This window comes from Pseudorasbora parva, chromosome 11 (genome assembly GCF_024679245.1).
Source record: "Pseudorasbora parva isolate DD20220531a chromosome 11, ASM2467924v1, whole genome shotgun sequence".
Lineage (NCBI taxonomy): Eukaryota > Metazoa > Chordata > Actinopteri > Cypriniformes > Gobionidae > Pseudorasbora > Pseudorasbora parva.
The window spans coordinates 25,547,997-25,836,354 of record NC_090182.1 but is presented as its reverse complement, the minus strand read 5'-3'; the positions used below and the strand labels follow the sequence as shown (position 1 = coordinate 25,836,354).

The following is a 288,358-nucleotide window of genomic DNA, read 5'->3' as shown; positions in this document are numbered from 1 at the left end:
AGATACAGACACCTGAGTGTCAGTTCTTTGATAAATACAGCGTAATGTAGCATTATGTTGAGGGATACGCTTGCTCTCGGAGTAAAATATTACACTGCCCTTTTAATTTAAAAGCAAACATGAAATACAATGAGAGCCAGCTGCAAAAATGTGAAGACAGACAAAGCACCAATACTGAAATTTTGAAGGCTGGTTTCGGCGTCATACCTGAAATGATATACGGACAGTTTGCCACTCCTCTTTCCATTTTATACAAAATGCAGTTGTGAGAGTAGTAACAGTGAAGAGACCCCAAAACAGAAATACCTGAACAGATAACAGAAAAATATTGTCAGATCAATCATTAACATGCTGTGAACTTCCTTTATGTACTTAAAGCTTACTAACTGTGATATAGCGTTACCAAACTTTTAAAAGGTCACCAATATGAATTTGTTTAACTATGGGCACTTTTGGCCTATAGTTTATTAATGCTAAATTTTATAGTAAGCATTTATTTTATAGTAAGCATTATCTTAATATTCATATTCACACTTTCCAAATAATTAACAAAACACAGCTTACTAAACATGAAACTTTACAAATACATTTATAAAGAGCTAAATTGTTTTTGTGAAAATGAGACCAGGAATACTTAAGCAATACAGCAATACTTAAATTAAATTCCAAATGTACAATTGTACAATTATTTTTAAATAAATGTTGAAAAACATTTGTTTGGTATCATTTAATATTGTTTTATTAATATTTGTATAGCCTGCTTGTTTTTAAGTTGGACAGCCTGTGAGACAAAGCTACCTTTACATAATACATCATCTATAAATAAAAGGGATTTCAGAAGTAGCAAAAATTAATGAATACATGGCTAAAGTTTTTTTTTTTTAAATGAAAAATTTATGTTTATCTGCTTGGCATCCATTCAAAATCTTCATTTGTGTTCTACTGAAGAAACAAACACACCTACATCAGGTGTGTTTGTTTCTTCAGTAGAACACAAATGAAGATTTTTAACGGCAACTGTGTGTCAGTCACGGGGTGTAATTCTATGAGAGTAAAAAACACACAGACATACAAATCCATATTAAACCCTGTGGCTCGTGGTGATACATTGATGACTTTCGACATGAAATGATTGGTTTTTGCAAGAAACCGTACAGTATTTGTTATTTTTACCTCATATCAGAAGAATCTCATCTAGTATTCCCCAGCGCCATTACTTCCGCAGAATAAGCTCAAAATACCGGCAAGCAGAGTCCTGAATGGGTCCGATTTTGTAAATCCGCACCCGCCCGTACCTGCGGTGCGTTAAACCGCATCCGACCCGTTTTCCGACACGGAGCACTAATTAAAATCTGCACCCCTGCCCGCTTGAAATAGAACCGACACCCGACCCGCACCCGAAATAAAATCAGTTAAGCGTATAACATAGGCTTACACATTTATTACCAGGTCATACAAAAGTAAATACAGCACCACGCCACGTCTTTAAAATTCGAACACATATTTTCAATGAGTCGAGGCACACCGGTGGCGGCATTTGGCTCCTGTCCACGGCGACTCAGAAAGTTGTTCAAAATCCTGCCGCGCCACAGAGCGCCAATGTACTGATTTGACCCTGTGCAACGAGATGCACACATCGTGCAGCTCTACTGACAGAAGTGGATTCAAAACTGAGCTCACACGTATATAATGTGCGCGTCTGGCGCTGAGCTTTGAGTCTGGTGTGCAACCCCATTGAAGCCTTGTGTGATTTTTGGAAAGTGAGAGAATCCAGGGCGTGGCGGCGCGAGCACAAATAACCTGATATTATTTTTAAATTATTTTATTAATTTGAAATACAGGCAAGACATATTTTTGTAGATGTGTTCCTAAAAATATTTTTACGTTTGCACCTGACTGTTTTAAACCCGTGTTAGACCCATGTGACCCGAACCCGTGCAGGACTCTGTTGGGTGAACTATCCCTTTAAACGCATACCACTGGTCTTTAGTGACCCAGGACCCATAGACAGTAAAAGAAATGGATGGAGCGATCCCATTGCCTTCTACGGCGTTAAGTGATGTCAGTATAGGAGCACTCACTTCCTGATGGCTGAGCTAACTGCGCAAGCTCAGACTGAGCTTGACGACGTAGATGTGACGTGAGCCTCCTGTCTGACAGCTGTAGGTCTTCTAGTAGTTGTGGAAAGTGAAACCTGAATCACATTGTTTAAATATTTTCTCCCGTTGCTTTTGGCTCACTATGGGCTTCTCCCCATTCTTCCCCCTTGACTTTATCAGACTTCATGTCTCCACGTCCCCCCGACTGTCTCATAGACAGTAAAAGATTGCCTGCGAGCGTCTCCTCAGGTCTATACGGTAATTTCTCAACTGTGCGACAGAGTCGCGTTGGTTATGACACAATCGTTAGCCTATTTTTACAAAAACAGCTTCTACGGGGCGATAGTGTAAGATACAAGGTAATGGAGCCTTTTATGCATTGTCGTGTTTCTTTAGAAATAAACAATGGACAAATGGAGTCTTTAAACGTCTTAGATGTAAAGTTATTCACTGTCAACGTGACTCAAAAATGAATGGGGTCAATGGGATGCTAACAGCAGGTGATGGCTTGGTTAGCAATGGCAGCCCCTAGGGGTGGAACGCTTTCCGAGTGCTAGATTACCCCCTTGCCAGGACCAAGCCTGCAGTCTCCCTCTCATTTACTGAAGCTTTAGCGCCTCGATCGCCCCCCGGTGACCGGTCCCAGTATAGCCGCCCCTCTGTGTTTTCTAATGGACGCGAGGCAAACTAAATAATAAAATTACACTTCAAATATTTTTCCCCCAAAGATAGTTTATGTCATTGAAGGCAGTTATCATCACGATGATTTCATTTCAAGTGTTTGTTTTTAAAATAAGTTTAGTTTTAGTTAGTTATCTGATGCTTTAAAAACAGGGGGTGTGACGTCATGATTGACAGCTGAGACTGACGTGTTCTCTGAGTGAAGTTGTCACTGAGGCACTAACGGACTTTTTTCGGAATTTTTGGGAGCAGATTGGTGCTTTAGCTTTAATTTCTACATTTCCATAACTGTTTATTTCACACCAACATAATTAATTGTTCTGCATCTGCGAGAGTGTGGGTGGGCTTTTGATATGGCAGCTGTCCTTCCTGCTCTACTTCCTGCGCTCTACTGCGCAACTCCGGTCACGAAATCGCTACTGCGCAGACTCGGATGTCAGCGCCGTGCACCCAAGGGGGTAGCACTCGGAAAACGTTCCACCCCTAGGGGCTGCCATTGCTAACCAAGCCATCCCCTGCTGTTAGCATCCCATTGACTCCCATTCATTTTTGAGTCACTTTGACAGTGAATAACTTTACATCTGAGGCGTTTAAAGACTCCATTTATCTACTGTTTATTTCTAAAGAAACACGACAATGCATAAAAGGCTCCATTACCTTTTATCTTACACTATCGCCCCGCAGAAGCTGTTTTTTGTAAAAATAGGCTAACTATTGCGTCATAACCAATGCGACTCTGTCGCACAGTTGAGAAATTACCGTATAGACCTGAGGAGACGCTCGCAGGCAATCTTTTACTGTCTATGAGACAGTCGGGGGGACGTGGAGACATAAAGTCTGATAAAGTCAAGGGAGAAGAATGGGGAGAAGCCCATAGTGAGCCAAAAGCAACGGGAGAAAATATTTAAACAACGGGATTCAGATTTCACTTTCCACAACTACTAGAAGACATACAGCTGTCCGACGGAGGCTCACGTCACATCTACGTCGTCAAGCTCAGTCTGAGCCAGCGCAGTTAGCTCAGCCATCAGGAAGTGAGTGCTCCTATACTGACATCACTTAACGCCGTAGAAGGCAATGGGATCCCTCCGTCCATTTCTTTTACTGTCTATGCGTGCACCCCCGCCTGAAAGCTTCAAATATGGCAAGCGGAAACGGATGATGTCGAGTCGTCCATATTTTTTTACGGTCTATGCCCAGGACGTCATTCAATACCTTCCTCCTCCTCCTCACTTTTTAAAAAAAGTAAGACTTCAATTCTTTATAAAACAATATAACAAGAAAAAAAATTATAAAATTATAAAAGTGCCTGTTTTCCCATACATTTCTTTGTAAAAATGTTATAGGGTCTCAAATGACCCGAGGTGTGTAACAGTTGTATATTTTTTTCCGCACAACAATAATTCACCTTTCACAAGGTGTCTTATACACAATGATGAAGTGATGTTTCACTCATAGTTACCGCAGGCAGAAAACAAAAGAATAGAAAGTATCATCAGCAAAGCTTAAAATGGCTTAGTAATTTACTGCAGATCAAGTACTGAACACAATCACAAACACTTGATGGTGGATCTGGCGGGAAATGGGATTAATTTTCGTGTTAAATAATTAAAAGGTTAGTTCACCCAAAAATGAAAATGCTGTCAATAATTACTCACCCTCATGCCGTTCTAGACCTGTAAGACCTCTGTTCATCTTCGGAACACAAATGAAAATATTTTTGTTGAAATCTGATGGCTCAGAAAGGCCTTCATTGACACCAATGTCATTTCCTCTCTCAAGACCCATAAAGGCACTAAAGACGTCGTTACAAAGCCCATCTCACTACAGTGACTCTACAATCATTTTATGACGCGACAAAAATAGTTTTTGTGAGCAAAAAAACCTAAATAACGACTCATATAGTGATGGGCGATTTTTAAAACAACGCTTTGTAAAGCTTCGAACCGTTAAGAATCATTGTATCGATTCATGATTCGGATCGCGTGTCAAACCACAAAACTGCTGAAATCCCATGGCTTTGGCAATCCGAATCATGAATTGATACACTGGTTCTTAACGGTTCAAAGCTTTACGAAGCGGTGTTTTGAAATCGCCCATCACATTTGTTTTGTTTTTTGCACACAAAAACTATTCTCGTCGCTTCATAAGATGATTGTAGAGCCACTGTAGTGAGATGGGCTTTGTAACGACGTCTTTAGTGCCTTTTATGGGTCTTGAGAGAGGAAATGACATTGGTGTCAATGAAGGCCTTTCTGAGCCATCAGATTTCAACAAAAAAATCTTCATTTGTGTTCAAAAGACGAACGGAGGTCTTGCGGGTCTGGAACCGCATGAGGGGGAGTAATTAATGACAGGATTTTCATTTTTGGGTGAACTAACCCTTTAACTCTCTCATATTATGTAAGTAGGGCGTCTAGGGGTTGAAGCTGGAGATAAGGCCTTTGGGAATAAAGGACCTCTAACTTCGTCTGAGGACGTGGCCTGAACATGTGACAGTCTTTGATAGTTTTGAGCATATATTTGAGATTGTAAATATGAGCCAGATGTTGAATGCACAAGGAAATTAGCTCAGATGAGGACAATGAACATCTGCTCAAACTGCCAAGCTTTAAAAGATAACAAAATATTTAGTTCAGAGGTCTTCAACCCTGCTCATGGGGATCCACTGTCCTGCGAAATGTATTTCCAACCTGCTTCAGCACACCTGCCTGTGTATTTTCATCAAGTGATCCTGAAGAGCTTGATTAGCTTCAGCTGTCTTTCATTAGGTTAGGAGCTAAACTCTACTTTAGTTTATTCTTCTGTAATTGTTATTCTAATATCAGGAGAGATTCATATTATTGTGACAGGTAGAATTCCATCCGTGTTAGATATAGATCAGGGTCACTAAAAGACTTGAATATGTAATAATAATTTCCGAAACATTCTTGCACTTAACGGTTAATTTGACCATCATACAACAAATGCAAAAAGTATGAATACCTTATGCAGCCAGTGTAAATTCAAGGGCTCTCTAATTGCTAAATGTAGCAATCCAAATACCTAAAATGAATGAAGAATGATTTCATTAGAAAAAACATTATTTACAATTTCTACTCACTGAGCAATTCAGTTCATATTATTCCCTTCTTCTTACCAGTAGAAGGAGACAGTAAATGGCTAGCACAGCAGAAATGATCGTCACTATCATGTACCAGTTCACCCATCTTTTCAAATTTTTGAAGAAAAGGCTGCAGGAGGAAAATGAAGCAACATGACAATCAGTTATTTAAACTGCGAAGCAACATTCCAATGGATTTACAATTATAATCATATTGTGGAATTATGTTTGTGCTCACTCGTTTACATCAGTGTGGTCGTTGAAGGCAATAAAGCAAACATACATCCAACTCAGGGCAAGTATGGACACAAAAGACAGAAAAGAGAACCAGCAGCTCGGCCTCTACAAACAAAGACAAAACAAGACCGTAAATTTAAAGACATGTCTCTTTCTGTAAGTTACTAGCTCTTCTCTTTGTCCTGTTTAAAAAAAAAGTGAACTAATAGTTTTCCCTGATCACTCCACCTGTTTGCGTGTGAAGGTTCAAAGTGATAATTTTGCAACAAATGAGAGCCTGGGGGCATTGTCTTCTCACGCAGAGTTTCACTTACTGGTTCAAATATTCAAAGTGGGGCCAACCTCTAAACCGAGTGGTTATTTTCGTAGCTGATTATTACTAGTCAATCTCGCACAGGATTTTAGAAATCTCTGAATGCAGCGGTAATTGTTTCTGACACAAATTAAAAGAATTGAGAGCCTTGCTTCTGTATTTAGGCTTCTAATTAACATACTTTTCTGCCTGCCATGATCATCATCTCCACTGCTTTGTACTCACTTAAAAGGGAAGAGCATTTACATGATAATTGTTCATTAAAGAGGCATTCAATGACAACAATTTTCTTTGATTCGGTTCTACATTTATTATGGTAAACTATTCCGCCTCTCTCAACTGATTGTGTGAACAGAGTAAAAAAAAAAAAAGAAAACCAATTGCAAAGATGTCTGCAAATCATAGTAATAGAGATTGGGTGCGTTCTTGAGGTGCAACTTCTTTTCACCATGGGGAAAATGTGATTGGAAAATGCAGTGTGTTAAGGAAAATGTCCGTTTATGTGAATAAAATCTCACGTTTTGTTTTGTTTTATCACTGTTCCAATGACAGCCGTAGATCCCTCTGAGGCAGGTTTTGGCGATCGAGATCATTTTGTTTGTCACACATCAAATGATTCCAGTTGAAAGTACACAGATGGATGGGTTTCTTGACAGGTATAGGCGAGGTTAACCCTCATGTATACTGCCGCAGGTGTTTTATATGAATGACTCAATGCGTCACACTTGAACCTGAGTAAGAGAGAAGAGAATGCAAGATGGTTGTTATGCAAGGGAAACTGTTCTTTAGCTCGAAACAGAAATAAGCTCACAATGCCTGACTTAGGCAGAAAATAAGTCAAATCCATCCCCTAATTACGAAATTTTTTAGAAGAGAGTGAATGTATAGGCTATGTGACTCCAGTCACACATGACAGAGCAGGTATGGAAAGGTTCAAATGTAATTATAAAGGAGTGGCATGCTTTGAAAAGCCCTGAAGCAGAAAACTACAAGGCAGCCTGTGAAAAAAGCTAATATCAATCACTCATTTCCAATAAATGTTGGAATGTTCCCAACTTAATTTACTGCTGCAGTTTGTCATATGATAAATGCTATTTATTAAATATAACATATTTTAACTATATCGTATATTTAAATGTTTCCTAACACTTAAATAATGCCACACTCAAAAAAAAATTACTCTTTGAATGAACATAAAAAAATCATGGAAAGTATTTCCACATGATTAACTTGCTTTATTTCAGCTTTATGCAATTCTGTTATTCCAATTTAATGTACTTACGTTGGGTCAACTTAATTTATTAAGGTTGATTCAACTTATTTACTATGGTTGGGCACAGCTTAATTTAATAGTGTCAGCTCAACTACACAAATTTGTTGTAATCTTGTTGTATTCATTTTTTAACTATTTTTTTTAGTAGTTTTGACTAAATTGTTTTATGTCAATCCAACTAGATAAAGTAGGATAGAGAGGGATAGAACTGATATTCATTCTATGGGAGCTGTGTCACATGAATTAGTTTTCTTTATTTCTATAAAAACTATTAGTCAACAAAACTTGATCAATTGCTAATTGTAACATGCAAGTATATGATCAAGTAAAGCATTTCTTGTCAATGGCATTAGCACAGTTTCAGCTCATTGAGAACAGCATAACTTAACCACAAGATCTACACTTCACGATAATGGCCTCAAAAAAATCAACACAACATAACAACTTTTAAATGTCAAATATAACTGTCAAATATAACATAAAACATTAACAGATCTTTCCCTTCACTAAAAACACATTAAACTCTCCTGAGACATCCCTATGCAAAGCATGCTGGGAAATAGAAATACACTGCCCAGTTCAGTCAGCGCAACATAAATGATTCATGTAGTCTCAACACAAATGGTTTAGCTTAACTAAACATTTAAAACATTTCATTTAACCTAATAAAATCAAGTAAAATAACACTTAAGTAAAAAACTAAAGATTTGTGTTGTTTCAGCTTATTTTATTTAAATAAACTCAGCAAACAGCTAGAATCATTTTTTGAGTGCATTTCAGTATGCTACTGCAAATTAAATGAACATTAAAGATTAAAAGGACCGTGCTCCTATTTTGACAGGGCGTGTGTATAAAGTGAAATATAACCAGCAATGTTATGAAGAATTTTTGGTTTTAGGTTCAATGGTTATGAAACCCATGATCAGATAAACATGTCTAAACAACAAGTGCCTTAAGTGATAAAGTCAACTGTGAGAAGAGGGTTAGCACAACAGGAAGGGGAAAATCAAACTGGAACAAAAATATGAATAAAATATGCTTGTGTACAAGTATTTTACACTTGTAAGGTATAATGACATTTAAAACTTTGGGCTTAGACCTTAAAAAACATCTGTGATATTTGCCCATCTGTTTGCCCATGGTCTAAAAATTTGATGTGTTCAGGCGCATTGTTGGCACATTGCTATTTTAAGGCAGCTAAAAAAACTGCGCCAATGACCAACAAAAACCGGGTCTAAAGTCAAATAAACATGCCAAATATTAAAATAAAAGGATTCCTTTCTGAAAAAGCATTTATTCTTTCCCTTTGCAAATTCCAACATGTACATTTTGAATTCACCATGGTGCAAACACAACTTGCTTTTAAGGGAATGTGAGATGAGACTCTGAATGGTTTATAGCATGTTATGCCCAAAACAAACCCCTTTTGGACCATGCGCCTGGCATGCCAACTTTTTTTTCTGATGCTTAACTAGCAAAAGTGGATTCAGATACACCCTGGACCTGTGCCATGCTTCAGACCATGCACTCTGATTGTTAAAATAGGGCCCAATAATGTCCATTATTGCTTCTCAAATGTCTAAAAAATCTCCAATGATAGCAAGATTTGAACAAATAATTTATTGGGTTTATTATATATTTTTTTATTTGGTTTTAGGTTCAGTGGATATGAAACCCATGATCAGATAAACATGTCTAAACAACAAGTGCCTTAAGTACCAAAGGCAACTGTGAGAAGAGGGTTAGCACAACAGGAAAGGGAAAACTGGAACAAAAATATAAATAAAATACTTATATGTGCTTGTGTACAAGTATTTTACACTTTTAATGTACAATGACGGTCAAAACTTTGGACACACCTGGCTCAGACCTTAAAAAACATCTGTGAAATTTGCCCATCTGTTCACCCATGGTCTAAAAATTAGGTGTGTTCAGGCGCATGCCGACCGTTTTTTCTGATGCTTAACTAGCAAAAGTGGATTCAGACATACCCTAGACCTGTGCCATGCGCTTCAGACCATGCGGTCTGATCGTTAAAATATAGGGCCTAATAATGTCCATTATTGCTTCTCAAATGTGTAAATAATAGCAAGATTTGTACAAATTATTTCTCGGGTTTATTTAAAAAAAATAAAGAAAAAGATACGCTGACAATAACATGCAATAACACTGAAAATAACACACATAAGACAGATTTGTCTTCACAGCAAACTTAGTGCAATAATCATGCATCTCAATTTACTCTTCCATCAGGAATACTGTCTACCAGCCAGGTAAACTCCACAAATGCATTAAAGTTACAGAATCAAAAAGCATAGTGGTGGCGGGTGATGTGATGTGGTCCAAAAACCATGACTAAACATTCCCAATGCAACTGTCAGATATGACTCACTGATATGAAAGTGTTTCAGTGTATCAGGGTCAGCGCAATTCCTGTGTATCAGAGTCAGTGCAATTCCTGCTAGCCCTACATTAGAGAATAAACCATGTATTCCAGAATTAATGGGGGGGGGGGGGGGGGTAGTATTGCAGAGTAGTATTGCATCCTTCAAATCTCTTCATATAATGAAACTAAAGTTTTTACTATATAACTAAAGAAGTTTTAGTTTTTTTAGAAACTAAAGTTTTTAAAGTTTTTTTGTACTATATAGTCTTTCCAGAAAAAAAAAACGTTTGGCTGGAGGCGCGTCGTGTAGGCAGAGCTCAAGAATGGCAAGCGCACAGCTAATTACGTTGAGAGCATCGGCGATGGCCAGCTAAACAAATTTATTTAAACACACGTGCGCACAAACACACACACACACACACACACACACACACACACACACACACACACACACACACACACACACACACACTCACCATGAATCATGAATCAATCCGCTAATTCATTAACCATTTGAATCTTTATTTGAGGATTGAAAACAAACCAGGAAGAGCTAGACAATGCTGAATAAAGTGATTTTTGGACCAAAATGTTTTTTCAACGCTTCAAGATATTCTAATTAACCAACTGATGTCACATATGGACTACTTTGATGATGTTTTTATTCCCTTTCTGGACATGGACAGTATAGTGTGCATACACTTAGATACGCTCTCTGACTAAATATAAAATATCTTAAACTGTGTTCCGAAGATGAACAGAGGTCTTATGAGTATGGAACGCCATTAGGATGAGTCATTAATGACATCAACTTCATTTTTGGGTGAACTAACCCTTTAATGGTGTAAAAACCTCAGTATGCATGAAACAACATTTCACCCTTCACTAGTAAATTTATTCTAACCCTACCCTAGTAAATGTATTACAATAGGCAGTGCCAAATTTGAAAGTTCATCACACACTGTAACCACTGTCGTGTAGAAAAGTTTCTTACCAAGTATAAGCAGCCGTTTTGCTAACAGTGACTAACTTCATAAAAACTTAAAAAATAAGTGTTTGGCAATAAGTGTTCTTCTGGCTTGACAAAGAAAGAAAGGAAGCTTGTCTATAGTTGATGTCCTGGCTCTGAAAACAGGTATGGCAGCACTTTTAATAAGTCACTTAACCTCATTTAAGATTAGACACCAAGTACTTTGTCAACTGCAGCAGTTTATGATTAATTTTGGATTTGTTTCAAATGATCCTTTTGGTCCGATATGAACTGATCTTTAGGAATTATTATTCAAAGGGGCCTTGCAAAAATATTTCTTGCTTCCTAAAAGGTCTAAAACCATGAAACCATGTTCCAGTGGAACAATGTCTATATAACGTCTCAGGTATGTAACCTCTGTTCCCTGAGAACAGGGAACTCGCACTGTGTCCTAGAACGCTTCGGGGAACGCCTCCAGCGTGACAGGTGTCTGAAGCTACTATCGAATCACATCAATCCTATTGACCGGCGACAGCTAATGACATCATCAATATACGACCAGGAAGTATATAAGGGCGCCTTGCAAACATGATGGCAAACACCATCTTTAAGTCTGAAGGGACTGTTTGGCAGGCAGGCCCCGAGGCATGGCAACGAGACGCAGTGTCTCGTTCCCTGTTCTCAGGGAACAGATGTTACATACGTAACCTGAGACATTCCCTTTCGAAAGGGAACTCGCACTGCATCCTAGAACGCTTCGGGGAAAGATATACCCACGCCCCGATGCTGAGGGGAGTGCATGCCCACTGGCAGTGACAACTGTCAGGACAAGCAAATTAAACTGAAAAGCCTGAACCACTCCCCCTCTGGTCACATTGGGCTGTCAGTGACAGCATTCGCTACGGTCATAGCCCAAGCTATAAGCCTCAAAAGAAACCTTAATGCACACGCATGAGGTCCTACCCAGACTGCTCAAAGGCCTGGGACCAACTTCTTCAACAGAAGGGATCCCTTTAAAGGAATGTGGCCAGGGGGCCCGAGGGCACCTCAGCCAGTCACTATTCGGAAAAACCTTTTCCGCATACCACCAGGGAGGCCTGACCTGGTGTCGCTTCTGCGGGAGTGCTCAGGAGGCCAGACAGGCCTACGTACTGATCTAACAGGGAGGCCACGCGAGGGGCCTACGACCGCCTGATCAAACTCAGGCAGCTGTGTGCTCATAGACGACCCTCAGAGAGGGGAGCAACCTGAGCCTGCCTGGTGAGTAACCCCCAGCTGTAGGCCAAACTACCAAAGGTTCTATTCTACAAAGAACTGGTAATAGAAGACCTAATCTTGGGAACTTCGCCTTCAAAGAGGCCTAGAGAGGCCTACTACTTGATAGCAAGTTTCAAGGAGGCGTAAGGGAGGCCTACCTCTCGATAGCAATTCTTGCTGACTGCCAGAACATTCAGAATCGGCCTTTATGGAGGCCTAGTGAGGCCTACCACCTAAAAGCCAGCCCTCAGGGAGGCCTGGTGAGGCCTACTACCTGCCAGCAATGCATGCTAACTTCCCAAGCAGCCAAGTTTACCTTCCGGGAGGCCTGATGTGGCCTACCACCTGATAACCTGCTTCCAGAGAGAGGCCTGCCCTGGTGCCCTTTATCTTTGGACAGCTCGGTTTGGCCAACCCTGTCTGTTCAGGAAAACAGAGTCTCCGGACACTGCCTCGGTGAGGCATCCAGACTGAGGGACTGAAACCTGGCAGTCCTTCTCAGACCGAATCTCAGAGACGGGTATCCCAGAGAGCAATACTCAGCGTAGTGCTTTACAACCATTGCTAGCGAGGGGAGTCTAACTGCTCAATCCAAGGATCTCCAAAGCACTTATGTTTCAAAGCACTAAGGCCTGTCCGGATTGATCTAACAGGGAGGCCTCACGAGAGGCCTGCGACCGTCTGATCAGACTCAGGTGGCTATGTGTTCATAAAATGACCCTCGGTGAGGAGAGCACCTGAACCTGCCTGGTGGGTGACCCCCAGCTGTAGGATAAGCTACCAAAGGTTCTAATTCCATAAAGAACTGGTAATAGAAGTGCCTAATCTTGGGAACTTCACCTTCAATGAGGCCCAGAGAGGCCTACTCCCTGATAGCAAGTTTTCAAGGAGGCCTAAAAGGGGCCTACCACTTGATAGTAATTCATGCTGAGTGCCAGAGTATCCAGACTCGCCTTTCTGGAGGCTTAGAGAAGCCTATCCCAGGGAGGCTTGCTAAGGCCTACTACCTGTCAGGAGTCTACTTAAAACACATACCCCTAAACTCTATACAGGGAACGAAGGTCTGTAGAGAAATACATTTTAGTGTTATCCACACAAAAAATGACAGACCATCTCACCTGCGGCATGTAGAGCAAAGACTCACCGCACAGTTCTCATATGAACATGGTGTCTACAACCCTTGCATGCCTGAAAGAGGTGCTCTCACTGATCAAGCCAAGGCGGGTTGATATCTTTCCATCCACTCCCAGGCCTGATGTAAGAAGCACCTGGGGAAACAATGAAGAAGAAAGAGGAATGTCAGATTTCTTCTTCTTACAAGAGTCTCGCCTCCCATGCAACCTACTCCTCCTCAGAGGGGGCGCATGAGAGTCGATACTCCCGCCTGCCTGGGTGCGGATCCAGCATGGTACGCCAGAAACACCACCATGGTGTGCAAATCTGTAACAGCCTGCCCCGCTGGCGTATATGCCCTGCCATTAATGTACAACATCGAAAGAGAGGAGATGGCAGAGTTAGAGCTCTGTGTTGATGCCTACTCATATGCAAGATAGTTCGCAAACGTCCCGTCAATCGGCAGCATCAACACACACCCATATTCCCTCGAAATCAGTGAAAATAAATCGCTGATGATGATAAACATCGGGCCAAATATGGGTTCTGTCGTGCCCTCTCGATCTCTGTATGAAGATTAGGAAGGAACGGAAGGCTCAACTGAGCCGATGGTTTATGGCTGGGGAGAAATCAATTGTCCAATCTAGCGATCTCTCCTCTAATGCGCCAACATGGCAGCTGAAGACTGCCTGCAGCGCGTTCCATAACATCCATCAGCTCAGCATACACGGTCAGGGTGGCTGAGAGTAACAATCTCACCAGCCATCCCTAAGAGCACTTGCTTTGATAAGTCTCGTCAGCCGCCAGATCATATGAGAGGAATACAACCCTCTCAAGACGACTGCCGAGCTCCATCTGGGAAACCCATGATGTGTGCCAGTGCCCAGCCTTGGCATGAGCGAGACCACATCACCAGTCCCAGATGCCGAACCCCCCTCCCTCAAGAGGAGAGCCAGACGAAAACAGAGCGATCCTTAGAAAACCGCTCACAATTTACACAAACAGCAGTGTAAATGTGTAAAACACAAACTGACTGTGCATTCTCTTTATCCCAGGCAGTAAATAATGAATTTGTATTACCTTAATTCGTTTAAGCAATTTAGACAGAAAAGTCCCTGAAGACGAAAAAGATGGTGTCATGTTTGCAAGGCGCCCTTATACTTCCTGTTCGCACATTGATGATGTCATGGGCTGTCGCCGATCAATAGGATTGACGTGATTCGATAGTAGCTTCAGACACCTGTGTCACGTCACGGACACGAGGAAAAGTGGTGCGAGGACTCAGGTGCAGAGAAAGATAATTTATTACAAAATAAACATAAACTCAAAACAAAACCCACAAGGGGGAAAAACACATAATCATAAAACATAAACCAAAGACTCAAACCAAAGGAATCACGGGGAACTGGGAGACGTAGACGAGACATACACAAGGATCCAACACAGACTGACAAACACAAGGAGCTTATAAGGGGAAGAAATCAAGAGGGAACAGGTGGGGCAAATTAACCAATAATCAGATAACAAGAAGGGCGGGGGTTGACAGTAGACCGGAGACATGACAAAACCCACATGTGCACACAAAACAGGACAGGCATGTGACATTACCCCCTCCTTAAGGAGCGGCTACCAGACGCTCCACTAGGGACAGGGATGGGAGAAACAGACCAGGGCGGGACGGGAGGGGCTGACCAGGGCGGGACGGGAGGGACTGACCAGGGCGGGACGGGAGGGACTGACCAGGGCGGCACGGGAGGGACTGACCAGGGCGGCACGGGAGGGACTGACCAGGGCGGCACGGGAGGGACTGACCAGGGCGGCACGGGAGGGACAGACCAGGGCGGGACGGGAGGGACAGACCAGGGCGGGACGGGAGGGACAGACCAGGGTGGGACGGGAGGGACAGGGGAAACAGACAAAGAAGGAACAGACAAGGGAGGGGCAAACAAGGGAGGGACAAGGAAAACAAAAAGTTCAGGAGGCCATGGTGGCCCACAAAGTTCAAATGGCCAGGGCGGCCCGCTGAGTTCGGGAGGTCCACCGAGTCCAGGTGGCCGGAGCGGCCTGCAGAGTTCAGGCAGCCAGGGCGGCGCGGGTAGAGCAGGGTGCCAGGGAGGCACGGTGAGAGCAGGACTCCTGGGTGGCGCGGTTAGTGCAGGGCGCCAGGGAGGCGCGGTGAGAGCAGGAAGCTTCAGTGGCGCAGGCAGAGCAGGGCGCCTCAGTGGCGCAGGCAGAGCAGGGCGCCTCAGCGGCGCAGGCAGAGCAGGGCGCCTCAGCGGCGCACGGAGAGCAGGGAGCCTCAGCGGCGCACGGAGAGCAGGGAGCCTCAGCGGCACACGGAGAGCAGGGAGCCTCAGCGGCGCACGGAGAGCAGGGAGCCTCAGCGGCGCACGGAGAGCAGGGAGCCTCAGCGGCGCACGGAGAGCAGGGAGCCTCAGCGGCGCACGGAGAGCAGGGAGCCTCAGCGGCGCACGGAGAGCAGGACGCCTCAGCGGCGCACGGAGAGCAGGACGCCTCAGCGGCGCACGGAGAGCAGGACGCCTCAGCGGCGCACGGAGAGCAGGACGCCTCAGCGGCGCACGGAGAGCAGGACTTCTCAGCGGCGCGGGCCGAGCAGGACGCCTCAATGCCGCAGGCAGGGCAGGGCGCCTAGGAGGCGCGGTGAGAGCTGGACGCCTGGGAGGCGCGGTGAGAGCTGGACGCCTGGGAGGCGCAGTGAGAGCTGGACGCCTGGGAGGCGCGGTGAGAGCTGGACGCCTGGGAGGCGCGGTGAGAGCAAGGCGCCTGGGAGGCGCGGTGAGAGCAAGGTGCCTGGGAGGTGCGGTGAGAGCAGGGCGCCTGGGAGGCGCGGTGAGAGCTGGACACCTGGGAGGCGCGGTGAGAGCAGGACGCCTGGGAGGCATCTCCGGCCCAGCGGCGTCCACCGGAATACGATCCACCAGCACAGGGACCACCGGAACACTATCCACCGGAACAGAGACCACCGGCATCGGGACCACCGGAACACGATCCACCGGAATAGAGACCACCGGAACACGATCTACCAGTACAGGGACCTCCGGAACACGATCCACCGGAATAGGGACCACCGGAACACAGTCCACCGGCATGGGGACCACCGGAACACGATCCACCGGTACAGGGACCTCCGGAACACGATCCACCGGTACAGGGACCTCCGGAACACAGTCCACCGGCATAGGGACCACCGGAACACGATCCACCGGTACAGGGACCACCGGAACACGATCCACCGGCACTGGGACCACCGGAATACGATCCGCCAGTATTGGGACCACCGGAACACGATCCGCCGGCATTGGGACCACCGGAACACGATCCGCTGGCACTGGGGCCACCGGCACAGGGACCACCGGCACAGGCACGGAGGGAGACTTCCTTCTCCTCCTCCGTTTCAGGACCACTGGAACACGATCTACCGGCATCGGGACCACCGGAACACGATCCACCGGCAGCGGGACCAGCGGAACACGATCCACCGTTAACGGGACCACCGGAACACGATCCACCGGCAACGGGACCACCGGAACACGATCCACCGGCAACGGGACCACCGGAACACGATCCACCGACACAGGGACCACCGGAACACGATCCACCAGCAACGGGACCACCGGAACAGGGTGCGCTAGAACTGGGGCCACCGGAACTGGGACCACTGGAGTGGGGGCAGAGGAAGCCTTTCTCCTCCTACGCCTCGGGGCCACTGGAGCAGGGACTACCGATCTTGGGACTGCCAGGGCAGGGGCCATCTCCCTGGCAGCTCTCTCCTGCTGGCAGGCGATAGCTTCCACCATTGCCTCAAATGTGCCTCCGTCATATGCCCTTCTGAGCCACCACTCCATGGGCTCATCTAGGGCATAATTAAAAAGGTCCTTGAGTGCAGAGTCACTGAGCCTCAGCCCCTTGGCTGTCTCCAGGAACTTCTTTGCAAAATTCCTAATCTCCATTCCCTCCTGGTGAAGTAGGTGGAGGACTCGAAACCGTAGAATCCGCTCATAGTAAGGACAGGTGGTGAGCGATTCCGGGATCGAGTCCTCTCTCTGCTGAGTCCTCAACATGGTTGGATCCTTCTGTCACGTCACGGACACGAGGAAAAGTGGTGCGAGGACTCAGGTGCAGAGAAAGATAATTTATTACAAAATAAACATAAACTCAAAACAAAACCCACAAGGGGGAAAAACACATAATCATAAAACATAAACCAAAGACTCAAACCAAAGGAATCACGGGGAACTGGGAGACGTAGACGAGACATACACAAGGATCCAACACAGACTGACAAACACAAGGAGCTTATAAGGGGAAGAAATCAAGAGGGAACAGGTGGGGCAAATTAACCAATAATCAGATAACAAGAAGGGCGGGGGTTGACAGTAGACCGGAGACATGACAAAACCCACATGTGCACACAAAACAGGACAGGCATGTGACAACCTGTCACACTGAAGGCGTTCCCCGAAGCATTCTAGAGCCCTATTCGGACGGGATTAGATTAACATGGGGACATGGGGGTAAAGTCATTTTACCTCAGGACGTCTGTGATATTAATGGCCAATTCGCACGGGATAAGACATCTCAGTAAAACTAGCAGAAGTGGGAGGAGTAACTCGCTTTACACACCTCCTTGATGTCATGTGCGTATGACGTTACCGTTATAACGTGAGCAAACACACAACCTGAGCTGAGCGCCAGTCTGAACTCCGTCTCCAATATATATGTGTTTTAATAAACAGTTAGGTCCAGTCTAACGATTCTGATTGGATTATGTTGGTAATAGACACTTTCCTAGAGCTAAAATGTGTTGTGCCTCTAAGTGCTTTTGATCTTCTTTTTGCTTTAAATGATATGCGGAAAATACCAGACATTTTCCACAGATTTGTCCCACCACCTACAACGCAACCGAATGCTTCAAGCGCCTCCAAGTTTGCAAAATGCGCTTTTTTTTTTAACATTTAAACAGGAAATGACGGAATTTTACCATACATTTTTTACAGCAGGTCTATTCGAACGGGATTAGTATTACCCGAGGTCATTTTTCCAGACTTTTTTACAGGAGGTAAAAGTCTCTGTAATCTTTACTGACATTGTCCGTAATGATTACCGAGATGGCACATTCGGACGGGACTAAAATCACTGAGAACCTCTGGTAATAATTACTTTACCCCCACGTCCCCATGTTAAACTAATCCAGTCCGAATAGGGCTTAGGACACAATATGAGTTCCCTTTTGAAAGGGAACTTTACATCCTTAGGTTTGATTTTGTTGATATTCTTTTCATTCAAATTGTCCAAGTGATTTTCTTAATATCCTCTTGGGTGCGTATTCATTTATCAAGGACTGATGCACAGCAGTGCCCAAATGTATTGCAGTGACAAATTTTGTGTTTTGTACAGTTTGCTGCATCAGTAGTTGTATATTATTTTTTCATGTTTCTATGGTATAAATGATAAGCATTTCATACGTTTTTTTTTTGTTTTGTTTTTTGCAAAAACATTAATGCAAAGACTTCACAGTGTTGACCCTTTTTCATAACCTCTGCAACTCGCTCTCTCATGCTAAATATCAAGTTCTAGGCCAAGTCCTGACTAATGGAGATTCATTCTTACCTTATTAGTGCTTGGAAGTGATCGCAATTTATGGGCTTCTGCTCCTGTCCACTCACCTTTTTTAGGACTGACCACAGGTTGCATGGCTACAGATCCAAAATTTCAATGTAATGATCTCTGAGCCACTAACCAAATTGTCACCAAATTGCTCCTGGGTCATTGGGAAAAGTTGCTCTTGAAGGAGGTTTTGACACCATTCTTCATTTATGGCCAGAATTGTGAGAGACTCAGGATGCTTCATTATTGGTGTGACACAGGACTCACCTTTAGTATTCACCTTTTCCTCTGAGGACAATCGTTTTTCCAGATGTCACAAACAGTTGGGGGGCTTTGCACCAGTTTTCGGCTGTCCAATCATTGTACTTCCTACATCATTTTTTTTTTTGGAGAGAAGTAGATTCTTGACACTAGACCATAAGGGCAGCAGTGGCTCAGTGGTTCATGTATGTTGTCTATGAACCAGAAGTTGGTGGTTCCATCCCCAGCTCCACCTGACTAAGTGTCGAGGTGTCCATGAGCAAGCAACATAACCTGCTGCTCCCTACGAGCTGGATGGTGCTTTCCATGGTATACACCGTTAGTGTATGAATGGGTGAATGTGAAGCACTATATAAATGCAGTCCATTTACCATTGTTTAAAGGTCTTGGCATCACAATGTGTGCAGATGTCACTGCTAATACTGAACAGCGTTGTACTGGTGGTGACATGATTTATCCTCAAGAGTTGGTCCTGGTGCTTGCTGGGCATGCAATTGGGAATGTGTGGCAATAGAGTCTCTAGCGCTGGGAGAAATGTAAAACATGGAGTGGACCCCAGTGTACTGTGGAGCTTACAGAGACTTCCACCATCAGCTCTTTTTTCTCTTCAGAAAAGCTTTTAACTGTTTTGTGTTGGTTGATTGTTTGTATTATTCTATATTTTTACTTGTTATTCATTTTTTGCTATTTTTTCCCTTTGTTACACTTTGAGATTCTTCGGGAATGAAAAGTGCGTTATAAATAAAATCTAGTATGCTGGCATCCTAAAGCCTTTTTTATTGCAATTAAACCTCTCTACTTGAATTTCTTTATGATTTGGTAAATTGTTCTTTGAAGTGTAATGGCAGTTTCCTTGCATGTGAGGCCATTTTTATACAAAGCGATGATGGCTTCCTTCCTTTTATAGCAGCCTGTCTTCTAATCCAATTTCACCAGACTAGAACCATGTGCTGATGATATGTTTAGTAGCTGGTCATTTTGAAATCGGGGGTGGAGGGAGGTAAGGGTTTGTGGCCAATGAAGCTTTTTGCAATTATTTAAAATGCACCTGATCACTCTGCACAATAATCTAAAAATAATGGACTGGTTTTAAGTAAAGCCTTTGTTAAATAGGACATTTAAGTAGCTTTAATACACATGCCTTATAACATGACTGGTGTGCATCTTGAAACAAAATAATGGCACTGACATATTTTAAGATACGTTGCTTTCAAGTTAAAACAGCTCAAACATGCATATTAATTTTGGGATTATAAGATTACACCTTATCTGTAAAATCAAGGATATGTGAATCAACCCCACAACAACTGAAGCAGCAAACTTTGCTAAACAAAATGAGTCACTGCCAACCTTTGGCCATGATGACTGTACATTAACAACTGCTAAAAAAAAACAAAGAAAGAGTGTTAATGGGGATTTGTCATTCACATCTCAATTATCATCCTTCGTTTTGTGGAAATGCTATTTTTGTGATTTATTATCAATACGAAATTCAGTGGTGTTAAACTTTAACAAGGTCGATACATGAATGATTCACTTACGACATAAGATAAGTTTGCTTGGAAAGACTTTTTTGCTTGGAAAGGACAAATTGTGACATTTCTAAAAAAATATTTTTACGTAAAATTGGAGCACATGAAAGAAATGCAACTTGAAGCAGCTTGAAGACAACGCAAATATTTGCAGTTGCTAAAATTATTACCCCTATGCAGACAGGTATAACAGGACTTCCGAAAAAGGCTCATATCACATTTTTAACAGGGTCAAAAAAGAAATCATTTCCACGTGTGGACAAACATTATTTTCACGGCCATTGAGATCTTAGTAAAACACAGAAGAAGAAAAACATTACATCTTTCTAACAGTTCAGCAAATCCACTCTATTTCTATCAGGTTTTTACTGTATGTGCTTATATCATTAGAAAAGAAAAACGAAAAAACGAATAAATATCAGACTGTACATATTTAACATCACATGTACTAGGTTTCAGTGCACGCAAATGTTTATATGTGGAGGGAAAATTCATAATATATTTTAAATAAATATGGTTGCGAGAAAGAAAATGAAAGGAAAGCAGCCTATGCAAAGCCTAATGTAAAACCTGCACTTAAATCAAACGACCAAGGCAAATGTTGTTGAACAGTGTCTATGTTGTGAAATAACCAGTTAAAGATAATTGTCTTAATTTCACTTCCTTCATTTAACTGACTTTTGCTGTAACAAACTATTCACAAACTGTAGTTTTTGTCACCCCACTTCATTTTCTTAAAGTATCGTGGTATTGGCTGTGAGAGCTTTCAACCCATTCTAAAATATATTCACAACCACAGATCTTGATGTGCAGTTCAGTGACATCATGGTAGATTTTTGTGTCATTTTGTTTTACCCAAGGGTATTAAAATGCTGTTACGGGTCAAATAGTTTAACACAACAGCCACACAGGGAAATAATTCCCTTAAACAGCTAAATTGTTAAAAAATAAAATAAAAAATATTAATATTGAACATAATTAAAGGTGTCCCCTTAAAATGGTCTAACCTCTTGCAATTGTGCAATTTGCGCACAAAAAACTTTTTATTTTGTATTATGTTTATTGTAAAAAGCAGCATTGATCACTTAAATAACTCAAATAAAATGTTCGTATTAGGATGCTATTAGCACCTATAATAAAACTCTTAAGCATACTTGACGATATTCAGCTCACACGTTTTTTAATAACATTGGATCAGAACATATAGTCCGAGATAATAAACTGACGCAGGGTACCTTACCTTGCTGAAAAGTAACACAAAGAGTGGCATCCAAATCAGGCTCTCAAACTTCAGCACTTCTCAACAGTCTCTGCACGCGAAATCATGATGAGACTTTGCTTAAATCCCATGGACTGAATATTAATGAGTCGCTAACAATGAATGAGCTCACATTTCTTGTCGCTTTTGTGTGGAGCGCCACTAAAGCAATGAGAGCAGTGCACTATATACGCTGTCTCCAACAGAGGGCACACAAAGAGCGACATTCAAAGTGTTTGTAAGCATTTAAATCTGTTGAAAGCTCTGACACACAAATTAATAATTTTCGCCTATATAATATAGTGAGTATATTGCGAACTGCTGCAAATGCCCATGCCAGCTCCTTTTAAAAAACAGTCCCTGTAATCTTAGACTAAATAGCCTAGCACAAAAAAGGTCACTGGCCTACATCGGAGGTGTCTATTTGATGTCAGCATTTACATCTGCAAGATGTAATTTATGTTTGGTAATTTGAAATATGTCTATAGGATGTATCCTATTATGATGTCATATTGACATCTAGAAGACATCTTTAAGATGTTATGTTAAGAGTTTTTTTTTTAATGTTTATTAGTTTTTGCACAGCTTTCCAGGTTAACAGATCTTTAGGAGATATTTTACAGATGGCTAACTATGCTCAGATTAATAATATTTATTCTCCCCCAATTATTTAGGCTACGTTAGGCTATAGGTAACAGCGTGTATGCATATGTAGCAAATAAAATCAGTAGGCCTAGTAGCCTATAAATAAATATAATTAGAATAAAAGAGCATTTATATAAATGAAATGAAATGACAACTTTCCAGTTTAATATTCTATTTATTTATGGGTTCTTATACGTTTCAGTATAGGCCACCTATTTAAAGTGAAATGTAAACAAAATGTAGTTTAGGCTAATGCTATTTTTTTTTAATGCTGTTCACATTTTGTAGATTCACAAATAATATGTATTTACCCAGCAAGAAATTTTGCGTCTAAAAGACGTCTAATAGCCATAAACACAGCCCAGACGTCTAGGCTAAATCAAGACTAAACTTGGGCTGTCAGTGAAAATCTAATAGACATCTAATCATAGCCCATGATTAGACAGCTACTGGATGACTACATATGTCTAATAGACAGCAAATATGGGTCTAGGCTAAAACAAGGCTAAATTTGGGCTGCCAGTGAAAATCTAATAGACGTTTAATCATATATGCCTAGCCCAAGGATAACGGCCAATGAATGACTAATATATACATTATAAAGTTATACGACATTTCAATAAAACAATAGGCCTACATTTAGTCTAAATGTATTGTTTTATTGAAATGTGTCTAAAAGTCTTGCCAAGCTAGAGATGATAGGCAGCACTGGGAGTTTTTTTAACACAATTACTCCATTGATTCAGGGTAGGTTCATTATTTAGCTATTTGTGATTAGGCACATACCAAGGTCATTCTTTTGTCAGGATGCTTTTGAAATTGAGCAACATGACCAGGAAGGGCAGTTGTCAGAGATGACCAAGAGGGCACAATAACATTCCAGGATGAATTGCGAAAAACTGTCCCAATAGCAATATTTTCTTTTGCACATAATAGTTTTTGTTGACCGAAAAAAAAAGAAGAAGAAGAAAAATAACACTGTTGGTCACATGATCTCTAAAAGGGCGGGGCTAATGGTTCTCCCGAGGAGTTCTTGGTGAGTTGACACAGACAAAAACCAAAACTGGCGAGCAAAAGCAGCTGTATATATTGCTTGTCTTTATTTTTAGTGTGAGCATATTTGTAACGGTACTTTATTGCAATGTTTTGATCATTTTTCATGGCTATGGCTCATCGTTGAGCGCATCTTGTGTGATATTGTTTGAGTGTTAGCAAGCTAGCCTGCTGTAACGTTACTCACTGGACAGTGAGAACCGTAAAGAAACCTTTCATAAATCTTTGGTCATAATTCATGCTTTAGTCATCCGTATGGTCACATTTTTGTAAAGATTTTAATGTAGTTTTTCAAAAATAGTCTTTCATGTCGCTGTTGTTTCCCTCGCCTTCAATTTCTAGCTCAAAACATGGACCAAAAGATTCCGTACGATGACTATCAACTGCCAGTAGTGTTTCTTCCATCCTATGAGAGCCCTCCTGCATGGATCCCTCCACAAGAGGTGCTTCAACACTACTAATACATTTTTCAACTCTTGTTTCATATTGACCTTATTTATATATTTTTTTTCCTTATAATCAGAGGATACATCACCCTGACTATAACAATGAGCTCACTCATTTCCTACCTCGCACTATAGTCTTAAAAAAGCCCCCTGGAGCACAACTGGGCTTTAATATCCGTGGAGGAAAGGCTTCGCAGCTTGGTATATTTATTTCAAAGGTGAGTTGTATCAATTAAAACCTTCGCTAATCAAAAGAACTGTCGTAATCATCTTGTTCTTGCTAAAAATGTTTTGACAGGTGGTGCCAGATTCAGATGCCCATAGAGCAGGACTACAGGAGGGTGATCAGGTGCTTTCTGTCAATGATGTGGACTTTCAAGATATTGAGCATTCAAGGGTAAGACATGATATGTCCTTCCAATAGACAGAAACACGCTGGAAATCTTCTCCTCTAAACAGAATTAATGTATGCCTAATTTCTTCTAGGCTGTGGAGATTTTAAAGACCGCGAGAGAGATTTTGATGAAGGTCCGATACTTTCCTTACAGTGAGTGTTATATTATTCATCCTTCCCTTATTTCTGTTGTGATTTCCAGTCTAATATAGCAGACTTAACCATGTCTTAGGTGCGGGGGAAAAGTTTTTTTTTTTGTTATTTGTTTTTTTTGCGTGGGAGGGGTATTGGAGTTATTGTTTTAAAGGGATCTAAGGAAATAAAGAAAAACAAATAATAATGTTTATATTGTGGTTATGAAGCACATAATATGCATATATTTAAATAAGCACATATTCACTCTTATTTTCATCAGATTAATAGGTAAAAATGGAAACAATTTCTGGTTACGTCAAATTCAGTTATGATTTAGATAAGTCATATTTTCAATTCAAACTGGTCAAATGTTTTAAATGTTTAGTAGTTTACATCACTATATTACTGTTGGTCGCTGAATGTTTTTCGTAAAACAGTTGTCAAAAATAAAATGTCTAGCTACTTATGATGAACTCTGTCACTGCTAAAACTAAAGTGTTGTGTTGGAATTCGCACAGTAAGCCTCACCTTCTTTGATTTGATTGGCTGTCTCACTCATTCCGACAGTGACGTGTGCTGTTATACCACTGAGGCATACCAACCTAGACCTAACATTTTGCTTTTTTTTAGCAACATTTTGGCCATTTCTAATTATTCAAGGGGACTAGATATGGGGTCCCCTGGTTATGGCTCTGCTATATAGTTTATTTTAATTTCGATGCTGTAGGTAACTGATTCAAATGGAGTACCTGACAAATTTGTGTTCTGCATCTGTTTTTCTAGATTACCAACGGCAGAAGGAGAGGACTGTACACTAGGTGGCAGACCTGACCTGCATGACTGAAACAGTGAGTGACGCAGCTGATGAGGCATTGGTGTGTCAGCGAAACTTTCATCTTCCCTGCAGAATTATCATCATCATCCTCCCACTAACTACTGTCTCTGACTAAAAGACTGCTCAAAGAAATCATCTTCAAACACTTCAGAACATGCCTGATGATTCAAAGCTTCGTCACCCATGTTGGTGGTTTTCTTTTCAGGCAGTTCTCTTTTTTTGAGCTGTGCAAGTTTTGAATGCAGCTGGCAAAATTTCCAGATCCTTTTAAAAAACAACAACATGGTAGAAGTGTTATTTATTTATTTAAATAACTATATACAGTTCCAGGGTACCTTATGAATAAATTATGATATGCTATTAATAATCACTTTAGAGTCATTTGTTTATTAATGCTGATATTAATGTCTAATATCATATATTCTTTATTTTATCAACTTTAATTGTAATTGTGCATTCTAAGGAAAAGCATTTACATCAACTGATGTCCTGCTGACAAAAACATTGCTACTGACTAATTAATTGTCATTAAATCCGTATGCTCATGCAAACAGTGCTGTTCAGGTGAAAATACAATTTATGGTGATAATTTGTGCAACATTCTTATTGGATGAAATAAAAGAAACGGTATTTAAAAGAGCTGTTTAACATAATTTATTTAAAATAATTTAAAAGTATAAAACAATATTACCCTTTAGTGAGTTGGGACTTCATATAAATATGAAATTCAAGTTCTCAAACACAAATTTACATATCCATCCATCCACCCTCAGAAAGAAAAATATGTCATAAATCTGGGACACTTTGCAACCTGAAGTGCAAATGTCTTTGCATGGATCCACTGGTATCATTTTGTTAACATGCCATTTTCTTTCATGTTCAAGGACCAAACAAAATACATGTTTGATAAATACAGAACAGCTCTATCATTGGATTTCTCTGCCTTCTGTTTTCCTCTGCCTGTTACAGGCAAATGAACTAATACCACTTCAAGTAATAAATCTTGAGGCAATACCACCTTGTGTCTTGGACTGCTTTGGTTATATTACAGGGCTATTACACACATGTATCCCCCATGGTTGCTTGGTGTCAATCATTTTCACACACATGCCACTACAGACATGGCTCTTTGAAAAGGCCCGTAAATACACAAACAAAAGAAGAAGGATGATATTGGGAACCTCTCTCCAACCATGGAGATTTAAAATAAGGATTAAACATGCTTGACTATATACATAAACAAACAAACTATTCACCTGCATGTCATTTGGTGCAACTTCATCAAACCCATTTAGTAATAAATTACAGAAGCAAATAAAAAAAAGGTCTCATTTAAGACAATGGACCACCTTCAAAAAGCTTTCAAATTAAATTAAGGAGCAGAACCGCATAGTATAGAGTATTTTCCCTTGTTCAAGTAAGCACCATTGTGTCACGTGCGATGCCCTAAGAAACCCAGACATCAATAAAGGAATGTGTAGCACAGTGATTGTAAACTCTTACTCTGTGAGCGGGAGGGTGGAATGTTGACATCAACAAGTTATAAGTAGGGTAAGAGGGAAGAGACTGATCCTGTGACACGGACCAGAGTTTAAGACTGTCTGTTTAGATGTCATTTTAGCTGCTGTCCTCATTCTCTTGAACATCCCTGGATGAGCTCTCATCCACGTTCTCGAGGGAGTCTCCACGCTGGATGGAGAGCTCTGCTGGATCCATCATGGCCAGTTCACTCTGTATGGGGTACAGCCACGGCTTATGATCCGGAGAATTTACTGCTTTCCACGCAGGGTAGCTCTGACCGGCTTTATGAACGCTTCTTAAGACCTGTGGAATGACATAAGAGGGTCAGGGAGTGGCACGGGTATCAACTTTGGTCGCTTTTCAGTCTTGTGTAACCCAAACAATGAAATGGAATCCAGTTTCACCTCATTTTCAGGCTTTGCAATGACTCAGATTGCCCTTTTCGCTCAAGCAAAGCTATAAATAAGCAGTGTTTCTGGTTTCTGCCAGGGTCTTCTGAATTTTTGGCAGCACAAAGTATCAGTGTGCATGCATGCAATACTACTTATAATGTGTGATTTCTGAACTAAAGATAATAAATAATTACTAGAAAGGAAACCAACCACTTAAAAAAATTATTCAGCAAATATGCATTAAGTTGGTTTCAAGGTTTCATTAGTTAACAGTTAACTTTAGTTACCATGAACAAATAATTAACAGCATGTCTACAGCATTCATTAATCTTAGTTAGTTCATTTCAACATTTACGATTACATTATTAAAATCAAGTGTTACATTTGTTGACATTAGTTAATGCACGGTGAACTTACATGAACTAACAATAAAAGACTATTTTTATTAACTAACATTAACAAAGATCAATAAATACTGTGTTGCCCAATGTTAGTTCAAGTTACATTCATGTACATTAACTAATGGTAACAAATGAGACTTTACTGATGTGTTACATCAGTCTCCACACAAAAAAATATGATGCAGCACAATGGTTTTCAACATTGATAAGAATTTTTTCTTGTGCAGCAAATCTGCATATTAAAATGATTTCTGAAGAATCATGCAACACTGAAGACTGGAGTAATGGTGCTGAAAATTCAGCTGCAATCACAGGAATATATTACATTTTAAAATATGTTTAAACAGAAAGTATTACTGTATTATCAAATAAATGCAGCCATGGTGAGCATTATAGAATCATTTCATTTTGAACCGTGCATATACATGTGTGTAAGTTAATCAAATATTAAACCTGATCAATGGTCAGTGGAAAGACAAACACCTCAGCTTTCAATAATAGTGTATAACACACTAAGTGTGAAGTATAGACTCTGTTATCAGTGTGCCCTTTGGACAGAGATACCGACTGACAACACTGCAAACAACAGCCTTTCCATATGCCGTAATTCCACAAGACTATTAAACAAACAGCGAATTGAAGCATTATTATAGGGGTTTCTAACAAACAGTGTCCGTCATAATCATAGACGATTAATGAAGAATAAAGATTTAATAGGATCCCAAGTGATGCGCTTCCGTAAATAAAAAGAATGACTGTAGTCATGCAGCTTGTAGACAGAACAAGATAAACAAGTTTCACGTAGGCACACCAAGTGCTGCGTGAGTGTCTTCAGTACAAGATATTCCAGTAGGTTACCATGGTAACAATTGTGATTTCAAAAACCTTAAACACGGACCCACACACAATTGACACAAAGATATATTCGCATCCTCAGAGTAATCAACAAACAAAGACTAAACATGTTCACTTACTTTTGGAGCCAGGACCTGAGATGCTTTGTTGACAACCCATTTTGGAAGAGACCCTAAAAGATCATTTTAAAAAAGAATGGTTAGAAAACAGCAACAAATTTAAGTCTTACGATGTAAATTAATGACTGGTAACATTTCGAAAGGATCAGCGAATTGGTTCATACCTCTGGGGTCAGCTTGTGAGAGGTATGTGAAAGTGCAGCTGTTGGGTCCTGTCGGTTTGATCAGGTAACCCGTCAGAAGGGAAACAGCCCTTACCAGATCTTTTCGTGGGGGATATTTCTATAAAAATAAAAAAAGAAGAAGGAAGCAAACCTTTAACAAAAGTATTTGTATAATGTTTAACATTTATGTATTAATAAACTATTATTATTATTATAAAATAATTAGTATAATATTCAATGTTAAAATACACTCTACGGCAAACATTTTTTATTTTTTATTAATCATTTCAGTGATTATAATCTTTCTAGCATGTTATGTTTGCCACCAGTTCTATCCCTTATGGATGGAGTGTGTAGCCTTTCCTTTCTTAAACAACCATGTAGGAAGACACATCATGACCATATTATACAAAATCCTTACCAAAAATGCATGCACCTCTTGATGGAAATAAATGTTCTGATGTTTTTCCACCAAGAGGTGCATTCATTTTTCTTAAGATCTTGTGTTGACAATGCAAGAATCCAGAACTCTTTAAAGTCTACTCCAGCACATCCCAAAGACTTTCAATGCATTTAAGAGGTGCCAATTCATGTGCGAAAATGATCCTTCATGCTCCATCCCAAACATTCTTTCATAGCTTGAGCCGGAGGAATCTTGACATTGTCATCCTGGAATATGGCCATGATGTGTATATAATAAATAACTCTAATAATGATCCAATCACACTCTTAAGCAGTTACCCATTTAAATCCAAACAGCAACTTTTTTAAAGTGAATTTGTAAGGGGGAAAACAGTCATTATTTGTGCTAGTGGTGCAGACTACTTAATATTTCATGGCCTTAAGCTTTATCTAGACATTCATTAATATAAGGTGTAAGTAAATTAGAGACATACCGGATGTTTCACTGAGAAGTTGATGATCACATACTCATATTCAGACGCCTGCCATGAGCGCAGGGTTACCACATCCCTGTTCTTCAATGGTTTCGGACAAATCCCTGTGAATAAAGGAGGAGGAAAAAATATTTTTATGACATGTAGGCCCACGAAGACACGAAACTTCACTACCTGTGACAAAAAAAGAGGAACAAAATAATCTCTGTGTTGACTATAATAACAGTAAAATAACAAAACAAAAAACACAACATGGACAGAGATTTAAAAGATTATAACTCACATGAATAGTAGCCCACGTCAGCATTGGGACCCAGGCGGGCAATGTCAAAACTCTCAAGCATCGTAGGGTCCCATGACTTCCGGTACTGGCTGTCATGAAGCACATCATACATGGTGGCAGCCGATACATCCTTTATGTTCATTCTACACTGTTTTGGAAACAAACGCATTTGCATTAGTGTTGTTATGGCAGCAGTAAACAGGAGTGGACATGTAAATTAAACTGAAATGTAATAGAGAGAAGGAAAAAAAGGATCTACATTGCAATGATATTTGAAGAAGTACATTTTCATAATACCATTAAATCATGTCTATCCAATGACCCTTTAAGCATTTCATAAGGTAGTAAAATTAAATGTTCCTATTAAAAGTTATAAAGGGTTTAAACAAAAATATATGGGCCCTGCTGTAAAGTTTGAAACCTCTGGGTAAATTATTTTAAAAGGCAAAACTGACACCATAACTTAAAAACATCAACAATTGTCATACACACATAGCATAGCAGTTAGGCAAACATCTTACCTTGATTTTGTGCACTTTGGATAAGTATCCTTTATTGCTTGTAGAAGTAGATAAAGGGGCCACCTCGACCCAGACCTCCATGTCATTCTTATCATACTTGTTGAGCCAATTCTCGGTGGCCAAGCATTGTTTTTTGAACTCGTTAAACATGAATTCATCTGGAATGATTCCCGAACCGCGAGACATAACTGAAACAACAATTTCACCAATGATTTTTTTTTTACCGCGAGAAAAACAGATCTTCCAACGAGGCTGAATGACTTCGTTCTGCTCACTAAGGGTGATGGGCAGTTTTTGTAGTTAGAGATTAACAATTCAAGTTTGACGAGATTTTTCTCTCAAATTCCTTACCTGGCGTCAGCGCTTGCGCGTGGAAAAAATCTCGTCACACTTCCGGGAGTAGAACAGGTGTATTACAACACTACTAGGTGCGCAGCTATAATCTGTCAGCTCTGAACAACAGTGATTTAGCACACACGGACATGATCTTGATTATACCCAACGGCTTTTATGTACTCGAGTCAAAACTGTTGACAAACTGGGTGTGTCGGACCGCCCATATTGATTGGGCATTCGGGTGCGGGTCCAGTGGTCCCTTTCTGCTACTGCACTGATTTACATGATTCATTCATAACGGAATCCCTGAAGACGACCTGGAGTTCACGACCGAAACCTTTCAAATCACCGGCATAGCATAGGTGATTCGTCATTCAACATGCTTGTTGTGCAGTGTGTCATAATAAAAAACGGAATTTCGTAATGTTTTAAACGTTCCGACGTTGGACCAAAGAGAACATGCAGTATACATACAAATTATAATATATTGGTCAAAAAACAATATTGGTGTCCGCTTGTTGGTAACATGGATAATACAATCAGTATCACAGACAGAACATCAGTACTATTTGCCAGTTATCTTTTTATTTATGAAGAATAGTCATATTAATTCTATATAGCTTCATATTGTGTATAATATTCGTGTTTAATATCCGTCAACCTTCAGAAGGCGAGGTGATGCATTGTGCAAAGGGGGGTTTAGCCTACAAAATTAAATTGTTGTCATTGCATATAAGTGTGATCAAGTAATCTATGAAAGTTACTGTGTATAATAATTATATATCAAGTCTGTTTCTAATATCCATGTATTGTGTATAGCCCTATATACAGGAACCAAAAGCAGGACAAACAGCAAATCTGGTGAAATATCTTTTATTCATGTGATACATTTTGGTGTCTCTTTAACCGTCCATTTTTTACAGCATATAATAGTACTTTGTCACAAACTTTGCTAAACACTAGTAGACAGCGTATTTCAAACAGACCAACACACTTCAGAATAGCACACAGCTGAGTATTCAGTCAGTGACACGTGATAGAGCTGTTCAGGAGGGTTTTCACTCTTATTTATTTTTAATTCCTACATATCAAACCATAGTAAATGTTAATGTTTAAAACACACTTGATGCCCTTTTTAAGTCTTAGTGATGAAAGGATTTGTCGGTTTACAGTTGAATGAGAGGAAAAGCGACAGTGCTGGGGGGTTCTGTGATACCACTCCAGCAAATAAAAGCCCATTCAAGCTACACTGTTGAAACCCAGCATTACAGTTGGGGCGTGAAAGTCTTTAATAGTGGCACGATTGTGACACGACTAGGTCTTTGTGATACAGTAGCCAGGCAGCAATGCAAATTTTACATCAACCTTTGATTCCCAGACATTGCGAACTGCCATTCCTGTCAAGCACACAACACATTGTATCACTAACTAGTGAGATAATAAATAAACACATGAAACCAACAGTCTTACGACGAGCAATACCAAGATGTGTCTGTACACTAAGCAATAGCCGTATTGAAGGAAGAAATCTAAACGTCCCGTTTAACAAAACCTCATTAGCTCTACGCAATGTTAATATGCTTGAGCAAACCACAACACTGTGGCCTGATTTGGTGCACCATGACAACCAAACAAGCAAGGCATTTTGTGTTAAACTGTCTCTAAACTGCATGCGGTTCCTACACTTGCGCAGCAAAAACAAGACAGAAAATGAGCAGAATTAGTGTGAATTGCTGATGCTTTCCATATCCAAGCTCAGCGCAACGTGTTACGATAGTTTGGTTAGTACATACACGTTTTTACAATTAATGTTTGTGACTACAGTCATGAATAAGTCATTAAATATCTTAGGTTTTGAATTTTAACTAAATTAAATAGCAATTTTCCCTTTTCTTATAACGAAATCCAATCCCCCCCCCAAAGCTCAATACATTCTACTTCCATGCAACCCTCCAAAGATTCCGGTATAAAATTAGCCTGTTCAGGCTTGTCGCAAAAACAAAACTTCTCTTTTTTTGCCCATGTATGTATATTTGTATGTATATTTCCTGGGGGAAAAACACTTTAAATGATGTCTGGTCCCTAATACCATAATTAACATGAAAGCATCCAATTTTACAGAATATTTTGTCCATGTTGATATTTCATGACGGTAATTTCAAAATCAAAGCTCTTTTAAATAACTTCAGCCAAAAAAACACCAACAAAATAATAGTGTAATTCATGTAAAAAAAAGTTTTTTTTTAATATAAATCAGTAACAGCCTCTCAACACAATGTCAAGTTCTTCCTCCAGTGAAATTAAAAAAGGCGGCAAAAAAAGCCTAAAATGATGACATCAGCCCCAGCTCTGAAACATGTTGACTTCACAACGACTATGATGGCACTGATGTGTGAAAACCTAAGAGCATATGAGCGTATGTCAGTCTGCAATCCCATATAATGCCATGCAGCCAGAACAGATGAGAATCTGAATGGTTTTAGCATTTAATCTATGCTGTGATTTTTTCATTAATAATTAATGCATTTTTGGAATACAGAGTAATAGCACATCCACACGGTTACTCTGAAAAGTCACTGAGTCGAAGAGAAAGAAAAGGTTCTCCGCTCATGACACGGGGCCGTGAGAGGAGCGAGTGACCACTGAGAGGCAAGCTGTTTGTGTGTGAGGGGGTCGAGTGAGTGGGACGCAGGACCTGGTGGGGGGCGAGGGTGGTTACTAGCACGAGCAGCTGCTCTCAGTAACAGGAAGCTCTGGAGGCTTCTCCAGTTTGATGTCGATCACTGAAAGTTTATGTTAAGGATCAGATGCAGACTGGATCCTTTGAATAAGCATACCTTTACCCTTGGATTATTTTTCATTACTTTCTGTAAGACCCTGACTTCTCCAAGACTTCTGTAAGACTAAAACCCTGGCATTAGATCTCCTGTTATCAAATTTACATTTTTATGGCATATTTACAGTAAATGTGAAGGATACTGTCCTCTTTGCTTTTCTCTGGTGTGCTATCCATTCCAGGCAAAGCGGCAGCAACACGACGAAACAGCTAGAAGAAGAAAAAAGTTCATTACTTAAAAACTGATGCTTGAGCCAAATGTACATAAATCAATGCAGGTTTCACATAATACAAGATGTCTTTGTAGGGGAGACTAGGGCTAGTGTTATCACATTTTTGTCAACAACATTGGTTGACCTTTTGTGAGAATATTTTGTGGCAAATTGTTTTACTATATAAAGTAGTCACAATGCAAGGTGCTATTAAAAAAACTATTATAGGCTTTTCAAACTTTTGTTTTGGCCAACAGATATTGTAATTAAGCTGTAAATTGCAATATATAAAATGTATGTGAAAACTTAAAACTCAACTTAATCTTTTAAACTCAACTTTAAGCTTTTTTGTGTTCTCACCCAAACAGTATTACACAAATATTGATATGTTTTGAAAATAAATTAAAAAAAATGTATTCAAAAGTAAATAGAAAAGAAATAAAAGTACTACAATATTTTTATGAAATTAGGTCAATTAAAAAAAAAATGCATTTTATGAATAAAATTAGGTTAAAAAAATACACTTTTTTAAAAGTTTAACTTTTAAGTTAAATTCTTGACAGTCTTGACAGTTCAAGCTAGCCTGGATGCCAGCCGAACTCAGCCCTGGCCACAAATTTTTTAGGTTGGGCAGTTCAGTCTGGCCTCGCTCCATAGAGGAGTAATTATCTCCAAACAGAAACTGTTCGGACCGATGAAATCATCAGGGCGGGCTTTAGACGATGACGGACAGATGATCAACAGTAACGTAATCATCACGTCATCAAAGTGGCTTGGATTATATCTGTTCGAATCCTAAATGGAGAGCTTGTTTGTATCTGCATTCGCCTTCACAATTGGTAAGTACTCTGTGTATCATTAAATTATTATTATTTTTTACAACAGCGGCAAAGATCGTGTATTCCAGTCTGATTTCAGCGCGCGTGCAGACAGGGTTGCAAAGTTTTTACAACAAAACCCACCAACTACTAGGAAAAAACGGCGTTTGGGGGGTAAAATGTGTGTTATTTTGGCAAGGTTGCCTGCTACAATTTGCACTCATGGGTCTATATATCACATAATAGTCGCTTCAACCCGTGGACATAGAAAACAACCTGCGGTAAAAACGCGGACTTGGCAACACAGTGCAGTTGAACTAAGTTGACATCTGACAATGCGTCGCTTCATTGCTCTGATTGGTTGTCTTTCCTGGTTCGGTTGAAACACGCCTCATAATCACAGCCCAATGGAGCAGTTTCAGACTCATATTCTGACTAGAATTGAGTATGACCACGTCAGGCTAAGTTCAAGCCATAACAGTCCATCAAAATTTATTTCAGACTGTACAATAAAAAAAAATCAAAAAAATCAAAATTTTTAATAAAAAATCAATTTTGAGTTCATTGAAATTAAAATTGAGTTAATAAAATGAACATTTTAAAGAATCGACAACCTTTATTCAAATATTATTAAAAGCATATTGAGTAATTGTGTGTGTTTTATTTGTGATGACGCAGTGAAACATGACAAATTGTGCTATTTTCATGATTTATCACATTTTTTTATGTGGTTCAGATACAATAATATTTTGAGTTTCTATGTATTAAACCAATTTCCTTCATTGTATCAATTTAAAATTGTAATTGTGGACTTAAGTGAAGAAGTAAAGGACTTTAGCAAAAGGGGCATAACGGAGGATTCACCCAATAACAAAAACGTATGGGTTAGTCAGGAGTGGCCAGTGTTTCTAATAGATTTGAAGTCTGAAGGTGGAATAGGACATTTTTTTGAGCCCTGAAGATGAAGCCCCTTTTGCCAGTATTTTTTTTGCCACAAAATCTGCTCTCTCATTACCTGGAATTCCACAATTCCTTGGCTTGTGCCCCCCAAAAAATGGATTTTAAAATCCTATATTATCAATGTTGAAAACAGCTGTGCTGGTTAATATTTTGTGTTGAAACCGTGATTGGTTTTAGCCAGGATTCTTTGATGAATAGCAGGTTCAAAAGAACAGCAATAATATAAAAATCTTTTGTAAAATTGCAAACGTTTTTAATCACTTTTGATCACTTTAGTGTGTTCTTGGCTGAATAAAAGTATTGATTTCTTTCAGCAGTGTGGCTCATATAAAAACTTTCTCAAGTGCAACTAGCCCTGGTCTCCCCTATATAAAACAAATTAAAACTCCCATTAGCATTATGAGGAAAAAAGTTACAGAGACACCCTGATCCACTAATTCTGACAGCAAAATGCAATGCATTATGCTATTAAAAAAACACAATGACATTAAATGGTGCTAAAACACAGCAAATAGAGAAAAATAAATCTAGCAGTGCTTGGTCAACATGCAAAGGACAACTGTGACACTGTACATGGGGAGCAACTTCAAGCAAACAAAACAAAAACACAAAAGAGCAGCCCAGTAATATCACAGGACACCTGTGAATGTGAGGCGGGGGCAGAATGGCTAATGATGGGCGAGGCAAAGAAAGATAGAAACTAAAGGAAGCAGAAGATAGTGGTGGAGAGAAGGTGGGGCTGGGCCATCCTCATTTCTTAGTGATTCTACCTGTTTGACATTGTAGCCAGTCTTTGCGCTGGTTTCAATGAACATGACATTCAGTTCCTTAGCCCTCTGCTCGCCCTCCTCTGTGGTAATCTGTCTGCTCGACCAGAGCAAGGAGGGGAAAGGAAAGAAATAAAGACAGACAAGAGAAATGCATCAAGAAGAAGAAGAAGAGAAAGAGACAGAGGCTGACTGAAGTTCACATTAGTAATAGGGGAAAAAAGAGGAGTTAGTGTTTTGATAGGCCCCAACACAGGTTGCAGAGTTGAGAAATGGCTGAAATCAAAAACGCTGAAAAGAGATCACTGCTCTGCAGTTTGACCAAAAGGCCATTCACTGGGAACACATTTGTTACTTGAGGACAATCTACAACAAAAATAAACACCCTATATCAAGGGAAGTGATGATAATGTCATTGGCATTAATATGAAATATCCCTTGTTTATGTTCAGCTTAAAGAGACGGTTCATCCAGAAATTAAGATTCTGTCATTCTGAGTTTCATTCTTCTGCAAAAGAAGATATTTTGAAGAATGTTGGTAACCAGAAATTTGACGGTAGCCATTGACTTCCACAGTACTTTTTTTCCTACTATGGAAGTCAATGGCACTGTCAACTGTTCTATTACCAACATTCTTTAAAATATCTTCTTTTGTGTTCAGCAGAAAAATGAAACCCGTACAAGTTTGGAATAACATAAGGCTGAGCAAATGACAGAATTTTCATTTTTGGGTGAACTATACCTTTAAAAACTTTTTTCTGCAGAACACAAAAAGAGTTACATGCAAGAATGTCCAAGCTGCTGCTTTCCAGCCACTTCTACAGTATAGTAAAACAACATTTTGCTAAATGTCTCCTTTTGTTTTCCACAGAAGACAAAACAAAGTTATGCACGTTTGTAACAACACAAGGGTGATGAATTATGACAGAAATGTCAGTATTTTGGGAGAGCTATCCTTTTGTCTCTAGAGCGCATCTGTGGCATTATTTCAGATTGATCGACTTCCCACAGACCATAATTTTGATTACCGAACAACAATGTACACAGTGCTTTACAGATAGTTATGCCCAGACCAAGAGAAAATCTTTTGTCATATTCTGTACTGATTTGAGGGACATTGAATGGTGCATTTCCAAATGGAATAAGCCATTAGAAAATGTTCAACTGAGCAAGGCATGTATTAATAAAATATTTAATAAAAGGCCACACAAGAGGTAGAAGATGTAAAGAATTTTGTGAATGACACGTGTTCCAATTAAATGAAAATCAGCAGATTTTTTGTGTGGCTGCAGAATCTGTGTGGGTGTTATGTCGCATTCCTGTTTCTTTGTGGTATCCTTGGGCAGTTAACAACTGACAAGTCTGGTATGTGATTCTATCACAAAAATGATGCGTGTTTGAAATTCAGTTGTTTCAAACTGGAATCGGTACAATTGGGAGTTTCGACTGAAGGCAAAACATTAACCCATATTGATTTTATATTGGGTTCAAGACTGCCAATAGAAAACTGCTTGGTTTACCTCTTAGTGACCGCTGTCTGAGATATTCTTTCATGCATTGCTATACTATTGAAAATTGACCTTTTCAGCACCTTTACGATTATACTAAATATTATCTGTTGATTTGAGGTGATGCACATTTTTTTGCTAGGATTCTACTGTAAACGAATGTAATCGTGTATATAGCTCGTTTTTACAAAGTGAGGACAGTCTCAAAATCATTTTCTGTGGAAATCGACAATATGCCACAGATTCTGTTATAAAAGTTAGAACCCTAGGTCTACACTCCAGCTGTATCGTGTCACCCACCTGTTTGACGTTATAACCAGCTTTGGCGCTGGTCTCTATGTACATCACACCCAGTTCCCGGGCTTTTTTCTCTGCTGCCTCTACTGACACTTGCCTGCCATAGTCCATAGTTGAGGTGTGGACACAGTTCAAATTAGAATGGATATGAAAAACAAAAGTAGTAATGGGAAATCAAAAATAAAATCAACACAGGAGAAAACATGACTGAACTGAAAAGCAACAATGGTACAAACTATTCAACATAAAGTTCAAATTAATAAAGAGAAAACTGAACACATAGTGAAGGGCTTAAAACGTGAAGTCTGAGGGATGAAGGAAAGATGTGTTCATTAAACTCCTTGAAATTACTGTACCTTTTATCAGCCAAATCTGTCTTGTTGCCAACCAACATGATAATGACATCACTTCCTCTCTCTGTTCTGACATCATCTATCCACTTTGAGGTTTGCTGAAAGGAGTTGAGATCTGAAGAACAGACGGGAATTGTTAGGCATGGATTTATTACAGAGGATAAATGTCTCTTGTGATCTGTTGGAACTGATTAAATTATTGAAAATTCCAAATTTGGCAGTGCAAAAATACACTTGATTCACTTCAAAGCCAAGGTTTCTTAGAAGAAAGTGTGCAAGCAGACTGTTAGAATGAAGTTCAACAAAACAGAGGACGGTTAAGTTAAATCACAAGTCATTTCGATGATCAGCGTGCTGAGTAACAGCAAGTTGATGTTAAAAGAGAAGCATATCCAATCTACTTTTCATTTAATCTGAAAGAAACAATGAAAACAACACTGTTCCCAAGCAACCATAATAAGATGAACTGCTATGACCTAGAAGCAGCTGCTGAATCGTGCTAACTGTGCCCTGAGGGCATAAATCCCTGCTGACCCAATGAGTGCTCAGGTTCAGACTCACTGGTGATGTCATAGACCACCACAGCAATAGTGGAGTCTCGGATGTAGCTGGGAATGAGGCTGCGGAAGCGCTCCTGCCCGGCAGTGTCCCACAGCTGGAGCCGAACCTGAGGGACCAACAAACCGTGGCGTGCAAAGAAAACAGGGGAAAGAGAAAGGCAGAACAGAGAAAAGAAAAGGTATAAAGAGAGGACAGGGCAAGGGAGCAGGGTTAGAAGAAAAGGTCAACATCAAAGAAGCAAATCTTGAAGGAAAAGGAGAAATGCACCAACAGGAATTGACCAATTTTTGCTTCGGTGTATAATCTCAAGGTTTTAGGCATTTCTCCATTCCTTCTCTCTGCAAGATGCTTTGCAAATGGCACTCATTATGCACAAGTATTGCTGGGCACACTTTAAGGTGTTAAAATATTGGTAATAGGCTAGCCCAAATTGTACAGTGTACTCAAAAAAATTTATTTTCTCACCCGTATGTTGTTCTGTCTTTTGCGGAACACAAAAATAGCTCATTTTGAAGAATGTTTTAACTGTATTTGCCTATATAATACGAGTCAATGGTGTCCAAAACAACACTGGACCACACTGACTTACATTGTATGGACAAATACAGTTGTGTTCAGTACAACAAAATGTAATACAAATTACATCTATACCTGCTTCAGTGCTTTCCAGCAGATGAGTTAAATAATATAAACTAACTTTAAATTAACTCTGCTTAGGTGTAAAATCCATAGTAAAATGATTTGTCTTCAAACATCTAATATCTGGGAAAATTTAAAATGCAGTGGTAGAGAACTTCATAATCGAGAAGCAACTACAGAAAATATTGATTTTATTCTAGGAACAGTGAATACTGTCTGGTTAAATGATCTCAACTGTGTAGCATTCCGATTCAGCATTATCTGAAATGTCAGAAGAACGAGGGTGAGAAAATGATGACAGAATTGGCATGTTTGGGTGAAATATCCATTCACATTATTAAAGCGTTTCTCATCTTGCTGTGTGTTTAACTTTACCTGGAATGCTCCAATAAACCAGCACACTTATAAAGCTCCATGAATGCCATTTACTCAAGCAGTACCCAACTTGACCCCACCATGTGGTGAAGCAGGAGCACTAGCTACCTACTTGCTATATCATAGACCACCACTGCGGCTGCTGAGTCTCTGATGTAACTGGGAATGAGGCTACGGAAGCGTTCCTGCCCAGCAGTGTCCCACAGCTGTAGCCGAATCTATGACCGTCCATGCGGCACAACAGGCATGGGGACCCATTCAGCACCCAGCCATGGAAGAGAGTGGGGTGAGGTGGACAAAGACACAACCAAACTTAAAAAAGGTGAAATCAAAATAAATGACAAACTAATGACACAAGTGCGATGAGCTACAAGCATGCGCGAGGAATTACGCAAATGATAACTGTGATGAATCTGTGACACAGACAGTGAAATCACCTGGTGGACTAGCCCTAGTCGGACGTTAGAGAAGTTTGTGTTTCACAGGCGTACTTTGTGATTTTAATCATGTCCAAACATGCCATGTTTTTTCTCACACAACCTCATTAAAAATTACAAGACAAGTCACAGATTGCCGATAATTTATCATAGCCTACTAATGCCTCATTTGTTTTTTTAACGTTTGCACACCAATCTTTCCATTTCATTTTAATATGGATGGTATCTGACGAAAAAACGGCATTATAAAATGTATAAACAGAGCCAAATCATCCATTTTAATATCTCTGTCAGATAAGATACTTGTCTAGATATCTCTGCTCACTTACTTCTATAAATTAATCTCAAGTTTATTTAAATCGTTTTTAATAATATATTAAAGTTATATCAATAAGTTATTAATGAAAAAATATATATGTCATATGTAGCATAGTAGGTGACCTTCTGTAATGACCATGTCTGTAAAACACACACTCCCACCTAATAACCAGAGATGTTAGTTCCATCCAAATTGTTAAATGAAATCAGAGATGTCAGGTGATGAGCATTATAACTTAAACATTGTTTAGAAAACTAGTCCTGTCCGAATAGGGCACTATAGACCTTAAAGATGGTATTAGAAAATGTCAAGGTGAATGACTTGAGCCAGTGTGTGTCAAAACCATCTTATTACACCAGCACTAACATTGATAGTCAATATTTCAACTAAATAAAATGGGCTTGGGCACACAGAGACTCCATGGAAATAATTGCAGAAATTTTAATTTCTGTCCTACCGTGCGGTCTTCCAAGTACATGGTTTTTGACAGAAAGTCTATACCAATAGTTGCCTATGGAGAGAAACAACGGGTTAACTTGGGGCACATTGTAAAAAAGAGGCCATTTAAGGAATATTTATTTTAACTGTAATTACTATTTTTCTTAATCTTCTGTAGGATACAAAATTAGATTTTTTGAAGAATTTCCATACTGCTCTTTTCCTTACAATAATTCTTTCAAGATCAAAAACTACAGTTGGTCCATATAAACTGAAAATCTATTTTGCTCTTGTGCATTCACACTTTGTGCAATAATAAAAAAAAAAAATCCAATAAATGCTTATCTTTTTTAACTTCAAATCCTAAAAAAATACTGGGGGGGGGGGGTCATAATTTCCACAAAAATATTCAGCAGCACATTAATATTAAGTTGAGCACCAAAATATTTCTCGAGCACCAAATCAGCATATTAGAATGATTTCTGAAGGATTATGTGACACTGAACTGCTGAAAATGCAGTTTTTCCATGACATGAATGTTTTAAATTGTAATTATATTTCAGGATTTTATAGGTTTTATTGCATTTAGATTACCGGTAAATAAATGCTGTCTTTGTGAGCATAAAATACATGTTTAAAAAATATTAAAACATATCTTAAAGAGTATATTGTGTTTATTAAAATAATCTAAAAGTTTCATGGTGCCAAAAATAATAATTTTGAACTGTAACTACAGAGTTAGACAGTTGCTTGTATGATTTTGGTTGTAAGGAAAATAGCAGTGTGACCATTCTACAGAGTATCTCCTTTTGTATTCCATGGAAAAAAGGACAGGTTTGGATCAACATGAAAATGAGTAAATGAATAAACTAATAAAACTCACTAATGAGTTCTCATTAGTGAGTGAACAACTCATTTAAGTAACCAAACACAGTGTCAATAACACTTTAATATTAAGTTGACATGGTAAGCATATGCCACATGAACATAACATGGACTCTAACAATCACAGCAGATGTTACCTGATAGGTATTATCGAAGCTGTCATACATAAACCTGGTGATAAGTGAAGTTTTGCCCACTGTGGAGGAAAAGAAAACAAGACGCATTAAACATAGAGACCTCACAGTGAATGCGTCTCCAAACCTAGTGGGATCCCTACATAGACAGCATGTGTGGTGTTCGCCTCGATGCTGTCAAGGGAACGGATGCGTTGGTCTGCAGGATGATTCTGAACTCTGATCGCTGTGTTGGCAACATGGGTGTCGCCGTCCTGCTTTCCACAGTTACATACCGCATCAATACAGACTAAGAAATGCCAAAAGCTCTTGTTTACGACAGCTGGCTGATGCTTTTTTGCGTCAAATCCAACCATTATGGAACGAAAACGTGGATGTGACGCGGATGATGTGGCAGTTAAACATCCCTGATGTGGTTTATAATCTCATGATCTTGATTGTCACAGCCGGTTAGCTAGGCACATGCTAACAACTAGCAACCATTCTCACAACAGACAGTATTTTTTTTATAGATTAAAACATATAAATATAAAGTACTAGCACAATATAATTTGCATTTTATGTGTCAAACAGTAATGATGAATGCGATCACATATAAAAGGCCTTTAAAAATGGGAGATATCTATAGCGGCTAGGAACAGACAACACAAACATGCTAATACAAGGACTTGATGGCTTCCCTCGATGTATACATTCAAGAATACTTAAACACTGAGGGGAAAGACAGAAAAATACATATACTTTATAAATTACAGCACAATGGAGTTGATATTTGAATATCACATCTTTTGTATATAGTTCGTGTACTGCAAGGATGTTCAATGCTACATGCTACACCTTTTCTGTAAATTGTAACTTAGTGTATTTTAAGTGCGTGTCGACAAGCGTATCAGTCCAAACTGTCAGATTATTATTTGCATGTTTATTTAGTAACATCTATCCTTATAGAGCATCATTTCACCTGGCCCGTCTAACGTTATTTATCTGTCCACGTCTCAAATATCTGAACACTTACCGCTTTGCTCCCCCAAGAAAACCAGCTTAAATTTCCGCAGAGGGTTGCCGAACTCTCCGCCACCGGTCGTAGTAGACATATTTATCGAGTATAATAAACAGCAGCTATCTAAATATTATTATTTTCTGTGCGCGGACGAAGGACACTGTACAGTCCAGTGACGAGGGCTGATAGCTGACGATTCCTGAGTGTGACAGCGCCTCTTAGTGGCCAGAAATGGAAACGCAGGCTTTTTTGGGGAAAAGCGTCTATGATGACGAAACTACTGTCTTGGTAGGAAGCTGACTATGTTTTGAGCCACAGACACAGTCTATGGGTGCGTCTCAATCAGCTCCCTAGTTCAGTAGTCAGGGCACTAATCAGGGAGTCAGCCCATTGACTTGTGTCCTGACCAGTGCCCTGACTGAACTAGGGAGCTGATTGAGACGCACCATATGTCTATTGTCACACCTAACCATTGTGTAGCATCTAATCCTTTCCTCTCATCTTATCAGTGTTGTGTACAAAATACATTTTCTTTATGCAATTCATACAAGTGCGTTACGTTTCAAATTCAACACACACACCAAAAGTTTTGGGACGCCTGCCTTTACTCATAAATTTGAATGACATCCCATTTTTAATCTGTAGGGTTTAATATGGAGTTGGACAATCCTTTGAAGCTATAACATCTTCAACCCTTCTGGCAAGGCTTTCCAAAAGGTTTAGGAGTGTGTTATTGAGCATTCTTCTAGAAGCGCATTTGTGAGGTCAGGCACTGATGTTGGCCAAGAAGGCCTGGCTTGCAGTCTTCGCTCTAATTCATTGCAAAGGTGTTCTCTCAGTTTGAGGTCAGAACTCTTTGCAGGCCAGTCAAGTTCCTCCACAGCAAACTCGCTCATCCATGTCTTTATGGACCTTTCTTTGTGGTGCGCAGTCACATTAGAACAGGAAGGGGCCATCCCCAAACTGTTCTTACAAAATTTGGAAGCATGAAATTGTCTAAAATTCAGGTATGCGGAAGCATAAAGAGTTCCTTTCACTGGAACTAAGGGGGCAATCCCAACCCCTGAAAAACAACCCCACACCATAATCCTCCTCCAGCAAACACCAAACAGTCAGACAAGTACCATTCTCCTGGCAGCCACCAAATCCAGACTCGTCCATCGGATTGCCAGACAGAGAAGCACGATTTATCACTCCAGAGAACACTGTCTTCACTGCTCTAGAGTCCAGTGGTGGCGTGATTTATACCACTGCATCCGACGCTTTGCAGTGCACTTGGGGATGTAAGGCGTGGATTCAGCTGCTCAGCCATGGAAACCCATTTCATGAAGCTCTCTACACAGTGTTCTCGAGCAAATCTGAAGGCCACATGAAGTTTGGAGGTCTGTAGTTACTGACTCTGCAGAAAGTTGGAGAGGCGGTGACTTCTGCACACTGCCTCAGCATGCGCTGACCCCCTCTGTGATTTTACGTGGCCTACCACTTTGGCTGTTGTTTCCAATTGCTTCTGCTAACATAATACCACTAAGTTGGTCGTGGAATATTTGGGAAATGTATTATTGCACAGGTGGCACTGGCAACCTATCACGATACCACGCTTGAATTCACTGATCTCCTGACAGTGACCTGTTCTTTCACAAATGTTTGTAAAAGCAGTCTGCATGCCTAGGGGCTTGATCTTATACATCTGTGGCCATGGACGTGATTGGAACACCTGCATTCAATGATTTTTGGAGGGGATATATATATATATATATATATATATATATATATATATATACACACACTTAAAAAAAGTCATTTATGAGGGTAAATTATGAAATATATCAAAATTGTTTTAATGTAGTTTTATTGAAAATGTACACCATGGAATCTTACTACAGTTAAATATTTCACAAATTTCTGGTATTACAGGGGTGGGGGTAATTGACATTAAGGGGAAAATATGGAAGATGACTAGAAAAATGTAGGCCAGTCTTGTTTCACACAGAAAATAGTCACTTGTCAATAATGTAATTAATCATTAAAACAGATTTCAACACCAAAATAGGTCCTTAAAAACTATATGTAGTGCACACATATCCATGAATGTCTGTACCTCATCACTGACTGACTTAAAATTAAATGACTGCAAACCCTTGATGTATATATCAATGCACTATTTGGCAAAATGGGAAATGACATTTATAATGTGACTGCACATTGTACCTGGAATAAATACACATAATAAAATGGTCCAAAGTAAGATGTGTAAATATGTCTAAGCAAAGAATAACTCCATATATAAACAAAAATATGTTCAGGGCATGCAAAAGAACAGAAGATAAAGAATATAAAAAAGTGGCACTGAATGTGACCTACATGGTATTTCAATAGGTGCTCCATTACTCCCTAAGATTATATTTTAAATAAAATAACTATATTGCTGTGAGTATTTAAGACTTGAAATGTGTCCTGTAAAATGTAAAGGGCATTACAAAACATACGATACAAACCTCTCAGATTTTCCTCATGCTTTCAGATAAAGATTCTCATTTAAATTACAGTTAAATATCTCTCACTTAACACATTTGCTGCATTAACAACCAGAAACTTTCGGGGGCCATTTTCTTTGGATTTTCTCAATATTCACAGCCAGCGTGTCAAAATATTTAAGTCTAATTAAAGATATTCTTACTCAACTTATAGTACACACCCTAAAATTAAACATAGTGTTTGCAAAATAAGTTATTATCCATTCGCTCTTCACAGTTAACACTGTGTTAATGTTGATGAGTACATGCAGGTTTATTCACAAACACATATTCATAAAAGAAATGAAACAGTTTCATTGAACAAGGCAATATCATGTAAAATGCTAAACTAAACTTTGTTAATAGCCTATCAGAGCTTTGGCTCTGGTGTCGCCAGCAAATGAGGTCTGTAAAAATACTAATGAGGGACTGCTTAGCATGCCCTAAATTAGGAAACAGAGCTAGTATTTGTTGGAAAATACCATGTTAAGCCCACATAAGGCCATGTTCAACAGGGCACACAGCATTAAAGTTTAAAAATGAAAAGAAAACAAAAAAACACAATTAAATAAAACATTCAAACAAGGCTGACGGAGTGAAAAAGACAGGAAGAAGAGTGGACGCTTAGTTCTCATGGAAGCTGCAATCCCCTCTTCCAATGGATGGCCAAGACAGAGTTAAAAGAAGCTAGAGGAAGAGAGGAGACACAAACGCAGATTAGAGAAAGTATCAGGAGGGCATTGAACTGGGCTTCAGTGCCAATGGGAAGACAAGTTTACATCAGTCAATTGGAAATGGGCACTCAGATTTTTCTTGCTCTGCCAGCCAAAAGCATGAAGCATTCGGAATGTGGGCGGATAGGAACACACTGTCCTTCTGCCCTGCTTCAAATGCATCCTCTTCACAATTTACTTTTAAACATGCATTCGTTCAATGCAACGTTGCTTTTAGCTTGCATTCTAAAAGTAATACATTTGGGGGTCAAGGTTAGCCTAATCTAAAAACAAAAAAGAAGAAGAATAAAACAGCTTAATTGGGACAGTGATTATAATAATTGCACTTCCCCCTCCCCACATCTCTGAAGAGACAAACATCTTAAGCATATTAGTAACACAAAACACACACCGCAAAGCACAGCCTTCAGCAAATGTAACACAATAAATATAAATGTTAGTAAAAGCTGCAGAAAGAGCACACGATGAAAACACAAGAGGTGATCTATAAGAAACACAGAGAGCCGGGTCCACACTGCCTCGGGGTACCGGTTAACCAAAGAGTCTGGGCCTGGTCCCTTATCAAAGCCATACTACTCAGTGCAGAGCCAGGGATTACTGCAAAGGAAAGTAAATACACACACGGCAGTGAGCAGGGAGACTGGAGGGAGCAAGAGAGTTAATAAAAGTGCTAAATACCAATCACATCAATACCACCTGTTGAAAGACCAGCATCCAGATACCATCCCAAATAATGTCATCCAGCACAGAACCAATAACATCACTTTGATTTGGCCGAACAGTCTGGTATCTTTAATTGTAACTTGTTCAAGAGACTGAAAATAAATCTTTTTCTGCAGTGACAGATTTAAATGAATTATAAACAAAATGATCACCTATAAATGTCTTCTAATAAACTGTCAAATTTGAGTAATGGAAGTGGTCAAGCAGCTCTTCATTTGATATTACAGGGCACAAACCTTTATAAAAGTACATTCAAATGTAAGACTAAGCAAGTCTTATTAGATATGCTCAGTTAAGCATAAAGATATAGTGAATTCCTTCAAAGGTCCAGCTTCTCTCTAAAGTCCCATATTGAATTTAATGCATATGAAAAGGAGCAAGCAAATCAAACACTGGACCACTGACCCCCAGTACATAAACATTTAGTCACACTTGCATGAACAATATTATGTTAATTTACTGTTTGGTAATCATACACAATGATTTTCCACAGTTTTAAGCTTTATGAAAAGTTTTATTGGTCCCCTTGCAATTGATATTTAATGATTAGAAAGTGAATTTTTATTTTTATTTTTATTTTGTGAAAAATAAAATATCACAAAAATAACAAACTATAAAAACGTGCTTACATGTGGATGAAAGGTGCCAATATGAAGTTTAGAATACAAGCATAGCAATGAAATGTTTATAAAAAAAACATTATGACAACAATAAAAAAACAACAACAACAACAACAACATTGAGGTATGGCAGCAGATGACCAGACAGCATCTCCATAACATGCATAGGCTAAAATGAGACAAAAAAAAAAACCCAGTTCTTTACTAATTTCTATTAGAAAATGGCAAAAACGCTTTAAAGCTCAATGACTGAACTGAAAGCAGCTAGTATATCTTCATATTATAGTATCAATGAAAACTAGGGTACTAAAAGTAAAATTAAATTTGTCTCATTTTATCCTGTGTACTCACTACTGCAACAGTAGCCATTTATGTTAAAGTTGATTCATACACTAGTCATGCAGAACAAAGCAATATCGTGGCATCGCAACAAAGTATAGCAAGTAAAACAAAGAAGAAGAAAAATTAAAAATGTAAAAAGGTTAAACTATCTAAATAAGGATTCCATTCACAGTTAATATCCCTCCTCAGCTGTTTTATGTGTGAAAGGGGGGGGGTCAAGGGGGTGGGAGAGAGGGGGGAGGGAACGGGAACGGCATGGCTCAGGAACACTGAGGGGGGAGAACTCATTCACAGCGGGCAGGGGGAGCACTTTCTACAGGAATCCTGAACTGGAAACGAGAGAGAAGGAAGATTATTGTTCCCTACAGGTTACACACTGTTGTATTCACACATTAATACAAATAAAAAAAAAGATCCAAAATGTTAGTCGTGCATCTGTTAAAACACTTGAAAGCAGTTGCAGGGGGTGTATGTGGTAAGGCTTAGAATGGTTCTCTTTGTGCTGGATAAAATCGACTACATTGCCTCTTCTGCTGTTATTTACATAAACCGGACATCCTAACTTTAACATGTGTTATTTAACTATTACTAACAGGTCTGTGGCAAGGGATAGCTCACTCAATAACAGCATTATTTTAGGCCAAGTGTGGGACTAGTGTGACCCAGCTGTAGGAGCCGAGCCATTAAAGGCACTTTTGTGTGAGATTGTGGAAGAGCAGTGGAGTGCAAACAACAGTAGATTGTTTTGGATTCAGATGGCAGATGGCTGCACATCACATCGGGAGAGCAATAAACTCTCGCCTTGCACTGGTGACATAATATCCCCTGCTGCTACCACAGACATCCACATTGCCAGTGTTTAGGACGTTTAAGCATGAATAGGAAATGTTGCAATTACGACTGCAGTGAATTAACACTGCAATTACAGGATCAGTATAACTGACCATCATCATTACATGCGTTTTTGTAATTTAGTCCCCTCGTGCGAACGAAGGTTTGTGCCTTAAGAGATACTTTGAAAGCCTTACCAGCATAAGGTGACTCATGCAGGACTGGGAGCAGGTGAGGAGGAGTTAACTGGAAAACAGCATGGATGAGACGTACATGACATTTACAAACTAGACAAGACACCTTACAAGCAACATCACAATGAATATTGCCCCACATGAGCACTGAGGAAAACTGAAAACTGTAACATTGTATCTTTTATACGCAGTGATAAATATCACCCATTGGATAATGAAAAATGAAGTGGTAAGAAACTGTTCAATCTCAAGTATTGGATTTGGCCAAAGGGCCTTCACGAATGACAAAAATCCTTCCTCAGTATCTCATTCCTGTGAAACGTAACTTGAGTGTTTTTAAAGCAGTGGTCTGCTGCTTCGTGAGGACATACAGGAAGCTTAAGGGGAAAACAGTTAAAAATGCAGCACAGATCGATTGGGGAAAAAAACAACAACAAAAAGGTAAACCTTGTCAGTGCAAGTGTCTTCTTCTCACATAATAATCAGGTGAATGCAGCAAATCAGCTTGAATACAAAACCATGATTGATTACCAGCATTATTTAAGCAATTTGTATGTGCATGACACTTTGATTAAAAATTGTACTGTTATGCTGATTCACGTGCTCTGTGAATTATCGTACATGAGTTTCCTAGGCAAAATTGCACATTAAAGCCCTCACATTTTAAATTTGAATGGGGTGAGCTCAAAATCACAACTTCAGAAGTGGGAATTATCCAATTTCCGATAGCACGTGAAGACAGCATTAATAAATGTTAATGAAGTAGTCAATTTACAAACCATGAAAATTAGTCTTAATTACATATAATTATAGAGCATATATAATTAGAACTATATATAATTGTCTAACATGTTCTATTCACACAAGACTTGTACCAACCATAAGACTGGGTGATGTTAAGAGGTCCCAATTAAAGTATGCTCTAGTTTCCATAATGGAAATACAATTGAACAATACTACAAATGTATTGGATGTAACTGCAAGTTTTATATAATAAATGCACAATAATATGAATATCTCCACTAGTCAAAAGTTTCGGGTCAGTAAGATTTAAAGGTCCCGTTCTTTGCGTGTTTTCTAAGCTTTGATTATGTTTACAGTGTACAATATAACATGAGTTCATGTTTCGCGTGAAAAACCCTCCAGTATTTTTCAAAAAATTTATAGCGCTGTTTCCTCTGTCCTAAAAACGGTCTGATGATTTCCTTGTTCTATGAAGTCCCTCCTTCAGAAATACGTAACGAGTTCTGATTGGGCCAGTGCTTCCCGTGTTGTGATTGGACAGCAGCTTAGCGCACTTTGCCCGGAAAGGTCCCGTCTCTTTTACCATAACGGGGAGATGCAAGCGCTGAATGTGCTCTCTTCTCCACGTGAGAGAGCAACGAGACCACGCCCCCTATTTTGCGTGTTCTTGTGGGCGGAGGGTTAGTCAACAAACGGTTCTAGTGACGTCATTACATCCCTGCACTTCCTGCTGTAGTCCAAACCGGCTGTTCGCTGTAGGCTTTGAAAGGGAACTTCTGTTAAATAAAATATCTCGCTTGGCATTGAACTTTGAGCTTTATAATTTTACAGGTATTATTTATGCCCTAACAGCAACATTACACAGTAAATAAAGTTTGAAAGATGGAATCACGAAGAATGGGACCTTTAAAAAAAAAAAAAAAGGTTTTTGAAAGAAGTCTCTTATGCTCACAAAGGCTGCATTTATTTGACCAAAATACAGTAAAACAGTAATATCTTGAAATACATTTTTTAAATGTAATTTCTTCCTGTGATGGCAAAGCAGAATTTTCAGCATCATTCAGCATCATCAACATCTAATGTGCTGATTTACTGTGCTGCTTAATATTTTAGTGGAGACGGACACATTTTTTTCAGGATTCTTTGATGAATAGAAATATCAAAAGAGCATTTATTTCAAATAGAAATATATTGTAATGTAATAAATCTCTTTACTGTATTTTTTAAGAAATTTAATGCATCCTTGACCTAAATCAAGTGTCAGTATCTTACTGACCTAAAACTTTTGAACAGTAGTCTATATGCTGAAACTAGACCTTTCATTTTCATTTCACTGCACCGCAGAAACAGTGTCAACACCATCCATTTGAATTCCATAGCTATAATAATCTAAATTCAACGTCCCCTCATCTTATGTGAGGGATCAGTGAAATGCACATATGTTCTCCTGCATTGTGATCGTCTGGTGTCTTGGGGAGGGAAGGTTGTGAGGTTTAAGAACCACGTGGAGAGGTCAATACTTACTTTTTCCTCTCTTTTTCCTTCTTAAGTGTGGCAGAGCTCCCTGCCTGCTGGGCCTGTGACTGCAGCAGCTCAGCGGCCGTCTTCTTCTGTTTGAAGCCGTTCAGCTCATCATCAAGAGACTTCTTCTTGTCCTCTAGTTTTTTCTTCTCATCCTGGTGAAGCTTCTTGAGACGGTCAAACTTTTCATGAAGCTGTGATGTGAACATTAAAGAGTCAGTATGTGAGCTGTTACTGGACTGAAAGGGGGGATTCTGAAATCCACTGGTGCTTCAATATACTGTATATATCCTAAATAAATTAATAATCAAAGCCTTAATCAATATGAATCCTCCTTTATTATTTTGATTTTGAATGATTATTTCCAGTTATGATTTTGCTTAAAAGAACCACTGATAGTTTCTTGTTCAAACTGTGTATTTGGTCTCTGAGGAGTGACTGAGGGTCTGGGCTAGAGATGTGTGATGTGTCACTAAACACTTAGCATCAAGGTGTCGTGTGTTTGGATTATGGAGGTATCACTCACCCCTAATATGACAGGAGTGCAGAAACAGTGTATGCTCACTTAGCCCGGCTTCCAGATATGAAATATGGATTTGTCTTTCATTTAATTTATTATATTTTATTCATTTTAGATTTCCTTTTACTGAAACACTAAAGAGTCAAGATGAATATTGCCTGCACTACTGTCTGTACCTCTCACTGAAAGAAAGTACATGTTATCAGTATGTTTTGGGGGAACAAACTGAACTGGAGCTTAATCAGCTCCAACCTTGGAGAGACTTTGTATCTGTGTATGTAAGCAATATTCTGTGTTACAGATCAGTGTTGAGAATGGACATCCTAAAAGATGGGTAACAAAAGTTCTGGGCAAGCTGGCATCTGCTCCAGATCTGAAACGTCTCTACGGGCCTAATTTCGGCACACTAACTTCAACACATGATCTATGGACACGTGCAACTGACAACGTGTGGAAAATTACCATGACTCTGCGTTTTCTTTGAGCCAATCAGAATCACCCACCTTGCAGTTATGACGTAGACAGACCTTGAAAACAGTGTAACTGTTGGGACAATTATATGTATACTAGGCGGGATGACGAGACTGGGAGAGAGGGAGCGCAAACTCCTTGTGAGACTTGAAGCTGGCTTCTGCTGATGAAACTGCAAACTATTCTTCAGTAAATTTTTCTTTATTTAATTACACTCCTGAGTCCTGACTCTTGGTCTTCATTTTTCACTACTGGTCTTGGGTCATATACTGTTAACCCCTAACAGAACAAACAATGCTTTACATCTACTGTAAAGAGTCAAAACTTTTTTTAATGCTGTTTAGTTGTACTTGATATAATAAATCATCCCAGATATACAATTACATACCAGGCGGAGTTAGCTTTCTGTAACACTTTGGAGAGCTTTATAACAAAATTGCTACAAAATTACAGACTATACCTGCAAACAAACAAACAAAAACAAACAAACCTCCTTTTCTGCTTCTTTCAGCTCTGCTTCCTTTTCTTTGACTCTCTGGACAAACATCTGCCTCATCTCTTCCTCTTTCTTCTGCAGCTCACCCATGAACTCATTCCTCTTGGCCTCGTATGTTTCTTGGAGGCTGAACACAACAAACCAGATGCAAAAGATATTTCATCATTATTAATTAATGCCAGTAAATGCAGACTATAAATTATATAAATGATAGAGAACTGTTTCCAAAATGTTGGTGTAATCATGACTCTCTTCACCTGAAGGGTTTGCTGTCGGGGTCGGTGTCTTTGAATCCCATCTCCTCCAGCTTGCAGCGGCGGTATAGCTCATAGTGGCGAGTGTGAGTCTGCTCTCGCAGGTCCTCCATATTGACCCTGATCAGCATCTCTCGCAGCTTTACAAAATCACAGTGATTCTCGTTCTCCACTGGAAAACACGTGATTTGGAAAATGAGCAATAAGCCAAAGTCTTATTGGGATATGAAAAAAGAAGGGAATAACTTCCTCCAGGACATGCCACACACATTAATTACTACATTCCTTTTGAGGGTGGAGTTAGTCTAAAAGTTAAAGATATGGGTAGTTTATGGAAAAGTTCCAGATTGGTAGTTCACATGGCATACTGTACCAAGTAAGAGTGGTACAGCTAAAACTACTTTTTAAGCATTCTTTTCATTCTTGTAGGTGTATACAGGAGACTGTAAAAAAATAAAGGTGTTAAAAATAATGCTTTAAAGAAATGCTGACCATTTACAGAACTTATTTTATACCACTGAAACAAGGAAGCCTTTCAGAAGAACATATACGACCTCTATTAAAATGTATTAATTTATTGGGTTTTAATCCAAGAAATTGTTCCTTTAATCAATTCAAGTAAACAATGTGCTCTAAAATCTTGATTAAAACAAATGAAATGCAGCAGCAGTGCATGAAAACACACACATAACATATATCCATATTTTTCCTCAGTGAGTTCAGCCTTGCAGCAAGCTAATTTAAGTAATACCACGTGTGCTGCCCGCAGCCTCGTGTGCCGAGAGAGAGAGAGAGAGAGAGAGAGAGAGAGAGAGAGATTCAGAGTGATGTCACAGACAGTCACAGCACTGCTGCTCTAATGTTACGCATCAAATCACTGCATGCATACAACACGCATCAATAGACTGAAAGGACAAATTATGAATAAAGTGAGCTGGAGTTGCACAGCTTATTGAACATCATTGAACTCTGGATCCTCTTTTTTTATAAAAGGGAAAAAGGAATTGAAATATGTATGTGTAACATTCACCAACATTTATGATAAATGTTTTTTGAGCATCAAATCAGCATATTAGAATGACTTCTGAAGGATCATGTGACTGAAGGCTGGAGTAATGCTGAAAATTCAGCTTTGCCAGCACAGGGATACAATTTAATAAAACAATACAATAAAATGGAGAACATAGTTATTTTAAATCGTAATATTTCAAAATATTACTATTTTTAAATAAAAAATGGCTGACTTGGTGTGCAGAAAAACACATTCTGTTCCTAAACTTAAATTGTAGTGTATAGCAGATGTTTAATCAGTGCACTATTTTCGAAGGACTCTTGAAGCTCAAATGGGGATTTCTTCCCTGCTGTCTTTCATGTCACCGCTCAGGATATTCAGTGAAGGAAAATGTTGTGTTATTTTGGTGCCATCAATCAATCAGCACCATACTGATGTAATGTTTCTGTGGCTCAACAGTGGTTAGTCACATGGTAATTACAGCTAAGTTTTCTCTTTTTGACAGCCCTAATACATTAGCATTCTTCCCTTCTGTGAAAAATATGGAATAAAGAGGAATGGAGGGATTAAAAGAGAGTGTCCAGACACAATGCTGCATAAAGGGAGGGACGGGATGGGTTTGGATGTCCTGAACAAAGAGGCCATGGCCAAACAGAGGGAAGAGCTCAGTGTCATTTCCTCTGGAAGACGTGACCAGAACTTACCCTGGACGGTTCCCCAGGGGTACTGGCGTGCTCGCACCATCTTGTTCCCAATCTTCACTTCCTCAGTGCTTCCCACCACTGCAAAAGGCAAATGACCCTGCAAAGCAAAAAAAAAAAAAAAGTCCCACAAACAAATTATTTAGCAGAAATACTGCAGTCTATTTCAAATTCTTACTGTAACAGACAAGATGACACAGCATTTATATCCAGATTAGTGCATGTAAGCTCATATAAACATTTACAATCCTACACATACCTATAACAAAACTAAAGAAAATAATTTTATTTTATTCAAAAAAAACTTTTATTCAGCAAGGATTAGTTAAATTGATCAAACATGACAGTAAATGTATTTAGTAAAAGTTATTTTAAACTAATAATATTTTACAATATTAGTTTTTACAGTATTTTTGATCAAATAAATGTGGCCTTGATTCGAATAAGAGCATTCATTCTGAAACACACCAAAAAAGATCATCAAACCCAAACTTTTTAACAGTAATGTATTTAAATGCACTCGTCTGTCAATCAGTCTTGGTCTAAGAAACTAGGAACACAACGAGGAACAATATAGTACCCTCCTTTCTACTGAAACACTACGTCTCGCAGCAGCGAAGACCTTGTTAAGAAATCACCTTGTTAAGATTCACAATTTACAATTTATAAGCCAAGAACAGCCTTTAAAACCACTGAGAAAGATATGAGGGCACATCACATGAATCAAATGGAATTTGTCCTGAGGTCAGCTATCTTTGTTTCCAATGGTTAACCAGTACTGGAAGACCCCCACAGTAACCCTGAGGGCACAGGCTGTGTGGAAAGTGTCATTCATTCATTGGATGTCATGTAGCCTGCTCTATATTGTTCGGAGAGTACATTGATGAAGAATGCCTCCCCTTCTTTGGTGTCATTTCCTGTGAGCAAACCAAGCAAGAAAGCTGGACACCATATGGTTTCTTTCTCACTTAAACTGCGAAGTGATATGCAAACTGGACGAGCACTTAAGTATAAAACATGGCTGTGCTGTCTCCAAGCAAACAGGAAATAGTACATTGGTTATGTAAAAGAATTTCAAGTTGAATAGGAACACATCATTCATTCTTAATCTTGTTTATCTAATTTCATAATACGAATATACTGTACAAGTATATTTTGTTCTCTTATATAGCACATAGTAACTAGAATTTAGACATAGAACGATAGCAGCTAATTTTTCTCAACTATAAGCATGATTTTAGGTATCACTCATTTCCGAAACATATAATGTGGAATGAGTTACACACATCTTAAAAAAAGAACATCTTGCTTAGTGCATGCAACAACAAGAAAGAATTCAAATTAATGATATTTAGCGTTAAGCTCCTCACATTCATGGTTGAGTTGATCTCTGCCACAGTCTCATCGTCAGTGGGAAACTGGTAGATCTGGACACCATTGCTAACCAACTCACTCGTGATCTTGATTTTGAACTTTGCCAGTTCACTCTTTGAGATAGCATCTGACTTGGCAATAATCGGGATGATATTCACCTGTATATAATAGGAGAAAGATTACTTGTAAGCATTTAGGAATAGTCAGTAATCAGAAATTGAATCAATTTATAGTAATACGAATTAAGATTTTGACGTCAACTAGAAATAGCAGACAGAAGATTTCAGAGCATACTAACATATAAAACCTCACACGGCTATGGTGAGAACATATTTCCACTTCAGATAGCTTACATTCAGCTACTCAGGCAGTAAATTACTAAATCTGGATGCAAGCAACTCAAAGCTACCTCAGAACATCTGGCTGAGTCCAGATAAATATAGACACAGATTCTCTCATCATGTCTTTTATGGCTTTATGCCTATGCCTTTTATATCCTCTTGAGCAAACTGAATAAATAGCAGAAATATAAAAGAAAAGGCTGAATTTAATAAATGCAGATACTGCTGCAGACACAACTGAAATTAAAATGACACAAACGGATAACCTCTTTTTACATTTTTAATAAGGAGAAGCTAATGCAACTAAAATGAACTGAAAAAGGAACCCTGTGAAAGCTTGCATAACCTCAGCCCGCTCACATCTGAATATGCCCTCAAACTAGAGGTGTAAATCGAACGGTTCATCATGATCTGATATTGGTTTGCATAGTCAGCACAACAATATTTTCTCATATCTCAAAAAATTATGTGATACAATTAGATTAATATTTTTTTCTGTATTTTTCAGTTCAAGCACAAAAGAAGATAACTCGCCCTCAGTGTCTGCTTTGGATGTGTACAGAACTTAAGTAATAATTTCCTAAATAATTACTCTTTTATGTCTTTGTGGTGGTGCAGCACTGCTCTGATTGGGACAGTCAGTGACAGTACTGTCTTTCTGCATGTATCTAGTCCTTATTGTCGCACTGACAGGTGAGTTTAAATGAGAATGCACGCATTGGTGGCGGTAATGCATAGAGGGACAGTGCGGAAAGATGTGAAGTGTCAAAATAATGCTGTCTCTTGAAAAAATATAGGTGAAGGTTTTTTTACAATTTGCAACGAAAGATTGTATCGTTAGTCAATTGATTGATGCATGTAGATATTTGCTATTCACTTTGAAACCAATCCAGAGAGGGTATTTTAAGGATACAGTTCGCCTAATACAGAAAAGAATGGTCTGGACGTTCGTCAAACATTCATTTTTTGTGTTCCACAGAAGAAAGACATACAGTTTGGTAACAGCATGAGGGTTAGTAAATGTAGCTTTTTTTATTATTCCTTTAATCTCAGGTCACACATTCAAACACCCCTCTTCACTCATGACTCGCTCACATACACACGCAGGCAAACAAACACACACCCACCCACACACACAAGTGCACATATGGAGTGCTCTGATCCCAGTCACTCAATTCTTACACTCCTGCCACCCACACTAACATCTAAGCACTATTCTCAGTAGCTTGCCACTCGCTTTATGCTTTGTCTGTTTCCTATAATTTACTACTGACAAATTGTGAGGTTAACACAGACACTTAAAAAAAGGTTTAGGCACAGTGAGAGTACAAATAATTCTCTACTCAAGCATGTGAGGCTACTGTTAGCTTCAGCTTCAGATCTAAGAGGGCATCTTTGTTCAGGCAGTCTGTGCAGCACAGCGAGAGATGAAACAGAATGCAGTATTACACAGCTGACCTTCACTGACTCCATATACAGCTCCAATGACATTAAACATGGCATAGCCTTCAGCTGAATGCTTAATAACCCACATCTTAAAACAACTGCTCTGCACAGTGAAACAGTAAATAATGCTAAAGCACATATATAGCAGACATTAACTTCATTAAATGAAAGCTTGTTTTTGTAATTCCTCATTTTGTAAGGATTATTATTACTATTATTTTTCTAGAATGTTATAAAAATGATGTAGTCATGTAGTAATGCCTTTTTAGATAGTCCACAGCCATTAAAACACTTTAAATTAAATCATAATGGTAAGTCCAGAGTGTGCAAACATTTGTTAAAAAATAAAATGCATCACCAACCTTACTGTCTAGCTTCTTCATAGTAACCAGGTCAAGGGACTTTAGCGAGTGTCCAGTGGGAGCGATAAAATACAGACAGGCGTGGATCCGTGTATCGTGGTAACTGTGTAGGGTGCGTTTAATCTTCAGTTCCTCTTGAAGGTACGCTTCAAACTGAGTATCGATGAACTCCACAATAGACTTGTAACTGCAAATTAAACAATGAAGGAGGTGGAATGTTTTTAAAGGAACTTAAAGGCACAACACAAACACAAAAAAAAAAATACTAGCACTAAAATAAAGAGGAGTGTTAATAAAGTATAAGCTGCATGCTTACTACAGAACTGTAAAATAAAACTTTGTGAGCTTTGAGGGGAAAAGGTACTGGTTGAGACATCTATAAATAGTTGGATAGGCTAGCTTAAGACCCATGAAAGCACATCTTCAGGCAAAATAAAGCTGGTCACAAGCATTAAGCTTAATAACATGCTGTTTTAGCAGAATCTAAAAAAAAAAACTTTTATAACAGGCATATTCTTAGCCTACGGCATCAAAAAACCTGAAAGTTTGGGAATCTCATTTCACATTACCATCCAACTTCTATTTTATAATGAGCTCTGCACACACAATTGTCATATGACATATGAATTCTCTTGAAAATTAGCAAAGGCTCTAAAATCCCAAAGAAAACGGGGGCATTGGAGCAGTGGTTCTCAACTGGTTTGGCCATGATGGGACCCACATTTTACATTATATGTGAAACAACATACAACCCTCTATGCACACCTTGGCAATATATATCTTTGTAAAATGGAACAGCTTTTTAAATATCTGAATGTACACTCTTAACACCAGTCAATCAAGCATTAGACTATGTTATGATATGATTATCAAGCACTATTTAATTATATAACTTTAGTAATTAGAACTGAAACTGTTGGTAAACATGTATGAATGCATATTTTTCATTTAACTGAACAATGAACTGGTGGTGGTGCTTAAGATATTGTTGGTGTTTCTGTAAAAAATGTATATATAATATAATAAAAAGATAATAAATAATAATTCTAATTCTACTAATAATAATAATATGCATTGCACTAAGGACTGATAAGCTGCTGGGTTCATGAATATTAATCACATTGACAATTGACAGCATTCGCTGATTGGCTGAAATCAAAACCTGAAAAGAAAAAGATGAGTGCCAGCCAATGAGATTGCTGTTTGTGCATTAGTTCCGCCCACTACTGGGGAAAAAAACGGCATATCTTCTGCTTGTTGTTTAAAGCTGAATAATTCTAAATTAACTCTGGTATTTTGACAGGAAAATACAACAAAAAATATAGTTAACATAGCGTGTTGATTCTGCGTGGTATGTAAGACTCCCGCTCTCCCTCTCACATACGTTTGTTTGAGAAACGCCCTCAGCAAAGCGCCGGCGAGTTGTGCGCCTTCACACTAGAGTTTACGGTACGTCATCAGATGAGCTGAGAAACTCTCACGCACTCATTTAGAGTGTTCAGCGAGTGAAAATATATCTATTCTAAACTTATTCTTAACCTCTAACACACACACACACACACACAGGCAAGTCAAATCTAAGCATTTATTAGCCAACTGCTTATGATAGTAGGCTTGGGCGGTAATACGGTAAAATGGTATACCGTGGGATCTAAAAATAGCAACGGTATCAGTTTCAATACCGTCAAACCGTCAAAAAAAAAAACAGATCAACTTACATATTGCTGATCAACAATTAATTATTAAATATTTAATACTAATACTTATTCGAGTTATTCGGTCTCGAAAAAGAACACAACTTCTGCAGTTTGGAAGTATTTTGGGTTTTGACGGTAAATACAGACGAGGCAATTTGCAAATTGTGCAACAAAAAGATGACCGCGAGAGATGGAAATACCTTGAACCTAAGGGCGCATATCCGAAACCACCATCCACTCACTGCTGCGTGGATGAAAAACCGAGCGCACCTTCAGACTATGCTGTAATATTGCCGAAGCCTTTTGTCACACAGCTGGCAATGTAAGCAATAAGCATGAACTCCACAAAAATCAAGTGGACATGGGACTCACAAAAAAAAAAGTCAATTGTCTCATAACGGTATGCATAAAACGTGCAGAGAGTTTCTCAGGGGCAGGGGCTCAAATGTAAAAAATAAAATAAAAATATAGGCCTATATATATATATATATATATATATATATATATATATATATATATATATATATATATAAGCCAAGCCAACAGTTTGTTGACGCTGTCTGAGCCTTACATAATGTTTTAATTATTCACGGTAATACCGTATACCGAGGTAAAATAGGGAGGAGGTTTGACGGTATCAAAATTTGGATACCGCCCAAGCCTATATGATAGATATTATTTAGTTGCCCAGAGTGAACATTAAGGGGGGGGTGAAATGCTGTTTCATGCATACTGAGCCTTTTACACTAAAGACTTGGATTCCCATCCTAAACATAGACAAAGTTTCAAAAACTAATGTTGGACGTTTGATGGAGTATTTCTGTGTCAAAAATACTCCTTCCGGTTTCTCACAAGTTTCGGCGAGTTTTTTTCGAGTATGGGTCTACTTGACGTTAATAAGAGCGGAAGGTCCTTGTATGGGCTGTACAGGCTCTTCTCCCGGTAGGGTGCGTGCGCGCGTGACTAGAGCACGCTGTAAACAGTCTCTCAGATGCAGATCCAGTCGTCCGTGAACACTTCTGTCGCACCGCGCTCCACTTTATTCCTATGGGTGACGTCGAGCGACTTCAACGCTTCAGCACAGCATTCCGGGAAGGCAGTGCTGCATTTGAACCGATTTGAACGCAGAAATGACGGGAAGCTTGACAACATCGTTTCAGTTGCGTCTCAAAATGGATTTACACGCCACTGCTGTCACAGGACTTTACCAAATCATACCAAAGAAGTGTGTTTTTGACGGAGCGGTCCCAGCGATAAAGCTTCGACGGTGAGTTAACTTAAACTGCTTCAAATGTCTCTGCTATTGGCTACCGTCGCATGAGTAAACATCAGTAAACGACACGATCGCGTGCTTCGTCATTCAAATGCGCTAACGGTTACTCCATTGTTGTTCTCTGTATAACGTTACAGTATTCTGACGTGCAAAACCGTTTTGCTTGCTACTTCTAAGGTCTAGTCGCATACAATAGTCCATAAACCGAATCATGTCCTCATACACTGCGAGTAAACACACAGAAATGTGGAGAGGCCATTAAATACAGTAACTTACATACCACAGAGATGGACGTCCTGATGTTGCCGTTTCTCCTGTTCAATTTATTTCAGCCTCAGATTTGATTGTGGATCATTATCTGTATTAGCTGAGATAGATGGGTTTCTCCACGCTTGAGGACGTCACCGCTTTGCGCGCTTGTCATTCTTTAGCTCCGCCCACACGATACGCCTCCAGGCGCTCGGTTTTTTCCGGAAAGACTCGGTACAGCCTATATTTATTTTATAAATGATAAAACTAAAGACTTTTCGGAGATATGAAGGATGCAATACTACTCTATAGGTACTCAAGATTGACATGAGATTGACTGAAACTGAGTGTTTCACCCCCCCTTTAACTCGCATATGCAGGTTTTTTACTCGCATTGTAGAGGGTTGACACACACACACACACACACACACATATACATATATGTATGTATGTATGTATATGTGTGTGTGTGTCAACCCTCTACAATGCGAGTCTTAATAAAATCTTTTATTGAAAATGTACTTCTTCAGGTTTATACATCCAAAATTAAGTATAGCCATTTTAAGTTTGGAAACAATATGTTGTATTATTAAGTCGCACTATTTATCTAACAGTGTTTTTTCATAAATAAAAATATACAAATGGATTTTAGGAAGGGGGTCCCCTCATGAAAAATTAATCATATTTGGGGGTCCTTGGCATCATAAAATTTCAAAACCCCTGGTCTAGCACAAACATCCACCTATTTTTATGATGTACATAAAAAAAAAATGCACATAAACAACAATGGAAACACATACCAAATCTTGATGTGCTTTCAAAAAAAAGTCATGTGACTTTGGGCAATGTGTAAACCATATCGGTTTTGCACAACTGCATTTCCAAACAGCAGGCAGCCACCTCTGAATGCAAGATGCAATGACCACATTTATTGCGCATCACCTGCACGCTTTGTGGCGCAAGTAAATTAAATACAAAAACAGACTCAAAGTGGCTTCTCCTAATGCAGCAACTTAAATTTTTTCTTAGCAACATTTGGCACCAGTTTATCAGGAGCATGAGACAATTTCTTCTATTTTGCACGCTAGATGGAAATGATGCTTTATTCACAATGCTATATTTCATGCAATATTCCAATTTTGCCCAGAAGTTAAATACAGTACTTTGGATGCAGGGGCGGACCTAGAAAATTATTCATGGGGTGGCAAGGGGGTGGCATGATATCTATGAGGGGTGGCAACACTAAATCTTGTGGATTCAAGTAAAATATACTTATATTAAATATACTTTATATTTATATGTTGCTCACGCAAGTGGCAAAACATTTAAACATAGACCAATGTTAAAATCAAAAACATTTTACATTAAAACTTACACTAGAAAAAAAATCTAGTTTTTAATTTCTTTCATTTTTAAATCTTTTATAAGAAATGCTGCAGGTCATAAAGTACTTTGTTTCTCCACCTCCAAGCAGGGACGGACTGGGGCTAAAAAACAGCCCTGGACTTTCTTCCAAATAGGCCCACCATCCGGCCATTCGCCCCAGCTGTACGCAACAGACACTGTACTATGGTGTGCTATGTACTAACTACACTGTGGCCCTCTTTTCTTTAACTTTTTCCCATCCACCTTTCTCCTTATGTTTTCTGCTAGCCATTCTGCTGCGATTTGATTCCAGAAACCCAGGAACCAATCCCAAACTGGCTAGTAGGCCGATTTGTCTTCCTCAGGTTTTGTTGTTGCACGTAGCAGTATATAAGTGATCGTATTAGTGCCCCTGCTGATGGCTGTTCATATTGTGTTATTAGTAGGGCTGTCAATTTATTCATTTAATCACACATTTTTATCAGTTCTTAAATGTACCTTAAATGAATATGTTTCAAGTTTTTAATACTCTGATCAACATGGGTATGGACAAATATGCATGCTTTATGCAAATGTACGTTTATAGTAAAACCATACTCAAGAGCATGAAGACAAAACATGTTGCAAAGTTCATGTTTTTCAAATAACTTGTTCATGTCTCTTAAGCCTAAGCTTAAAAATTCAGAATAAGCACGTATTTCTCTCATTTTAAGAATATAAATAAAGGGAGTTTTTACACTGGCAGTTTAATTCAGAACAGGGCACAGTTCGTATGAAAATACTCATATATTCCTATGAGTAGGAATATAGATCCGCCCCTGTTTGGATGGAAACATAGCTAATGATCTTTCACCAATGACGAATAAAGCTGATTCTGATAACACATCTAAGGTTTATCTATTATGATATAAAAAATATTTTATTACAAGCAGATCTCACCTATCCTCTTTGTTGATCTGATCTCCAAAGCCTACAGTGTTGACCACAGTGAGCTTGAGGCGAACGTTGCTTTCCTGCAGCTCATAAGTGTTGGACTTGAGCTGCACTCCAGGCTGATTATGCTGTGTAGGTTCACCCTCAAATTTGGTGTTGAACAGGGTGTCCATGAGGGTAGACTTTCCCAAACCAGTCTCCCCTGTAACAAAGACACAACAATAAGCGACCACAACATTTCTAAGATAAAAAACACCATACTACTCAAATAATTAAACATGGTTTGCTATGTAATAGCAACTGGAAAACTGGAATAGGATAAGGAATTTTTAACATCCAAATTACACACATCAGCTGTAATACAGAAGTGCACCATTTAGCTGATGCATACACTTCAGATTTTAACCCACATAATCTGTGTGTAAAAGTCTAAAAGCCATGCAGCAATCCTGACTATTCTTGCTCTCCTGAAAACCACAAGCACAGTAAAAATGGACATCATGTAACACCACCAGAATGTTAATTATATGGATGGCTCACATTGGCCATTTCTTCATAAACTCTGCCTGCAGATCCCATTCCCACGGGCCCCTGTAAAGCTTTCACTACGGGGCCAGGCATGGGCAAAAAGCCTTGTCTAATGCCTAAAAATAAAGCAGCGATATCCCAGTCAGATCAAATGCTGATTAGTAGTGACTATCAAAATGTATGGATTTCCTGAGACTGAATGAAATGCAACATATGCATCACACAATGCATGATACACTGATCATCTCTCCCACATAACTCAATCAAAGCTGATGGTTATATGAATCACAAGAAGCATTGTCTCTCTTCTCCAGATAATCACTGTGTGACATTTACAACATGCCAAAGAACTCAACGTTCACTAAACCTGAAACTGAACCTTAATATGAATGATCAGGAGCAAAGAGAGGAAAGACTTGGAGAAAGAAAAAAAATCACTTTATACTCGTTTGTTAGTGGTCGCATCCTTAGAGCTTTAGCATAAATGGAATAGGAACCCTGGCATATGTTCCAAACTTTAGGGCATGCTAACAAAGAATCTGAAACAATGCTTCATATACATACTTCAAAGGCGAAGCAAAAAACAAAAGCACAAAGACTTCGTAGTTTCATAAGCAAAAGGATATATGGGCTCTTACTGAGGGGACAGAATCAAATGCCTTTCATAGTTTGCTGTAAACACACCTCAGACACCATAGTGTTAATTTTACAGAAACGTTTTAAATAATTTAAAATATTGACCAAATGTTGCAACACACTGTCTGCTATATCACCAACAAGACAGGATGATTAAGAAATCTCTCATATGAAGTTTCTCTCTTTATGGTTTATTGCTTTTTTTTTTAGTCAGACAGGCTGGTCTAAGCTTTTCAAAAACTGACGATCTACTGGGATTTTCACACACAAACAGCTCTAGGGTTTACAAAGAATGGTCCAAAAAAGAGAAAATATCCAGTGAGTGGCAGTTCTGTGTGCAAAAATGCCTTGCAGATGTCAGAGGTCAGAGGAGAATAGCCAGACTGGGTCAGCTTATAGAAAGGCAACAGTAACTCAAATGACCACTTCATTATACCCAAGGTATGTAGAAGAGCATCTTCTTAAACATTGTTTAAATGCCACAGCCTAAGTGAGTATTACATACTGCTAAACCCTGTCCACCGCTTTATGACCATAGTGTACCCAATCATTTGATGGCTACTTCCAGCAGAAAAACATGCCATGTTACAAAGTTCAAATCACCTCAAACTGGTTTCTTGAACATGGCAATGAGTTTACTATACTAAAATCACCTCCACAGTCAGCAGATCTCAATCCAATAGAAAACCTTTGGGATGTGGTGGAACGTAGGTATGGGCATTTTTGTCAATTTTTCATTTCGATCATCGATAGGTCTCAAAAATGAGTAATCGATTAATCGTGGGCGGGGCTTGTGCGGGGGGCGAGGCGTCTCCGTCATGGATATATGAAACTATTTTAAGACTGTTACAAAAATGTAAAATGTATGCTGACAAAAACATAAGATGTCTATGCAAATATGAACATATGACTATAAAAACTAGCTATTAGATTATGATGCATAAATGTCTTTGAAAAAGAAACTAAATAACCGTTTCAAATAACCCAGTCTATGATCGGGCATTGTATTTGAGCTGAAACTGTGAATATACCACCCCGCAGAGCTTTGCTAGAGAATTAATTAACTCAGTCAAACGCATCCTATATGAGACTAATCAGATATATCCCTATTACAATTTACATCTACCCAAAAGGACCCAAATGCGCACGTGAACTTGGCCGTGCTACTGCAGGCTTGAAAACGAAACTCATTTTGAATGCGCTCTTCCCTTAACAACAACTCTACAGAATCACTGCGCGTTTTCAAATCCATGAGAAACAACTTTAAAACAGATCTACTGTTAAAAAATGAGTAACACTGCTGCATCATAAATATCATCAATGATTTTGAAAAAGAAATAGCCTACCTAAAAATAATATGACCGTCTTAACTAACCCAGAGTCGATAATGTCACATTTGAGCTGAAGCTGAAGAGAATGAACACCAGCCGAAATAACAGCAGCGCTTTGCTAGCTGGTTATTAAACTCAACCAAACGTCGTCCTATATGAGATTATTTAGATATAGACAACATATAATCAAGTATTAAGCAAGTAATCTTACAACTTGCATCTGTGGAAAGGACGCGGATGCGCAGATGAACTTGACCGCGCTCTGACTCTCGTTGTTGATTTCCTTTAACAGCAGGCGCTCATACACGGGGAACTAAAGCACGGAGAATACAACATTATATGACAATCGTGTTCTCATTGTAATGCTGTGTATGTGACAGATTGCTGCCGCACATCTTGTGCTGTATTTCATGATCATAGTCAGTGCTTGAGGCATCACTGCGCTCAATGCACAGTGCTTTATTTCGGGGTCTGGAAGGCGTGCTGTCTAATGCTAACCAACCAGACCTCAGTTATCGTCCAAAATGCTGCAATAACCAATCCAAGAAATATACAAATATATTTTTTAAAGTCAGGGCGATCATCGTTTGCATGATCGATCGTCGCTGTTACGTTCGAGTACTTGAGTACTCAACCGATTCTTACTTGACTGCACAGCACATATCAGAAGAAATGGAGGCAGCTGACTTTGATGGAGGAATTTACAGCTTTACTTACAAACTATAATTAATGTTAATCAATAAGGTGATAACCAGGAGGACTGTTATAAACCTAAATATATACTTGATTTAATTTGAAAAGTGTATCCAAGTAGAAATAATTTGGTGTTTGCTGTCGTAATGATGACAGTAGCGTACAGCTGTTCCGCGCTCGAGCCCAACCGAACCGCGCTGTGGCCCACCTCTTCCAAGCGGCCAAGGACGGGGCAAACGAACTGTGCCAGGTCACGGAACAGAGCGCTTACACTTGTCAAACGAACCAGGCTTTTGGGCTCAAACAAGCTTGGGCATGGTTCAGAGCGCCTAGTGTTAGTACAACGCCACCTTTGGTTCCAATACTCTTATCACATATGTTGCACTTTGCTGACTCGGCATCCACTTTTATAAAGCATAGCCAAACTTTAGACCTCTTTAGAATTGCAAAACGACGTGGTAGAACACTTGAGAAAAAGTCTATGACTGAAGATAGTATGGATTTCTATCTTCAGAAATCCTCCCCCTCACGTGGTGGTGGACAGCCGAATCACCACTGCTTTAGGTCCTTACATGCAAGTATGCTACAGGTTCACACAGACACAGCCGCTTGGTTTTTGGAACCGAAAGATAAAAAAGTTTTTCGTTCGATACCATAAAAGTATTGACGTTCGGTGCTCAGGCCTAGTATTATTAGGCCCGCCAGATCAGTGGATAGAAGCGCAAACCGTGAACCGTGCACCCACAAACACACACACACACACACACACACACACACACACACACACACACACACACACACACACACAGGTCAAGAAAGGAATATTATTTCACTATTTGAGATTTACTGGCCTGCCGACGGGCTTACATTTTGGTAGCCTGTCTGGAAAACACATAGCCCAGGGACTACTATTACATATAAAAAAGATGTTTTACTCACATAAGCGTGTTGCTGCACCATTCCTGTCGGATCCAAAATAGAACGCACAGCATTGTGTTTTAATCTCAATATGTCTGCAAATCCAGCGTGACCTGAGACTTGTTTACAAATGATTCCGCAGTTAAATGAAGCGATTGCAAACACGCATACAATGTCTTCCCTCTGTGAGCTGGAACTTCATTAAAAATAAATGAAGTATCACTCATTCCCAATATTAGGATCTGAAGGAAGCTTATGCAGCGACTGTGTTCTTCTACAACCAGGAATAGTGCAATATCTTGCCATCTTCTTCAGCATGTTTATTGCTGCTGGCTAGCGCAATCCGAACAGCTCCATGAGTCAGTGGGCAGGGCCTACTGAATTTGGTGTTCTTATTATTCTGTAGGGGCGGTGTTTCGCCTCAGGATGACGACTAGGTTCGCACACAATCTTTTTCTCGGCCTGGTGTCTATAAAAGCTTTTCTTTGACTAACAAGGAAGTTTTCAGCTCTTAAACTTATAGGACATTCTTATATTACCATGACCTTATATATATATATCAAAAGCTCAAGGGAATGTTGATTTCTTAATTCATCACTCCTTTTAAATGAATGTACTGCATTTTAGACAAAACATTTGATCAACTCATCCCTTGGAATCAAACCCATGACCCTGGTGTTGTTAGCACCACGCTCAAAAACTTTTTTTCCTGGTGAGTTAAAATGTTAAAACTAATCTAGGGATAGTTAGTGCCATACAGGTTTAGCCAACATCACTCACCGTTAAAAAGAAGGGTGTGTCTTCTTCAGGCTGCATCTCTGCAAAACTGATTCTGCTTTGAGGTGTTTAAGTAAAGGTCTGACTTCCTCACTGCACATTCGATTACCCAATGCATTATTACTGCTTTGTGCGAATATTATCCTTATTGCTAAATTTGACCACAACTTTACACCCCAATGTTAAACAACTTTGAACTGAAATACAGATACCAGCACTAGTCCAATCTAAACAAAAGTAAAAAACATCTGGATTTAAGAAGCACATTTAGATGCCACAGCCTCTCTGCCAAACTAACACACACATGCATGCACCGTGTCAAGACTTACTCCAACAACATTTTCATCATAATAACTTACTGGAAAAAATCTGAAATGACACAGGCTACTTTATTTCACCTATTAGGCATGTCTGCAGTATGTTTTTCTGACCGGGTCTTTTTTCTCAAAAAATTGATCGTAGAGAGCATTGGTCTTTATGATGTCTTTATGATCTACTTTTTTTGGGGGGAAACACAGCCCAGGTCAGTAAAATACAATACTGGCCCTATTTTTTGTTAACGGTGTTAAGAGGGATAGTTAGTGAAGATTTATAATCTCCAATCAGCACATGAAATCAGGATATGAATAAAATCAAATCTCAAGTTCCTGCAACTGCCCTCCATCAGTGCATCAGTATTTAGTAAGTGGGTCACAGGACAGAATCAGTATGCGTTCACAGTGAAGGGGTGTGACATACACTGAAGCAAATGGTTAGTTTCGCCTTAAGGAAAAAAGAAGCTTTGACATGACACACTCACCCACACAGAGGATATTGAAGCAGAAGCCATGGTTGACGGACTTGTTGACCAGCTGGTCTGGCATGCTGTCGAAGCCAACATGACCAGCGAGTGGGACTGCACGTGCACCCTCTCCCTAAAACAAGACGAAAAAAGCAAATCATATAAATTAAACAAGCAAGATGACTTTCACTAATACAGATCCTTTGAAGGGTTTCTCATAGTCAGCCATGTATTTGTAAGCACCTAGATTCATGAGAATACCAAAAAGAAACGATCAATTTAGTATGGAAAGGGTACATAACATTCAAACACAGAACCTAGCTCTTTGATATAAATTGTAATACTGTAGTGCAGATCTCAAAGGTTTAGCTCTGTGCACTTCCTCTTTCCTGTCTGATCTCAACAGCCGAAACCACATTTAGGCAAACACACACGTAAACCATCTGCAGTCACAGACAAATGCTAATGTTATCAAGTAATATCTGTGTATCTGTGAAACAAAGCAGTTGTAAATAACATAACACGAATGTCAAATCTTGGCCATAGTCTTCAGCATTTCCTCTACCATTGTTCACACAGGTCTGCCACCTGGCCTGCAAAAACTCTGGCAGGAAAGGCTGCCTGCCCACATTTTTACAGCATATCCTTTAGTATGGGGGTGTCTGCATGGTTGTGACCTATGCGATGAGTAGAACAAACATGGCAAATTATTTGATTTCTGCTAAAATAAACAAAAAGGAAGGGTGAGCATTCAGTCAGCGCAGGTCTACTGTACTACAGTTCCATTATCCAAATGAAAACATTAAGTTAAACTACAAAGAAAGGCAACTCAAAAGCACATCATTTTCAGTGAAACAACCAATCACAGCAGATCAGTTTTTATGAGGATTATTGTGGAATCATTAACATTAGCAACAAAATGCACATTTCATTAAATACAAAACAGGCAACTGAGAGAAGCCAGACCGTGAGAGCATCTCATTGACTGAACAAACAGTCACAATCTGACCCACATGTGCAACATTCCAAAACCAGACAACTGTAAGGAGTCCAAAGGGGGGTCATCATGACTGCAACACCCCACTGGCTTCTCTTTAACCAGAAAATACTGGTTCAAAACCCTAGTTTGAACAGTAAAGACTGATTTAAACGTCAATTATTACATATCAAATCTTTTGAGCACAGTCTCGAGAATGATCACTACAGATGAACTCACAATAAAGATGTCAGAATGCACAGAACATAATCTGCTACAAAATAAAATGGTTTTGCATGTCAGTTTCTGACATGAATGTACGAAATACTTCATAATAGACAACGCCCAGCGAGCATAATGATGCTAATACAATTAAACATAACGGTATTGGACGCGCTAGAATGAAATGGATTTCGCAACACAATGACGCTCGATAACATGTTTTATTTATTTATTTAAAACGTTGGTTATGATAATTCATCAGTCGTTGTCACTTCAAACGTGATGATCGTCCGTTATCGTTGGCCCTCAACATTAAGCCATTTCCCCCAAAACAGCTGCGTGGAGAAGTATAATTGCAACAACAACAAAAACGTGATTACATATATTTGAATCGTTTACAGAAACAACACTAACGTCAGCTGTTTAAAAATACTGTATAATTGATTGGTTTGTTGATAATGGGCCATCACATTCACGAAGAAATTAATAGCAAAAGCTATTTATCGTTATATTATAACGTTATGTCACACCTGCCGAAATAACTGGTACAAATTCGTCAGTCTAGTTAGGTAAACCGAAAGCACACCGTTGTAATAAGACAGAGCTCTTACCGCTTGTCGCGCTATCTCAGTGGCCGCCATGGTTCTCTCCTGCATCAACCGTTCACAGGAAACTGCAGCAGCGCGCAGAGTGTAGCTACGGCTACGAACTCAGATACGATGGACTATACCACTCATGGCTGATGCCTAAAGTGCCTTCTGTTGCTTTTTTATAGCACAATTTTTGAGTGTGATAATTTTGGAATTAGCCCGTATGCAAAATACACTTAGTTCGAAAAGTGCAGGACTAAGAAAACTCATGATAATAAGAACATCGTGCCACAACATGACCCCCATATTTGATTAAATGGTACAGTCTTCTTCGTTTTCAGTTCAACAGCTACAACGCAAGTTTCCACAGGTCTAATAACTATAATAAAGGATGCTGAATGACACTTTTCACAGAATCTTAATTATTCGATTTTTAAAAGAAGTAAAAATGTAAATGCAAATATGGAATATATGTCTAATCGTTTAATAGTAGGCTAAGTCATAGGCTAGTAACATTTTCCAAAACCCATTTAAACACATTTTACTTTAATTTTATTATGTCATCGCATCGTGTTATTTACATGGCGTATATTCTAAATGTTAGCCTACATATTAAAATGTATGAATATTATAAATAGTAATTTTGTTGCTTGAATGTGATTTATTTGAAACTAACGTAGCTTAATATTTTATGAAATAGCCTAGCATAGTGTATGTAAAATAGATTTTAATTTATATCATTATTAAATTAACTTCCGCGTCGGTTCAATCAGTCAGCTGAATAGTCACAAGTTTCGTGGGTTTGAAGACAAGTGTTGATTTAGTCAGTGGTATTTGAACTTTAGACATTTTGAAGGGGAGGGTTTGTACGTCGGAAATGGACACTGTGAGAGAAAACACACTTGAGTAGCCTAGTTTCGGTTAGCTCGCAGAATTCATTTTCTGATTCAGAAATGACAATTTTGTCGTCTAACTAAGCGCTCAACGGTTTGTGAAGCCCATAAACCTATTTGGTTGAACAATGTGTTAGCAGCGTTATTCAGAGGGACGAGAGAATAGCCTGCTTTGAAGAGTTGTGTGCGGACAACAGGTGAGTCGGAATCGGAAGAGTTACCTGAGATACAGGTTAGAGTCACTTATCAAAAATAAAATAAAAATAATAATAGCTAAAGCTCGTAAAGCATTACGAGGACAAGATGACGTTCGATGTTATTTTATTTTTCAGTCTTTAATCGACCACTGAATTTATGAAACGTATAACTAACTACGATAGATTAAAAGATTATTAAATAATGTGACATTGTATAGGCTAATACATGTAAAATAATAGCCATTTTTGTGAATGCATTGTTTTAAAAGCAAAAGTAAAAAGAGGAACACAGCTCAACTTCTCTTTTTTTTCAAGATAAACAAACACTCATGTTGCTTAAATAGCCTGTTGTTTTCCTTTTAAATAAAACAATTGAATTTATATATATATATTATTACATGTTATATTCCTTTTCCCCACCCAGATTCGAACATTTAGCCTAGAGGAATAAATACAAGGAAGATGTTTTATCTTGTTATGTAAGCCTCTTCAATTTGGATCTTATCTAAATAGCTTCCCGGGGATCTGCCAGTATGTATGAGGGGAGCAGCAGTGGGCCCGTCAGGTCTGAGGAACATTTAAATACCCCTGTGGGAGATGCAGCACTGCCCTCAGAAGAACCAGATTCAGACTGTAAAGCCTCAGGCAATAATGGAACTAATTCAGATTCCCCTAAAAACAGGATAACAAGCCAGTTCCGCTCAAACCTTGAAGAGAGATTCTCAAGACATGGTGCTCGACCCGTGTCTCCTTCACTCAGCGCCTCCTCGCGCAGATCCAGACTCCAAAAACAGCTGGAGGTCTGCGAACCGGGCAGCAGCGCCCCCCGCAGACTCTCCGTTGACGCGTCGGAGAAGGGCTCCCTCACTCCCGCTATGCGTAAGAAATATTTAAAAGAGCTGTTTCTGAATAACAAATCTGGATTGTCAAGTATTTTATCATCCAAACACAAATCGTCAAAAGAAGAGGAGGAGGAACCGAATGGAGACACGGTGAACAGCAGCGCGCTTTGGGCGTTGGATCCCATGGAGCACGCGTGGATGCTCTCTGTTGTGGATGGGAATTATGACACTATAGTGGAATTTCTCGCTGAAGATCCCAGTTTATTGAGCAGAAAGGACTTTATAAGTGGTTTTACAGCTCTCCACTGGTTGGCCAAAAATGGAAAGGACGAGACACTGATCAAGCTTCTCAAGCATGCTGAAAAAGAGGGGCTGTCAGTAAACGTGAATCTGAGAGGCAGTGGAGGTCTGACACCTCTCCATTTGGCAGCCATGCATGACCAGTACATGGTTGTGAAGATTTTGGTTGGCGCATTCAGTGCCAACCTAGACATCATGGACTACAGTGGGAAAAGAGCATGGCAATATCTTAAAAACAACGCACCAAGAGAAATGAAGGAGCTTCTGGGAGCCTGGGATGATGAATACTTCATAGGAAATTTGAATGTGAATAACAGTGCAGGGCAAGCACAAGCAGATAAAGAACATACTCAAGAAAATAGAGCTGAGGTGGACGGTATAGTAGGAATTACACGCCAGCGATTCACATCATTTAGGAGGCTATTATACAATGTTGGTCTGCTTGAAAAGATGTGATGCTTTAAGGCGAAAAGCAGGACATTAGTGTTATACACTTGGAATGTTTCATAGTAACAAAATTTGCATGGTAATATGCCAACTAAACCGAATAACAGTGCTGTGCATTATATGAACTGTAACATTAATAAACTAGATTGCAATAAACTTCACAAATACTCAACTTTTTTTCTAAAATAAATAAAATCTGCTTATCCTTAGTAAAAGCCTACAATCTCAGAGACAGACTATGAAAGTGTGTTTTAGTACACAACCTGATGCTCACTTTCCCAGTCCCACTGAAATTTACAAAATGCCACATTTGAAGTTCACAAAACAGAAGGATCCACATAATTCTGGTTTGATGACAAATCTTTTATTTAGCAAGGACATAACCAGAATATCTGTACAAAAGAGAGACTGCTGTTCAGATAGCATGGCTTCTCTCCAGCTCGAGGAGTTGGTGGTCCGTCCTGGCAAGAAACAGATGGAGGGGGATGCTGAAGTAAATCATGTTTACAAGCCCAGCTTGGTCCTTCTCCAGTGTCTCCTCTTGGAGTTGTATCTGCAAAGATATTTACAAATATCAAGCATCACCAAGAAAACCCAAACATTTAAAAGTGTAATTACACTAGAATCTCACTGCTCTACAAGTCAATAATCGTATGGCTAAGAAAACCATGAATAGAAGGAATTAAATTATAAAGAGTAGCAAATTAACCAATTAAATGCAAGTTTAACTACAAGTAATATGTTGTTACTTTAACACATTGACAACACAATAGCAGCAAAAACATACTGACTACAAACAAGAAAAAGTTGCTTAAATGTGCATGTAGATTTTAATGGGGATATTTATCTTTAACAAATAACAATCCTATTAAATATGTCTCCACAACAGAGCAGTCACACGTCATATGGGAGATGACAGTACTCATGACTCTACAGCAGATGATGCTCTCAGCAGGATAATGGCAGTACTCCCACAAAATTTAGCACTGTAATTGCGTCCTGCTTTCGTCTGTCTACTATATACTACGGAAGAAAACAAGGACTACTAGCAGTAGTAGCGAGTGTACTTTAGCAGTTCAGTACAGCGTTAAATAACCACTACTGCAAAACCGTGTCAACATACCGGATCTTGTTGCCAGTTTTCATCCTAATCCACTGTGGGATCGGCCTGTTCTGCTTCTGCTTCTTGGCGAGGAAGCGTTTGATTCTGAAGGTTTTGTGTGACGCCTGAAATACAAACGTGAAGCAGTCATACAATCTGCAATGGCTTAATCTCGCGACACATCTTTAGTGAGATGTTCCATTACTCACCGAACAATAATCTGTTCAATATTCAATTCCACCAACTAAGAACTTCAAATTATATACAAAACAGAAGAGATGTGTAGAAAAAGAGTTACTTGTTGGACGATGTTTTATGATTCTAACTCACCATTTCGGGATCGCTATCCGTTCACCACTATGGCGGTAGTCGAAGAGAAGGAACCATGGGAAACGCAAGCCCTGTATATCCGAGTCACGAACAGACCTACTCGTTTACATCACAGCGACGACCAGTGGCTCCGCGAAGCAACTGCGTAATGCTGATGTATTTTTGATACATTTTATGTCGCTAATGAATATATGTGCAAACAAACGATGACATAAACAATGGAAAAACTGACACCAACTTTTAAAGCTATTAACAAAAAAATATTTTATACTTCAATACAAATTTATAGATCACTGTTGATCTAAAAAAATTATCTTCTCTTTTTTAAATACATTTGTTGTATTTTATTAGGCTTCGGTCAACATTGTTACTGTGATTTGTACAGTAAACAAATAATGAAAATTAATATACAAAAATCAGACATGACATGTCTGACAAAAATGTCATGACAAAAAAAATGACATGAAGCACAGGGTGTTTCAACTTCAACCTCCTATAAGACAAATGTTTTTGAATGTAATATTTTTTCATGTGATTACATTGTTGACTTATCACATACATCACCTCGATGCAACCTGGACACATCATCAGTGATGTTACCTGGGGTCACGGAGTGTTTCGGGTCTTTCAAGCATCATACACTCTCATCCAGGCGACCCAGCTGGGGTTGATCAGGCCCCAGCTTGTGTCCAGGTAGCCCTACCCCACCCATGGTTCTCCTCTCTTTATCCACAGCCACCTTGAGGCAACTTCTGCTGACTCTGTGACCTCCTTAATGGCCCTTCGCTTACTGGCCCTATGATGCCCAGGATGTTATAGGCCCTGCAGAGAGACTGGCCAGCAAACCCTCTACCTCCAACCTCAATGGGCTCACACTGTGCTCGCCACCCATTGTTCCGGCACTCCTCCACTAGCTCAGCGTATTTTGCCCTCTTTCTCTCATTGGCCTCCTTGATGCGGTCCTCCCAGGGTACGGTAAGTTCCAGGAGAACGATCTGCTTAGAGGTCTCTGAGATGAGTAGCATGTCAGGCCGCAATGTTGACTATGTAATGAAATATATAATGGAATAAAATTGTATACCAATTTCCCTAATGCAATATGTGGGTAAAATGGCCATACATAGGTTTTCCCATTCAATGTAATGTATATACACTGTCTCTAATTTGCATATTGTGTTCTTGGAGCAACATGCAAAGTTGACAACATTTTCATAATAATATCTAATATTTTATAGGAATATTGATATGTAGATTATTTCCCTATTAACTTGTGTCTACCAAAAATGCCTGATAAATATGATTTAAGTCCCAGTGTGTCCTCTACAGTGAACATGTATGCAATTAATGCCCCGTTTTGTAACAGAAAGTCATATTATGATTAGAAACCCCATAACATTTCCCTGAGATGTTGATTTATAACAATTTAAAAGTATTATCATAGAATCACAAGTGCTAAATTTGATAATTGAGTCATTTTAAAGACCAAGTTGTTGTTGTCATGGTAAAACCTCAAAATGAGATATCCCTAATAAAGCCCTGAATGTGCTCTTTACAGGACATCGACTTAAAACTGTGACATGTATGGTGTCAGAGAAATTCCCTAAAATATAATGTCCTCATATGTGGACAGTGGCACCCAGGAGGTTAAAGTATTAGCTATATTTGTTTATAGCAAAATATTAAATTACACATTTAGTGCAAAATGATGTAATTGCAATTAACACCAAGATATCTTTTTTTGATAGAATGTTTAAAAGATTATAGAAATGTGTTTTTGACAATAAAAAGGCACATATCGGGAAATAAAAAAAAATGACCAAAGAAACGTAATAAATCAAACAAAACACTTGAAGTATTGGTTGGTTCATTTATTGGATTTCTTTTTGGATTTCTCTTCACATTTTGACAAAGCTGCAACTATAAAAGGAAAACAAGCTGTGTTTTGAGTTACAATGGTACATACATTTGGATGAGAGCACACATGACAGTTTCCAAACCAGGCTAACCAGAGGATGCATTTTTATGGTAGGATATGCTTCAAAACTATAAAAGGCCACATCTGTTTTTGCATATAATTTAGTCGACTTGCAAAAAATAACTAAGAGTGATCAAAGGCATCAGCATCATAAAGCATGGCTCTTTTCCCACCTGACAAGTCCCTAAACAGAGCAGAAATGGCTGAAGGCTACAATCTACACTCCAAGAACAAAAATTCATTACTGATTGTCTGAAGTGAAACGCACTGTATGATACCAGATAGAAGGGTTCAGGTAAGGCGCGAAAGATCTTTCTAAAGCGGAACAGTGAACAATTTTGAGCAAGCCAGATCAGACCTTTTATAAACTATGAAACAGAAAAGCAGTTGAAGTAAAACAAGTTTGGCTGTGTACCAAAAGTAAGGCAACTTTGAGTTTTGACTCATGGTCCGATCACTTTGGCTTCTCTCCTGGTTATGCCCCGTTTCTCAAATCTAACCGTCGGTTAGGACTTGCCTTGCTCGGGAACAGGAACTTTAGGGGCTCATTCAGGCACTGGAGGGCAACAGGTATGTGCTCTCGTGTCAGTGACGAGTTTTTTTTTGTTTTTTAATGTGTGGGGATTTCTTTTGCTGGCAGCACCATGTTTTTAAGGTGTTTGTCCTGATTAGAACATAGCCCCTTTTCTCTTGAGACATCATTTCATGCTAGCAGAGCTGCTTCCTCACTCAGCCACTTTCTCTTGAGTATTCTTGGACTCGCGCTCAGCCCTCCTGTCCGCTGCCTGTCCATCTCCCGTTCCTCCTCCCCGGTTACGGCTCCTCGTCCCGGGCTGGTACAGCTGAATTGCAGGCCGATCCTAAGGCAGAAATGTAAAATACATTTTTAGCCATATGTAAATTCAATCAATGATAAAGTATCAAAAAAGAACAAGTACCTTATTTCTCAGACGGTCCTTTCTGGAACTCTCTTCCCTTTTGTTGTCCTTCGATGGCTTTTCAGGATGAGCATTAACTGAGGACTCTCCAGTATTTTCATTCTTTCTTTTCTCCCAAACACGCTCCTTGTCCCTCTTCCCTTCGTCCTCTCTCTTTTTATAGGTGTTTTCCCCATCCTGACGTTCCCTTCTCCTCCTCCGTTCCTCATCCTGCCTTCTGATGCGTTCTTTTTCTTTCTGTCTTCGCTCTCTGTCTCTGTCTCTGTCCCGGTCTCTCTCTCTGTCTCCATCACGATCTCTGTAATCTTTGTGCCCACTGTCCTCTGATCTGCATGACAAAGCATATTGAGATTGTGATAGTTAAATGGGAAGACTTGGAAAGCCAAAGTTGGGTCGAGTAAGGCTAGGAATGTTTTTTTATCTAGTACTAGTGTTGAGAGTAACCAAACTTACTTGCCCCCCTTTTCCTCTCTGTGTTCACCATTCTGTCGCTTTTTCATCTCTCCTCCTCCAGAAGGCCGATCTTCCTTCTGTTTCTCTCTGTCTTGTTTCTTAGGCTTGTCTTTTGGCTTCTCAGTATCACCACTGTCTGCTTTCTCTGGTTTTCTTAAAAGCTGAAAGACAAATAAACAGGTGCTTACATTACTATTCAAAAGTTGAGGTCAGCAAGACTTTTTTTTTTTTAGAAGGAAAAGACTAGTTTTATTCAGCAAGGATTCATTAAGTTGATCAAAAGTGACAGTGAAGACATTTATAATTTTAAAAAGGATAAATATTTGAACTATTTTTTTTACTTTATCACGTTTCCACAAAAATATCAAGCAGCACAAGTGTTTTCAATATTGATAAAAATAAGAAATGTTTCTTGAGAATTGAATCAGGATATTAGAATGATTTCTGTAGGATCATGTGGCACTGAAGACTTGGGTAATATTACAGGAATAAATTACATTTTACTTTATGCGCTCAAATAGAAACATATATTTTAAATTGTAATAATATTTCACAATATTACTGTTTTAAAGGGATAGTTCACCCAAAAAGGAAAATTCTGTCATCATTTATTCACCCTCAAGTTGTTGCAAACCTGTATGAGTTTCTTTGTTCTGCTGAACACAAAAGAAGATATTTTTAAGAAAGTTTGTAACCAAGCAGATAGAAAAAATACTATGGTAGTGAATGGTTGTTCTATCTGCTTTGTTACAAACATTCTTCAAAATATCTTCTTTTGTGTTCAGCAGAACAAAGAAACTCATACAGGTTTGGAACAACTTGAGGGTGAGTAAATGATGACAAAACTGTCATTTTTGGGTGAACTATCCCTTTAACTCTATTTCTATTTTTCTTAATGACCCTAAACTTTTATGCATATACAATAGAGTGCGGATCGGGCCGCATTTTTCTGTCCGAGTCTGGCCTGTGTCCGACAGAGCAGTAACCGAACTTGACCCAGGCCCAACAGGCATTAAGATATTTATGTCCGAGCCTGACAGTTAAAATCTATATTTTCCCCTCATATACTAATGACACATGTTATGTATGTTTGTTTGTGTGAAAAGCCCGCTTTTATTAAGCAACTGTATGAAGGCATTCTGAAATGTTTACTGTCGAGCGCATCAGCATGCACATGGGGCATCAAACGTTACACAGAGCCCAATCAAATAGCCAACTGAAATTAAATGAACAAAGGTCTACTAAAAATGGCCCAAGCTAACAGAACAAAACATTAACGTAACACAATTGAAATGCTTATTGAAATGAAAGTGACTCTTACCATTTTTCTCAAACTGTATGGCTACTAAACTGCAACATGGGATCTATTTACATAATCTATTCATCAAAGTTTAGGCTATTATGTTTAGGCTTTATGCAGAAAAATGATTGCATCAACTGTGGATGGTTTCAAGGCTGTCCTGCTGCCAGCAGTGCTGAAGTTGCGCTCATTGCTCATGCTGCTGGCTGGAATGACAAGGATGCCGCGGGCAATATGCACGCACGTTTTGCGCATTGTTATCACAGCGACATAAACAAATTTCCGCACACAGGAAGACGGATGTTAGGGTAATATAAAAAAAATATTTTAATCACAAAAACAAACCATTGCATCAGGTTAAACAGGGCCATTGGCTACTTACATAATAAGCCGTTTTAAAGGTTCAATGCCTTACTGCGCTGACGTGACCGAGCCTGACCCGAACTCGAACGTTATTTCTAAATATCTGTCCGAACCCGGCCCGTCGGATACCGTCGGGACCTGTTGGGCTCGGGTCGGGTTTCCATCCTCTAATATACATACATAAAGTTGTGTTCTTTTAGTAATGAAACTATAATAATGAATCAAGGTAGTCAATAATATTTTCATAATTTATGTACCTTGATTTTTGGCTGTTCATCTTTATGTTGGTCCTTATCCTTGTCAGACGCCTTTTCTCCTTTTTTCAATTTCTCAGCCTCTTTTCTTTTTCTTCTGTCCTCCTCTCTCCACTTACGGCGTTCTTCATCTCGCAAGCGCTTGCGTTCTAGCTCTCTCCGTCTCCTCTCTTCTTTCCTCTCTTCTCTAATCCTCTGGGAAAGACAGGATGAAAGTACATAAACACTACACTTAAGAGTATGGCACATTATATGTTTGGAAACCAAATTAGCTGGTGACAGGCAAATGAAGTATGCCATTACATCAGTAAATATTACACCCTCACTTTACCTGTTTATTCTTAAGGAAGTCCAAGAGGGGTGTTGTTTTTTTAGCTGGGGAAAGAACATTTTAAAAAGATTATTTCAAATGAAGAGTGAAAACTATATCAAGTTGTTTTGTTTAAGAATGAAAGCTTGTTTCAATGCAAAAGGTAATTGCAACCTTTTTTTCTCGCTATTGCAAGTGTACTATTTAAAATTTGAATTGTGAGATGTACTGTTGTCACTATTCCAAGTTATATAAAATTGCTAAATATTTTATACAATTGCGAGTACATATCTCACAATTCCGTTTTTTTTCTCCCCCTCAGAGGTAAAATTGAAATTACCAAAAAAAACATGTTTAACTCACCACTGAGTTCTTTTGTCCTGGCCTCAATTTCCTCAAGTAAAGTCTCAGGATTGGAAGGAAATTTTTCTTCATCACCATTGTAGAACTCCAAAAACTTTTTGTAATCAGCATCTAATAAGAAACAGGTATGAGTCAGCTTGAATCGGAAATTTGACACAATCAAAAAAATCATATGTTCTCCCCTATTTTGATGTACATACAACTGAAGCGGCTTCTATGAGAAAATTAATGAGAAAAATGTTTCACCCCCAGTTTCACAGACAAGACTTAATAACAGACAAGGACTTTTATGTGTTTGAATGAATATTACTAAGGCACATTAATAAAAAATAAAAAAATTTAGATGTACAAAGCATTTATAATAAGCACTGCAATATACCATAAAAAATAATGGTGACTAACATTTCCCCGATGTTAAAAATTGTTTGCAATAATTACAAACAAAGGAACAAATATATTTTACCATCTTCAATTGTTCCACTTTTGGCATCCTTCTTCTTGCTCCTTTTCTTAGCAACTTTCTGAAACGGTGCAAACTCAACGATGGCTGGATATTCTTGTCCTATAATACACAAAGTAAACAATTTTTTACTGTAATTGAAGTTCATTAGTATAGAAAACATCTCAGTCTGAACTCTGAAGCATAACAAATGTGTAATAATTATGAATCATTAGAAATATATACAATAACATCGATACAACACTGCAAAGCTTTGATTCCTAAAACAACTGATTAGTGCTAGATTTATTTTTAGTGGTAATTTGTCATTTTATGTTGCATGGTCAGATGTCTGTACAGTAAAATATTGGTTTTTGAAAGAAAAATTTCTTTGCTGTTTGTATGTTTAAAAATGGGTAGCTACAGCACACTGGTCAACTAAGTTTGTTTTTAATGATGCTTTACAAATAAATTTGCCTAAATAATAATGATATATAAGAGCCAAACCTCGATTATCAATGAAGACGTAGCCATCAAAACGGTCTCTGAACAGAACTATGTCGTCTTGATTTTTGAAATTCAGATATGCTCTTGCAAACAGATGAGGGAAAAGACTGCAAATAAACAAACACCATGATCAGCCATAAAATACCTTTTATTCGTTTCACTTTTCTGCTTTCTTTTATGAAATACAGCATCTACAAACCTAGTATCACTAGAGAAAAACTCCAGGTAGTCCAGCTCTGGAAGAGGCTGCAGTTGTTCCTCTAAGTCTTCTTTAGTTAGACTTGGAGGCAGACGTCGGATCACAATCTAAAAAAAATAATCCAATAATGGAATTACTTACATGTACATTTTTATACACACATCCTTTTTATACACTGTTGTTACAATATGACACAAAAGTTGGCGTGGTTAAGGGTGGAAGAGTTAAGAGTTGTTAACATAACATGTTGGAATAGTGGAATAAAATAATGTATATTTTACTTTATATGCTACTGAAATGTGTTATATAATTCCTCTCTACAAATTATAGTGGCAAATCACCGCAGTGACTTGAAAGTTTGACAGGAGGATTTGCTAACCAGACTTTAGTATGTTCAGGCATGTTAAATATCAAACTGTGACTAATATGTAAACATTTTTAAATAAATAGAGCCACAAACAGTCATGTATAGTATTTCAAATGAAAGCGTCAAGCTGCTTTGTTCGTAGATTATTTGTAGCAGGAATGTAGCCAGCTAGCCTGCTAACTAACTAACGTTACCTTTGTCATAGCCTCCTTCTTCTCTTTATTTGGCTTCTCTGGTTTTTCGTTTTCATCACATTTTATTTCCACTTTCTTTTCTCTGGGACGCGTGTTTTCCTTGTCCTCCTTCATGATCCCTTGCCAACTTTTGCACCAACGTATGACTTCGTTATGTTTCTTGTTGTTATGAGTCGCCTCTGCTATCTACTGCCCAACTTTCCGCAGTTGTTTCCCCCGTAACACCAGCAGGTGCCTCTGATTGGCCAGGGCTCATGACGCAAAGAGTCGCGGAGCGTCAACTTTTCACAGTATTATATCTGGAATAATTTTAATATTTGTCTAACAACCCAAGCATAAGCGTATATTTCTGAAAACTTATTTTGACAAAGGGATCCCTTTGGTGGGGCAGTTGTTGAATTCTCGGTGACTTGACATTTCTTTCACATTTTTCATTGCTGCCTAATATACACGTTTCTTTACTCTTTATTAGGCTTCATACACATTTTTACCACAAAAAGCTTTGTGTTGATACGCAAAAATAATAATAAGGTTATTTAAAAAGAAAAAATACAAATTAAAAAAAGTAGTTAGCAAATATAAATCAGGTTTATTGGAATTATTAATTGGAGAAAGGCCTGGTTGTTGCCTTAAAAAATAAATAATCGAAATTTAATTTAAGATGAAAATTTTACCCTGTAAGCATTTTCTATTCGTGTCAATTCATGTCAATTTTGTTTATTGCAACCAGAAACATTATATTTTCTGGTATGTCAATATACAAAGTTTATGGTGCAATATCAATAATTGGAAAAGTATATTTACAGTACAAACAAAAATAAGTTAAACCGTTTGTTTAATATTTAAAAAATAAATAATACTTATTATTTTTTAGATATGATTTAGATCATTAATTATTATTATTATTATTATTATTATTATTATTATTATTATTATTATTATTATTATTATTATTATTATTATTATTATTATATTTTTCTTCCTTTGGTAGTCTTTTTTCGAACTCAAGTGAGTGGACAGACCAGACCGACTTTACTGAGATTCTCCCAAGCCTTCAGTTGTGTTTTATCCATAGGTTTTATCGTTTAAAATGGTCAGAAACGTCATTTTAAGCTCCGCATGTCCTGATTAACCATATAGACAGTAAAAGAAAGCAAACCAAGTAGCCATTAATCTGAAGTAAGATGTTCTTAAACGCCACATTGCGGCGCTGCAGTATTGGATTACAGGCGAGGTTTTCACACGCGGAAGTGAATTATACACTTCTCGGAAGTTGTTTACGTGACCGTCATAAGGGCAGACATTTTGGCCCATGTAAACGACAATTTTGCAAGTTTTCCTTCGGAAAGCATTAAATAAAACGCGCCCGCTTCAACAATTTCTTTGTGTTTTAACACTCATATTTCATCACAATCATGTGGTATGAGATATTGCCCGGTTTTGCTATTATGACAGTTTGTCTGATCATTCCTGGTGTTGCAACTGCTAAAATCCAGAAGTTCACAAACGGTGGAAAGGTGAGTGATAATGATGAACATGTTTTGTCACTCTCTAGTCATTAAGTATACGCTTTAGGGGGTCGTTCAATAATTATAAACGTTGGTTTTAACTTGAAGTTGTCAGATATGTCTGCAGCATTTAATCCATTTGTGAATTTACTCATAGGAAAAGCGGATTGCACGGGTTCCCTATCACTGGTATTTGATGGAGAGAGACAAGAGACTGTCTGGAAGTGGTGAACATTACAGAGCCAAGGTTAAAATAAAAACTTTGTATTAGCTTGTGTAAGTGTATCAGTACTGACAATATGTTCCCACTAAAGCCGGTCTTGTAATATATTTCTTTGTTGTTTTCACAGGGGCTTGAAAATATCAACTGAAGAGCCACTCAGATGAAACTGAAATGTAAATTTTGTCCAGTTGTCTATTAAAATTTGTCTCTAAATTATTAATTTGCTTGCAGTAATTTTTTTCCCCTATATTTAAAATATTTTTAAAGTTCTGAGTTCTGTTTTGGTAATGGTCCACTGGGGTGTGAATATACATTTAGATAAAATGGTTATTGTATTAGATTTATGGAATGGGATCGGATTTGATTCCTTAACCCAATAAATTTATATTTTAGTTATTAGTAACTGATTCTAATTTTGATGCCAGAATTCAAGTGGCACATACATTATTTTTTGAAGTATCTTTTTGTCACTTCAGTGTAGGCTATTCCAGTTGAATGAAGGGTTAAAATACAATGCATGGCACAATCATTGCAGTTTCTACATAGACATTCTATATACTCCAGTCTACAAAATGTGCAAAGTACTTAAAATAATTATAATTGATCCATTTAAATGGATCTGGAGAGTGCTTAAACATATACAAAGTACACATAAAGTGCACAACAGGTTGTAATGTGTATGTTATAAGCTGCATAGGATCCTTTTGACAACTTCAAATGGAGTGTCAGAAAACATAATATACAGTATGGGATGCAATAAGCAAACAAATTGTTCTAAAGCACAAACACTTATTCTGTAAAGAGTCATGTTCGCTTTTTAAATCCATTTAGAAGTCCAGTGGAGAAAATTGAGATGACGATTAAGAAGCAAGGAAGCATATATTACATACTTTTTTTTTTTTAAACCATATTGCTTACAGCACTCTTTGTGGCTATTACTGTCAGAGAATTGTGACTTTCCGGCCTGGAAAAGTCATGAAAATTGACTATAGAGTGTATGTGCATTTGTAGATATGACTAAAAACACATTCAGCGAAACAAGTTTATGTGGACCAAAACTGAATATTTTTTCATTGCTTCCACACAAAATCCATTCAATGACCAGATTTCCAAAATCCATGGACACTTTTGTCATTCATACTTAACCATCTGCAAAACATAATATTTTTGCAGCACATTTTTTGAATGCACACAATAACACAAACTGATAAATAATACTTTAATGGCACTAATTAATAATACTTTAAAAGCACTGCATTAAAATGAAAAAAGGGGGCATCAAATTTTCTTAAGAAAATTAATATTGTTCCATTATTGTCTTTCAATATTGTATTGAAAGTTCCTGCAATTAGATACACTACAGTACAGATCTTAAAAACAAAGACTACTGTTTAAAAACTCACAAGGGGGGCTAATTAACCACGTACAGGGTTATTACTAAAGAAGGGATACATTCTCATAGTTAATGAAAGTTCCAGCATGACTGCGAGCGGATCATATAACCATTCTGTTTATTGGGGGGTGGGGGTGGGGAGAACGTCACATGAAGGGTATTGTAATTGGTAATGATTTGAGTCTACTGATCACAGTTTATTCCTTACTTGTAATAAAAAATGTATACAACAATTTTAGTTCACAAGCCTCTCACTGTATATTGCACAGGAGAATGCCCAAGCAGAGAAAACTTTATACAAACACATATTTCAGTAAAATGAAAAAACTGAAAATATAATTCTGCAGGTCAGTCTACTTCTCATCTTTGCCTTTAGTTTTTCTGTACACCATTTCCCTGAAGCTGGAAAGGATTTTGCTCTCCCTCTTTCTCCTTTCCTCTTGATTAAAGGATGCAAGCGCTCTCTTCTCATCAGCACTATAAATCTGGTTTTCCTTTCTCAGACGCACAGCCTCCATACGGCGATGTCTGAGGGCATAGTAGCATATAGGGTATAAAAATTTGCATGATACACCTACTGTGTATACACCTAAAGGCATAAATTGCAATTAAATTTTGGGGTCAGAAAGAGTTAATATTTCTTTTCTCACCAAGATTACATTTATTTGATACCAATAAAGTTAAAACATTTTTCCAATTTAAAATAATGGTTTTCTATTGTAATTTTTTTTAAGTGTTTTTTTTTGTGGAAACCACCAAGAAAAAAAAATTCACGACTTATATAGAAAAATATATAGAAAGTTCAATAGAACAGAATAATACAACTGAAATAGAAATCTTTGTAACATTATAAATGTATGAGCACTTTTGATTAATTGAATTAATTGAGTCCTTGCTTAATAAAAAGTATTCATTTATTAAAAAAAAAAAAACCTGACCCCAAACTATTGAACGATAATGTATGTACGTAAACATATAAAAGCTTCACACCTGCTTCCACTCATGACAAAGCCAGATTTCTCAAACTCAGCAATCTCATCACTTGTCAAGCCAATTTCACCTCTTCTCGGAATACGTTTTCCTGCTTTGACAAACTCTGCCATGGCCGCACCTTCACCTGGTAGCAAAGCGTGGCCAAAACTATGGAACAAATGATGAACAGGATCAAACATGATTTAAAAACAGCGACTGTTATAATTAAGCAATAGGGTGGAGGAGGAATCCAATGCTTACTCTAAAGGTTTATCATCTTGGGACAGGTGAGTAAGAGGAGCTTCAGGTCCAACAACATGTTCTCCAACACCAGTCTTCTCCACCCATGAGATTTCATTGACATCCTCTTCTTCTTCCTCTGAATGTTCACTGCTAGAGCTACTGGACTCCTTGTGATTCTTCTTTACCTTCTTCTTCTTTGATTTCTTCCTGTGACGACAAATCATGCTGCTGTATAAAATCATTCAAGCCTTGTTGATTCAATACACTTGCTATAGATGAAATCACAAGTCTTACTTTTTACTTTTCTTCTTTTTCTTCTTCTTTTTCATCTCTTCTGCAAAACAAGCATGTAAACATTTCATATAATCTGACATAAGATTAACACGTTTTAGAACAAAAAATGACTGCCCCAAACCTTCAGAATCACTTTCTGATTCGCTGTCCTCTGAGTGCTTCCTGTTTTTCCTCTTCTTTGATTTCTTCTTCTTCTTCTTTTTCTTTTTCTTCTTTTCCTCTGTGGACATGAAATCAGTCATTTGGAAAAATTCAACAACTTCCAGGTCACGTTCAGTAGACATGCTGTAATACAAAAACTTAAAAAGATTTTAAAGAATCATTTACCCTCTGAACTTGAATCAGAGCTGCTGTTCTTCACATCCGCTTCTACAGGAGTGTGTTCGTCTGAGCTATTAAAAGAGATTAGAGATTGGGTATATGACAGATATACTGTAAATACACTGTTTTAGAGTGTCAACTTGTCACTTTATAGGCAATGTAATTTGATCAGATTAGGGACCTTCCATCGATACTTGCCTATAATTTGATCTAAGCAGTTACATTTTTATCAACTCAGAAATGCAACTAAAATACGACATTAACATAATTGTAACTCAAATCCTATACAGCCAAGAAAATATTTTTAAATAATACAGAAAAATAAACACTCATATTAGGATGGGAAAAATACATTTATATAAAGAAATATAAATCTAAAATATTGAAACTTTATAAATAAAGTTGTGAACATGTAGTAAATATTTGATTACAACTTAGTGACAGTGCAGAAGTGCAGATGCATCAAATTAAAGGTGCATTTTAAAAAATTTATTAATTTTTAATTATGTTGGACTCATTTGTCTGATGATTTGACACACATTATGCTTCATGACACAAATATTATAACAGTATACTGTGAGTAATTATAGGTAATTAATATGTTCTCACTCAGGTTCTCTGACTCTTGGAGAATAGCCCCAGACCTCAGGACATCCAAGTTCACCAATTCTCTCACGTTCCTGCAGACGCCTTAATAGAGAAAACACAAAGAGAATGAATGCCAGACTTTGTATGTCACTACAAACAATGTAGACAACACGCGTGTCTAACCTCGCGATGAAAGCGTCTTGTCTCTGTCGCTGGGCATCATCTCTTTTATCATAGTAATCGGATCTTGATCCTGGGCCGTGTTCTCGGTCTCTCTGGTCTGACCAATTTGTCCGATCTCTTTCTCTTGACCTTGAGCGACTGCGAGAATTGCCAAATCGGAACCGATTTCTGTTCCTTTCTTTGTCGATGTATCTCGATTTGTGGTCGTCTTCGTGGTCGTGTCTGTGGTTCTTAAGCCCTCTGTCCGGTGAGCGGCTGTTGGAGCGGCTCTGTCGGCGTCTCTTCGGGCTCACAGGGCCTGAATATTTTACGTCCAGCTCGGGCATTACTATAATCTGTCGTAATAGCTTTAACGTGTTAATTTAACGACGTTTTGCTTTATTTATATAGTTAGGTCAAAAACGTCGTGTTAATTACATTTTGTTGTCATGTCGCAGTTCACCAAGAACTAGCAAAGCTAACCTAGCCAGATCAACGAGCAGCAGTTTTTAAGTTTTTTTAACTACTGAGACAAATTTTAATTTAAATAAATTATAAATTGAGACTCACCGCGAACCCGGTAAACAAAGCAACGAGAGTTATGGGATCAAAATAGTGTCGTTGACCTACTATATTTGTGTCTGCTCTGCTTGTGTTTACGTTTACGTTACGTTGAATTCTTCTATTATGAACATTTGTGATGTGACAAACGCAATATCACCCCCTGGCGACATGGAAGGTGTGTGTTTTTGACAAAATGGCACTCCAACGTGACTCCAACGTGTTTTGGATTCCCTTTGAGTATATTAAAAATGTATGTTGATTTAATAATTTTTCTTTGCAAGTATGAAAACTATGACAGATTCATCACCTAATAGTCTATGTAAAAGGATGGAAGCTTTGCTACACGTGTTAAAATATTTATTTGGTGAAAAAATGAACAAACCTGCGTGTTCTCCATACCGTTTACAAAATTGCATATAATTACTTATTTCTTTTTAAGCACCTGGCATTTTGTTCATAATTGTCTAAATATATATATAACGTATAGAAATAAATTAATGTTAATATAAGAACAATGTTTTTTTGTTTGTTTTTTTGTTTTTTTAAAACCAACACAAAACCACTGCTAGAATAAGCATTTTTGTAATTTTGATTTTTGGCTAAAAGCAGATTACTCAGTTACTGAGATAAAAACCCTTGTGCAAATTTACTCATTTGACAATCTGCATAATCTATAGTTGCAACAACTGAGACTGTAATACGTTTACACACTATGTAAGCCTATTGGTTATATTCATTGTCAATAAAGCACTTTCAGTTATTAAATGGTTATACAAATTAATAATAATAATAATAATAATAATAATAATAATAATAATAATAATAATAATGTGATTTATTTTTGCATAGTACCAACAGACTCAAAATGGAAAACCTACTTGGTTATTTATTTACAAAATTCGAGACAAAAAACATGATTACACTTTATTTTGTGGTGCCATTGTTACAGTGTAATTATATAAGTACTCAGTATCATGTATTTTTTATCTCGGTGTCTTTGTATATCCGTACTTGTGCAAGTAAAGTTTAAGATAAATCTTCTTGCCTCGCCTCATTAATATTCATCACGCGTATATTGTGGCAGACTGTTGTGCGCGACTCCTGTCGGCTGGTGGAGGCGCAAGCGCGAGACTCGTTCCTCTCACACAAGGAACTCGAGCTCCGTTGTGTTGTCCACGGCAACCGACTCACGTTATCGCTGTCATTATTGTTTCTCTGCAAAGGGAATTGTGGATTTTAACCGGTCGCTCTGCAGGTATAGGCTTTTGAGAATTCAATTCCGAGGTTGGGGGAGATTATAACCATAATTCATCTAATTTAACCTACATACGCGTTGTTCTGCATCATATAGTCAGATAGGCCGCGCGCTGCCGCCAAACCAGGAAGGAGGGTTGAATTGAGCCATTTGTTTTTGTTTCCACATTGACCGACCGCTGCCCACCGGTGTCCTACCAGTTCTGAGTGATATCAAAATGTTGTGGGCTCATAGGAATAGTATTTTGTTTAATCACGTCAAACTAGTCAAAAGCAGTAGTTTTATGTTACTTTTCAAGTCGCATGTCTTTTATGCATGTCTTTTGTTGCTGTACAATTAGCCAGCTAGCGTGCATTTGATTCTCGAGCTTCTACATTATGTTGCCGTGAATTTAGAATTAAAATTAAGTTATATTGAACGTTTAAAGTATGTTTATAACGGCATAATCTGAGGGAGAAAAATAAAATAAAAATATGATTTATTTTTCATTGCCAGACAGCTGAAATGTGTCTCTTGCATACTTGACAGCACAATGTTCAATGGTTTGCATAGTAAATGTAATACAATTTTAACATGTTTTATAATAAAATAATTTTATTGTTATTACTAATCTTTTTTTAAACTGTTAAATTAAAGTACATTCAATTTTATTATACCCTTTTTCTCACAGGCATGTCGAAACTAAAACTAATATCTGCAGCGGACACTCAGTATCCAGCATCCCTGTTGAAGTCCATCAATGATGAGCGACACAGCGGCTTATTCTGTGACATCACCATAATCGTGCAAGACCGCAAATTTAAGGCACACAAATGTGTGCTTTCTGCCTCGAGTACCTATTTCCGGCAACTTCTCTCAGTTTCTGGAAAAGTTTTAGAGCTGAACTTCATCAAGGCAGACATATTCGATGTGATCTTGAACTATATATACACTTCAAAAATCTACAGGGTTCGATCTGACAGGCTAAAGGATCTCATCAGTGCTGGTCAGGCTTTGGGCGTGCCGTTCATAGCCAATTTAGGAACTCCGCTCGCACAAGTCAAGGGATTACCCGGCCTGTCCAAAGAAAGTGACATCAACAGTGTGAATTCCTCTGAGAAAAATGAGACTGGAGCCGAGAATATGCCAATTATTACTGAGACTTTCTCACTATCTGCTGAAGAGTTCAACATGGCAGGTGGTAATACAGAAAAGGAAATAGATTCAGATGATGATGTCCTTTTTGTCTCAAAATCAGAGGCTCCGCAAGCTCAGAAGACCAAGATATCAGATGTTAATAACACAGAAGGAGGACCAGAGGCTAAAAAACAAAAAGTCACAAACGAGGAAAGTATTGCCTCTAAAGATTCAACAGCCCAAGTAGGTAACGACAAGCTTCCTTCTGAAAGGAACACATCTCTTCAAAGTAACCTTGAGCCCCAACCAGATGTCGTGCTCCTCTCAAACCCAGAAACCAGTATCAGTATTCTCACTTCACCAGCAAAAACGAGCTCACACAGTGAGCCCACAACCCCATCTTGTGTGAACAGCCTCCCTTCAGATCCTCACAGCACCTCACTGCCTCTAGACAACAACGAAATACTTGGTGTCCAAAAGAAAAAGGTCCTTCTAGAGCTCTCATCCGATCATCCTGGGAAAATCAGACTATCGGATGTAAGGCCGACATATAGCACCAATAACGGACCAATGCCTGCAATAAACATAGTCCCAGCAGTGTCTACAAAAAAGACGATAACGTTAGACAAAGCTTCGGAAATCGATTCGCTATCGCCGGGCTGTAAAGTATATGCCAATATTGGCGAAAACACCTACGACATCGTTCCAGTAAAAGAGGATGCTGGGGAGGGAATGGCTCCCGGTAGAAAATCGCAAATGCCACAAGATTCTCCCAACATGACCAATACTTCACCTCAAAGAAAGAAAAAATCAAAGCTGGAGCAGGAGGATCACTATGAACTCATCATGGATGGAAAGACCTTTTACGTGTGCATTGTGTGCAAGCGTCCCTATGTGTGCCTGACAAGCCTCAGGCGGCACTTTAACACTCACTCGTGGGAACGGAAGTATCCATGCCATTACTGCAGCAAGGTTTTTGCCCTGGCCGAGTACAGAACCAAACATGAAATCACGCACACAGGCGAAAGACGGTACCAGTGTTTACTGTGCAATGAAATGTTTCTCAATTATCAGATTTTGTCCACCCACTGCAAGCAAATGCACAACCAAGATCCTTCGGGAAGGAAAGAGAAAGATGACTCTTGCAACAACCTGTATCGTCTGCTGCCTTGCAAAACATTGCAGTTCAAACCGTATTCCTTTGTGTCTGAGGAGTCGGGGGGGATTCCGGTGATCAATGAAGATGGGACTGTCCAACATGTAAACTCCGACAAAGAGCACTTTACCAACGAGCCACCATCTAGCCATGGCAAACCTCTGAGCTGGGATGACATCTTTGTAGAATCCGAAGCACAAAACAGGCCGATGGCTCACGTTCGACCAGGACCACGGCCTGTCGACCAAATAAATGCAGAAACCACGAACGAATTTGAGTTTGTTATACCAGAGACGTACTGAGCATGCTTGTTCACTCCTCTGGCTCAGGTGCCTTGTTCATTTGTTCGTGTTTGAATTGAAGGCGCAGGTGATCTTAGTTCTCTGGACCATTTGATTGAAAACTCAACTCTAGTATTCATCAACTGAAAATAGTTTCAAGGTGCTTTATTGTATATTTAGAACAAGTTATAACAAGTTCAGTTTCACAGTCCATTATTGAATCGTTATAATGCTTCATCAGATAATAAGACAAAGTAGATAACACATATTTTATGTACAGCTACATTAGATCTGTGTAGAGCTGACTTTTAATATTTTCTGTTCCTTTTTATGTTCTGGACAGTACAACCATGTTGGAAGTAATAAGTTGGGCTCAAGTACATACTGTTGCAATTTATTACAGTTATTCTTACAATTGTGTAACTTTAATGTGTAAATGCTTTTTGGGAGTGTTACATAAGTGCTAATTCCAAAATTAAATGTAAGAGTGAAATCATCATACTAAATTATTCAGTAACACTTTATTTTAAGGTGACGTAGTAACACGTTACTACATGTGCTTACTATAGTAATAACAGTAAATTATGCATAATTACACGTACCTAACCTTAACCAAACCCTAACTCTATAGGAAGTTCATGTAGTTAATAATATTTCTCTGTACTTATTTGAGTAATAAGTACAATGTAACTATGTCACCTTAAAATAAATTATAACCAATTATTCCTTTCAGTTTCATTTGCAAGAGACGCTAACATTATATGAATTTTCTTGTCGGCTTATTATTGTACTTTTTAATCATTGTTTGGCGCTAGATAGACCAGTCCTGCAGTAAGAAATGGTTTAAATATTTGTATTTATAGTTTTCGGTGTCAGCAGTCCAAGACAGATGGAGTAAATATTTGAAATGTTTATGTCATCTGTCCATTAATTATGTTTTGAGGTTGTTTATTTATATAACATTATGAACATTTGGGACCTGAAGAGAAATATTCATCCCTCGTCGGGGCATGTCTAGAGAAACAAGATACTGTAATGTCCAGGGTAATCAAAGCGTAATGTGGGTAATACAAAGGACCTCTCTTTTTCTGTTTAATATTTTGTATATACATGTATATCATTTTTACAATTATTTTTTCAGCATAGTTTTATAATTAATTAGCTTAGTGGGCTGTGTGAAGAATCTGTGAATACAATGAGATTCCTTCAGTCAGAACTAGTGTTCTAACACCATTATCATGTACATAATAGTACTAAAGACCTTCATTTTAACAGTTTCTTCCCTTTTGGAAACTATTTATTTAGGTCTTAGTGCGATATAGAATGAAATAAAACTTTGAAGAACATACACATTTATTTCTTTTATTTCCAAGAGCATCATGAAAGTGATAGGTATGATACTATTTTCCAGTATGATAACCACCAGTCATTGACATGAGCATTCCTGCCTCTCTAATATATCAGAGTGGATCTTGTCAACAATCATATTATAACACACCAGTTCATGATGCAGGTCAAATGGATTCAATGGCCAAATGCCGGTGGACCATATTTGCAAATGCATGTGTGATAAGAAGCAAAAAACAAAACAAAAAAACAATTCCAGCTATACATTTTATATTTAACAGTACTGAGCTGAACTACCAGTCTTTCATTATAAGATTTCAACATCAAAGGTAAACAATACTTTCAGGTAACATGAACATGGTCAAAAATGAACAATTGAGCTAAGATCTTACTTTATAGCATGTGGCTGTAGTAAAATCACCAGTTGCACTTAAACATCAATCAGGAAGTCATAAAATTGTTGAGTTTCTTGTAATATCTCTACTCACTTCAGAAAAAAGGACAATTTTCTTGATATAAATCGAGCACATAAAGTACAGTGTATACACTTGACACTCATAGTGAACACAAACATGAATACTACAAGTCTTAAGACTCAGTTATGAGAAGACGGTTTGATTGTTGGTTTATGTACAGCATGTACTGCATTGCGCGCGCACACACACACACACACACTGATATCATATTTGCAACGTGGAAACACTTTCTGTACTGAACATATAACATGTTTAAATTAATGTTAATTTATATAACGGTTAGTCTTTTTTACATTCGGTTAGTCCTGTCATTTCTAGACCGAAACAACGGCAAAGCAAAATGGCAGATGAATGTGAGATGTACAGGTTTTGAAAGTCCTCTCATTCTTGTAAGAGCTTATTACTTTTTATCAAGCTAATTATATTTTTGTCACAAAAGATTGTTTGAATTCGTGACATGATTGTGTGGTTGACGTAATGCAAAAGAAACACCACATATTACAGGTTAGATCTTTGATCCTATTAAAGCACTCAGGACAAAAAGTAAGATTCAGCCTAAAAATATGTACACTTCTTTACAATCTAGCTGCCTGAAACAGTTACAAATAACTCAAGTAATTACGTAGAACTGTGTGAATACAGTAAATTCTGAAGACAATAAAGTGCAAATCAATTGCAAGATAAGATATTAGACTCATCCTCGTGCTGAGGAAGCAGATGCGACGCAAAACACTTTGTGCCACTTTGGAAGGGAGAAGTTCACATTATGGAGTTACGCAGAGGAATCACAAGTAGGAGACCCACAGAGGTTACCTATTACAGGAAAAGGCGGTGAACCAGGTGTAGCTGTACCAGAGGCGGACACACATTTTAAGGCTTATCTGTGAACAGTCTTGATCTCATAGTCAGGCTAGTTAAGAGTCCTCTTGGATTGAAACTATAGCATGAACATTTTACACATCAGGTTTGTTGACTTGAGCGAATCTTGTAGGGTTTTAACGTTGCATATTACATTTGCTTTATGGTGATGAGTGCCTGTGGTTAATGTTGTAGTCTCTTTATACTTAACCTGCCACACAGGTGAGCCTCTTCTGCAAAGGTTGTTCATTCAAGAACAATGATTGTTCAATGATGTGGTACACTAATATCCAAAAAAATAACCAAATCCAGGAAAATGTCTTTCTCGGACCGGTCCCTTAGGGGCTGTATGGTGGGGGCTTCTCATCAGGTGGGTAATAAGGAGGAGAATAACGAGGTGGGATCATATTTGGCCACATGTGACTGGCTCCAGACTGGGAATCATCAGACAGACCTGAAGAGTCAGGAAACAAGCTGGCACCCTGTAAAGACACAAGCATGTTCATAGCATACACACTCAAAACATATAAATTATAATCTTTAAGGCTCTTAGTCAGGCTAAAACCATTACAAATGGCATTACTTAAAATAAAATAAATGTTAGCTGAAATAAAATAATTAAAATAAATTATGATAAACATAAAAGCCTAAATTAAATGAAAACTTGGACTAAACTGCTCAATTCATATGAATTTGTTTTGCAATCTCTTCATACATTTTTTGAAGCGACAAAGTGGTAGTTGTGTGGAATGTCAATGGAGGGACAGAAATCTCAGATTACATTTAAAATATCTTAATTTGTGTTTCGGATATGAACAGAAAATTATACATTTTTATCCTTTTATAAATATTATATACATTGTTTATTTGCATACATTTAAAAAAAAACAAATCACTGCTCTAAAGCATGCAACATAACATGGGCTGATAGCTGAAAGTGAATGCGATTACCTGAAGGTCATAGGCAGTGTATGGAGGTAAGCAGGGGGCAGTGTTGTAAAAAGAGTTGTTGGAGGTGGTGGGGCCAGGAGTCTCTGTCGGTGGGGGAATAGGGAGAGGTTCTGGCTCACAAGAATCTGGTGCAGCTGTAGGCATCTTTAAAAAACAGACTCAATGAATATCACCGGTTCTCAGAAATCATACAAAATGCATGTATACTACATGGACAAAGGTATTGGGACACCTGACCAATACACCAACAGGAACAAAAGGTATTAAATGTATTTTAAATACACAGACATTAGTAAGTTCCCCCTTTGCAGCTATATCAACTTGCATTCTTTTGGGTTTTCCACAAGATTATCAGGTGTTTTCAGCCTTGCAGATTTTGTTTGTCTCCCTATATCTTACCTATCCATTTCAGGTCTTGCAGTTTCTACTAATGAGCTGAATCAGGTGTGATAGATGAGGGACACATGTGCATACAAAATGTGCAGGGCTGGTGGTACTCCAGGGCTGTGTCTGAAACCTGGAAAATGTTGCCTCCGGAGGTCACATTTCAAGGCAGGAAGGCATCAAGGCAAGTCCAAATCCAATGCTAGCTTTACTTCCTTCCTCCTGAGATACCTTCATCTGATCCGTTTTTGAAGGCAGCATAAATGTATCCTTCACTGCCTTTGATATCCCACAATCCTGTGCGTTCCATTCGGTGACAGTTGAGCAGAAGCAAAAAGAATGTGTCTGAAAGTTGCGGTTACTAAACATATATTTTGTGTGTATTTTACATTTTGGATCCAACATTTCCACTTCGGATGTCATTTCTAGCGAGAAATTAATGCTGTAGTAATTTAATATGTGTTTAGTTCTACCCTAAACTTGCTTTATTTTGCTGTAGATCATTAAACCGTTCCACTGCCTCAGAAGTCTGTCCGCTAAGTACATTTATGCGCAAAAGAAGGCCTCCATTTCAATTCATCCCAAAGGTTTTTGTGATGTCTTTATGGACCTTGCTTTGTGCACTCGCACAGTCATGCTGAGGCATAAAGGGACTTCCCCAAACTGTTCCCACAAAGCTGGAAGCATAGCATTGTCCAAAATGTCTTGGTATGCTAAATCAATAAGATTTGTCTTCCGTGGAAGTAAGCGGCCTAGTCCAACCCCTGAAAAAAAAACTCATACCATTATCCCTCCTCCACAAATCTTTACAGTTGGCAACTTGGCACAACGCAGTCAGGCAGATAGCCTTCTCCTGGAATCTGCCAGACTCGCTCGCCATCAGACTGTCAAACAAGCATTATTAGTCACTACACAGAACATGTTTCCACTGCAGTCCAGTGGCGGCGTGCTTTATACCACTTCATCTGACACTTGGCATTGCAGTTGGTGATGTGAGGCTTGCATGCAGCTTCTCGGCCATGGAAAACCATTCTACAAAGCTCCCGTAACAAAGTTTTTGTACAGATATTAAAGGTGCCCTAGAATAAAAAATTGAATTAACCTTGCCATAGGGAAATAATAAGAGTTCAGTACATGGACAATCACATACTGTGAGTCTCAAACACCATTGCCTCCTACATTTTATGTAAATCTTGTGCATGAAAAACACCATGGAAAAATAAGTGAATCTCAACATAACGCAAACATGTTTATTATAATCGCATACCGCAAAAGTTGAATTCAAAATCGTTTGTTTGTACGGCCCATTTCAAGCAAGCTTCGCTCAGCGTCTTAAACTGAAGAAAGTGGAAATTACAACTATTCCTGCAAGCAGTAAATAATTTATCCACATATTGACTGTTTAAACAATTTCTGATTAAATTGAAAGTTTCTTAAAGAGACAGCATTGTCTAGATGACGCAAGATGCTAGTACAGTAACAATAGGAAACTCCAAGTACCATACAAAACTAAATAGTGTGTCTAATGACAAAGGTTAATATTATTTTGTATTACAAAATACAACCGTAGATCCGTATGTCATACTACATTAGTTTAGTTGCTTACAGATCGCTCACTCGATCCTTCTAGCTAACGTCACCTTCTCCACCATATAAGTTAAAATGAAAGTCATTTGACAAGGCTTCTATTCATTTTGTAAAAAATATATATTAATATTTTTGAGAACAGAAGTATGATGTTTTTGCATGCTTGTATTAAGAGTACATCACAGTCACTGTGTAGCCTACATTGTGACTATCGTTGTATAAACATGCAATATCGTTGACGAAAAAAGACGAGTCTAAAATGTGTGTGTGTGTGTGTGTGTGTGGGCATTGCAGGAGCGTTTGTGATTGCAGTTGCCAGATTTCAGTAATTTAAATCCCACAATCAGAGCTTTTCTGTAAAAAGAACACATACTATCAGGTGTTTTACCTAAACGTGTAATCTGGCAACCATATACACGCAAGATGATCTGAAAACACCAATAAACAAGTAGGCTGCACTTTAGCAATCTCCATTTGAGATGTTCTGCTTAAAGTGTCATTCAGTCGATCTGTGTTCTGTCAGGACTCATGAGCCGCTTTGCTGAACAACTGAACTTGTGTGAGCTGCTGAAAAAAGCCAATCAGAGCAGAGCCAAACATTAATATTCATGACCCTTCCAAATACGGCAAAAACAGACCATTACATCCTAGAGACAATTTCTAGGGTTGTAGATGGACCTGTAAAACTGTATCTGGACAATTTTTGCCCTTAAATAAGCCACATACCCTCTATGTAGATATCAGAGAACAATTAACATATTGTTTCAACTCATTCTAGGGCACCTTTAAATGCCAGTGGAAGTTTGGAACTCTTCAGCTATGGAATCACCTGGCGACTTTTATGCACCATGCAGTTTAGAACTCGGTAACCCTGTTCTGGGACTTTATGTGGTCTTCCGCTTAGTGGCTGAGTTGCTGAACGGTTCCACTTTCTAAAAATCTTTACAGTTGGCTGTGGAATATCTAGCAGGGGTAAAATTTCATTGAACTGCAGCAGCGCACCTAGCCATGCAAACGGACATTTCATCCACCAGCGGCAATGGTCTGATTAAAAAAAATCTGAATTCAATAAGTAATAGTTGTGTTCCATTACTTTTGTCCATATAGTGTATAAAAGTAGTTTGCACTGCATTTCAATCTCACCATATCCTTGAAGCCCCCCAGCACTGCGGCGGTGATGATGCCCAGGAACAGAGCTACAATGTTGAGAATGGTAGCAGACCACAGAAGGTGGTAAAGGTGGACAACATCCTGGCAGCTCCGCACCTCTGTGTACTCGTGGTACCCTCCTCGCAATTCCACTCGACTGAGATGATGAGGAGAAGAAACATATTATAGCAAGAAATTCATAAAAGAAATAAGACATATAGTGGTGACAGGCAGAGCAACAAAAGAGGTAAAGCATGACAGAACAGCGATTCGTGCAAAATAATAGAATAAAACCATCTACATACCAGTGCACATCACTCTTAAGAAGAGCATGAAATGGATAAATATATCCAATATCCTTATTTAAGCTCACTGTCATCAAAGACTCTTTACACGTAAACCTAAATTATTGCTGTCTCTCCTCACCTGTGAAACAGGAACGCTTAATCTTAGTTCCTTTCATTTCATCAGTAAAGTAACTGTACATCAAGTACAGCCACCGTATGCAGCCACACTTAGTAGTTTAAGAACAACAAATAATGGGCTGTCAATGTCATTGAGGGGCTAAAAGTGGAAAGACCTACTTCCAAATCATGGAGGATTTCCTAAATTTTTTCAAAACATCTTTATTCTGAAGTCCCATAAGAGGATGCTCTCTGAAACATAAATAAACACAAACGTTCTTTCGAACAGAGCTGAATTTCAGGGATAGAAGCACACACCATACAAGCAAATATAAACCAGAAATTAACCAAGGTCAAACAAAGCATAGTTGTTGTTGTTCGTTTTTTTCTCTTTCAGATCGGCCTGTTCGCAGAAAATATTCTAGGAGGAATATATCCAAATGGGACTCGCTCACACACACATACTTGCCACAGTTGTAAAGGTCGCAGCAGTAGCAGGTGTTGCTCTTCACGCGCAGGTTACAGGAGACCCGAGACGCAGTTTGACAGTGGACCTGCAAGACAGATGTGTTTTCTAAATGGGATCCCACTATACTAGTACATAACCCTCAAATTCCGAGGCTTGTAAGTTGGTGAAAGCACTTCTCTCAGGTTGGCGACTCACATCTAAATCAAAAGCAGTCCCACTTGAGTAATATTCACATCGGCCAGCATATACAGGTCTGAGGTCCTTTAAAACAACAACAGCAGTATGTCATGACAATGCTTTCACTACAATGCATTTACAATAAAATGGAGTGGAAGGACTTACTATATGTCTTGCAGCAAAAACACCATCCACTATAGCACAACAGAAGGCTGCCACCACACCAAAGCTGATAAAGACAATGGAGGCCACCAGCTGTAAGCAGAACAGCAATGTCAACCTATTCTCCTGCTGTAGTAGCTCAATGCACGTGCATTCACACCTGGGCACTACTACTAAGATCTTGTAGATGTGTCTATAATGGGACATGGAGATAGTGTGGTCTGATAGGATTCTTCCTTAGTGCCACTTAACTTTACTTATTTCTCTGCCTTTTCACAACCAGCTATTTAGTCACGCCATTCGGCCTTTATTCTAAAGCACTTTACAGAGGCATCTATCTTATGGCTTTGTATAATACAGGACAACAAAAACACATTTATTTGCCCATATCTGATCTGTTATACTTGATATAACCTAATCTAAATAAATCCATCGCAAAATAATGAATTTCTTTCCTAGAACCCCCCTCCCCCACACACACACACACACACACACACACACACACACACACCACCACCATTAACAACAAACATAATTAATATATATTTTTAAGAAATTAAAGCGTTTATTTAACAAGAATGTGTTTAATTAATAAAAAGTGACAGTAGAGACTATATTATAATGTTACAAAGATTTCAGTTTCAAATAAATTGCTGCTGAAAATTCAGTTTTGCCACCAAAGGAATAGATAGATTATATTTTAAAATGTAATGAAACAGAAAACCACTATTTTAAATTGTAAAAACACTGCACAATTTTAATCTGCTGTATTGTTTATCAAATAAATTCAGCTTTGGTGAGCATGAGACTTGGTGACCAGAGATGATTTATATTTTATTAATACAATTTATGTTACCATTGTAACAGTAGGAGTGAAAAGTCTTAGTATTTGGTTTGTCTCCCTTTTGCTTTAATGACAGCAGCACTAAAGCAGCATACACTCTGATGATTATGTTCAGCATGATTTGAAAATGATCCAAAGAGCATCTTGTGCTTTAACAGAAACAAGAACATCTGACTGCCTGTAGAAAATGATATGACATGCTCAATTTTACAAATTTGCTTATTTGATTAGTGACCTAAATATAGTGCCGAAATGTCAACTCTTCTTTCTTGTTTTTACATTGTTCAAAAATGAAACATTGTTTATCTCCAAGTAAAAAAAAAAAGATTGTCTAATTCCCAGACTTCTGGACTATATGCTCTAACCACGTCCACTATAAGGGTGAAGTGTTTATTCTGCGCTCTCCCAGCAATAATTGTTCCTGTGTGTCTATGATCTGGCCAGCCATGCCATCCTCATGCATTCTTTATTTGGATTGTGCCACCTCCTATTCCCTCTGCACTGCAATGGCTTCTGAACATTCCTGCATGGACATCCATCCCACTCCCCTTACACTGAGCTATTTCTGGGTGCTTCTCACCACAAGGCCTGCAACATGCCCTGCTATTCGAGCTCGAACCTGTGAGCCCTTTCTGCCATTATGACATGACTAAAAACAAGCAGTTGATTCTTGGAAATGTGTTTGTTTGTGCGGGCATTTGGTTAAAAAAGTCAATTGGATGACAGAATGCACAAGCACAGAATCCAATATGAGCAGTGTAATGAAAGACTCCTTACCATCTGCCTCTTATTCTCTATCAAATGGGCGCCAATGATTCCCAAAAAGGACCCGAAGCCGAGCTGAAAATATCACAGGGGGAAACTCTATCATGATGCAAGTCTACATAAAATATAAACCTATGTCATAGTCTTAAAGGTAGATGACCTCACTCAATTACAATCCCACATACAATATCCCATTGCCACAAAGCCTTTTGTCTTTCTTCAAGCACTATGGTTTATTTTATGGTGTGATCAATGGCCAAGTTGAAAGCTATTTACGCAGTCTGGCCATGTCACTTGCATATAGTATTTCAAAACAGTCAGTCCCTGCAGAATACCAGGAAAACACCTGTTACTTGTACAAAACGTTCTGGATTATTATTTAAGCTTGCATGTTTCTCCAAGAGTGTTGAACATAATGATACTTGCGGTTGAACAATGAATGGATGACTGGATCACTCAGTTCAATCTTACAGTAATGAGGTAATGGCCACCGGTCACCATAATGGTGGGCCAAGCGGAAAATAATTAAACATGAGGCCTTTTCCTCCCCACAGTGCTTTACATCACAAACTCATTTATAGACCAAGATAATGGTTTGCAGTCTGTTCAGCACATGACTATGAACATTAGAAACATACTTACAATGACTCCTGGATAGTAGCCACCAACAGTGATGTTTTGTGTCCTGGTGGTAGCGGCCAGACCAAAGACCAGGATGAGTATGGAGACAATTAGGAGCATTACTGTAACTATGATGGACTTTCTTTTCCTTCTCTTAAACGATCCTGTAAAAGACAACGGATTTGGAAGCTGCCACAGCACAACACACCCATCCCTTGGGCAACATTTTGTTATCATTGTTTTATTTTAGGCACGTTTGATTTGGGGTAATGCAAACAAAACAATCATGTCGATAGTACCATTAGCTGCAAAGGCTCTGCCACAACCCAGAAACCCAGATTAATGTTGGTACTATGTGTTGTAATATGAGGGTTTTCTGTCACTAAACAAAATACAAATTAACTTTACAAGTCGCATGCAAATAACATAATAGTCCACAAATGTTTGTGTATTTTCATTAATATTAGCCTATAGATAAATGTTCTAACGACATTCGTTGGGGACACACGTACACAATGTAGGTTACGGGACGCTTATTTCTCTGTGCTGCAAGCCTGTTATTATAATTACTATGAATAAACGTAGCTAATCGCATTTAAATGTAAATACAAGCGTAAATTGTGTTTCGCAAGACTGTAGGCGCAGTGAATGCCATTGACCTTGTACTTACCCATCGCATCAGAGATAGGTATACCGCTGCCTTGCGCATTCAGCCCCGCTGGCATTGTAACGTCAGGATTTGCAGCATTAGCCGCAGTTATGACTCCAAGTCAAAAACAAAGAACGCAGTCAATGAGACAGTGATGCCTTCCCTCAGCGTTAATGACAGGAAACTCTTTTCTTGCCGTGGCATTCTCTAACACCACGCGTCGCCCTAGCCGCTCTTCTCTCATCAGCATCTGGGTCTGTTGTTCATGAATCCGCCTGCCCTCATCCCATCAGCAGAACGCCGCACGGAGAACAGCACTGCGCATGCGCGAGGCAGAACCCATAGCTGTTCTAGTCAACATAGCAGGACGATTGAAAGTGCGACTCGTTTTGATTCGGTTCTTTCAAACAGTCCGTTTAAGATAACTAGTTCAAAATAGATTCAGATGTTTGGCATTTGGAACGTAAATAGCATATAATCTGCATTTACAATAAACATTACTACAGCTAGATCTTTCTTCTCAAAATCTCTAATAAAACAACAACAACAACATATAGGCTATGTGGTGATAACTGTCATTAAACAAAGAAATGATAATTTCAACCCTCTAACAGTAAATCTATCACAACATTATCACACGGGTTTTCAAACTGGGGTCCCCCGCAGGTCGCAAGAGAGGCGGTCCGTGAAAAAGTCTGGAAAAAGCTGTAAAAATAAATAAATAGATTAAAATCAAACGAGTGGTAGTGGTCTAAAGCAATACATTAAATAAAATTCAATGAGTTTTATTAGCCTAATATAGCCTACAGGCCTAAATTAAATTAGAAAGGAGATTAAGGACTCCAAAAATCTCCAAAAAACGACAAAATGTGGAATTTGTAGACTATGTAGTTTCAGCAGTGTAGAGGAAATCGCTACATAACTGAATAATGTTTCACCTGTATGCGTGCAAAATAACAGACTGAATAGCTACATGAAAATGCCTTAGCATAGCTATATAGAGAATTATAATTTTGCTTTCTCGACTATTTATGTCTCCTGAACCAGAAATATCAAAGTAATGAAAGTGCGCCATCAACTGGTCTTTTGAACAAACACAAAAAGTAGGCTAAATAATACTAATAATACTAGCCTACTACTAGGCCTAGGCTACTATTAATATTAATATTAGCCTAATATTAATAACGTTTCAGATGGGTTTCATAGTAGGCTAGGCCTAGGCTAATTTCCCTCAATATTAAAACAATTCCCGGATTATTTGCAGGTCTGCATTTTTGTTTAGCCGGCTCACTCAGGCTCATATGATGCACAAACAAACGATTAATCTACTGAGATGCAGAGTTCAAAAAATGTGAAATTTCCGTTTTTTTTGTGTGTGTTTTTTTTTTTTTTTTTTTGTGCGTTTTGCTTAATTGCTACTACCCAGAGTTAGCCTGTAAACTCTATATAGGGTTGTGTTTACCGGTAAGTAGCCTAAATTATATTGACTGGAAGTTAGTCTAATATGCTCGATCACCTTTTTTTTACACAAGCACGCAAGCAATCATGGCTAACTAGGAATTAAACGCGACGACAGGCTATAACATAATCGGTGTTCTTCCAGCCTAGTTTTGTCACAAAGTAAATTATTGCATTTGCTCGTTTCAGTCCTTGATGGTCTTTCTTTGAATGACCTGCTCTCCACCAAAGAAGCAGAAAGAACCAGACAAGACCGAATTTTCCATGACGCGAGTTCTTTTCAGGTTTAAAAAAATCAGCGGGTTTAGGGAGCTCAACGTGATCTGTGTACAAATATTGAACTTGATGACAACTTTATGAATTTGCTGCGCTTTTGACGCCAACACAGACCAAAGAGGGCCTATATTTCACAATTTTGCGTGTCTCCTGAACGCATTATGTAATGCGCGAGAATAGCCATACCCTCTCCAGTTTAACAGTCAATGGGGATTGTTTAGTGAAGTGTCCTGCATACTTAAACTTGCTGTTCTAATGTAGCTAGTTGCTGATGCAGTAGGCTACTTAGTGATTGACAACGGCAAATGCAGATCAGAGCAGAAATGTATAAAGCTGTGGGTCTTTGCATGGAGCTTGTTTCAGCAGACCATGAGCCTATGTGGTGTGCGTGTGCAGAATTCCACACAACACCAAACGAAGCTGTTGCCAAAAGAACTCCACTTTTTATCCCACCCCCACTTTCCCTCTTCAGCTCAACTCCATTCACTATGATGCTCGACTCCTAACAAGAAGCTCCTCCGCACCCGACATCCGTTGTAAGGGGGAAAAACTCAATGAAATTCACGAGCAGTTCTTGAGCAGAATTAACGTGTGTTCAGTCAGCATACAGTGAACTTGAAGACATCCCGCAGTGCCTTCATCAAGACATTATTTCGGGGGGCAGTTTGAGCATTGAGATTTTCCTTTCCCCCCATTTCTTTCCTGAAGACATCGAAATATTATCTTCTCATCTTCACTTTAAAAGAAGAAAAAGAAGAAGAGAGATTGAACATTTATTTGACACAGTATTTGACTTCCTTGAACTGCTGCAGACTTGATTCGTGGACTGAAATCTCTCAGTAAATCGCTTGGACCGCTCGTATATGTGATTGGTTTAACAAGTACCTTTATTCTTCAGTGAGAGGTCATGGAGCGCGACTCTACCGCGGGAGGGGCGGAGGACCTGCTCCTGGACGACAAAGTTTCAAAACTGGCAAGTGACCATAACCACAATGCACCGGAGTAATGTGGTTACTTTTTTATTAGGGATGAGGGCATTGTAATGACCATGTCTTGCTGGATTAGTGCTCTATAGCCTATGAGATAAAGTAAACATAATAGTGGATACACTTTTTAAACCAGTAGCTAGCCTAGGTCAAATGTTTTGTATCATTTTTTACATTCATTTTTAATTCATTACTGGTACAGAAGGAGTATCACCAAAGCGTTTCACCTGCTCATCATTATTTAGGTAAACTAACATTGGTAATTATTCATCTTTATTGGCTTATAATTAAACGTGTTGGTTGTAGTAGAGGCATTTGAAATACCTCCGGTACCTTAAGAAACTGTTTCCATCTGAACTGTTAAAAATGACTATTGTTGATGTAACCTAATGTGTGCGGTTTGACTCAATTACATATTAAATAGCCTATTTCATGTTTGTTCACAATGCAATAATTTTGAAAGAATTCTCTATGTAGAAATTAACATCAACCTAGATTAATAAATGTTGCAGAAGTATTTTTAAAGTGTATTTAATGTCTCCTGATATTGAGAATGAGTGTGTAACATCTGGCTGAAGATTGACCCTGCCGATCTTGTGCAGCTGTGAGAGGTTAGATCTCCCAACATGGGTCAGCGAGTGTGTGGGTCCTCTTCTGCCTCTCATAGATCAATGGGATTCTGAAACTTCTTTCATTCACACTGAATGAGATCCTACACTTGCTTATAACTGTTTGAAGATAAATATCTGAGCATCAGACAATATTATCCATATTAAAGTGAGTTGTTAAGTGTTTAATGCTTGTTGCAGGATACTTTTTTACACTACTTGCACTATGTAAATTAAGAAACATATTTGTGAATGCTATTTTTTTTAACTTTCCATGTTGTCTTTAGCGTGCAGGATCACTTCATAAACACGAACTAGCTGAGGCCATGGAAGTGGAACAGGAAGGACTGGTAGAACATCAGCCTCTGGAGCAGGATGACCTTAACTTTGAGAAATGGAAGCCCAAGCCAAAGCCCAAGAGGACGCTGCATGAGAAAATCGACGACCTAAAGACTTACCTGTGGAACGCAGAAACTAAGGAGTTTATGGGCCGCTCGGGGAAGAGCTGGAGTGAGTAACAAGACAAAATTATATTTGAATGTACACCGTGAGATAACAGTTTTAATGGCAAAACAAAGGGGATTTGTCTGTGGGTGAGGGAGTGCATCTAAATTGTACTTGGACTGTAAACAAAGTCCTCAATTAGTGAAGTTCAGTCTCGCCGTAGAAGCAAAGGCAAGTGAGACCATTGCTTATTGTTTTCGCTCATTATTTTCCATTTTTAGTGGAGTTATTTGTAGTGAGAATGAGTTGCGGGGATGAAGAGGGAACGAATTGTGCTTCTGCTCGCTTAGTCAAGTGTGTGTGTGCGTGTACACGCTGTCAATGTGTGTGCATGTGTGTGTGCATGTCCAAAATTACTGTTTACTTAGGTGCACAGATAGCTTAGAGACATCTTGACAAAAACAGACTGCCTGGGGAATGGTCCTCAGTGGGAGAGCGAATGTCACAGTCCCTTTGCTGGCCTGGGATCACATTCCATTTACCCCTACCGTGCTTTCCTCTCCCTCTTTCCCAAAGCCCCCTTGACCTCCAGATATCCCCCAACACGCTCTCAGATCTACGGCACAATTTAACTTGTAGTGTTTTTTTTTTTTGTGTCCGAGCTCAGAACTTTTTTGGCAGCGAGCATTTCCTGAAGAAGTCCGATGATGACAGAGTGGCCAATTGCTGCCGCTAAACGTCCCGTTGCTTAGCAACGCAGCAAATTCCCATTGGGACGAGTACTTTAAACAGCAATATGAAAGTTTCTTGGGGATAGCAGAGGAAAATGTCAGTGCAGCAATGCATTCGTATTAAGTGCAGACGTAATGCAACATCTCCACGCTTTACATGGCCATGATATGATGGGGAATGTGCTTGAGGTGGATTAAATAAACAGCCGTAGTCTTCCTTAGGGCAGGGGAGGGGCTGCTGGAGCGCTGTGATGCGTGTCCCATGAAAGGAGAGTGCAGAGGCCTCACAATGCCAGAATGGGGTGATGGGGCTCCTTGGAGCTGGCCGTGGCTCTGTATGGCTGCAAAAGACCGTCACTATGATGGCAACCGGAGGTTCACTGTGTTCCTGAGTGAAAGGACAGCTGGGAGAATTTTCACTAAGCTCAAACAGAAAGGCCTTTGTGGCAGCTAGTCCCTGCAAAATTGTCTGCGCAGCAAAAGCCATTTCGTTTGACGACATGTCCCATTTTATCAGCTGTTAATGGAGTCTTAATTGAAAATTAAAGGACAATGGTTGCACTCGTTTTTTTTTTTTTTTTTTTTCAGCTTTCAGTTACATTGACTTTAGTGTCTTATCTTGGATCACAAAAAGGACTACTAACAAATGAAAAAGTTTAGTTTTCAATTGATAGAAAGAAATTCTGTTTTAACAAAATGTGTTATCCTGATCACACATTCTATTAATGCCAATTCTTTGATATGTGAATCAGTTTTTTTTTTTCAAGGGGGTTCCTCAATGAAATCTTGCTTTATTCATGTCTTTTTTCTATCCTTTTTTCAGGTCTTATTCTGCTCTTCTACTCAGCATTATACATTTTCCTCGCGGCTATGTTTGCTGGTTGTATGTGTTGCCTGATGTGGTCTATAAGTCCATATGCTCCCACCTACAATGACAGGGTGATGCCACCAGGTTGGAAAAATCAGCATTTTACTTTATGAACTTTCAAAAAGCATATATACATTTTAAATGATGATTAGAAATAAAAAAGTATTTTAATCATTATTATACTAAATTACATTATTATATAAGTACATAAAGAAAATTCTAATACAGAAGCTCAATACGATCATTCTTAAGGTTCATAATCTTCTCTGTCTCCTGGCAGGTATGACAATGTCACCTCATGTAGATGTAGCTCATGGGTTTGAGATTGCCTTCAACGCCTCTGACCAAAAATCCTGGAAGAAGTATGCGAGAGCACTGGAAGCCCATTTGAAACGTAAGACCTGCATGAGAGAACTAGTTGAACAACTGTGGTTGTTGAGTTTGGTTTTACACACTTTAATAGAGAAGTTACGTTTTCTGTTCAGCAGGCACGGATTCAAATAGCTCCAGCACGCTGTTTAACAAGTCCCGCTGTCTATAGAAATACTGACAAGGAGGGAAACCCTTTTATGCACTCAGTGTAACTGCTCAGTGCTGCCAGGGCCCCACTTTTTGTGCTTGCCTGTAAGTTGTAGAGGCCAGGCTGGGCGACAGCCATTGTTTAGTTAATTTATGTTCTCTCTCTCTGTCTTTTTTCTCTTCCATGTCTTTTATTACGGTTTCCCGCCATGGCCATATCCAGCCTATGAGGATAAAGTGCAGGATAGGCGGAACATTCCATGCAAAGGAAATACGTATTTCATGCAGGATGACTTAGAGGAGAGTGCCGAGCGCAAGGCATGTCAATTCAAGAGATCTTCGCTGGGCGAATGCTCCGGCATGCAGGACAAAGATTTCGGATACTCGAAGGGAAAACCCTGCATCATTGTCAAAATGAATCGGGTGAGGTTATAATAGTGTGGAGCATACTATTAAAAAAATATTTTTTTTGCAGAATTCCTTCCCCCACCCCCCACTCTCTCCTAAAAACAGACTAAATATCTGAAGCTCTAGTGCCATCTTGTGGTTAATATAAGCAATGACTAAATGAACATATCCTGCAGTTTATAATATGATCAGTCCAATCTCAGTGGCTAGTTAAGTTGTATGTAAAACGCTTGACTGTTTTCTGACAGATTCTCGGGTATCTGCCTGGTCAAGGCACTCCAGTAAACGTTACATGTGGAGTAAAGGTAATAAATAATGACCATCATAGTCCATCTATACTGTATAATTAGTTATACAATAAATATACAATACACCAATGTATTACATAACCCAATTTCTTTGCAGCATTTGTCATTGTGAAGTAACAATTGTGGATGTTCTCTAATGTTTTTCTAGAAAGGGTCAACTGAAGGCCTCGGAGAAGTCGAGTTCTTTCCACGAAATATCTTCGACTTGCAGTACTATCCCTATTATGGGAAACTGAGACATGTAAGTGATCCTATTTCACATCTCAGAATTCGTTATAATTTAAAAACATTTCATAGCATTTTTCACCATTTCTGCAAACAGGTAAACTACTCTTCCCCATTGGTGGCGGTGCGCTTTTCTGGAGTCCAGTCTGACACCCAACTACATGTTCAATGCAAACTAAACGGCAAGGGCATCATCAACGATTCACCAACTGACCGTTTCCTGGGTAGCGTGTCTTTTACTTTACAAGTGGGTGCGTAGGTTCGCAGTAGACCTAGAGAAATTGAAATTCAAATTCTCAGAGTATGTTATAATGAATGAAATAGCACACTGGGTGCTGTCTTTACCCATTAGCCCTCTGATTACGCCTCCGGCAGCCACTGTGCTATTCGTGTTAGAGCTGTGTTGCTACACTACTTCTTCAAACAAGGGATTTCCCAGTAAGCAAAGACTGAGATTTATAGATCACATTCAGTAACGTAACATACAGTACCCAGCCACTAGAGACTCACACCTGCCTGGATTTCATTATTGGATAAAATGAATATATGGAAAGATGTCCGAATACGTAGGTCGCCATAGCTATTGAGGCATAATCACTCAAACAGTCTACAGTGAGACGTAGGCAAACCAATGCTCTAGATCTGTGTAGATTGTAGAATTAACATGTATTAAACCTTTTCGATCAGTTATTTTGGTAATTCAGATGTGTATATAACACATTAAAACAATTTATTTTTTATTTTTATGTTTTTCTCCGTTAAGTCACTGTCTCCAATAAATTCCCCCCCAGATGAAAAAAAGGCAGAAAACAACTTAACATTATCCTTCTACTTGCTCATTTAATGGAATAACAATCAGATGTGGTTTAGAATTAATAATTGATTGTACATTTTTGGACTAAATTTTTTTCTTTTATTTTTTGGATACTAAATTTTGATTCCAGAGGCAAATGTATTTACTGAATTGTGGGACAGAAATCCCATTCCATAATTTTCAGAGCTTCATAATTAAATACAAGTTGATCTTTATTTTGTCGAGCATGCAACCAACACTTCTTAAAAACATAATTTCACATAATTCATCTCTGAGTGAAAATATCTGCTCAGTTACCTGTAAGAAGGATTTCAACAGTATTATTTATTAATTGTATTTGAATATATTGACATGGTAAAAGCAATGTAATATTGAGATGGAATTTGGTAACTGCACATCTTTGTTATACAGTAAATACAATGAAATATCCACTGGCTGACAAAGATTTTCCAGCTCATGTTTTTAAACGCACTCATGTTCTAGCATAAACAATAAAGATGGACGAGAATTAACGGAATCAAATCTTTCTGCTCAGTTTTCCATTCTCTTTAGAAGTAGTATCAGTGGTGTTTTGTAAATGACGCCTCTTATATAAATTGCATGTGTGCTTTTGTAGGATAAATGACAATGTAACTCCATAAATCGCATGAACAGAAAAACGTCAGCACTATACTCATATGCATCTATAAACAGTTCTTACTATAATATGCAGGTCAAAGAGGAGATGATTCTAGTATTCCAGTAAGAGAAGCATAATTTATGACATCAGTAACTTTTATAGCAACACTGCTGATCGAAGTCCACCAGGGGAAGTCAGGAGGTAATGACTGTAAAAGTCATGAGAACCGTGTAAAACTACAGTTCCTTAAAGTGATGGTTCACCTAAAAATGAAAATTAGTCCATGATTTACTCCCCCTCAAGTGAACCTAGATGTGTGACATTCTTCTTTTAGATGAATACAATTTGAATTATATATTTAAAAAAAACAACGTCCTGGCTCTATAGCTTTATAATGGAAGTGAATTGGATAGATGCTCTTCTCATTAAAAAGTGCTCCACAGCTCTGTGGGGTTAACAAAGCCCTTCGGAGGTAAAGCGATGTGTTTGCATAAAAATATCCATATATTTACAACTCTACAAGCTGTAAGCTCTAATTTCCGCTAACTCTTGTATGTGCGTTCAAGTGTAGGATGAACCAAGTTGTTTTGCTCCATCCTCTGCGCTTCTGTGTTCATCACCATAACTCACGCTGGAAGGCCAGAGGACAACTGGAACCCCGAATGAGTCTGGTTTCTCCATATTTTTCTCCATCATGCCCTGATGGTTTTGGTTCCTTGCCACTGTCGCCTTTGGTTTGGCTTACTCAGTTGGGGACACTAAAATTATGATCAGTTATTCAACAAATTATACAAATTGAATTTATGAACTAAGTTTTAATTAATTCTATAAACTATAATACAGATCTGCCAACATTGTCGCTATATGATAAATTAAAATAAGCTGATAACATCACTTTTCTCCAGAATGACTGTACAGCCAAATCAAATTTTGTTGCAATATTGTCCTTTTTGACACTGAAGCTGCTTTGACACAATCATGATTGTAAAAGCGCTATATAAATAAAGTTGATTGATTGATTGGAACGGCAGTCTCATGAACACGCATACGACAGTTAGTGGAAGTTTACAGTTTGTAAAGTTTTATGGATATTGTGGAGCACTTATGATGGATAGATGTACAGTCTTGTTCAAAATAATAGCAGTACAATGTGACTAACCAGAATAGTCAAGGTTTTTAGTATATTTTTTATTGCTACGTGGCAAACAAGTTACCAGTAGGTTCAGTAGATTGTCAGAAAACAAATGAGACCCAGCATTCATGATATGCACGCTCTTAAGGCTGTGCAATTGGGCAATTAGTTGAAAGGGGTGTGTTCAAAAAAATAGCAGTGTCTACCTTTGACTGTACAAACTCAAAACTATTTTGTACAAACATTTTTTTTCTTTCTGGGATTTAGCAATCCTGTGAATCACTAAACTAATATTTAGTTGTATGACCACAGTTTTTTAAAACTGCTTGACATCTGTGTGGCATGGAGTCAACCAACTTGTGGCACCTCTCAGCTGTTATTCCACTCCATGATTCTTTAACAACATTCCACAATTCATTCACATTTCTTGGTTTTGCTTCAGAAACAGCATTTTTGATATCACCCCACAAGTTCTCAATTGGATTAAGGTCTGGAGATTGGGCTGGCCACTCTATAACATTAATTTTGTTGGTTTGGAACCAAGACTTTGCCCGTTTACTAGTGTGTTTTGGGTCATTGTCTTGTTGAAACAACCGTTTCAAGGGCATGTCCTCTTCAGCAAGGGCAACATGACCTCTTCAAGTATTTTAACATATGCAAACTGATCCATGATCCCTGGTATGCGATAAATAGGCCCAACACCATAGTAGGAGAAACATGCCCATATCATGATGCTTGCACCTCCATGCTTCACTGTCTTCACTGTGTACTATGGCTTGAATTCAGAGTTTGGGGGTCGTCTCACAAACTGCCTGTGGCCCTTGGACCCAAAAAGAACAATTTTACTCTCATCAGTCCACAAAATGTTCCTCCATTTCTCTTTAGGCCAGTTGATGTGTTCTTTGGCAAATTGTAACCTCTTCTGCACATGCCTTTTTTTTAACAGAGGGACTTTGCGGGGGATTCTTGAAAATAGATTAGCTTCACACAGACGTCTTCTAACTGTCACAGTACTTACAGGTAACTCCAGACTGTCTTTGATCCTCCTGGAGGTGATCATTGGCTGAGCCTTTGCCAGTTTGGTTATTCTTCTATCCATTTGATGGTTGTCTTCCGTTTTCTTCCACGTCTCTCTGGTTTTGCTCTCCATTTTAAGGCATTGGAGATCATTTTAGCTGAACAGCCTATCATTTTTTGCACCTCTTTATAGGTTTTCCCCTCTCTAATCAACTTTTTAATCAAAGTACGCTGTTCTTCTGAACAATGTCTTGAACGACCCATTTTCCTCAGCTTTCAAATGCATGTTCAACAAGTGTTGGCTTCATCCTTAAAGGGGGGGTGAAACACACAGTTTCAGTCAGTGTCATGTCAATCTTGAGTACCTATAGAGTAGCATTGCATCCTGCATATCTCTGAAAAGTCTTTATTTTTTTTATATTTATATAAGAAAGATGCGCTGTTCCGAGTCTTTCCGAAAAAAGCCGAGCAGGTGGGGGCGTGTCGTGTGAGCGGAGCTAAATAATGACGTGTGCTCGCTGCTGCTATTGTGTTGAGTCGAGTGCGTCGTAAAGCTGTGTCATCCCTAACAGCGGGAAAAAAACTTTATTCAAAATAAAAATATGGCTTTTAATCAGATACAGCCATACATCTATGATCCGGAATCAGACCCAGAGGCTGCAGTTGAACAGGAGCAGCAGCAAAAACGACTAGAGCAGGACGTCTCTATGTGGTACAAGTTATACACTAACTATATAATATGCTTAGCGGCTTGTGTTATTTACATATTTATACTTGAATTATATCGTCGTATTTTTGTCTTTGAAGGTGTACGTGTGGGAAGTGCAGTTGTGCACGTGTGTTTGTGTGTTTACGCGTGGTTTGTGTAACGTTAGACAGTAAGCGGACTGGTTTTGCACGGCAGGTTAAGTTAGTAGCGCATTTGAATGAAGAAGCGCCCTTTTTTAGTTTAACATATTTCCCCCCTCTTTGTGTATTGTTGTTTGGAGTGCTTTTACAATACACAAACATAAAGTTACACATATAGTGGCCAGCTAAACAAATGTACACGCACTACACATCGTATGCTCCATTGATCAATTAACTATACGTGATCATGTTTGGGCTACTTGATGAGCATTGGCAATAACACAGACATTTGAAGCAGTCTCACTCACCGCCTGCGGTTCTAACATTGGGACTGCTCCATCATTCAGCATTAGGCGATCGGGAAAATCCGGCGTCGAGCTGGGCCTTGTTTATGAAACAGTCGGCACCGAAATGCAGGGAACAGATATAAACATTCGCGCAACTCAGTTGCTGATCCGGAAAAGCAAATTCCATCCACTGTTGCCTTAAAGCGGGGTTTTGGGGGAATCTGTGCAGGACTGTCTTGGTCTGGAAACCAAAAACGCACTTTTTTGGTGACATTGTTATGTGCACATCACCTGTCCAGCATCCTACAAGCCAGTGCTTTGATGGGCATAGCCTGTTGCTTTCGCTCTCTCCCTCTCTCTCTCTCACGCGCTTCCGGTAGAATTGTCCGTAAGGCCCATACAAGGAAATTCCGCCCCCATTAACGTCAAAGGGGACGCATGATCTCAAAAAACTTGCCGAAACTTATGACTAACCTTTAAATAGGGGCCACCTGATTCAAACCTGTTTCTTCACAAAATTGATGACCTCAGTGATTGAATGCCACACTGCTATTTTTTTTAACACACCCCTTTCAACTAATTCAACTAATTGCCCAATTGCACACCCTTAAGAGTGTGCATATCATGAATGCTGGGTCTCATTTGTTTTCTGAGAATCTACTGGACCTACTGGTAACTTGTTTGCCACGTAGCAATAAAAAAAATATACTAAAAACCTTGATTATTCTGGTTAGTCACATTGTACTGCTATTATTTTGAACAAGACTGTACTTTTATGGACACCCATTATAAAGCTTGGAAGAGCCAGGGCATTTTTAAATATAACTCCAATAGTACTATGTTTGAAATGTCATATACACCTAGAATGGCTTGAGGGTGAATATATATGGCGAATTTTCAATTTTGGGAATTTCTTTTAACATCAGGCCAAACACATTTTGAGAAGTGCTGATTTCATAAAGTCAAAGAGCAACAAAGAGAAAAAGAGATTAAGTAAACTGAAAAAAGAAAAAGAAGAGAAAAGAAGCTATTTTATTGAAAAGTTTTCCATTCTGAAACTTAAAACCAACATTCATAACCTGACAGATATAGGTCTTATAGAAAAGGAACAAAGAAATGCAACGGAAAGGCACGCTGTAGTACAGTGATATTTAGTGTTTAATTGTGTTTGTTTTGACCACCAAATCCTTTGGGCAGGAAAGAATGACCAAAACCGTTTTTTAAAATTAAATACATTTATATACATGAAATGGTCTGGACACATTTTCACTATGCTGAGCAGGAAATGGGCTGAAAACGCACTGGAAACTGTAGCTTTGGTCTTAGAAATTGTGTATTTTGTACATATCCATGTGTCCAGAGAAATGACAAACTAAATTCCCAAATGACAAACTAAAGTCTTCACAAACCTAACAGGCCTATTGTCACAATTCCAACATTCCCTGAGAGGGACCTAATGAGTCAAAAAAAAGAAAAGAAAAAAAAAAAAACTCCTTCCAATGCTGGTAAATGTCACACACACAAAAAGAGAGTGTCCCTTTATAATACAATGTGCTAAGTGCAAGAGTGTGACTTATCATTAGCTCTGCTGATTAAGAAAATGTGCCAGGATACTTCCCCCCTTAATTTCAGCAAGAAACAATTTCCGCAAGAGTACAATTACAGAACTAATTGAGGATTTACATTCAATGGGATTCCTAATTCTAATATTGCATCATTCATTCATAAGTTCACATGAATATAAGTCACAGCGACCAGAACTGAGCATCCTTAGAGCAAGAAAATGCATCAAAAGTTTTTCGTCATGCATTTAACAGCACAATGCCAGGTAATTTAAACAGCCTGTGCTTGTTACACTAAACAACTGAATCATGCCTGTTGACATTGCTTTGAGTGTGATTAAGCAGAAATATACCACATCATTCATAGAACGTTTCAAATCAAACACAGGAAGTGATTAGAGCAATCAAACACATTAGAAACTGAGGTGTCATCAGTGGTTAGCGCCGCCGGCAAGTTAGGAGTCGAGCAGTTTGCAGGGAAAAGAGAAAGCCAACAGGACCAGAAGAGAGGAGGAGCAGCAAATAAATGGTAAAGAACAAGCCGGGGTTAGAGGCAAGATGGCAGCAGCTTGGGTTGTTATACAGACTGGTAACCAGTGCGACTCTTCCGCCGGCCAATCAGGTAAGAGATAAGCACTAGGATGATTAGGAAGCTGAGAGCCACACCCACAGCAATGGGCACGAGAAAACTCAAATCAGAATCCAGAAAGCATTCCTCCGCTGGGAGAAAAAGAGGAGAGAGAGAGTGGTGGTGAGTAACTATGGAAAAAACATACTTCTAGGCACCCAAATGAGTTTATTCACAACAGAACTAACAATTCAGTCAGACCAATGCAGAATAGTGTTGTATTATGTGCCATAAAGGCCTACCTTATTAATCATTACCAAATGTATTGGCAAGACAACACAATTTAATCTAAAATGTGAAAAAATAAATTTGAATGTGCACAAACTGAAATAACTGATTTCTGAAGTACTGCAAGATTCACCAACACACTTTACATATTCTTATATTATTACTATGAATCAAATTGCTCATAGCCAGAGGTTTGACTTCTCTTTCTTCCAATCAGATAGGCCAGTAAGACAATAACAACGAGGACAGCCAGGGCAACTCCCACCGCTATAGGAACAATGAAGTTATCAGGCTCATCTGCTGTGCAATCCTTAGCTGAAAATAAAAAGAATGAATGAGGGAAGAAAAAAAAAAAAAGCAGCCATGGTTTTAAACTACACCTGATTCATAATCTTTGACATTTGCATGATAGTTGTTAAAGGGTGAAAAGATGGCCCACACCAGTCTTAGTGTATACACAATGGTCTCTCTCCATTTATTGCAGCTAAAAGCCAAATTAAAACAGCCATTTCCATTGCAAAACAAAACCTCATGAAACATCAAATTTTAGGGCAGTCAGATAAAGAATCCCTTTTTACAAGTCTGCTAGCAGAAAACGGTCACAAAAGTATGATCAGGAAAACAAAAATAGAGAGTCATTTTGTTTAAAAACAATTATTGATACAAGCGGTTGGATGGCAAGCAAATGTAATTTCAAGCAAGGCACCAACATCACAAGTAACCAGTTTTAAAGGTTAAATTTATCCTGACTATAGTGAAATACATTTACTCAAGATTGTGCCGGTGCTGCATAGACTAAATTAGAATAGTGCATTAAAGAGTGAAACATGTCACAGGAACTGAAGGGGGAGCTGAAACCTAAAGCCATATGTGATAAGACATAAGAAAAAGCAACTGAAAACAAACCTTATCCACAGCCACTACCAAAGTGGGTTCAAAGCAGGTGCAAAATATTGCAGCAAATGCAATTCACAGTTGTACTAGCAAAGAGCAGCGTGCATCTTTTAGGCTAAAGCTGTAAATAACTCAATTATCAAAGAGTATTTGACAAGATATTTGATTTATAATTCATTGTCCCTTTTTAAACACAAAAAGAAAAAAAGGGGAAGGGGTGTTACTAAACATTAGCAAAACGATTTAGTAACAGCATTTAAATGCCAGTTACCATTTCCTTGTTTTATGTAAAAGCTTTACCAAGCATCACTCACACATCAAGCTTTTATTATTACAATGGTTTGCAGTCTGAAAATGCTTGTCGTAAACAAATGCTTGAATGTTCTCGTTTCAGGTGTTTAGATGTTTTCTAAGTGTATCAATCTCCCACACAGCTGTTTAGAATACAGGATGACTAATATATTGCTAAAGCACATGATCTCCATAAATGTGAGCTGTCCAGTCACTATAGTGCAAAGTAACAACCTGTTGTCTCGGGAACTACTTTTAATATTTCACCAAAATGCTGCAAGGTGAATAAAACACTTCAGTTTAAAGCTGTGGATACAGTAATGATGGGCATAAATTAGCCAAATCAATTAATTGCAAATCAAACTAAATGAAAGGAATGTCTAAGAGAAGCAAGTGCAAGGTCTGATATGGAGAAATGAAATGCTTTAAATTGACCTATGAAACTATGCTGTTCTTGGATATGAATATTTTAAATAGCATGGTACTATGACTGTAGCACTAATTTGCATTTCATGCAAAAAAAGAAGAAAAAAAAGTTAGGATTCAAGCAAAAAAAAAAAAAAAAAAAAAACCATGCACTTACTTCACAACACAAAAAAAAAGAAGGGGGAAAAAAGAGAGAGGGGGGGGGGGGGGGGGTAATGCACACACATTAATTCACAATAGGGAGCTCTGGTCCTGGAGTGCCACTGCATCTTCAGATTGTAATGTGTTGCAGTTTAAGGGCCAGTGGATTAATTATAAAAAAGGACTAAACATTTTGAGTCAGTTGCCAATTGAGATTGCACAAAAACCCACAATATTTACAATGGTCCAGGAACAGGCTTGTTTGTCCCTTTAAACAATCAGAATTTGATTCTTTGATTTCGTTGCATTACAATGTCTGATATCCAACATAGGTCCTTCGTCGACCAATCACGTATGCAATCACAACAATGAAAATCAAACCGGCCAGAGCCGCACCAACAATGATTGGGATTAAGAGGCTGGTGTCATCCATTGAACATTCATGGGCTGCAGACAAAGAGAACATGAATGAACATAAGATGAAGCTGCCATCTTCTCATTAATACCTGCAGATATTCTCATAACACTTCAGACATGAAGAAATTACCAGTATTACCAGATCAAGTGTCTGATTTAAGACCTCAGTTGTACAATCAAATGTGTTATTAGAAAGTAAATCAGTTTATTTCAATCTCTGACCAATTTACAGTTCCAGAGAAATGTTGACTTGTGTTTAATAAAAGATTCTGTGCAATGTAATTATCAGATTTTTCCCAGTTCGTAATATTCATCTTGAATGATCTTATCTAAAAAGGTATCATGGAACTCTTATACTGATTTGCTGGCCAAGAATGAGATTGAATGTTTTTTGAAGGACCATGTGACATTGAAAACTGGAGTACTGGCTGAGTCTCAGGAAGAAAAAAAATGAAAATATACATATTTTTTACTAAATAGTTTTATATTATATTATACTATTATTTAATAACCATTATTGCTCACAGTAAACCTAAAAACGTAACTTGTATTCAGATCTATCAGGATTGATTTGGCAAAAATTCACACCTCTGTCATTCATCTTTGTGCGTTTGTCATGTTATTTTTGCATAATTATACATCCTTCTTACTATTGGTTTTCTAGTAGCTAGTCACATTCATTTTGATATGATCACAGGAAACCATGTTTATCAGATTTAGCTGTGCATGCGTGCAGTTTTCACACTAGTAAATGTGACACAGAACTGCTTTAGTTTTCCAGTGGTCACAAGTCACTCTGAAAAGCAATGCTCATTGAAACAGAGCCGTAGTGGGAGTAGAAAAGTATCTGATAAATTACAGCACTAAATGACAGTCCAGTTATGCATTACATGCATGCTGTATTATACCAATGATGTGCTAATTATCTCAGCCTCATTTTTTTAGCGACACAAACGCACACAAATACATACCTGTGCCAAATGCGTTCTTCTTGACCGCGAAGGGCTGCACTTGTAGCTCAAACGTGTTGACGGCAAGCTTGTCAGTGATGTTGTAACTTTGCTCTTTTCTGCACATGTATGAGCTCCCAAGAGATGCCTCCCACAGAGACAGATTATTATTGGAGTCCCTGAAAATGCTCCCTGTTGAGGTCACACCAATCAGAGGACATATGATTACATGAGAAGAGATGCAGCACCTTTAAGGATGCACAATATATTGGCATCATTGGTTATGGCTGATAATTGAGAATTTCTGTATTGGTCGAGATTGGATACATTTTATTGTCAAGACAGTGGAAATTAGCATACAAATTTGAGTGAAAACACCAATTTAATGATAATGTTTAAACTAATCTATTGAATAAAAAAAACTAAAAACAGTTCATACTAAGTGATGCCTAAATTCACAAGCCATTAAAACTACTTATTTTAGTGTTGCATTAAATTTTATTAGACAAAAATAGTATAAAATTTTGACATTGGCTATTTATTGGTTTATCCCCAAGCACCACACACACAAAAGGTTTTTCACATTAAATCTTACCATTTCCAAGATCAACTGAGAACATCAAAGAATGCAGACGGAACTTCTGTGAAACCTGTAAAAACAAATAGTAACATGATATCATGAGAATGTAACTGGCATTGAATTGGCAATTTAGTATGAATTACGAAAACGTAAGATTTTGCATTAAGCATGCTAGAAGGTCTAACCCAATCCCATTCCTAAACCCAATTCTCACTGAGGTGTAAGAAGAGGTGCAAAAACTTGATTAAGAAAAATCAACACAGCATACAATACTTAATACCCTGTGGGGACGTTCAAGTGTTTACAATTCAAACAACTCCCAGTTGTTAATCAAATAAAAATGTACTATAGTGTCTGAAGATAATTCTTTCCCGAGAACACTTACAATACAATATTTTCCCAAAGTATGGTGACAGCATCCCGTCAAAAAAGCTACTATCACCAACTCAAAACATTTTGAGCACCAGGGCTTTCATACCAGGCGCAACTACAGAGTTAATCATTGCAGGAATAATGTTTTATTCACGGCTGGGAGCTCTCTAGCCACAATCCCCAAGAGACTCCTGAAGATACATGTACATTTAAATCTTACAGCTGAATAAAAATCAATGTTATTGTCACTCAAGGATTTTGTTCTGTGATTGATTTGTAATGATCTAAGCTAGTCATACAACTACGTTCTATGTTCTGTGTTCTAAGGAACACTCCACTGTTTTTAGAAATAGGGCTTGTTCAATTTCTTTCATTTAGATATGTGGGCAAATAAATGTGTGTCTAAATGTGTGTCAGTGCATGTTGTCTTTTTTTTTTTTTGGATCACTTTTACTCAGGACATGCTAACTGGCAACATAGTATTCCATTCATTATGCTAAGCTAAGCTAGCGGCAACCCTGCCAAACTAAAACAATGCATGCACTGAGACAAATGCATTTGACCACAAACAGGAAAGTAGAAAAGAAGTTGAACAAGCCCTATTTCTAAAAATGGTGGAGTGTGAATCACACAAGCTAGAGGCTAATAAGTCTAATGATCTTTGCGTCCAACCTTTTAGAGAGCGAGGCATAAAAAGCATCATTCTGATACATCAACACAGACAGCCCTGTATAATTCCCACCTCCTGAAATAAACCAATACTTCCACTTGCCATTGTGCACCATTTACTACAGTGAAGTTGACAGTGGATCATGTAGTCCAAGCTAGTGTTACTGAGTGGAGGCGGAGACTACTTTACACCTTCATTTAGTGTATGTGGAACTATGAATATGGAAAGTTAAATTCAGGCCACTTTAAGGTATGAAAGAAATTACTTTCATATGACGAATGCTTAAGGTCATTTTGATTATTAAAGATTAGTTTTAAGTGATGAAGTTGACTGCAGTGGGACTTTAAGTCCTGCCACAAGAGCAAGTTAGTCAGATGACAAAAACAACCCAACCCAATTACCTCCCTTCTGACTCAGTGGAATCCTATATTTTACTTGCTTCTTTTAAAGACTTACATTTGTGAAGACAAAATGAACGGTGATTTCCTTGGACTTCAGTACAAGAGAAGAGTCATTTCCACCACCTCCGCAGGTTCCACTCACTTCCGTTACATTGGGATTCGGGTCAAGATTAAGAGTCTGAATGCTGGCATTCTAAACAGTAAGAAGAAAATAAGATTTGCAGTGGAGTGAGTTTATTAAAACAAATTTGCATTCCTCTATACATACAATTTCTTACATACCCCACTTATCTTGAAGCTGAACTGAAGGCCCATCTTTGCCAACAGACAGACTGAGGTGTTGTCCGACTTGATGCTGTAGTTTCCAACAGTTGGGTTGGGTACAGGAGGAGGGGTTGGGGGAGGAGTCGGGACTGTTGTAGCATTTGGGTGTGTGGTAGTTGGTGCTTCGGTAGTAGAATTTGTTGTGTTGTGAGGTATGGTAGTTGGAGGCCATGTGGTCGAGTTAGTCGTACTGCTTTCTGTGGTAGAATTAGTCGTACTGGTTTGTGTGGTAGTTGCAGGACCTGTGGTAGAATTAGCTGTACTGTTGTGTGTGGTAGTTGTAGGACCTGTGGTAGAATTAGTCGTACTGTTTGTGGGAGCTGGAACTTCTGGAGTCACACTGGCAGGAGTGGTAGCTATAGTAGTCTGCATGTCTAGGGGGAGTGTGCTTGTACTGGACTCAACTGTTGCAGGTAGCAGCTCATCAGCATGCACAATACCTGTGGAGGGTGAAAGCAGAACCAGATTAATTCACTTATTTCCTCATACTGCACATCATTGTGGGAGTTTCCCCAATTGACCCTGGGAATACACAAACATGCCCTTTAAACGCAAATCAACTTAAGCTTTTTGTTTAAGAAACCCTGCAAAATACAAGACTATTGTTTTTTTGTTTATTATACCAAAAGTAAAAGACAAAAAACAAGCATACCCACAGCCTTTCAACCACCTCTATGCATAAGGAAATAAAAACAGCAATCCAAGCACATTCCAAAAGCTTCCTGACTTCCTGAGAGCAAACCAACTGTCCAGAAGATTACATTTTATCTGCTATAGTCCAAGACAATTGACTTCAGGCTGAAATGCACAAAACAGCTTTTGAACTGATTTTTGCACTGATCTGCAGTTTTTGGGCAGTCAAGAGATCAGACGTCAATAAAAAGCATGTTGCGTGTGATGGGCACAGACTTTTTTTTTAGCTACAAACTATGATTCCATACAGTCAGAGCATATCAGACACGTTAGATATTGTGAGGGGATTCTTAAACAGTCGCCGTGCACAAAATCATATACTGCGAGTAGGTACTTCATTGGAATTAACGTCGCTGCAGTGAAAGTACGCTCTATAATGAAATTTGGACATACTACACCAGTCATGTTACTGTCACATGACCTACCAGTGTCACCTGCCTGCAACACTTCAGAATCTGGTTGGAAGTAGCAGAAGGTCATCCTACAGTTTTTCAAATACCATGTATTCAGACACTACTCTTTTGGCATCCTGTTTTGGTATTGGTTTTTAAACGCAGCGTCAGCGATCATGTATGCTGGTGTATGATCCCTAGCTTGTCTATGAGACCCAGTGGTTCCCAAACCCGTCCTGGGGGACCCCTCACCACTACACATTTTGTATGTCTCCCTCAGACACACCCAGTTCAAGTCTTGCAGTCTCTAACTAATGATCTGATGATGAGGGAGACGTATACAAATATGCAGTGGTGAGGGGTCACGAGGACAGGTTTGAGAACCACTGCTGTAACCATTTACAAAGCTGGCCAGTGCAAAGTCCTAATTGAACCAAGGCCTAATCCAGGCTTAATCTAAACCCCATCTGTGAAATCAAGACCAGATCTGTACATACTTAAAATGTGTGTAACATATTCCAGCTTTAAGATCATGGGCACTGAGTGTAGTTCAGTCTCATTCTGTAGTTTGATAAAATCATTAACCTGGCACATTTTTTAGCCAAGGGAGTATCTGGTACGTCACACACAAACCCATCACATGATTATGAACAGTGTGGCAGAGAAATGCACTGAACAAGCACTTCAGGATCACATGCTTGTAAAGTTAAAGGTGTCAAATGACGGATCTACGGCGTTATTGCCTTAATTTAAACTGAACATGGTTTAATTGCCAAAGTATTTTTTTTGCTTTAACCCGCCTGTCTGAAAAATTAGTGACGTGCAAACCTAAACATCATTTCTGGACATCAAAAATAAATTTTTGCGTCCAGGGTGTCGGTCTTTGTTTACAGGCAGCGACTTGGTTGAGACACGGCCAGGAGTTGTGATATTTTATCAATTATAAAACATATTCAACGATACCTAAACATATTTGAGCTGTTTGTGGTTTTAAATCCAAATATGCTAACAATCGCAGGCAAACAGAAGTTGCACGGTAATGCTCAGGGTATTTATTAAAAACGATTCATGTAATTTATTTACAATTTTGTACAGTATAAGTGTATTTAAAACCAGACAGAGACTGTAAAATATCTACCCCACAAGCTGACAGTCATTCCGATTGTCTAACGCGCGTCTACTGGCGTAGGTAAGAATTCACGCTAATGCTAATGCTAACAGGCTGTCGCGCTACTGTGGGCCTGCGTAAACCTCTCAAAAATAAACTTCAATATCTGCTTTTGTAATGTGACACTGTCTGATTTAAAGCAATCAACAACACCGTCGTACGTACCACTCAGCAGAAAAAAGAGCAGAGTCACACAACCGCGGACAGCCATTGCGATGGGTGGATGGTTCCTCAGAGCAAACAGACAGTAAACGACGCCCGGACCGAGTGTGACCCGGTTCAGCAGCACTGTGAGTTCAGCCTCAAACCTGCGCTCATATAAGTCATATGACAGGACTACACTCTCCTCCTCCTCATCCTCCTGTGCCTTACGTCGAGCTTACGAATACTGTTGATTTGCCAAACCTGTGTGTAATTAATAAATCAGACACGAGTTGTAATTAATAAATCAGAAATGTGTTATTCTTGTATCAGAGCGCAAGTAATAAGCAGACAATGGATAGTAAACAGTAACATACACACAAAAAAAAAACATTTGTGTGTGTGCTGTGTGAAAGTAGATTGTAATGTTATGAAAAATAGATATGTCCTAATTACATTATACATATTATATTATAAATATAAATATATTACAACATATTATAAATATAAATATTATCATAGACATTTTTAATCAATACAAAAACAAATATCCACGTAACTGCTTTTCCTCACATAGACTGATAGGTTTAAAGCATATTTTATTTTTATAGTTTTTTTTTTTTAGTTGACATTTAGCCTATGTAATTCTTGCTTTATTATCTTTCATATGTGTGACATTTTAGTAAAGTCCTCATGCCACTTGGAATTTCTTAGGATATAATGTCATTTTTTTCTAATTTTTTTTGCAGTGAATATTTTATGGTTAGGGGTATTTTTTAACCCTCTGGTATAGGGTGACCAAACGTCCTGTTTTCAACTCCTGTCCTGGCCCTAATATAAGAATTTTCTATCCATACAGAGGGGGCATACTTTAAATGTATTGAAATGAATAAGGAATGTTTGAGTAAACTTCGAGTATCATTGCCGGACCGAGTGTCCTGGTTTTCGGTAATCAAAATAGGGTCACCCTACTCTGGTAAAAACAGCAGGCCTGTAACACAAATGTTGACCATTCGTGACCCATAGTGGGAACATTATACAGTATGTTATACACATTTTTTCATCGAAATGAAAAAAATGAAAACAAAATGAAAACACAAAGCAACTCATAAGGCAGCAAAAATCCAGTTTACCTACAAAAGCAAACAATAACAGAAATGGTAATTAATTAATCAAATTACTTAGAAACATTTGGTATTATGACAAATTGCCCTGACACTTCAGGACAAATTTAAACTCTTTAGTAAAAAAACATAATCCTTCATTATATAGTTAACCATAAAAAAGTAATGATATTGAAAGTTTAGTTTGATGTATTTAATGCACAAATTTGAGTGTAATTTAATTTAAGAGAGTATTGAGAGAAATATTAGGCTAGTGTTTTTGAGAGTTTTGGGACTGGACTGCGCATTATGTATTGGCACCCCCTGGTGGAGGATCGGAAACGTCAGGCCTCGCGCTTAACCAACGCGCCTCAACACAGCAGCTGCGCACAGAAACGGTCTAAAGTACTTCCGGCGGGTCAGCGTCGCCTCTTAGAAAAGTTACTATTTTCCCGCAGACTTTTCCTCAAACCGAAAATACTAGCCTAACGTTAACTCCCGAGCGGAAATACCGCGTTCAGTAGAATGCTTTAACGCAAACAGCCCTCGGCGAAAAGCGGTTTGCAATCCAACGGACTTTGTGGAGCGCGCCGGAGTGTGTGCTCGAACGAGAGGAAGCAGTATTCAACCATCTTTCCTCTGTTGGCAATAACAAGAGCAGAGAAGGGTCCAAGTGGGGCTGCACTTCTCATTTTATCCTCTTTTTTTCCTTATTCACACACGGAGCCGCGAGGTTGCACTTTTCCCCGGCGAGACCGAGGAATATAAAGCGTCCACACCCGGGATCGTAGCATTAGTAGATTAGCGATTTGATTTAGTATTTCTTTTTTCATGTTTCCAACAGGTTTACCTTCCCCTAATCCCCCACCGCCAGCCCAAGAGCCCAAACCGGCAGCTTCTGATGTTCACAACGACAGTAGCTTAACGTCTTCTAAGAAGAGGAAAATTAACAGTTCCGAGAAGGAAGACATTGATTCAATATCTTCGTCTCCTAAAGCCATTTGTAACTCCTCATCCACAACATCCTGCTCTTCCAGTTCACAGCAGCAGCACATCCAGAAGAAGTTGAGGTTCGAGGACCCGCTAGATTTGATCGGACTGGATGTGAAGATGGCCGAGGAGTCGTGTAACCCTGCCGAATCGTGTTCAAAAGCGAGAAATGTGTTCCTGGCTGGAGGTGTTGGACATCATGCGAACGGACTGACAAAGTCTGCGGGCTCTGCCACCTTCTCCAACAGTAAACCCGGTGCTGCGAAGAAACTTGTTATCAAGAACTTTAAAGGTAGGTGAAGTCTGTTTTAAACTTCACGAGCTTTAACCAAACGCATCTGTGTTGCAATGAAATGATGCCCAGTCCAGCCACGACCAAATGCAAAAGTAAACATCAACGATTGCCTTATAAATTAAAAATGCACACACACACACACACACACACACACACACACACACACACACACACACACACACACACACACACACACATATATATATATATATATATATATATATATATATATATATATATATATATATATATATATATATATATATTAGTGTGTGTGTTTTGTTTCTGCTTTAAGGTTTTCTAAACCATTGGAACAACTGTAATAACTTTTTTTTCTTTTTCAAACTGAGGGATGTCCAAAATGTTTTCTGTAGTAGTCAATACCAATGATCAACATAAGTCATTTAAATCTTTACATGTAGTCTCAGTGATTATTATTTTGAAACTAAGCAATCGTGTTGAATATTTTAAAACATTATTAATGAAAGTTAATTATTTGTTTTAATATATATTCAAAGTAAACAATTTTGTCAACAGTACAACTAATACAGTGCTAAACAACTCATCTTATGCAAGTGCTACTGTCACGAATAAGACCAGATTTGTATCTGTATGCTCTTAAAAATTGACTTTATGTCAGTTGCATTTGTTTATGAAGGTACATCTCTCATGTAAACAAAATCTAAACCTACACTTAAGTGATACACTAATGTGTTTTTTGTTTCTTATGCAGTCTAACTGTTGGTTCACACCCTTATCTTTTGAATACTTTATTAGAAAAACCCAAATTACCAGAGAATTACACAAATGAGACCTGGCAGAAGCTGAAGGAGGCAGTAGAGGCCATACAGAACAGCACTTCAATTAAATACAATCTAGAGGAGCTCTATCAGGTAGGCTGTTTTTTATTTGTTATAAAATTTTGGTAATATTAAATATGGAATCTAATGTCATTTTTTCCCCCCATTTGTCTTTTCAGGCTGTTGAAAACCTGTGCTCCCATAAGATATCTGCTAAGCTTTATAAACAACTCAGAGTGGTCTGTGAAGATCATATCAAGGCACAGATTGACCAGTTCAGAGAATATCCTTTTTCTTGCTACACACAATCAGTTTCTTGCTGTATTGTTTTGTTAAGATAGTGAAAATAAAGTGGACAAACCAGGGGTCAACATGAAAAGTTTAGGTTAAAAGTTTAGATTTGTTTGTATTTTTTTTTTTTAAATTATTTAAAATTATTTTTTATTAGTTGTCCTCTCAAAGTTAGAAGCACATTAATATACACTGGCCTTCTGAAGTTCAGTTTTTGTATGATTTTATATTTTTTCTTTTTTTAAAGAAGTCTCTTACCAAGGCTGCATTTGTTTGATAAAAATGTAATAGAATAGGTCTGTTGTGAAATATTACAATTTAAAATTACTGTGTGAATAGAATAAAATAATGCTTTTATTTTTCATTGGTTTCTTAAACGATTTACACCAAAACATTTTTTAATTTTAAATAATAGCTGAAAGTTTGACATGACCTCCATCAAAAACGATGGCTTGATGTGCAAATGATGAAATTAAAATATAAGGAAGCATTTTGAGAAAAATTTCAGTCACTGGTAATTATTATAGACTGCTAATCATAATCGGGGTATAAAGCAATTTACCTTAACTGTTGTCCTACGGATGCCCTAGACAGTGTTCTGTTCCTCAAGAAAATAGACAAATGCTGGCAAGATCATTGCAGACAAATGGTTAGTAAAGTAGCATATTCTAGACATTTTCTGACATTTGACCTGTTTGGCAACCTGTTTATGCTTTTTATACAAAATATTCTGTCTTTTCTTGTAGATCATGATTAGGAGTATATTTTTGTTTTTGGATCGCACATATGTTTTACAAAATTCAATGCTGCCTTCAATCTGGTAAGTGTCCAATCTTGCCAAAAGATATTGAATTTGTACCGCCGGCACTGTCACCCTTGCTGTCTTTATTTACTACCAGGGCTTTGCTGCTCTTTTCTCTGGTGGTTAAAGATACCCTTGTGTTTCATCTTCAGGGACATGGGCTTGGAGTTGTTTCGTTTCTATATCATCAGCGACCTGAAGGTGCAGAGTAAGACAATCGATGGGATTCTGCTTCTTATTGAGAGAGAGCGAAGTGGAGAGGCCGTAGACCGAAGCCTCCTGAGGAGTCTTCTGAGCATGCTCTCAGATCTGCAGGTCACCTGCTTTCTCATTTGTGCTTAAATGAATGTTCCCAGGTTTATGCTTGATTTGTGGCATAATGTTGATAAATTATAATTTAAGTGTAAAAAAAACATGTAGATGCAGTAAGAAATCTACTCTTATTGTTTGCTCATTTTCATAACCATATAAAGTCAGTAAACATAATAACTCTCACAATACAGGCAATAATAAAATGTGTGTTTTGTACAGTCTGGTTAGTTTATAGAAGCCTATTAATTATGTACAGTCTGGTTAGTTTAACAGCAGTAAAAGGAAGCAAAATTATGAATGTGTATTAATGTTCATAATTTATTTTTACAAAGTTTTTAAGGGACATTTATATTTGTTCACAATTCATGTTTCTGCTTTTAAACCCTCAAAGTACATTGTCCAATTTATCTCCATGGTAATGTCCTTACTGTATCAACTTTTTATTTTCTAAAGAGTCAATTTTCGCATTTAACATGTAGCATATTTTAAAGCATTAATGAAAGTTATTTATTATATTAATTTACTTAGAAATTGCTGTTTACTTTAATACTACAGGCCAGGGTTGGCAAAACTTGTACAGGTCTTGAGATTTTTTTTTATTGATTTCTGATATAATTTAGCCCTTAAATTGTGTGGCAAAACCTGTTAGTGTTAGAATCGTTGTAATCCCACCTTTGCTCCTTTTATGGCAGATTTATCAGGATTCATTTGAGCAACGCTTTCTGGAGGAGACAAATCGACTGTATGCTGCAGAGGGCCAGAGACTTATGCAGGAAAGAGAGGTGAGTTTCACATCATAGTGCTGATTGTTTTCAGTTTTGTTCATTTTTTTAATTTATTTTTTATTGTTTTAATTCTGAGAAGTAATTTTTTTTGGCATGTCTCAATAAGTAGAAGTGATAAGAACATATACTTTGCTACAGTCTGTATTTGTATTTTTTTTAATGAGGTTCTCACCCTCACACAGAATTATTTACACCCCTACTTATATATGCTGTCTTTTTTTCCTTGTGGCGCAAAAATGTAAAAATCTTTTTCATACAGTCACAGCTCATTGTGACCATGGGCTGTTAAGTTCCAATAAAGACAAAATAAAAAAGTAAAGTATTCCAGATTTCCAGGTGATTTGTTCTAGTCTTCTGTAGCTGTATGGTTTTGAGAAGATTATCAGTGCATAAGTCATACATACCAGTTTTATTGTGCTTTCAGTCAGCATTTGTCTCTCTGAACTGTGATTTGTATAATAAATAAAAAAATCGTAATATTTTTGTGAGCTATACTTTTAATTTTATTTATCCCCTAATCCACCCCCCCACCACCAACAACAAAAAAAAGGTGCCAGAGTATCTCCATCATGTCAACAAACGTCTAGAAGAGGAGGCAGATAGAGTCATTACATACTTGGACCAGAGCACACAGTAAGTATGCAGAGAATATGACTAATCCATAAGTTGGCAAAATATGTGAATGTTTATTATCTTAATTTGTAGAAAACCCCTCATTGTCACAGTGGAAAAGCAACTGCTTGGAGAACATCTTACTTCAATACTTCAGAAAGGTATCACTCCCATAGAAATGATTGACATTGTGTTTCTCGTTTAAACGGTTAACCATTACTTATTATTAGAAGTGATTTACATAAGTTATTTTTTTTCCTTGGCAAACTCTAGGTTTAAATAACCTGCTGGATGAAAATCGTATTCAGGATCTGTCTCTGCTGTATCAGCTCTTCAGTCGTGTGAAAGGCGGCGTCCAGGTGCTGCTGCAACATTGGGTTGAGTACATTAAGGTGTGCAAAGGATACATCTAGATGACAAAACCATGACATAACACATCTGGGGCCTCATTTATAAAACTTTGTGTAGGATTTGCGTCAGAAGTGGCGTACGGATGAAACATAGGATGTGCGTACGCACAGAAATATTCAGATTTATGAAACCATGCACACGCACATCCTACACAGTTTTCCCTTAATAAATCGCAATCAATTTTAAATGTAGCGCAGCTTTTGTGGCTTCATGTCACGCCCATAGTTGCTCATAAATAGACTGTGAAATGCCCACAAGTTAATATTCGCAGATTGCAAAATCATGGCAAACACAGAGAGGAAATTAAAAAAACTTAACTTCCCTCAATGTGAAGTAGATATTATCGTAGAAGAGGTGGAAATGAGGAGAAAAATTTTGTTTGGAGAGCATAGTGTGGGCATTACTAATGCCAAAAGGCACTTGAGTGGCAAAAGGTTGCAGACGCCGTAAATGCTGTAGCCTCACAACTTAGGGCTGTGGCCCAAATAAAAAAGAAATGGTTGGACATCTATCTGTCTGTCTGTCTAATTGCATCTATATCTGCTCCGCCAGAAGGACACATTGACGAATATGTTTTGTACATTATTTAGTTTTGTTTTCCATATTGTTTATGAGGATTAATTGCATAATACGCCAATATTATTGCATTTTACACTTTTCTTTTTGCAAATGTGTGTTAATTTGCTTTTCCGTTATAATTTTTGTTTGTTTTACACTGCAGATTGATCAAACGGGTGTTCGTGTAGACTATTAATTGTAAGACTGGCTTTAAGTCTTCATGTTATTTATGAAGCAGTATTGCCATTTATTTTATACAACGGTCTGCAATTTCACATACTGTCACCAATTCGCCAATTCTCATTTCACCCGTTTTTGTGCGTACACCTGCGTCAGAGCTTGCTTGAAGGACCGCACATTTTTCCGTCAAGTTTGCTTTTTATAAATACCAACTGTAGATACCAATTGGGTAGAGAGCCACGTACACAACGTTTATAAATGAGACCCCTGTATATTATTTAAACATCCAGGTTCACAAGGATTATTTTTTTGTCTCAGGTCTTTGGAAGCACAATTGTAATCAACCCAGAGAAAGACAAGACGATGGTTCAGGAGCTACTGGATTTCAAAGATAAAGTCGATCACATCATTGATATATGTTTCATGAAGAACGAGAAGTTTGTGAATGGCATGAAGGAGGCCTTCGAGACCTTTATCAACAAACGGCCGAACAAACCTGCAGAGCTTATAGGTCAGTCGACATATGTTGTTTTCCCACCAATCATTAGCTACGTTTCCATCCAAAAGTATTTAACTGAGAATTTAACTTTTTAGCAAAATTTGAATATCACATTAAATATTTGACAATAAAGCAGCATGTCCATCCCATCTTTTCAAGAGAACAAAATCATCACTTCCTTGGATATTGGAGCAAAATATTTGTAATACAAATGGAAGTTGCTGCAATTGAAGAAGCCACTTTTGCTCTTCTTTCTAACATCATAAATGACATGTGTCTCAAGCATGCAGCCAAAACACAAGAAATGCTGTCATGTTATCTTGCATTCAGGTGCCCAGTGTTTGGGGATGCAATCATGTGAGATGCTTCTAAGAGGGAAATAAACCTTTGGTTCAGGCATTTCAGTTTGTAGATTTTCATATTTCAGTTTCAGATTGTTCCACAGGTTAGTTCAGTTATCCAATCACATCCTCTGTTTAGGTAAAGTATTTTAATTGAATAAACTTAATGATGGTCGATTAAGCAAGTTCATCATTAGAGTGCGTAGGTTTGAGATGCATGCGGCTCATGCACAAAACACACAGCAGACACGTGGTAAAATTAAGCGAGCAACATCTGCTTCTATATTCGCTCTCGCGGTATTTTGATGTCCTACACCGATTGTTCTGCACCAAAGTTATTATAGTTTTGCAATTTTTTTTTTTACACAAGACCATAAGAGCTACGTGTGAAAAATCACAATAAAAGTACATAGACAACAAGTGATAAGTTCCTAGTTGATGATTGGATGTGAAGTCCTATAGCTTTTATCTATGCATTGTCTTATGTTGTGTTTGTACTTATTCGCGACCACTTGCTCTAAATAAAGATATGTGATCAACTAGGTTTTGCCTAGTTGCAAACAAAAACGCGGTGCAATATCTGTATACATGGCATCATGTGCATGCTTGTTTGCGTCAGCAGTTTTTTTTAATCATCTTTAAATGGCAGAGTATGGCCTCTAAATGTGTAAATCTGTTATGTACAATGATTTTACAGTTCACATTTTCCTGTAAAGCAGTTATTTTTAAAAGCACTTGTTAAGAGATATTCATATTCCCTATATTCACTGTAAATCCAAGCTTTAAAATGCAATCCAAGCTTCGGATTTAAGCGGTTGATTAACGATTAATTGATTGTTAATTTAGACAACAATTGATTATGGGAATTTATGTAAATTTACATCACTAGACTCAAATGAGCGCATATGTTTTTGTTTGATTTAAAACTTGCAGCTGATTGGATCAAGACAAATATTAATATACACTAATGTGATTTTATCTTCTATAGCCAAATATGTGGATTCAAAGCTCCGTGCTGGGAACAAAGAAGCAACTGATGAGGAACTTGAGAAAATGTTGGACAAGATAATGATCATATTCAGGTTCATTTACGGTAATCCATTTAAACTTAATTCTCTGTTTTAAAGGCCTGGAGAGTTTAAAATTATTAAATGACTGTCTAAGCTTTATAGACGTTTTCATTTCTCTCTTTTAGGGAAAGATGTTTTTGAGGCCTTCTACAAGAAAGATTTAGCGAAGAGGTTACTGGTGGGAAAGAGTGCCTCTGTAGATGCGGAGAAATCAATGCTGTCAAAACTGAAGCATGGTAACTTGCATTTCCCCTTTCATGTTTGATTCTTAAACTATCCCATCATTTCACAGATGTTTCAACAGACTGAATTGTGTTTTTCTCGTAGAATGTGGAGCTGCATTTACTAGTAAACTGGAAGGAATGTTCAAAGACATGGAGCTGTCAAAAGATATTATGGTGCAGTTTAAACAAGTAATGATATCATTTTATTTTTATTTTCTTTGATTTGTGTTATCTTTTTTGTGTCTAGTTACATCTTTCAATTGTCTCTTTTTGAATCTGCACCTCAGCACATGCAATGCCAAAATATTCCCGGGAACATCGAGTTGACGGTTAACATCCTCACCATGGGTTATTGGCCAACATACATCCCCATGGAAGTGCATCTTCCTCCAGAGGTCTGTTCTGATGAATGTTGAGAAATGGGAGCATGGATCAGATATACTTTGTAAACATGACAGTAATAATTACCTATGTTCTAATAAATTACATTCTAATTAATCAGTTATCTTTTTTTAATACCCTTCAATCTGCAGATGGTGAGATTGCAGGAGATTTTCAAAACGTTTTACCTTGGCAAACACAGCGGACGGAAACTACAGTGGCAGTCGACGTTAGGACATTGTGTGTTAAAGGCAGAATTCAAAGAGGTAATGCACATTTTATTTTAATAGCAACTGGTCATGAATACCAGGGCATTGGTAGCTGATTATAATATACTGTATACAGTGCTTGACATTAACTTTTTTGCTCACCAGCCACCGTGGCTATTGGTTGTCCAAAGTTACTAGCCACTCAGCATTTTAACTGGCCACAATTTTGACAGTGATACTATATGCGGAAACCATATAGATATTTGAAATATTATCTCATCATTTGGCAGCCAGTATATTAAGCTGTTTTCACTTTTAAGACCGGATACACAGGCTCACTATACTGTTTAATATAGCCAACTTGGCTTGTGCCACTTTGGGTGTGACAAAATCTGCGGGAATAAGTAATTTTTGTACATAATCCCACGCCAAAATTAAGGCCCTGTAACACCAACAATATTCATCCGTAGCAAATTAAACGAGTGAGGGGAGTTGGGTTTGTGTGTCATCTTATTGTCTGAGAGAAGAGAGCAAGAAAGCGCTACTGGTATTGTCTATCTATTCTATGTAAAATTAGTATTGGTATTAATATTTTGGTAATATTTTGGTATTAATATGTATCGAACAACAATCTATATTTTTGACAAATATTTTTTTTTTATTCTTTTTTTTTTTACTTTTTTAATGGCAAGGATCCCTAAACAATCTCCTTGTGAGGTCAATTATTTATTAGGGTTACTATATAATATAACTATAACAGCCTATAATATAATATAAAAAACGAATTGAAGTATTTAAACTGATATAGGCTATTATAAAGTAATTAGTAATTAAATAGATCTAATAGCTAATTATGTTCAAGGGAACATGAACTCTTTTAAAGTTATCTTAACATCTCTGAAACATAAACCACACACATACATCTATTTAAACTGACATGTTACTGAGGTGTTTATAATTTGCACGCTACACTTGTGGTGGGTGTACCTGTAAATGTCTCTTTTTTTACCATGCTGTGCCCATCATCTGTTATTTCCACCACTTAATCAAGCCACTCTTTAAAACATGATGACATTTTATTTCATGTCTTTGTTTCACATTGCTTCTCATACAGACTGTAAATTTGTCAATATGGTGAATCCTGCAGCATTTTTTGTATTTTCATTTAAATTATAAAAAACAACTTACTGCTGCTGGGAGGGTGTTTATAATAAAATTTAACATCTTTCTCTCTCTTCACTGCCATTATCAATCTCACTCTATTTTTCCCCCTCTTTTTGAAAGTTGTGAAATCACTATTGTGGAGTTTTTCTTTTGCTTTTTGAGCAAATAGGAAAACCAAAAAATAAATGTAATACATTCTCGCATTCACTGCTATAAAAGTTTACTCAACTATGATAACTTCTTCTCTGAGAAACCCTGAAAATGTGAAAAGGGTCTATTTTGACCGTAAATATGACTGCCGCACACGTGTGATATTATTCTCTCTATAAAAACCTGTAAACTGCATTCACCGGTTCTAACTTCTAACATTATAGCGATACTCTACTCTTTAGCGGTTGAACAGAGTTCACTGCAATTATCTCATTTAAAGTACAATCAAATGGATTTCTCCCCTCATTTCGTGTCTGCGTGGCATTTTATTCTTTCTATGGCATCACAAGTGCGCACAGCTTAGAGGGAACACTGGTTGACAGGTGTTAATGTCAAGCCCTGACTGTATATATAAAACTAATATAATTAACTTAAAATTACTTTTTCTAGAGGCTTCCCAAGCAAATAACTGGCTATAAGAGAACTTTTTTCCTTGGTTTTCACAGGGCAAAAAAGAGCTGCAGGTGTCTCTGTTTCAGACGTTAGTTCTGCTTATGTTTAATGAAGGGGAGGAGTTCTCTCTGGAGGACATTAAACTGGCTACAGGCATTGGTATGAGTAATTGTGACAAGCAAACTTTGTCTTGAAAAAATTTGTGTTGCCTTTTATTCCACCATTCCATTTAAAATCAATCTTTGTTCATAGCTACATCTTGCAGCCTTTTACAAACTTTTAAATTGTTTAACAAATTGGAAGCTCAATAAATAAAAATACACACCCATTTGCAGAGGACAGTGAGCTGAGGCGGACTCTGCAGTCACTGGCGTGTGGGAAGGCACGTGTCCTTACCAAACTCCCAAAGAGTAAAGACGTGGAAGATGGAGACAAGTTCTCATGTAATGATGATTTCAAACATAAACTCTTCCGGATTAAAATCAACCAGATCCAGATGAAAGAAACGGTACTGTCCAGCACACGTTTCATTTTATTGCTGATGTGGGAAAGGTATTGGGTGCTTGGTCTTATCCTTGTTTGGTGTACCTCATAGGTGGAGGAGCAAGCCAGCACTACAGAGAGAGTATTCCAAGATCGTCAGTACCAAATTGATGCTGCCATTGTTCGAATCATGAAGATGAGGAAAACTCTCAGCCATAATCTTCTGGTGTCTGAGGTGTATAACCAACTAAAATTCCCAGTTAAGGTGAGGTCACAGTTCAAAATGTTTTGCTTACACAGTTAATTGAGAATTTTAACTTTTGTTTGTGATGATAATGGATGTCGTGCAGCTAATGTATAAACTCAGGCAAAACAAGAATACTGCAACAATCACCAAGTCGTACACACAATGTAAATAAGATTCATTGTGAGAGTGGACAGCTTTATGCATTATAAGAGCATTTACAATTCCAAAAGAGGGGTGAGTGTGTATTTATGTTTGGAAACTACCATTCAGAATTGTGGGGTCTGTAGGTTATTTCTTCAAAAGTAATTAATATTTTTTTAAGCATGGTTACATTCTTTTTTTATCAGAAGTGACAGCAAAGACCATTTCAAATGAATACTGTTCTTTCAAATTAAATACTGTTTTTTTCTATTAAATAATCCTGAAAAAGTTTAAGGAATGTTTAAGGAAACCGGAAATGTTTTCAACATTGATAACATAAATTAAAAAAAACTTCTTGAGCAAATCAGCATATTAGAATCATTGAAGAAATTTCTGAAGGATCATGTGCCGCTGGTAATGGCTAATGGTCATTAAAGTAATGGCTGATTTGCAATCACAAAATGTATTAAAATAGGTTCAAGTTATAATTTTAAAATATATTACAATTTAATAACTTCACAATATTCTTGTATTTACTATATTTTTGAACAAGTATTTGCAGTCTTGGTGAGCAAGAGATTTTTTAAAACTAGACAATCTTATCTACCCAAAACCTTTGAATGCTAGTGAATAAAAAAAGCAATCCAGTACTACAGGAAGAGTTTTCAGCTTATGAATATGACATTCAATTTAACGTGCATACTATTTAGCAAAAATAATCATGATCCAAATAATTAACAATTATTACTTGACAGAATCATTTAAATGGGACCTAAATTGTTGGGATAGGACATATGGATATATGGCACTTCCACTAAATCTTGCTTCATCTTTTTGCAGCCTGCTGATCTAAAGAAGAGGATAGAGTCACTTATTGACAGGGACTACATGGAAAGGGATAAGGAGAATCCCAATCAATACAACTATGTGGCTTAGAGATGGAGAGCGAATAAGAGGGGTAGATGAGGGATGGTAGAAATGACAGGAGGAGGATGTTCTCAGTGACGTTGTTTACTTCCCTTAGCACATGGAACCCCTTGTTCCAGTTTTTGTTCACTTTACCATCTTCACCACAGTGACCAACAACTGAATCAATTTTCTCTTCATGGCTTTGACAGGGTAGGGTGTTTTATTTCCCTCAGAATGGAATGTCCAATTAATAAAACAAAAACAAAAAAAACATTATTTTGTTACAATGCTTCAAAGAATTGGGCTATCCTGAGCTTAAAAAGAAAAGTTATTTATTTTCCATGTTCCATGGCTGTTTGTCTCCATTTTTTTTCATTTTTTTTTTTCATTGTTAAACTATGAAAATATCATAACATTACCTGTGCAAAGAAAATCAGAACCAGATTGATTGAATTTGCCCCTTTTTTTTCAGTCGATGTTGTATTGGGTACCTGTGTATGAACATTGAAAACAGGTTTTCTCTTTGCCAATGTTTGATAAATTTGTACAATGAAAAGAAGGTTCAGCTGATTGGTCACAAGCGATTTATGTTCTGTGAATGTGATTTATTGATAAATAGAACAATTGAGGCTGATTAAAAATTTCACAGTATGTGCCAAGATTAGATAAAACCAAGCACTTGTTTTGTTTGTAGGAATGTTAACGCTGCTAAACACTAACTTGTACATCTTCCTTCCTTTTCCCCCCTCCCTGCTTACACCTTCTCACATTTTCCTCCTCTTGTTTATTTTGTATATACATTTTACACACAACTTTGATGTTTGACACTCTTGACTACATTGCATCTGCATTATTTCTCTGGAAACTCTGAACAAGCACAGCAGCACCATTTTATCATCCTAGTGTTTCCAAGTTAATATATCCCTTAAGTTCTGGGTTAGGCCTATATACTGAGAAGCTCCTCTGTGTGGCATCACTGGATCTGTCTGTGGAAATTTTGGCAGTGGTGTTTAGAGAAATCATACTAAAGTGGACGGTCGTCCAGTGTCTGGAAAAAGTATGCTTGTTTTTATTGCCTCAGAATAAACAACTGTGTTTCCATGATCTTGTCCCTCTGATTAGTGATTGTGATCATTCACAAGGATCCATTCCTAATACCGGATAATGAAAAATGGATACTTAATTCTAACTAATGGTGATAAATTAACCAAAGAAGGATCAGATATCATAAATTGGCGGTCTTTCATTATTTTCATTAAAAATAGTAAACATAATGTTAGGTATTGTTTCCACTTAAGGTAAAACCATTGTTTTTTCATGCACTGGTCAGTTTTGAGATTTTGCTTCCATAAAACATCTTTTCATAATGCATTTTTAAAACTACTGAGAAGAAAGCATCCAAAATGCACATTAAAATATACTCCTGTTTATGCCTGTGGGGTTTATATAGCATATCATACTTGTATAATTTATTAGGTTTACATAACATTTTATTCCTATTCGATTTCTGTTTTTTTTTTCTGTCTGTTGATATTTTCTGATTTATGGAGTGACAAAAGAGAAAGCCTATCCAGAAACCCGTCTTTAAAAAACCAAAATGAAACAATAATTTGTAACCTGCCTTTATCCAATGTTCATATTTCTGTTCTGTAATTTAATGAAAATTACTGCATAGTTAATGCATATTTTACTTAACAACAGAAAACAACGCATAAACAAAACAATAGTTTTAATGTGCTGAGATCAGTTTACACTGACTTTGAATTGATCCAAACGAGATCACTTTAAAGTACATATCAAAATACTGTTACGTTTTGTCACGCTGTCCGTCCCTTGCAGTAAAATGTGTACCACTGTCGTAAACGATACGGGAATCACCTGCGGTTAACGTGAAGCGTGGAGTTACTTCATTAAACCATCATACACTGAATGTTTAGTTTGTATATTTTTTACTTCTATAAGATCACGTAGATAAGAAGACAAGAGTGACCGATTACGACTCGCAAGGATGTTTAAAAAGTAAGCTTGAGCCGTTGTCAACCTTATAAATAGTAGCTAACGCAACTTAGCATTGTTACAGTGATTGAGTGTTTCATTAGCGCAGCAGCTTTACCATCTTCGTGTAGTTAAATATATATCGCATTTATACGCTTACCAGTTTAATATGGTATTGTAACTTAATATGTGCCCTTACTTCTGTTGCCGAATCAGTAAGTTAACCTGTTTAGCTACACTGCTAACTTGCTCTGTCACAGCTCACTTTAATGGTTCATTAGGAATGATCCATTTGTATTACTGTTTTCACACTAAGCTTTTGATAAGATACTTCTCTAATATTTATAACTTGACAAGACGGTAAGCAACCTGCAAAAAAGTATGTTTTCATTAAGGAGTGGATGTGAGGTGTTTGACATTCAAGGTTCTACACGATAGACATTTTTGGGTAATTATATCAGAATTCTAGGCTGATTCTTTTCTTTCTCATTTTCTTCATAGATTTGATGAAAAGGAAAATGTTTCAAACTGTATTCAGTTGAAGACATCTGTAATTAAGGGTATAAAGAATCAGCTGTTAGATCAGTTTCCCAACATTGATGATTGGCTCAACCAGATAATGCCAAAAAAGGATCCAGTCAAAATTGTGAGATGGTAAGTTTCACAGTATATGCAGTCAGTGTTTATTGATATGGGCAACTGTAATGCAGTACTAAAGGATTAACTGATTGTGATATTTGTTTATGTTTCCAGTCATGAGCATATTGAAATTCTTACGGTAAATGGAGAGCTGCTCTTCTTCAGACAGAGAGAGGGGCCCTTCTATCCCACCCTCAGACTTCTGCACAAATGTAAGATGCTTTCTCTGCCGAAAGGATTTTCTCTGGTGACAGATGATGACAGAAAACTTCTCATATTAAACAACTTGCACTTAAAATTCAACTTGACTAATGCCCGATACTTGTGTTTCTGTTCTCCAGATCCCTTCATCCTGCCACACCAACAAGTAGATAAAGGAGCCATCAAATTTGTTCTGAGTGGAGCCAATATCATGTGTCCAGGTCTTACATCACCAGGAGCCAAACTCTACCCTGCTGACACAGACAAAGTAGTTGTATCTTTTCAACTGTTGTATTCATTAAATATTTTTCTGCACTTATAAATCTTTTTAATGTATTGAATATATATATATATATATATATATATATATATATATATATATATATATATATATATAGCCTCTTCACACAGCTCTTTTGTCAATTCCAAAAGACACAAAAAGCGACTACTAAATAATAATTTTGGTCTGTTCATTACAAAGTAATTGTCTCAATTTCAGAAGTCTTATGAAGTACTTTATATGGTATATTTTTTCTTTTGAAATCTTTTAAGTAAAACGTGTGGTGTTGCATAGAAACCTTTAAGTAATTTTGTTATGTGGTGTCTTTTTGAATCCTTTTTAGATTTCTATTTTAGCTTTTAATAATACATTTTTATTTCAGTATTAGCTTTAATAATTCTAGTACTTCAACTTGAACTTATTTATTTTAGGTATTTTCCAAGACAACATATTTCAGTCAATGAAAACAACAACACTACTCCAAATATACATTTTTGCGTAAACTATTCATGTAATAGATTTGATTGGTGTGTGTTGCACAGCACAGGTTGTTGTCCTTAAGTATTTGTTTTCAGGCCATAATGGCAGAAGGAAAGCAGCATGCAATCTGTGTGGGAGTCATGAAGATGTCAGCAGATGACATGTGAGTGTTTTATGCATTTTTCATTCTGAATTCACATTTAATTTTATAATGCAAAAACACATTTATATTTTTAATTATCTTTACCTGTGTTGGGAGTAATGCACTACAAAGTAACGCACTGCTGTAATTCCACTACTTTTAGCAGTAACACGCATGTAACTAAATATTTGCAGTCAAGAAGCTAAAAAATACAGTAGCGCGTCGTCATCTGATTACAACATATATAGATAACACGCTCACACATGTTTATTTTTTAACAATTTGGCCATTAGTTAAATGTACATCTGTGGTTTAAATAAACAGATACTTCTGGTCTTTTCACAATCGGATAGATATCTGGTGATATCTAGTGATATTTTTAGAATATATGTGGATGCTAAAGTGGTATGGTATGGTGTCAATCATTTTTGAGAACTGTATTTGCTTGGTTCAAATGACTAAAACTAATGGGTTGTGGATTAATTTTGGTCACATGGCCAAACTAGTTGAGAACCACTGCTCTAAATACAGCATTTATAAATACATTCAATTAATATAAATAGGTCAGCATCAGTTTAAAACGATGACTCGGTTTATTGGTTATGGAAAACTAAATGATTAATTTGCATTTCATTTGAGAATATTTTCTTGTCTCACTTCACTGAACAGAGAGAAAGTAAACAAGGGAATTGGAATCGAGAACGTTCACTATCTGAATGATGGACTGTGGCACATGAAGACATATAAGTAATGACAGTTATGAGGATGTGGTGGAATCATTTGGACCCCTTATCACCAGGCTGCTACTGTTTACATGAATGGACTCAACTGTCTACCATGCCGAAAGCTTTGAAAACAACCGCATTTTAATGCACAAATAAAACCCGCATTCAAGTCATTCCAAACTGAAATGGTCTGTTGTTACAGTGTGAGCTGAATTGTGTCATGGAAACTTAAAACCCATTTAAAGAATTTTTGTACGTATACTTCTCTCTTGGAAACATGCAGTATGATTCTAGGCCTATTTCTGATTTTACAGTTTTTAACCCACATCTTTTTGTTCTAAAGGCTGAAAACATACACCTAATCCATGCTATGAAACTCAAAATCACACGAGGGATTGATGTATCTTACTACCTTTTAAATATACAAATGTCTCTGTTGCTCTACATCCACATCATATTTATGAAAATGTAAACCACAAAAGCTGATTGTTTACATCCCCTTACTGTGGGAATGGGAGGGTTTGACTGTTGTTATAGAAAGCATGAATACAAACAGCTTGTTGAAGACGATCTCGTCTTAGCACACAGTTTAATTAAAAGGCTTAATACCTAGATGCACCTGAAAGGAAAATCAAATTGAGTTGAATGAATTTTGAGACAAAAATGTAAACAATATCTCACTTTAAAGAAAATTTTAAAAAGTCAACTGAAAGTCCACTCCAACTAAAGAAAGGTGAAGGTGAGTGAATGTACGCTAAGCAACTTCACATGGTTTATAATGCAGTGGGAAAATACATGAGAATACAAGAGAATTGCTACTGTACTCCATCACTGCCTGCCTGTCCAATCTCTGTGCATGTCAAAGGTTGTGACCAAATTAGAAGAATTGGTGACCACTAAAAACGTGTTATTGAAGGATGGAACAGTTAAAAACTAGGTTGAATTTTTTCCAAACAGCTTTTGTGTAAGTATATTATGTATGTTATAAATAGAACTCACGGAAATAAATGTAAATATAGCTGCAAGCAGGAATTATCGGGACAAGCACAACAAAAGCAAACAAGGAAGCTAGCAGCAGACCAACTGCAAAAATGAGTACAGACATTTTGAGACAGTTTTAAGCAAAAAGGTTAAAAACGAGTCTACGTATTTGTAGGAGTCTACGTATTTGTGGATTATTTTGAGTCTAGACGCTAGAAATGTTTCAAAATCCACATGCTGTGCTGCGATCCACAAATGCGCAACACGAGATCCACAAATGCAGAGGAAGCCATCAACAAATGCACAGGAAGCGATTCACAAATGAATGCAACTTATGCAAGGCAGAGTTGTGTGTTTTGACATGTGTGGATTTTTTTGTTACTCACAAATATCATTGTATTTATTTGTGAATCTAATTTACTTTTGTGAAACTCCCAGATATATTTGTGGATCTCATTCTATTGATTTGTGAAATTATTTATTTTTTGTGAATCGGTTTACATTTATTTGTGGATAACAATATATTTGTTTGGAATAATGAAACAATATTACCCCCATAACTATCCCTTTCAATGAGATAATCCTAACCTTCTAATAGTGTTGTAATCGATTGTAAAATTAAATATTCATATAATGAAAAGGATTTAATATTTTATGGGAGTATATGAATTTATTCACTGCACTGCTGATAGCACTCCATTTGTGAACTGTATTATTACTATAAAGCAGGTGAGAATGAGCACCCTGATGTTTACCAAGGAAAAAGTATCGACCAACAATTAAAAAAGGTCACAAAACAGTGTAATGAATTATGAAATTATCATAATATTTTGATATGTAAACAGACCATTTTCTATGTAAGTAATTTCAAAAACGCAAGCATATTTGGAAACCACATTTACTTGACTTTAGAAGAACAATACAGAACATTTTATTTTGCCATATGCTAGAAACTGACCATCTGATATTTTACATCCAAAATACTTAATTTAAAAAAATCTGCAGAAGGTTCTTCATTTTCCAACCAGTCCCCATGAAAAGAAAAAATGTAAATCATAATTAAAACAGCTGGATAAACAGTAATCATCAAATAGATCATATGAAGTATACACATTGCATTTTTCTTGTCTACAATTAACCAATTCACTTTTGAAATGGTTGCAGGAGAGTTGTAGAAGCGTATATGGTTCATAAAACAGCAAGGACTTTTATTTTTGCATCACAGTGCATAGCTGATGCATATATGTGGCATTCATTAATCTAGTGCATTTTTGTTCAAAATACTATCAAGTGCACAAATTGATCCAAAATTGGCCCTTGATTAAATCATGCTCATATGTAAACCATTATCGTTTTACTTTTACCAGAACATATTTTCAGCAGAAAGCAGGGTGAAAAGCCTCAACTTCCACACCAGAACTAACCTTCAACTCACATAATCAGAAATAAACTACACATCACAGATAATTCAGCCCTGCACCCGGTATTCCCAACATTCCAGCTCTGTCACGGTATCATTTCCAACACAAAAGCCATCAGTCATTATCAGAGTCTTTAGGAGGCAGAAATGTCAAGGTATCATAAAAATCGTGTCCATACGGCCGGAGTCTGTAGACGCCATACATCAAGACCTGTATCTGGCTCTGAGACATGCCACCGAAAGTGATGGCCACGTCAGAACAACATGCCTCCACGACGTCGGCTGGGTTTTGGCCCATGCTGTCGGAAATCAAGGTGCTGACGCTCTTCTTGTTAAAAAGCCCTTTGCCTTGCGCATCCTCTCCATTTTCAGCGAACACCCCACTGTACTTCAGACAGGTGGCGAGCTGCTTTTCTTCAGGCATCTTCCACAAAGCACGCCCTCGCACTGGGCATTTGTCCTCATCTTTGAACATCTCTATCAGCCTCCTCACTGCTTCATAGCTCAGCACAATACCGCTGTCATACTCCACATAATCCAGCTCTCCGGACTTTTCCGTGTGGCCAATGTAAAACGGCTGGCTTGAATCTTTATCCAATACCAAATACTTGAGGTTTTCTATAATTGCAAATGTGGTGGGCCGTGCAATGAAGAACCAGCGCAGGTCTCCAGCATTCTCATAGGCGTGTTTGATGGCTTTGACCAGCCTAGCCCACTCATCCTGCTCCTGTAGGTCAATCGCCTCTAGAGCTTTGGAGGATTCGGACGTGTAGAACACAGATTTGTCGCAGTGTTTGCTCCAAGTGTCGTTGGCTGTCGCCCAGTGGACCAGGAGCTTAGGGGTGACCATGATTAGACAGTACACGCGAACCTGCAGGGTGAGTTCAGACATCTGACCCTCTGATAACTTTTGTAGTTCATCTTTGCTGAGAGGTTTCAGATGATGGTGGAGATGCTGATGATGTTCTGAATGGATACCTGGATTAAAGGTCTCAAAGTAAGTCATCACCAGGCAGAATATACCCCCTAGGATCATGCCTTTCATAAACGAACTGCCCTCAGACATCATGCTGGAATGTAATACCCTGTAATAGATTAAAATTATGGAGAAAAAAAAAAATGATTATAAAACTAATAGCTGCTTGTGCTCTAATGACATATGTTCACCAATAAAAACAAAATTCTTATATTATCTCTCGAGAGCGTACATGATGAGAACTTCAATTTTGTTTCTGGTGACAATACAAATATATTTTCACAAAGCAGCTAGTCAAGCAGTCAAGTTTACTGAATACTGTTTACTTCATACTCAAGATGCTAACTGTGAAAACAACCGACTACATATAACTACAAGAGCCCATTAAACGCTTAACCAAAATTACAGATTCTAATAATTGAGTTATAATCTGATACCTTTAAAGAACGCAGAATAGTGCTTACATTTAGACGCAACCTGGACGCAACACGTCGCATTGAGTTCCGGAAAACACACAACCGGTAGGCGAAACCACAAAAATGTAGTCCGTTCTGGAATCAGTTTTACTTGTCTAACTTGAATTTTTTTTGCACGGAATAAGGTAAGAAAGCTGGTTGCAGTCCAGTGTGAGCGACTGCCTCCTAGGATATAGGCTAACACGGATGTTTAAACGGATGTTTAATCCGAACGATAAGCACTGTGGGAAATGTTGTCCATTTATGCTGTCTCGCCATGTGCCTCGCTGAGACGAACTGTCATAAAAACTACAAACGTCGTTTTCCTGAACGTAGACAAGTGCGGAAATTATTTGTGTGCTTTAAAAGTTTTAACCACTTCATGTTAATAGTATTGACATAAGAATAGAACTTTATGAACATAATACACATACAATTCACACACACACACACACACACACACACATATATATATATATAACAACATATATAACAAATTATAATATATATATAATTCAGAAAGAAATGAGAAGAAAAATTACAAAAAAGTATGAAAAAATCAAGCAAATAGCAAAACGCTCACATTTGTTTAATGTAACTCACAATATGAATATATAAACGATTCATTCATTAATTCAAATATAAAAACCGATTACATTTTAAAATGCATTTACTTTGTTTACAGCTGTATTACAGTTAGTGTAAATAATGCATTAAAAATCACTTACAAATACATAGAAACCATGTTATTTAAATGTAACGATAAAATAATATATTAATTACTCATTTTAATTAATTACATTTAAATTACACTTTTTATGAAGCATTTTATGAATATTTTTCTTAATCTGTTTGCCAAAGAGGTTTTTTCCCCTTTTCTAGTACTTTGTAACTTGTAAGAGTACTGGTAATTCTTGATCAAAATTTGAAATTAAGCTTATTGAAACCTCAATTGCTAATTTAATTATATATAGTGTATAGTGAAAAGGTTTGGGCTATTGACTGTGGAGCCACAGGAAAATGGAGTGATGACAGAATGATATTTTACTAGTATAAACATGTATTGTGGCTCATTTTAAAAGATCATCAATGGAGAAAGATGCAGTTACAGAATCCACCAGCAGAGGCTAGGCCGAGGGGTCAAGATGATTTGGATTGTTTGTATGACTCTGTCAGCCCTCTGATTCTTGCCTGTTCCAAAAAGTATGTTTTTCCACTGGCAGAAAATTAGCCATGTATTCTGAGAAAAAATATTATTTTCTTTTTGTTTTTGTTGCTTTGAGGTAGGCTTGTGTAATCTCTGAAGGAAGCAGAAGTCTGCCACTTGTTAATGTTTGTCTTGTATTTTCACAGTTTTGTCTCTGTAAATCTGTCATTGCATTTTATAAAGAGAGAGAGAGAGAGAGAGAGAGAGAGAGAGAGAGAGAGAGAGAGAGAGAGAGAGAGAAAGTCTTTCAGTTAATGTTAATTATTTATCCCTTTTTAAAGAAATAATCTTTGCTATAGCTCTTATTTCCTGCCCACAGTCTCTAATGAACTCCTACTCATAAACTGGTTGAACTCATGAATTTCTCATGTGCTAAACTTTAATGTTGAATATGCAGCATGCAATAAATATGCAAAAAAGAAAGCCTGTGTCTTATGTAAAATAAGACAGGCTTTCTTTTTTGCACAAGATCAGAAGAGATAAATTACTCATGCGATCATCGCTGGTTCATAAACATCTGAATAAAGCATCTTTTGTTTCTGACCTGCCATCTCATTTCCTGAATACTCCCCATAAAAAGGTTTAGGGTACAAAGAAAGAAAGAAAGAAAGAAAGATTTGGCCTTTCCCCGAACCCGGATATACCGGTCACAGCACACCACGTCATTGCCTTTACCACTTTGTTGGCCAGACATGCCATCCTTTTTTGTTTGTTTGTTTGTTTTTTCTTTTCTGTTATTATCATTTCCTATTTTATCTCTTCCTGATGGCCTTAGGGGAAGGGTGGGGTGGGTTGGGAGGAATGGGGGGTTATGTTGTTGCTGACCTGTTCTGTTACCTTTCAAGCTTCATTTTATTTTTTCCAGACACCTTGTTTCTTTTTGCATCAGTTGTAACACAATTCACATGTCTGCAAAAAATGTAATAATAATAATAATATAAGAAAGAAAGAAAGAAAGAAAGAAGGAAAGAAAGAAAGAAAGAAAGAAAGAAAGAAAGAAAGAAAGAAAGAAAGAAAGAAAGAAAGAAAGAAAGAAAGAAAGAAAGAAAGAAAGAAAGAAAGAAAGAAAGAAAGAAAGAAAGAAAATAGGTAATGCACTATTAATTCTTTTGTTTTTGTTTTTTTGTTTTTTTGCAGGGCAGGGAGAAAAACGAATGGCTATTTCCCTAGAAAGCATTTACTTTAACATCCTTTTTACGGACAATAAATAGACAGACGAGGGACAATAAATAAAGACACAAAGATAACAACAATAACTTGTATATCAACAATGTAAATATCAAACAGGTATAGGCTACAAGAATTATGGCTGGAATAGGCCACAAAATTAAATAGACATAAGTAAATAATGTGCTCAAACATAACCCTTAATGGGCTCAGAAGTAACAATATTTATATCATTCATTTTTGAATGATTGCTTTAATGTTAGGTTGGATATTAGTATTAGGAAACATAAAATTCCTTTGTTCCCTGTACAGTGAGACACTGGCCCTTTAAGAAGAGACATTTAAATCTAGGCGTGTTTCCTGCTCCCGATGAGAATCCAGGCTTGCTTGCATCCTACGACGCTAAATTGGAGGAAAGATTATCTTAGATATTACACAAATAATTTCTGAATAATCGGCATAGGTCACAAAAGGCTTTACCCAAATTTATTTTGCATCATTTTAAGAGAAAGGGGACGGATAATCCTCTCGAGATAGACGCGCTTAACCAACCTAACAAATGACAGAAATGTCAGTCGGTCAAGGTCCACTCACACTCCAGATGTGCTTTTAGCATTTACATGTTTATTTCACGTCAGCTTCGCTTTCTCACTCGATATCTGGACAGATTCTGAACGGAAGCACTTTCATATTGCGCCAGAATGGGAAATCTCCGCTTTTGGATGAGGATTTTGCTTTCTGGTATTTGATTGAGGATTTTTGGGACTCTAACCATGGATTTATGTACAGAAGAGCAGATATGTAGAGCGACAGACTGATGGTAACGATTGAAGAATCCTACAACCAAATCTTAAACGTGAAGGAAGAATTAGCCTACATCCTGCATTTTTTATTGCTGATAACTTTAAACATTCGTTAATCTACGGTTAATCATTTAGGGGGACACGTCTGTGGTCTATTCCAGGTTAAATTGACAAAAGACAATACATTCGCTACCATGTCGGCGGTGATGATATCACGGAAGGTTACTCGAAAATGGGAGAAATTACCTGGGAAAAACACCTTCTGCTGCGATGGACGGGTAATGATGGCTCGCCAGAAAGGAGTATTTTACCTGACCTTATTTCTCATCATTGGCACCTGTTCTCTCTTCTTCGCCTTTGAGTAAGTGCATGTTATTATTGGTGATTATTACAGAGACCTATCGTCTACACTGCTTGCGACGCGAATAAAAACCATGCGCTGGACACTGACAGCACGCGCGCGACATCAGCCTGAGCAGCATCGTCTTTCTTTCATTACAATGAGGCTTTTTCGGTGTATATTGCCTCTGTTTAATGCCATTGTAAGTAACAGTAAGCCATTTCTCAGTCGTGCCAGCTGACATTAAGGTTCCTACTGTACGGCTGTGTTATACAGTAGAAATGTCCTATTCGTAAACGAATAATTCTTCCGAGTCTAATCTTTTCAATTAATTGGTTGGAGGGGTTTAGAAAGATTCGTTCACGACAAATCGCTCCCAGCAGTTCTTGAGTCAACTCCTAGACTATTTAAACCTAGTGGATGATTTCCGTAGCTATGTGTTAAAACTTATTCTAAACGTTACAAATAAAATGCAGCCTATGCTACTGGAAAATATGTTTATGAAAATGTATGTTTAAATATGATCGTAGTATATAGCCTAGTTTATACAGATACAGTTTGTTTTGATTAGCATTTTATTAAAATGTGCAAAACATTTTAGCTAAAAGATGTAATGGCTTAGGCTAAATCATAGTAGCCCATTGTTTATGCAAATAAAAATTGAATTAGGTCTATATATATATATATATATATATATATATATATATATATATATATATATATATATATATATATATATATATATATATATATATATATATATACATATACACCCTCACCTAAAGGATTATTAGGAACACCTGTTCAATTTCTCATTAATGCAATTATCTAATCAACCAATCACATGGCAGTTGCTTCAATCCATTTAGGGGTGTGGTCCTGGTCAAGACAATCTCCTGAACTCTAAGCTGAATGTCAGAATGGGAAGGAAAGGTGATTTAAGCAATTTTGAGCGTGGCATGGTTGTTGGTGCCAGACGGGCCGGTCTGAGTATTTCACTATCTGCTCACTGGGATTTTCACGCACAACCTTTTCTAGGGTTTACAAAGAATGGTGTGAAAAGGGAAAAACAAACAGTATGCGGCAGTCCTGTTGGCAAAAATGCCTTGTTGATGCCAGAGGGCAGAGGAGACTGGGATGACTGATTCAAGCTGATAGAAGAGCAACTTTGACTGAAATAACCACTCATTACAACCAAGGTATGCAGCAAAGCATTTGTGAAGCCACAACACCCACAACCTTGAGGCAGATGGGCAACAACAGCAGAAGACTCCACCGGGTGCCACTCATCTCCACTACAAATAGAAAAAAGAGGCTACAATTTGCACAAGCTCACCAAAATTGGAAAGTTGAAGACTGGAAAAATGTTACCTGGTCTGATGATTCTCGATTTCTGTTGAGACATTCAGATGGTAGAGTCAGAATTTGGCATAAACAGAATGAGAACATGGATCCATTATGCCTTGTTACCACTGCAGGCTGCTGGTGGTGTAATGGTGTGGGGGAAGTTTTTTTGGCACACTTTAGGCCCCTTAGTGCCAATTGGGCATCGTTTAAATGCCACAGCCTACCTAAGCAATTTTTCTGACCGTGCCCATCCCTTTATGACCACCATGTACCCATCTGATGGCTACTTCCAGCAGGATAATGCACCATGTCACAAAGCTCAAATCATTTCAAATTGGTTTCTTGAACATGACAATGAGTTCACTGTATTAAATGGCCCCCACAGTCACCAGATCTCAATCCAATAGTGCATCTTTGTGATGCGGTGGAACGGGAGCTTTGTGCCCTGGATGTGCATCCCACAAATCTCCATCAACTGCAAGATGCTATCCTATCAATATGGGCCAACATTTCTAAAGAATGCTTTCAGCACCTTGTTGAATCAATGCCATGTAGAATTAAGGTGAAAGGTGGTCAAACACAGTATTAGTATGGTGTTCCTAATAATCCTTTAGGTGAGTGTATATAGTTTAACCGCAACAAAACTGATATAAAATAATTAAATGTATAAAACTAAACATAATCGTAAAACATAATATCGGCAATATTTGCTTGCATATGTCTAGGCTAAGGTAATATGCCACACTGTGATGCCCGGGACCACGTGATATAATTGTGTCGTAAATGAATTGACCCTTTTACATATCCGGGTTCCTCAGAAGCAGAAGTCATTATAGTTGTTTAAACTTCTAGCAGTGAATGAGAGACTTCATTAAATCATACTTTTTGTGTGTGTGTTCCCATTTAATAATAATAATAATAATAATAATAATAATAATAATAATAATAATAATAATAATAATAATACATTTTATTTATAATACAGTAAAATAACAATAATACAACCAAAAATAAAATACAAAAAACAATAAAAACAACTATAGCAATACAACAAATGGTTAAATAAAAACAAATGTTTTAAACAAATGTGTCTTAATCAACTTTTTAAAATGACCCGACGTTGGTGCATTTCTGATGGGCAGAGGAAGCACATTCCATTCCAAAAAGAACCATTTGTTCAAAAGCAAAAGAAAAACTCCACAACAGTGTTTTCACAACTTTCAAAAAGAGTAAAATAAATTGAGAGGGATTGATAATGGGAGTCAGAGAAAGATGTCATTTTGACTGTCACTCCTACAACCACTAATTTGATGAAAATATAATATAATATGAAGTATAGCATTATAAATGTACATACATTTAACCTCTAAATGTATATGAACCTTTTTGGAATCTTTAGAGATCTCGAACTCTAAAAGGACCCTAAAATAATGTTTAGGATATAGATGCTATATCTAAAAGCAAATCTGCTAATGAAAGAATGTACTGTTATATTTTCAAACTGTATGAGATCCTTTGCCTGTTGATGGATGGGAAACAATTAAGAGCTGTGTCATCTTTGTTACTGAAACACATTTGGACGATTGTAGATTGCTGTCCATTGTTGATAAAGCTGGATGTGAGTGCGCTCTGTTGGGTGGATATGGGCTCCCTTTTGTGGACTGTGTCGTCTGTGGTCAGTGTTTCCTGAGACTCTAGTGATGTGCTCCTCCATTAGGCTTGATCATCAGCATACAGGAAATTATTCCCTTCTCTTAATCAGAAACTCGCAGTCATGTATGGAGCTGCTTGCTCCTGTAGGGTTTCACTGCACGCCATGTTCGGCTCCCCTCGGGGGGGCAGACATATTAGCATAGAAACTGGGCTGAGTGCAATAGTGTGATTCCAAATAGTTTCTTACAATGATAAGCTAATAGAAGAACTTGAATGTTTTTTTTTTTTTTTTTTTGGCACTTACCATGTTAGTTCATCCGTCATTTTTGATAAACAGCCATTGCCTGTAACCAGCTCAAAAACTGAATTTCTTCTCTATAGAATGGAATTGACATTAGGTTTGACAATAAATATAATTTGAGGTTATTCATATGGTCTCTAATGAGATCTTGGGTCATCAGTTTCAGTAGTGCACTTCATGTATTTTTTGTGCAATTTATCTTTTATTTAATACCTACCATGAGGTTCCAGAAGAGACAGACAGTATTTATGGAAACAATTTGCTTCCAGCTATACTGTATTTACAGTGAATGTTTTATTGAGTTCCAGAATGCTCACATTATTGTGTTCTGTGTCTGGACAGGCTGAGTTTAAAGCAGAAGACTGATTAGCTGTGTTTTACTTTGCACAGTTTTTTTTCTAAAGATCTTTGTCTTTTGTTCTTTCATCTTGAAGAGAAGGTCTCGCTGTTTGCTGAAAGTCTTTACACTTTTAAACGTTTGGTCATATAAACAAGACTGTGCAGGTTACATACATGTATGTTCATCCTCTGTTTAGATATCAGCTTTAGAGCAGTGAGATTAGAGTTGATTGTGAAGCCTTGAAATTCTGTGAAAAATCTTCATTCTGTGAAATCCACCATTGGCTGAAAGGAAGAACCACTAGCAAGTGGGAATTGGCCTGATATCTTAAAGGGTTAGCTCACCTAAAAATGAAATTCATGTCATTAATGACTCACCCTAATGTCATTACACACCCGTAAGACCTCCGTTCATCTTCAGAATACAGTTTTAGATATTTTATATTTAGTCCGAGAGCAAATCCAGGTGAATGCACACTATACTGTCCATGTCCAGAAAGCTAATAAAAACATCATCAAAGTAGTCCATATGTGACATCAGTCAGTTCATTAGAATCTCTTGAAGCATCGAAAATACATTTTGGTCCAAAAATCACAAAAAATACTACGATTTTATTCAGCATTGTCTTCTCTTCCGGGGGTGTGCAAAACTTTCCCCACTTTAGCTCTGTTATTGCATACTGTTTTAATATCATATCGTCAAGTTTTGCAATGCAAAATTCAGTAGAATGAGGTGATTATTTGCATTTTGCTTGTTTTCCCAGGACTTGCAGGATCATTCACTCCTTAAGATTTTGACTTACTTTTTGATTTAATTTTTTTATACATCAATGCATGTTTCCATCCTTAGAAGTAGAAAATCTTTTTCTCAGTTTTTGGTTCATCTGTTGTGAAAGCTTGTTTCCACATCAGAGTCAAGAATAGAACAGGTAATTGTATGATGAAGTTTAAAATAAGGAATATAGGCCCGGTTTCACAGATGGGGCTTAGATTAAACCAGGATTAGGCCTTACTTAAATTAGGACATTAATTAAAGCAATTAATTAAGGCAGCTTTTATGAACATGCATTAGAAAAAAAACATTACTTGTGTTCGTCTTCTTGAAACAAAATAATAGCACTGACATATTTTAAGATATGTCAGTGCAAGTTACTTTTATTTAAAATCGCATTTTAATCTGGGACTAGGTTTAAACCTTTTCTTTGGAACCGGGGAATAGTCACATTGTGAATTATGGGGGACACTATTGTATTTATAGTAATTTGTGTCTTGCATTAGAGACACACACACACACACACACACACACACACACACACAAATATTTCTGAAGGATCATGTCACTGAACAATTCAATAATAAATTACCTTTTAAAATATAATAATATAGAAAAGGTATTTTAGTACATTAGTACGTATCATTATTTTAGTACGTATTTTTTTTTTTTTTTTTTTTGGAATGGCTCATTGCACAAACTCATTAATATATCAAATATAAAGCATATTTGTTCAGATTTGACTGGGCCACAATGAATCTACATGCTGTTTTTAGCCATTATATGCCTTTTTTCTCCCCTCATTATCCTTTCCGATGGAGTACCGGATGTTTGCGCTGAATGCTATCAGTAATGATAATTGTCAGGCCTCCCTGCCCCCACTGATCTCCACCTAGAGACCAGTCAGACCGATGAAGCAGCTCTATTGATTTTAGAAACACACAGATAAGCCATTCCATAAAGCCAGCCATAAAACTCTGCAGTTGTGCTTCGTAATGTCTTACCTGTGAAAAATAATCTGTTTTCACTTTATTTGTGGCACATATGCAGATAATTTAAATGCAAAACATTTTTATGAGTCTCCCAGTAAATGTCCCCCATTTTCTTGTATATAAGTCCACGTTTACTTTAGTAATGCATGTTTCTGGTCCTATTGTGAATTATTCATTTGGTTTGTTGTTTCAGACATAACAATGTTTTTTCTTTGTAACCTTGAATTGGAATAAAATAACTTGCACTGATACTGATTGATAATAGATTTAGCAAACTCTCATAGTCTATAGCTCTATTGTGGTATATATAACACCCATTTTGTGGTTTAATTGATTACATCATACCTTTTTTTTGCTGTTGAATATCCTGCTACAGAACTTTCTTATTATGGTAGTCAAATGGTTTGTGAATGGGGAATTTGTGTTGATTTTGTTGATTATGCATATTGAGGCACAATACGTGCTGTTTTTATATGCTTTAATAGAGGAGGTTTCATTCTAATTATGGTTGTTAAATAACTTTTGGTGTCAGTAGTGGCAATAACAGAATATTTAATATCGGAGCTGCTTGTCTCTGGTATTGATTATGGGGAGAGAAGTCACATCCAGCACTGCATGATGGGTAATGTCCGGGAAGCTCATGGCTGTGATAGGAACTGATGATGGCACAGGTTCAAGATTGAAGTCATCAGCCACACACACACACACACACGCAAACAAACACAAACAACCCATCATAGCTTTCACGATAATAAATGGATTTTCCTGCAGCATTCTACTCAGGATCTGGCCAGTGGAAAGTTTTATCGACCAGCTCTGCTCCTGATTTTCTTGCTCTGCGTTTTCCAGTCCCACAGTTTAAAATGGATCATGCTAATCTGACCCGTCCCACAGGTAGAATACCAGTGCATTGATGGCTCTGGTATGCTGACACGCCAGTGTGTGAAACTGCTCAACTTGTAACATGTAGTCTGACTGGAAATTACCTTTCTGTTGATAAAATTTCTTACAGCTGCAATCTATTGTACTGTGTGCTATAGTCCTAAAGCAGTATGACGTGTGAGGAGACAAACCCACAGACTAGTATATACTGGTAGACTGGTTAAACCGGTGTTCTGTATGCATTGTAAGAGGATTAGATTGGCACATTATAGTTTGTATAACTCTATGTATCTTTTGTATTATAAGTTGTGCTTGATAAGTCTAGCCTTCTAAAAGTTTCAGTGTGTGAATCTGTTTGTATTAATGATGCAGCAAACTATGTGGGTTGTTGAGGAGAAATGGGCTACTGCTTTTCTAAGCAATTCAGATGTAAGATTTTTGCCTTGCAGACTACAGGGAATGAATGTGTCTAAGACTTGTGACAAAAATATTATCTGGAAAATATACACTAAAGTTTGTTCTACCATCAGAGTACGTTTAGATGTGTGTGTATATACACACATACACTGAAAACAATTTGTAGAACAATATTCACTTAAAAACTGCTAGTAAATTTGACAATTAACTATAAAGAAATGGCAAGTATAATACATTGAATTAGACATGAGAGACTAGTAAATAGTTTTTTCTTGTTGTTGTAAAACATTCTCTAATAATCATTGTTAAATTTACAACTTCAAAAAACCTTATTAAATATTAGAATGGTTGAACCATGGCATCCCACTGAAAAAAAAAATATATAAAAAATATCTACTTATTTATTACTAAAATTACTCAAACTAAAACAAAAGTAAATTGAAGCTATATAGAAATGTTAAAAAACTTAAAGGTGTCATGAACTGGCTTTTTTATTTTTTTATATTGTTGTCTGAGGTCAACTTATGACTTTTGTGTGGTTTTGACATTCAAAAACATCATAATGAATAAGTAATAGGCTATTTTTCTACACTGGTTTTGAGTTAGCGGCAACTTCCCCCAGTTTCTGTTGAAGCCAATACGAAAGTGACTTGAAGGTCCCCTTCTTCGCGATTCCATCTTTCAAACTTTAGTTAGTGTGTAATGTTGCTGTTAGAGCATAAAAAATACCTGTAAATTTATAAAGCTCAAAGTTCAATACCAAGCGAGATATTTTATTTAACAGAAGTTCCCTTTCAAAGCCTACAGCAAACGGCCGGTTTGGACTACAGCAGGAAGTGCAGGGATGTAATGACGTCACTAGAACCGTTTGTTGACTATCCCTCCGCCCACAAGAACACGCAAAATAGGGGGCGTGGTCTTGTTGCTCTCCCACGTGGAGAAGAGCACGCATTCAGCGCTTGCATCTCCCCGTTATGGTAAGAGGCGGGACCTTTCCGGGTAAAGTGCGCTAAGCTGCTGTCCAATCACAACACGGGAAGCACTGGCCCAATCAGAACTCGTTACGTATTTCTGAAGGAGGGACTTCATAGAACAAGGAAATCATCAGGCCGTTTTTAGGACAGAGGAAACAGCGGTGTACTGATAAGTAAATTGTGCGAAAAATACTGTTTTTTACACATGAAACATGAACTCATGTTATATTGCACACTGTAAACATAATCAAAGCTTCGAAAACACGCAAAGAGCGGGACCTTTAAACTGCAATTCCTCGACTGGCCACTAGGGACAGGCTCCAGAAGGGAGCAGAATCTCATTGAGCTCTTATGTTAAAATGCCCAACTTTACAGCAGAAAAAAAAACATACTTTCAGCCTGGTACAAATTGTGGTTTTGGCCTATACAGCTAATTTTACCCCCCACAACTGTGAGGGGGTGATTTTTTTATTTTTTATAACTTATTTGTTTACATTATATAAAGCCTTAAAGTTCTGCATAATTAAAGGGATACTTCACCACTTTTTCATATTAAACTATGTTATTCCCTTAACTAAAACGAGTTGCGCAGTAAAAAGTCTGTCAATAAGGGGGAGGGGGAGATGTGAGGGAGGATGTTTTAGCCAGGACTTTTTACTACGCTGAGTCGAAGTACTCTTAGAAGTGCTATTCTGTCATACATTATAGTTCTCCTTTTTAATCCGCTTAGAAAAGCACCATGTTTTATTTTATGTCATCATACTTGATCGTTCAACTATTCAACTATTCGCTTCTAACTTGATCTCTCTTTGGTACCATAGTAAATGAACTAGGCTTAGTGGGCTAAACTAAATGTTATCAGACTGTCATCGCGCATCAGAGAGATTAAGTGCACGCATTTATATGAGAGAGGTATGTATCAACTCGTTTTAGTTAAGCAAATAATATAGTTTAATATGAAAAAGCGGTGAAGTATTCCTTTTTAAGGCCGTTACCAATTTGATTGACAGGTGGATAGCCATTTATCCACTGTCTGTTAATCATCGTTTCACCTCAGCTCTGCCCACATCCCGCCTCTTTGCCCATTTTCTGTTATCTGGGCGTGACGCGCGATGATGCGTTACCAAGATGGGAACGGCCAGCTCGTCTCTACTTTACGCTTCAAAACTCTACTTTAGAATCCTATGGGTGACACTAAGTCCATGTTTTTTTTTTTTTTTTTTTACAGTCTATGGTTTTAAGACTCTCTCCTGAATGCTCGATTTTGATGGGTGTGCCACTAGAAGTAAACGGCCACAGATTGGAGAATATTTGCATATCTAATGAGCTTCTACTTCCCTGTCAGTTTACATGAGAGATTGTTTTGAAAGCGACAACAGGAATGATTCACATAACGTATTTATCAAAAACACAATGATTTATCTCTTACCCCAACACCCAACCGCTTTTATTTCCATTGATTGGAATATTATAATTTTTTTTACTTCACCTGCCAGATTGGTGGATATAGGCTAAGCCTGAACAGCATACACACACACGCGCGCTCTTCAAATATCAAGTCAAGAAATTGATGTGATTTCACTTTTAAAAATTCACCGGCCTACCGACAGGCTTACATTTTGTTAGCCCGTCTGGAAAACACATAGCCTCGGGATGTCGAGCTGAGCTTTGCGAGCCCTGGCCCATACATGTCAGAGTCTGACCCCAATCGCAATGAACCAACAAATAAAGGATTCTCCAGCCTGTGACAGTGTGCTAAGGTATGTCTTGTTAGACACGTACATATACAGTGCCTTGCAAAAGTATTCGGCCCCCTTGAACTTTGAGACCTTTTGCCACATTTCAGGCTTCAAAAATAAAGATATAAAACTGTAATTTTTTGTGAAGAATCAAAAACAAATAGGACACAATCATGAAGTGGAATGAAATTTATTGGATATTTCAAACTTTTCTAACAAATCAAAAACTGAAAAATTGGCCGTGCAAAATTATTCGGCCCCTTTACTTTCAGTGCAGCAAACCCTCTCCAGAAGTTCAGTGAGATCTCTGATCTCTGAATGATCCAATGTTGACCTAAATGACTAATTATGATAAATAGAATCCACCTGTGTGTAATCAAGTCTCCGTATAAATGCACCTGCACTGTGATAGTCTCAGAGGTTCGTTTAAAGTGCAGAGAGCATCATGTAGAACAAGGAACACACCAGACAGGTCCGAGATACTGTTGTGGAGAAGTTTAAAGCCGGATTTGGATACAAAAAGATTTCCCAAGCTTTAAACATCCCAAGGAGCACTGTGCAAGTGATAATATTAAAATTAAAGGAGAATTAGACCACTTCAAATCTACCAAGACCTGGCCGTCCCTCTAAACTTTCAGCTCATACAAGGAGAAGACTGATCAGAGATGCAGACAGGAGGCCCATGATCACTCTGGATGAACTGCAGAGATCTACAGCAGAGGAGGGAGACTCTGTCCATAGGACAACAATCAGTCGTATACTGCACAAATCTGGCCTTTCTGGAAGAGTGGCAAGAAGAAAGCCATTTCTTAAAGATATCCATAAAAAGTGTCGTTTAAAGTTTGCCAAACATGTGGAAGAAGGTGCTCTGGTCAGATGAAACCAAAATTGAACTTTTTGGCAACAATGCTAAATGTTATGTTTGGCGTAAAAGCAAAAGCTCATCACCCTGAACACACCATCCCCGCTGTCAAACATGGTGGTGGCAGCATCATGGTTTGGGCATGCTTTTCTTCAGCAGGGACAGGGAAGATGGTTAAAATTGATGGGAAGATGAATGGAGCCAAATACAGGACCATTCTGGAAGAAAACCTGATGGAGTCTGCAAAAGACCTGAGACTGGGACGGAGATTTGTCTTCCAACAAGACAATGATCCAAAACATAAAGCAAAATCTACAATGGAATGGTTCAAAAATAAACATATCCAGGTGTTAGAATGGCCAAGTCAAAGTCCAGACCTGAATCCAATCGAGAATCTGTGGAAAGATCCCACTTGTTATTGATTCTTCTCAAAAAATTACAGTTTTATATTTTTATGTTTAAAGCCTGAAATGTGGCAAAAGGTCGCAAAGTTCAAGGGGGCCGAATACTTTCGCAAGGCACAGTAATCAATATGATCTGTAACAATGCAAAATTTTCACATATAAAAAAACATGTTTTACTCACGAAAGTGTGTTGCACCATTACTGTCGAATCCAATATAAAAGAAACAGTATTGTTTTAATCTAATATTTCCGCAAATCCATCTCGACCTGAGACTTGTTTACAAACGATTCTGCAGTGAAATGAAGCGAACACAAAAATGTCTTCCCCATATGAGATGGAACTTAATTTAAAAAAAGTTTAACCTCACATTCCTAATAATAAGATCCGAAGGATGCTTATGCAGCGACTGTGTTCTTCCACAACCAGGAATATTGCAATATCTTGCTATCTTCGACATGTTTATTGCTACTGGCTAGCATGATCCGAACAGCTCCATGAGTCGGTGGGCGGGGCTACCGAATTAGACATGCTTATTTTTCTGTAGAGGTGGTGTTTCGCCACATGATGATGTCAAGGTGAGACACATTCTGAAATCAATCGTTTGCTGGGCCTGGTATATATAAAAGCTTTTTGATTAACAAGGACGTTTTCATTAACATTCATTCATTCATTTACGTTTGTATTACAAAAATCTAGTACTTTGTATTGTATTGTTGCATTGTATTGTCTATAGTCATATAATCTGTCTCAATGTATTTTAGTTGGTGTAAAAAAGTCCTTTTCACATGCAGAATGCTAAGTGAAGCAAATTTCCCCCTGAGAATGAATGTACTGTGCCTGTGATGAGATATACCATTATAGGGATGTATTAGCCATACATTATCTTAGTATAGCAAGTCTAGATTGCAGGAGAGAGGGGTGGAGGAGAGCCAGGGTGACCCTATTAATAGCTCAATGCTGTGGCCTGTGGAGCCGACCAATCTGCTGCAGGCTGAGCAAAGGGAGGCACTTTAACAGGATCCAAGTCATCCGCAATTTATTGGCGCAACCAAATTCATTGCTGTATGGCTGTCTGCCTACAGAAATGGAGAAAGCACAGTCAGTCATAGTAAACATCCACCCTGACTGCTTCATTGTTGGCTTTAAAAAGACCGTCTTTAGGGAAGAACTGAGCCAGACAGATATTACAAACCCATCAATAATCTCCCCATTTATTTCAGGGAGAAATGGCAAAGCATTTCTTACAAGTTCTTACAAATTTCTTACTTTCTTAGAACATTATACCCTAAAACATGTTTTTTTTTTTTTTTTTTTTTTCATGGAAGCTCTTCATGTATCCATTGCAATTTGCTTTAGTGAAATTAATGTGTGCAAATTACTTTTTGGAAGAAAAAAACTCTTAGCAGCATTTACGTGATGTGGATGGTGTAATTTCTTCATCATAATAAACTTATCTTATGTAGGTTTGATAATATTAAATTACATTGCATTATTAAAGTTATCCCAAACACACCCTCATCTTCTTTTGAAGTAAAACCCGGTGAACGCTGTGCGATTTTGGTCATGATTTAGCAGTCTGACACACATTTTGTAAATCATAAAAGGTATCCTCGATTAAAATCTGTAGTCTTTGATCGTCAAACTAGCAACGATTGTGATCAAATTTTACCTGCGACGAAATTCAGGCAGTCTCAGAAGTTTTGAGGCTCAGTCATCCAGTGCGATATCTCCTACAACAACCGTCAAATCAAAAACCAATAGGAGCATTTCAATTTATGCTGCAATTAATGTGACAACCACAAACCACCACTTGCTACACACACACACACACACACACACACACACACACACACACACACACACACACACACACACACACACACACGTTGGTCTATGTGGTTTACAGGGACTCTCCATAGGTGTAATGGTTTTTATACTGTACAAACCATATTTTCTATCCCCCTACACTGCCCCTGCCCCTAAACCTACCCAGCAGGAAACATTCTGCATTTTTACTTTCACAAAAAAACATCATTTAGTATGTTTTTAAGGCCATTTGAATTATGAGGACATTTGATATGTCCTCATAAACCACATTTATAGTGTAATACCAGTGTAATACCCATGTAGTTATACAAATTTGTGTCCTCATAAACCACATAAACAGGCTCACACACACACACACACACGCACACGCACACGCACACGCACACGCACACACACACACACAAACACAAACAAACAAATTTTTAACATGTCTTGACTGTCATACAGTCTGATATTTAGTGACAAGTGAGATCCTACAGTGTAACGTGGCTTACAGTTGGGATCATGTTCGTACAGTCTGACTAACAAAAGTTGCAAATAAGTATAAATTGTACAATGTGCACCTGGCTTTAGATAAATGGATAGTCCCATCCCCAAACTCACAGCATTTGCTGAGCCAAGGTTTCTGTCGGGTTAATAGCACAAACATCCCACACTTTACTTTTTGAAAATATAGAGATATAGCTGTTTTGCTTTGTATGCTCATTACACCTCTGTGCTGTTTGTTTCATATTCTCCTTCATCTTTTGTAACCCTGCTTGTTTTCTTGTCCCGTACAGGTGCCCGTACCTGGCAGTGCACCTGTCTCCGGCCATCCCTGTCTTTGCAGTGTTGCTCTTCGTCTTCGTAATGGCCATGCTGCTCAGAACCAGCTTTAGTGACCCAGGGGTTCTGCCACGGGCATTGCCGGAGGAGGCCAACTTCATTGAGATGGAGATCGGTGAGTGAGAGGCTGACTGAGTTCAGGGGAAGGGGATTTGAGGTTTAATGCCATAGTTTGTGCCATCAGTGCCATCTGCGGCTGTTTTGACCCAGTGAGGGGAAGAACATGAATAGTGTAGCAGGCGTTTGGCGTAATTGGGACGTTGTAAGCCCAGGCCTGTTTATTAATTTATTGTTTTGTTTTGCAATTATAAAGCTGAGTGCGTTGGACCATGAACTCTGAGTTCATCTGGGAAACATTGTGTTCTTCTTAACTTCAAGCTTAATGGACGATATATAACCTCAGATATTGAAGAACAGTTTAACTAGGGTGCTCAAAGATGTATTTTGACTACAATTTCATTGTTAGATATGCATTTATGGAATAAGTCTTCACAAAAATCTTTGACTGTCTCCTATATTGTATGGAAAAACAGTAGCATGAACATGTTATTTTGTCCTTGACAGAGGTAAGAAAGTCATACAAGTTGTAGGACTTTCTTTCATCTGTCAAGGATAAAATAACATGTTCACGCTAATGTTTTTCCATACAATACTAGGAGGCAGTGACTAAGCACCATAAATTCCCTTCCCTCAGTTATTAGAAAGGGTCAAATTGCCCCCTCCCAATATTTGATGTTCTTGATGCTTCTCTGCTGCACTCTATTATGCACTGGTCTGTTTGTTGTTTGGATGACAAAAAGTTAGTTTTTTTTTTTTGTTTTTTAGGCTGGTCTGCCTCAGCAAACTATAACAGTACTCGTCAATGTTGAAATGATTGAGATGGCCCAGCAAATCAAATGTCTGTTTCTTTTATTGGTCTTCTTTCCTTAAATCCCTTACATTTCTTTTAATTATTTAATTCCTTTAAATAAAAATACCATATGCCACAGACAAAAAACCTTACACATTCAAGACACTGCCTTTCAAGCACCAGGAAGGACTTAAAGGGTTACAGTTAGTTCACCCAAAAATGAAGTTGATGTCATTACTGACTCACCCTAATGTCGTTCCACACCTGTAAGACCTCCGTTCATCATCGGAACACAGTTTAAGATATTTTATATTTTAGTCCCAGAGCATAATGCAGTCAATGCCCACTTTACTGTCCATGTCCAGAAAGCTAATAAAAACATCATCAAAGTACTCCATAGGTGAAATCAGTTGGTTGATTAGAGTCTCTTGAAGCATCGAAAATACATTTTGGTCCAAAAATATCAAAAACTACGATTTTATTCAGCATTGTCTTCTCCTCCATGTGCCTCCAAAAAGAATCAAACGGCTAATGAATCAGGGAATTGATCATTGATTTGGGTCGCCAATGTCACGTGATTTCAGCAGTTCTGAAGCGCCAAAGGTCTTACGGGTGTGGAACGACATTAGGGTGAGTCATTAATGAAATCAATTTCATTTTTGGGTGAACTAACCCTTTAAAATAAAAGCAGTCACTGCAGTCAAATGCAGTTACAGTTCACTGAAAACTTTACCTTAAATGTAACTACTCAAATTTGTACACGTATACATTCATCTTGTCACATCAGAATGCATCACACCAATTTTGACATTATTTGTTCTCCCGAGTTTCTTAAATCCTCTCACACAATTCTGAATGTGCACAACAAGTGAGATTTCACAGCTACAGTGGATTTGAGGTTGCTCCAGGAAAGTTTGAGTCTGATCCAACCCCATTCCTGTCTCTCTCTCCCTCTACACTTTCCTGTTTTTCTTCACTTCAGTATTCAATAAAGGCACAAAAAGTAAAATAAAAAATAGATATTCTTCACATGACTGGTGCACACCCACACAATGGTAACTGTCTTGAACAGAAACCAGGGTTATCACTATACTGAGTGAAAGTTAGATATCTCTTGCAGGGGTGTTTGGCAGAAACTGTTGAGGCTTATTTAAATCCTAGGGCTTACCAGAGACATTTGTCTTGTCTTTTTGTTTTAAATGGCAAAGGATTTTTCTTGAACTTAAAGTATCTGCTCAAACATTAATTTTTAAAGGGTGAAAGAAATTGTCTTAAACCTTTCTTGGTCCTCTTCCATAGTGAATAAAGTGAATTCAAACGCCCATTGGAATTTATTAAAAAAGACAAATACCCATTTACCCTGCAGCAAAAATATACATTTTCATAAAATAGGACTATAATAATGAATTAATGTGTATTTATAGTTTTTGCAAACTTGTCCTAATTTTGAATGTCACAAAGGTTAACATCATTGCGTCTGACTAATTAAATGCAATTAGATTAGATTAACTTGCTGCTGTTATCTTGATATTTTCACTTTAAGGGATTTTTGGTTGTGGGAATAGTGCCTTCTTTAGTTCAGTCACCAGTGTATCACCGTTCCCTGTACTGATTACAAGACCTGAGCTACAGTAAAGATCAACTCATCACCTCACACATCTCTGTGTTTCACCTCCCTTGTCCCAATTCCCCTCCCTGGTTTCTCTTTTATACCGTGGCTAACGCTCAGACGTGCCTTGGGGTGGTGCAGCATTTGTTATTACTGATGTTCACTAAACCAGGACATAATTTCCTTTGACTATTCCCCTGATAACCTGCAGTATCCTCTTGTATTAAATATACAGGAACACCTATTTTCAGTGGAATCTGTTCACATCTAGAATTGTTCTTCAGCTCTTTCGAATATGATTGTGTTGTATGGTATTAAAGAGATTAAATGGTTAAAAAAATGTACAGCACTATGATAATATTATATTGCAAATTCAGGCATAAAAGCATAATACATTGTCCCTAAATGAGTGGTTTTTAACCTCTTTGACCCCAAGGCCCCCCGCTGTCAACAAATGTGAATTCAGGGTGAGTGGGACGCTTTTTCCAAGTAATCTCAATGGCAAAAAGTGTCCCAATCACCCTGAATTCACCCCACTATTTTTTTTTAACGATTGACAGTCCTATTATTATTATTATTATTATTATTATTATTATTATTATTATTATTATTATTATTATAAACAATTCTAAATTTTTAATTCTGTAATTTAAGTAAAAGTCAGTAATTTAAGTGAAATTTATCAAATTTCAGCTAATATAAAATATACATAAAATATTTTGTATAATGAGGTGACAGATACATTTTTGTAGAAAGTAGTGGAAAGTCATATTTTATTATTGCTGGAATAAATAAATAAATAAATAAACATTAAAAAAAATTAATTAAATTAAAAAATAAAAAAATTAATTCATTATCAGATTAACACCAACAAAAAAAGAATCTTCTAAAATTATTGACATTGAATTGCTGAATGTGCCGAAATGTGTTTTTTTGTTTATTTGAGATTGCTATCGTACAAAGCCAAAATGTGTGTATTGATTCAACTGTAGCCTCTTAAAACAGGGCAGTTTTGTTTGAGTACTGCAACAGGGCAGGGCAAAGATTGATTTCTACAAATTTCCTCTGCCGTCTCTGCTCCATTTCAGCATCCCAGCTTTAATATGCTATTTTTAGAGCTATTTTGTCTGTGTGGCTGATTAAAATTGTCTAATGCTGGATCAGATGCAAGTATGGATGTGCCGTTTTAGCCAACCCTGGCATGTGGATTATATGGAAGGCAGCTGTGTTCTGACTCCTAAACACATGCTAATACAGCTGCTTCCCTGGAGTATAAAAGTACAGAGTTGACAAATGTAAGGAAATTACCTTTTTCTACTGCAATAAGTTTGAGTCTTGTCCTGTAAACAAAGTGCTTTGCCTTCATTATTGTCACTATCAGAAAGGATGAAAATGAGTAATTCTGGGCAAAATGCAAATGCAAATAAAGGGTAGGAAACGAAGTAGAAAATATGACATTCTTAAATGATCTGGATCTGCATTCATAGCATTCAGATCCAAGGAGACGAGAAATTATGAAAAAGCTTTTATTTTTATTATTTTATTTTTGAAAATATTTTATTTTTATATGTATACCCCAGAATTTGTTACATGACTTTTGCTTTGGTCAATTGCATCATTTTGTGGTCAAATATTTTTGCATTATGATCACTAAATTTAACCGTTGCTACCTTTTTGTGTGCTAGCTCCATCTTTCTTCTCACAAAATCAAATTATGATCATTTAAATCAATAGTATAGTATATGTATATTTGGTCTTGATCACTCGTAAAGGTTAATTTTGTAATAATGACTGGCTTAACCCTTTCATGTTTTCTAATAATTAGGGCCCTAGTACCGATGGTGTGAGGACCCTATTGTAATTGCTTGGCCTATCATTTGAGGGCCTACACATGCTCAAACTCATGAAACTTTGCAGACGCGTTAGAAGTGGTAAAAATGTAAGTCTGATATGGGTTTCAGATAGCCTGACATTGTCATACTCAATTCTAGTCAGAATATGAGTCTGATACTGCTCCATTGGGCTGTGATTATGGGGCGTGTTTCAACCGAACCAGGAAAGACATCAAATGGATAGACCTACAACCAATCAGAGCAACGGAGCGACGCATAATGTTAGTTATCAAACGTCAACAGAACTTAATTGCACAGTGTTGCCAAGTCTGCTGTTTTCCCGAGGGTTGTTTTCCATGTCCGCGGGTTGAAGCGACCTCAATTATGTGATATATAGACCCAGGAATGTGAATTTTAGCAGACAACCTTGCCAAAATAACACACATTTTATCCCCAAAGCCTTTCTTTTCCGGAGAACCCCCCTGAGAAGCTATTGTTTTGGGCTAGTAGTTGGCGGGTTTTGTTGTAAAAACTTGGCAACCCTGTCTGCACGCACGCTGGAATAAACAATCTTTGCCGGTGTTGTAAAAAAGAAAGAGTTTAAGCATACACAGAGTACTTCCCAACATGATTATCATTTCTGAGAGAAGTAGTGAAGGGGAATAGCCTAGAAATCTAGACGTACCCTAGCGGCAGCAAATCTAATCTGCCTGCAAGTGTCGTCTAGCAAATCTCAATACCCTTCTGAGCTGTAAACGCCAAACTCTTGTCGGGCCAATCACATCGTGTTTAGAGTCGGTGGGCGGGGCCATAATGATGACGGCCGAGTTGCGTTTGCGTGCCTCTAGTAATAACAGAAACTGGCGAACGGCGGCGGTCTTTCAAATCAGCTTTGACCGCGACTCTGGAAGACTTGGAGTTAAGCTTTTCTCTGAGAAAAGAACAAAAAACGGCACTGAAGTCATTCTTAAAAAGGGAAGTTTGTGTTCGGAGTTTTGCCGACCGGATGCGGCGAATGTTTAATCTATCAACGAGCTCTGCTTCACCTTCGTTGCTCTGGTTGGTTGTAGCGCTATCCTATCGCGAGCAGAGGGAGTTTGAAAGACAACCGTTTATCCCGCCCCTCGGATTGAGCCCTGTCTATGGTGAGTTTTCAGACCAAATATCTTGATGTGGGGTCTGGCTTGTCAGGCTAGAAGGTGAATGCATATATGAACAAATTCTCCATTTATGATTAGAACCAATTTAACCAAAGCACTGTTCAAGACAGTTATCATTGTGTGGGGGTGCACCAGTCATGTGAAAATATCTATTTTTTTAATTTAACTTTTTGGATGTTTACGTTACTGTTGATCATCTATCCATCATTGTCTAAAGCCCGCCCTGACAATTTCATTGGTCAAAACAGTTTCTGTTCGGGCATAATTACTTGTGGATCAAGTCCCTTCAGAACTGCCCAAGCTCAAATGTTGTGGGCGGGGCTGAGTTCAGCTGGCATCCAGGCTGGATTTCAGAATTAAGTGAAGAATTGATGTTTTGACATGAAACGGAAAGTAATTGTAACTCAAGTATACAATGTCCCATCAGTCTCAAACTTCATGTTTGATAAGTGCCCTGGCCTGAAGACAGCTACGCGCCAAAATTGTGTTATAGTTATAGCGCCACCAGCTGGTAGCAGGAAGTGTGGCAAATACAAAATGACTTGCGTAGTCCTCATATTTTTATATACTTATATGCATATTGCCCATTGTGCTCTGTTCTCTGTTTTCCTAAAGCCACTGGGTGGTGGTGGCACAGGTGCGAGGGCCCTTTCATTGTTGCTTGCAGCTTTAATTTCCTTTTGAAATCCTTTTTTAAATTCATGCATTTGGCTGGTAAATCATTTCTCTAAGAAGAGGATTCTATTCTCACTCAGCGTAACATTCAACTTTAGTGCAAAAATAATTATGCTTTATCATACCAGCAACATAAATAACTTTTGTATTTGAGGGTGTCACCTCTCGTCACAAATCCACACACATAATCTCAAATTCATGGCTCTAATTTATTGGTGTGTTTTCTGTGTCTTGTGTCATTGAGTCATACTACCTGGAGTGCCATTGAGTCCTGTGAGTCCTCTTCCAGTGGCTGTGCTCAGCGTCATTCATATGGAGAGCTTGGTTGCCATGTTTATTGTTTCTACCCATCTCTTTCAGAAGCGGCCAATGGGAATGTCTTGGCTGGACAGCGGCCTCCGCCTCGCATCAAGAATGTGCAAATTAACAACCAGATCGTCAAGCTGAAGTACTGCTACACCTGCAAGATCTTCAGACCCCCTCGTGCTTCTCACTGCAGCATCTGTGACAACTGTGTGGGTAAGTGTTTGAAACCTTAACCTTTTGTACTTTTTTGACTTTTTGAGAAGTGCGTTTTTTCCAAAATGTGCTTTTTTTAATGTATTAAATGTAAATGTATGTCCATGCTTACTGTGGAGTTAACTGTTACTTATTTAAAAGTGTAAGTCACTAATTTTTATAATCACATTTTGTAATATTTGTGTTTTTTTTTTTTTTTGTAATATTGATTTTCTCATTCAGTTTTTATTGAGGAGACACTGCCTTAGTTTCATTAACTTTATAATTTTTGTATCCATACAAATAATTTGCTGCAGTTGCATTGGTTTGTCAGAATGTTATTTTTATATACAATTTTATCTTTATTACTATGTATACACACAATAATTCTTACCTTTGATATAGTTGCATACACACGTGCCATTTGACACTCCAGGATAATAGTGAATTGTTGAAAGATGAGTCACTTACTCACTCACACACATATTGCAAGGTTAGTGAGATACATAAGCTGATATAAGAGAGTTCACCGATGGCTCATTTTTGATCTCTTTGCACAGTCATCCTGAACACAGGGCTATTTGTTGGGCGGACTGCACCTGCAAAACACACACACACACACACACACACACACACACACACACACACACACACACACACACACACACACACACACACACACACACACACACACACACACACACACACACACAGACACACAGACACACAGACACACAGACACACACACACACAGACACACACACACACACACACACACACACACACACACACACACACACACACACACACACACACACACACACACACACACAATCTCTTGTTTGGGTACCATCTCCAGCTAAAAATACCTGTCTGTCGCAGCTATTACTGTTAGAATGTAGAAACTGACTTTTACAAATTATTATAAGACGGTTCGTTTGTAAAGACTCAAGGTTCTGTGTGTCTTTCCCTCAGATCGGTTTGACCATCATTGTCCCTGGGTCGGAAACTGCGTAGGAAAGAGGAATTACCGATATTTTTACCTGTTTACACTCTCACTGTCTCTGCTCACCATCTATATCTTCGCCTTTGACATTGTCCATGTGGTTCTACGTAAGTATCACAGCAAGAAAATGTGTGTGTGAGTGTATATGTACGCACGTGTATCTTTAATGTAGGCATACAAAATCAGATTATTTGAAAGAGCAAATTAAATTTTCATGTTATCGATAACCATTTAAAATGCACAGACGGTACACCGGTTTAATGATCCAGGTTTCTGGGAAAACGAGTGCCTTTAAGCAACACTCAATATTTACGCGAATGCTGTTCTCTCAGGCGTGGTTCAGTCTGGGGGCGCTCTGGATATTGGAAGAGGCACTATGCTCTTGTAAATGTCTGCTCTCTTTCCTTTCTTTGATCTTCCTCTTCTGAAAGTGCATCATATACTGCAAGGGTGAGAGAGCAGCAGAATTCACATAACTGACTGGATAGTTCGCTTAATATCAAAGTAAAACACACCACAACTGTCATTCATTTTGAGATATAATCTGTAATTTGATTTTTATGATGCTGTTTACATGCACAGATTTTAGTCTGTATAACTTCTGTCAAACTGCAGATTTTGAAAGTGTGGTAAGATAATAGAGCGGTAACAGAGTGTGACTCTGAAAGAAATGTCCATTTAGTGCATTACATGTGCTTTAAACAAAATGTCTCATTTGAAAAGCTGCTTGTTGTGTGAATGGTGCCATAGCAACGAGAAACTTATGAGTCTTGTCAAAGAAAGCACATACCCACACATTATGCAGACAGTGGATCCATGTGGCACATCGCAACCCAAAACAAGATCTCTCTTATTATAATGCATAAAGATATGTACACTGAGAGCACATGTTGCATGTTTCTATTTTTGACTCTCTGAAGAGTGAGGCCTGTCACTTTATTCCCACTTGAAATACACAAATATATACATAACGAAAATCAATTTGAGAACAGTAAAAGCTGGCTTTGAAAAACATAATGAAAAATAAAATATTGTGTATTTATGTATGTACAGGGAGTGCAGAATTATTAGGCAAATTGTATTTTTGAGGATTAATTTTATTATTGAACAACAACCATGTTCTCAATGAACACAAAAAACTCATTAATATCAAAGCTGAATATTTTAGGAAGTTTTTAGTTTTAGCTATTTTAGGGGGATATCTGTGTGTGCGGGTGACTATTACTGTGCATAATTATTAGGCAACTTAACAAAAAACAAATTTATACCCATTTCAATTATTTATTTTTACCAGTGAAACCAATATAACATCTCAACATTCACAAATATACATTTCTGACATTCAAAAACCAAACAAAAACAAATCAGTGACCAATATAGCCACCTTTCTTTGCAAGGACACTCAAAAGCCTGCCATCCATGGATTCTGTCAGTGTTTTGATCTGTTCACCATCAAAATTGTGTGCAGCAGCAACCATAGCCTCCCAGACACTGTTCAGAGAGGTGTACTGTTTTCCCTCCTTGTAAATTGCATATTTGATGATGGACCACAGGTTCTCAAAGGGGTTCAGATCAGGTGAACAAGGAGGCCATATCATTAGATTTTCTTCTTTTATACCCTTTCTTGCCAGCCACGCTGTGGAGTACTTGGACGCGTGTGATGGAGCATTGTCCCAAATCATGTTTTTCTTGAAGGATGCAGACTTCTTCCTGTACCACTGCTTGAAGAAGGTGTCTTCCAGAAACTGGCAGTAGGACTGGGAGTTGAGCTTGACTCCATCCTCAACCCGAAAAGGCCCCACAAGCTCATCTTTGATGATACCAGCCCAAACCAGTACTTCACCTCCACCTTGCTGGCGTCTGAGTCGGACTGGAGCTCTCTGCCCTTTACCAATCCAGCCACGGGCCCATCCATCTGGCCCATCAAGACTCGCTCTCATTTCATCAGTCCATAAAACCTTAGAAAAATCAGTCTTGAGATATTTCTTGGCCCAGTCTTGACGTTTCAGCTTGTGTGTCTTGTTCAGTGGTGGTCGACTTTCTGCCTTTCTTACCTTGGCCATGTCTCTGAGTATTGCACACCTTGTGCTTTTGGGCACTCCAGTGATGTTGCAGCTCTGAAATATGGCCAAACTGGTGGCGAGTGGCATCTTGGCAGCTGCACGCTTGACTTTTCTCAGTTCACGGGCAGTTATTTTGCGCCTTGGTTTTTCCACACGCTTCTTGCGACCCTGTTGACTATTTTGAATGAAACGCTTGATTGTTCGATGATCACGCTTCAGAAGCTTGGCTATTTTAAGACTGCTGCATCCCTCTGCAATATATCTCACTATTTTTGACTTTTCTGAGCCTGTCAAGTCCTTCTTTTGACCCATTTTGCCAAAGGAAAGGAAGTTGCCTAATAATATGCACACCTGATATAGGGTGTTGAAGTCATTAGACCACACCCCTTCTCATTATAGAGATGCACATCACCTAATATGCTTAATTGGTAGTAGGCTTTCCAGCCTTTACAGCTTGGAGTAAGACAACATGCATAACGAGGATGATGTGGTCAAAATACTCATTTGCCTAATAATTCTGCACTCCCTGTATGCAGGTAAAATATAAAATATACACAAGGTTTTTATTTTTCATTGTTTTTAAAACAAGCTTTTACTGTTTTCGATGTCTGGCCTATTAATTAAAATAATTTAATCTCATTTAATTATTATCAGTTACCAGTAATCAGTCTCTTCTATTGTAGACACAGTAGGTAACTCCAACCCAATATGTTAATATTATATTAATAATATTAGCATGTTTGCGTTTCTATACAGAATCTAAAAATATGCCTAGAAAGCTTTCTTCTCATCAGGTTGAGAGAGTTGTATTGCTACACACCAGGTACATTTTAATCTGATTGTAAAAGTATTTAAGTATTTATTTAGTGCTGTATTTAAAGGTTTACTTGGCAATTATTGTTCTATTTCATAGGTTAAGATATGCACCACCTCTTTCAACCGGCCTTTGATTTGATTTCAATTGAGGACCGTGAGATCCTCACAAATCATGTCTTACAAATCATGTTTCATATACTAGTAGTATATAACTGAAGCTATAAGTGCTTATATAAGTATATAAGATATATACGCATATGTTGTATATAATCTATTTATTTTGTGCACCTGTTCTGTATATTGCTGTTTTTATTTATTTATTATTATTTACATTATAGGTATATTACTGTCATGATTTTGTATTGGTACTTAGTTTATCAGTCAAAATAATTCAGAACATGTTTTTGCTCCCTCCCATTATAGCAATCAATTACATATTTCAAATAAATGTTTTGTGTGTACTTAGTATGGCAATTAATTCACAGTTTATTTTTAAACAATTGCTTGTCCAGAACCATGTATAACAACTTTTGATCAGGCATTTAAAACCTCTACCAGCGGACACAATTTCATAGGCGGACAGGATTTGTCACGACACCGGCGGCACATAGGATCTTAGAGGTTAAAGGAATAGTTAGCCAAAAAATAAAACGTATGCTATTATTAACTCACCTTCATCTCATTCCAATCCAGTAAAACGAAAACGTCCTGCAAAGTTTTAAATCGGAAAGTGCATCGTATATAAAGTTATTGTCTCTCAAAAGTAAGACTTGACTCAGAGTCAATTAAACCATTTTTTAAATAATTGAATCTCAAGCCTCTTCATTGTGACGTCAAGACAATTGGCATATTAGCATATTGACACCAGGGAAAACTTGAACCCCCCCAAACATTGTCTGTTAAAGGTCCCATGGCATGTTTTTTTTAATTATTTTATAATGTTTTCTGAGGTGTACTTATATTGTTAGTATGGTTTTTACATAAAAAAATGTCATAATTTATAAATAAAAGGCACTTATTCTATACTGCTGTTAGCCCTCTGGCTGGAATGCTCTGTTTCAAGGGGCGTGTCTACTGTGAGTCTCTGAGCTGTTGTGATTGGCTGACATCTTTGCATTTGAAATAAGATTACGTGCAGAGGGGGCGTGGTTTAGTGAGGCGCGAGCAGCAGCTGCAGCACTCACTGCCAGTTGAGAGAGAGACAGAGAGAGAGAGACGGAGCTGGGGAAAGATTAGGGGTGTTCAATTCCAGGTTTTCTGGAGTCAACTCCGATTCCCGACTCCCACTGTGGAAGTCTATGAAATCGACCCCTCGACTCCATTTACTTTACAATCAAAACAGGGTTAAAAATCAGTCAAAATTGCTATTGTTACACACTTAAATTATTTCCCCACGACACAAAGTCCTAAAATCCTCTATTAACTATAAACTATTGGTAATAAAACTATTACCAATACATCATTTTACATAGGAAATGTCACGAAAAAAAATGTTGTCGAGTGATGGCGCTAAACGCACATGATCATTGTCTTAAAAGGTGAGTTAAAGAAAGTATGCATAAAATAATGCACACTATTGATGCGTTTCTTTTTGATATTTGTACGATTTATGGTTAGTTTAAACATGGTTAACCATGGGAAAGCAAATCTATATTTATATTGCAATATACCATCAATTAAACTAAAGCTAGCGTGGAGGAAGCCTATAATTACAAACTAAAGTTGCTGTGATTGTTTCTAAAGCACTCAAATAAATGTGTGACAAAGTTTCTGCAACTGCTGTCTGACATGTATTACGATGGTGTATTACGTCAGGGCATTACCTCGCGGATCACTTCATTTCTTTCACTCCTTGCTTATAGTGCACTCAACTGCCATGCACTTTAGATGAGAGATTCAGTAAACATTCAAAACCGACTGTTATCATCTTTACAGTGTGTACTTTCGCTGAGCTTTAGGAATAGGAAGCCTCCGGACGGAGCTGAAGATCAGTTATAAATGGCCATTTATTTATGTAATACACGCTGTATATGGTTGACCAATCACAGCAGACGGGGCCATCTGACCAATCAGAGCAGAGTAGGCTCGCAGAAAGTAGAGATTTAGAGAGACTGATTCATCCATCGAGTCGTTTGAGAATCATTGAACATTGTGGTGATGTGCAATTTATATTATGACAAAAAGAATTTAGCCTTTGATGTAAACCTGTTGTTTGATACCTCCAAAACTATATTATGACACTTTAAAATAGCATAATAGGGGTATTTAAGTTTAAATTGCAGGCTGGACATCAAAAAAATCAAACGTCATTGGTTTCAAGTATTACATAACCAAATGTCATCATTCCAACCCTTCACCAGGTGTCATATTTAATCTGAGAGCTGCTGAGTAGGTTAATACATTAGTGAATAATACCCTGCATTTTATGTTTCTCACATTAAGTCTTATATATAGTATAAGTGACCTTTATATATAGTATAAGAAGATAGACTAGTCTATGATGCTTTTTATAGTATGTATTTTATTCTTTTTTGAGTTTGCTAGCCTGTGACCGTGAATAATTATGGATTTTTAATTTTTGGGTAAATTAGTCCTTAATCAGATGACAAGGCTGAGTGCAAATGTAGCTACTGTGTTTGAAAAGGTGAATGTAAACGAACAGAGCAAACTTCTCAGCACTGGCAGAGTGTGGGTGGATGTACGAAAATCTTCTGAACATGTAATGATGGGAGAGAGAAAGCGAGATGCTGAGAGCTCTGATGCAGTGAGTTACTGCTTACAATGCATGATGTAAATAAATGTTACAATTTTGTGTGTTTTATAGGATCGGTGGACTCAGGATTTGTGAGTACTATTAAAGAAACCCCTGGAACATATCCTTTCATTTGAGCTCCAGAGCAACTTGCTAAAGATTTAAAAACAAAATGAGCTCCTCATAAACTTGCCATGTTGTAAATGATAAGCTAAACATTGTGTTTGTGTAGGCTACTACTTTTATAACATTTGAACAGGCACATAGCACACATTTTTCTTTTCAGAAACCTTTTGTATTGCTATACAAAGAAATGTCAAAGTCCACTTTTTTTTCCCTCTAACATATTGTGGATATTTTTGCGCATGTTGTTTCCTTGACTCTCTGTTGCACTGTGTTGGAGGTTCTGGTGTGTTTTTTCACCCTCTGGTCTGTGGTAGGATTGACTGGCTTCCACACCTACTTGATCTCCCTCAACCAGACCACCAATGAGGATGTAAGTCTGTTTCTTCTAACCTGTCTGTTCCAAAGTCTACCTTCGGTTCTTGACTCCTGCCGCTGTCACATGGCTGGAAAGATAAACACATGCCCTAGAGCATTTCAGCACACTAAATCCAGCAGTCACCGTGGCAACAGTGCCCTCTCTGTGATAAGAAAGCACAGAGAACATCTCAACATGAGTTTATTACAATATATACAGTATTTATGGCACTTTTTTATGAACACAGTACACAGTGATGTCCCATTACGTTTTTAAGGCACTAGAGGCACAAATCTTATGTTTTTATTGGAACGGTTTACTGTTAGATAAGCTATTATGTAACATAAGATTAACCTTGCATAAAAAGAAGCTTTAAACAGATCAGATCATAAAAAGGAAAATTTTGTCCTCCTAATTTTTAGACTTTGACTGATCCAACAACAAACAAACAAACATAATTTGTTGAACTGATATGTAACTTATTGTAGTAAAAATATTTTTCATATTTTTAAAACTAAATTTAATAATCAATTATAAACTATTAAATAAATACAAATAAAAGAACAATATGACATTTTTTGATAATGCTGTTACCACTTTCCTCCTTATTGAAATTAAATCTAAATTTGTTTAATAATTTTAAAAATTTAGTGTAATTATACATTTTGCAACCTGGTTACATAGACTTAATTGTTATTTGCTAGAAAATCACAGAAATCAAGGTAAATTTAGTAACTGGTGCAAAAATTCCAACCCCCATAGAAAATTATAAAACATTTAATGGAAAAAATAGGAATAATAATTAAACATTTTCTAAAGGTTAAGCACCTCCTTTCAGTTATCATTTTATTGAAAATGTATTGAGAATTTCATATCCTGCTGTGTCCTACCCTATTCATGGAAAATATCACGCATGCTCAAACATATATAACAAATACACACATATATTGCATATAGTGCTTAGCTTCCCTGCAGCAGTTGGAGTGTTCTGATTTAGTTCAGCAGAATCTGTAGTTCTGTGGCACTTCCACTCTTAGCCCTAATGATTCATTTAAAATGTTTTCTTGCCACATTTGCCCTCTGGCACTTCTTTTCCTGATAATGAGGAGTAAAAAAAAAGAGTGAGAAAGGGAGGAACCTTCAGAAAAGGATGCAGTTGCAGCAAGTAATATGATGTGACATGATGGTTTTTTGCTTGTGATTTGGGAAAAAACTGGATCCTGCTTATAATAGATATCAATACCTGCAGACATTGCCATTAAGATACAACTAAACTACATACTAAAACCTGAAGCTGGTAATATTTCTGTTGGGGAATACAACACATGAAACTTAGAAACTTCAGATTATTATAATTTTTCTTTTTTAGATTTGCCTGTTATGCGTGCACACATATACAGCTCTGGAAAAAATTAAAAGACCACTGCAAAATTATCCGTTTTTCTGGTTTTAATATTTATAGGTATGTGTTTGGGTAACATTAACATTTTTGTTTTAATCTATAAACTACTGACTACATTTTTCCCAAATTCCAAATAAAAATATTGTAATTTAGAGCATTTATTTGCCAAAAGCAACAACTGGTCAAAATAACAAAAAAGATGCAGTGTTGTCAGACCTCGAATAATGGAAAGAAAATAAGTTCATATTCATGTTTAAACTACACAATACCAATGTTTTAACTTGGGAAGAGTTCAGAAATCAATATTTGGTGGAATCACATTGATTTGGTGACTTAATGCCACTCCTGGTGCAAAAATTCACACAGCTCGGATTTGTTTGATGGCTTGTGACCATTCATCTTCCTCTTGTTCACATTCCAGAGGTTTTCAATGGGGTTGAGGTCTGGAGACTGGGCTGGCCATGACAGGGTCTTGATCTGGTGGTCCTCCATCCACATCTTGGTTGACCTGACTGTGTGGCATGGAGCATTGTCCTGCTGGAAAAAAAAACTGTCCCCAGGGTTGGGGAACATTGTCAGAGCAGATGGAAGCCAGTTTTCCAGGACAACTTTGTACGTGGTTGTAACCTGTTAGGGGTTAACAGTGGTTTGATTCATGCGTCCTTCACAAATACAAATCTGCCCGATTCCAGTCTTGCTAAAGCACCCCAGATCATCACCGATCTTCCACCAAATTTCACAGTGGGTGTGAGACGCTGTGGCTTGTAGGCCTCCGTCTAACCATTAGACAACCAGGTGTTGGACACAGCTGAAAATTGGACTCATGAAAGATGGTCATGGAAGTTGACCTTACTCCAGTCCTCTATACTCCAATCCTTATGGTCTCTTGCAAACCTCAGTCTGGCTCTTCTTTGCTTCTCATTAATGAAGGGCTTTTTTCTAGCTTTGCACGACTTCAGCCCTGCCCCTAGGAACCTGTTTCGAACGTCCTCGTCGTGCACTTTACCCCAGCTGCCTTTTGCCATTATTTTTGTAGGTCACTTGATGCCATCCTACGGTTGTTGTGACATTTAAATGAGTTGGCGTTCTTTCCGGTCAGTGGAGAATCGTTTTTGACTCCGGTTGCCGGTCTGTAGCTTTGTTGTCCCCAATGTCTGCTGCTTGACCTTGTTCTTATGAACCACCGTCTTTGAAATTTTAAGGATGGAAGCAACCTCTGACACTCACTGTATCCCTCTGCCAGTAAAGCCAGATTTTAACCTTTCTTTTCCTCACTCAAAACTTTCCTTTTCAACTTTTTTGGCATTATCAACTTTTTTGATTCCAATTACTTTTGAGGTACAACTAGCACTGTTTTTGCCATCCAGCTGGTCCTACTGCAAGAGGATAGTGATGACCACAAAAGTTTTTTATTTAATTATACTTTTACACATTAATTATGTTTTGGTTCACCTAAACACAGGTGTGCCTGTGTTGGAATTCAACAGACATTGGAATGGAATGGCTTCCATACTTGTATAGATGCTGATTAAAGAAAAAATTGCAGTGGTCTCTTAATTTTTTCCAGAGCTGTATTTCTATCTAGGAGCATGAAACGGTAACGGCATGACTTTAAAGATGAAAAACCTTGAAATGCATGACTAGATCAAATGAAATCCATAGGGAAGGAATGGCTAGAACTGAAACAGCACTTTTAAATAAAGGAATAACAAATAAGAGATTCTTTTTTATCAAGCCACTCATTTGCATAGGCACGCTATAACATAAATCATCAGAGTGAAGGTTGGAGGTTGAATCAGAATGTTACAGCAGTTCTGACATTTTGCTGGTTTTCTTTTCGAAGTTTTAAGTCCTTCATCTCTACTGCACAGATCAAAGGTTCCTGGTCGGGAAAGAACCGTGTGCAGAACCCCTACAGTCACAAGAACATCTTCAAGAACTGCTGCGAGGTTCTGTGTGGCCCTGCTTACCCTAGGTACAGTAGTTTTGCTTGTATCCAGTGGCTCCAAAAAGTAGTTTTAGCTTTGGATGTCATTGCATTGGATGACAAAATATAAAGACCTTTACTTCTACGAGAAAAGCTCCAGCATTTCTTTGCAGATGCTAAATGGTTTGTGCCACATCTAAACACAGGATTGTATATCTTTGTCTTTCCTTCTAGTGTGTTGGACAGAAGAGGTGTGATGCTGGAAGACTCATCTAGCCCCACCCCTTCTGATGCGTCTGCCGCTTCTACCAATAAGAGCAGCAACCCTGTTTCACAAACCACAGTAAGCCAGCATTTTATGAGTTTGTGAGTGAATAAGCCAGTGTACATTTGGCAGAAATGTTGCCGGCTGCTTTACTGTGCATCGAGAAGTGAGTCTGCAAGAAATATCCTAAATCAATTACCCTAAGAGCTCAGAGGGTTAGAAGGCCAGGAAAAAGAATCATGTGGAGTAAATAAATGCATTAAGAGGTTTTAGCTTGATGTGGCTTTCATGATATTAGCACTATGACTATGCCAGTCATAGTCATATTGCTACAGCTCTGCATGCCCATTATATCAGTAAAGAACCTAAAAATATATTAGTTAATATGTTTGGTCAAGTGGATCAGGGTTCCCATGGACAGAAAAGATCAGTGAATTTTATCATTTAACAATTTATATATATATTTTTGTAAAATATTTAATTGGCTAGAATTTGTTAGTCCAGTCTGAAGAAAATGTACTTTATTAGTCACTAGATAAGCATCTCTTAATTTTTTTGTCTTGCAGTACGTTCTCCCACAGAACCATTTTAACTCCTTTTTTCCTTTTAACTTTTATTATAGTGAAGATAATACAGAATCATCATTAATACGATTAAATTGGCCATGGTCACTATTATGATAATGATAAATCTTATACATTTTTCCCAAGGGGAAGGGATTTTGAAGGAATTACTTAAAATATTTAAAGACAGACTTATAATGTCTTAGGTATAAGGTTGTTAATTGATGGTATATGTTTTTGAAAGCATCAAAAGATTTCAACTTTTTTTTTAATAATCATGTAACAATGGAGTTATTGGTGGAAAACTACATTACCCATGATTCCGTGTGTGTATATATATATATATATATACACAGTATATAGATACCTCTTGAAAAAAGTGAGACCACTTAACATTGAGTTAATCCATGTTTTAACTGCTAACGTTGTGTCTGCACTTCCTGCAGAAATCCTCAGCTCCCCTGATTCCCAATGAGCACACCCCTGATGATGTTAAACCCGGCATTGGTGCAGCCACTCAGAAGAGCGCCAGCTCCCCTAAAGAAGAGAAACCCCCCTCGCCAACTTCCCCCAATGCCGTCGCCCCTGCGGTCATCAAAGAGTCGACCCACTAGCTTTGGCAGCGTTCTCCAGACTTCTCCCCTACTTCTGAATGTGCTCACATGAAGGAACACGCACAGAAAAACTGCTTGACTCTGACGTTCAAAACAGTGGCCTATGTTCTCTGATACTCTTTCACAGAGCGAGCTATCCAGCTTGGATCCTGCGCTAGCGCTCAAGACTAGATCTGGAGGTCTTGAGACTCTCCTCTCTGAATCACAGCATGATGAATCTCACAATGAGGGAAATGAGGAGCCATAGACCGAGTCGGATTAAAATAGGCTACCCTGAAACGCAATGAGGACATTATTTCCCTCGAAAAAGCTTGTTTTTCAGTGTCATTACCCGCCTCTGTATAGCCTGCCTCCATTATTCCTAACTGTTTGTGTGCCCTGTAAAACCCATTACTAGCTTCTATAGTAGTTTGTGCAAAATGCCCTTTGGATTAGAATTTTTTTTCTTTTTTTTTTTCAAAGTGTGATAAAGAAAAGTGCTTTAGTCATAATCTGAAATTAGGCCCAACAAAACTGCTTTATTCTGTAGTTGGGGTCATTCGGATCAGCTTAGCAAGTAAGTCAGTTGTAAATGTGATTCAACTGGGTGTCAAATCAGAAAGTTTATCTCAGACTTGATTTTACAATCAGCATGGATGGTAGAAAGCAGAAGCTGTAAGATGTGTATGACAGTGAGTACAGGCCGATCTGCATCAGTAAGAGTGCCTTATCTATGCTCTACCATTACATCTACAGAGGACTCCATAATGCCCCAATACTACTCATACCTGCACATGTAAGTCAATCAATGTCATTTTTATAAAATGCTAATGATCTATCAGAACGCAAAAAAGCCCTGGAGTTAATGTACATAATGTAAAAGTGTCTGAGAAGCTGCAAAATCTCTATAAGAAGTGGAAAACATGCCTGATTTGTTATTACTATTATTTTGATCTTGTTACTACATTCCCTCCATACTGTCTTGTGATATTTGAGCATCATACTATCTTTCCCCACTTTCCTTTTCTCTAAGAGTTGATATTACAAAACAAGGCCAAGTATAAATGAAAGATAAAGTTTGATTTACACCTGAAAATGAACGATTCTAGGCATGGAAAAGGCCAGTCGACCAAATCATCTTCAGTGTCATTTAAGCATGCTCTTGCATTCTATTGAGAAATCTTTACATTGTGCTTGTTTTTCTTTCCCCCCACTCATACTTTTGTTGTATGTACGTATGTTTAAGGTAGTAAAACTTGCCCCAGTGTAGATGCGAATATGTATTGTAGTCACCTTTGCTAATTTCACTGTAGTATGTTGATGGCCACTTGTAAGGGACACACCTACAAACTTCAGGGACCTATAATATATTTTTTACATACATTTCTCATCATAACCAGCTACACAGGGCAGTATTGTTAAAGCCAGCTTAAAAGGTTGCCAGTTCAGTTCCATCTTAAATCATTTGGAAGTGTTTGAGCTGGAATATTTGTGAGATGCATTAGTTTGCTTTTTAGTAACTGCTGGTGTTGAAAAATGTGTTAAGGGGTAAAAGTTCATTAATGCAGGAAATGTAGTCATACATAACTAACAGAAAGTTCTTCAGATGTTTAATTTATAGCAAAATGAGTACTATGGTCTGAACAATTGTGATGATTGATTACACTTTTACTGTGTATGGAAGATGTGAATATTCATTTGCTAGGCTGAAGGTATTACTGAGTATATGGAAATGTGCTCAAAGTTACGCTGAATCAATCCCGGTACTTTTTTTAAATCATAAAATTTGTGTCATCATAACATACTGATATGCTCATTTACTAAACGAGGCACAACAAAATCAAAATCTTTAATGCCAAGTCAGTGTAATGTGTAAATTTGGAATATTAGCAAATTATGGTCTGCTAGATATTTGGATATGATGCATAATGTACACATTGTACGTCATCACGAATTGGGTTGTTTAGTTTGCTTGGTAATAACACTGTGATCATGTATATCCTCATACTCTTCACTTTCTACTTTATGAATTTGTGTGTAAATGTATGCGCATTAAATTATATGGTATTATTACAATTTCTTCTTTGTGTTGTAGTTTTCGTGTTTTTTTTTGTTTATGTTTAAAAAAAGAAAACCCTTAAAATACAGACATCAAAATCAAGACAAACAGAACAGTAAAAAAGAAATGCAAGCATTGAGTCAACAATGGCTCGGAAAACATGACCACAAACAGGAACCAAAATCATTGACTATAGAAGCAAAATAATAATATGCAAGTACATGTGCGTTAACTAAACAATGTGCTTTTCCTCTTTCAAAAAAAAAGAAAAAGAGTGCACTCCAGTTGCATGTTACTTTGTACATTCATTACGACAGAACGGAAGAATAGTAGTATATAAACGCTACTTCATAGTTAAAGATGATGAGAGTAAAATCAATATTTGGGGTAACACCATGCTTCTCATTTCATAAAGAAAGGACATAGCCTTAGGTTTAAATCCATGGACTATTGCTCTGTTTGAAGTCAGTTTTTCAAAATCCCTTAAACTTTGTTTCAGTTAGATTTCAAAGTTTTTGAAGATTTTGAATTGTGAAGATGTTTAAATGTAATCTTTCTCAACAATAAAGTCAAAGAGAGAAAGACTGTTCATGGATGATATTACCTTCGATACCTTTATGCCATCTTCTAAGAAGACCTATTGGCTTCTGTGTGGGCTGTGCATATGAAATGGCTTTCTTCATGGAATTTAATCCAGCACTCTTAAACCATCATAGAGAGGTTAAAAAAGAGTTTTATATAACTTTATACGAGTTTTACAAACATTCTGGTGGTGTCACTCTGTTTGATTTTCAGGACTTTCCTCCACCTTCATCCCCTCCAGTTGGTCCTGAACAGCATTGAGCTTTGTTTCTGTATCCGGATCTGTTTCTGGCTCCGGTTGGGATTCCACCTGGGCCTCCTCACGTCCATTTGCCAGATTCTCTGTGCTCTCGTAACAACCCGAGTCTCGTGGCATTTCAGTCTTTTTCTCCTCGGTATCGGATTCATCTTCCGCTGGAGAACAGAAAGGATATTAGTGCATCAAAAAGACTTCACAAATGAAAACTATGTTGGACACAATTTGGATAACAGTCTAGACTCGAGGGCTCTACTTGGACATACATTCAAGAAGCAGATCTGTTGCTTTCAATATCTTTACACGTTGCTCAGGGTCTGTAATGTTCAGCTCGTTCAGGTGAGACTCCTTCAGGCCGGTGAAGTCCTCCAAGCTCTGGAAGCCATGCATGGACAAGAGAGATCCCAGCTCCTGGGCACACAGTGGAGTCAATCATAAGAAGTCTAAGAGCAGATCCTCTTGTACTATGATGTAATGGCACACAAATTTAAAGGTGTCATGAACTGTTTTTTTTAATAATTTATACTGTTTCCTGAGGTCAACTTATGACGCTCGCATGGCTTTTACATTTAAAAACATAACTAAATAGTATAGCTATTTTCTACACTGGTTTTGAGGCTGTCTTCTGAACGCTGGGTTTTGATGGGCGTGCTGGAGACTTAGAAGTAAACGCCCACTAGGATTAGATAATATTTGCATATTTAATGAGCTTCAGCTCCCATGCCAGTTCACATGAGGGAGGGATTTTTTTTGACAGCAGCCGAAAAAATTCTCTGACGGGGCTCAGACTCACAACGTATTTATCAAACAAACAATGATTTATGTCTCATCTACCAGTGATTGATTGATTTTTTTATATCTTGGCCCGTCTGATTGGTGGATGTAAGTGCGAACCATAGAGGCGGCGTTTCACCCTAAGCAGCAGGATAGAGGTTACAAAGATGTCCAACCTGGTCTCACAGATTTCCGTGAAATGAACACCTTCTAATACGACATTGATTTCAGAGCCTCGTTTTCTGGGCCTGGTGTCTATAAAAGGTTTTCTTTTACTAACAAGGACTTCAGCTCTGAAACTTATAGGATATTCTTATATTACCATGACCTTTTATATATCAAAGGCTCATGCAAAAGTTGATTTCTCAGTTCATCACCCCTTTAAAAGAAAACAGCAATGAAAGTAACTTGCGGCTTACAGTAAGGCCTATTCTCTCCAGAACTTCCTCCAAGGTTTTTGGTTTGGCTTTCTGGTGTCCGTGACTGTGGCATCGTTTCCTCTTTGGTGGTGTGTCCTCCTCTGGTAGTATTGTGACGTAGATGAATTTAAAGGAGCCCACTTTGTTATTGAGTTTCCCAGTCCAAGTGCCTACTGGTGGCTTCTCAATAATCTGGATGATGTCTCCTTTCTGTGTGTTTGGAAAAATATCAATGCACTACATACAATATACTACAAATAAAGTCCTCCAAAATTCTGTTATTTTATACTTCTTTGACTTTTGTCCATGAAGCAGAAAAAAAATTGTAATATACTGGCTGCTTTTCATCTTGTGATTGGGGACTGGAGTTCTCAGGCTTCAAAAATGATGTGCTTATGTAGTTGTTTGGACCACTTTTTTGATAATTTTAACCTTTGCAACTATTTTGAAGCTTGAAAGATTCAGAACTCTGCATTGTCATTGTATGAAAAAGGGCAGTCAGCACTAAAAACTATTTCAAAGTTGTAAATAAAAGATAAATGGAGTATGTTTTGAATAGAAAAGAAAATACAATTCTATTCTATTAGTCTTTCTACTTAAAAAGGCCATGTTTAATTGAATGTGTTTCTTGCTGTTTTTTTAGTGTGCAAATTACTAGAAATCTGAGTAAAAATCAATGCCGCATTTTTAATAGCTCCTGAATAATCCTTTTGTGTTCCACAGAAAGCAAAACAAGTGTATTTGGTACACTTCAGTATGGGGAACAATTCTCCCTTTTAACTAGTTGCTTATTAGTTTTCATATTAGTTGTTTATTTGTACTTATAAAGCACATAATAATGCTTTATTCTGCATGACCATACTCTACATCCCTTAGTCCCACCCAATACCTAAACTTGAACTAAAACAACTACCTTACTAACTATTAATAAGCAGTAATATAGCTTATTAATGCAAAAGTCGTAGTTAATAGTGTATATGTGTTCCCCATATTAAAGTGTTACTGTGTATTGTACATTACACAATGGTAATTCAAAGCGCTTACATAAAATTAATCAAACAAATGAGAAGAAAAGAGAACAATCCACAAAAAAAAACTCTAATTGGATAAACTTATCGTTTATGTCGGCATTGTAAATATATCCTTTTTAAAAGACTGACCTGTAGTTTGAGAGATTCCATGTCATACGGGCTGGGTGTGAAGTCAGTGTGGACGAGGGCTCTGCCGCAGAAGGGCCCTGTGTAGCTGCTGTCCTCCAGTCTCATACTGTCTCTCTGGCTAAATCCACTATCCAGACTCTGTCTGTCAGAACCTGCACATCAGGGGCCAAAAAAATTAAACAAATCAATCAATCATTCAGCCAAAATCAACCAGCATTCTATGATCTTGGACTAGCCGAGATATTGTACTGGTCTGAGATGGCTTACATCCAGAGAGCTGGCGTGAGAGAGTGCTGTGTATCGTGTCCTCTGAGCTGTTGGAGCACACAGATGTTCTGTTCCCGGCAGCGAGATCTGGGATCCAGTCATTTGGAGACATGGGAGACATTGAGCCGTCCTCCCCACTCTCATTCTGAAATCAACAAATGTAACAGTTTACAGATCATTTGAATTCATATCCTGACACATTTCTTTACGCCACTGGAAAAACTCAGAGATTGCTGACTGTGTAAAATATCCCGATATCCTCCACACGGGGGAGACAAATTCAAGCTCTGCAATTTCCAAGTGCTTCTCCTAGAATGTTGGTTGCTAGGATGTTAGTTTCCTTAGAAAATTACACAATAGAATAGAATAGTGTAATTTTAAACATGACAACTATTTTAATTAGGGTTCAGTTAAATAATGGAGCAGGTATCATGAACGTAGCCTATTTTTAAGGCATGTATTACTATAGTTTAAGGCTATTTTATAAATGCCATTAAGCATGTAATTTATAAAATAATATCTATATAATTTAATTTACACAACTTAAAAAGCTAAGGATTAGGCTATACATTCTGTGAAATAATTTATCCTTGAGAGCCAAAGAGCCTGTAAATAATATTTGCTCTTTCTACTCACCCCCTCCTCCGCAAGGGCTTTTTGCACCATTTTGGACGTTTTACGGGTCATTGTGCGAGATATGACATTTCTCCATTTCTTTCCAAGTTTTCCGTTACTTTTCCCCGAATCCTCTGGTGGTGCGCCATCGAAATGCTGTAAGAAATTGCACAAAAATATGCTTTTAGAAGGCTAATTGCTGTTTTTACTTTGCACTTGCTTGAATAGCTAAATTTGTCTTATCGACTCATCAAACTTCCTCTTGTTTGTCCTGTCTAAAAAGAGCTACAGGCAATGAATAGAATTTTTTTCTAGACCTGCTGTTCTGTGCACTCCGTCGTTGAAGAAACCGACGACCTCTGTTCGAACTAATTGCCATGATTTACCTCAAGTAAATTGGGCTAAATGCCCATATTCTCACTGTGATTGTTTTTAATTGCTGTTTGCAGTTCTTTGATGTGTTATTCATAACCCATTTCTAATGTGCCATGTTATGTTAAACAGTGTCATCATGTTTATCTGGGCTGAGCTGAATCAGCACATATTTGTTTGTGGCACTAAGTGGCGTTAGTTTTAAAGCGATGGGCCCATGTTCTTAGGAGAATTTCCAGTAAAGTTTGTGACTGTGGTTTTTGTGTCACTACCACACTGAGTCAATGTGGCTCCTCCTCTCTGAGCTCTACATCAAAATGTTAGAGGCTGTTCCTTTACTGTGAGAACAAGTTGTGCAGTTATCAAAGGCACAGCCAAAAAAACAAAAGTACCTGTCAGCGTCATGGGGATTTTACATCAGTCCGTTACATTGCCTTTGTTTATATCTCAGCAGCACCTTACTTAACTCTCCCACAGAGGGCTATTCCACACTATTCAACACTTTCGTTATAAAAACAGAGAACGGACATTGTTATAAAAATAGTATATATTATAACAATTTGATTTATCTATTTATTTTAATTTAATTTTTTAATATGATAACAATGTCTTATTTAATCAGTAAGATTTTTTATGAAAGAAACTCACCATGGCTGCGTTAATTTGATTTAAAAATAGAATAAAAGTAGAAATATTGTGAAATATTTCAATTTAAAATCATTGTTGTTGTTGTTTCTTTGAACTTATTCTATGATAATATTACATTTTTTTATATTTTCCTGTGATGGCAAAGCTGAATTTCTAGCAGCCATTACTCCAGTCTTCAGTGTCACGTGATCCTTCAGAAATCATTCTAATATAATGATTTGTCATTTGTATTTGTGTGGAAACTGATTTCCCACCCCATGATTCTTTGAATAGAAAGTTAAAAGAAAAGCATTTATTTAATATAATCTATTGTAACAAAATGTATAATTACTTTTATTAAATTGAATGCATTCTGAAAAGTATTTCTTTAAAAAAACAATAATACTGAGAGAGAGAGAGAGAGAGAGAGAGAGAGAGAGAGAGAGAGAGAGAGAGAGAGAGAGAATATTAAAATTATACCTCAATTGTGTACTCTTAAAAGCAGACAGAATGCTAAGCAGGCTCTCTGCTTGAAAGGTTCATGAAAGGATGATATCCTGTCTAGATATTTTTAAAATAGTGTGGTTTTGAGATGAAGCAGTTATCAAGCACCTTTCTACCAGTTTAAGGTTAACACTGACATTGCAAATTAATATACTGACACCGAGACACCAGATATTGGTCAATTTGCACACATTATCTAATATTTCTATACCCATAAGACAGTAGTGAGTTGGAGCTTGAGTTTAGCAAATACATCTCCATAAACAAACTAAGGCACTTACAGTTTCATCCAAGGTAGCGTCAGGGCTCACTGCAGGTGATGATGGCTTTGGTTTCATGAAGTCTTTGAAGCTGCTGGATCTTTGCAGAGACAGCTATGAACACAGAACAGTTTTTCATCAGAGACTAAAGTTACAGTAGTATTCAGATACAGACGAACAGATAGACATTGATAGATGGATGGACGGATAGATAGATATTCTTGATATAGATAGATTTTGTCCTGTACTGTTCACGTTTTATTGCTCATGACCCAGTGGCCTAATGGTTGAACGCAAAGTCATCCAGCATTATGCTGATGAAACGTTAGCTCTGTGCATCATGAACAAATCCAGTTTAGTTGAACTGATAGCTCATGTTATAATGGCCATTAAATGCAATTGTATTTCCACATGCATATATCTTGATCAATATTTGGAAGCATTATCTGATCTCCAGAGTAACATTTGAGTAGAAAAATACATAGTATCTTTTTCAGATCCATAGACCAGATGCAATTTTAAACTTGAATTACACTTGCTTCCAGCTCAAGAGTGTTTTATGGCAAAGCCTTTGAATTTTCTATGAAAAATAAGTGGTCATAGGTCAAAAACCACACTTAATTGATGGCCTTTGAAAGCAACTTCAATTATATCTATATTAACATTAATATAGAGTAGGCCTATTAGTAGACTGTCTGCTTAATATCGGGTCTCTAAGAGACATTCTACTAACTCTAAGTAACTTTAAGTACATGTCAACTTATTCTACTAATCCTAACAGTCTAATACTCTAATGAGAGTTAGTTGAAATGTAGCTACAAAGTTACTTATAGATTACTTATAGAATGTCTAAAGTGGAATGTCGAAATGAAGTGAACCATATTCTGATATGGCATGGTAGGCCAAATCAAAGGTGGTCTTGGTCTGATTTTTGCCCATGAACCCATGGGCATTTCTGATCTGTATGATATGAAGTAATTACATCACATGATGTTAATTCATATTAATCAGTACTTATGCATTTAAACTGTAGGAAACACTATTATAGCTACATTATAATTGCAAAGAGTGGCATTTTAGAGTATATTCATTCATAATTAAGGCACTTTTTTAATTGATAAAATCCTTCAGTGTGGGTTTTGTGGCCTGCTGTGCATATTTGGTCCAATTTGACTTTTTCTCTTATCGAAACCTTTCATTGTGACATTTTTCTTCAGTACAGGAAGTGGGCATGTCACAGCCAACATGCAGCCAATCACTGCAGAGCTGTGCACTATCTAGGCAACACACAATAAACTGCAATCTGCTAAGCCAACCAAATGCAAGAAGAGATTGTTCAGCCAGTCAAAACTAGTTCAATGTCAGTCTTTTTTTTGAAAATCTTGTTAAAAAAGAAAAGACTGCCATTATTGACTGTCATGTTAAAAAAGAAAAGACTGCCATTATTGACTGTCATGTTAAAAAAGAAAAGACTGCCATTATTGACTGTCATGTTAAAAAAGAAAAGACTGTCACAAAAAGAAAAGACTGTCAAACTAACAAACCTTCCCTATTAATTTCCCCACAACTATGACAACATTCTGAGTCATCATAAGAAATATTGAAATATATTTTTGGACAGATCTCAACTGAAATGATTACTCATAATCTTAACCATCCATGACCAAAGAGGAAACTCAAGTATTTGAGATGATATGGTGGTGATCTGGTGAAGTGTTTTAATTAACACCATGGCAATGATGAATGTCAACTGCATCCTCTGCTCTGGATAAAACTTTTGGTTTAAAAAAATATAAATAAAATATATTTTTTAAGTAACCACAACAGCAAGATTTCCAGATCTCGCTTTGCTTGAGTTACATGCAATTACGAAGCACCTGGAGTTTCAGAGGAGAAATATCGAAACTGTTGGTTGTTACACGCAAGATGTGAATCAAATGGAAAATAAGAGTAATGACATAGAAGCAGTTAACCGCTGAACGAGAAGAAGTGGAGTGGAGCGGGCTGTGAAGACATATACGTAAATGTCACTTTGAATTCAGGAGATGTGTTTGGATGCTTTGCTCCGAAGAGGTAGAACCGCTTCAGGATGTGTGTTGCGGTCTGATGTGTTTCTACAGGAACTGCTGCATAGCCATGCATTTAGCCCAGAACAATCATAGAGTTTCAGTTCTTGAACATAAGAATGACAGGTCTGAAGACAAACGGGACATATTACAATAGGACTATTATTCACATAGATGGAAGAAAACCCCTCCCTGTAGATACAAACAATCAGCAACAAAAGCACACATGTTCTGCTCTGATGCATCTTTTTTAATGTTTAAACAGCCCATATTATGTGTGTTAGTGTTCTCCTGGGAATGCAGACCCCCAGAGAGGTCCTCCAAGAACATAATTTCAAGCGTCAACTCGTCAAAACAGGGCCACGCATATTAAGATATACAGACTCTTACCTTCTTCTTTTGCACCTGAGCCTGCTCCTTTTCAGATGCGTTGGATGGTTTCCTCCGTAACATGTTGATCCAGTAGTGGGTGGGCAATATTCTCCTGACTCTATAGCTGTGGCAGTATGACACTGGGCTGTTAAACTTATTTCTGTCAGTCTAACTGCCACGGTGCCCACTCACAGAGCGACAAAAGCCACCAGAAAAGGAAGAGGCAGAAGAAAAGCTCTTCTCTGATCGCTGGAGTGGAGAACTAAATGCTTGAGGAAGTCACATGACTAGACAGGAACTTCTTTTTTTAAGAGGTGGCTATGGTTGCAATGGTTCATGTCAGATGAAAACAAACCAATGAGATAAAAACATAATTATCTATTACTTACAAACAGTACTGTGATACAGAACATCTTCAGCCTGAAGAGCACAAGGAATGATTTTGTATTTCTTGAGATAAACAATCACTCAAGTCACTGATATAATCAGTCCTCCAGTCATCATCATACATACATAAAAAAAACTAGTTATAAACAATAATAATTCATATTAGTTATTAGGCCATGTCTATCATAAAGGTTGGATGCCCCTGACTAATTTCTAAAAATGACAAAATCAGTGTGCTGAGACAGGCATGTAAGATCAGCCATCTGAGACAGTCATAGAGGAGTGTGAGTTCGCAGAGAGTTATTTCTGTTTGTTTGTTATATGCCACATGGTCATAAGACCTGACTGATGCCTGACTGTTTCACTCCCTCCAAAAACAAAGTTATGAGTATGAAATATTTGGACAAAAGCAGCCGGTGTTTACAGCACATGTAACATGCAGTTCATTACTTTAGATCAGGACAGTGATTTCAGTTGTACAGACAGTGGTCATGCACACCAAAACTGTAATGAGGTCATCGTTTTCAACACCTCCTGTTCCTGTATACTTCCTCTTTATGTATGGTCACACCATTTACAGAGCCTCGACTAAAACATGACAAATAGAACCACATTCATCAGTCCAATTTTTGTGAAGATAAGGAACAATGTTCAAAGTTGTTTTGAGCTGGAGGAGAACAGCCAAACAAAAGAGTGCACTGAGAGAGAGAGAGAGAGAGAGAGAGAGAGAGAGAGAGAGAGAGAGAGAGAGAGAGAGAGAGAGAGAGAGAGAGAGAGAGAAAGAGAGAGAGAGAAAGCGGACGTCTCAGAAACCACATTCACACCTTACTGTGGTTCTGACGGAACTGTTGCCAAGCAACAACACCTCTGCAGGCATGAGACCTTCAAATGCAGCAGTGCTATTGACACCAGCTCGCTTTAGGCCTGTGACGATTAAAAATGATTGAAGAAGCTGGTTTCTCAGAAAGTGCAGTTGATGTGTGATTGCTATTATATCTGTGTGGGCAATAGGATGGGAGCGTGCTTGGTGTCACGCTGTGTCAGTTTCAGTGCTCTAAACCATGCCCTGCTCTAAAACCTACACACCCAAATAAAATGAACAAACCGGACATGACATACTGTGCCAATATTTTTGTTACTTTAAGTCATTTATTTTAGTCATTTATATCATTTATCATCTAAGTATTTTTTTTTCAAGATTGCTGTGGGATTCATCGAACCCAATCAAAGTTTTTCATTGAATAAATGAATGACGACCACAAGATTATTTATGTAAAGTATTTACAGCATTGCAGAAAATTTCAATGTGGAGTTGAGTAGCAGTACACTGCAAAAAATGTTGTTGGTTTTTGTTGGTTTAAAAATAAGTAACCTGGTTGCCTTAAAATTTTGAGTTTATTGAAATTAAAAATTTGAGTTGATACAAGGAAATTTGTTTAATAAATAGAAACTCAAAATATTATTGTATCTGAACCACATAAAAAATGTGATAAATCATGAAAATAGCACAATTTGGCATGTTTGACTGCGTCATCAGAAATAAAACACACAATTACCCAATATGCTTACAAAATCTTTTAATAATATTTTAATAAAGGTTGTCGAATCTCAAAAAATGTTCATTGTATTAACTCAAAACTTTAATTTCAATTAACTCAAAATTTTAAGGCAACCAGGTAACTTTTTTTCTCAATAATTTTTTACAGTGTAGTAGTAGTTTGTTAATTTTTTTATTTGGACACTTAATCCCAATGGATTTTATTGGGCTAGTCTTATAAAAGTTACACAGATGTTACTTCCACATAAAATCTTACAATCAAAAAAATATTTTCAGCCTTTTTCAAAACACATTAATGTAAACTGGATTAGTATTTATAGTGATAATGTGCACAGAGATAATTTCAGACTAAGAACAGGAATATGGAATCAAATATTTGTTTTATTAACCAAGGCTCAATAAGATTTGGGCCAGTTGACGAAACTATAATGTAGAGCCAGTTCTGCGTTGTCACTACATTTACAAAAGTAAATCATTAGGGGGTTGATTATTTACTAATCAACAGTGTTGAGGGTAAAGCATTACAAGTAACATGAGTTAGGCAATCAGATTAACGTTAACGTTTTTCAAAGTAACTAATAAAGTAACACATTACTTTAAATTGACAAAATATTACTTTTTCAAATATGTAACACAAGTTACTTTGCTTTCCCATGTATTGGCTGACACTTCTCCTGTGGCTATTAAGAAAAAATTGTGAGTAAGTTTTGTGTGCGCAGTGTAAATATAATGGTTATTGTAGCTCTACATTGAGCAGGGAAACAGGTAAAACTATTTAAATGACACAAATATACTTTATGTATTTAATCTCACTTTATTAAGCAGTGTCTTTGCTGCTGACCTTCAATGATCCAATTCAGCCTATAATCAACCATACGCAAAAATGACTTCAGATAAACATTGCATTGTTTTTTATTTAATTTGTTTATTGCTGAATAATAGTGCTGACCTTATTCTAGTGCATCCTATTCTTCTTCAGAAGGTTTGTTTGAGCTGTGCCCTCTACTATATACAGGTGTGTATTTAAATTTCCTTCAGCCTTCAGAGGCTTATTCAATTGACCTTTGGTGAGAAAGGGCCTTTACATTTGCCAACAATAGAATAACTTTTTTTGTTATTAAAAAACAAGCAGACCAAACCCAGATGAGAAAAACTAATGCAAAAGTAACAAAACACATTACTTTCCAAAAAAGGAACTAAGTATTACAATTAGTTACTGTTTAAGGGAGTAACACAATATTGTAATACATTCATTTTAAAAGAAACTTTCCCTAAGACTGCTAATAAATGTTGTGCATCGTACTATGCCAAAAGTGTCTATAAATTTACACCCATGGAGTAATTATTCTGTATTTTTGTGATGAACAAACTGGTACGAATGAGCCAGCAAAAGTTGAGCCTTGTATTAACAAATTAACCAAAGTTATTAAAAAGAGTGGATCTATTTATGAAATTATGGTCATGTTGAGTGCTAGGTGTATGTGTCTGCATACTATTTTCACTCAGTGGAGAGGACATTATTTGAGGTCTACAATTATGACTGGTAAGTATGAAAACAACACATAGATATCATATGTAGTGTAGATACTATAGTAATCATATTTTGATAAACTATAAATCGACAATGATTGTCTTTACATAATTTCTGCATACATACACCAGCAATTTATATATTTTTAAATCATATTATTTTTTAAATTAAATATATGCAAAACTATGTCATAAAATATATTATATACAATATTAAAGGGTTAGTTCACCCAAAAAGGAAATTTCTTTCATTAATGACTCACCCCAAAGTCGTTCCACACCCGTAAGAGCTGTTCATTCTCGGAACACAGTTGAAGATATTTTAGATTTAGTCCGAGGGTTTTCTGTCCTTTGAATGTAAGTGTATGCCCACTTGCTGTCCACGTCCAGAAGGTAATAAAAACATCATCAAAGTAGTTCATATGTGACGTCAGTTGGTTAGTTAGACTCTTTTGAAGCGTCAACAATACATTTTGGTCCAAAAATAACAAAAAATACGACTTTATTCAGCATTGTCTTCTCTTTCGTGTTCCTCAAAAAAAGAATCAAACGGTCATGAATCATGATTCGGATCGCGTGTCAAACGCTAAATAAAGTCGTATTTTTTGTTATTTTTGGACCAAAATGTATTGTGGACGCTTCAAAAGAGTCTAACTAACCAACTGATGTCACATATGAACTACTTTGATGATGTTTTCATTACCTTCTGGACGTGGACAGCAAGTGGGCATACACTTACATTCAAAGGACAGAAAGCCCTCGGACTAAATCTAAAATATCTTAAACTGTGTTCCGAGGATGAACGGAGGTCTTATGGGTGTGGAACGACTTTGGGGTGAGTCATTAATGAAAAAAATTCATTTTTGGGTGAACTAATACAAGTTTAATACAGCTTTAAACATAGGCCAAACCCTAATGAAGTCTGGCAAATCCATTAAAAAATGGCTGAAGTAACCAGATAAAAGAGATGAAAATTGAGCGAGAGAGAGAGAGAGAGAATAATTTTCAGTATTCAACATTGGTACTTTTCTGTGTGTACCTAAAAATGGGAGAGTAGTTGCAGTACCGAGCAGAGGCAGTACTGAATGCTGTGTGGTAGGCCAAGCTCTCCAGACGTATTTACAGAAGATTATGCAGTACAACAGAGGCCAGCACTGTTACTAACAGTGTGCCTGAGGAGATGACAGCTGAAGCTCTAGCTGTAAGGAAAGGTGCAGTGTGCTTCACCATCCAGTCATACTCCTCCGTCAGCCCTTGCCTCTTCAGCTCGGGACCTACCACGCTCCGGATGGTCTCATAGTATGAGTTCAGCCAGTGCAGCTACAAGACAACAACAAAAAAACAGAGACATATTCTGCACTGCCAACACTGAAATCAACAGCTGATGTTTGTTTATGAAAGTAAAAATAGGGTTTTTTAATTTCCAGCAAACCCACAACCCCCCTCCCGAGATGTGTTTCTAGTTAAGAGCGTCTGTGGGCACTTTCAAAGGAAACCAACACTAGAAAACTTTTTTTTTAAACACACAAAGCTGCGGGTTTTAACTGGTTTACTACCCATCTTTTACATTGGAAACCAAATGGAACCCAGTGCATCCCGACAGTAACAAAATGGATTATGATATGAAGGTCAACACTGGTGTATTTGTATAAAAATACGGAAACATTGATATTATTTCAAATACCTGCTCAGGACTTAGAAGAGATGTATTTATCAGTTTTCTGTCATAAGGCACCAATGAGACAGTTTCAAATTTCAGGTAATTGCTGCTATGCTAGAAGGGCAAACATAAGGGGGGAAAAATCACATATTAATATTTCATTAGTCATTGCCCTTGGACAAATATGGATCTGCACTGGATTTACAGAGTTCTAGACCAATTGTTTGAATGTACCTTTGTAGTAGCTGGAACAGTGACAGCAATGTCCTCTATCCTTATACCAAAGTCATTCTCCTTATAATAACCAGGTTCTAAAAGAGAGTTTGTCAACTTGTTAAGTATCAAACGAATGCAATCATAATGAGCTGCTTAATGATTCCTCACCAATTGACGTAAACATCCCCTCTTGAAATGGAATATTATTGGACTGAAAACCCACAGGCCCTATCAGAGAGAAAACAAAGACATTAGATGAAGAGATCTATTACATAGCATATATATATATATATATCACTTAGAGAGAAATTATATTATAAACTAACCAAGGCTGCATTTATTTTATATAATATGAACAAATCCATAATTTAAATTTTTATGTATTACTGTTATGGTAAAGCTGAATTTTCAGCATCATTACTCCAGTCTTCAGTGTCACATGATCCTTCAGAATTATGTTTAATATTTTGATTTAGTGCATTAGAAACATTTCTTATTATTATCAAAATGTGTTCAAAACAGTTAAGAACACCATTTATTTAAAATAGCTTATTCTTTTTTATTGTCACTTGATCAATTTAATCCACCATTGATAACATTTGTTATCCACAAATTAATCTATGTAACTATACTGAGATACAGACAGACTTGTTAGAACTTGTTAACGGAATTAGACTTACATTCATGGACTCCAAAATAGTTCCCAACACCATGACCAGTGCCATGACCATAATTTAAACCAACTTCCCACAATGCTCTTCGTCCCAGCATCTCCATGTTCACGCCTATGGTGGGAATAAAAGCACATGAATGGTTGCCACATGAAAGGGTTTGTGGAGGTCACTGTGAGATGTCTGCTGTGGATAGGGCGCCCTCTTGTGGAAGCATCAGGGCACGGTTAAAGGGAGATTGTGATTAAAGATAAAGAAATCCACACCTCTAGTTCCAGCAGGAAAGATGGTTCTTGAAATCTCAATATTTCCCATGAGCACCCTTGTGTAGGCCTCCTATCAGAGCAAAACAATAAGAAAGCAGTTGTCCTTTTAGTAGTCTAAGTATAAGCATCAAATTTTGCCTCTGACTCTGCATCGTCAGTATGCCCCTATGCCTGATGTTCAGTACCTTTTGAAAGTCAGTGGGTTTACCCCAGTGCACAGTACGTGTTATATCAGTGGTACCATCACTGTAACAGAAAGAGATAGCTGGTTTAGTACTTGATTTGTTGGTTTAACTTAAATTGTCAGTAAATAATCTGGCTGCCTTAAAATTTTGAGTTCATTGAAATGCAGAGAAAGATATTTTGCTCCCCCTTTAGTTTCGTAACTCAATTTTTTTGTTTCAGTGAACTCAACATTTTAAGGAAACCATGCAGGTTAATTGATATTTCAGTTAATCTCACAGTGAGCTTAGTTATGTATCATGGTTTTGCACACAAACTGTCCTAATAGTACTTTCAAACTTACAGGTACTGTCCTCCAGAGTCAACAAGATACATCTCATCCACTGTCAGCCTCCTCGCAGTTTCAGTGGATGGACTGTAATACATGAGTACGAATACAGGTAAATAAATTGAATATAATTAAATAGTATAAATAAATAGGAAGACATATTTATTACCTGTAGTGAGCAAGAGCAGCATTAGGTCCACTTGCAGAAATGGTCTCAAAACTCGGCCCTCTGCTGTTCTTTTGCTTGCTGCCAAAACACAACGAAGGGTTTGTGTTTCTCAAGAAAATGGAAGTAAATGTGTTGCACAAAAGTTATTTTCCTTACACGAGCATTTTATGAATGAATGTCCTTGATGTAGGAACAGGTTTGACTTGTGCAAATGTTATGCCTTCAATTAATCTTTATAAAGACGGTTACTATAGAGCTTGTGATGGAAAATTTGTAATCACTGATGAAGAATATTGATTATTTAGAGTGTGTTTGTATTCATACAGGAGCTAATATGTGTCTCTGCCATGCAGGACCCTTCTGTGCTGTGTTTAACACTCTTACCATGTGTGGAAAACTACTGAGAGGGATTGTTTTGACAATGGGTGTATAAGAGATGCAGGCACTGATGACTATGTTGACTGTGGCTCTTTCTTGCAAGAAATAAAACTTTATAAAAATAATTGGCTAATGTTTGCCTCTTCTTCAGTAAAGCGACGGAGTTAATTTTTTGTCATTACAAGCTACAGTAAATATTAATTTAGTTTGCTCCATTATTCAATATTAAGCTATAATGTAGCCTATACATTTTTATACAGCATTAAATATCAAAACAAAATAAAACAAAATAAGTAAAAATAAAATATAAAAAACATTTAACTGCCAAATTTACTGAGAACTACATCTCTTGCCGATTGCATGCATCCAGCCGCAGCCGATGTCGAACACACATTTTGTCGACTAAGGCCGGGGACACACTGCAAGCGTGCCGTGAGCGTCTTGGCTGCGTGGCGTGTCCGTTTTTATTTCGGCTCCCGTGTTAACCGGTTAGCGCTTGCATACTGCCTGCGTCAGCCGCGCGGCTCACGCACGGAAAACGCGTGCATGCTTCAAATAGAAGAGACGCCTATTTTTCACGCGACAAGCGAGCGTGTTGGAAGCGTTTCTAGGCAAAATAGCATAGGAAAAGATGTTTATATGCCATTTTGACAGGAATACATATTAATACATGACATTTTCATGTTTGAAAGTCTGTAGGTTAACATAAATGCAGATATACGCCTACTTGTAATAATAAAAAACAACATAATTATCGATTTTGAAATATTAAACCTGTCAATACAGAACGAAATATTCTGTAGCCTATTTTGCCGTCAATACCATATGTATGGTCAATAGGCTACTGCCGACGTTGTCTTTGCTGTATCAATAGGCAATCTATTTATATTTAACATGAAGTATAGGGCTTCCCAGCAGCAGCAGCGCCGCGTCAGACACGCTTCTGGTGTGCAAAGACAGAGAAAACCCCAGGCAGCCGCCCCGCGGCTGACACGCAGCAGAAACGCCACGCTTGCAGTGTGTCTCCGGCCTAAGAGGCGGGACCTTTCCGGGCAAAGTGCGCTAAGCTGCTGTCCAATCAGAACTTGTTACATATTTTGAAGGAGGGACTTCATAGAACAAGAAAATCATCAGGCCGTTTTTAGGACAGAGGAAACAGCAGTGTACAGATAAGGAAATTGTGTGAAAAATACTTTTTCATGCGAAACATGAACTCATGTTATATTGCACACTGTAAACATAATCAAAGCTTCAAAAACACGGGAAAAACGGGACCTTTAAGAACATGAATGTTAAATATAGTCTTGGAACCCTTAAAAAGTGATCAATCAATGTTAATTCCATGTGTTTTATGTGTGAGTGGTATCAGCGATGAGGGTTTAGCTCCGCTGTTCTGTACCTGCGACACTGATCAACAAATTGTGCTGCTGTGAGCTCGGTCACTTTGCCTTCTGGAACTTTCTTTTCGAGCCACAACAGAAGCTGCATGACTGCGACTGCGTCCCTGACCTGTGGGAAGCCAGAGAGGATGTTCACCTGCAGTCAGCTGAGGTCTGGCTCTAGGGCTAGGCCATAAAACACCAGAACGAAGATCTTTGTCCATGCACTTTATCTGATGCGTTTGTTTTAGATTGAAAAACTCATTCTGCAAAATATGTCAATAGACCATTGATTACAGCAAACATCATTAGTAAAAAAGATCCCAATACATCTGATGGAGGTTCTACGATAAGGAGAGATAACACATTGATTGAGTTGAATCAAGCTGCAGTGAATGGAGTCTTTCTTGCTTCCTAATGTGGCTTTATGGTGAGATAAAGTGCACTTCAATCTAGAAATTATGATAATAAAAGACAGGTATCAATAAACAGTGTCCATCCGGCTGATGACTGCTGAAGTCATTTAGGGAGAAGACTGTGAGCAAGGTTCCTTTTGTTAACGTTAACTAACGATGAACAGTGTTTTTTTAAACTAACACTAATAAAGATTAATACACACTGCATTGCTCATTGTTAGTTAATGTTAGCAAATGCATAACTAATGGGACTTCATTATAAAGTGTAACTGTGTCCTCTTACATGAGCCTCTTTGAGAATACGCTGCTCGGTCTCATCTTTCACTGCTTTCGTGGTCAGTACTGGAGAGTAGGTGCTGGTCAGAAGTTTGTCCTTAAAGAGATAAGACAAGTTCTGTGATGAAATATTGTCTTCGCCTGTACTGTGGGAGACAAGCTGCATTATGAAATCATAGTTCCATCCATCCATCCACTGAGTCCAACCTATTTATCTATTTACAGAATACATCCATCCATCCATCCATCCATCCATCCATCCACCCACACATCCATCCACCTACAGAGTCCAATACATCCATCCATCCATCCACCCACCCACCCACCCACCCATTCATCCATCTACAGAGTCCAATACATCCATCTATTTATCCATCTACAGAATCAATCCATCCATCCATCCATCCATCCACTGAGTCCAATGCATCCATCTATTTATCCATCTACAGAATCAATCCATCCATCCATCCATCCACTGAGTCCAATGCATCCATCTATTTATCCATCTACAGAATCAATCCATCCATCCATCCATCCATCCACTGAGTCCAATGCATCCATCTATTTATACATCTACAGAATCCATCCATCCATCCATCCATCTACAGAGTCCAATACATCCATTTACAGAATCTATCCATCTATCGACAGAATAAATCCTTCTACCCACCAATCCATCATCATCTATCCATCTAAAGAATCCAATACATCCATATATCCATACATCTACATAATCCATCAATCCATTCATCTATCCATCAATCTAAAGAATACAGCCATCTATCTACAGAATCCATCCTTCCATCCATCATCCATCCATCATCCATCCATCCATCCATCCATCCATCCATCCATCCATCCATCCATCCATCCATCCATCCATCCATCCATCCATCCATCCATCCACCCATCCATCCATCTACAGAGTCCAATACATCAATCTATCATCCATCTATTGACAGAATCAATCCTTCTACCCATCCATCCATCTAAAGAATCCAATAAATCCATATATCCATCCATCTGCACAATCCATCCATCTACTGACAGAATCAATCCTTCTACCCATCCATCCATCTAAAGAATCCAAATACATCCATCTATCATCCATCTACAGAATCCATCCCTCTATCAATCAATCCTTCTACCCACCAATCCATCATCCATCCATCTAAAGAATCCAATAAATCCATATATACATCCATCTGCACAATCCATCCATCTATTGACAGAATCAATTATTCTACCCACCAATACATCATCCATCCAGGCTTGTGCAAAATTCAGAATTTCAGAATTGGCCTCAATTCAATTCATGAATTTGAATGGAATTGACTCCGCCCCACAGGAAGTAGAATTAAATTCATGACAATTCAAAGAAATTCCACAGTCACACAACAGAAAGAATGTGTTGAATCTCACATACATTCAGTGTTAGGAAGGTTACTTTGGAAATGTAATTGCTTACAAGTTAACCATTATAAATGTGGTTTGGATTACTTTATCAATGCAAAGCAATTTCCTTTTAATATGATTAGTAACTAATTGAATTGCACATTTTACCTCAGTAATACAACAATTACATTAATTTTGTAATTTAATAACACAATTTCATTACACGCATCTACACTGTAAAAATATTACACAGTATCTACTTAAAAAATGATGGTAACAATATTACATATTTCAGTAGTGTTTATGATGAATTAAATCTTATTAGTGTAATGTGCTTTTTCAATTTAAGTTGATTTTGAATTTTTTTTTAAATATATATTAGAGTAAATGGAAATTACCTGTTTTCATTTGACTTTTAGTTATGTTATTCAATTAATAATCTGTTTGATGCTGGCACAAGTAGAAACAAACTTGTTATTGCACTAGCATTAGCAAAGTTATTGCTCATTGAACAAACAACATTCTTCATAATAATCATAATACTTGCAGTTAATCACATCACAACCTAACCATAAGCTCTACTCTTCTGCACAATGGTAACAGTAAAAACTTCAACATAACAGAAATTCTTTCAAATGTCAAACATAACTCAAAGCCTTAATTTTTTTTAGTGAAAATTATAAGACTCGTGATTCTTTTTTTTCTTTTTTTTTACAGTGTCACTCCTCAACCCTGCATACATTTTGTTATAAAATATAGATAATGATCAATTCAAATAAAGTAACCCCTCAATGTTGTTTAATTCGTTGTTTAATATGTTATATTAATTTCAAAGTAATAAAATAACGCACAGTTGTTGTGAATGCAGTTATCATTCATTCCAGTGCAAAACTCACTGAGCAACACTGCAGCATCTAATTCTCAATCGCTCCTCAAATGTTTTATCATTGAGTCTGCACCGTTCTGGTCTGAAGATCTTTCCTGCAACACTAAAGATTCTCTCAACAGATGCAGATGAAGCTGCTATGGCAAGATGGACAAATTCATGTATATGAATTTCTTTGAATTTTTCTTGAATTTCAATTCTACTTCCTTTCTACTTCAATTCTACTTCAATTCAATTCAAATTCAAATTGTTTTTGACATCAATTCAAATTCAATGTAAATTCAAGAATTGAATTGGATTTTAGGAGTCATTCTCAATTCAATTCTGAATTGTGCACAAGCCTGCATCCATCTAAAGAATACATCCTTCCACCCATCAATCCATCATCCATCCATCAACAGAATCCATCCATCCATCTACAGAGTCCAATACAGCCATCCATCATCCATCTACAGAGTCCAATACAGCCATCCATCATCCATCTACAGAATCCATCATCTATTGACAGAATCAATTCTTCTACCCATCCATTCATCTAAAGAATCCAATCCAATCCATCCATCCATCCATCCATCCATCCATCCATCCATCCATCCATCCATCCATCCATCCATCCATCCATCCATCCATCCATCCATCCATCCATCCATCCATCCATCCATCCATCCATCCATCCATCCATCCATCCATCCATCCATCCATCCATAATATCTACCACACTGCTGCTGTTTAAGGACTAATAATGTCTGGAATTGTATTTCTCTATCAGACAGGAGTCACATTAAACAAAACTTTTAAACATAGTTTGTAGCCTCTTATCTAACGGTCACAAAATATATTTATTAACATATTTGATAAATTATATTTCAGTCAGACTTGGAAGGGCAAAATAAAGTGGCTGAAATAGCTGCGCAGCGTATCAAAAATAGAAACGGCTCCACTAGCAGTCTAATTTTGTTACACATACATGACGCAGAAACATAACTAAACTTTTTCCGATAGATGCGAGCACACAGGCTTGTTTGTCATCTGCAAGATTACAGTTACATATTTACATGTATTTTTTAGGCTTTTAAAAGCCATATGGAAAAAATGATAACATTCTACTGTTTAAAACTTCTTGAACAGAAGTGCATGATCACATTAAAGACCAAACCAAATGCAGAAAGTGAAAATTGATTATTAATACTAACACTTTAGGGTGTGTGTTCATATTGAGACTCCTTATTTACATGCTGTTTGAATATCTAAGCTGACATGCACATACCAGCAGTCTATATTTTAGATCTAGGTCTTACCTCAGGAGTGATGAGCTCATACAGGGCTTGGTTGGTGTACTCTGTACCCACCCACACCCTCACGTTGGGTTTCTGTAGATAGGACTGCAGGTGTGTGCGCACAGAGCTGTACTCAATCAGCTGCACACAATAGGCCTGGTAGCACGAAGCATTCAGGTACACCTTCAACTCTTCTGATATTCTTTCTTTGTGCACAAAGAGCCTGGCAAAAGAGGTTAGTTAGAAACTGAACACCAACTAATTATAGTGTTATTATGGAAAAGAGGAACTTGCCATATCTCATCCATTGACAGCAGAGTGTAAGAATAGAAGAATGGATTAAAAGGGATGTCGTTGCCTCGTAGATTAAACAGCCCTGAAAATAGAGATGCAAACTGAAATGCTTAGGCCCGACAAGAGTTTTACAGAACGATTCAGAGATAATTTCCTGCATTTGGCTTTGTGTTGTGCTTACATGCGGTCTCATCCAAAGCTGAAAGCAGTACAGCGGTGGGCTTGTATGGATTGTCACTTATTTGGGCTCGTATCTGCTCTACTTTCATTGGCCAGGTCCTCTCTGAACAAAAGAACAAACACACACACATGCTCAATGTCATCAAAACCTTTAACAAACAGTGCACACAAAAATGATTGAATAAATCATCAATTGTTATGAAAATGAAAAATGATTTATTATTTTAACTCAAACCTTTACAATGATTTAGCCTATCCACTTAAAAAATGATTTAATGATTCTGGGTTTAAATGATTCATTAATGAATCAGACGGTTGATAAGGAGACCCTAACAGGGACATGCTGATGGGAAAAAAATTAGATGCTCCCTTTAGAGGCTCCGTAGGTTCTTAACTTCACCACATTGACCCAATCCATCCACAGAATCCATCCATCCATCCATCCATCCAGCCATCCTGTATCAATTTTTTATTTATGTTAACTAATAATCTTCCAATCTTCCACTAATAAAGTTCCAGTTTATTCCACAAAGCTATTCTGTTCAGAAGACTTTAAATAAAATGCACAACTTGTTTTAGAATTCTTTCGAATACTCTTCTTCAAAGTTTGAATGCCTCTTTTATGAAAAAAGCAACACTAACAGAATTTCACATTTTATATCCCACAGAAGAAAAAAGTAATGCAGGTTTGAACCAAAATGAAGTGATTTTAGATTAACTATTCCTTTAATCAAGCTTCATTGACTTTCTCTTCACACCAGAATGAGCTAGAATATCCCCTCTATCTACTGGCACTGTCCTAAGTTATATCACTAGTCATTAAGGATTAAATAAGAGCTTTATTGCTCTGTTTGTCATGATCTTATCTGCCCTGTTCGCTTGGCACTTATCAGTCAAGTGATGCTGATAAGACATGCACACACCAATGACACTGTCGGGTAAGCGCATGGGGTTGTCAGGAGGCAGAGGAGGTTGATCTGTCCATATTTTATCCACCAGGTTATCAGGAATAGACTTCAGGATCCGGCCTGCGGGAGCCAGGTTGGTGTTGTAGATGCCAAATGTGTCTGCAGCAACAAAGAATAATGACCGAATGATTCACGACCGATTTTGATGATCATTTTGGTTACTAGATACTCCCATACTTATCATATCATCATTTTAAGACATTTTACACTATCCTTCAAAAGTTTGGGATTGGTAAGATTAGTTTTCTTTAAAGTCTTTTATGCTTACAAAGGCTGCATTTATTTGATAAAAAATAAATAAATAATAATAATATTACATTTATTATATTTTCTATTTGAAAAGATTTTAAAATGTGTGATCCTTCAGAAATCATTCTAATATGCTAATTTGTTGATCAAGAAATATTTATTATTATTATCAATGTTAAAAAAGCTATGATTAATTTTTGTCAGGATCACAAAAACCTTTATTTTTTGTAGCCATATGAATGTATGTCTCTTTTGATCAATTTAATACATCCTTGCTAAATAAAAAAGAAAATGTTCTTAAACAACAACGTGTGTTTACACTATTTCAATGGTCTTAACTTTGCAGCTACATGTCAACTCACTCTTATTATTTTGCAACTATATGTCAACTAACTAACCAACTAACCAACTAACTAACTAACTAACTAACCAACTAACCAACTAACTAACTAACTAACTAACTAACTAACTAACTAACTAACTAACTAACTAACTAACTAACTAACTGACTAACTAACTAACAATAGATTATTAGTGGACTGTTAGGTTAGGCCCTAGGGTTAGTAGTAGAATATTAATAATATTATCTTATTATTATTATTAAGATTATTACTAGAATAAGTTGGCATTTACTTGAAAAATTACGGTAGTACTTTATTTTACAGTCCTGTTCTGCATGTACATACTGTATTATGTAGCAATTACTAGGTAATTAACCTTACCAATGTAGTTACCTTATATTACCATTACTTTAATGGGTAAGTACAGTTTAAGTACACATACTCTACAATAAAGCCTAAACAAAATTACTTATAATCAGTAGAATGTATGTTGGGGGACCATCCATATAAAGTGTTAGCAGATATTAAGCAGACACTGCTAATACTCTATGACTTACTTAGTAAAGTGTCTAAAATTCACTATTGAAATAAATGTGTTACCAAACTTTTATGTTTAGTTTGATTTAGTTTTCTGTTTCTGTTTGCACCCATGTCTTGTTAATCTAGTTTCCCCTGTGTAAGCCCCAGTGATTGCTGTATTAGTTTGTCAGTTTGTCCTTGTATTCCTGCCATTTGTTTTATTAAAATATCTGCTCTTAGAACTTTGTCTCTGCCTGCCTTCTTTGTTCTCCTTGTTACATTATTTCCACACATTATACCGGAATATGAACAAACTCATCTTATTTAAAAAAAAGCATTAGCTGTGTTTGCTCACCTACAGAGAAGAGGAATGGGTCAAAGCCCACCTGATCTCCCTCGGGGATCTCTAGGATGAGCCAGTTGGTAATGCTGCGAATGGAGACTGTGAAGCAGTAGTTCGAAGTGTTAAACTAAGTTTAGTTAATATGGAGGAATCAGAGGAAAAATAAAACAATTTTACACAGTAATCAATATATATATAATCAATTAATAGGATTTCATGTAAAATGATGCCAAAATTGTGTATTTAGACCACTGTATGTGGATGGGTAGCTTTTAAATTTGGGTAGGCCAAATCAAGGCAGTAATCCCCAAAAATGGTCCCAGAGCTTAAGAGGCTAGAAAAGGCATTGATACTTCCACATGTTTAACTTCATTTAGACAAGTTTAAAATATTAACTTCACTCTCATAATTTGCTCCTCACCATCTCGCTCTAGCTCCCAGTTACAGTCCATTTGTCTCTCTGCTTGAATCCAGTAACGGCTATCGGTCCACAAAACAGCCTTGTTTTGAGTAATTACTGCTGTGCCTAGGAATTAGAAACAGACTCTTGTTAGTTATAATGGAATACATGAGTGAGCCATTTGTTCAGGTCCAAAACATAATGGGACTGAGAATGATGCATAGTGATACAGCAATATTATGATTGGTTGGCTGCGAAACACCTGCAGAGCCAGTGAAGCCAGACATCCAGGCCAGTCTCGCATCTCTGGGGGCGATGTACTCACTCTGCCAATAAAATCACAGTCAGTCACAGAGTTAATGTCTGAGAATGCTGAAAACTTAAGGACGAGGTGAGGTCAAACATTTATGAAAATGGCTACAGAAGTGAAAAAATGGCCAATGTTGTTTAAAAAAAAAAAAAAAAAAACGTTCTCAGAGCAATCAATGTATAGTTCATATGATTGCATACTTTTGATTTTTGATTAAAATTTTAAATTGCATTTGATTATAACTGGTAAAATATTATAATTTATTTTGACATTGGCATTTATCAATGCATATGTTTTATGTTTTTAAATGGTTAGGAAAAAAGAAAGAATAAATTCCCAGGGGGCCAATATTAACCCTTAATATGAAAGATAATTTCTGACACTGTTTAACGGTTTAGTACCAGATGAGCATCCGTGGCAGGGATGATGTAGGCAGAAATGTTCAAAGGGATCATGGACTGCCTCAAGTCACGAAGCCTTAGAGTTGTGTTTACAGCTGTTGGTGGCAAATACTGGAACAAAAAGGAATGAATCATTTAATTATATTGCATCAAAATTATTTACTGTATCCATCAATGAAATGTAAAAATGTTACCCTCAAGAATGTTAAATATCACAAATTGAACGCATTTACTCAGACAATGGATAAGAGCAAGAGTAAAAGTTCACAAAACACACACCTATGTTATACCTATGTCATTATACACACACCTATGTTATACCTATGCACACACACACACACGGTTCACTATCGTTGTGAGGACTCTCCATAGACGTAATGGTTTTTATATCGTACAAACTGTACATTCTATCCCCCCAACCCCTAAACCTACCCATCACAGGAAACAAACTGCATTTTTATATTTTCAAAAAAACATAATTTAGCATGTTTATGAATCCATTTACATTGTGAGGACCGCTGCCTGGTCACCACAATGTAGGTGATCTCAATTTTACTATCCTTATGGGGACATTTGGACCCTACAATGTAATATAAACAAGAACACGCACACACACTTCATAGATCAGATTTAGGGTGCGCATGACCTAGAAAACATTTCTTATCAGAGGAGGAGATCTCTCTGAGAGGCCAGATTATTTTCTCTCTCTCTGAGCTAAAGATGAGTCCTAGCAGTGGGCTGAATCAGTTGTGTGCAAAACATGGACAGAGTTAGGATATGTGTGGGAGAGAGTACCGGAGGAATTGCTGAACAGTTTCTCTCGCTGCCCGGCCCTTCTTCGGCCCGCACCACATGTCTGCCTCCTGTGATGACACATGAGAAGAAACACATGCAGGACAGCAGATTAACTATTTTAAAATCTGTGTAAGCACATGTGCTGATCAAAGTGCAGAAATGAGGGTTAAACATATACCTTTATAATTCAAAATGACAATGTTTTCACGTGTAAATAGTAAAAGCATAAGCTGCATTAAAACTTACAAACGCATACAATTTAATAAAACAATATGACAGAAAGTTAGATATAGTAAACACACCATATATATCACCATTTAATGAAGGAAGGAACATTTAATGCACAGTTCCCTACATAATCATATGTAAACAGATTTGTTTTGTGACTAGAATGAGCAAACAAATGACATTTTACTGCAGAATTCATTTTCAGGCTAATGACATGCAAATGTATTGCCATGAATAAACCAACACACATGACACAACAACAGATGGTAAACAGAAATGTTGCCTTAATGAAAGCCTTACTCATACAGTGCATAATTGTCGCATTCTTACAACACACCATCACAAACAATTTTTTTTTTTTTTACCTTCAAGAACCACAAGACACACAGCCAGTATCCAGCCTGAGGAGCTCATTTTAGACCATCTGCTCCAAGCAAGTCCACACACAGAGTGTGACAGCAGGGCACGAGTGTTTCTGTCTTGTGAGTCCATGCGCGTGTGTGTATGTCCTATCTGAAACTACATGCATTATCTTGACTCAGAGGCGTCCTAACCAGAGCCATGTGCGATAACTGAGGGGAGGAACTTTGGCTGCGACTTTTAATCTTTACTACAGTAATAAAAGCATGGTGTCTCTTCTCTCTATGCCTTTTTTTAATGTGCAGTGCATTTACCCAGGCATGGCGAAGTAATTGCAGGTCACATATAAATTATAGCCAATGTCTCCCGTAATATACTGCAGTCTAGCATGAACCCCTTTACTGCTCTCTTCTGCTGTCTCACTTCAAGCTAACAGCATCACTCAGACCTCCGATACCAGAAAGGAAATGTTTTATTGTGTGTACACCTAAAGTGATAAGCCACCCAAACATTTAAATTATGTGACAATTCACTCACACTCATCGTTTGATAATTTTTTTCCTTCAGTAGAACATAAAAGTAGAAGGTTGGCTGAATGTTCAGACTGCACTTTTCTATACAATGAAAGCAATTGGAGATGATGTTGAGCTCCTAAATACAAAGCACCATATAGTCCATATATGTAAGGTAAGCCAGTTAGAGCTGTGCATGTAAACCACAATCCCCTGGCCGCTCAGTCTTTATTTTTTTTAGTTTTATTTTTACTCTAGCAGAAATACCGCTTGGAGCAGGTCGAGTAGGACCGGTTACATTTGGTGCCGTGACCCAGATGGGACTGAGGTGTGATGGGGTCTCTCTCCCACGCCAGAGACCCCGTTTTGAATTCTACTGATTGGAGCGGGTCGAGTAGGTTACATTTAAGCTCTGTATTACAAAATTTAGATCAAAATCTAAGTAATTAATACACTTAAAATGTCCCATTCTGAAGTAGATTTAAAATCGCATTACCACTTTATTCAAACTTCACAATGCATTTTGTTATGAGACCCTAGAAAAGTGGTTCTCAACTTTTTTGGACCTCATTGTCCATTACGATATTAAATGAATTAAATGTTAATAATGAGTTATTTTATGATTCCAGATATTTTTTAATATATATAAAATTATTTTAACTAACCCCTCAGAAGTTTGTTGAGAACCACTGCTACCTGGTCTGACATGTCTTGACATGCCATATTTGAATATATGCAAGAGCTACAGTGGAAGGGATGGTTTTCTCCAAATAACACATGAAAATTAGGTCTGTTGCTTCATTCATTCATTCATTCATTCATTCATTCATTCATTCATTCATTCATTCATTCATTCATTCATTCATTCATACCTCCTGTTGTGTTTACCACAGAACACATTTAAAATGATTTGTGGTGCATTTTCAATAAAAAAACCTTACTTTTTGATCTCACACCCCTAAGTGTAACAAAGCTTTGTTTTTAGCGGGTTTAACTCAGATAAATCAAATAATACTGCATCTCACTTGACTGTTATATGAAGACAATTGTCTAGACAGAGAAAAACTGTGCCGCAGTCAGATCCCAGTGAACAGCTGAGCTGCATGTCTGGCCGTTCCTCTGCCACTAGACTCATTACTGCATAGCAACAGTGTCATTTGCAGGTTAGGAGGAGATTTACACCTTACTGAGATGTGTATTCTTATAAGCAGATTATTAATGCTAAATGTCTACATGCAAGTGTTCAGAAAGTTCCTCCACATGACACCAAGGTCAACATTATATCAAAATTTACAACGTGAACATTGCTATTTAAATTGATTAATCCGTGTATTTTAAATAATTAGTTTGACTTTATAATCTTTAATCAAAAGATAAAAACACTAAAAAGACAATAAATAAATAAATAAATAAATAAATAAATAATAAAAAAGATTTCCTTGTCCAGTGACATCACACTTCAATAACTGCATAACATGCTATGACAAACAATAAAACCCAGCAAAAGGCATTAACTAATTAACACACAAAAGAGGATAAGATACAACCCATCAGTCCAACGTTTCAGAACTCCATTATCAAGGATGCCTTGTAAGTAAATGTACACAAGATTATAAAAACATACACTATTTTACACAATATACATCCAGAGCTATATATTAATCAAATGTATATGCAAGACATGAACCAGCAGGGGGCAGAGTTGCTCCATTAGTTTTTTTTTGTGTTTTTTTTGCTGGCTTTAGAGCGGTTCCAATTTGATATGGGGGAAATATTATACAGCATAAATGCCATTGATAATATTGTTTGCAATTATATTGAACCGTATAACAGATAACCCAGAGTAGAAACATGAATGTTTAAAAAAAAACTAAAAACTGCATTCTTGTTTTATGTTGTAATGAATAGGCTTAAATAAATGACAGCGATATGAATAGGCTACATGGCTTATCAAATTAATCCAAGCAGTGTAAAACTGAAAAGCAAATATAACACTTTTAAGAAGCTATGGCCACTTGCATTACAGGACTACATTCTTCTCATGCTTCTCAGTACTTTTACAAGAGATTTTTGTTGATTTTATTTGTCTGGTTGACACTTTGCTATTGTTTTATTTTTTTAATTTTTTTACATAAACACAAAAGCAAACATGCGATTGCACTTTATGCAATATTTTATTAAATTGGACCCTTATTCACAAGCTTGTAAACACGGGAAGACTTCTGTAAATATGCAGATTTGCATGCTCATATGCCAGCGAACCTCCCCTGGAACCAGTGGCTGTCTTCATTATTTGCTCAAATGAGCACAGTGCTCAAAGTTATAGATAGATATTAATAAATGGTAGCCCTGGCAACCGTTCCCTGGTAATGTGGAACAGCATGGGGAGCCACAAGCAATACCTCCACTGACACAGTGCAGCAAAGCCCAGACGGCATTGTACTCACATCCATAAATCACTGATCTCTGATCAGTCCTGATTGCAGCTCAGTGCAGTCACACACTGCATTTCCCACTGTATGCACCGTAATCTGTGACTCAGGTAACACAGCACAGTCATATGACGTGTGTCAGGTACTGCAAGGGTCCATTATTAACTAAATAATCTATGCTGTTATATTTAGTGGCTTGTTGAGGTGAGATATGCTATTACTTCTGATCAGACAAACAATTTGTGTGCCTGGTGGATAATAAAATAAGATAAAAAACAAAACAAACAAAACAGAACAGAAAAAAAACAATAAAGCTAAGCAGCAAAACAAACAAAACAGAACAGAACAAATCACAATAAAGCTAAGCAGCAAAGCAAAAACAAAGAAACAAAACAAAACAAATCAGAACAAAACAAAACACAATAAAGCAAAGCTAAACAAAGAAACAAAACAAAACAAATCAGAACAAAACAAAACACAATAAAGCTAAGCAGCAAAGCAAAACAAAACAAAACAAAGATCAAAACAAAACAGAACAAAACACAATAAAGCTAAGCAGCAAAGCTAAACAAAGAAACAAAACAATTCAGCTAAGCAGCAAAGCGAAACTAAATCAGCTCCAGTGAACCATCTAAGGCTGGTTTAAAATAAATATAAAAACTTGTTTTTTAGACCAGGTAGAGACCTGATGGTGGGCTCTTTTGAATTGGATCAGTAAGAAACCACATAGCAACAGCCCATTACACCCTAGCAACTGTTAAAACACCATATTTCCATCAGAAAGTGTCAAAAAGAAAAAAGAAATATCTCTCGTATACACTACACTGTATACTGTATTGCTGTACACATTGTTTCCCATGATGCTGACCATGTTCCTCACTTGCTCACTGTAAGTCTCGCTCAGTCAATTATTATCTATGATGTGACTACAGTAGTTAATGTCAAATGCCTGGAGGTGCTGGTACATAAATCATAGACATCAACACCAGTAGTAGAGACCAAGGACACACAGCATGTGTTTGTCACTTGAAATATGTAAGGCAATGTCAAAAGAGGAGAGAAATAGAAATAGAGGAAAAGAATGTGCCTACAGAAACAATGAGAAGTGTGCAGAGGAAATCCTTCAGGAGTAGCACATGTGATGCCTTAGAAGGTTGTGAGCTGGGTCACGTATCACAGTCTGTACCTCAACTTCAGTCCAAGGGTCTCTGAGCCGAGGAAACAGAACCCAATGCACTACAGAGCCCCTTCTGTCAACACAGACAATTTTAGGTCCCAAAGTCACAGACTGCGAATACAACGATTTCCCTATAGATTACGTCAATTACTGTGTTTTTGGCATGGGCAAGCAGAAATTTCTCTTTCTGAATGGTAATTGCTTCAAACTTTGCTAAGTGTGCCAGATTAAAAGCAGGTGGAAGTTTTTGCAAAGTTTGTAGCATGTTTGAAGCTAGCTATTAACATCCAATGCCAAACACTGTGAGGAAATATTTCGTCACTGCAAATGAAATGATTTCTGAATGTATTTGTATAATGCACTGTAGTATGCAGTATACAGTTTTCAAAGCTACAAAAGGAAGTAATGACAGTTAATATCATCATACATGGGCTGCAATATACCAGATTGTGCTGAAAGAAGACAGGAACGCGAAGCCAACACATGGAATGGATCACGAACCCGGATGCATGTCATCGGCAGTGTGCGATCAAACCATATGGAGTGATCTCATTGACACGTCGAGCAAATTATACACGCTATGCTTACTAACACATTAGAATTCAATTAGGGAAATCACTTTTATTCCATCACGAGATACACCCATTAATCTAACTGATATTCCTGGGAGTTCAACGGCTGAATAAATAGGATAACCTCAGATAGATTGAGAGACTTTGAAGTGGATGTATCTGGGCGGGGCAGGAATGGTGAAGTTTCCAGCAGGCCATGGGAGCTGTCAGATGCCAGTCAGAGTGACTGATGATCGGGGTTGGTGTTCGATCCCGATACTGGTCCCTGATCTGTGTAATCAGAACCTGAGAAACGGCAGGATTAGACAGGTCAGACAGGGTCAGAAGAGATGGATGTTGAACTTCCCTCTTGGCTGTGCTTAGACGCTCAGAGGCGGAGGAGTTTTACATAATCAGCGGGTGGTCTCCGGGGTGCAGGAGTAGAGCGGTATTAACACACACACACACACACACACACACACACACACACACACACACACACACACACACACACACACACACACACACACACACACACACACACACACACACACACACACACACACACACACAGTCTCACACTCCGCACTTACTCAAACACACCCCATGCTGCTCGCACCAGAGGAAGAGACCCCACTGTGCGTCTACTCCTCAGAATTAATGAAGGTATGTGGAAGTGCTCTAGTTTTGAATAACAGAGAGCTGAGCTCAGTGCTCCTCAAAAAAAAGAGAATATTGAGTTTGTATTCTGTTTAAACAAATGAAGGCACTGTCTACGAATTGGGTATAAAGTAGATCCAAAAACAAGTAAAACAAAAATAAAAACAAATCAGTGAAAGGAGGGACATAAACAATAGGTAAAATCTAAAGACTTAAAATAAAAGTCTTTAACCTCAATAGATCAAATTAAATATTGTACCAATTTTTTTTAAGTTGCACAGTGCACCTTTAATTGTATAGATCAAAATTATGACATTGTATGATTTTGAATCCAGAGGAGAAATTCAAGTCCTCTGAGGCTATACAGGCCAAAATTTCAAAGGTGGACACAGACATATGTTTCATGTTTATCAAATATATCTTATAGTTCTCACACCAAAAACACATATAATTTTGGCTTCTAATGTGAAAATGAATGGTAACACCAAAGTGTTGGTGGAATGTGCCAACTGTCTTTAATGATTTTAGGTTTGCTGGGTATTTTTTTTAATATACTTTGTAGTGGAAGTGCAATTTATTCTCTTCCTGTGATTGGTCCATCACATTAAATCACACATGCCCTAATAAAACTTCTCTCCCTTCACACCCTTATAAATATTTATGTGTGTGTGTGTGTGTGTGAAAGAGAGAGGGGGGGTTAGGGGTGCTGAAAACAAAGTCCAGCCGAGGGTCTTTTGCAAAGTGAGAGGTGAAAGTGAAGTTTCTATTAAAGTCCACTCTGTTAAATATTTATGGGTCAAGAGTCGCTTTTGGAGATTTGGTACCAGAAAGCACTACGACAAAGAATATCCTTCCAGATTCTCAGGACAACCCCACAAGCCCTCTGTTCCTCATACACAGTAAGAGACTAAAACAAGTGTGTCAAGAACACAAAGAACCACACAGCCTTTGTTATGCTTATTTTTTTGCAGATTTTCCCTCAGAAGGCCCTCACGATATATACGGAGAATGAGAAGCAGCTGGACAATCATGTCATTACAGTGTGCTATTTGAAAGAAGCAATAGAGAAAACAGCAGATACTCATCTGTTCACTGATGAACAGAAATAGCTGGTTGACCACAGAATGAGAAAATTCTCCTCTCTTTACTGTAGTCATATATTCAGTCTGGTATGACAGTAATGCAATGTCTTCTTCCCACAGTCCTAAATGGGTATAGTTCAGATCAACAAACGTGTATCTTGATGGCCCTCTTAAAATCTAGTGAACTATTTAAATTTTGGGCATCTCTCCCATTTTGCCCTGGAGTAGATGCTTAGGCAACATGAAAAGTTAGTCTCTTTATGTTTCCAGCACCCTGAGTGACACATTCCGATGCTCTGAGAGAAGAGTGGGTGGTGACCTGTCACAGGGTCTGAGTGTTTACCAGGAGGAGGAAACTGCACTCATTATGTTTATGAATGCGGTCAGTGTGGTTACCAGGACACGAGGTGCATCACTGAATATTAACCCACACTGCAAGCTAAATTAAACTTTTAAGACATGCACAGATAAACACATTCAAGAACATTTATATGCCCTTTAACCACAAGAGGAACAAGGTCAAGCAGGAGCTATACTTACAAGACTGTTAATGGCAGTAACCTGCTGTGCATTAAACCAGGACAGCACCTCAAATGATTACATATACATAATAGTTTCAAAATTTGGGGTCAGTACGATTTCTTAGTTTTTTTTTAAAGGATTTAAAAAGAACATTTGAACATTCATGCTCCATTTTTTTGTGAGCGCACGTTCATTCTTGGGTGTTTTACTCAAGTGGCTGGTCTTTGTGTTCAGTGGTCAGTTGTTGTTGTGTTGTGTTGTGTTGTGTTCTGTGTAGCACACAGTTCACATTTTTCATCGGCTGTGTTTTCGTGCCATGTTTTGTTTGAGCACATGGCTTGGGATTGTGTTCACTGGCCATGTGCTCGTCATTGTGATGTTTGGTGTGAAAATATGCTTTGTCATGTTTGTTTCTATGTGCCATGTGCTCTACAGTCTATTGTCTTGACCAGAGCCATGCCGATTCAAACCTAGGTGACATGTGCCCCATCATATTTTTGAGCCAAATTAAATTGAATGCAGCTTCCAGAAAACCAAAAATAATATTTTACATTTGATAATTAAGCTTTTTAAAGCATATGAACACACCGGTGGGATTAGAACATCCAGTGTGTCATGTCATCGACTACTAAATTAAAATGAATGCTTTGGCTGGCACTGAGACATAGACAGACGTGCTCAGTGCTCGTCATACATCACTGTTCAATGTTTTCAAATATGTTTATTTTATATTTAAATTATATTTAAATATTGATAAGTACTAGGAAAAAAAAACATTCGTAGTTTGTAAAGTATACACTGATGTCTATGGAAGCGGCATTACTTATTTCAAATAGCCTATAATTTGATGACGTGTTTTATTGATATATTCTACACATTGCATAGATAACTATAAAGTTTACTTTAATCTTAGAATATTCTAGGAACAAAATGAATAGCGCCCCATGTTTGTTGAATTTCTTAGTTTAAGCTATCTCTGCCTGGCACTGGGAGATTAGTGCAGAACCATTGATTTTTCATGTGCAGGTGGTTGGGGGAATCCATCCAAAATTGTACAAGAAAAAATATTTTAGTCTTCTGTTAAAATGACTTTTACACAGCATGCACTAGGTAATGGAGGACCTTAGGTTTGCAGGACTTTACAAAATGCACTGTATGCTTTACATATGCTTTATAGTTCAAATATATTGTCACATTTATATGCAACGTGCTTGTATGCTTTAAATTAGTTTGTTTCTATACGCTACAAAATACAAGGGAGACTAAATTGATGCATGACTTACAGGTGCTGGTCATATAATTAGAATATCATCTAAAAGGTGATTTATATCAATAATTTCATTCAAAAAGTGAAAATTGTATATTATATATTCATTAATTACACGCATACTGATATATTTCAAATGTTTACTTCTTTTAATTTGGATGATTATTACTGAGGAAAATCCCAAATTCAGTATCTCAGAAAATTAGAATATTACTTAAGACCAATACAAAGAAAGGAGTTTTTGAAATCTTGGCCAACTGAAAAGTATGAACACGAAAAGTATGTGCATGTACAGCACTCAATACTTAATTGGGGCTCCTTTTGCCTGATTTACTGGAGTCGATCAGTCTTTCGCACTGCTCAGGTGTTATGAGAGCCCAGGTTGCTCTGATAGTGGCCTTCAGCGCTTCTGCATTGTTGGGTCTGGCATATTACATCTTCCTCTTCACAACACCCTATAGATTTTCTATGGGATTATGGTCAGGTAAATTTCCTGGCTAATTAAGAACAGGGATACCATGGTCCTTAAACCAGGTACTGGTTACTTTGGCCACTAGGTGCAGGTGCCAAGTCCTGTTGGAAAATTAAGATCTTCATAAAATGCATCTCCATAAAGTTGGTCAGCAGCAGGAAGCATGAAGTGCTCTAAAACTTCCTGGGGAACGGCTGCGTTGACCGTGGACCTCAGAAAACACCGTGGACCAACACCGGCAGATGACATGGCACCCCGAAACCATCACTGACTGTGGAAACTTTACACTGGACCTCAAGCAACGTGGATTGTGTCCCTCTCCTCTCTTCCTCCAGATTCCGGGACTGATTTCCTAAGGAAATGCAAAATTTACTTTTCTCAGAGAACATAACTTTGGACCAATCAGCAGTCCTTTTTGTCTTTAGCCAGGCAAGATGCTTCTGATGCTGTCTGTTGTTCAAGAATGGCTTGACACAAGAATGCGACAGCTGAAACCCATGTCTTGCATACGTGTGTGCTTAGTGGTTATTGAAGCACTGACCCCAGCTGCAGTCCACTCTTTGTGAATCTCCCCCACATGGGGAGAATGGGTTGAATGGGTTTTTATTTCACAATCTTCTCCAGGGTGCGGTTATCCCTATTGCTTGTACACTTTTTTCTACCACATCTTGTCCTTCCCTTCGCCTCTCTATTAATGTGCTTGGACAGAGCTCTGTGAACAGCCAGCCTCTTTTGCATTGACCTTTTGTCTTGCCCTCCTTGTGCAAGGTGTCATTGGTCGTCTTTTGGACAACTGTCAAGTCAGCAGTCTTCCCCATGATAGTGTAGCCTACAGAACTTGACTGAGAGACAATTTAAAGACATTTGCAGGTGTTTTGAGTAATTAGCTGATTCGAGTGAGGCACCTGGTGTCTTCAATATTGAACCATTTCACAATATTGTAATTTTCTGAATTTGGGATTTTCCTTAGTTGGCATTTATAATAATCAAAATTAAAAGAAAGAAACATTTCAAATATAACATTTTATGTGTAATGAATGAATATAATATACAAGTTTAACTTTTTGAATGGAATTATCATCAACTTTTTGATGATATTCTAATTATATGACCAGTACCTGTATAGTCCTAATATGCTGGAATAGCAACAGTAAAATAATGTACACTATATTGCAAAAGTATTAGGACACCCCTCCAAATCATAAAATTCAGGTGTTCCAAACACTTTCATGGACAAAGGTGTATAAAATCAAGCACCTAGGCATGCAGAATGCTTCTACAAACATTTGTGAAAGAACAGTTCGCTCCCAGGCTCAGTAAATTTAATCGTGGTACCATGATAGGTTGCCACCTGTGCAATAGTCAATTTGTGCAATTTTCTAACTACTAAATATTCTACTGTCAACTGTTAGTGGTAATATAACAACGTAAAAGCAAATGCAAACAGCAGCTCAGCCACGAAGTGGTAGGTCACGTAAAATCATAGAGCAGGGTCAGGGCATGACGAGGCGCACAGTGTACGGAAGTCGGCAACTTTCTGCAGAGTCAACAGCTACAGACCTCCAAACGTCATGTGACCTTCAGATTAGCTCAAGAAAAGTGTGTAGAGAGCTTCATGAAATGGGTTTCCATGGCCGAGCAGCTGCATCCAAGCCTTACATCACGAAGTTCAATGCAAAGCATCAGATGCAATGGTGTAAAGCACGCCACCACTGAAAACTAGAGCAGTGGAGAGTCTAGGTTTTTCAGGGGTTGGGCATGGCACCTTAGTTCCAGTGAAAGAAACTCTTAATGCTTCACTGTACCAAGACATTTTGGACAATTTCATGCTCCAAACTTTGTAGGAACAGTTTGGGGATGGCACCTTTCTTTTCAAACATGACTGCACACCAGTGCACAAAGCAAGGTCCTTCTCATTTCCTTCCCTATTTATTTCCTTATTAAAGCCACACATAACAGCCATTTTTTTGCGTATGCCTACCAATGCAATGTCATTGCCATGGAAACCAATGCAGATATTCCGGAAATTGTAAGAGCGGCATGGACACACAAATCGTATATGAACAGTTGTGATATACAATGTGCAATAATTTTAGATCAGATTCCAATCGGATACAAAAATAATCAGATTTGGACTGACAGTGTGAATGCAGCCAACACTATAACTTAGTATCTATTTTGCTAATGCAGGATCTATTTAATGTTCTCAAGCTCTGCATTTATCAACATTTTTGTGAATGGCGGTGACGTGACACAACACAACTGACGCTGGCAGGTCATGTGATAAGGGTAACATGGTGAATGTTACATTCATACTACATCTACTCAAGAGTATGCGATTTCAGACGCAGCCACAGTCTCCATAACCAAACAGACTGGGCTGATATGAAGACACTCATCACATCTAACAGATGGCCTTGATGGCCAGAGACCTGTGTGACCTTGTTCAAATCACACTGCATCTGAGAGCTCCTCCAGACATAGGGGTCATGAGGTCACCAGTGATAAGATGGGAGGAAAGACTAATCTAAATGATATTCAGACTGTACGCAGGAGACAAAGAACGGACATGCCATCACTTTGAGAGGTACAACAGCAGTCATTTTGGCATCCAAACACAATTGTTCAGTGCTTCACATTCCTGCTTGCGCTCATTAATTCACACTTATGTCTGACAGTTAAATTAAACATTCATTCAAAGGCATTGTATTATAAGGTTTAGGTCAGTTGCAAAAAAACAACAAACAAAAACATTTCTTCAGCACTTTCAAGTGGCATTAATCAATTTACGGAATTGGTCGAAAAATCAAAGCATCCATTCAGTTACACAGATTCAAAATGAGGGGGAGATGGTTTGTCATAAAATATGACAAAGGCAAAATCCGAAGCATTTTTCAAACAATGCACCGCACACCAGACTCCATCAGACTTCCTGGAGTCGATATTCTGAGCCTTTTAATGACGTCCGGCAGCCAGACCGGAGCGATTAAGTCAGGTGAGTGCCCGTGCGCCACAGGAAGATATTGACTCGGGGGACTGAAGGAAAACATCCAAACAAGCGAGCGAGCAGGTTGGTAAACAGGAAAATACAGGGAGGAAGGGAGGTCTGAGTGCATGCTGGTTTCAGGGACAGGGCCGCACTCCAACCGCTACTGTCCTTGCTTCCTATCGGCCGGCTCAAGCTTCCCCTCTCTTTGGCATCCTGTCTCTTGGCTCATTTGTGTATGTTTGCGTCTCTGTTTGTTAAATGATACTGTAATTAATTGCCTCTTAATTTGCTATTGGAATTTCCAGTTGAATCACAGAGGATGTTACTATACTCTCAGCTGGGGAAATCTGCAATGCTTCATGGTGACCATAATCAGACCAACAGCTTAAACACACACACACACACACACACACACACACACACACACACACACACACACACACACACACACACACACACACACACACACACACACACACACACACACACACACACACACACACACACACACACACACACACACACACACACACACACACACACACACACACACGCACACACGTCTGTTTTTGTAAAATGTGGGGACATTCCATAGGCGTAATGGTTTTTATACCGTACAAATTGTATTTTCTACACTGAAAAAAATGCTTTTCTTACTTTTTATTATTTTTGTCTTGTTTCTAGTCCAAACATCTAAAAAATCTTAAAACAAGAAGTATTTACTAGACAAGCTAAATTAATTGTCTTGTTTTTGGAAAAATTAAGAGAGTTTTTGTTTAAAATAAACTAAAAAATCTGCCAGGGTAAGCAAAATAATCTTAAAGGGGGGGTGAAATGCTGTTTCATGCATACTGATCTTTTTACACTGTTAAAGACTTGGAATCCCATACTAAACATAGACAAAGTTTCAAAAGTTAAGGTGGACGTTTGATGGGAGTATTTCTTTGTCAAAAATACTACTTCCGGTTAGTCATAAGTTTCGGCAAGTTTTTTGAGATCATGCGTCCCCTTTGACGTTAATGGGGGCGGAATTTCCTTGTATGGGCCTTACGGACAATTCTACCGGAAGCGCGTGAGAGAGAGCGAGGGAGAGAGCGAAAGCAACAGCCTACGCCCATCAAAGCGCTGGTTTGTAGGATGCTGGACAGGTGACAATTACACATAGCACATAACAATGTCACCAAAAAAGTGCGTTTTTGGTTGCCAGACCAAGACAGTCCTGCACAGATTCTCCAAAACCCCGCGTTAAGGCAACAGTGGATGTAATTTGCTTTTCCGGATCAGCAACTGAGTTGCGCGAATGTTTATATCTGTTCGCTGCATTTCGGTGCCGACTGTTTCATAAACAAGGCCCAGCTCGACGCCGGATTTTCCCAATCGCCTAATGCTGAAGGATGGAGCAGTCCCAACGTTAGAAGGGTGAGTGAGACTGCTTCAAATGTCTGTGTTTTTTTTAGTCCGCTTACTGTCTACACAAACCACGCGTAAACACACACACACACACGTGCACAACTGCACTTCCCACATGTACACCTTCAAAGACAAAAATACGACGATATAATTCAAGTATAAATATGTAAATAACACAAGCCGCTAAGCATATTATATAGTTAGTGTATAACTTGTAACTTACCATATACAGACGTCCTGCTCTAGTCGTTTTTGCTGCTGCTCCTGTTCAACTGCAGCCTCTGGGTCTGATTCCGGATCATAGATGTATGGCTGTATCTGATTAAAAGCCATATTTTTATTTTGAATAAAGTTTTTTTCCCGCTGTTAGGGATGCACTCGACTCAACACACAGCGCGCTGCTGCACACGTCATTATTTAGCTCCGCTCACACGACACGCCCCCACCCGCTCGGCTTTTTTCGGAAAGACTCGGAACAGCGCATCTTTCTTATATAATTATTAAAAAAATAAAGACTTTTCGGAGATATGCAGGATGCAATGCTACTCTATAGGTACTCAAGATTGACATGACACTGACTGAAACTGAGTGTTTCACCCCCCCTTTAATTCAAACAGAAAACAAGATTATTTATTTTACCCAATTGGCAGATTATTTAGCTTATATTAAGCAAAAACTCTCTTAATTTTAAGTTATTGTTTCCAAACAAGACAATAATTTTTTTACTTGTACTGTGTTCTTGTAAGTGTTTCTCAATGTAAGATTTTTTTGATATTTTGACTAGAAGCAAGACAAAATTACTAACTAAGAAAAGCTACCCCTAAACCTACCCATCACAGGAAACATTTGCAATTTTACTTTCTCAAAAAAACACAAAAAAAACCCACATTTTGTATGATTTATAAGCCTTTTGAAAAGTGGGGACAAGGAAAATGTCCTTATATTTCACTCTCACCTTGTCATATTGTCATTATACACATTTGTGTCCTGATATTTCACAAAAACAAGCACACACGCTCTCTCTCTCTCTCTCTCTCTCTCTCTCTCTCTCTCTCGCTCTCTCTCTCTCTCTCTCTCTCTCTCTCTCTCTCTCTCTCTCACACACACACACACACACACACACGCACACGCACACATTTAGTATGTTTTTAAGGCCATTTGAATTATGAGGACATTTGATATGTCCTCATAAACCACATTTATAGTGTAACACCAGTGTAATACCCATGTAGTTATACACATTTGTGTCCTCATAAACCACATAAACAGGCTCACACACACACACACACACACACACACACACACACACACACACACACACACACACACACACACACACACACACACACACACAAACACACACACACACACACACACACACACACCTCTGCTGGCCAAATGGACCCTATAGCTTGATTAAGGCAGGATATTTTAAAATTCCTCCTTCTTTCCCTAAAGCCTAATCTTGGATAAGTGACTGCATATTCAAGGGACTAAGCATGTTAGCATGACTAACAATAAGGTGAAGGTGTCCCTTTGATTCAGTTAACTGGGTTTTATTGAGACACAACACACCATGTGAGGAAGTTTGTTTTCACTATGAAATATTTCTTATAGAAATAATTAAAAATGAATAGTCTGCATTGAACCCAGCACAGCGACAGCACAGTCTGAATACATGGAGTCTGATCCACGTATTCAGAGAACAATAATTAGCTTGAAGAGGGATTTGCTTGCAGCCTAACCCGACCTTTGTAAGCTTCGTGAATAATGGTCTGAGACTTCTACAAACAGACGGCACATGCAGAAAAAAGTCCACTGCTGAAAGACAAAGTGATCCCCCCCCCTCTCTAAATTCCATTGAGGAACTTTTGAGACTGTCCCAGCGGGCCATAGACTGGACATAATGGTACAAGACCCAGGAACGGCCCAGTCAAGACTGTGAGATTGAGCCTGATTTCTATTTTGTATCTGTGAATACCAGATGAAAAACATCCATTACATTTTCACAAATTGTGTTATTGTGACAGTAAGTTGTCATTTCTTCATTCTACTGGGAAAAAAGCATAAATATTTCTGTACTGAGACATGACAGATTATTTTAATAAGCTCAGAGACTTATAAAATATTTTGGTAACACTTCACAATTCTTAATGTTAATGTTTGTTAATGCAATAGCTAACATGAAATAACAAGAATGAATGCAAATATCTTTACAGAATGTTGTTATTGGTTAATGTTACTTAAAAAGGTTAACAATGTACACTGTTTGTAATGTTTTTGAAAAAAGTATTATTTTATGTTTTTGAAATATAACGGTAATCAACATAAACATCAAAAGTTTGGGGTCTTCACAATTTGTCATGTTTTTGAAAGAGGTCACCAAGTCTGCTAGCCTGACAAGCCAGACCCACATCAAGATGTTTGGTCTGGAAACTCACCATTGACAGGGCTCAATCCGAGGGCCGGGATAAATGGTTGTCTTTCAAACTTCCTCTGCACGCGATAGGATAGAGCTACAAACCAACCAGAGCAATGAAGGTGAAACAGAGCTAAGGTTAGTTGACAAAAATAAACTTTCGCCGTATACGGTCAGCAGAACTCAGAACACATCTTCCCTTCTTAAGAATGACTTCAGTGCCGTTCTTTGTTCTTTTCTCAGAGAAAAGCTTAACTCCAAGTCATCCAGAGTCAAAGCTGATTCGAAAGACCGCCGTTCGCCAGTTTCTGTGATTACTAGTAGCACGCAAAGCACAACTCGGCCATCATAATGTTAAGCCCGCCCACCGACTCTATACACAACATGATTGGCCCGACCAGAGTTTGGCTTTTACAGCTCAGAAGTGTATTGAGAGTTGCTAGACACTAAACACAGATTCAATTTGCTGCTGCTAGAGTGCGTATAGATTTCTAGGCTACAATTCTGCATTTATTTGAACAAAAATTCAGTAAACCAGTAATATTGTGAAGTTACAATAATTACATTACATTACAATTAAAAAATATATATATTTCAGTATATTTTTCAATATATTCCTGTTTTGACAAAGCTGAATTTTCAGCATTATCACTCGTTTTCAGTGTCACATTGTCCTTCAGAAATCAATCTAATATACTGATTTGCCGCTCAAAATAATATTTCTTAGTATTACTAATGTTGAAAACGGTTGTTCTGTTAAAAAGAACATAATATATTACAAATAGTAATAATTTGTAATAAATGTACAAAAGTTTTTACTGTGACTTTTGATCTATTGAATGTGTCCTTGTTGAATAAAAGCATCATACAATTCATTTTTTTACTTTAATGTAGTATCACGAACAAATAATAGACAATAGTGTATTAATTATACATTAAAATAAACCTAATTATACATTAAAATAAACCTAACCTAATAAATGCTGTACATTGGTTTTCACAGAATAAAAAGACAATAAAATGTCCCGGATTTTTCATGTACAACTGGTGATCCATCTACTAAAGTAAAACTCTTTTTTTAAAAGCGAAATCATGTTGCAGCTTTTATATTGGGTGGTACATCAATATCAAAACACATCCACTGCACACTGCACTTTGTTGGAAAATTGAGGCCTGCGAGGCAATATCATGCTGACAGACAGGAACACATTGATTTTGCTCTCCACTGGGACAGAGCGAATGAGAGTAAGAAAGAAACAAACAGACAAAAGAGAGAGAATTCAACAGATAGATGGACACGAAGGCAGAAGGATCGGCCTGACATCCTGTCAAACCCTGAGTGTGCATCCCCGTTGACCCGGAGAAAAAAGAAGCACAGCCGCTGGCACGCAAACACACACTTCAAACACACGGCCAGACTGCTAGTTCTGACCCCTCTAACACTTTCTTTCCACTCATCTGGTGACAAACTCTATTTTTAGGCCAATATATTCCTGGCACTTGTACACTTCACCTATCAGTTTTCACTTGCTCATTTAACATTTAAAGACATTAAAAGTGCACTCCCTTCCTCTAGCCTTTAATTCAACAATCTGATAAGCAAACACGCATATGCAACGTCAATTTCAGATTAAAATCCTCAAAAACATATTTGAAACCCGTATTAAAAGGTCATTGGCAGATTGGTAAACACATTCCGTGTGCGGTGTGTTTACTTTTAGCTTTTGTGGCCTTGAGGGCTCCTCAGAACTTGCTAGGTTAAAGTAAACTGTGGTGCAAATGGGCCGTATAGCGAGATGGCTGAATTGCCCCAACTGTGTTTCTTGGAGAGGCTGAAGCGTGCTGATTAAAGTTGATTGAGCCCCCAGACTCTCAGACAGATGCTCATGCTGCATCCATCACGTCATGTTTAAATCTGAACAAGTATGTTTATTAGTTTGCATGAGGCTGTGGTATATACGTCCTGACCTGCTCTATCATCTTGAGAACATTGTTACTCAGAGGGGAGCAGTTCTCCATAAGTCTCCCGCCGCTGGACAAATGGTCAAAGCAGATGAGCGGTCAACGTAGTGTCCCTCTGATGCCTGACCGACTCTCTCTTGCTAGATGATTCATTATGTCAACCTGCAGTCTCTTAAAGACAAGCAAAACAAGAGAAAAGCAAAGCTAAACAAAGCCGAGCTCTCACAAGTCATGGGGATCGCTGGGTGCCGTGTGAATGAAAAAGGAAAAGGAAAGCTCCGACATGGGAATATAGACACCCACTGAGGGAGCTGAAGCCATCACAGAGAATTTCCTGATTGTACATCTAACCTTTCAGCACCTCCTCCTGTGGCCTGCACACATAACCAGGTTTGCCAAGTCTAACTGAAAAAGTCCAATGATCAACACAACCACAGCAAAACACAGCCCGAAACCTATAAAGCTTTTCCAGATCATTTATTCTGTAGGCCTACTGCATATTATATAGTCAACAGTCTCAGTAGCCTTAAAAAAGCAAGTCAAGCCTGATGTTTTACAAATGAATGCAACTATGCAATCTGAGATATATAGAGCAGGATGTGTTCTTTACTGTAGGTCTCCTTAAATTCTGACAGACAGGTTTGATGTAAATTCAGTGCATTCATCACACAGTGGGATTGTATTTTTCCATAAAAATATAATTTACTTGCAGAAGATTGGCTGTTGCTGGTGTTCAAAACCCTTAAATTCAAAATTTATTTAAAAGACAGTGACAGTAAAGACATTTATAATGATATACAGAAGATTTCAAACAAATGCTGTTCTTTTCAACACAAAATCCTGAAATGTACCACTGTTTACTCCAACTTTGCTAAAATTATGCAGCAAATCAGCATATTAGAATGATTTCTGAAGGATCATTTGACACTGAAGGATACAGTAATGATGCTGAAGATTCAGCTTTGCATCAACACAGGAATTAAATACATTTTCATCTTAACCTGTTTTAACATTTCTCAATATTACTGTATTTTTGATGAAATAAATGCAGCCTTGTGAGCATAAGACATATTTGAAAAATGTACCAACACAAAACGTACAGTACCATTTAAAGGTGCACTGTGTAAATTTTAGCGCCATCTAGTGGTGAGGTTGCAAAATGCAACCGCCCACTGTTCCCCCTCCCTTTCGAAGTGCATAGAGAACAGGCCGACACAGGACAAAGACATCGTCATATGAGACAGCAGAGAGTTGCTAGCACTCAGTAGAGAAGTTTGTCAGTTTAAGGCTACTGTAGAAACATGGTGGTGCAAAATGGCGAATTCACTGTAAAAAGACCCGCGGCATATGTACATAGAAATGCCTCATTCTAAGATAATAAAACAAAAAGGTTTATACGCCACTGAAAACATAGTTATGTATGTGATATTGCATTTCTGTCAGTAGATCCTCATAACTGTTACACACTGCACCTTTAAACAAGTCAATTTCACAAAAAATTCGCAAACTTGGCAACCCTGGTCATAACCTTCAGCTGCATTCTTAAGACAAAGATGGATCTTACCTCAGTAATCATGACTAAATTTAGGGATGTGTCCACTGCGGGAATATTGACCTGCACTCAAACAAACAGGCCTCTGCTTCTATTCTGTGAACTGACAAAACAGTACACTCAGTCAATACTTTTGGTCAGACTGAATCAGAATTTCACTACAACATGACAAACCATCAGGATTTTGCTCATCTGTACTATAAAGCAACTGGTACAGTATAAGAGCATAAGAATGACATGGGCATCATTAATGGACACAGTCCTTCATGATATGGCCAAATTATGAAAAGCAAAACACAATTAAAATAAGTAATAGCAAATTCATTGCAACCCTATAGTATAAGCCATTACCCATACCATTAAAAAATCAGTGGGATCTACAAGTCACATAAAAAAAAATTCTAGGATATTATTTAATTCTGTAATTAACTCATATTGATGTTATATTATAATCTGTAAAGAAAGATTTTTATCAGAATAGAAGAAATAAGCCATGAAACAAAACAAATGAGGGAAAATGACCTTAAAAGTTCCCCTTGATCTTTTGGCTAAAGCTTCAAGGTATAATGGCTGGGAGAGATGTCTGGTGCTTAGATTAGCAAAGACGTTCTTTAACCTAAACTGACAGAAGAGGTTTACAAAGATTGTATATCATTGACAATCATGAGTGCTCAGAATACGCATGTTGTAGGCTAAAAAAAGTCAACCCATAAGTTCTTGTGCAGCGTGTCTTTTTTTCTCAGCCGTGCACTGAAGCTAACTGCAATGACTCCACTGTGTTTATGACATGAAAATCCTGCAGCTGGACTTATGAAGGATAATGGAACCCTTTATCAAAAAGATGAGTTTGGGACTGTCACTGAATTGATGCATGTTTCATCTCTTTCTCATGGGAGCCACATACAGTCACTTTCTCATAATCACATCAGATTCAAAACACAAATGAACAGAAGAAAAAGTACTAAATACAATTTTGAATGTTAACACATGAATTCATAAGAAGAAAATATGTTCTTCTGCTCTTAAAAAATGAAAGTGTGGAGTTTATTAAACACTCTGAACAGAAAGTCTCACAAGAAGAACACCAGAAAAAGAATGTGTGACAAGAGGAAAAAATATGTGAGAACCATTTCGTAACATAGTTTACACTACCAGACATAAGTTTGCACACACCTCCTCATTCAGATCTATGAGGTAACACAAATGGAAGTATGGGACAAATGCAGTAATCCCACCTGAATGGCCTGGGATGCTTTTTAAACTGTTTTAAGTCCATGTATGCTGCCCAACAAATGGGTGCTTGTCAGCCACTAAATAAAACTATATATATATATATATAAAATGGCAAAAAAAGTATGTAAACTGCTTGCAGAATGTGTGGCAAATGTTAATCATTTTAACAAAATAAGAGACATCATCACACAGAAAAATAGGATGTCAAAACAGAACCTTTAGGGGTACAACAGCTTGCCGCTGGGGCAGTACCCTTAAAAGAACATCTCTGTACCTTTTTTACTCATCAAAGGTGCATATTAGTACCTTTGAGTACAAATGCGTACCTTAAAGTACTACTATGAACCTTTTTGAGGTAAAAATGGTACAAACATGTCCTTTTAAGGGTACTGCTCCAGCGACAAAGGTACAATTTTGACACCCTATTTTTCTGTGTATTTAGTGATGTCCTGAATAAGATATTTTACATAAAATATGGCCAATTTAGTCCACAAGACTTAAAAATGTTTTTATTCATTTATAAAAATGACCCGTTCAAAAGTTTATGAACCATTAAATCTTAATACTTAATGTGTCGTTCCCTGATAATCCATGGCTGCTTTTGTCTTGTGATGGCTGTTGGTAAGTCTCTTGTTTGTCTTGAGCAGTTAAATTGCCCAATGTTCTTCAGAAAAATCCAGCATCTTAAAGGTTTCCAGCATCTTTTGCATATTTGAACCCTTCCCAGAATTGACTTTTTTATTTTGAGATCCATCTTTTCACACTGAGCAAATTTGAGGGACCCAAACACAACTATAAAAAAGGTTCAAACATTCACACAGATGCTCCAGAAGGAAACAGGATGCATTAAAAATCGGGGATGAAAACTTTTTGTATTTTATAATCATGGTAAATTGCACTTAATTTGTTTTCCGGGAAACATGCAAGTATCTTCCGTTACTTCCTACGGGCAGTACTAAATTATTTTTATTTATTTATATTTAAACAAAATAAACAAATTGTGGACATCATCCTGTTCAAAAGTAACAAATTTGCCATTTTTTTTGCCAGACCAAAATGGTTATGAACAGAGTTGTTTTTTCCCCCTAAGACATTTCATTCTATGTCTGAATTCTTAATAATATATTTAACTGTATTGTAGTTTAAAAGGACAATTCATACCAAATATAAACATTCTGTCATGATAATAAACCTTAAAATTACAAGAAGCATTCCAACATTCCAAGAAGCTTCAAAAAAGACAGACTACAACATCATAACAGTGGCTGGTATGATTTGTGAACTGTTTCAACAGTCCACTAAAAGGGTGGGTTAATTAGTAAATATATTTCTGGATTCTTTTTTAAACTACACCTTTAAAAAGGTAACACTGGTGTACAACTGACAGCCATTACCGGCTGTACTTTGAACCAAGAAACCAAAAAACAAGTTTCAATCAACCATGTGCTGATCAGACATCTTTGAGATTGTAAAGGCTGCCTTTCCCTCTCCAGCCCAGGACTTCTGTCAAGTGTCCTCTTTGCTCATCGTGTCACCAATTATGCATTCTGCTGCCACTGAAGCACTCCTGGCAGCGCTATGCTACTGTCAAGGACATTCAGTCTGGCCTCTGTCAGATGGGGCACTTGTCAAGCTGCCAGTGCACCCGGTGACACTACCCTTCACAGCACACTGTCAGCTGACCGCAATGAATTAATACATAAGCCAAAACCACCCATGAGTGTTACATTCCGGTTAATATAGAAGAGAAGGGCCTCATGATCTCCTGCTTTGAGCAATCCGTCAAAACAAAGGGAAAACCCTCAACAAAAGGCCCGGAGAATTATATTAAGTTTACAGGTGTTTATATTGATGATTAACGGCACGGCCATTCAAACAATGCTGCGACGGAGGATATGGAAGGAATGGCTGCATTGACATTCCTGGCCATTTCCTCGACGCACGCTGTGCTGCCTTAAGGGTCTTCGGCCGCATGCATACTTTCCAGATCTTGCATCCTCTGCATCCATACAGAGATTCCATAGGTCTGGATGGACAGCAGGTGTGCAGTCCAGGCGGACTTTCCAAGGATGTCAAGTCAACAGAAGACTCATTACTGCTCTTCCCTTACATCTGAAAACAAAGGGACTGGAATTCAGGAGGATGCATACTTACATGCCTGTGATGTTTTTAAAGATAGGTTCCTCTGTGCTGGATCCTGACTGGTGTGCCAAGATATTGTGTATATTCATTCAGGGGAAGTTTTTCATCTGCTTCAGATAAACAGATAACTGTATTAGTCTAAGAGACCTCTTATGGTGGTGTCCTTGAGAAACAGACAGAAAAAAAAGAACAATGTAGGCGAGGAGAATGACAGATTAAATTACTGATTTACACATATAAAGTCTCTCTCTCTGTGTGTCTATACAGTATAAAACACACATAATATATATATAGTATGTTTTCTTTATGAATACATATTCATAAAACATCCTAATGTCTTTATTTTTATTTATTCATCCTAATGTCTTTCAACTAATCAAAAGTACCACATTTAAACATGGCTATTTGCTGAAAATAAAAGACAATTTAAAGACATTATATTATACAGAAAGCATTGAGGTGGCTTTAGAACATTTTAGGTTTTGTTGTGGAATTAATAGTTCTATATCATATCATATGACTTTGGGGTCGTTATTCGTGCTATATATTTTTTATCTACTCATCTAGATGGATGAATTGTGTCTGTTGTGTGTTGGTAAGGCTTTAACCATGTCTTGAACATGGGAGAGCAATTTTGTTTCTAAAGCATAAAGAAATTAGCCTGACAAGCCAGACCTACATCAAGATGTTTGGTCTGGAAACCGAGGAGCGGGATAAATGGTTGTCTTTCAAACTCCCTCTGCACGCGATAGGATAGCGATACAACCAAACAGAGCAACGTGAAGCGGAGCTCGTTGATAGATAACATTAGCCGTATCCGGTCGGCAAAACTCAGAAGACATCTTTCCTTCGTAAGAATGACTTCAGTGCCGTTCTTTGTTCTTTTCTCAGAGAAAAGCTTAACTCCAAGTCTTCCAGAGTCGCGGTCAAAGCTGATCCGAAAGGCGGCTGTTCGCCAGCTTCTGTGTTTACAAGTAGCACGCAAACGCAACTCTGCCGTCATTATGTTAAACCTTTTTAAACGCACTATGCGTTTAAAAACCTTTTTAAACGCATTATGTTAAACGCACGTCACCTTGCTGCCGCTAGGGTGACGTGCGTTAAACCCCGCCCACCGACACTATACACGATGTGATTGGCCTGACCAGGGTTTGGTTTTTACAGCTCAGAAGTGTATTGACACTCGCGACAGATTATACTTGCTGCCGCTAGGGTGCGTCTAGATTTCTAGGCTATAAAGAAATAAAACAGTGAAGGAAATTTGAGATCTAATTCTATTTGGGAAATAACCATTTTGTACCATTTGCAAATAATATTGGCATTAATTTGCATTTGAATTTGCACACATAGGGCCTACTTTTATGTTGAAAACTATAAAAATGCTTCTAGTCTTGTCTTACTCAGTTAGGAATTGCATGAATCACATAGATGCATATTTTCAATTATTTTTAGAGGTGGAAAAAAAGTACAATCTTTTTTTTTAATCCCTGGATGTTACTGTCGGTCGTTGCAAAACAGTTGATCTTAAAGACTTCACTATTTACAACTTACCTCACTCTCTTTCAATGTTACACTGACGTTTGCGCTTGAATTAACTGCTTCTGTGAACAATAAGCCCCACTTTCTTTTATTTGATTGGCTATCTCAATCATTTTGACATTGATGAGTGCTGTTGGACTGCTGACGCAGGCCAGACTAAAAATGTACATTTAAACCTTCTAAATCATGCTAATAATAATTTGGTCATTTCTAATTATAGGGGGGACTTGTTCTCCTCAATGGGGGTACCGGCCCTGTGTGTTGCTGTTTTTGCAGCTCAGGCCATGAGTGCTACATTTTTTAGAACATGTGTCAAGTTAAAAGTAGTTATAAAATAAATCTTAAGACTGCTTCTGATTCTGTTCTATTCTGTTGTGCTCTGTCCAGCTAATAAATAAAATAGCTCATCTGGGGTGCGTTTTCCAAAAGCATCATTAGCCAACTATGGTTGCAAGTTCCTTCATTATCAACATCATTTAACGAGTCGTGTTTCCCAAAACCATAGTTCCAATGAACATTCGTAAACAGCATTTCAAACTTGTGGTTGGAACGACAGCTCTCGACCTGTGGTTAGAAGCAGAGTTTCTTGTTTGTGTGAAATGTGGTCTTAATAAATCCTTATCTTGTGCAAAATAAGCAAGCTGACATTTAGTACAATCTATATCTTTTTTCGAATACATACACATGTAATTTGTCTTTTAGTTTGCCAAGAGATTTAAAGCACCGTTTTTGAAGAGTGCACATGCACATGCTCTACGTAAGAATGATTTAATCTCGAAATAAAGCAAAATAACTGAGAAAAATATGAATTACTCCTCAGATGCCAGGTCCATAATTTATAGCAAAAAATATAGCATGAAATTGATCTCAAACAAATGTATTAAAATAAGTCATTCCTCCACCACCTGCGTGTAGCGTGACATCAACCAAAGTGGTTGAATGTCAGATTTATGAAAATACGGTTTTGGGAAACAGTCGTGACTAGCAAATTGATTTATTCAACGATGCCTCGTACTATGGTAGCTAAGCAGTGAGTAGCATCGTTGTACAGGAAACGCACCTCTGGCTGTTTCAGTTCTGTGAAGATGAAGGAACATTTGTGCACATGGAAGTACTCCTTTGTGTTTAATCACATTTAAAATATCACCATGGTGATTATGGGAGATGGGCTTAAAAGCAGAAATTACACATAATTGGTTCTTTCTCTGCATGAATGCTTTCTCAGAAGGCATATGACACTGGGCCAAACAAATAAGCCCACAGCATGCATAAATGACTATGATGACAGCAAAAAAAGCCATTTTAGATTTACAATGTATTTCTGTAAATTTATTGAATGGGATGATTCTTAGTGGGAAACAGCAAACTCATTCAAATCAAAGGAGGTAAACACCACATGAACACCGTTCATTCTACTGTTAACTAAAATTAAAAAAAAATTATAAATGGAGCACCTGTGTGTTTTTTGGCCAGGAGTTTGAAAAAGTATTGCTGGAAGACAGAATAAACTCCAGGAAAAACAGCATGGTTTGAATATCGGACTTCGGACAGCAAGGTGCTGATTAACAATAACAAACACTACAGTGGACAGCCAACTTTTCACTCAGTTCAAAAGGAAATGAACTTTTGGAGTTTGATGCATTGTTAAAGTGGCACTATGTAATATTTATGAGGATCTACTGACAGAAATGCAATATAATATACATAACTATGTTTTCAGTGGTATATAAAAATCTTACATAACAAACCGTTATGTTTTTATTACCTTAGAATGAGCCACTGAGCCAAATCCAGAAAATCGCATTGTCTGATTTTTAACTCTTTTACACCCGCATTTTAAAAAAAGTTGCAATTTTCCCAAAAATATAATAGCCCATAGAATATTTAGTTTAATGAATATCTGAGCATGCAATATATATAAATAAAGAGCTGACCCTCTTCTCTTTTTTTTTGAAAAAAACAAAACAAACAAACTACTTTTCATTCTAGCTTCATGCATTCTTTTTTATCAACACTTGAATATGGGTAAGTTAAATAAAAAAAGCAACATTTTAGCAAAAAGCTGAGAAAATCACGTTTTTGTGAAAGACTACATCCAGATCAGATTCAGCAGAGCGATGATCAAACACAGATGGAGTAGATCGAGTCCATCAACACTCCTAATGCTTGCACAGTCCTGTAGCTCATCCTAGGTCTAGATTTCATTCAGTAACATTAAATAGTTTTGATTCATATGCTGTTTAATGATGATGATCACATTATTTTACATATGCATAGGATTATATGCGATTGCTTGTTTTACTGCATCTTACTCGTATGTTTTGATCAGGAGATTCAGTACTCATTCAGAAAATGCGCAAGAGCACCCCCTAGCATCCGACAGTGAAAACATGGAACCAAGGAAAATTCTGTGTTTGGCAATGAAGTGTTTTCTCACAAATAACGGAAAATTCTGTGTTTGGCGGGAAAAGAGTTAAAGAATTTATTTGCAAATTATAGTGGAAAATAAGTATTTGGTCACCTAAAAAAAAGCAAGATTTCTGGCTCTCACAGACCTGTAACTTCTTCGGCTCATCTGTCCTCCACTTGTTACCTGTATTAATGGCACCTGTTTGAACTCGTTATCAGTATAAAAGACACCTGTCCACAACCACAAACAGTCAGACTCCAAATTACACTATGGCCAAGACCAAAGAGCTGTCAAAGAACACCAGAAACAAAATTATAGACCTGCACCAGGTAAGCAGCTTGGTGTGAAGAAATCAACTGTGTGAGCAAATATTAGAAAATGAAAGACATACATGACCACTTATAATCTCCCTCGATCGGAGGCTCCATACACCCTCTCCCCCTGTGGAGTCAAAATGATCACAAGAACGGTGAGCAAAAATCTCTGAACCACATGGAGGGACATAGTGACCTGCAGAGAGCTGGGACCAAAGTAACAAAGGTTACTATCATTAACACACTATGCCGCCAGGGACTCAAATCCTGGAGTGCCACACGTGTCCCCCTGCTTAAGCCAGTACAATGTCCTGGCCGTCGGAAGTTTGCTAGAGAGCATTTGGATGATCCAGAAGAGGATTGGAAGAATGTCAAATGGTCAGATGAAACCAAAATAGAACTTTAATAGAACTTAGTAAAAACTCTACTTGTCGTGTTTGGAGGAGAATGAATGCTGAGATGCACCATATCTACTGTGAAGCATGGGAGTGGAAACTGCAAAGGGACCAGGACGACTGATCTGTGTAAAGGAAAGAATGAATGGGGCCATGTATCGTGAGATTTTGAGAAAAAACTCAGAAAAGGCATTGAAGATAAAACGTGGCTGGGTCTTTCAGCATGATAATGATCACTAACACACTGCCAGGGCAACGAAGGAGTGGCTTTTTGAAAGAAGCATTTCAAGGTCCTATAGTGGCGTAGCCAGTCTCCAGATCTCAACCCCATAGAAAATCTTTGAAAATCTGTGATGCCCAAGTGACAGCACCAAAACATTACTGCTCTAGAGGAGATCTGCATGGAGGAATGGCCAAAATACCAGCAACAGTGTGTAAAAACCTTGTGGAGACTTACAGAAAACGTTTGACCTCTCTCATTGCCAACAAAGGGTATATAACAAAGTATTGGGATTAACTTTTGTTAATTACCAGATACTTATTTTCCACCATAATTTGCAAATAAAATCTTTAAAAATCAGACAATATGATTTTTTGGATTTTTTTCTCATTCTGTCTCTCATAGTTGAAGTATAACTATGATGAAAATGACAGGCCTCTCTCGTCTTTTTAAGTGGGAGAACTTCCACAATTGCTGGCTGACTAAAGACTTTTTTGCCCCACTGTATGAGTACCGCAGGTCCCCTTACAGTGAAGTCACCATTTGGCACAGTCATGTTTCTACAATAGCCCTAAACAGTCAAACTGCTCTACTGAGTGATAGCTACTTTATGTTGTCTCAGATGATTTCATCTTTGTCCTATGTCTGCCACCGTAGATTCTCTATGTAAAAAAAATTGTGGAAACCTTGAGCACCAAATCAGTATATTAGCTTTTCATATCAGATTTCTGAAGGATCATGTGACACTGAAGACTTTCAGCTTTGCCATCCCAAAAATAAATCACATTTTAAAATGTACTAAATTGTAATAAAATGAGCTATAAGCATCCTGTTTATTGTCCAAAATGTCAACCATGAGCATGGTCACCTCAGTCACTGATGAAGCCTCTGTTATGTTGTCACAGTGTTTCAACAGACTGCATTGATTGATGAGCCCATTACTGTAGAACTCCATGCAACATGTGCATCTGCAGCCAGACCAGTGCTCTTTCTGTCATAGGATGTCACCTAATTGTTTGCATTAGCGGAAACAAATACATTTGCAAAACAAACAAATAGAAATACCTCCCAAAACTTCCTGATGATAAGAAAAGAAGGTGGCCTGCTGCATGCGGCTGACAAGCTCGTCAAGTCCAGATGGTGGTGGTCAGCCTGGTTCCTGTGGGACCGGCGTCTTCCTGAGGTTTTGACATGGGGATCTACTTTGCGGGCCGGGGACTGGTGCATACATTCAAAGCATGGTGCGAAGAGGAGCAGCTGTTCTTTTTTGCAGAGCGCTGTAGTTGAGGGATGTGGTCACAGACGGAGCTGCAACAACAAATATAGTGCAGTGAAATGAAGGTTTACCATCACCATGATGCATGTTATATGAGCCACATTAGTGGGGCCTCTATAAGCACATACACATGCACTCATCCACACAACAAACTGCATTACAGCCAATAAAATTTCCGTGGCTTTAGGGAGGAAAATTACAATTTAGTATGGTTGTACTTGTGTTTAAAATAACTGTATACGTTGGGTCAGCTCGTAGCAAAGTTGAAATTGGATGTATTGTTTTATGAGGGAAGGCATACCGCATTGGTTACACACTCACGCTAATCAATGACAGGTGTGTCCAGCACTGAGAGGTGTTAACACAGGGGCCCAAGGAGTGTAGCCTTAGGGGAGGTCTACGAGCTCAGGTCAAACACACGCACACACTCACACACACACGAAAACACAAAAAAATATAAATATTAATCAATCATTTACTCATTTTAACCATTGTTACTCCCGTCTTCAGTGTCACATGATCCCTCAGAAGTCATTCTAATATGATGATTTGCTAGTCTGTGCAAAAGTTGTGGCGCTATTTTTTCAGGATTCTTTGATGAATGGAAAGTTCAAAGCAACAGAATTTATTTGTAATAGAAATCTATTGCAAATATCTTTACGATCACTTTTGATCAATTCAATTTAACAAATCATCCATGTTGTATAAATGTATTAATTTCTTTAAAAAAAATATCTTACTGAATCTAAACTTTTTAAAATATCTCTGTACAAATATAGAGGATTTATAGAGAAAAAAAAAACATTCTGCACGTGGTTTATGTTTCAGTTAATGTTAAATGACAAAACGGTGTCAAATGAATCAGCAGTCTCGTTTTATTTTATTGGCCTATATAACATTTACTCAAAAACGTTCCTCTAAATGCTTAAAAACACACGGAATAAAAGAAAAGAAAAAAACACTATTTTTATGTGTTTTTAAAAACATGCGCTTTCTATTATGTTTTTACTTGTTCATGTTTTATGTATTTATACAATAATATCCAAACTCATTTAAAATGTTTACTTTTTGTTACCGTAATGGAATTGGGTGGAGTTAAAAAATGGTTGATGGGGGTTGATATAAAAATAATTTTGAACAATGCAATTTGTTTATTAAAATAAATGCATGTCCATGTTTTCTAATAGCATTATGAGAGACGATAGGTAATAACAACAGCAGCTGTTGTACTTGACACTAAGTGCACAGTTTAGAGGGTAAAGCTCGGTCCCTACATCATGGACGGAGGCAAATGCTCTGCTGTCCTGAGTAAGACTGAAAAGAGGTACACACGGGAGGTCATCCGAAAGGAAGCCCAAAAGAATAAATTTGCTTATACAAATCATTTGTAGCATGTAGTGTGTTTGGAACGACAAACTTCCACTTGTCTGGTATGGCCATTGGTTCCAGAAAGGCCCTCCTGACATGCAGTAAATCACAGACGTCTGTTCCACAGGGATTTATCAGACAGGACAGCGCTCACTCTGTGTAACTTTTTCAGAGGTGTGCGTCAGACGGCCTCACGGGACTGCTTGTGAGAATGTTAAGGGCTGGTCGCCGTCGGATTGATACAGAATGCAGCACGCCATCAGAGGTCCACCGAAATGCAGCCATAAAAAATTTACCAACCTGCAATAAATTTTTCACTCCGAGAAAACTTGAAGTGGTCCAGTGAGTAACAGGGCAGGAAAAGAGGTTGAGACAGGGGGGCACTCGACATCCCAATGACTCATGAAGCAGACAAGTAGAGCAAAACCGCACATGAACCAAACACTTAACCGGTGCCTTCAAGAGCATTTAGAAATACGGCGCACAGAATTCTCAAACTTATGTTGCGTTAAACAGGATGTTCCCTGCATCGTTAGTCTTTTTTCATTTCCTAACAACAAAGGAACAAAATATGGTAGAGAGGTGAAATTCAATGTTATATTATGATTAAACCTGCAGGAATAAAGTGTTCCATAAAGTTAAAGTTTTACACATGGGAATCTTAAGTTACGTGGATTCTGGTCTTATTTGTGTAATTTTAATTCATGCCTTTAGGATCGTTCCTTTACTTAAAGAGTTAGTTTACCCCATAATGAAAATTCTCTCATTAATTACTTACCCTCATGTCCTTCGACAACTGCAAGACCTCTGTTCATCTTCGGAACACAAATGAAGATATTTTTGTAGAAATCTGATGGCTCAAAAAGGCCTTCATTGACACCAATGTCATTTCCTCTCTCAAGACCCAAAAAAGGCACTAAAGACGTCGTTAAAAAGTCCATCTCACTACAGTGACTACAATCATTTTATGAAGCAACAAGAGTAGTTTTTGTGCTCAAAAAACAAATAAATGCTTATATAGTGATGGGCAGAATTCAAAACAAAGATTTGAACAGTCTTTAATCAGCTTATTGATTCATGATTCGGATCGTGTGAAAAAAAACTGCCACAATCACGAGCCATTGGCGATCCAAATCCTGAATCGTTACGCGGATTCATTACCTTTCGAATCTTTGTTTTGATATCGGCCCATCACTATACAAGTCATTATTTAGTTTTTTTACACACAAAAACTACTCTCGTTGCTTCATAAAAGGACTCTAGAATCACTGTAGTGAGATGGGCTTTGTAACGACGTCTTAGTGCCTTTTATGGGTCTTGAGAGAGGAAATGACATTGGTGTCAATGAAGGCCTGTCTGAGCCATCCGATGTCAACAAAAATATCTTCATTTGTGTTCCGAAGATGAACAGAGGTCTTACAGGTGTCGAACGACTTTAGGGTAAGTCATTAATTAGAGAATTTTCAATTTTGGTTGAACTTACCCTTTAAACATAAGGGCTGAAATTTATATGGGACTTTTTTTTAGAACAGACAGTCAATTCAATTCCACTGTACACACACACAGCGGCAACAGACTTTGTGTTGCAACCTTTCCAAACACAATATTTGGCACTAACATCACAAGAGGAGTATTCATGACCGACAAAAAGCAAGACCTTGCCTGGGCACCTGTTTTCTGTAAATAGCACTGAACATCTGCACTTCACCCTACACCATTATAATCCATCTACTTCTTCCCCTCTTCCTGGTTAAATCTCTGTCTCCAGGGAACTTTGAGTCCCATCACAATCCCAAGGATCCTCTTCCATGGATTACTCCCATCCTGCGCAGTGGCTTTTGGGTGCCAGCGAGCCGCGGCTGTGGACACAGATGGGAGCATAGCCCTGTGATAGCTTCCATATGTCACAGTGCGCTTCTGAGGGCGCATTTTTATTTTTTCCTTTTCACATTTCTGTTTTTGCCCCATCTCTCTTTTTTCTCTCTGGTTTTCTCATCAAATGTTTTGTCCGAAGAGCAATAGGTGAGCATACCAACAGACAAATGAAATCAGAGTGCAAAAATGGCCATTTAAAGGAACAGTTCACCCATAAACTATTAAAGTTATATGGGTTTAAAATGACATTTTTGAGTAAATTATTCCGTTAATCATCCCAGTGGAAAGATGCACCTTAGATTCGTTAGCTGAGTTAAGCCCTTTATGAACCTATTACAATAAATTTTCTGGTCTTGCCACGGATGCTGAAAGCAAAGATATGATGATCTGGTTCTCCAGAAGGGCCATGCTGTGCCTCTAAGGTCTTGCAAACATGAATAATCTGTTTAGCATAACTTATCTGTCATAGACGTTAGGCTGTTTAAGTCACCCCTGGGGGGCTGTGACACGATCCGTTTAGCTCTATGGTAAATAAGAATGGCAAGGAAACCAAAAAATATCCTTTTGACACCACGAACCTGGGAGGTTCGCTCATCTGCGCTGACACATATGGTCAGTAATATCCCCCCTCTGATTATAATCCTTGAAGTCAACCTCATTAACCAGACATCCGCATTGAACCCTGACTGAAAAGGGGCAGAAAGTTTACCTGTCAATCAACACCAACTTTCTTAAAAATGTATGTAGAGAAAATGATCCAGGAGCCCCAGACTTGAGACCAGCTGCATTTTCTCATCACTAAAAGTCTGGCTCTAGGTCAGACTGAGACAGAGACATTTGCAAGAAGTTGCATGTATGTATTAATCATTTCTAAAAAGTAAGGCTTTCAACTTAACATTTTTAAAATATGTACTTATTCATAAACAAATATTTAATATTTTAAAATGTATTTAATTTTTACAGAATGTAACCCAAGTAAAAACACTAATAAAAATAATTATAAATTATAAATATATATTTTTTTAAATATTAATTATAATTTCTAATATAAGCATTGTATTGATTATAAATGAACCACGCACCCTTAATAATGCTTAACAAATAAATAACTTTTATTTTTAATAACTTTGATTTATTTTAAAAAACAATAATAAAATTATATAATATAATAAATATAACAATTTATCAATGTATTTTTATTAATGCTTATTAAACAGTTATTTACGATTTTTAATTATTATATTGTGATTATAATACATTCACTATCAATTAATCATGCCCCCAACTGTACATACATTTAGAAGAAATTCAACCTTTGGAGCAGGGACACCCTTGTTTTTAATAAAAAGAAATACTTTAAAATGAATTGCCAATTCATGTAATTAATTCAATTACAGGTAAACTTTTTAACCAATTTATAGGCCTATTTAAATTATGTTGCAATGCAGCACCTGATCCAAATCAAAGAACCTGTACCCAGAGGTGACACGCCTTAAGAGTAATCGCAATTATGCATGCTAACACTTTCACCATGGCTGCAATTGTTTAGGCTGTAATGTAAACTAAACCGCAGCAAAACAAACTATGTCATGGTTTGCATGATTTAAATGTCTCTTCTGAAATGAAAAATTAATTCTATAATAGCATTAAAATGTGTACATACTGCATCTAAACCTGTGAAGCAGGTCTAATACGTTAACTCATGCTCAGGCATGAAGACATTACCATCCAGCTTATGTAGGGTTTTTGACAGCGTGCTTTGTGCCCAAGCCCTGAGTCAGCTTCCCACGCAAGATCATCTGTAGGGAACATGCAATGCTTTCAGAAACACACTAGCAGCCTCCTGGAGGAAAATAGCAACTTACAAAGTGATGGTGGCTGAGGGGAACCTCAGGCTAAAGTGACAAAGTGATTTATGATGCCTCCCCCCTCCTCATCTCTACAGGGTGACAGATCCAAGAGAAACTTTGGTGAGCTTGTATTGAGGCTGCGTTAAGGGACCCCACTGACTCTCATAATATTCACTAACAATATTATATACACTGCTGAGCAACTGATAGCGGCTGAGGTCTACATAGCCAGTCAATCCTGTGTCCTATGATCAGAGAGAAAGGCTGGGTATTGACAGGGCATTAAGAGCAGATCTATAAAATTCAACTAGATAGCAAAAACCTTTGCCCATAACACAACGTCACTACATTAAACTAAGAGATACAAACTGTTAAATCTTCATGCTATGTTTTTCACATTTTTAAAGAAGTTTCTGAACAAACCAGAACAGTCTAAGATAAAGATTAAAAGGAACATTTCACCCCAACATGGAAAATGTCATAATTTACTCACCATCATGTCGTTTCAAACCTATATGACTTTCATAAAAGATAATATTTTAAAAAATGCTTCAGTGCTTCTGTTCATATAATGAAAGACAATGGTTTGGTTCCCGACCCGAAATATCTTCTTTAATGTTTCGCAGATGAAAGTCATACAGGTTTGGAATGACATGAGGATGAATAAATGATTACAGAACATTCATTTTTGGGTAAACTATAACTTTAAGTCTATTCTTTTGTCCAAATTAGTTCTATTCCAGATAGGGATGGGTCAGAATAGGTGACTAACCAACTAATTAGTTAGGTTTAAAATGTTTTTTTATATCTTTCACAGTATGTAGGTTCTTTATAGGGTACCAACTGGCACCCTTCCCACACTTACTGTCCATAAATCAAATAAAAAAAATGCTCACATACTTGTGGCAGGCTACGTGCTGGCAATATTTTGCAATGAAGCTTTTATGTCAAAAACCACAGAACAATTCCTTTTTTTCTGATGCCAAACACAACAAAACCAAAGATATGTACCAACCAACACTTGTAAACATGTCGTAAAACCTACAAGAGTTCACCGCAACAAAACAAACCAGTGTTCCACTATTGATGTGAAATTCCTGCACATGGTGAACACTGTGGCCCTATTCCAAAATCTCAAGACTGTTCTGTTCAATTACGAACTTGCGTCTTTTGCAACATCGACACTGTTATAGAAACGGAAACAAATTATCATTGAACGAACTTTAGCTAAATAATGACACGATTTTTTACAATTGAATTTGTTCCATAATTGCTGAAATTCACAACGTTGCCACTGTTGTTATCTTGTTTATTATGGTGAAGCTGCTTTGAAAAAATCTGTAATGTATAATGTGCTATATAAATAAAGACCTGACTTTGTGAACTCCTTAGATATGAAAACTTGTAGATTTGCACATCCCTGCTCAAAATTCAATTTCCTGGGGTGTACTTATATTGTTAGTATGGTTTTTACATCAAAAAATGACATAATTTAGAAATAAAAGTTATTTATTCTATACTTATATTAGCCCTCTGGCTGGAATGCTCTGCTTCAAGGGGCGTGTCTACTGTTAGTCTTCATTGAAAACACCCTCTGTTGTGATTGGCTGACATCTTTGCATTTGAAATGAGATTATGTGGCGGAGGGGGCGTGGTTTAGTGAGGCACAAGCAGCAGCTGCTAGCCTGACAAGCCAGACCCACATTGAGATTTTTGGTCTGGAATCTCACCGTTGACAGGGCTCAATCCGAGGGGCGGGATAAAAGGTTGTCTTTCAAACTCCCTCTGCTATAGGATAGCGCTACAACCAACCAGAGCAACGTGAAGCGTGAAGTTGGTTTCTATAGCTCAGACATGTATTGAGAGTTGCTAGACGATATTCGTGGCAGATTAGATTTGCTGCCGCTAGGGTGCATCTAGATTTCTAGGCTAAGCAGCTACAGCACTGCCAGTCCAGAGACGGCGAGCTGGGGAAAGATTGCTAAGGAACTGTTATTGTACCGAGTTGTTGCACATGCGAGTTTATATTTTTATATCTGAGAGCTCTGAATAAACACAAGTGAACTTTGCAATGTTATTTCTCTCACAAAATGCTTTCACCACAACTAACAAAAAACACGACATCGACATGAATACAGTAAGAGCTTCTGTTGAGCAGCGTCATTCAAACGGCAGTTTAGACAAGTGTGCACTGCAGATATAAATGTGATTGACAGATCCAAACATTATAAAGAGTGTTCTTTGGTCACTCTCCATAGTTTAATCACTTAAATAACACAATTGTTTCATGCTGCTAACAAAATGACGTGAAGTTGATTGTTTTAGTCACTGGCTTGATTCACTGATGCATCAAAACTGCCAGCGGCGGGACTGACAGTAATTTCTTTCTAAATTATTTAGAAAGAAAGTCTGTGTGAAGTTGAATGATTAGCTACACATCAGAACTCACTGATCCCAGATCAGGCATTAATGAACACTGTTACTCACTGTTTGTGGCAGTGCTGTCGAATCCATATGGTAAAGCCTGTGCTGACATTGCTACTGATAAACTGAATCCATTCTCTACTAATTATCTGGGCGGGCAAAACAGAGGAAGGGGAGGAAACCTTTCCTGGTATGATGTCATAACAGGAGATTTCAGGATCAGCTCATCTGAGCTCTCAATTTCTCAAAGGCAGAGAAAGACAGCCAGAACAACATTCAGGCTAGGGGAACTCATATTAATGTTGAAAAACCTCATAAAATTAAAATTTCATGCCATGGGACCTTTAAGGTCTTACTAGGGGGCAGTGGTGAGTATCTACAGACATATAGAGAAGGATGGCGCATGCAACTACCTTCCCAGGTGGACGCCCTGTCGTACTGCTGGACTTCTGCCTGAGCGACAGATGGCAGGCAAATGCGGAGGAACCCGCCCCGAGCATTAACTTTGCTGGCTTAGCCTGCGACAGTGCCCGCTATCTGTCTGTCTGTATCTCCAGCGAAATACCCCCATTATCCTCAGAGCCATCATGAGATTAAGAAGGGTATGTCAGAGAAACCGACAGGACAGCTGAGTCTCATTATCCAACATATGCTGTGATGTTTCAACAAGGCTTTGTTTTGTATCTGGTTAGCTACACAAAACGTGTTAAGTGAATGAAGGTTGAACCATGCATCACCTTTTAGGCCAGGATGAGACCGTCTCAGATGAATGGCATGCAGCATGTTCACACCAATCAGATTTAGGCAATTAGCCATATAAGAGGGATCAATGGTCAGGATGTCTTTAGACAAACTCCATTTGCTCTTCTCAGCTAGATTAAATGGGGCACATACTCAAACAGATTTAAGCGGTAATCCTCTCTCAAACTAATACAATGACCATCATACAACATCTGAGAAGCGTTGTTCTTCACTGCATCAAGTTCAGCCTACTAAAAGTGGCCTAAAATAACATACAAACATTTATTTTCTTAAAAGGAAGCAAATCCTCCAGCAAATTCTTTATTAGTTCTTCTGAGATATTTTGCCACTGGTTAATCTTTTAAGAGTGAGTGTTCTTCTATTCAAAGAGGCTTGTCAGAGAGGATGAAGGCATTTTAATATAAGCTTGTGAGCATGTTTCATACCCCCTGCTAACATGTCTAATCTGGTTGGGAGGAAATGATTTGATCTTTTGCAGGCATGGGGCATCTCAGAATCTAACAGACTGAATCACAAAGACCAACACTCACCAGCCAGTTTGGTTTTTCATGTAGACATATGAGGAGCTCCCCGTTGAGCTTTGGAGCTTACAGAGCAGCGTTTGGGGCTTCTCACTCTCTGATCTTCTGAAACAGCCATCACATCTGTCTTCTCTGTGATGTCTGCCAGGGTAAAAGGACAAAATGTCACATATCTTCAGGCAGTTTTGTCATAAAGAAAGGATGAAGAAAAGAGGAAGGTCAATGAAATAATTACATGAATCAAAGTGAAGAAGGAAACATTTCATTTAACTTGTATATAAACATTTTTTTTGAGTGAAAAAAAACCCCTCTTTAAGCAATTGAAAAAACAATTAACTAATTTGTATTATTGCATGTATGGATCCTCTGGTATAAACCAGATTCTATATTTGAATTTGAAAAAAACTAACTTTTTTTATTTTTTTTATTTGATTGATCAGAAGTTTGATTTTAAGTTTGATCAAATATGTAAAATGTAAATGAGTTTGATTTTTTAACCAAAGAATACACGCCAATTTTAAAAGTATCATAAAAATTATCGTATTATGTAAAGTTCAGATTTTAGATGTAGATTTATCCAATATCAAACATGCTTTTGAATTCAAGCCGATTTTTACGATTTTACTGTTTAACTTTTATGCCACTTAACCTGGATATACACACACACACACACACACACACACACACACACACACACACACACACACACACACACACACACACACACACACACACAATTAATGCTTCTTTTTCTCCCTAAGACACGCTTATAAAAGCTACTTAAATGTCCTAAATAAACTAAGGCCTAAACCTGGCTTAATTTAAGCCCTGTTTGTGAAACCAGGCCTATATTACATTACTCTACACCTGAGTGACGTTAAAGAAATACCTCACGGCACTGCAATGTAACTCAGTGGGGGGGGGAAGCATTTCAAAGGTGACATGAGCTTGAACTCAGTAGACTTTGATTTGAAAATCTGTCAGATACATTATGTTCATGATCTTTGACATGTTCCATAGGTTTAATCAGCGTTTTGGCATTGGGCTGTAATATTGCACACCTCTCTGCACCTGGTCACAAATGCCTGTGATTGAATGCCATGTGTTTTACACATTCTTTAGATCCTGTTTGAAGTGATCACCCACATCACTGAGGCCTGGCCTCTTGCAGTCGGGGTGCTGATGGCTTTTGGCTCAAATTCTAGTACCTGTGTGTGTTTACTCTCTCTATTGGCCACAGACACCAGGAAGCACATTCACTGCTTGGCAGACATCCAGCTCCCCCGATTCAGTGAGAGACTGCTACATCTGCACCAGATGTACGGCTGCACTGGGCTGATCGTTAGGGTCAGACTGACGAGTGCTTTGAAAAGGGTTGGAAGATGGGAAAGGTATCCCATCTTGTGCTGGGAAAACATCACATTCTCATGGTGCAGGTAAGTAACTGCTTGCCGTCATGGGCTAACATGTCAATGCTAATAATTAAAATATTTTTACCCAAAAAGGCTGTGGGTTCACAGAGGCAGCCATGTGTAGCTGCCTACTTCATGTTCCCACAACTGACAGTGAAAGATGCACTAAAAACAAATCTGCTAGGATTAATTTAATCGTTCTAGTGTGTTGTAAGAAGACACTGACAAAGAAGCACCACATATTTTGGCCTATACAGTAATCTAAAGGTAAATAGTGCTCTCGTGTCTCCTCATGGGCACTGGGGAAAATTCAAATCTGTGGAGGTGTTAAAAATAGAAAAACTGTACCCTGAATAGCACAAAATATGACACACTCACTATAAATAGCTAGATGTGCCGTTTTAGTTGAGACTGCATGAAAATAAGTGATATTCTCAAACTAATCAGCCATAAGTGCCTATATGAAGAGCAGAAAAAAAATACAAAAAAAAATCACAAAAGGATAAAACATGACATGTTGAACAAATTTGATAACCATCAACTACATTCATTTAACCAGATGATGGACAATGATTTGATTTGGAGTGCAGGCTTTTGCCTTTATTTAAAACGAATAAAAGCTGAAACCCTTGAAAATCATCATCATAAGCAGTGATGACTCCAACAGCTGTCCCTCACACACACACACACATCTTAAAGGAACTGTTCACTTAACAATTAAACATTCTGTCCTAATCAACTCACCATTATGTCATTCCAAACCTGAGTGACTTTCTTTATTCTGTGGAAGACAAAAATCAATATAATGTTAGGAAACATGGTGTATACACAACCGTTCAGACATTTGGGGTCAAAAGTCTTTTATGCTCACCAAGATATTCAAAAATAAACAGAATTATTTAAACTATTTAAATCAGTTGTGCAGCTTAATTCATTTTTTTCAAAATAACTTAAGAAAAAAAATCAAATCCTAATGACTTTAGCAACAGTGGTGAACAGTAATTTCTAAATTCCCAATTCTTCTTCAGCTAGAACTGAACACACAATCTTCTACACGTCTGTGTGTGAACAAGCCCATTCTGGCCTGACTTCTGCACGTAAAGAGAAGGTCTAATAATGTCTACTACTGCAACGAACCCTCCCTAATCATCTTTAAAAACCACACAATTACACTCATGATGAAGTGTGCTGCCCTAAATTAGAAAACATGTAGGACATCTTTGTCTGCATTTTCACAGCCCTGTCTCCACAAAGGAAAAAGACTCATTTGTAGTCAACAGTTGATAATGTGAGCCATAAATCAGTCATATGCAGGATTATGAACTGAATCCTATGGTGCAGACGCCTGGCCTGTAGCCAACATGTGAACAAAAGGTTACCTCTGCTTCTAACTACTTAACTTAGATAAACTCACGGTCTCCTTTAGTATCCTGTCATTCCTCTGTATCCAAATTTCAAACCCTAGGATTTTTTAAAAATTTCACTCTCTCTCTGCCTCCCTCCACCTTTTTCTAATTTGCTGGCCACAGTTAGAAATCAGCCGACTGGGACACGCCAGTAATTGAAGTCTCCACAGTGACTGCCTTCAGCACAGCTTTTAGTGATTCACGGGGGAGGTTTCCTGGGGGAAACTCAATAAGCTGCTCAGCGTTAACTATAGTCATAATCAGACTTTTTCCACCACAGGATGTAGAACAACACTTGTTGACAGCATCTCAAAATAGCATCAGGAAGCGTGACCTATGACAAACTGATAATACCAATACACGGGATTCAAGAAGCATGTGGGTAATTCATTCGTGGGCAGAGATGCTCATAGAACTTCACTCAGATTAATAAAAGTCAGTGTTTGCATTGAGAAGGTGGATGAGTGGTATTATGCTGGTGATATGAACTTAATATGCATGAGACGACCTTCTCTGTGCTTTTATTAGGTTACTGGCATGACTGGAGATTTCATTGCATGAAAATAAAGACACCTTCACCTTTCTTAATCAGAACCGGTTCCAGAATGAATGACTCTTCAAAGCTGGTTATTTTTTTGGGTGAGTCAAACATACAGCATAACTAGGGTTGTACTGTTATTTAACGTGTGTTTGGATTGTTCTGCTGACAAAACACTAACAAGAAATTTCAGTAGACAAAAAAACATGACAACATGAGCTGTGGAAAATGATGTATAGGAGTTTCAAACTGCTTTTTTAAAGTGGATGCCATTGAAAACACAGTTGGTCTGTCCCTCACAGCCTCGCTTTCGTACCTGTCATGGCTCCGCTCTGAATAAGGTCTATAAACTGGCTCTTTTTGTGTATCAAACAAACAGCTTACAGATATTATCATTATGGAGTATATTTATTTAGCATTTACAAGCTTTACGAGAACAGCTGTTAAGGAACTGGGATTGTTAAGAGGTATTGAGACAAGAACAGTTAAATTCTTTACAAATGTGATACGCTACACTGAAGAAATAGATATGCACAATTTGAACACTTGCACTGACATTTGAGTCAGTACCTGAACACAGAACTCTTTTCAGCTGTCTTGAGTTCTGTTTAAAACCTGTCAAGCAGTCTTCTGAAGTTTTAAATGACGAATTATGACGTAAATGAGATGTAAATTCACAGTTCAAAAGGTCTTCTCCCTTTAAAAGCATTCTGGACATATATATGGGCATGCTCTTGAAGATCCTGGGTTAATGAACACATCTACAGTGGAGCAGAAGGAAAAACAGGTCTTTTCAGACCTTGCATATGTTTGACCTTAAAACGGGGGTATGATGCATATTCTTTATGACATCCAGACTGCTCTGAATCACATGTAGTTGCGACCATTCCCTGATTTGTGTGCAGTACAAGTGCACCTGGAACTGTATACTGGGACTCTCGCACAGTGACCGTGTGATAAATGACTCCATGATCGTGCACATTTAACAACCTCCTGAATCAGGTAAAATTGAAACCCCATGAGTGGAAGCAGCTTTATAATTCAGCAAAGCTTCTAGAAACATCAACATGTTGAGCCTGGGTTAGAGAGCAAGGGCTTGATTGTGTCTCAATTGGGCCCGTGTGAAAATTGTATTTCATTATTGCAGCTGTCAGAATATTGCACTTCTGAATTTATCATATTCCGGGTTCTGTGGAATATCTTTTACTCGAACGTGGGAGCAAAAAAAAAAACAGTATTTCGTCTTAAAAACACACCATATCTTACCCGTGTGGTCTGTGTGACGCAGTCCTCACTTTACAATCAACGCCTGGAAGGAAGCAGATGACATGATTGCCAGTTGAGGAACTAATGTTACTAATTAAAACAGGAAAAGTGATGACTCCTCTCATCCTCACTGAGTTATCATGCTCTCTGTTGGCTTTGGCCTTGACGTAACAACTGCTTCTTCCTCCTGATAACTGCAAGAAAGAGGTTTTAGCAGAAAAAAGGAAGGAAGGCCAAAGACACTATCACACAGGCTGTTGCGGTTTTAGCTCATGATGCAATTTTGAATAAGAAAACAACAAAGACACTTCGGATGGATGAAAAAAAAGCATGCAGGATGTTTTGGATTTTTTTTTAAAGGGATAGTTCACCCAAACCTGCATGACTTTTCTTTCTTCTAAGAACACAAAAGAAGATATTTTGAAGAACATTGTTCACACAACATTTGACTTTTATAGAAAAAAAGGGACCAGGGCTTCAGGAACCAATTTTCTTTCCCCAGAGCAGCAAGGCTAACTTTACAGGACATATGTGTATAACTCTTCAACTGTTTACAAGTTTTCGTGTGGTCTACATAATCTTTAATGAATCAGTGTATTTACGCAAAAAGGTCAGAGATGTTCCTCTAAGCACTCCACAGCTTCAGAGCTGTATCAAGAGGCTTGACATTAATCCTGAGGGTAATGTGGGCCTTCCTGTGGCTAATGAAATCTGAAGCCTGAAAATGGCCGCACCTAATGACACTCCCTGACAGTTTTTGAATTAAACAGCCATGGCTGCTGGGATCAATCTAAATAGCACACAGATGGCCAACACTATTTTTCTCTCCTTTTCTACCCCTAAGCACTTGCATATGGGATCTAATTTGCTATCTCAGGAACATTGCTCTCAAAAAAAGCTATTCTGCTGTTTTGCCTGTTTGTTTCGCTTGGCCGTCAATGGTTCACAAATGATTGCTGATCAAAATTAAAGAGGACAATTCACCCAATTATAAAACTTCTGTCATCATTTACTCTCCCTCATGTTATTTCAAACCTCTATGACTTTCATCTGTGGAACTTAAAAGATGATATTTTGAGATATATCTTGGTGTTTTATTTATTCATTGAAAGTCAGTGGGCTCCAAAATTGTTTGGTTCCCAACATTCTTCGAAAAATATTATTTTGGGTTCTATAAAAAAAAATCATAAACATTGTGAAATTATGTGTTTATTTATCCTATTACATGAGGGCAGTATATGAGGTGCAAAAAGATGTGCAGATACATAGATATCATTTTAAAATCTGTTTTTTGCAGTCCACTGAAGGGTACCCAAAGCACTCATCAAGAATCCCTTTACTTCTATAATAGCTCTAACTTTTGGGAATGTTTTCCACTAGAGTTGAAAATGGCTTGAGGGATTTACTCATATTCAGACACACGAGCATCACTGAGATGATGAGATGTTGGGTTGTGAGGCCTGGTTCAGAGTTGGTCCAATTCATCCCAGAGGTGTTCACTGGAGTTCAGGTCTGGGATATGTTAAAGCCAGCCAAATTCTCCTAAACCAGACCCAGAAAGCACGAACCTCACTTTGTAATGTCAAGTCAAGTTACCTTTATTTATATAGCACTTTAAACAATACAGATTGTTTCAAAGCAGCTTCACATTAATAAACAGGAAAATAACAGAATCAATGACACAAACTTGAACAAATAGGAAACTAATTAAAATTCTGCTGTAAAGCAGCTCTAAAAAGCCAATAGTGTAATTATTCAGCTCAAGTCGGCTTAGTGTTGAGTCAGTTCAATTCAATAAAAGTTTGTCAATTATGAAACAAGTCAATTTCCGCTATAAGCAGCTTTACATAAAACAATAGTATTATTTTGTTCATTGTTCATTCAGTTCAGTTTAATAAGTGTCAGTTGAAAATTCATCAATTATGAGACAAATTAAGACAATTGTATCATCATCCAGCTCAATTCTGCTTAAGATCTGGTACCATTTTTGGGATTTCCGCCTGGATTTGGCCTACCCAAATTGAAAAGCTCCCCATACACACATACAGTGGTCTAAGTTTAACATTTTGGTGTCATTTTACAGGAAACCCTTTGTAGTTACATAAAACACTGCTAAAAGTTATACACATGAGTATATGTTGTCTAAGATGTATTAAAGTTCTGTGTGTTCTAGCACCCTGCAGACAGTTTGGGCTGTTTCCACTAAATTCCAGAAAATAGTAGACCCCTAAGACCCCTCCTCCCCTTGCCCTGCTACACCCCTCCACCCCACCATATAGAGTGGTATAAATGCAATATCCCAGTGTCATTAATTTATTTAATATGCTGGAAACAGCCCAAACTGTTTGCAGGGTGCTAGAGCTCACAAGGCCTGAATTACACACTTTCAAAAATGAATTTATAACACTCAAAAAAAAATCTTAAATCTGTAACTTCAAAGGGTTTCCTGTAAAATGACACCAACATGTTGAACTTAAACCACTGTATGTGTGTATGGGAAGCTTTTCAATTTGGGTAGGCCAAATCAAGGTGGAAATGGTACCAGAATAATTCAGTGTAAATACACACTTTGTTTAAAACAAAAGCCAAAGTGAGGCACATCTCCAGAAAGTAGAGACTCTCAAGCATTCAAATGGCTCCACATATGAGGTCAGAGCTCCTCCACAGACATTTAAATTTGAAAGTATATACATGACAATGTTATGCCAGGTCCGCTATACAGGGTCTGCAGAGTTTAAGTGGTTAAGTTTTGTTCTCATCAGATAGTGTTGATGAAGTCAAATAGGGGTGACCCCTAATAGTCGAAGATTCGATGAATCGATATGCAGGACCGGATTCGACCACTGATCTCATGGTCGAATCTTCGCGGGTGTTATGAAACGAGGATTATACCATTTTGGCAATATGGGTGTGCTCAATCTTAGTGTTATAAAGACGTGTCGCGGCGCTGAGGGATCGCCCCTTTAAGGGCACTGAGCTTCGCACCGGACACGCCGTGCCGTTAAAATTCGAACACATACACCGACGGCGGCATTCGACACCTGTCTGCGGCGATAAATGTATATTTCCCTCAAATCGTGAATGTATATACTGATTTCACCCTGTACTACAAGATACACTCATCGTGCAGTGATTCAAAATTGAGCTCGCGCGCGGCGCTTAATGTTCACGTCCGCCTGGTGTGAGATACCTGAGACATGGCGCTGAGCTTCAGACCGGTGTACGACCCCCTATAGGCACAATCGGCTTAAGAACGCGCATATAAACGCACTCAAAGTGTTCTTTTCCTCTCTAGGCAGGTATTGTTTTTAGGTTTATTTATCAAAATGTTCTTTTATATATTTGTGCGATGTTCTGTGTTTCGATCTTGGCTTTTAAATGTTATGAGAGAACGGTTAATTTACGAATGTGTAGTGTATAGTTTTGATCACTTTATTAAAAGTGGTGGCTGTGTGCCATGTGTAAAGTAAAATAAAAATAGTCTTAGCCTCCTGCTGACTAGTATCCTGCCTTTCCCAACCCGTTTATACAGTTTATTTTTTTCTGGTCTATGGTTTACACAAACATAGATGATTCGACTATCGGTCGACTATAGAGAGATTCGAAAATTCTGATTCGAATGTGTAAATCCTTAGTCAGGGACACCCCTAAAGTCAAATTAGTAATATTGCTGATTCTGAATATTAAGTGTCTTTTAAACCCCAATTTAGCAAGCCAAAGGCGACAATGGCAAGACACCCAAACTCCTTTAGGGGACTGAAATGGAGAAGAAAAAAAACCTGGGAGAAACCAGGCTCAGTTGGGGTGGGGGTGGAGGTCTCTTCTGGTCAAATGATTGAACATGGTGTGATTATGAGTCCAGGCTTCATCACACAAGTCAAACTTATCTTTGCCAAAAAAGAAAAGGTACACTTCACTTCACTAAAAATGTGTGCATGGTTGTTTGCTTGACTTTATGCAACTTTCATTTTAAGTGTAGCTGCAATAGCCAAAAGCATTAATTTGAAGGGGGTGTACACATAGTATACTTTTGTTGTTTTGCAACTCAAAAGATCTCCTGCAGCTAATATCAGTAACATCTCCCAAAAAGACAGCTTCACTCTTATGCTGAGAGTGTCTTATACCTCCCACATTTAAAACCTGTAGCCTCCCTCTAATCGCTGAGATCTGAGTAGCTTTACATGACATATTTGGCACTCATAGTCAGGCCAAGATGATGATACGCTGCTAGTACCTCATGTTGGCTCAGACTGTTTTGGCAGCTCTAAATGTGATGATCAGAGTTGTGAATGTGCTCCTATTTTTGAGCGACTCAGCACTCACTACTGTCCTGTGGTGGATATTGTAGAATGCTTTTGGGTCAGGCTTGGCTGTCAGTAGGTTTGGTGTCCAGGTCCACAGTGCCTCAGGAAAGCCTAAGGACATAATCAATCAGCCCATGGATGACTGATGTGATGACGTTCATCCAGTGCATATCCCTTACTTGAACTTGCCTGCTTTTCTGTCCCTAGCTCTAATCTTTTACGTCATTTGGGCCAGACTGGGCCAGTTAGGAAGAGCTCATTGATCCAAACTGATCCAAACATTGAAGTTCATTTGCAGGCTACGAGTGTGAAAAAACTGTATGTTTTGATCAGGTAAGCCGATGAGGGAGTGTCACTTTTGCAATATGCTGAATCAGAGGAGAACGGGTCATCTTGGACTGGGGCTGAATGAGACTTGACCCTTATATCTGAAATCCAATGCAGGGTGATTATCAGACAGCACGAACACCAACAGAAAATATTCACACACACATTTCATAAGAAATATTAACATATTCTGTTGGGTCGCACCCTTGCATATTACTGTCCATGTGCATGCCATTAATCTGAAGGATCTTAGGCGTTCCCTTACATCAGTACTAACAATTACAGTACAAAGGGCTCAGTGGGTGTGGGGGTCTGAATTCATAGTTTTGGTCAGAGATGCATAATCAGGTTTAATTAAAATGTTGTCCCCGAACTACAGTGAGCTAAACACTACTCCCAATCAATGCAGACTCAAATGTGAAGGCCAACATGAAATTAAAATGCATATACATGCAGGGTATAAACTACGGGGGAGCTAGGAGGAGCTCGGCGCCCCTAAATAAGACATGGGCTCCCCTGAAAACATTATTTGAGAAATTTTGGGGGGTCTCAAAAATATTGACACTGTGTTATTTTGAGGTGCAATTTCAGTTTTCTGTAATGTGATCATCATGGATTATTATACGTAAAATTGTTATAAATATATAATTAATTCATGTATGACGGCAATTTAAATCTAATTCACTTCAATAAAGATAACTATACATGCTGTTCTTGTCATGACCATCAGGGTGTGGTGGCGCTGCGGTACAAATTCCACTCATGTTTAGTACATGTCAACGCAAAGAACCGTAGAAAAAACAATGTCAGTGTTACAAGTATACTGGGAGGGTCTGCTGAGGAATCTCAATCAGGGCAAAAATAAAATAAAATAAAATAAATAAATAAATAAAAACCCTGATGCAGGGCGGCGGACCACACCAGCGATTGCAGGGCCCGACGGCCAGCATCGAGAAAGCGTGTGCGGTGGTGTCTGAGGACCCGCACGGAGCTGAGATCCTGGTCCCAGGCAGGCGGGAGGCGTCGCGGTCATAGACCAGTGATGGGGCCTGAGGGCCAACATCGCCTCTCGTGCGCCCCGTGGTTGAGGGTGGGGCGCAAAGAGGCTGACTCCCAGAGAAGAGGAAAGGTGTATCACAACGCGGTTGGCGTGGATGATATGGTCTTCCCCTGGTGGGTGAGTTAAGAATTACAACGGACTTTTCTCCTCTTCTTCAGCATCTTCCCAGGCGCTTCTTGCAATCGGCCCATGGTGGGGACGTCAAACGATGATTGGGCCTGTAGTTCCCCGGTGGGGTGGCTAGAACGATGTTTGTGATAAACACTGTGTTTATGTTAGGCTGTATGTTTTGCTAGTGCAGCACTGTGGTCTGTGGTAGGCAGTTTCTCATCTGGATATGTGAATATGAGCAGTTGAGGCCACCGCGCATGCCAGCGGGCATGTAGCGTCGATATAGACTTATATGCATTTTCCTAGTCGAACTGTTAGGCCCATAGCCACACCTGGGTAGCGTTAGCACCTCTGCTAGTGAAATATCTAGATGAGTGTATGAGGTCAGACTAGCGCACGAACTGCAGTAAGGTCTGTCCCAGCCCTTTTTAGGGCCTTGGTTTTTGGGTTTTATCAGATCGATGCTGGCTGGCCCTCATGAGGGCACTGCATCAAGTTGGCCTAGGCTGCTGGTGGGATGGCGGTGGCGTCTTGCGGTGACAAGGTGCTCCGGCAAGTTGCCCCGGGCTCCTGTCAGTACATCTGCAGGAGCTTATATCCCTACCCGGCCTCCCCTCAGTTCAGGGTCGCCCGGCCAATGCCCACCCCCCTTTCACTGTGTTTGGGGGCTGTTATTAATGCAGAATGGTGTGTAGCAGAATGGATTGTGACTTTGCCGGTGGTCGTGGGACGGGGTAGGCGTCTCTTCGCTTGTGCGCAGTTAGACTAGCTTTGCTAACCCCGCCCCCCAGAGCTTATTGTGGCCGCCACTTCTGGGCAGCCCCTGGCCTTATCCTGGGAGGGACGGCCGGTTGGTAGTATGTGTTGAATGCTTCACTTCTTGCTCTATGTCTTCTGCTCCACCTTTCTAGGGCTCGGGTTGAGCTGTACTTCACAACCATCTGCTTAGCATGGGTTGGTAGGATGCTCCCCTGGAGCCGAAACACTGCCATGGCTGACGCCCTTGCATGGACGGCGGGCCGCTGGATGAACAGACGGCCGCCCTGGAGGCAAGTTGTACTTCTCTCGCTTTAGAGGGTTCATGGCGTTTTTGCTTAGTGCACTGCTGTTGGCAATGTGTTTTTAGGTCCACGCTGGTAGGCACATCCTGGGAGACAGCGCCGTCGCACAGAGGGCCCTACAGGCCTGCTGGGGTGGCAGTAGGCCTCGTCTGGCTTCCCCCAAGGGGGTGTTCCTGGGCTTCAGATGTGCTTGGGCACCAGTCACTGGACGGCTAGCACAAGCTGCTAGCAGGCAGTTCCATATGACAGTGAGCATGGTTGCCATGGCTCGTTCCCCGGCCCCAGTGCCGGCTACTAGTAGCTGGCAGGTCGTAAGCCCTGCAGGGTTTCCCGGTGGGATTTGCCATTGGATAAGCACCGTCTGTCACCGAGCCTCTAACAGGGAGCTGCCATTCGGCAATAGGCCTCTCCAGGCCGCCCTAAAGACTCTCGACTGTACATGAGGCCTCAAACAGGCCTCCTTGGAGGCGAGCTCCGGGAACACAGTAACTTCCCACAGTTTGCACGTCTGGCTAGCAGGTAGCTGGCCTCTCCAGTCCTTCCTGAGGGTGAGCCCCCGAGCTCGGACGCTCGGTTAGCCGGTGTAACGTGCTGTCAGGTGGTAGGCCCCTCTGGGCCTCCCTGAGAAGGGATTCCCGGATCCGGTCTTGGTGACAAGCTAGCCATTAGCAGGCCTTGCTGCCAGGTAGTAGGCCTCGCCAGGCCTCCCTAAGGGCGAACTCCACTGTTTGGACACTTGCGCAGCTAGCATGGATGGCTTCTGGTGTTGATGGCCTCACAGGCCTCCCTGAGGGGACCAGTAAAGCCACCTTCCTGTGGCCTTTAACAGCTAGCCTCAACGGTGCCAGTTAGAGGCTCCTTCGGGCCTCCCTGGGGGGGGGACGAGTCCCTTGGACGGGAACACATAACTGGCTTTATGCTGACAGCTAGTGGTTGCCTCTGTTGGGTCCCGGCCTTAGTCGGCAATACCCGAGGGCGGGCTCATGCTCTAGCACGACGAGAAGCCGTTTCTGCTGCGTGGTCCCTTCAGGACAGGGACCTGCCAGCCTACAGCATGGTTTACCTACCAGGCAGGCTTAAGAGCTCCCCTCACTGAGGGTCGTCTGCAAGCTTACGGCCGCCTGAGCCTGATCAGACGGTAAGGCCCCCCCTCGGGGCCTCCCGGTTAGATCAGCCCATAGGACTGTCCGGCCTCCTGAGCACCCCTGTAATATATGTGTTCAGTAGATCCTAGGATCGAGTAGAAGAGACTCCCCTCGCTGGCAAGGGTTAGAAAGCACTATGCTGAGTACTGCTCTCCAGGATTCCCGTCTCCGAGTTCCGGTTTGAGGAAGACACTGCCAGTTTGCAGTCCCTCAGTCTGGATGCTCATGAGTAAGCAAAAGTCCAGAGGCTCTGTTTCTAAACAGACAGTGTTGGCCTAGCTGGGGTGTCCCACATAAGTGATGCTAGGTCAGGCCTCCCTGGTGGCATTCGGTGAAGGTTTTCCCGAATAGTGGCCAGCTGGGGTGCCCTCGGGCCCCCTAGCCACATTCCCTTAAAGGGACCCCTTCTGTTGAAGTAGTTGGTCCCAGGCCTTTGAGCAGCCGAGGGTAAGAGACCTCAAATAAAAAAAACGTAATAAGGTCCTCTCTTAGGCATATCGCTAGGGCTATGACCGCTGTCACTGACAGCCTAGTGTGACCAGAGGGGGAGTGGTTCAGACTTTTCTTTCGAACTCTTGTCCAGGCAGTTGTCACTGCTAGTAAGGGGCATGCACTCCCTTCAGCATGGCGGCGTGGGTATATCGTTCCCCGTAGCATCAGCTGACGCAGCGTCTCGTTCCCTGTTCTCAGGGAACAAAGGTTACAGTCGTAACCTGAGACGTTTTACCATCAAATTAATAAATTATGCTTTTATATATATATATATATATATATATATATATATATATATATATATATATATATATATATATATATATATATATATATATATATATATATATATATATATATAAGCCTTTTCATGCATTTTTTTTATGAGTTCACATCATAAAAATGTTTCCGTTGAATTTATCCCTCAGCAGTCTGTGTTAAAACAGCTGTGAAAAGTACTCAAGATAGAAAATCACAGATAACAAAAATTGTGTGAGCACAAGACAGATGAAAGATTTCTCAGCACTATTTTGAAATGCTGGTCAGCAGCCTGAGTTGTGTGCTGACTTGTGTGAAATTGAAAAATCTACACAATGTGAAGCAAACCATTTAGTCCCACCCTTCGAATCACAGGTATCACTCAAACACACACACACACACACACACACACACACAAATCTTCTGACTATTGCATGAATTTAACCTGAACATAAGAAAAAAAAGGCTAAATTAAAAGTTTGGTGGATATAGCAAACAAACAAACAAACAAACATACAACACAAACACACACACACACACGTCAAAAGACATAATGAGAGTTTTAAACATATTCCTCTAGGTTTGAGCTATGCGGACTATACTGATTCCTCCACTGAAGGTCTAGTTGCTACGTAACAGAGAAGGGTCAGTGGCACTGTGAAGGGTGAATGGATTCCTCCAGAACAGTCCATTTATCAAGTGCTGCCAACATGCCAAACACACAAAGGACAACACATCCACCGCTAGATCCAGTTCCTTTTCTCCGTTTCTTTCTAAACCCCTTTACTCCTTTTATTTTAACCTTTGTCTTTGTCCCTTAAATCAGACAAAAACTACTTTGAAATTCCACATGAGTTGTTATATGTAAGCTAAACACACGAATGGGACACCAGGGATATATTATTATTTAATTTTCATGTTTCGTCATATAAAAACCACCACTTGAATGAGCTAATTAGAACCATGTACAATAGGAAAGAGATTTAATATCATATGTTCTCCGTCGCTATGAGAGCAGAACAAAACCGCCGCTAATGAGTCCCTGATCATGTTGAAAAATGACCTGAACTTGCACTCCCCCCCCACAGGTGGAAACTAAGGCACGACCCACTGGAACGATTTATGATATGGATTCGGCGGCCTCTGAGCTGGTCATTAAGTAGTACGGGTCATTAGCCTTTTTTTGCCCATTCCAGCTGATAACAATACGCAGCTGGGGTAAAAGCACCTCAAGAACTATTGCTTTTGACTTTATGCGTGACACAAAATAAATGATATTTATGGCTCTGCGCACTAAGGCAACTTTACACGGTGAAGTGTGAATTGTAATGCTATTCTTCACAGACAGAGCAAAGAGAATTCATAACAGGGAAGGTGTCAGTGCATCAAAGGCGAAGTTCACAGATATAAGAAACAAAGACGGGGTTCAAAACACTGCCACTCCGCCATAGCTTTAATGGAGGCTTCTTATTTCCTATTCACTCAAAGCCAAAAGAAGGCACCCACCGCATTTCCACACCTCACATTCTTTCCTTCATTTCTAAAACCATGCGTCACCTCCAGATAAAAAAACCTGAGCTTCTGACAATGACTTTGAGGGCAGTGAGTGGAAGAGTAATCCATCAGCGTGGCCATGGCGAATGTAGAGTAAAAACACGCTGCTGCTTTTATAGCAGATGACCCTGTAACTGCACTTGATACATCCATTTCTTTATTGACTCCTCTCCTTGTCTTTTGTTCACCTTGGCCTGATTGCATCAGAGCAAATAATGACCTCTTCATGAAAATGACTGTAATTTTCCTGCAAAAGTCCCCTGTGCTGGCAGACTGCCGCCGCAATACACAGAGGAGAGAACGGCAGACGTTTAAATGATGTTAATGATGAAATTAAGAACACAGACCACTAATGAGGACAGGAAAAGGATTGGAAGATGAAAATCTTCAATGTGCCGTAACACTCTGTTTTGCATAATTAGCACTTTCCTTTGTCGTTTAACAACTCCCGTGCAGCAGTTGCTATGTTTTGCGTCCCCTGACTGTAACCTCACATTTTCGGACACATTCCAGACTAAACACGAAGCACATAACACCTGGAATATCATTTATTGTACATTAACCGGATCTAAGATTAGCCTGGCTTGGAAATTATAAACAAGAGAAATTTTCAAGGAAGGATTGCGTGGTCATTTGCAGATCATTCATGAAGATGAAGATCATTAGAGATTGTGGAAGAGTGGGCATTGTCCGACTTCAAAGTCCCGTTCGGGAACACCAAATGCCCGCGTGCCGCTCTTCCTGAAATCAGTTTCTTATCTCTCAGCTTGCATCAGTTCCACAGACTCTGATCCACAGCCAGCCTGACACTCTACTTTCCAACTCCGTGAACTTACAACCACCATCCATTCAAACCAACCCGGCCGTTTCTAAACTGCGTGCAGCGGTGTGAACTGATCGAAATTCCGATAAGCAGAACATCATCAGGGAGAAAAATGGAACGCGCTCTGCTATGGCTTTCTCTACGAGCTCTCAATTTGTTTTGACTTCTTTTCATCTTACTGCTACAATAAATGAACTCCGGATCTGGATGAACAGCATATCTCTTTTTTTAGATCAGTTTTTTTCTCACATGATAAAGGCGAGAGAAAGCAGAGAGGAAAAAAACACTGCTAAAGGAAGGAAGGCTCTGGAAGGAGTGCATATAGAAAAACAACAGTACCATTAGAAGTCCAAAAGACCATGAGAAAAGTTGGCATGTATCTCCAGAGAACACAAAAGTCCACTAAGCATGTGGCTATAAAGGATCCCTGAGATGTATTCATCAGTGCCTTTGAGACAGAGACAGCCGGGTGACTTCAAAATCAGCGCTTGCATTATCCTGCACCTGTGAAACTATCCCAGAGATGCACATCTCTGATTAGATACTGGCTGTACTGTCAAAGCTCTTGTGAGTTTGTTTTTTAAGGTTTCTGGAGTAAATCTGTGACAAGGAATATGCGGGCTTAAGACTGTATGAAGACATCTCTTTGTTTAAACACAAGACAGCTCATTGATTATGCACAAAGACCATAATTTTTCCTGTAACGTCACTATACTGCATTATGTACCGTCTGTACAAAAGCAATAAAATAAAATAAATGTAGATCTGAGCTATTAAAATAAAATGGCACAAATCAACACACTGCAACTCAATATGCACACAATGATGAAAATAATAAAAAGAAGCAAAATAAAATATTGCTCAAATGTTGATAAAAATAAAATTGTACAGATCAACACAATGTAACTCAATGTCCATGCAAAGGTGAACAATAACATTACAATTTATTGTAAAGGTGCAGTGTGTAGTATTTATGAGGATCTCTTAACAGAAATTCTAAATAACTATTTACATTGGTGTATAAAGACCTTACAAAATGAACTGTTATGGTTTTATTATCTGAGAATGAGCTGCCATTTCTAACTACACACAGTGTGTGTGTGTCCCCTTACAGTGAAAGCGCCATTTTGCACCGTCATGTTTCTACGGTAGCCCTAAACAGGCAAGCTGTTCTATAGAGAGGTAGCTACTCTCTGCGTTCTCAGACAAGGACATTTTTGTCCTGTGTCGGCCACCATAGCTTCTCTACTTTGAAAGGGACGGGTGAGTGGTGGGCGTTTGCAAATCACAATCTAACCGCTAGATATCGCTAAAACTTACACCTTGCACCTTCAAGAGGACACCTTGAAGGTGGAAGGTGGAAGTTTTAGCGATATTGTTACATTTAAGTACTGAGTAATATTAATGAACTACAAGTACTTAGTATATGGTTATGGTTAGGATTAGGTTTATTAATGTTTTGTTTTGCGCTAGTTTAGAAGAGGTTCTGTTATGTAGTTTTTCTTTTTTGTTTTTGTTTTACAGCGATTCACTTTTTCCCAAATTTTATGTTTTCCAAAATGGATTAAATTAATAAATTTCCTCAAAATTATAAAAACCATACCCCATCATGACAACATAAAAGATGTTTGTTTGAAATCTTTGCAAATTTATTAAAAGGGTCATATAATGGTACATGCACTTTTACAAGTTGATTGTATGGAAATGTGTGTTGGCAGTTGTCAAATATAACACTAGGTGGATTTTTATCATTATAGGATGGTTGTGTACAGGACACAAAAATCCATCTAGTGTTTTTATTTAATTAAATCTCCTTATATGTTTTCCCCTGTCTCAAATCGAGCCATTCGACCGTGTGACGTCACACAATCAGATGCCCCCTTCCACGACTGTTGATTGACAAGCAGCGTCTCTCCTCAGACCTGCCCTGAGCAAGCTCTGTCATCATCACAGTCCGCCATTGTGGATATGCTGGAGCAGAATGGCGTCTAAGTGATTGTAGTGTTCTGTTCTTGAGTGTAATAATGAACACAGCAGTCATTCTGATGTTTCTAAATACGAACCGCTGAAGACGCAGGGGCTAAGTTTTGTTTTCGTAAATGCTTTTATGTTTGTATGAACTACAAAGCATTTCTCACCAGACTGCTTTATACCCGAGGGTCAGTATAAAGCAGGTTTTTCTAAGAAGCTGCTCCTGAATAAAGGATTAAGATCTGTCGTGTTCCTGCTGCCCCTCCAGAAGAAGTGAGTGTAGTTTGAAACGCGTGCACCCTTCACGATGAATCTGGCTAAAGTGGGTAAGTTACATTACGGCATGCTTTCTATGTATGACTTTCTCATAATCCCAAATTTATAATTAACAACACATTATGGTTATTGTGTTATTACAAACCGTGTTAACTGGTTTTAAAGTTAACGTGGACTTGGTAACACCAAGCTTAATTATGTAGATAACGATGTGTTACTGTAAAAAAAAAAAAAAAAGTGTTGTAACAGTTACAATGCATAGATAGCGCTACGCATCACTGACAAACCGACATTAACAGAAAAAATATAATATTATATTTATTGGCATTAGCTGTAACATCAATCTGTCAATGAACTAACATACACATCAATAAACACATAGCATTCTACGCTAACATTACCCTGCCAGTACATAAAGATAGATCAAAGTGACATTACGTTGACCAACCATTCAGAAATGTTCTGTTTAGCCTTAATTGTCCAATTTCGTTGGAGCTGTCATATTTTTCCAGGTCCGACTTCGGTTCAAATTGATAAAGCTGCACAGATCTCCTCAGAGACTCCCGTCACCATTCTTTCGGCTCTACTGTTGTAGAGGGCAACACTCTACATGTATGTGTGAAAACGCCCTACAGAACAGAACAGAAGGGCGGGGTGACCAGGATTTTTTTTTATTTTCTTACAATAATAATGAGAATTTTTATTAGTGTATAATTCAAAATTTTCATTTAGACACTAAAGAATCATATTAACTTGTACAAAAATGACATTATATGACCCCTTTACAATAAGAATCCCATGTACATACGTATTCACAGCATTTGCCATGAAACTCAAAATTAAGCTCAGATGCATCCTGTTTCCAATGATCATCTTTGAGATGTTTCTACAACATGATTGGAGTCCACCTGTAGGAAACTCAGTTGATTGGACATGATTTGGAAAGGCACACACCTGTCTATATAAGGTCCAACAGTTAAAAGTGCATGTCATAGCACAGACCAGGCCATGAAGTACAAGGAATTGAGGATTGTATTGAGACATAGATATGGGGAAGGATACAGAAAAATTCTGTAGCATTGGTCTCAATAAGCACAGTGGCCTCCACCATCAGTAAATGGAAGAAGTTTGGGACCATCAGGGCTCTTCTTAGAGCTGGCCGCCTGGCCAAAATGAGCAATCAGGGAAGAAGGGCCTTAGTCAGGGAGGCGACCAAGAACCCAATGGTCATTCTGACAATTCTTCAGCATTTCTTTGTGGAGAGAGAAGAACCTTCCAGAAGAACAACCTTCTCTGCAGTGCTCCACCAATCAAGCCTGTATGGTAGAGTGGCCAGATGGCACATGACAGCCCACCTGGAGTTTGCCAAAAGGCACCCGAAAAACTCTCAGACCATTAGAAACAAAATTCTCTGGTCTGATGAAAAAAAGATTGAACTCTTTGGCCTGAATGGCCAATGTCGTGTCTGGAGGAAACCAGGCATTGCTCATCACCTGGCCAATACAATCCCTACATTGAAGCATGGTGGTGGCAGCATCATGCTGTGGGGTTTTCCACTGTGTGTTTTTCAGTGGCAGGAACTGTGAGCCTAGTCAGAATCGAGGGAAAGATAAATGCAGCAATGTACACAGACATCCTTGATAAAAACCTGTTACAGATGTGAAGCGCTGTAAATACTTTTCGGATGCACTGTATGTTACATTTTTTATATTGCTGAACATTCAGCAAGTGCTATGCTATGTTCGTGCTACCAAAGCATTATGTAACCAAATAGCAAGGTGGCATTTATTGAATTAGCTAGTTAAAGCTAGTCAAGTTCCCACTGCTAAAAAATTGGGATTACATTATAGTTTTGAGTTAAATGTATGAATTAGCTTACTCAAATATTTCAAGTTTAGAGCAATTAAAATGTATCTTTGCATTTCTTAAAATAATTTGAAGCAGCTGATTGCCTTCATTTTTAGAGTTTTGCCAACTTATTCATGTTTACAGTGTATAGCAATTACATGTGTAACTAGCCTGACGTGGTCATACTCAATTCTAGTCAGAATATGAGTCTGAAACTGCTCCATTGGGCTGTGATTATGAGGCGTGTTTCAACCGAACTAGGAAAGACTTCAATTGGACAGACCTACAACCAATCAGAGCAACGAAGGGACGCATAACGTTACTTGTCAAATGTCAACAGAGCTCAACTGCACTGTGATGCCAAGTCCGTCTAAAGCCCGCCCTTGATGATTTCATTGGTCCGAACAGTTTCTGTTCGGGGATAATTACTCCTCTATGGAGAAAGGCCAGACCGAATTGCCCGACCTAAAAAATTTGTGGGCGGGGCCAAGTTCGGCTGGCATCCAGGCTAATGTGTAACAAGGAACACTTTAAAATAAAGTGTTACCTAAAATAAAAAGTTGATCTGTACTATTAAAGGGTTAGTTCACCCAAAAATGAAAATTATTTCATTAATTACCCTCATGTCGTTGGACACCCGTAAGACCTTTGTTCATCTTCGGAACACAAATGAAGATATTTTTGTTGAAAGCTGATGTCTGAGAAAGGCTTAAGATAGGCCTCCATTGGCATTTAGTACATTCCCACTTACAAGACCCATAAAAGGCACTAAAAACATCAATACAAAGTCCCTCTCACTACAGTGGCTGTACAATCATTTTACGAAGCAACGTTAAAAGTTTTTGAACACAAAAAAAAAAAGAAAAAAAAAAGACTATCCGCCAAGTTATTGGCGTGAACTCGACGCATGCGCGAGAATATGCAGATCCGCCGTTCAGATACATGACCCAGAAGCGACATAAGGGTGAGTAATTAATGAAAGAATTTTCATTTTTGGGTGAACTAACCCTTTAAAATAAAATATTACAGTCTATGCAAAGGTGAAAATACTTGGGATTTTTGGATTCCTTATATTGTCTATGACGTGAAAAGCATTTGAAACCTGCTCTATTGAATTGACAGTGACCCTAAACTGTCATCCCATGTTAGCCAAGTTAGCACTCTTTCGCTGGTGGGCCGGATAACCTGGATTATGGAGACAGCTGCTGCTGAGTCACGCAACACTAGAGCCAGTGTTCACTGGGGATAATTGGCTGGTCCAGGGTAAATAATGAGCTAGAAATTAACAACTGTCTGCATAGCCACAAATCCTCTGCAATACATTTCCGCGAAAGCCACTCAAGGCTCCAGGGAAAAAAACAAAACAAATCGCACATTAGTACAATAAATTACTGGAACAAAATCAACCAGTTACCAACAGTATGAGAGTGGTAGAAATAGCATGGTTGTCTCAACTGAAAAGAAATGGCTGGAGACATGTTTATGAGATGAAAGTTTAATCCACTGATCTGAAACATGATAAGGGGAATGAGTGTATTCTTCAATATTTCACCAATTAAGCCTTATCGTTGCTGCCAAAATTAGTTAAACATTACAGTCGGCATTAATGCCATAAAATACCATATCATTTAACTAGTTCTTGTCTTTCAGTGTTAACAGGCCTTGAAAACAATACTTGCTATATGTTTTCATGCTTCAGAAGCCTGACTATTTTGAACCAGATCACTCAACAGCTCTAACAAACATCCGCCCGCATTTATTCAGGTATGTATTTGATGCCTTGACTAAAATCAGAAACAATTAAGAGGCGGATAACAAACAGGAAGAACATTAATCATGAATGGAGGCAAATAATAAAGTAAACATTTTATGAGATAAGTTGCCGTTTATAGCTTTGGATGAAAAAACACCTGTTGATTTTCCATATTGATAGTTTACTAAACATGAGTGGGTGTCTACTTTGTTTTCTATGACCCAGATTCAATTAAGTTTAACTTGCAGTGAGGACTGCCATTCTTCACTATTAATAAAACGGTAAATCAGGAAGGGTTTCGGGTGATGAATGGGATTGGCACGTGAAATGCGTGGCATTCCTTCACTCTTAAAGCGCTTCCTGTAAACATCCAAGTACTTCCTGTGAGGTCAGACATGCCAGGTGCATCAGTTATGAACATGTCTAATAACAATCATAAGGATAAATTTGCAGCTCTGAATTTAAAGTAATTTGCCAAAAATGCTCCGACTTATCTTTCTTAAGAGCATTACAACATGCCATTCATCCTCTACTGGAGATTACGGTTTGGTTGCAATTAATTAAATTAATAATAAAAATTTAAAATTTAACTAGTGCACAATTCCTCTCATGAAAATAACTAATTGAGCCAGGCATGAGATTCCAGCCATACATAAAAGCTGGACCGTGTTCTTCAACAAATTATCTCCCAGCTAAAATTAGGTCTCTGGAGGATAAGCACCTTCAGACTTTGCATTGGACAGTACCAGACGAGAGGATTACTTCACAAAGACTGAAGGTTTCAAGTGGACCACGCTAAAATGGAAGGTGCTCCGGTTGTTAGTTCTGAAGAGGGTGCTACGGACGTGCTTGCCTGGGACGGATGACCAGAGAAAACAATGCCACATGGAGACACAGTTACAGAAATTAGAATTTAAAAGAGCAGAAATCAGTGCCTCGAACAGCCACTTCATTTGTTTAATATTCATTTTATACCGAATGGGTCTTTAGTCCCTTGGAAATAAAAATGCCATTTTACAGTGGTATTTATTGTTTGACCAAAATATTTTTAACACAAAGTATTTTAAATCATTATATTTAGTCTCTAAAGACAAAGAATGACGCATAACGAACACTGAGCTAGAGACCTAAGTAATGAGAAGATATTTCTATAACAAAACCATATGGTACATATGGTAGGCATCTTGATTAGAACAATACTAACAACATTACAGCACATAATATGTTCATCCGTCCTCAACTGCCTCAGTCTCTTGGCCTCTAGCTACACTTGTATTTCATTGTCTTAGTGACTGGATTATGGGAATGCTCATTTAGGCATTGAAAATGAAGAGGGTGTGCCATAAACAGTTTAAATTGTGCTAGATTAATGGTACTAAAGGTTGAATACAAGTATTTAAAGCAAAAAACAACAAAAGATCGAATTAATACACTTTACATCCGTATTATGCATGAAAAAAATGTTGTACTGCTTCAAGGCTTTTTTTTTATATATTACTCACCATTCAGCATGAGAAATTAAACCCTTCCTGTTTATTGGATGACAGAACATTCATGAAGTACCCAATGCACCTCTGCTCAGATTTTCATCAGACCTTTTGTTCTTGCAAAGAATGGAAATCTTTACACATAGCAAAACAAATGACTCAGAATCGGCAAAACAAACAAACAGCAGAAGTCCTGATAAGTCTTCCTCTGGCACACACAAAATGGACCGAAAAAGCGCCACCCAGGTTAAGAAAGGGAACTGTGTTGGTCTGTTTAACTCATCTACCTATATATGAGGAGATGTTTAAGAGAAGAAAAACATCTTTCCTTTATGTAATTTTGTTTTCAGACACGCACAACTTAAACAATTCTGAGAAGGGTATCTGTTTGACTAATATCATAAAGCCACCCTCTTCCTCTTCCCCTCTCTCTCTCTCTCTCTCTCTCTCTCTCTCTCTCTCTCTCCCTCTCTCCTCTCTCTCTCTCTCTCTCTCTCTCTCTCTCTCTCTCTCTCTCTCTCTCTCTCTCTCTCTCTCTCTCTCTCTCTCTCTCTCTCTCTCTCTCTCTCTCTCTCTCTCTCAGTGGGAGGGTTAATACCAAGGGGGAGGAAGCCCCCTTTTCCGTGACCCCCAGAGTCAGGGATACATAAGCAACATGAGGGACTTGGGCTCCTAATTCAAGGCAATCAGCCCTGATACAAACAGACTATCTTCACACTTATTCTACTGGACTTCCAGTTCACAAAAGGGAAACGTGCACATTGCGGCGGGATAACTCCGACAGAAACCTGCCCTCAATCTCAGCTGCGCTGTCACACACTTGCACACAGATATACAAACACATTCACAGCCACACTCGCACACAGCCGCGCACACACACACAGACACACGCGCGCACTGAAGAGCAAACAGTCTCTCTCCCTTTCTCTCTCGCTCTTGCTCACCCACTCTCTTCTCCCTCCCATCCACACACACACACACACACACACACCACTACAGTATATCAGCTAGCGACTGGCAGGGAAACGGAGGGGAGAGCAGAAATGAATGTGAAGATCTTGACGCTGGTGATTGTGCTGGTGGTTTCTCTGCTGTGTTCAGCCAGTGCTGGTAAGTACGGAGCGTGACGGCTGTTGCCTCCCTGTGTTTATCTCTTTCTCTCTGCTGTTAGCCTTGGGCTTGGGAACGGGAATGGGCAGCTGTAGTTGATCAGTTACCCAGCATGGTTAGCCTTCTGGGGCTGGGGAGAGGAGGAAAACGGCACCTGGCTGCGCGCTGTACTGCACTGCAGAGGTTTGGCTTGTTATTGTGCCCATTTAATGAAGTTAATTGTGCCATTGGTGGATTACTTGCCGACTTTGGCCATGACATATGTAGGAAAATAACAGAGATGATGATGATGATGATGATGATGATTCTTCCTGGTGTCATGTAACGATTGGCTTTCTAGGATTATGTACTCCTGGATGTCGTAAATGTAAGGTGTTTATCTATACGGTATTGTATGTAATGAGGTGTTAAAAACAGCAGATGGTTGTATAATTTGGATTTCACAAGCAAAACGCTGATATGCTTTTGGCACTTACGGTTTCTGTAGATGTTTAAAGGTGGATTTGATCCATGTCTTTTGGGCTGTGCCACATCATGGATGGATTCTCAGTCTCTCTGGGCTGAAGCTACATAGATCAGAGTTCTTGTGCCTAACCTCCATTTGATTTATTCCAAAAACAATCTGCTATTGTGCTGTTATGTAATTCTTGCTCAAACACAATGTTATTTTTTTCCATCTACTTCTACAATAAATCCCTTTATCAAAGATGTCACGCAAGTCTCAAAGCTGTGAGCTTGAGTCAGGTGACTGGTGGCCACCCTGCAGATGTGATGCAGGTAACAGTCTTGTGTCAAAAACAACTGTGGCCTTTGTGTAAACGCTTACATCCCTCTAAAGTCCAACTGCTGGGAAGCATGTGTGTTTGAGAGTGTGTGCATGTTGAAGGGTGCTGGGTAGTGGCTACTGGCCATATCAAACGGCCCCTTAAACCCAGCGTTTCCACACACACGTTTGTTAGAGAGAGATGCTGCTATTTTGGTCTCTGCACAAGTAAATGGGAAGCAATTACCTTGCACTACGGTCAGTGTCCTTTTTCACTCTCCCTGCATGTGTGTGGAGCCTGAGCCTGAGCCTGATCCTCGGAAGGACAGGCTACTAACGTGTGCTCCAGGTCAGACAGCCTTGTTTGCGGTATTAGTAGTATTATCTCCATCATGAGATGGGGGTGAGGGAGCCGCGGGGAGCCGGAGCTGCGCGCTGTCGCGGGAAGGTGTTGGAAGCGGCTCGGTGTGTAGGCAGCGGGTGTGAAGCCTTTCATCTTCAGACAAACGCTTTTCCAGTACACTGGGAGTGCGCTGGAAATTGCCATCCGTCTCAACCGTGCAATAGGGGTGATCTGCGCACTGCTTTCTCGGAGGTTGAAAGAGGGTGGGGACGCAGAGAAGTCATGGTGCAACAGGCGACAGCGGCTTCGCCACCGCAGGCATTGAGTGTCACCCAGCAGAACGGCTGCGGCCCTGCTAATCTCGTCTGCGCATACCTCAATCTGCTCGTCTTGTAATGGGCTTCCCCTTAAGAATGGCCAAATCTTGAGCGCATTGAGCCATTCAAAAGTCATCCTGAAAGCAATCTGTCTTCCACTCTCAAGTCTGGTATGTAAACACTTCATATTGTGGAAACAGTTCAGGCACTCTGGGTTGTCAGTCCGAGTCCGGTATCGACGCCTCACCTTTCAAAGTCAAGGAAGCGCGGGATAAGTCCTTTCAAAAATACAGTCTCGAGAACCAGCACGCACACACTCCCACGCACACACACTCATGCAGAGAAGTCCTGAGATGGTGTAATTTTAGCTGCTTGGTTTGTCCTCTTCGTCCAGGTGAGGGTGTGGAGATCGGATCTCGGGCATTATCTGTTTGAAATCATCTCTTTGGAAAAGGGTGATTTCATGCGAGCCGTGAGCAACGCTATCATTCGGTATTAAACTTTGAAGTAGCGTTGAAGATCTTGCGTGGGCTTGTCGCTCACTGTGCGTGTCCTGGGTCAGCGTGAGACCCCAGCAAAACAAATACAAAGCTCATTAGGAAGTCTTCAGCCGCACAATGTTTCTTTTTAGAAGAAACGAGGGGTAAGAGCAGGATATTTTGTGAAATAACACCAGAGGCCCTGTGCCAAAAGCAAGCAGGAAGCATTAAATCATAATTCCAGTTCACTTAATGTGAAGAAGGTGTTTGCGGTTATGCACTTGATTATAGGGGCCATGAACAGAAAACAAACAGACAAACTTTTCCAGATGTCCAGCAATTACATGATAATAGTGTCAAAGCAGCATGAAGGAGATGAGCACTACAGAAAGGTCATCATAAATATGAAGGATCATTAAGAGGAGCTATGAGGCATGATGAATTTTCGGCAGTTCCTCTCTTTTTCACAAACATGCATATGCACACATATACAGTATGTGCACATGCTCGCTCGCACACACATACAGAGAGGGTCAGTGATCTATTTTATGAGTAACCTGGATATCCTCTGTCTACGGTTTCACTTTTAAGGTCTGCAGTGATTTGTTAGAGATGCAAATAAACTATAAAGAAGAGTTCAATGTAATGTACCAGTATGCAAATATGAAATACTGTCATAATTTTCTCACCCTCCTGTCATTCCCAACTCGTATGACTTTCTTTCGATTATGATTACAAATGAAAAGTAGTAGTAGTGTTTTTTTCATCATGCAATGAAAGTGACAAGGCTGTCAAACTACAACAATTAATACAAAACTTCCTAAAATCTTTTTAAAAGTAATGACTTGCTGCATAGTATGCTGCATCTCATCTGAGACCTTTATATAGCTCAGCATTAAAAAAGACTAACATGTTATGTTACTCACACAAATTTGTTTGTACAATTGGAATATTTGGTTATGTTCAATAAGTGCAAATGCACCTATTCAAATCTATTAAATAACTTATTTTATATATGACATTAGTAAACGTGTATAATTGACTAGACATATGGACCATTTTCAATACCTATAGTGCTTTTTTGGAGCTTATATCAAACTTCTACCTCTGAAGCATTCGTGTAGCTCAAAGAGTTGAGCAGTGTTAGCAATGCCAATGTCACTGGTTTGATTCCCAGGGAATGCGGCTGAATGCATTAATGTAAGTGTTTCATGAAAGAAAGGAAACCAGAAAAGTTTGGAATGGCATAACCGGGATCTATTCCCTGAACAATTACTTTTTTATAGAAATGTACATACTGACATTTTTCACCTATATAATGTCCCTTCAAAAAGATCAAGCAAGGGTCATTTGCAGTCTTTGCCAACTTGCTGCACCATTTTAAAAATACTTCACAAATATCTGCTCGGAGCTGTGGAAGTGGTTATTTTTCCGGCAGAGCAGAACCAATAAAATAGTGCCCTTTATAAAATAGAGTACATTTTCTGAGCTCTATTATAACTCATGTGGTAAAGACATAGGGTAACCTTTGAGAAAAACTCCCCAGTGGCATTACGGTGGTTGTATTGACACGTGTGATTGCTATAGGCCAGCACAATGCAATTCAGAGCACTCTGAATATATCAGATCACCTCCACCATCAGAATTAAACCGATGCATAGGAGAAATCCTGAAGGGTGCTGATGAAGGGGAAAGAAAAGAAAAAAGAGACAGAACAGGCTTCTGATGTGGGGAGGAACACAGCCGCTAAAATATTAAAAGGTCTTTAAAACTTCACAGCTGGTGGTCTTCCCGAACTTGCAGGTGGACAAATGTGGGGAATATAAAGGGCCTGGTGCCAAAATTGCTTCAAAAGATGCTTGCTCACTGTACTCTCTCTCAGAATCACAGTTCTGCATCTGGCTAGCTACATGCCTCCTGTACCCACAAGCAAGCTGACAAACCATTAGCTAGGCCCCTTCCTCTAAACATCAGAAAACATATCCCTCGACACCCCCAAAATCTCCCTCTTTCCCCAACTTTTTAATTAAAGCCAGATATACCGAACGCCTTGCTGCGTCCACAGGGGCCCGATATTAACCTGATTTATAGCTCCCTTTTCAAATATTAAGCATTACGTTTATTGTGGTTGCTGATCAGATAAGATCAGAGTAGACATTTTTATGAACAGCAATGCAAAATGCTGTATAAATATTTCAAGTCGGGGAATAAATGTGCTTTAATTATTTTCATGCTCAATTTAAAGAGCAAGGAATGAAAAACACATTTGTAGCACACAGGCCTGGTTTTATTCGCAGTTAAAGGCAGAAAAATAGCACATTGTTGTTGTACTTCTATCATGTGCTTTCCCAGATTATTTCAGAAGTATATCACATCAAACCATTAGCCTGATTTAAGGCTTCTGCTCTGGGTACTTCACTAAATCTGTTCAGAAACACAGAGCCGGGGTTCTGATTGCTCTGAGCAGTACTATGGATGTGAGAAACTGACTGGATTGTTTATGAGAAGTGTTCAAGAGTTTTTGGAACACTTTACTGATTCCCCCACTGGGACTACCCATAATTCCAAGCCTCAAGGTACAGGATATGTGTTATGCCTTCAATTTTATTTCACTAAATCTTATACCGCCAATACAAACTCAAGCCTCAAAGTATTCTCTGATATTTTTAATAGAGGGGATTGCACATTAAATGTAGCACTTCTGTAAATGTATTGCTTACAAAGCTAAAAACAATTATTGAATATTATCCGGTTTGTAAAGACCATGAATGGATAATAGGAAAGTGTTTTTAAAATGTCCAGAAGGAACAATTCAAAACTGAAAGATATTATGTGTCAAAGCAAACCTTATCATGCCATATAAATTCCCATCTTTCACTATAGAACAAATGAGGTATATACATGTTAACTGATATGATGTCTTCTATCCCATAAGAGACAAAACACATACTACAGAAAAACATTGTGTTGAATGAATAAGTCTTGTTTGTTAAACTAGCATGCAGAAATTGGAACCGGATTCTGTAGATACATATACAATTCAGACAGTGAGTTTACTCAAAGATTGTGAAGCTTTATATTTAATCTTATTCTGGTTAAACACTGTGGCTAATATACCAACATACATAAACAAAAAAGGTAAATGAACTGTCAGTAATTAAATATGGCCTGTAACTTGAACCACAACGTTACTGTGAGAACCAGGGCAAATTTTCTAAAACAAAAACACTCCATCACACAACACAAGCAGCCATTCACATCTGAGCTGTTAATCATGCACCATCAGTCCATTCTCATCCATATGACACATATGTGTCTTTTCATGACCGATTGTTTAGTGTGATCTCAGCTGGAAATATCCCAGCATGCACCGGTTGACACTCCTTTCAATAGCTAGGCACTGGGCCCAAAGCCCGAGAATTGAAGCTATACCATCACTAGTCCACTTTAAAGACAGTATGCATGCAGGCTCACAGCTGACAGCACAATAATAAGGGGTGGATGTGGTTCATTACCGATTAGAGAGCCCTTGGAAATAGACTGCCAGAGCATCCCGTCACTAAAGAGCTAGCACTTTCTTGACAATTTGAGCCCATCACTGCTGACGAGAATATTCGGGTCTCGATCGCCGCTGCTGCCCGTCTCAGAGGTAAATCCTCTTTGAGAAGGCATGCTGTTTTACCCTGGAAGCCAATTCAGAAGAAATCGCACTTAAGATGCTTTGCATGATCGGCTCTCTTGATTTTCTTGTACTTAAAGGTCCAACCTGCAGTAACCTCTACCCAGTGATTCACCCCTACCAGTCTGAAGTGCTGGTGCAAGAGCTTGTGCAAGTCTTAATCAGCCTTCTTCCCCTTTTTTCATCTCTTCTCTTTCTCTCAACACATCATTAGCAGTCAAGGCAGCAGCCGTAGCGCTTTGAACCTGCAGCTCTCTGATCATTCGGAACCGGGCCATTTCTAACCACATTATTATAGCTTAGTGCTAATTTGGGTCATGTGTAGTTTGCTTGCAAGGCTGCACACCATCTGAGGGTGTCAGAAGCGATCAGAGAAAAGAGCGGGGACGAGAAGCTTCAGCCACTTTTGTCAGAGTGCTGCTCTTATTTTCAGTAATGGAGCTCAAAGTGGAGGTGTGGGAAAGTCTGTGAACTTTTCGTGCGATTTTGTTCCTCTGCGGAGTTGCAGAACACAATGCACGCCTTCATTTTCTCCTGCAAGCCGCGTGCTATCACAGCAGCACAATGCTGAATATCAAACAGCCTCCGTTGTGATGAAATACAACGACTGGCCTGGGAAAGGGTTAAGCAATCTTACTGCCTAACTCCACCTAATAATGGACCTGTGCTGAAATTTGTAAACTGGGAAACCTGATCCATTCTAGCTGACAATGTCATTCTCTTGCTCCTCAGAGAGTGCCTTTCACAGCGGCTGCCATGGAAACGTGGTTTGAGAGCATGTTCGAGACTGGTACCAGTTTATGCCAAGGCCCCGCACTACTGGTAGGCATGCGATAAGAAGCGCATCGACTCCAGGCTTCAAAAGGCCAGGCTGCTGATTTCAGATGCCGCTCGGGGAGTCTTACTGGCTTCTTTAACATCATTTCCATATCAGAAGTAGTATATTTAGGGACATAATAGCACACTGTTAGGGAATTTAGTGTAACAGGGTCTTATTTATGAGCTAGGCAAGTGATTCATACTGGGGTTTCATGCTAATTAACGTGTCTCATTCTAGGCATAATGCTCATGATCAAGTGTGACTAGCTAAAGGATAGTCTTAGCGGGCATCAAATTGGCATGTCTGCGTGTATGGTGGAGAAAAAGCAGCTAAGTGTGGAGCTCTCTCTCTCTTATTTTATTGAATGAATGTCCTCTGAGACACTGGGGATCACGCCTCTGACGTCACACACCGTCAGCTATGGTTACACCCCCATGGGACTCCACGCCTCTTCTCGCACATATGCAAGGCAAAACAAAGCACCAACAGTCACGCACATGCACATTCATTCACAAAATGCTTTTGGAAATTATTTGGCATCACACATAGCATAAACGATGAAAGCATGGAATTTTATACACAAGCTAAAATGATTAATGTGCAACCGTGCATCAATGATTGTGTTTACATGTACATCAACATGATGATAACTATCAGAAATAAGCTTATTATTAAAAAACAGATGATGGAAGAAAACTTAAAATCATGTGCTTTTTTTTCTGGTTTTGAGATTGAAACATAAACAAATATGCATACAAGATGTACGCCGCCAGAACACAGAACAGAGAGGCTAATTGGGCTCCCAGAAAGAAAATCTGACCAGCCTGATTTCATTAGTATATAAAGATATTTGTACGTCATGTTTGCACATGTGACCTTGGACCACAAAACCAGTACATCAATAGAAAGCTTAATTATGATATTTATGATGTATAAATCTCAATTTCAAAATATGTACCCTTATGATTGGTTTTGTGGTCAAGGGTCACATATATATATATGTCTAAAACTACTCTAAATATATTTACATATAGACAGCTGAAAACTTTATATTATAAATACATTTGTACAAATACATTTAAATGAATTTATAATATACTGTATATATATATATATATATATATATATATATATATATATATATATATATATATATATATATATATATATATATATATATATATATATATATATATGAAAAACAACATCTTCATTTATTCGTTAAAATTAGTTTTAGCCGCTGTCAATATGTTAATGTATGTTTCACTGTTTATGCAAACATACAAATATGTATGCCTTTTAAACCCACAATTTATCTAACAATACCTATATAAATCACAGTTCATACATGACCTTACACATTGTCTGCTTATTACATGTGAGATGGATGTAGGCGCACTTAATGTTATCTAAAGGCCTGTTGACTTTTTACAATTGACTTACATATAAACAGGATCTGTTTAGACATGCTCTAATTCTTTAGATGGAGCCACACACAAAACCTTATTAGCTCCAGGCTGCTATTAAAAACAAAAGATGAGAAAATACACAAACCTCCATAACGTTTTGTGTCACCTTTGACTTATGATGTGGCTGTGTTGCCAGTATCCATTATGCATGTTTGTGGAGACGCCCTTACAAGAGCTGTTATGATAGCAGTCTCAAGCTGTGGGGAAAGTGAGAGGCTGGATGTCTTTTCATCATGCCCACCGCTGCATCCATGTCTCAACAATAAGTAGACAGGGTAGTCAAGCAGAATATTCTGTAAACAGTGACAAACAAATCAATACTTGCACAATGTTGTGCAAACAAACTAACCAAGCAAGACAGTTTTAATTTGCATAGACAGAGCAATTATATTACACATTGACTGGTTGTTGAATTTGTTTGGTTTAAGATGGGTGGTGGTGCTAGGGCAAATGTATAAGCAGAGATAATGCATGTGGTACAGCCGGCCATAAATAAGTGTTGCCCTCTCCTCACCTGGTTCTGCTTTGCGTGTAAGTAGATCTAATCTCTCACTTCCTGGAGTAGTGAGTAAAAGATTAGATCCATCTGGTGCCCTGAGTTTAAAGGTCTTCAGACTAGCCTAAACTTTATATCTATTGGAAGTCACAGCTCTTTATTTTTCATGTTGTGTGTTTGTATAGGGAGTGTATTGTAAATTTAGGCCAGTCAGAGAAATTCAGTAAACCATTCATCAGATTGTGCTCGGCCCTTTATGAACGTTGCCTACCCTGGGCCTCTCTCTCCCTGTCAGGAAAGTGCTGGGTGATGGATAACTCTCTCGGCTAAGAGGCAGCCCTGGGATTTACAGGGACACACTATCAGACACAAGGTGTCCAGCGGAGGCGAGGCACGGCGAGGCAGTCGTGTTAAAAAGTCAACATAATGGATGAACCTAGAGAGTGTGGTACTAGAGGATGAGATGGCAACGATCTGGCTATTTATCATTAGCCTAGAGGAAAGCTGACCAATCTGAAAAATTCATATCATGCCACCATCTCTGTGGGAGCAAGTTGTGGTGACATTTCAGTTTTGCCAGAATTCTAATTCGAAAAAAAGACTCACAAAATTAAATCTCAACATAGGCACATTACAAAAGATGCCTTTGCCTAAAATGCCAAAAACATAACTATACAATTCACTGCAAATTATCTCACATTTGCTTTTGCTCAGACTGTCAGTTACTAAAGGTTTAGGAGAGAGTTTAGTGTAAGTGATATATATATATATATATATATATATATATATATATATATATATATATATATATATATATATATATATATATATATATATATATCAAGAAAATGAACATCAGTGGGGTCTAAATCAACACTGGACCTCATTGACATTCATTGTGTGGACAACAAAAAAGAGATACAAATATTAAGTCATACAAATTTGGAACACCAAGACAGAGTAAATGTTTACAGAATTTTCAGTTTTGGATGAACTTTCACTTTAAGAGTTTGACGTCTTCAGATAAGACTGCTAGTATCGTGAGAAGCATCTATTGGAATATTACTTCCTGACTTGCTTGTCATTAGGTGGTGAACCTGGAAGAAATTATGTTGGTGAGAAGGAGGCCCACTATCAGCGCCATCAGATCTAATCCAATAAAGGGGCTTGAGCATTTTCATCCCTGAGTGGGTTTGGTGAACAAGCAGCAAGTTAGAGGAAGATCCCATCAGCATATGCTATCTATTATAATATATTTACGGTTATTGCTCCTGTCACTTTGTATTCGCCACAAAGCATGGATACGACCCGCATAGTCACACAAGGAGCTATGCAGATTGAGAGTCGTAAAACAGACAATGGAGTGATTCTGACTGCTTAAAATAGACCTCCCTCTTCATCAGTCTAATGCACGTCTTGAGTTAATTCATAAACACTGTTCTTATCACAACCAGAGATTATTTTTAGCTGCATTCTTCTTGATTCTGTCCTGGGATGACAATTTTCTGAGCGATTTGCTCCCCTCAAAGTTAAATGGGCAGCAAATGCTGCCTGTCAGATGGTGATGGCAGGAAACATCTAAACTGTGTCATTATGGAGAGGTTTATGACAGACACTGATAGAAGAGCTGCGGTGATGTGCTGCGTTCAGCTCAGCCAGGTGTAATTACAGCCACTTCTGCCAGCCTGGATGAAAAACATTGTGTTTTTGCCCCCTCAGAGACATTTCAAGACTATTCCGCATGCCACGATGAACAATATGTTGGGCTGAGTGATTATGGTAGTGAAAAAGCAAAAAGACTTCTGGCCTGTTTCAAACAGCTGACCCTAAGTGTTTTAAAGGACCAATCGGATGGGTGGATTTCTGATCACAGAGACTTTTTACATGTTAAAGCCCTCAGATTAGAAAGAAATGACTTGAATGCAGACAGAATTTGTAAACTTACTTCATTCATTCATCTGGAGAAATAACAGGAGGTTAATGCTCGGATTAGCAGGCCTGGTGGATAGATGAGTTTTAGTGTGGTTTCCTTATTCCACTAGATGTTGAAATATGCAATGAAGTCTTTCTGGGGGGCAAATGAATTAGTCCACTGTTTGCCGAATTAGTCCGTTGTGAATGTGTAATGTGTCAGCTAAAGGCGATTAGTTTGTAAATGTAATTCTAGTTGTCAGGAATTTAAGAATGTAGTTTGAGGATATTTAACTCATAAGCAGACTTACAGGCAACGTATTAAGCCTCACGTCGTCCGGTCACTACATGTACTAACCGTCAAAGATTTAAGTCATTTCAACTTTTCAAGGCTGTATGATTACCAACACAAATCATGTCATTAGCTGCTTGATGCTCTCTGTAAAAATAAATAAAAAAAGAAACAAATTCCAGTCAGAGCATATCTGTTTTTCCATGTTACCTTGTTCTTACACTGTAAGCTATTATTTATTAATTTGTGTTTTCCTGCTGTAAAATCAATTTTAAGATGGTACATGTGTTTTGGAACATGTTTGCTGGTTTCTAGATGGTCTAAGCAGGTTTCTATCTTCTTCACGCTGGTTTGCTTCTCATTCAAGATGGTCTACCAGCTGGTTGAAATTGGTCTATCAGCTTTTATAGGGTAATGACAAGCTCAGATGGAGGATAGAAATTAGCTACCATGTTCAAAACAAAGAATATGTCTAAAATGTCTAAACTTCAGCTCATTGTTAAAGAGACTTTTTTAGTTTAATTCAAAATAATTGCTTGTGTTTTATTTATATATATATATATATATATATATATATATATATATATATATATATATATATATATATATATATATATATATATATATATATATATAAAAAAACAGCCTCACCCTGTTGTCTTAATATAGGTTGTCTGTCACTCCCCAGGGAGATGTTAGGAATGTCTTGACCCAACGAGAATAATCTCATTCAAGTTCTTGCTGGGAAAAGGTTAATGGGATTCTCTGTTTACTCTGTAGGATAGGCATTTGTTGAGCTCTCTCTGAAAGATTCCTTTAAGACATTTCTGACAGCGTTTTTTTTTTTTATGTGTTGGAGTTAAAGACAAACAGAGACAAAAAAGGTTAGGGAAGAAAGACAAAAAAGGGAGATGAATTTGGAAAAACGGGATGAATTATCTTCATGTGCTTCAGCAGAAAGAGGATAGTTTGGTATGTGTATAGTATAGAATGAAGGATTGGAGAGCAGTGGCCTAGAACGGGAAACATAACTGATGATTGACCAAGCACGTTTTCCCATTCATCCCCTTCAATAATGTAGAAAAAGACGTATCTCATTGATTCTAGCTTCTGTCATTAGAAAGACTGGGAACTTTCCATGGAAAGACATCCAATCCCTGTGATGAACTCAAACAAAACACCCTTAGAAAGCCAATTGAGGGCTTGAATGGGAGATCACTGACATCAGATAGTGCTGCACAGATCAAGGTCTCCCCAAAACCTCCCAGAATGTTTGCTCTCTCCGGAGGACTTGTTTGATTTTTCTAAAGAGGTGAGAGGTTAGAGACGCACTGATGTGGATTAAGCTGTGGATATGAGACGGGCTTAAAGGATCTACTTGCACTTATTGAGAGATGACTAGAAACATCTGAGCACACTCACAAGCGAGCAGTGTAGTGCACAGACGCACAGACAAATGTGTGTTCAGGACAAGCGTCTGCCCAGTGTTATTGAGACAGATACTCCTCACATGAAGTGAGAAGTTTAAAGATTTGCATTTAAACAGTGTCCATGACTGTGCTGAGGGACTTTTGGATCGTTTTTGTGCAGCAATAAACTGTTTATAAAGTTTCCTAAAGGTGAAACATGATTTTGAAGTTAAAATGATTAGTTGTGATTTTGGGGTGGGACTAAGTCTTTATCCAACCACTTGAACATTTTTTGCTTGGAGACATTATTTTTGTTCGAAAACATTGTTTTTTTGCAATTCAGTTGTATCAAAGTGACCAAGATACTTAAAGAATAGACAAATGCATCATCTATTTTATCATTATTTGATGTTGGGTTTCAAAATTCACATTAACCTTTTTTGTCCGCAGGTCCAATGGCCTCCACCGAGCATAGCAAAGAGCTGGAGGAGGTGGGCAGCATGAGGACTCCTTTACGGCAGAATACCGCTCGAGCCGGCCGGAGCCAAAGACCCTCTGGCTGGAGGAGGAGACGCCCTCGACCCCGTCTCTCCCACAAGGGACCCATGCCATTTTAGAGCAAGGTCAGTTTGACATTACTGTACCAATGCAATCGCCTGAAAACAACAATAAGAGCAGAACACAATTTGAGTAACCAATAAGAGGGGGAGGAAAAAACATTTTCATCTATAAATGGAGCAGTTCTGGATAGGCCTTGAGAAAAGCACCTGTCTCAATCGTCGAGTGCATACTGAGGAAGGTTGGGAATGCAGGAGAATAACATGAAGAAAGGGAGACGGTGATTGACAGAAACCTGCTCGCTCCTTCGCTTCTTTCATGAATTATAGATTACTGCTGGCACAGAAAAACTGCATGTCTTTATGAGATTACCGGACTTCAGACTGCCAGCTTCTGTGGTCCCAATCTTCTCCAGCAGATCTACAAAACCCATACAGAGTGGAATATAATACAATATAAATGTTGTATTATATCTGAGTCAACATGTTTCCGTTATCCTGATAATGCCAATTAAATTCCCTACCCAAAGATAATACTCCAGAATCTCATCTGAACCGCTTCAGCTAGTTTTTCCACATAAAAAGGATATTTAACTTAACGTCTAGATAAACAATTCCTCAGGCAACATTTCTTTTATGTTTAATAAAAGTTTTTTCTCTTCTTACAAACATTGTCTCCATGAAATTTTCAACGTTGTAGCACCAAAGCATGTTTTAATGTAGCCTTTATTAAGGAAACATTCAAGTTACAATGTCAATAAATAAGAGAACTGCATCTGGCAGATCTTATCAGCATGGTTATGTTTTATTACTTATAGGCTTCGAGCTGAAATGCTGACCTACAGTTTTTCCAGAAACTTAGTGGTTTTATAAAAAAATTCAGTGGATGACAGAGATATGCAAGGACTCATTCACAGCTTTTTTAAAACATATTCTGCAGAGTAAGATGACTTAACAGGCTACAACAAACCCACAGGAGTTCACAATACAAAGCCTGCAGAGCCATAAATTAACCTCATATAAGACCAGATTCTATGGAGAAGAACAAGTCAGCTCTTTATGGCACAGTTAATCGTCTTTAAAAGCTGACATGAAGGCAATAAAAAGTGAGAAATCCCAAACCCTCAAATCCTCTATCACAAATTTTAAAAAAAATTCAACTTGGTATACAATTACTATTCATTTGCTAAATCAATCTAAGGCAAAGCACACAGAAAAAAATCTTAATGTCCCCATAGGTGGACACAAACAGCAAGGTCTATGTATGTACTCCCATCCCAACCAATAAAATGCACATATTCTTTGAGTGATTTGGGCAGTCAATACTTGTTTTGATCCCCAGAATACTGGAAGCACAATAAAGGGAACTGCAGGAAGTTGTGTAGCTCCATTAAATGGAACGGCTCAGTGACTCACAATGTAGCGTCCACAAACAGCACTTCAACCCCAAACAAGATGAAGATTTCTCTTTCATTCGGCTCCTTCTTTAGCTCCCTTCATGCCGTACTAGGGTTCAAAGTTCACGTCTTTTAGCACATTCACCCACATTCCTTTGGGCCCGCTTTGGTGAACCAGTTCATTTGAGGCGACTAATGTGCCAATCAAGCCTGCGGTAAAAACCCCAAAATTCTTCTCCTAATCCTCTCACAGTTCATTATATCCACAATGTGATACATTTACATTTATATTCATTTCCTTGACAGACATTTTATCGCTAAAGAGAACATGTTGTGATAATTACTGTATGACACAGTACAGTAAATCAGTCTATGGCCCAGATGGGACTCCCACTAAAGTGTTTGACCTGCATCTGGCTTGTGTACAACATCTCACATTTTGTGCAGTGTGAGAAATGTAGCCTCACACTTCATCATCTATGGCTAAAACGGGGCACAGACTGACCGGGGCAATTAACTCTCTTCAAGGGCTGATAACAGACAGAGAACCACCGAATAAGGCCACAGTGGAGGCACTTGAAAGGCTTTTTTCTTCTTTTTTCTTTATGCAGCACCGCCATGCTTGCAGATGAGAAAGATGTCAGAGAAGGAAATCGTTGCTTGAATTGAGAACTTAACACCAATAGGATGACTTAAAATTAGACTGACTTGTACGAACAAGTGTTGATAATAAAACTATAAAAATAACTTTCTCATTACATTAATATTCACAGATCAAAGTTAAGTTCAATCAACAACATTTAAATGTTGA

The 288,358-nt window shown here is 38.2% G+C and overlaps 21 protein-coding genes and 1 non-coding gene across 56 annotated transcripts in view; 9 read left to right on the top strand and 13 right to left on the bottom strand.

The window, feature by feature from the left end:
• gdpd2 (glycerophosphodiester phosphodiesterase domain containing 2) overlaps window positions 1-22,267 on the bottom strand; it is a 29,013-nt gene extending 6,746 nt beyond the window's left edge. The window contains exons 1-7 of one of the 3 annotated variants that reach the window (XM_067457569.1): window positions 22,094-22,267; window positions 13,464-13,587; window positions 6,952-7,164; window positions 6,122-6,225; window positions 5,920-6,013; window positions 5,766-5,825; window positions 208-306 (exon numbers count right to left, since the gene is read on the bottom strand). In XM_067457569.1, coding sequence (XP_067313670.1) covers window positions 208-306; window positions 5,766-5,825; window positions 5,920-6,013; window positions 6,122-6,225; window positions 6,952-7,026 — 432 coding nt within the window. In that variant the 5' untranslated portion in view covers window positions 7,027-7,164; window positions 13,464-13,587; window positions 22,094-22,267. The remainder of the gene's footprint in view (window positions 1-207; window positions 307-5,765; window positions 5,826-5,919; window positions 6,014-6,121; window positions 6,226-6,951; window positions 7,165-13,463; window positions 13,588-22,093) is intronic. The other 2 variants (XM_067457568.1, XM_067457570.1) reach the window with 2 other exon arrangements.
• Window positions 22,268-23,734: 1,467 nt separating this feature from the next.
• pdzd11 (PDZ domain containing 11) lies at window positions 23,735-26,636 on the top strand. 4 transcript variants are annotated; one of them, XM_067457562.1, is made up of 6 exons: window positions 23,735-23,792; window positions 24,152-24,252; window positions 24,333-24,473; window positions 24,554-24,652; window positions 24,742-24,802; window positions 25,568-26,636. In XM_067457562.1, the coding sequence occupies exons 2-6, from the start codon at window positions 24,160-24,162 to the stop codon at window positions 25,600-25,602; spliced, it is 429 nt and encodes a 142-aa protein (XP_067313663.1). In that variant the 5' UTR covers window positions 23,735-23,792; window positions 24,152-24,159; the 3' UTR covers window positions 25,603-26,636. The 4 variants fall into 4 exon arrangements, with proteins under 4 accessions (XP_067313663.1, XP_067313664.1, XP_067313665.1 ...); XM_067457563.1 differs by lacking the exon at window positions 23,735-23,792 and adding an exon at window positions 23,797-23,866; XM_067457564.1 differs by lacking the exon at window positions 23,735-23,792 and adding an exon at window positions 23,860-23,884.
• On the bottom strand, window positions 26,162-31,354 carry stard14 (START domain containing 14). Its single transcript, XM_067457561.1, has 7 exons — window positions 31,123-31,354; window positions 30,772-30,959; window positions 30,251-30,398; window positions 29,968-30,071; window positions 29,072-29,189; window positions 28,908-28,960; window positions 26,162-27,443 (listed from the first exon to the last, which is right to left on the bottom strand). Exons 2-7 carry the CDS (start codon window positions 30,955-30,957, stop codon window positions 27,237-27,239), a joined length of 816 nt encoding a protein of 271 aa, XP_067313662.1. The 5' UTR covers window positions 30,958-30,959; window positions 31,123-31,354; the 3' UTR covers window positions 26,162-27,236.
• Window positions 31,355-31,964: 610 nt separating this feature from the next.
• On the bottom strand, window positions 31,965-43,870 carry rab41 (RAB41, member RAS oncogene family). 4 transcript variants are annotated; one of them, XM_067457560.1, is made up of 8 exons: window positions 43,662-43,870; window positions 42,650-42,708; window positions 41,647-41,700; window positions 40,546-40,651; window positions 38,862-38,973; window positions 38,509-38,602; window positions 34,087-34,153; window positions 31,965-33,890 (listed from the first exon to the last, which is right to left on the bottom strand). In XM_067457560.1, exons 1-8 carry the CDS (start codon window positions 43,738-43,740, stop codon window positions 33,826-33,828), a joined length of 636 nt encoding a protein of 211 aa, XP_067313661.1. In that variant the 5' UTR covers window positions 43,741-43,870; the 3' UTR covers window positions 31,965-33,825. The 4 variants fall into 4 exon arrangements, with proteins under 4 accessions (XP_067313661.1, XP_067313660.1, XP_067313659.1 ...); XM_067457559.1 differs by lacking the exon at window positions 40,546-40,651 and adding an exon at window positions 39,420-39,525 and having other exon boundaries at window positions 43,662-43,869; XM_067457558.1 differs by lacking the exon at window positions 38,509-38,602 and adding an exon at window positions 36,704-36,797 and having other exon boundaries at window positions 43,662-43,868.
• Window positions 43,871-45,478: 1,608 nt separating this feature from the next.
• septin6 (septin 6) lies at window positions 45,479-71,962 on the bottom strand. Of its 4 annotated transcripts, none has more exons than XR_010908372.1 (11): window positions 71,836-71,962; window positions 70,045-70,159; window positions 64,369-64,564; window positions 58,846-59,032; window positions 56,693-56,854; window positions 55,326-55,422; window positions 53,613-53,781; window positions 53,350-53,482; window positions 51,872-52,062; window positions 50,051-50,107; window positions 48,110-48,907 (listed from the first exon to the last, which is right to left on the bottom strand). XR_010908372.1 is itself a non-coding variant. In XM_067457556.1 (11 exons), the coding sequence occupies exons 1-10, from the start codon at window positions 71,878-71,880 to the stop codon at window positions 49,652-49,654; spliced, it is 1,299 nt and encodes a 432-aa protein (XP_067313657.1). In that variant the 5' UTR covers window positions 71,881-71,962; the 3' UTR covers window positions 48,110-48,907; window positions 49,607-49,651. The 4 variants fall into 4 exon arrangements, 3 of the variants coding, with proteins under 3 accessions (XP_067313656.1, XP_067313657.1, XP_067313655.1); XM_067457556.1 differs by lacking the exon at window positions 50,051-50,107 and adding an exon at window positions 49,607-49,655; XM_067457555.1 differs by lacking the exons at window positions 48,110-48,907; window positions 50,051-50,107 and adding an exon at window positions 45,479-46,846.
• A 708-nt stretch (window positions 71,963-72,670) lies between these two features.
• Window positions 72,671-74,764, top strand: sowahd (sosondowah ankyrin repeat domain family d). 3 transcript variants are annotated; one of them, XM_067456582.1, is made up of 2 exons: window positions 72,671-72,904; window positions 73,418-74,764. In XM_067456582.1, exon 2 carries the CDS (start codon window positions 73,438-73,440, stop codon window positions 74,500-74,502), a length of 1,065 nt encoding a protein of 354 aa, XP_067312683.1. In that variant the 5' UTR covers window positions 72,671-72,904; window positions 73,418-73,437; the 3' UTR covers window positions 74,503-74,764. The 3 variants fall into 3 exon arrangements, with proteins under 3 accessions (XP_067312683.1, XP_067312681.1, XP_067312682.1); XM_067456580.1 differs by having other exon boundaries at window positions 73,329-74,764; XM_067456581.1 differs by having other exon boundaries at window positions 72,671-72,939; window positions 73,329-74,764.
• Window positions 74,765-74,835: 71 nt separating this feature from the next.
• Window positions 74,836-76,060, bottom strand: rpl39 (ribosomal protein L39). Its single transcript, XM_067456583.1, has 3 exons — window positions 75,926-76,060; window positions 75,617-75,720; window positions 74,836-75,046 (listed from the first exon to the last, which is right to left on the bottom strand). Exons 1-3 carry the CDS (start codon window positions 75,926-75,928, stop codon window positions 74,998-75,000), a joined length of 156 nt encoding a protein of 51 aa, XP_067312684.1. The 5' UTR covers window positions 75,929-76,060; the 3' UTR covers window positions 74,836-74,997.
• Window positions 75,368-75,499, bottom strand: LOC137093336 (small nucleolar RNA SNORA69). Its single transcript, XR_010908435.1, has one exon. It is a non-coding gene; the product is annotated as a small nucleolar RNA SNORA69 (small nucleolar RNA).
• A 1,718-nt stretch (window positions 76,061-77,778) lies between the features above and the next one.
• Window positions 77,779-83,808, bottom strand: upf3b (UPF3B regulator of nonsense mediated mRNA decay). The gene is made up of 10 exons (XM_067456579.1): window positions 83,588-83,808; window positions 83,027-83,133; window positions 82,828-82,934; window positions 82,345-82,443; window positions 81,882-81,992; window positions 81,540-81,583; window positions 81,212-81,403; window positions 79,292-79,452; window positions 78,839-79,166; window positions 77,779-78,760 (listed from the first exon to the last, which is right to left on the bottom strand). Exons 1-10 carry the CDS (start codon window positions 83,699-83,701, stop codon window positions 78,626-78,628), a joined length of 1,398 nt encoding a protein of 465 aa, XP_067312680.1. The 5' UTR covers window positions 83,702-83,808; the 3' UTR covers window positions 77,779-78,625.
• Window positions 83,809-84,851: 1,043 nt separating this feature from the next.
• ndufa1 (NADH:ubiquinone oxidoreductase subunit A1) lies at window positions 84,852-85,534 on the top strand. The gene is made up of 3 exons (XM_067456578.1): window positions 84,852-85,104; window positions 85,253-85,342; window positions 85,446-85,534. Exons 1-3 carry the CDS (start codon window positions 85,003-85,005, stop codon window positions 85,464-85,466), a joined length of 213 nt encoding a protein of 70 aa, XP_067312679.1. The 5' UTR covers window positions 84,852-85,002; the 3' UTR covers window positions 85,467-85,534.
• A 1,278-nt stretch (window positions 85,535-86,812) lies between these two features.
• nkap (NFKB activating protein) lies at window positions 86,813-89,996 on the bottom strand. 2 transcript variants are annotated; one of them, XM_067456577.1, is made up of 8 exons: window positions 89,313-89,992; window positions 89,151-89,231; window positions 88,548-88,612; window positions 88,342-88,440; window positions 88,221-88,260; window positions 87,945-88,133; window positions 87,702-87,851; window positions 86,813-87,239 (listed from the first exon to the last, which is right to left on the bottom strand). In XM_067456577.1, the coding sequence occupies exons 1-8, from the start codon at window positions 89,636-89,638 to the stop codon at window positions 87,065-87,067; spliced, it is 1,125 nt and encodes a 374-aa protein (XP_067312678.1). In that variant the 5' UTR covers window positions 89,639-89,992; the 3' UTR covers window positions 86,813-87,064. The 2 variants fall into 2 exon arrangements, with proteins under 2 accessions (XP_067312678.1, XP_067312677.1); XM_067456576.1 differs by having other exon boundaries at window positions 88,221-88,440; window positions 89,313-89,996.
• Window positions 89,997-90,953: 957 nt separating this feature from the next.
• On the top strand, window positions 90,954-94,917 carry zbtb33 (zinc finger and BTB domain containing 33). The gene is made up of 2 exons (XM_067457550.1): window positions 90,954-91,110; window positions 91,781-94,917. Exon 2 carries the CDS (start codon window positions 91,783-91,785, stop codon window positions 93,682-93,684), a length of 1,902 nt encoding a protein of 633 aa, XP_067313651.1. The 5' UTR covers window positions 90,954-91,110; window positions 91,781-91,782; the 3' UTR covers window positions 93,685-94,917.
• A 94-nt stretch (window positions 94,918-95,011) lies between these two features.
• On the bottom strand, window positions 95,012-104,833 carry tmem255a (transmembrane protein 255A). Of its 2 annotated transcripts, XM_067457552.1 has the most exons (10): window positions 104,528-104,833; window positions 103,879-104,021; window positions 103,249-103,311; window positions 101,631-101,720; window positions 101,484-101,549; window positions 101,285-101,373; window positions 101,000-101,071; window positions 100,410-100,572; window positions 97,296-97,439; window positions 95,012-96,826 (listed from the first exon to the last, which is right to left on the bottom strand). In XM_067457552.1, the coding sequence occupies exons 1-10, from the start codon at window positions 104,580-104,582 to the stop codon at window positions 96,683-96,685; spliced, it is 1,029 nt and encodes a 342-aa protein (XP_067313653.1). In that variant the 5' UTR covers window positions 104,583-104,833; the 3' UTR covers window positions 95,012-96,682. The 2 variants fall into 2 exon arrangements, with proteins under 2 accessions (XP_067313653.1, XP_067313654.1); XM_067457553.1 differs by lacking the exon at window positions 101,000-101,071.
• Window positions 104,834-106,716: 1,883 nt separating this feature from the next.
• On the top strand, window positions 106,717-112,673 carry atp1b4 (ATPase Na+/K+ transporting subunit beta 4). Of its 2 annotated transcripts, none has more exons than XM_067457548.1 (8): window positions 106,717-107,213; window positions 108,122-108,344; window positions 109,833-109,961; window positions 110,158-110,271; window positions 110,620-110,819; window positions 111,053-111,109; window positions 111,261-111,353; window positions 111,435-112,673. In XM_067457548.1, the coding sequence occupies exons 1-8, from the start codon at window positions 107,148-107,150 to the stop codon at window positions 111,594-111,596; spliced, it is 1,044 nt and encodes a 347-aa protein (XP_067313649.1). In that variant the 5' UTR covers window positions 106,717-107,147; the 3' UTR covers window positions 111,597-112,673. The 2 variants fall into 2 exon arrangements, with proteins under 2 accessions (XP_067313649.1, XP_067313650.1); XM_067457549.1 differs by lacking the exon at window positions 106,717-107,213 and adding an exon at window positions 107,238-107,471.
• Window positions 112,674-117,068: 4,395 nt separating this feature from the next.
• On the bottom strand, window positions 117,069-126,567 carry lamp2 (lysosomal-associated membrane protein 2). Of its 4 annotated transcripts, XM_067457547.1 has the most exons (7): window positions 126,358-126,567; window positions 124,227-124,379; window positions 123,898-124,181; window positions 123,671-123,808; window positions 122,188-122,242; window positions 121,614-121,784; window positions 118,195-118,788 (listed from the first exon to the last, which is right to left on the bottom strand). In XM_067457547.1, the coding sequence occupies exons 1-7, from the start codon at window positions 126,401-126,403 to the stop codon at window positions 118,637-118,639; spliced, it is 999 nt and encodes a 332-aa protein (XP_067313648.1). In that variant the 5' UTR covers window positions 126,404-126,567; the 3' UTR covers window positions 118,195-118,636. The 4 variants fall into 4 exon arrangements, with proteins under 4 accessions (XP_067313646.1, XP_067313648.1, XP_067313645.1 ...); XM_067457545.1 differs by having other exon boundaries at window positions 117,069-118,337; window positions 123,898-124,379; window positions 126,358-126,555; XM_067457544.1 differs by having other exon boundaries at window positions 123,898-124,379; window positions 126,358-126,559.
• Window positions 126,568-127,776: 1,209 nt separating this feature from the next.
• On the top strand, window positions 127,777-140,847 carry cul4b (cullin 4B). Of its 2 annotated transcripts, none has more exons than XM_067457543.1 (20): window positions 127,777-128,718; window positions 129,499-129,614; window positions 129,701-129,804; window positions 130,392-130,461; window positions 130,559-130,632; window positions 130,767-130,929; window positions 131,619-131,708; window positions 132,262-132,344; window positions 132,417-132,484; window positions 132,597-132,715; window positions 133,791-133,983; window positions 135,301-135,405; window positions 135,508-135,618; window positions 135,710-135,780; window positions 135,894-136,001; window positions 136,140-136,253; window positions 138,017-138,122; window positions 138,299-138,471; window positions 138,559-138,711; window positions 139,675-140,847. In XM_067457543.1, exons 1-20 carry the CDS (start codon window positions 128,268-128,270, stop codon window positions 139,768-139,770), a joined length of 2,568 nt encoding a protein of 855 aa, XP_067313644.1. In that variant the 5' UTR covers window positions 127,777-128,267; the 3' UTR covers window positions 139,771-140,847. The 2 variants fall into 2 exon arrangements, with proteins under 2 accessions (XP_067313644.1, XP_067313642.1); XM_067457541.1 differs by having other exon boundaries at window positions 127,784-128,718; window positions 135,710-135,795.
• A 735-nt stretch (window positions 140,848-141,582) lies between these two features.
• On the top strand, window positions 141,583-144,378 carry mcts1 (MCTS1 re-initiation and release factor). Its single transcript, XM_067457540.1, has 6 exons — window positions 141,583-141,762; window positions 142,240-142,392; window positions 142,492-142,589; window positions 142,719-142,852; window positions 143,434-143,501; window positions 144,150-144,378. Exons 1-6 carry the CDS (start codon window positions 141,752-141,754, stop codon window positions 144,229-144,231), a joined length of 546 nt encoding a protein of 181 aa, XP_067313641.1. The 5' UTR covers window positions 141,583-141,751; the 3' UTR covers window positions 144,232-144,378.
• A 1,723-nt stretch (window positions 144,379-146,101) lies between these two features.
• c1galt1c1 (C1GALT1-specific chaperone 1) lies at window positions 146,102-151,592 on the bottom strand. Of its 3 annotated transcripts, none has more exons than XM_067457539.1 (2): window positions 151,461-151,592; window positions 146,102-147,691 (listed from the first exon to the last, which is right to left on the bottom strand). In XM_067457539.1, the coding sequence occupies exon 2, from the start codon at window positions 147,673-147,675 to the stop codon at window positions 146,722-146,724; it is 954 nt and encodes a 317-aa protein (XP_067313640.1). In that variant the 5' UTR covers window positions 147,676-147,691; window positions 151,461-151,592; the 3' UTR covers window positions 146,102-146,721. The 3 variants fall into 3 exon arrangements, with proteins under 3 accessions (XP_067313640.1, XP_067313639.1, XP_067313638.1); XM_067457538.1 differs by lacking the exon at window positions 151,461-151,592 and adding an exon at window positions 148,020-148,259; XM_067457537.1 differs by lacking the exon at window positions 151,461-151,592 and adding an exon at window positions 148,047-148,259.
• zdhhc9 (zinc finger DHHC-type palmitoyltransferase 9) lies at window positions 150,750-185,457 on the top strand. 2 transcript variants are annotated; one of them, XM_067457534.1, is made up of 10 exons: window positions 150,750-151,231; window positions 151,376-151,575; window positions 164,844-165,004; window positions 171,376-171,534; window positions 172,489-172,626; window positions 178,223-178,271; window positions 178,544-178,646; window positions 181,905-182,008; window positions 182,195-182,303; window positions 183,235-185,457. In XM_067457534.1, exons 1-10 carry the CDS (start codon window positions 151,229-151,231, stop codon window positions 183,400-183,402), a joined length of 1,194 nt encoding a protein of 397 aa, XP_067313635.1. In that variant the 5' UTR covers window positions 150,750-151,228; the 3' UTR covers window positions 183,403-185,457. The 2 variants fall into 2 exon arrangements, with proteins under 2 accessions (XP_067313635.1, XP_067313636.1); XM_067457535.1 differs by having other exon boundaries at window positions 150,750-151,575.
• Window positions 185,458-185,481: 24 nt separating this feature from the next.
• sash3 (SAM and SH3 domain containing 3) lies at window positions 185,482-193,972 on the bottom strand. The gene is made up of 8 exons (XM_067457536.1): window positions 193,733-193,972; window positions 191,298-191,390; window positions 189,535-189,669; window positions 188,899-189,043; window positions 188,632-188,783; window positions 187,472-187,681; window positions 186,545-186,689; window positions 185,482-186,436 (listed from the first exon to the last, which is right to left on the bottom strand). The coding sequence occupies exons 1-8, from the start codon at window positions 193,793-193,795 to the stop codon at window positions 186,216-186,218; spliced, it is 1,164 nt and encodes a 387-aa protein (XP_067313637.1). The 5' UTR covers window positions 193,796-193,972; the 3' UTR covers window positions 185,482-186,215.
• A 4,049-nt stretch (window positions 193,973-198,021) lies between these two features.
• On the bottom strand, window positions 198,022-254,217 carry xpnpep2 (X-prolyl aminopeptidase (aminopeptidase P) 2, membrane-bound). Of its 12 annotated transcripts, XM_067456571.1 has the most exons (25): window positions 240,935-242,761; window positions 240,403-240,645; window positions 234,472-234,622; window positions 231,097-231,187; window positions 227,593-227,667; window positions 211,490-211,557; window positions 210,695-210,805; window positions 210,246-210,309; window positions 210,005-210,109; window positions 209,596-209,682; window positions 208,087-208,230; window positions 207,165-207,266; window positions 206,984-207,065; window positions 206,711-206,912; window positions 203,139-203,228; window positions 202,460-202,569; window positions 200,683-200,760; window positions 200,529-200,600; window positions 200,188-200,248; window positions 200,003-200,072; window positions 199,746-199,850; window positions 199,234-199,293; window positions 199,084-199,160; window positions 198,874-198,963; window positions 198,022-198,509 (listed from the first exon to the last, which is right to left on the bottom strand). In XM_067456571.1, exons 7-25 carry the CDS (start codon window positions 210,746-210,748, stop codon window positions 198,309-198,311), a joined length of 1,854 nt encoding a protein of 617 aa, XP_067312672.1. In that variant the 5' UTR covers window positions 210,749-210,805; window positions 211,490-211,557; window positions 227,593-227,667; window positions 231,097-231,187; window positions 234,472-234,622; window positions 240,403-240,645; window positions 240,935-242,761; the 3' UTR covers window positions 198,022-198,308. The 12 variants fall into 12 exon arrangements, with proteins under 12 accessions (XP_067312672.1, XP_067312666.1, XP_067312669.1 ...); XM_067456565.1 differs by lacking the exons at window positions 227,593-227,667; window positions 231,097-231,187; window positions 234,472-234,622; window positions 240,935-242,761 and adding exons at window positions 249,423-249,554; window positions 251,570-251,606; window positions 254,036-254,217; XM_067456568.1 differs by lacking the exon at window positions 227,593-227,667.
• Window positions 254,218-273,193: 18,976 nt separating this feature from the next.
• apln (apelin) overlaps window positions 273,194-288,358 on the top strand; it is a 20,221-nt gene continuing 5,056 nt past the window's right edge. The window contains exons 1-2 of the mRNA XM_067457533.1: window positions 273,194-273,615; window positions 286,044-286,216. Of these exons, the coding sequence (XP_067313634.1) occupies window positions 273,549-273,615; window positions 286,044-286,210 (234 nt within the window). The 5' untranslated portion in view covers window positions 273,194-273,548 and the 3' untranslated portion in view covers window positions 286,211-286,216. The remainder of the gene's footprint in view (window positions 273,616-286,043; window positions 286,217-288,358) is intronic.

Coding starts and splice junctions, on each gene's coding strand:
- pdzd11 (XM_067457562.1), top strand. CDS start 24,160: ATGGACCAAAAGATTCCGTACGATGACTATCAACTGCCAGTAGTGTTT. Junction 24,253..24,332: donor CATGGATCCCTCCACAAGAG/GTGCTTCAACAC, acceptor CCTTATAATCAG/AGGATACATCACCCTGACTA. Junction 24,474..24,553: donor TTGGTATATTTATTTCAAAG/GTGAGTTGTATC, acceptor ATGTTTTGACAG/GTGGTGCCAGATTCAGATGC.
- tmem255a (XM_067457552.1), bottom strand. CDS start 104,582: ATGCCAGCGGGGCTGAATGCGCAAGGCAGCGGTATACCTATCTCTGAT. Junction 103,312..103,878: donor GCTACTATCCAGGAGTCATT/GTAAGTATGTTT, acceptor TGATATTTTCAG/CTCGGCTTCGGGTCCTTTTT. Junction 100,573..100,999: donor AAATCCTCCATGATTTGGAA/GTAGGTCTTTCC, acceptor TCATCATCTCAG/TCGAGTGGAATTGCGAGGAG.
- zbtb33 (XM_067457550.1), top strand. CDS start 91,783: ATGTCGAAACTAAAACTAATATCTGCAGCGGACACTCAGTATCCAGCA.
- cul4b (XM_067457541.1), top strand. CDS start 128,268: ATGTTTCCAACAGGTTTACCTTCCCCTAATCCCCCACCGCCAGCCCAA. Junction 130,633..130,766: donor TCAATGCTGCCTTCAATCTG/GTAAGTGTCCAA, acceptor TTTCATCTTCAG/GGACATGGGCTTGGAGTTGT. Junction 132,345..132,416: donor TACTTGGACCAGAGCACACA/GTAAGTATGCAG, acceptor CTTAATTTGTAG/AAAACCCCTCATTGTCACAG.
- sowahd (XM_067456582.1), top strand. CDS start 73,438: ATGTATGAGGGGAGCAGCAGTGGGCCCGTCAGGTCTGAGGAACATTTA.
- sash3 (XM_067457536.1), bottom strand. CDS start 193,795: ATGTTACGGAGGAAACCATCCAACGCATCTGAAAAGGAGCAGGCTCAG. Junction 189,670..191,297: donor ACGCTACCTTGGATGAAACT/GTAAGTGCCTTA, acceptor AATTTCTTACAG/CATTTCGATGGCGCACCACC. Junction 189,044..189,534: donor AAGCCCTTGCGGAGGAGGGG/GTGAGTAGAAAG, acceptor TGTTGATTTCAG/AATGAGAGTGGGGAGGACGG.
- ndufa1 (XM_067456578.1), top strand. CDS start 85,003: ATGTGGTATGAGATATTGCCCGGTTTTGCTATTATGACAGTTTGTCTG. Junction 85,105..85,252: donor AGTTCACAAACGGTGGAAAG/GTGAGTGATAAT, acceptor ATTTACTCATAG/GAAAAGCGGATTGCACGGGT. Junction 85,343..85,445: donor GTGAACATTACAGAGCCAAG/GTTAAAATAAAA, acceptor TTGTTTTCACAG/GGGCTTGAAAATATCAACTG.
- septin6 (XM_067457554.1), bottom strand. CDS start 71,880: ATGCAGGAGAGAACCATGGCGGCCACTGAGATAGCGCGACAAGCG. Junction 56,855..58,845: donor TGAAGAAGCTAGACAGTAAG/GTTGGTGATGCA, acceptor TATTATATACAG/GTGAATATCATCCCGATTAT. Junction 52,063..53,349: donor TGAAAGAAGCAGAAAAGGAG/GTTTGTTTGTTT, acceptor TTCACATCACAG/CTTCATGAAAAGTTTGACCG.
- nkap (XM_067456576.1), bottom strand. CDS start 89,638: ATGCCCGAGCTGGACGTAAAATATTCAGGCCCTGTGAGCCCGAAGAGA. Junction 89,232..89,312: donor CAAGACGCTTTCATCGCGAG/GTTAGACACGCG, acceptor TTCTCTATTAAG/GCGTCTGCAGGAACGTGAGA. Junction 87,240..87,701: donor TTTGTCATGAGTGGAAGCAG/GTGTGAAGCTTT, acceptor CTATGCCCTCAG/ACATCGCCGTATGGAGGCTG.
- rpl39 (XM_067456583.1), bottom strand. Junction 75,047..75,616: donor AAAACTGGCAACAAGATCCG/GTATGTTGACAC, acceptor ATATCTTTGCAG/ATACAACTCCAAGAGGAGAC.
- xpnpep2 (XM_067456563.1), bottom strand. CDS start 212,209: ATGGACTCACAAGACAGAAACACTCGTGCCCTGCTGTCACACTCTGTG. Junction 206,913..206,983: donor CTGTCAATGGATGAGATATG/GCAAGTTCCTCT, acceptor CTCTTTTGCCAG/GCTCTTTGTGCACAAAGAAA. Junction 199,294..199,745: donor CTATTTTGGAGTCCATGAAT/GTAAGTCTAATT, acceptor TCTCTCTGATAG/GGCCTGTGGGTTTTCAGTCC.
- lamp2 (XM_067457544.1), bottom strand. CDS start 126,403: ATGGCTGTCCGCGGTTGTGTGACTCTGCTCTTTTTTCTGCTGAGTG. Junction 124,380..126,357: donor GCTCTTTTTTCTGCTGAGTG/GTACGTACGACG, acceptor CACCCTCCACAG/GTATTGTGCATGCTGATGAG. Junction 121,785..122,187: donor CTCAGTTGATCTTGGAAATG/GTAAGATTTAAT, acceptor TGACCTCAACAG/GGAGCATTTTCAGGGACTCC.
- atp1b4 (XM_067457548.1), top strand. CDS start 107,148: ATGGAGCGCGACTCTACCGCGGGAGGGGCGGAGGACCTGCTCCTGGAC. Junction 107,214..108,121: donor ACGACAAAGTTTCAAAACTG/GCAAGTGACCAT, acceptor TGTTGTCTTTAG/CGTGCAGGATCACTTCATAA. Junction 108,345..109,832: donor CCGCTCGGGGAAGAGCTGGA/GTGAGTAACAAG, acceptor TCCTTTTTTCAG/GTCTTATTCTGCTCTTCTAC.
- upf3b (XM_067456579.1), bottom strand. CDS start 83,701: ATGAAGGAGGACAAGGAAAACACGCGTCCCAGAGAAAAGAAAGTGGAA. Junction 81,993..82,344: donor AAGTGGAACAATTGAAGATG/GTAAAATATATT, acceptor GTTTCTTATTAG/ATGCTGATTACAAAAAGTTT. Junction 79,453..81,211: donor ATGAACAGCCAAAAATCAAG/GTACATAAATTA, acceptor TTTGTCTTTCAG/CTTTTAAGAAAACCAGAGAA.
- zdhhc9 (XM_067457534.1), top strand. Junction 171,535..172,488: donor CATCTGTGACAACTGTGTGG/GTAAGTGTTTGA, acceptor TCTTTCCCTCAG/ATCGGTTTGACCATCATTGT. Junction 182,009..182,194: donor TGTGGCCCTGCTTACCCTAG/GTACAGTAGTTT, acceptor CTTTCCTTCTAG/TGTGTTGGACAGAAGAGGTG.
- mcts1 (XM_067457540.1), top strand. Junction 142,393..142,491: donor CCAGTCAAAATTGTGAGATG/GTAAGTTTCACA, acceptor TTATGTTTCCAG/TCATGAGCATATTGAAATTC. Junction 143,502..144,149: donor AAGATGTCAGCAGATGACAT/GTGAGTGTTTTA, acceptor TTCACTGAACAG/AGAGAAAGTAAACAAGGGAA.
- rab41 (XM_067457560.1), bottom strand. CDS start 43,740: ATGTCTACTACGACCGGTGGCGGAGAGTTCGGCAACCCTCTGCGGAAA. Junction 38,603..38,861: donor ACAGATTTGGCTGATAAAAG/GTACAGTAATTT, acceptor GGACTATGGCAG/GCAAGTGTCAGTAGAGGCAG. Junction 34,154..38,508: donor CTGGTTATAACGTCAAACAG/GTGGGTGACACG, acceptor TTCTTCTTCTAG/CTGTTTCGTCGTGTTGCTGC.
- stard14 (XM_067457561.1), bottom strand. CDS start 30,957: ATGTCTCGCGGTTCGGGAATCATTCCAGATGAATTCATGTTTAACGAG. Junction 30,399..30,771: donor CCAAAGTGCACAAAATCAAG/GTAAGATGTTTG, acceptor TTTCCAAAACAG/TGTAGAATGAACATAAAGGA. Junction 28,961..29,071: donor CTCACAAGCTGACCCCAGAG/GTATGAACCAAT, acceptor ATGATCTTTTAG/GGTCTCTTCCAAAATGGGTT.